General features: G+C 41.0%; 1 protein-coding gene and 2 pseudogenes across 5 annotated transcripts; 2 read left to right on the top strand and 1 right to left on the bottom strand.

Annotated features, from left to right (window-relative positions):
• Positions 1 to 53,638: 53,638 nt before the first annotated feature.
• LOC124613184 (serine/threonine-protein phosphatase 4 regulatory subunit 3) lies at positions 53,639 to 183,395 on the bottom strand. 5 transcript variants are annotated; one of them, XM_047141828.1, is made up of 18 exons: positions 183,314 to 183,395; positions 180,488 to 180,632; positions 167,989 to 168,194; positions 109,894 to 109,949; positions 109,505 to 109,603; positions 98,872 to 99,015; positions 93,965 to 94,169; positions 93,157 to 93,250; positions 92,867 to 93,047; positions 92,640 to 92,789; positions 92,404 to 92,565; positions 91,112 to 91,304; positions 87,695 to 87,895; positions 76,957 to 77,126; positions 69,070 to 69,221; positions 60,266 to 60,435; positions 57,318 to 57,481; positions 53,639 to 57,159 (listed from the first exon to the last, which is right to left on the bottom strand). In XM_047141828.1, the coding sequence occupies exons 3-18, from the start codon at positions 168,128 to 168,130 to the stop codon at positions 57,052 to 57,054; spliced, it is 2,391 nt and encodes a 796-aa protein (XP_046997784.1). In that variant the 5' UTR covers positions 168,131 to 168,194; positions 180,488 to 180,632; positions 183,314 to 183,395; the 3' UTR covers positions 53,639 to 57,051. The 5 variants fall into 5 exon arrangements, with proteins under 5 accessions (XP_046997784.1, XP_046997787.1, XP_046997785.1 ...); XM_047141831.1 differs by having other exon boundaries at positions 53,639 to 57,147; XM_047141829.1 differs by lacking the exon at positions 183,314 to 183,395 and adding an exon at positions 182,846 to 183,282.
• Positions 183,396 to 233,467: 50,072 nt separating this feature from the next.
• Positions 233,468 to 233,585, top strand: LOC124614601 (annotated as a pseudogene).
• Positions 233,586 to 246,303: 12,718 nt separating this feature from the next.
• On the top strand, positions 246,304 to 246,366 carry LOC124614521 (annotated as a pseudogene).
• Positions 246,367 to 288,358: the final 41,992 nt, after the last annotated feature.

Below are 288,358 nucleotides of genomic sequence, written 5' to 3'. Positions count from 1 at the left end.
TGTGGCAGAGAAAGATAGCCAATGGCACAAAAATATCGCCAGCAACAAGAAATCGACGGAAATGGATGATACTGGTAGGTGTGGAAGAGATTGTTGGCAGTGATTGTTGGCTGGGAAACAGCGAATAACGAACGTTAAAACTATGGAATGTTGAATAAATAAATCAATAAATAAAAATGACGAGAGGACTATAAACGGAACAAGATAATAGGAGGAAGATGAAACTAGCACAGTTGGTGACGGGAATATTTATTTATGTATATATAAAACACTGAAGAAGAGAAAGTGTTAAGATGACAGACGTAAGTGATAGCTAACAAAAGGGACAAAACAATGAAGGATGTGGACCATATAGGTGATCTAAATGATTAATGGTAAATCTCATATAAGATGTGAAACAAATACTAACAAAGAGATAGAGGGGCTGGCCAGTACTTACCTCAGCTCAGTACAGCCGATAGATACACATAAAACAGAACTGAAAATTTACATTCCTAGCTTTCGGAACTTTGTTCCTTTATCAGGGAGGAGAGAGGGGAAAAAAGGGAAGAAGGGAAAGTGGATTCAGTTACTCACAACCCAGGTTATGAAGCAACAGGGAAAGGTAAACAGGGAGGGTAGCAAGGATGGAGGCATGGTTGTCAGAGGGAAGCCAAAAATATTCTACTGTAAGTACTGTGCCAGCTTCAAACCAAAGAGGATGCATACAGAAGTAAAGAGGTATATAGTATAAAGATAAACACCACTATGTAGGATGAAAAGATGCGTGAATGGCTAAAGAGGAAAGGGAAAGAGGAGAAGACTGAAGAGTGAATGGGAGTGAGGTTGTTTAACGTAGGTTCAGTCCAGGGGGGTGGCGGGATGAAAGGATGTGTTGGAGTGCAAGTTCCCATCTCCGCAGTTCAGAGGGACTGGTGTTGGGTGGGAGAAGCCAAATGGCACATACGGTGTAGCAGGTTCCTAGGTCCCTAGAATTATGTTGGAGGGCATGCTCTGCTACTGGGTATTGGGCATCTCCTAGGCGGTCAGTTCGTCTGTGTCCGTTCATGCGCTCAGCCAGTTTGGTTGTTGTCATGCCGATGTAAAAGGCTGTGCAGTGCAGGCATGTCAGTTGATAAATGACATGTGTAGTTTCACACGTAGCCCTGCCTTGAATTGTGTATGTTTTACCAGTAGCGGGGCTGGAGTAGGTGGTTGTGGGGGGATGCATGGGGCAGGTTTTGCAGCGGGGTCGGTTACAGGGGTAGGAACCGCTGGGTAGAGAAGGTAGTCTGGGAATATTGTAGGGTTTAACAAGGATGTTACGGAGGTTAGGGGGGCGACGAAAGGCAACTCTGGGTGGTGTGGGGAGAATTTTGTCAAGGGATGATCTCATTTCAGGGGTTGACTTGAGAAAGTCATATCCCTGGCGGAGTAATTTGTTGATGTTTTCGAGGCCAGGATAATATTGGGTGACAAGGGGGATGCTTCTGTGTGGTCTGGGGGTAGGAACATTGTTGTTGGACGGGGAGGAATGTATTGCTCGGGAAATCTGTTTGTGGACAAGGTCTGCAGGATAGTTGCGGGAGAGGAAAGCACTGGTCAGGTTATTGGTGTAGTTGTTGAGGGATTCGTCACTGGAGCAGATACGTTTGCCACGAATACCTAGTCTGTAGGGAAGGGAGCGTTTGATGTGGAAAGGATGGCAGCTATCAAAGTGAAGGTACTGTTGTTTGTTTGTGGGTTTGATATGGACAGAGGTGTGGATGTGAGCTTCAACAAGATGCAGGTCAACATCCAGGAAGGTGGCTTGGGTTTTGGAGAAGTACCAGGTGAAATTCAGATTCGAAAAGGAGTTGAGGTTATGGAGGAAATTAAGGAGTGTTTCTTCACCATGAGTCCAGACCACAAAGATGTCATCTATAAACCTATACCAGGCCAGGGGAAGCAGCTGTTGGGTCTTCAGGAAAGCCTCCTCCATGCGGCCCATGAAGAGGTTGGCATAGGAGGGAGCCATCCTGGTTCCCATGGCCGTTCCCCTGATTTGTTTGTAGGTCTGGCCTTCAAAAGTGAAGTAATTATGGGTGAGGATGATGTTTGTAAGTGTGATAAGGAACGAGGTTTTTGGAAGATCTTCGGGTGGGCGTTGGGAGAGGTAGTGCTCAAGGGCAGAGAGACCATGGGTATGTGGGATGTTTGTGTAAAGGGATGTAGCATCTATGGTGACAAGAAAGGTTTCAGGTGGGAGAGGAGTGGGAATGGATTTGAGGCGTTCTAGGATGTGGTTTGTGTCTTTGATGTAGGATGGGTGTCTGCGGGTGATAGGTTGTAGGTGCTGGTCTACCAGAGCTGAGATACGTTCGGTTGGGGATTTGAAGCCTGCTACAATGGGACTGCCAGGACGGTTCTCTTTGTGGATTTTGGGTAATAGGTAGAAGGTAGGGGTACGTGGCTCAGGTGGAGTGGGTAAGTCTATGGAAGCCGTTCTGAGGCCTTGTGAGGGACCTTGGATTTTTTGGATTTTTTGCAGCTCAGTCTGGATGGAGGGAATGGGATCCTGGGTAACAGCTTTGTAGGTTGAGGTGTCAGAGAGTTGACGCAGTCCTTCTGCCACATACTCCACACGGTCAAGTACGACAGTTGTGGAGCCTTTATCCGCCGGGAGGATGACAATAGGCGGTCTATTTTCAGCTCCTTAATGGCACGGGATTCAGCTGGGGTGATGTTGGGGGTTGTCGGGATGTTCTTCAAGAAGGACTGGGAGGCAACACTGGATGTGAGGAATTCCTGAAATGTCTGCAAGGGATGGTTTTGGGGGAGGAGAGGAGGATCCCTTTGAGAAGGCAGTCGGAACTGATCTAGACAGGGTTCAACACTGGGTCTAGTACTTGGGGGCTGTGTTTGGGTAGTGAAGCGATATTTCCAGTTGAGGTTCTGGGTGAATGAGAGGAGATCTTTAACCAGGGCAGTGTGGTTGAATTTAGGTGTGGGGCTAAAAGTTAAGCCTTTTGATAGAACAGATGTCTCTGGAGGAGAGAGGGATCTGGATGAGAGGTTTAGGACTGAATTGGGACTGGTGATATGTGGCATTTGACTGTGGTTATAGTTGAGATTTGGTCTGTGTGGGGTATGTGCTGGGATGGGGAGATTGAGTAGGGTGGCTAGGCTAGGTTTGTTGGCTATGAGGGGGGTTTGTTGAAGGTTCTGTTGTGGTTGGTGTTTGTGAGGGATAGGGAGAGGGACCCCACTTCTTAGGTGTTGCACTAGCACTGTGGATAGTTTTTTCAGGTGGTGTGTGGCATGGAACTCAAGTTTGCAGGTGGCTTCTAGGATGATGTTCCTCAGTGTGTTCTCCAAGCAAGGGTTTGAGAGGTGGAGGACTCTGAAGAGAGATAGGAGCTGTTGGGAGTGGTGGTTACATGAAGTAGTGTAGAGATTCAGGACAAGTTGGGTAAGGGCTAAGGATTGAAGGTTCTGGAAGTCCAGGAGAGACTGGTGGAAGGAGGAATTGCACCCGGAGATGGGAACTTTTAAGGTAAGCCCTTTAGGGGTAATTCCAAAGGTTAAGCAGGACTGGAGGAAAAGTATGTGGGATTGCAGTTTGGCTACAGTGAATGCATGTTTCCGGAATGAATGTAAATAATGTGGTATAGGATTAGGGTACATAGTGGGTAACTGGTGGGTAGGGAAATTAAATAACTAAAGTTGAAATAGTAATCATAAGAAGGAGTAAAACACGGAGGGAAAGACGAGAAGGAAAGAAATTGTGTTGGTAATGGCAATGTTCAATACCAAAGGAAGACCACTAAATAAGAAAAATACGGTAAAAGTTGAGCAGACCAAGCAAGTATGTCCAGATCAGGGGAAAAAGAACACACGTAGCTCAAAAACAGAGATAGCGAGTGGCGAAAAAAGATCGCGCGTGCCGCAAAAAAGATCGCGCGTACCGCAAAAAAGATCGCGCGTGCCGCAAAAAAGATCGCGCGTGCCGCAAAAAAGATCGCGCGTGGGGCAGAAATGTCCCAAATAATTTTTCTTGTGGCAGAGAAAGATAGCCAATGGCACAAAAATATCGCCAGCAACAAGAAATCGACGGAAATGGATGATACTGGTAGGTGTGGAAGAGATTGTTGGCAGTGATTGTTGGCTGGGAAACAGAGAATAACGAACGTTAAAACTATGGAATGTTGAATAAATAAATCAATAAATAAAAATGACAAGAGGACTATAAACGGAACAAGATAATAGGAGGAAGATGAAACTAGCACAGTTGGTGACGGGAATATTTATTTATGTATATATAAAACACTGAAGAAGAGAAAGTGTTAAGATGACAGACGTAAGTGATAGCTAACAAAAGGGACAAAACAATGAAGGATGTGGACCATATAGGTGATCTAAATGATTAATGGTAAATCTCATATAAGATGTGAAACAAATACTAACAAAGAGATAGAGGGGCTGGCCAGTACTTACCTCAGCTCAGTACAGCCGATAGATACACATAAAACAGAACTGAAAATTTACATTCCTAGCTTTCGGAACTTTGTTCCTTTATCAGGGAGGAGAGAGGGGAAAAAAGGGAAGAAGGGAAAGTGGATTCAGTTACTCACAACCCAGGTTATGAAGCAACAGGGAAAGGTAAACAGGGAGGGTAGCAAGGATGGAGGCATGGTTGTCAGAGGGAAGCCAAAAATATTCTACTGTAAGTACTGTGCCAGCTTCAAACCAAAGAGGATGCATACAGAAGTAAAGAGGTATATAGTATAAAGATAAACACCACTATGTAGGATGAAAAGATGCGTGAATGGCTAAAGAGGAAAGGGAAAGAGGAGAAGACTGAAGAGTGAATGGGAGTGAGGTTGTTTAACGTAGGTTCAGTCCAGGGGGGTGGCGGGATGAAAGGATGTGTTGGAGTGCAAGTTCCCATCTCCGCAGTTCAGAGGGACTGGTGTTGGGTGGGAGAAGCCAAATGGCACATACGGTGTAGCAGGTTCCTAGGTCCCTAGAATTATGTTGGAGGGCATGCTCTGCTACTGGGTATTGGGCATCTCCTAGGCGGTCAGTTCGTCTGTGTCCGTTCATGCGCTCAGCCAGTTTGGTTGTTGTCATGCCGATGTAAAAGGCTGTGCAGTGCAGGCATGTCAGTTGATAAATGACATGTGTAGTTTCACACGTAGCCCTGCCTTGAATTGTGTATGTTTTACCAGTAGCGGGGCTGGAGTAGGTGGTTGTGGGGGGATGCATGGGGCAGGTTTTGCAGCGGGGTCGGTTACAGGGGTAGGAACCGCTGGGTAGAGAAGGTAGTCTGGGAATATTGTAGGGTTTAACAAGGATGTTACGGAGGTTAGGGGGGCGACGAAAGGCAACTCTGGGTGGTGTGGGGAGAATTTTGTCAAGGGATGATCTCATTTCAGGGGTTGACTTGAGAAAGTCATATCCCTGGCGGAGTAATTTGTTGATGTTTTCGAGGCCAGGATAATATTGGGTGACAAGGGGGATGCTTCTGTGTGGTCTGGGGGTAGGAACATTGTTGTTGGACGGGGAGGAATGTATTGCTCGGGAAATCTGTTTGTGGACAAGGTCTGCAGGATAGTTGCGGGAGAGGAAAGCACTGGTCAGGTTATTGGTGTAGTTGTTGAGGGATTCGTCACTGGAGCAGATACGTTTGCCACGAATACCTAGTCTGTAGGGAAGGGAGCGTTTGATGTGGAAAGGATGGCAGCTATCAAAGTGAAGGTACTGTTGTTTGTTTGTGGGTTTGATATGGACAGAGGTGTGGATGTGAGCTTCAACAAGATGCAGGTCAACATCCAGGAAGGTGGCTTGGGTTTTGGAGAAGTACCAGGTGAAATTCAGATTCGAAAAGGAGTTGAGGTTATGGAGGAAATTAAGGAGTGTTTCTTCACCATGAGTCCAGACCACAAAGATGTCATCTATAAACCTATACCAGGCCAGGGGAAGCAGCTGTTGGGTCTTCAGGAAAGCCTCCTCCATGCGGCCCATGAAGAGGTTGGCATAGGAGGGAGCCATCCTGGTTCCCATGGCCGTTCCCCTGATTTGTTTGTAGGTCTGGCCTTCAAAAGTGAAGTAATTATGGGTGAGGATGATGTTTGTAAGTGTGATAAGGAACGAGGTTTTTGGAAGATCTTCGGGTGGGCGTTGGGAGAGGTAGTGCTCAAGGGCAGAGAGACCATGGGTATGTGGGATGTTTGTGTAAAGGGATGTAGCATCTATGGTGACAAGAAAGGTTTCAGGTGGGAGAGGAGTGGGAATGGATTTGAGGCGTTCTAGGAAGTGGTTTGTGTCTTTGATGTAGGATGGGTGTCTGCGGGTGATAGGTTGTAGGTGCTGGTCTACCAGAGCTGAGATACGTTCGGTTGGGGATTTGAAGCCTGCTACAATGGGACGGCCAGGATGGTTCTCTTTGTGGACTTTGGGTAATAGGTAGAAGGTAGGGGTACGTGGCTCAGGTGGAGTGGGTAAGTCTATGGAAGCCGTTGTGAGGCCTTGTGAGGGACCTTGGATTTTTAGGATTTTTTGCAGCTCAGTCTGGATGGAGGGAATGGGATCCTGGGTAACAGCTTTGTAGGTTGAGGTGTCAGAGAGTTGACGCAGTCCTTCTGCCACATACTCCACACGGTCAAGTACGACAGTTGTGGAGCCTTTATCCGCCGGGAGGATGACAATAGAGCGGTCTATTGTCAGCTCCTTAATGGCACGGGATTCAGCTGGGGTGATGTTGGGGGTTGTCGGGATGTTCTTCAAGAAGGACTGGGAGGCAACACTGGATGTGAGGAATTCCTGAAATGTCTGCAAGGGATGGTTTTGGGGGAGGAGAGGAGGATCCCTTTGAGAAGGCAGTCGGAACTGTTCTAGACAGGGTTCAACACTGGGTCTAGTACTTGGGGGCTGTGTTTGGGCAGTGAAGTGATATTTCCAGTTGAGTTTCTGGGTGAATGAGAGGAGATCTTTAACCAGGGCAGTGTGGTTGAATTTAGGTGTGGGGCTAAAGGTTAAGCCTTTTGATAGAACAGATGTCTCTGGAGGAGAGAGGGATCTGGATGAGAGGTTTAGGACTGAATTGGGACTGGTGATATGTGGCATTTGACTGTGGTTATAGTTGAGATTTGGTCTGTGTGGGGTATGTGCTGGGATGGGGAGATTGAGTAGGGTGGCTAGGCTAGGTTTGTTGGCTATGAGGGGGGTTTGTTGAAGGTTCTGTTGTGGTTGGTGTTTGTGAGGGATAGGGAGAGGGACCCCACTTCTTAGGTGTTGCACTAGCACTGTGGATAGTTTTTTCAGGTGGTGTGTGGCATGGAACTCAAGTTTGCAGGTGGCTTCTAGGATGATGTTCCTCAGTGTGTTCTCCAAGCAAGGGTTTGAGAGGTGGAGGACTCTGAAGAGAGATAGGAGCTGTTGGGAGTGGTGGTTACATGAAGTAGTGTAGAGATTCAGGACAAGTTGGGTAAGGGCTAAGGATTGAAGGTTCTGGAAGTCCAGGAGAGACTGGTGGAAGGAGGAATTGCACCTGGAGATGGGAACTTTTAAGGTAAGCCCTTTAGGGGTAATTCCAAAGGTTAAGCAGGACTGGAGGAAAAGTATGTGGGATTGCAGTTTGGCTACAGTGAATGCATGTTTCCGGAATGAATGTAAATAATGTGGTATAGGATTAGGGTACATAGTGGGTAACTGGTGGGTAGGGAAATTAAATAACTAAAGTTGAAATAGTAATCATAAGAAGGAGTAAAACACGGAGGGAAAGACGAGAAGGAAAGAAATTGTGTTGGTAATGGTAATGTTCAATACCAAAGGAAGACCACTAAATAAGAAAAATACGGAAAAAGTTGAGCAGACCAAGCAAGTATGTCCAGATCAGGGGAAAAAGAACACACGTAGCTCAAAAACAGAGATAGCGAGTGGCGAAAAAAGATCGCGCGTGCCGCAAAAGCGATCGCGCGTGCCGCAAAAGAGATCGCGCGTACCGCAAAAAAGATCGCGCGTGCCGCAAAAAAGATCGCGCGTGCCGCAAAAAAGATCGCGCGTGGGGCTGAAATGTCCCAAATAATTTTTCTTGTGGCAGAGAAAGATAGCCAATGGCACAAAAATATCGCCAGCAACAAGAAATCGACGGAAATGGATGATACTGGTAGGTGTGGAAGAGATTGTTGGCAGTGATTGTTGGCTGGGAAACAGCGAATAACGAACGTTAAAACTATGGAATGTTGAATAAATAAATCAATAAATAAAAATGACAAGAGGACTATAAACGGAACAAGATAATAGGAGGAAGATGAAACTAGCACAGTTGGTGACGGAAATATTTATTTATGTCTATATAAAACACTGAAGAAGAGAAAGTGTTAAGATGACAGACGTAAGTGATAGTTAAGAAAAGGGACAAAACAATGAAGGATGTGGACCATATAGGTGATCTAAATGATTAATGGAAAATCTCATATAAGATGTGAAACAAATACTAACAAAGAGATAGAGGGGCTGGCCAGTACTTACCTCAGCTCAGTACAGCCGATAGATACACATAAAACAGAACTGAAAATTTACATTCCTAGCTTTCGGAACTTTGTTCCTTCATCAGGGAGGAGAGAGGGGAAAAAAGGGAAGAAGGGAAAGTGGATTCAGTTACTCACAACCCAGGTTATGAAGCAACAGGGAAAGGTAAACAGGGAGGGTAGCAAGGATGGAGGCATGGTTGTCAGAGGGAAGCCAAAGATATTCTACTGTAAGTACTGTGCCAGCTTCAAACCAAAGAGGATGCATACAGAAGTAAAGAGGTATATAGTATAAAGATAAACACCACTATGTAGGATGAAAAGATGCGTGAATGGCTAAAGAGGAAAGGGAAAGAGGAGAAGACTGAAGAGTGAATGGGAGTGAGGTTGTTTAACGTAGGTTCAGTCCAGGGGGGTGGCGGGATGAAAGGATGTGTTGGAGTGCAAGTTCCCATCTCCGCAGTTCAGAGGGACTGGTGTTGGGTGGGAGAAGCCAAATGGCACATACGGTGTAGCAGGTTCCTAGGTCCCTAGAATTATGTTGGAGGGCATGCTCTGCTACTGGGTATTGGGCATCTCCTAGGCGGTCAGTTCGTCTGTGTCCGTTCATGCGCTCAGCCAGTTTGGTTGTTGTCATGCCGATGCCGGCCGAAGTGGCCGTGCGGTTAAAGGCGCTGCAGTCTGGAACCGCAAGACCGCTACGGTCGCAGGTTCGAATCCTGCCTCGGGCATGGATGTTTGTGATGTCCTTAGGTTAGTTAGGTTTAACTAGTTCTAAGTTCTAGGGGACTAATGACCTCAGCAGTTGAGTCCCATAGTGCTCAGAGCCATTTGAACCATTTGTCATGCCGATGTAAAAGGCTGTGCAGTGCAGGCATGTCAGTTGATAAATGACATGTGTAGTTTCACACGTAGCCCTGCCTTGAATTGTGTATGTTTTACCAGTAGCGGGGCTGGAGTAGGTGGTTGTGGGGGGATGCATGGGGCAGGTTTTGCAGCGGGGTCGGTTACAGGGGTAGGAACCGCTGGGTAGAGAAGGTAGTCTGGCAATATTGTAGGGTTTAACAAGGATGTTACGGAGGTTAGGGGGGCGACGAAAGGCAACTCTGGGTGGTGTGGGGAGAATTTTGTCAAGGGATGATCTCATTTCAGGGGTTGACTTGAGAAAGTCATATCCCTGGCGGAGTAATTTGTTGATGTTTTCGAGGCCAGGATAATATTGGGTGACAAGGGGGATGCTTCTGTGTGGTCTGGGGGTAGGAACATTGTTGTTGGACGGGGAGGAATGTATTGCTCGGGAAATCTGTTTGTGGACAAGGTCTGCAGGATAGTTGCGGGAGAGGAAAGCACTGGTCAGGTTATTGGTGTAGTTGTTGAGGGATTCGTCACTGGAGCAGATACGTTTGCCACGAATACCTAGGCTGTAGGGAAGGGAGCGTTTGATGTGGAAAGGATGGCAGCTATCAAAGTGAAGGTACTGTTGTTTGTTTGTGGGTTTGATATGGACAGAGGTGTGGATGTGAGCTTCAACAAGATGCAGGTCAACATCCAGGAAGGTGGCTTGGGTTTTGGAGAAGGACCAGGTGAAATTCGGATTCGAAAAGGAGTTGAGGTTATGGGGGAAATTAAGGAGTGTTTCTTCACCATGAGTCCAGACCACAAAGATGTCATCTATAAACCTATACCAGGCCAGGGGAAGCAGCTGTTGGGTCTTCAGGAAAGCCTCCTCCATGCGGCCCATGAAGAGGTTGGCATAGGAGGGAGCCATCCTGGTTCCCATGGCCGTTCCCCTGATTTGTTTGTAGGTCTGGCCTTCAAAAGTGAAGTAATTATGGGTGAGGATGATGTTTGTAAGTGTGATAAGGAACGAGGTTTTTGGAAGATCTTCGGGTGGGCGTTGGGAGAGGTAGTGCTCAAGGGCAGATAGACCATGGGTATGTGGGATGTTTGTGTAAAGGGATGTAGCATCTATGGTGACAAGAAAGGTTTCAGGTGGGAGAGGAGTGGGAATGGATTTGAGGCGTTCTAGGAAGTGGTTTGTGTCTTTGATGTAGGATGGGTGTCTGCGGGTGATAGGTTGTAGGTGCTGGTCTACCAGAGCTGAGATACGTTCGGTTGGGGATTTGAAGCCTGCTACAATGGGACGGCCAGGATGGTTCTCTTTGTGGATTTTGGGTAATAGGTAGAAGGTAGGGGTACGTGGCTCAGGTGGAGTGGGTAAGTCTATGGAAGCCGTTGTGAGGCCTTGTGAGGGACCTTGGATTTTTAGGATTTTTTGCAGCTCAGTCTGGATGGAGGGAATGGGATCCTGGGTAACAGCTTTGTAGGTTGAGGTGTCAGAGAGTTGACGCAGTCCTTCTGCCACATACTCCACACGGTCAAGTACGACAGTTGTGGAGCCTTTATCCGCCGGGAGGATGACAATAGAGCGGTCTATTTTCAGCTCCTTAATGGCACGGGATTCAGCTGGGGTGATGTTGGGGGTTGTCGGGATGTTCTTCAAGAAGGACTGGGAGGCAACACTGGATGTGAGGAATTCCTGAAATGTCTGCAAGGGATGGTTTTGGGGGAGGAGAGGAGGATCCCTTTGAGAAGGCAGTCGGAACTGTTCTAGACAGGGTTCAACACTGGGTCTAGTACTTGGGGGCTGTGTTTGGGTAGTGAAGCGATATTTCCAGTTGAGGTTCTGGGTGAATGAGAGGAGATCTTTAACCAGGGCAGTGTGGTTGAATTTAGGTGTGGGGCTAAAGGTTAAGCCTTTTGATAGAACAGATGTCTCTGGAGGAGAGAGGGATCTGGATGAGAGGTTTAGGACTGAATTGGGACTGGTGATATGTGGCATTTGACTGTGGTTATAGTTGAGATTTGGTCTGTGTGGGGTATGTGCTGGGATGGGGAGATTGAGTAGGGTGGCTAGGCTAGGTTTGTTGGCTATGAGGGGGGTTTGTTGAAGGTTCTGTTGTGGTTGGTGTTTGTGAGGGATAGGGAGAGGGACCCCACTTCTTAGGTGTTGCACTAGCACTGTGGATAGTTTTTTCAGGTGGTGTGTGGCATGGAACTCAAGTTTGCAGGTGGCTTCTAGGATGATGTTCCTCAGTGTGTTCTCCAAGCAAGGGTTTGAGAGGTGGAGGACTCTGAAGAGAGATAGGAGCTGTTGGGAGTGGTGGTTACATGAAGTAGTGTAGAGATTCAGGACAAGTTGGGTAAGGGCTAAGGATTGAAGGTTCTGGAAGTCCAGGAGAGACTGGTGGAAGGAGGAATTGCACCCGGAGATGGGAACTTTTAAGGTAAGCCCTTTAGGGGTAATTCCAAAGGTTAAGCAGGACTGGAGGAAAAGTATGTGGGATTGCAGTTTGGCTACAGTGAATGCATGTTTCCGGAATGAATGTAAATAATGTGGTATAGGATTAGGGTACATAGTGGGTAACTGGTGGGTAGGGAAATTAAATAACTAAAGTTGAAATAGTAATCGTAAGAAGGAGTAAAACACGGAGGGAAAGACGAGAAGGAAAGAAATTGTGTTGGTAATGGTAATGTTCAATACCAAAGGAAGACCACTAAATAAGAAAAATACGAAAAATACGGTAAAAGTTGAGCAGACCAAGCAAGTATGTCCAGATCAGGGGAAAAAGAACACACGTAGCTCAAAAACAGAGATAGCGAGTGGCGAAAAAAGATCGCGCGTGCCGCAAAAGCGATCGCGCGTGCCGCAAAAGCAATCGCGCGTACCGCAAAAAAGATCGCGCGTGCCGCAAAAAAGATCACGCGTGCCGCAAAAAAGATCGCGCGTGGGGCAGAAATGTCCCAAATAATTTTTCTTGTGGCAGAGAAAGATAGCCAATGGCACAAAAATATCGCCAGCAACAAGAAATCGACGGAAATGGATGATACTGGTAGGTGTGGAAGAGATTGTTGGCAGTGATTCTTGGCTGGGAAACAGCGAATAACGAACGTTAAAACTATGGAATGTTGAATAAATAAATCAATAAATAAAAATGACAAGAGGACTATAAACGGAACAAGATAATAGGAGGAAGATGAAACTAGCACAGTTGGTGACGGAAATATTTATTTATGTATATATAAAACACTGAAGAAGAGAAAGTGTTAAGATGACAGACGTAAGTGATAGCTAACAAAAGGGACAAAACAATGAAGGATGTGGACCATATAGGTGATCTAAATGATTAATGGTAAATCTCATATAAGATGTGAAACAAATACTAACAAAGAGATAGAGGGGCTGGCCAGTACTTACCTCAGCTCAGTACAGCCGATAGATACACATAAAACAGAACTGAAAATTTACATTCCTAGCTTTCGGAACTTTGTTCCTTCATCAGGGAGGAGAGAGGGGAAAAAAGGGAAGAAGGGAAAGTGGATTCAGTTACTCACAACCCAGGTTATGAAGCAACAGGGAAAGGTAAACAGGGAGGGTAGCAAGGATGGAGGCATGGTTGTCAGAGGGAAGCCAAAGATATTCTACTGTAAGTACTGTGCCAGCTTCAAACCAAAGAGGATGCATACAGAAGTAAAGAGGTATATAGTATAAAGATAAACACCACTATGTAGGATGAAAAGATGCGTGAATGGCTAAAGAGGAAAGGGAAAGAGGAGAAGACTGAAGAGTGAATGGGAGTGAGGTTGTTTAACGTAGGTTCAGTCCAGGGGGGTGGCGGGATGAAAGGATGTGTTGGAGTGCAAGTTCCCATCTCCGCAGTTCAGAGGGACTGGTGTTGGGTGGGAGAAGCCAAATGGCACATACGGTGTAGCAGGTTCCTAGGTCCCTAGAATTATGTTTGAGGGCATGCTCTGCTACTGGGTATTGGGCATCTCCTAGGCGGTCAGTTCGTCTGTGTCCGTTCATGCGCTCAGCCAGTTTGGTTGTTGTCATGCCGATGTAAAAGGCTGTGCAGTGCAGGCATGTCAGTTGATAAATGACATGTGTAGTTTCACACGTAGCCCTGCCTTGAATTGTGTATGTTTTACCAGTAGCGGGGCTGGAGTAGGTGGTTGTGGGGGGTTGCATGGGGCAGGTTTTGCAGCGGGGTCGGTTACAGGGGTAGGAACCGCTGGGTAGAGAAGGTAGTCTGGGAATATTGTAGGGTTTAACAAGGATGTTACGGAGGTTAGGGGGGCGACGAAAGGCAACTCTGGGTGGTGTGGGGAGAATTTTGTCAAGGGATGATCTCATTTCAGGGGTTGACTTGAGAAAGTCATATCCCTGGCGGAGTAATTTGTTGATGTTTTCGAGGCCAGGATAATATTGGGTGACAAGGGGGATGCTTCTGTGTGGTCTGGGGGTAGGAACATTGTTGTTGGAGGGGGAGGAATGTATTGCTCGGGAAATCTGTTTGTGGACAAGGTCTGCAGGATAGTTGCGGGAGAGGAAAGCACTGGTCAGGTTATTGGTGTAGTTGTTGAGGGATTCGTCACTGGAGCAGATACGTTTGCCATGAATACCTAGGCTGTAGGGAAGGGAGCGTTTGATGTGGAAAGGATGGCAGCTATCAAAGTGAAGGTACTGTTGTTTGTTTGTGGGTTTGATATGGACAGAGGTGTGGATGTGAGCTTCAACAAGATGCAGGTCAACATCCAGGAAGGTGGCTTGGGTTTTGGAGAAGGACCAGGTGAAATTCAGATTCGAAAAGGAGTTGAGGTTATGGAGGAAATTAAGGAGTGTTTCTTCACCATGAGTCCAGACCACAAAGATGTCATCTATAAACATATACCAGGCCAGGGGAAGCTTTGGAACTACCTCTAAAGGGCTTACCTTAGAAGTTCCCATCTCCGGGTGCAATTCCTCCTTCCACCAGTCTCTCCTGGACTTCCAGAACCTTCAATCCTTAGCCCTTACCCAACTTGTCCTGAATCTCTACACTACTTCATGTAACCACCACTCCCAACAGCTCCTATCTCTCTTCAGAGTCCTCCACCTCTCAAACCCTTGCTTGGAGAACACACTGAGGAACATCATCCTAGAAGCCACCTGCAAACTTGAGTTCCATGCCACACACCACCTGAAAAAACTATCCACAGTGCTAGTGCAACACCTAAGAAGTGGGGTCCCTCTCCCTATCCCTCACAAACACCAACCACAACAGAACCTTCAACAAACCCCCCTCATAGCCAACAAACCTAGCCTAGCCACCCTACTCAATCTCCCCATCCCAGCACATACCCCACACAGACCAAATCTCAACTATAACCACAGTCAAATGCCACATATCACCAGTCCCAATTCAGTCCTAAACCTCTCATCCAGATCCCTCTCCCCTCCAGAGACATCTGTTCTATCAAAAGGCTTAACCTTTAGCCCCACACCTAAATTCAACCACACTGCCCTGGTTAAAGATCTCCTCTCATTCACCCGGAACCTCAACTGGAAATATCACTTCACTGCCCAAACACAGCCCCCAAGTACTAGACCCAGTGTTGAACCCTGTCTAGAACAGTTCCGACTGCCTTCTCAAAGGGATCCTCCTCTCCTCCCCCAAAACCATCCCTTGCAGACATTTCAGGAATTCCTCACATCCAGTGTTGCCTCCCAGTCCTTCTTGAAGAACATCCCGACAACCCCCAACATCACCCCAGCTGAATCCCGTGCCATTAAGGAGCTGAAAATAGACCGCTCTATTGTCATCCTCCTGGCGGATAAAGGCTCCACAACTGTCGTACTTGACCGTGTGGAGTATGTGGCAGAAGGACTGCGTCAACTCTCTGACACCTCAACCTACAAAGCTGTTACCCAGGATCCCATTCCCTCCATCCAGATTGAGCTGCAAAAAATCCTAAAAATCCAAGGTCCCTCACAAGGCCTCACAACGGCTTCCATAGACTTACTCACTCCACCTGAGCCACGTACCCCTACCTTCTACCTATTACCCAAAATCCACAAAGAGAACCATCCTGGCCGTCCCATTGTAGCAGGCTTCAAATCCCCTAACCGAACGTATCTCAGCTCTGGTAGACCAGCACCTACAACCTATCACCCGCAGACTCCCATCCTACATCAAAGACACAAACCACTTCCTAGAACGCCTCAAATCCATTCCCACTCCTCTCCCACCTGAAACCTTTCTTGTCACCATAGATGCTACATCCCTTTACACAAACATCCCACATACCCATGGTCTCTCTGCCCTTGAGCACTACCTCTCCCAACGCCCACCCGAAGATCTTCCAAAAACCTTGTTCCTTATCACACTTACCAACTTCATCCTCACCCATAATTACTTCACTTTTGAAGGCCAGACCTACAAACAAATCAGGGGAACGGCCATGGGAACCAGGATGGCTCCCTCCTATGCCAACCTCTTCATGGGCCGCATGGAGGAGGCTTTCCTGAAGACCCAACAGCTGCTTCCCCTGGCCTGGTATAGGTTTATAGATGACATCTTTGTGGTCTGGACTCATGGTGAAGAAACACTCCTTAATTTCCTCCATAACCTCAACTCCTTTTCGAATCTGAATTTCACCTGGTCCTTCTCCAAAACCCAAGCCACCTTCCTGGATGTTGACCTGCATCTTGTTGAAGCTCACATCCACACCTCTGTCCATATCAAACCCACAAACAAACAACAGTACCTTCACTTTGATAGCTGCCATTCTTTCCACATCAAACGCTCCCTTCCCTACAGCCTAGGTATTCATGGCAAACGTATCTGCTCCAGTGACGAATCCCTCAACAACTACACCAATAACCTGACCAGTGCTTTCCTCTCCCGCAACTATCCTGCAGACCTTGTCCACAAACAGATTTCCCGAGCAATACATTCCTCCCCGTCCAACAACAATGTTCCTACCCCCAAACCACACAGAAGCATCCCCCTTGTCACCCAATATTATCCTGGCCTCGAAAACATCAACAAATTACTCCGCCAGGGATATGACTTTCTCAAGTCAACCCCTGAAATGAGATCATCCCTTGACAAAATTCTCCCCACACCACCCAGAGTTGCCTTTCGTCGCCCCCCTAACCTCCGTAACATCCTTGTTAAACCCTACAATATTCCCAGACTACCTTCTCTACCCAGCGGTTCCTACCCCTGTAACCAACCCCGCTGCAAAACCTGCCCCATGCATCCCCCCACAACCACCTACTCCAGCCCCGCTACTGGTGAAACATACACAATTCATGGCAGGGCTACGTGTGAAACTACACATGTCATTTATCAACTGACATGCCTGCACTGCACAGCCTTTTACATCGGCATGACAACAACCAAACTGGCTGAGCGCATGAACGGACACAGACGAACTGTCCGCCTAGGAGATGCCCAATACCCAGTAACAGAGCATGCCCTCCAGCATAATTCTAGGGACCTAGGAACCTGCTACACCATATGTGCCATTTGGCTTCTCCCACCCAACACCAGTCCCTCTGAACTGCGGAGATGGGAACTTGCACTCCAACACATCCTTTCATCCCGCCACCCCCCTGGACTGAACCTACGTTAAACAACCTCACTCCCATTCACTCTTCAGTCTTCTCCTCTTTCCCTTTCCTCTTTAGCCATTCACGCATCTTTTCATCCTACATAGTGGTGTTTATCTTTATACTATATACCTCTTTACTTCTGTATGCATCCTCTTTGGTTTGAAGCTGGCACAGTACTTACAGTAGAATATCTTTGGCTTCCCTCTGACAACCATGCCTCCATCCTTGCTACCCTCCCTGTTTACCTTTCCCTGTTGCTTCATAACCTGGGTTGTGAGTAACTGAATCCACTTTCCCTTCTTCCCTTTTTTCCCCTCTCTCCTCCCTGATGAAGGAACAAAGTTCCGAAAGCTAGGAATGTAAATTTTCAGTTCTGTTTTATGTGTATCTATCGGCTGTACTGAGCTGAGGTATGTACTGGCCAGCCCCTCTATCTCTTTGTTAAAATTAGTAATCAGGCTAAAAAGACAGGGTGTGTTGGTGGAGTGAGGGCTGTATAGTGCTGGAATGGGAACAGGGAAGGGCCTGGATGGGTGAGAAAAATGGCTAACAAAGGTTGAGGCCAAGAAGGTTACAAGAACATAGGATATACTGCAGGGAGAACTCCCACCTGAGCAGTGCAGAAAAGCTGGTGTTGGTGGGAAAGATCCATATGGCACAGGCTGTGAAGCAGTCACTGAAATGAAGGATGTCATGTTGGGCAGTGTGCTCAGCAACAGGGTGGTCCACTTGTTTCTTGGCCACAGTTAGTCAGTGGCCATTCATGCGGACAGATATGTTGGTTGTCATGCCCACATAGAATGCACCACAGTGGCTGCAGCTTAGCTTGTAGATTACATGACTGGTTTCACAGATAGCCCTGCCTTTGATGGGATAAGTGATGTTTGTGACTGGACTGGAGTAGGTGGCGGTTGGAGGATGTATGGAACAGGTCTTGAATCTAGGTCTATTACATGTATGGGCCATGATGGTAAGGGTTTGGGAGCAGGGGCTGTATAGGGATGGACGAGTATATTGTGTAGGTTCAGTGGACAGTGGAATACCACTGAGGGATGGGTGGGAAGGATAGTGGGCAGGACACTTCTCATTTTAGAGCACTACGAGAGGTAGTCAAAACCCTGGCGGAGAATGTAATTCAGTTGCACCAGCCCTGGGTGGTACTGAGTTAGGAGGAGACTGTTCCTCTGTGGCCGGATGGTGAGACTTTGGGAGATTATGGGAGATTGGAAAGATAAGGTACTGGAGACTTGTTTTTGTACAAGGTTGGGAGGATAATTTTGTTCTGTAAAGGCCTTAATGAGACCTTTGGTATATTTCAAGAGGGGCCACTCATCTCTGCAGGTGTGACGACCACAAGTGGTTAGGCTGTAAGGAAGGGACTTCTTGGTATGGAACGGGTGGCAGCTGTTGAAGCAGAGGTATTGCATGTGATTAGTAGGGTTCATATGGACAGAGGTACTGATGTATCCATGTTTAAGGTGGAGATCAAGATCTAGGAAGGTGATTTGTTGGGTGGAGTAGTACCAGATGAAGCAAATGAGAGAGAAGCTGTTGAGGTTCTGGAGGAATGTGGATAGGGTGTACTCACACTTAATCCAGGTTGCAAAGATGTCACAAATGAATACGAACCAGGTGAGGGGTTGATTATTCTGGGTGTTGAGGAAGAATTCCTGTAGACGGCCCATGGATATGTTGGCATAGGATGGTCCCATGCATGTGCCCTTAGCCATACCCCTCGGATTTGTTTCTATGTAACGACTTCAAAGGAGAAGTAATTGTGGGTGAGGATATAGTTGGTCATGGCGACTAGGAAGGAGGTCGTTGGTTTGGAATCTGTCAGATGCTAAGAAAGGTAGTGTAAAATAGTGGTAAGGCCATGGGCATTAGGGATGTTAATGTAAAGGGAGGTGGCATCAATAATAATGAGCAGGCACCACATGGTAAAGGGACAGGAACCGTGGAGAGTTGCTGGAGGAAATGTATGGTATCTTCTATGTAGGAGGTTAGGTTCTGGGTGATAGGCTGAAGTTATTGGTCTACAAAAGCAGAGATTCTCTTAGTGGGGGCACAGTAACTGGCCACAATGGGGTGTCCTGAGTGGTTGGGTTTATGGACTTCAGGAAGCATGTTGAAGGTAGGAGTGCGTAGAGTGGTACGGGTGTGCAGAGAGATGAACTCCGGGGAGAGTTTCTGGGATGGGCCTAAGGATTTGAGAAGAGACCAGAGATCCTCCTGTATTTTTGGAATGGGGTCACTGTGGTAAGGTTTGCAGGTGGATGTATCTGACACCTGGCAGAGTCCTTACACCATGGAAACCTTGCGGTTCAAAAGAATAGTGGTGGAGTCTTTGTCCACAGGTAAGATAATAAGGTCAGGATCAGTTTTTAGATGGTGGACTGCGGTTCTTTGTGCAGATGGAAGGTAAGTTTGCATGTTGAGGGATCTGATGAATAAAGGTGAGGCAAGTTTTGATCTTAAGAAATTATGGAATGTTAACAAGGAGTTAGTTGGAGGCAACAGGGATTGATCAGGGGTTGATGGAGGAGTGAACTGAGTCAGGCAGGGTTAAGCATTGGTCTTTGGTTGAGACTGATTGGTAGGGTTGGTGGGGAAAAAGTGTTTCGACTGTAGGGTCTAGGAGAAGGAGAGAAGGTCTTTAAAAAGCCTTGCATGCTTGAATCTGGGAGTGGGGCAAAAGGTGAGGCCTTAGGAAAGGACTGATATTTCTGTGGGGCTAAGACTTCTGGAGGAAGGTACTGATGTAGCCATCTTCAAGGTCTGTTTAGGTTCTGATTTCTGTGTAGTGGTGGGAGGGAGTTTTGGAGGGTGGGGTAAATGTAGTAGGTCTGCAAGACAGGGTTTGTCAGCTATGAGGGGATGTGGGGGAGGTGTGGAGGTTGTTTTGGACAGTGGTATTCCAAAGCAGTTTCTGAGGTGGCATAGTTCCTGGAGGGCAAGAGCTTCAGTGTGTGTTATGGGTTCCAGGAATATAGGAATACTTAGCAGGAAACTTTTATGGATGGAGAGAAGATATTGCAAGGAGGTTTGAGCTTGGTTGATATGGATTTGCAGGACTATATTGATGAGGGCTAAGGATTGGTAGAATCTGAACAAATGGAGGTCATTTTGGAAGGAGGGATGGCAGCCGGAGATTTGTAATTTGATGGTAAGGCCATATGGGCAGATTCCATGAGCAAAGCAGCCGCTTTGGAGTACCACTGTCCACTATCTCTAGAACAATCTCCAAGTCTCCGTGTGTCCCCTCATAGCTGGCAAACCCTATCTCGCAGACCCACTACATTTACCCCACCCTCCAAAACTCCCTGCCACCACCACACAGAAATCAGAACCTAAACAGACCTCAAAGATGGCTACATCAGTACCTTCCTCCAGAAGTCTTAGCCCCACAGAAATATCAGTCCTTTCCTAAGGCCTCACCTTTTGCTCAACTTCCAAATTCAATCATTCAGGACTTGTTAAAGAGCTTCTCTCCTTCTCCCGGTCCCTAAAGTCGAAACACTTTTTCCCTACCAACAGTACCAAACAGACTCAACCAAAAATCAATGTTGAATCCTGCCTGACTGAGTTCACTCCTCCATCCAACTGTGATCCACTCCCACTGCCTCTAAATAACCCCCTGTTAATTTTCCAGAATTTCTTAACCTCAAATCTTGCCCCACCTTTTCCCCAGATCCCTCAACATGCAAACTAACCTTACATCTGCACAAAGAACCACAGTCCACCATCTAAAAACTGATCCTGACCTTATTATCCTACCTGTGGACAAAGACTCCACCACTGTTCTTTTGAACTGCAAGGTTTCCGTGCTATGAGGACTCTGCCAGGTGTCAGATACATCCACCTACAGACCTTGCCACAGTGACCCCATTCCAAAAATACAGGAGGATCTCCGGTCTCTTCTCAAATCCTTAGGCCCATCCCAGAAACTCTCACCAGAATTCATCTCTCTGCTCACCCGTACCACTCTCCGCACACCTACCTTCGACATGCTTCCTGAAGTCCATAAACCCAACCACCCACGACGCGCCATTGTGGCCAGTTACTTGCCCCCCACTGAGAAAATCTCTGCTTTTGTAGACCAATACCTTCAGCCTATCACCCAGAACCTAAACTCCTATATAGAAGATACCAACCATTTCCTGCAGCAACTCTCCACAGTTCGTGTCCCTTTACCATATGGTACCTGCTCATTACTATTGATGCCACCTCCCTTTACATTAACATCCCTAATGCCCATGGCCTTAATGTTATTTTACACTACCTTTCTCAGCATCTGACAGATTCCAAACCAACGACCTCCTTCCTAGTCGCCATGACCAACTATATCCTCACCCACAATTACTTCTCCTTTGAAGCCATTACATACAAACAAATCCGGGGGGTATGGCTAAGGGCACATGCATGGCACCATCCTATGCCAACCTATCCATGGGCCATCTACAGGAATCCTTCCTCAACACCCAGAATAATAAACCCCTCACCTGGTTCATATTCATTCATGGTATCTTTGCGACCTGGATCAAGGGTGAGGACACCCTATCCACATTCCTCCAGAACCTCAACAGCTTCTCTCCCATTTGCTTCATCTGGTACTACTCAACCCAAGAAACCACCTTCCTAGGTCTTGACCTCCACCTCAAAGTACCTCTGTCCATATGAAACCTACTAATCACATGCTGTACCTCCACTTCGACAGCTGCCACCCATTCCATACCAAGAAGTCCCTTCCTTACAGCCTAACCAACTGTGGTTGTTGGATCAGCAGTGATGAGCAGTCCCTCTCAAAATATATCAAGGGCCTCACTGAGGCCTTTACAGACTGTAATTATCCTCCCAACCATGTAGAAAAACAGATTCCCATGCCTTATTTTTCCAGTCTCCCACAACCTCCCAAAGTCTCACTGTCTGGCCACAGAGGAACATTCCACTTGTAAATCAGTACCACCCAGGACTGGAGCAACTGAATTACATGCTCTGCCAGGGTTTCAACTATCTCTCTTCATGCCGTGAAATGAGAAGTGTCCTCTCAGTATCCTTCCCACCTCTCCCACACTGGTATTCTGCTTTCCACTGAACCTACACAATATATTTGTCCATCCCTACACACAAACCTTGCTTCCAACCCCTTACCTCATGGCTCATATCCCTGTAATAGACCTAGATGAAAAACCTGTCCCATACATCCTCCAACCACCACTGACTCCAGTCCAGCCATTAACAACACCTATCTCATCAAAGGCAGGACTACCTGTGAAACCAGTTAAGTAATCTATAAGCTTAGCTGCAACCACTATGCTACATTCAATGTGGGCATGGCAACCAATAAGCTGTCTGTCCACAAGAATGGCCACCAACAAACTGTGGCCAAGAAACAAGTGGACCACCCTGTTGCTGAGCATGCTGCCCAACGTGACACCCTTCATTTCAATGACTCTTTTACAGCCTGTGCCATATGGATCCTTGCCAACAACACCAGCTTTTCTGAACTGCGCAGGTGGGAACTCTCCCTGCAGTGCATTCTACATTCCTGTAACTCTCCTGGCCTCAACCTTTGCTAGCCGTTTTTCTCAACCATCCAGCCCCTTCCCTCTTCCCACTCCAGCATTACACAGGCCTCACAACCCTCATTCCACCAATGCACCCTGTCTTTTTACTTCTCTGCTTTTCCGCTACCCCCCCCCCCCCCCCCACCCCCCAGCTCTACCTTGCCCTCTGTCTAACCGACTGCACCTAACTGCCCTACCTTCTCTCCACTTCATCTTTGCGCACTCCCCAGCTGTACTGCTTTGGCCCCCACCCCTACTCCGCTATGCCTCCCCCTCCCTGCCCCAGCCTCCCCCTTATCCCCACCCAGTTGCCACTCCCATCATGCACTGCTGCTGCTGCTACTGCTGCTGCTGTGTGTGTGTGTGTGTGTGTGTGTGTGTGTGATCTAATCTTGACAAAGGCCTTGTTGGCTGCGAGCTTATATTGTAACTGTCTTTTTGTTGTGCCTATCAGAGACTCAGCATCTGTGCTATATGGTGAGTAGCACCTTTCCTTTTCATTACATTGTCAAAAATGGGTGTGTATGATGGGGTGCATCATATGCGGATGATGTGGTTCTGAAAGCTTGCTATAAGCATCCATCCTGTGAAAAGCATTATTCATTCCAATTATTGATTTTCAGTGATTTCAAAAGGCTTTTCTATTGGGTAAACTCTTTCATTAAATGAAGACCTGCATAATAAGTAGAGCTACAGTTGAAACAGCCACAAGCAAAGTGCAGTACTGTAGCTTATACAAATCTGCAGATCTGAGAGAACCCTTGCATAGCACCCTCCAACAAAACACAAGAAGCCTTATAAATAAAAAGGATTAATATCTAACATCAACAAAGAAACTTGAAAGGTCAAGTGAAATATTAACAGATATGTTATGCTAGCTGTATCACTTGAATATCAGTGAAATTGGACTACTAAGTCTAGATGGATATAAGTTGGTATAATACTGTTGTAGAATCAGTAAAAGGTACAAGGAATGATGATATATACAAAAATCGGTGCTAAATTTCAGGTCATACAGGTTTGTAATGTTGTACTGAATGATGCCATGACCGTAAAACTGGAAGCATACAAGCTAAAAGTATTCTCAGTTCACAGGCCACCCACAGAAATATCTTATCAAGCAGATACTACAGCCTTAATTGTTGGTCAGTATTGATTGGGAGCAGGAAGTTGTAGATGCCCACCAGTTACACTACCAGGTAGATTTTAAGATCATGGTGCAACAATCGGAGACAGTTTATTTTAGACCAAACTACCATCAGGAGACCAATAATGAATCATTTATGTGGAATAATGATCAGTGTTAGTAATGATGATACCAATCAGTAAGGCCTAATCAACAAAAAGAAACATAACTTATCACTGAATATTAACTCATTCACAATGTTTAGCTGACAAATTATGAGAATATCACCAAAAAGAGATTTATAAAGCATATAAAAAGTAATTTCCTCTGCAGCAAATTCTTACAGTAGGGCCTACTTTTAATCTCATTTTCCCCTAAAACATATGAAGATCAAATTAAACAGAAATAGGGAAAAAAGGATGGATAACATCTGGTAAAAACTATTCTGCACCAAAAAGTGAGAGCTCTACATTTTGAAAGAATGGCTACAGCCAAGGATTCAAACTGTCAACCAACAATACTAAAATTCTCAAGTTGGTTGCAAAAAAAGAAGCAAAACAGTACACACACAAAATAATAACTGATACTCTAAAAATGAAGCAAAAATTGTCCGAAGCGTTAGTAAATGTGTTGTTGGTGTTGTTATTGTGGTCTTCAGTCCAAAGACAGGTTTGAGGCAGCCCTCCTCACTACTCTATCCCGTGCAAACCTCTACGTCTGCAATTTTTACCCTCTGTGCTTCCCTCCAATACTGAATTGATGAGTCCCTGTTGTTTCACAATGTATCCCACAACCAATCCCTTCTTTTAGTCAAATTATGCCATAAATTTCCTTTCTCCCCATTCTCTTCAGCATTTCCTCATTAGCTATGTGATCTACCCATCTAATCTTCAGCATTCTTCCGTAGCACATCTGATCTGGTTATCATCCATGTTCTAATTCTGCATAAAGCTACATTCCAGACAAATGCATTCAGAGAAGACTACCTAACATTTAAATTTGTAATTGATGTTCACATATTTCTCTTCTTCAGTGACGCTTTTCTTGTCATTGTCATTCTACATTTTATATCCTCCCTGCTGTGGGCATCATAAATTATTTTACTGCCCAAATAGCAAAACTCTTCTACTACTTTTAGTGTCTCATTTTCTAATCTAATTCTTTCAGCATCACCTGATTTAATTTGACTTGATTTCATTACCCTGACCTTTGCTTTTGTTAATGTTCATCTTATATCTTCCTTTCAAGACACTGTCCATTCCATTCAGCTGTACTTCCAAGTTCTTTGCTGTCTCTGATGGAATTACAATTTCATCATCAAACCTAAAAGTTTTATTTCTTCTCCCTGAAATTTAATCCCCATTCCAAATTTCTCCCTTCCCTCCACAGCTTGCTCAGTCTACTGGTTGAATAACACTGGGGATAGATTGCAACACTGTCTCACTCCCTTCTCAACTACTGCTTTTCTTTCATACCCCTCAGCTTTTATAAAGCTGTCTGGTTATTGTACAAGTTGTAAGTAACTTTTTTCTCCCTGTATTTTACCCCTGGTGCCTTCAGAATTTCAAAGATGTGTTCTAGTCAATGTTGTCAAAAGCTTTCTCCAAATCTGTAAACGTTTCCTTAACATATCTCATAAGATAATTCTTAGGGTTGGTATTGCCTCGCTTGTTCCAGCTTTTCTTCAAAATCCAAAATTGTCTTCCCCCAGGTTGGTTTGCAGCCATATTAAACTGATAGTTTGGTAATGTTCACACCATCAGCAACTGCTTTCTTTGGAAATGCGATTATTACGTTCTTATGGCTGTGTGAGGGTATTTCCCCTGTCTCATAGATCTTGAACACCAGGTGGTATAGTTTTGTCATGGCTGCCTTTTCCAAGGATATTTGCAGTTCTGATAGAATGTGGCTTGCTTGAGGGACTTGGTTCAGCTTAGATCTTCCAGTTCTCTGTGGAATATTTCTCACAGTACCATATCCCCCATCTCATCTTCATTACTTCATCTTCCCTTTCTGGAATGTTGCCTTCAAGTTCATTTTCCTTGTATATGTTTCTCCCACCTCTCAGAGCTTTCCCTTCTTTGCTTAGTACTGGTTTTCCATCTGAGCTATTAATATTCATACAGCTGCTTCTCTTTTCTCCAAATGACTTTTTAATTTCCCTGTAGGCAGTATCTACCACTCCTCCAATTATACATGCTTCTGTATACTTGCAGTTGTCCTCTAGCCACTCTTGATTAGCCATTTTTCAATTCCTGTTAGTCTCATTTTTTTTTAGACATTTGTATTCCCCTTCACCTGCTTCATTTGATTTCTCCCTACCAATGCACACAACTTGTTGACAGTTCTCTAGAACAGACCTGAACATATTTGTACTGTTGTCATCAAAACCATAGTAAACTAGCTTATTCAGCACAGTGTCATGCTCTACACAGTCAAAGGCTCTGCTCAGGTCACAAAATGTAGCCTGGGCATAGTCCCTAGCCTCGAACACATCTAGGACTATTTTTACGAGGGAGTCCATTGCATCTGTTGTGGATTTACCTTTCCTAAATCCAAGCTGTTTATCACTAATTATATTTAGTTTACCCAAGCAGACACTAACTTGCTTGAATTCCAAAATGTCCTCTGGGTTGGATTTCTTTTGTCTCATCATACATTCTTTCATCTCTCTATCTGTCAACCTAGTTGGCATAAACTTTTACGACTGTGTTGGATGTTGGTCTTTTGTCTATGATAATTTGTTCATAAGGCTGCCCATAGTTAACTTACTCATATTCCTATTCATTACTAGTCGTTACCTGCAGCTGTGCTCAATAATTAAGAAAATTGCTCCATGTGTTGTCAAACCTATAGTGCACATAGCAAACTTGTCCCTTAGTGAAGGAATATTTCCGGATAAACTTAAAATCTCTAAAGTGATACCTCCATACAAAAATGGTGACAGACATGAAATCGAAAATTACCGACCTATATCTCTCCTCCCAGCTTTCTCCAAAATACTTGAGGAATTAATGAAAATCAGGGTTACAAAATATCTAGAAAAACATAAACTAATAAATAACAGTCAACATGGTTTTCGAGCAGGGCACAGTACAGAAACAGCCATATTGGACTACACAACAGAAATAGTAAGAAATTTGGAGGCAAATAAACAGGTTGTTGGAATTAATCTAGATTTATCCAAAGCCTTCGATACTGTGAACCATGTAATATTACTAGGGAAACTTGAAGCAATAGGCATCAGGGGTACTGTTAAAAAATGGTTTGAATCTTATCTGCGAAACAGGTCACAAGTTGTTGAGCTGAGGTCATCCAACAATCTTCACAATTTTAAACTCATATCTGAACCAAAACAAATTGAAATAGGTGTTCCACAGGGCAGCATTCTGGGCTCATTGTTATTTCTAATTTATATCAATGATATACAGGCTCCAGACACCTCAGCCAAAATTCTACTATTTGCAAATGACACGAGTATCATAATTAGTGATATAAAAGAATCATTGTGTACTACAGCAGAAAAAGTGCTCTCATACATACAGTCATGGTTTTATTCAAATAAGCTGACATTAAATACAAAGAAAACAAAATTTATACAGTATGGAAGCAAGTGTCAAGGGGAAAATATGTGCCTTATGCTGGATAGCAAACAAATAGAAAAAGTGTGCACCACAAAGTTTCTGGGAATGCAATTTGACCAAGATTTAAACTGGAATGAACACAGTGTATATCTTACTCAGAAACTTAGCTCAGCATGTTTTGCCCTAAGAATAATATCCAAGGTATGTAGCAAAGAATGTATTAGAGTGGTGTACTTATTTTATTTCCAGTCAGTTGCAAGCTATGGCATAAGTTTTTGGGGAAAAACCAGGTCAAGACTAAATGACATTTTTATTATGCACAAAAGAGCTATTCGTATCATGACACACAGCCCACCACAAACTCACTGTAGACCCTTATTCAGACAACTAAAGATACTGACAATGCCATCGATATATATTTTTAAATGCCTGGAAATGATCAGTAAAAATAACTGCAATCTCCAAACCAACTCAAGCTACCATGATCACAATACAAGGCATTGTAAAGACTTCTACATTCCCTATGTAGCAAAAACTAGAAGTCAGAAACTTGTTAGCCACTTAGGAATAAAGCTTTTAAATGCACTTCCATCTCAAATTAAAGAATTGAAAGGCAAAAATAATTTCAAGCATGAAGTATTAACAGACTGTGGATTGAAACCTGTACTTAATTTTTTTAAAATCCAAACTAATTTAATTATGTTTTCAACTTCGTAATTATGGTACTTATGAAAAATCTGTTAAATATTTGTAATATGTTTTTTTGTATAAGGCATAGTTCATGATGTATAATTGTTTATCATGAGCACGTACTTTTGTTTTTGTGTAATAAGTTCTTGTACACTACTTATGTACTATGTGTATGTAATTTGTTTGCTGTTTGTATATGTTTGTCCAGTTATTATGTGTATGTATTGTTATGTGTTACGTGACGTGTAATCAAATGACAAATCCTATATCACATGTGTGATCTATTGGATGCTAAATAAATAAATAAATACATAATTGTTTCTAACTTTTTTTGAAAAAAACTGGGGTTATGGATGTAGTAGGTCTGTAACTAGAGAAATTTTTAGTATGTCAGGGAACTTACTTTCAACTAGGCATTTGTTAACACAAAAAGTTAAAGGATAAATCACACAATCAATAACATCTTTCAACAAATTACATGACATATCATAGTAATCGACACGAACTGAAGGTTTGAAACTTTTCACTATTTATGATGAGTGATGATGAGTAAGTAAGCTACTGTATGTGCAATATCAGCTACCCTCACGGGTCTGCATGTCTGAGTAAGTATAGCTCATGATGTGCGCCCCACTGTCCACCCTACCAAGCCGTCCCAACTCCCAATGCTTCAGCACACACAGTCTCACTGCCAAGCAGTGCATACAGAGGGGCATGGGCAGGAGCATCATGCTGTTAAAGTACCTAAACATTATACAACATGTGTGCTGTGCAACACAGTGTGGAAACATGGATTAAACAAATTGAAGATTGTATAAACATTGTATTCATTCCTTTAAATCATATCATGTAGAACATATCAATCAATGAAAGCGTTTTCACAAATATGGTGAAGATCAAAAATTGAAGACTAAATAGCTTTTTTCAAATAGTAAATATTTTTCCTTAATTCATACAATATTCTTCAAATCACTAAATATCTTGTACTAAACACTTTCTAAAGCAGTCTATGGTCTTCCACAGGGTTCATGCTGTCTCCATACAAAATTTCATCAAAACTGGTTTAGTGGGTTAGCCGTAAAAACTTAACAGAAAGAGTTACTTTTACATTTATAATATTACTATGGATAAAACTTTCAGTTACAATATATTTTTTTCCGTGATCCAATTTTGATGAAATAAAGCCTATACAGTGCCCCAAGCTATACTCAGGTTACCTGCAAAAAACAAATGAAAACTCATCTAACAGTTTTGGAGAAGCATGTTCAGACAGAAAAACAGACAGACAAGACAGTTTTACACAGTTTTATTAGTATAAATTAGACCTATACCTGCATCAGCTTAATCCAATTTTGTATTTATAAACCAGTACTCACCTGACCAGAAGTCCTGTTCATGCTGCCATCGAACTTCGCTAACCCTCACTGTATCTGACTTCAACAAGTCCATTTCCCTTTTCAAATTTTTTAACCTACCTACCTGATTAAGGGATGTAACAGTCGATGCTCCTGTCCGTACAACACCAGTGTTGCTTTTCTGATGATGATTTCCTCCAGAGTAGTCCCTATCTAGAGATCCGAATGGGGGACTGCTTTATCTTTAGAATATTTTACCCAAGAGGATGCCGTCACCATTTACAGTAGAGCTGCAGGCCCTCAGGAAAAATAACAGCTGTAGTTTCCCCTCACTTTCAACTGTTCACAGTACCAGCGCGGAAAGTGGCAAGGGCACATTACAACACCAGATCAGTCAATCATCCGGATTGTTACCCCTGCAACTACTGAAAAAGCTGCTGCCCCTCTTCAGGAAGCACATGTTTGTCTGGGCTCCCCACAGGTGATTGCACCTACAGTATCAGTATTTGTATCACCAAGGTATGCAAGCCGCCCCACCTCGACAAAATTTGTGGTTAAACACAAAACAAATATAAACAACAAAACAACTGAAACCGAATTGCCAATCAATAGCTGTGACAGAAATGATGACACATTGAAATCAATGTCCACCAAATTTAATGATGACTTTCTAACAATGGCAACAGTCAAATGCAGATGTAATAAGTTTACTCAAGCATGGCATCAGTCAAATGCAGATTTAATAAGTTTACTCAAGCATAAACACTGTGAGAAAGTAGTTTCAAACACGCAATTCCTAGTTAGGTTATGAAAATCAACCTTTCTTGAGTTACTTTTACAGTCAGTTGAGAATAAAGGTATTATTCCTGGTAGAGCACTGTGTGGTAGTGACATTCATGTTGAGGTAGCCTGGGGTGAAGAGACACTTTTGTCCATGGTTGGGTTGCAGCAGTGGATCATGTCCAGGGCATAGGCCTTTGGTAGCTCAGGGATACAGCAACAGAAAGTCAAACATTTTATTGAGATTTCATCAGGATACACTTATAGTGCTGTGACACAATGGCCACAACCCCCTTGGCACAAGACATGGATGGCTTGTGATGCACTGTGGTGGCCATCTGGCAGCCCAGTAGCCAGCTGTGATGTCTTCACCCAGGAATGCTGTTGCCCACAAGCCTCCTTAGCTGCACATGCCCCATTTATGCACAGATCAGCTGCTCATGGAAGTCACCTGCAGTGCAGAAGCCTACCACAATATTTACATTGAATGACAGCCTCTGGGAGTGGAGCTTGCCCCTGTGAATGAAAGCGTGTGGCATCTGGATGTCCACACCAGTGAATGAGGGCTGGCAGCTGTACCAACCCAGTGACAATCTGCTACCTACCAGGGCAGCAGTTGGTCTGCTGCTGGAGTGAACCTGGAGGAGGCCCACCAGTAGGAAGGTGCCAAGTGCTGGCAGGATGACTTAGTACTAGAAGTACTTACAAGGGAACCTCCCCATCGCACCCCCCTCAGATTTAGTTATAAGTTGGCACAGTGGATAGGCCTTGAAAAACTGAACACAGATCAATCGAGAAAACAGGAAGAAGTTGTGTGGAACTGTGAAAAAATAAGCAAAATATACAAACTGAGTAGTCCATGGGGCAAGATATGCAACATCATGGATAGCGTGAGCGCAGGAGCGCCGTGGTCCTGTGGTAGCGTGAGGAGCTGCAGAACGAGAGGTCCTTGGTTCAAGTCTTCCCTCGAGTGAAAAGTTTAGTTTTTTATTTTCGCAAAGTTATGATCTGTCCGTTCGTTCACTGACGTCTCTGTTCACTGTAATAAGTTTAGTGTCTGTGTTTTGCGACCGCACCGCAAAACCGTGCGATTAGTAGACGAAAGGACGTGGCTCTCCAATGGGAACCGAAAACATTTGATCGCAAGGTCATAGGTCAACCGATTCCTCCACAGGAAAACACGTCTGATATATTCTACACGACACTGGTGAGGGCATGTGCGTCACATGACAGGAATATGTTGTCGACCCACCTAACTTGTACACTTGGCGAATGGGTAAAACGATTCTTCTACATTGCCCGATTTAGGATTTCTTGTGGATGTGATAATCACTTCCAAAAAAGTGATGACAACATAAGAGTTTGTCACATAAACTGAAAATAAAAAATTAAACTTTTCACTCGATGGGAGATTTGAACCAAGGACCTCTCGTTCCGCAGCTGCTCTCGTCACCATGAGACCACGGCACTTCAGAGTTCACAATGTCCTAGATGTTGCATATCTTGGCCATGGACTACTCAGTTTGTATATTTTGCTTATTTTTCACAGTTCCACACAACTTCTTCGTGTTTTCTCAATTGATCTGTGTTTAGTTTTTCAAGGCCTATCCACTGTGCCAACTTATAACTAAATCTGAGGGGGGTGCGATGGGGAGGTTCCCTTGTTAGTACTGCCAGTGGCAGAGGCCCAGACTCATACTGGCTGCTTGCTGACACATATTGCTCCACTGCCTGGTGTAATTCTCTTATTGTAATAAGTGACGCCAGACTGAAAATACCTCTCCTAAAATTGGCAGTTATTTATACGGGTTAGAAATTCATTTTTTGTGGTGATGTACTGTACCAGCCATGTACAGAACAATAAATGTGTGGACTAATGGTGTAGAATCTACTTGCCCTGTCCTGTAAGAGCCATCTCTTTTCACTGCATCAACAGCATTGTGTTGCTCGGGCTGGCCTGCCTCACAATGCATAAACAGCCCTGATTCTGCAACCACCATGCCAATACTTTGGTGCCCAACATCTTCTTCAGTTAATGCGGCTAAGCTGTTATTTTCCACATTAAACACCAAAATAAAAGTGATGGCACTATAATATATAAAAATTGAGACAAACAAATCACTTCTAATTAAAGACAAATTTTACCCCTGCAAGTCTTTTCTAAAAGTTTGGAGGCTCTGACTTACAGTAGAATACTCTCTTTCCTTAACTAACTCTCAATTTGATTTCTGTAAAGCATTCATTGCTGAGAAGCCCCTATGTGATATTACAAATAAGGTCTTGCAGAGCTGAACAAGAGAAAACTCATCATTTTGGTATATTGCCAAGCATTTGATTATACAGAACAAAAAATTATACTTAGGAAACTAAAATGTTGTTGTGTGGATGGATCCTTGCATTCATAACAGAACTAATGGTATCATATTTGGATTCTATATCACATAAGTAAGCATAACTAAACTCAAAATGGGAGAATCACAAAATATAAAATCTTACAATATTTGGAATTGGGACAACTCCTGTTTTTGATGTACACAAATAACATGCTGAAGACTGAACTATTTAAGTACTGTAATGTTTACTGATAACAAAAACTGATGTTGCAGGTGTACCCCAGATAGTAGCTGGATATTCCGGCAATTGGTTAAATAGATATTAATACTCATCCCTAAGAGAAACCCTATGTGTAAAATTGATCAGTTTTTCTGCTAGTAGATAGTTCAGCTTGTACTAGATTGAGAAGTATATCCCAATCTCCTGACTTTAAGACAAGGGTGTTGGCTTTTTGCCTGTTTGTATTAAGTCTTCTCAATCATAATATTACAAGAATTTGTGGTTTAGTTTCATTTTATGGCACAGTTGCTGAAAAGGGTCATCCAATTTGTTTACTGATTGTAGTGGCAGTTATTCATTCTTTCATTCATACATTCTTTCTTTCTTTATTTCTTGTATTCATTCAGTCGTTGTTTCCTTGGATCATATCAAGATGGATGAGTCATGATAAAAATTAAAAAAAAAAAAAGACAGTAAATAAAAACCAGTAAACCATAGAAACTTAATCTGTTGACTGTACTAGCACTCAACTGCCATTATACCATTTAATGTTATTCATGCTTATGCCAGCTAAATTTAATAAGATAAATTAGAAACAAAGCTGCTACTTTGAAAGATAAAAAAGACTATTGTTTCTACAATTATATTAAATAACTGCTGATTATCTGCTGTTAGTCATCCCCCTCCTCCTCTCCAGTGAACTACGGACCTTTCCCTGCTGGGGTGATTTGCATACCTTCGCGATACAGAAAGCCATATTGCAGATGCAACCACAATGGAGGGATATCTGTTGAGAGGTCAGACCAGCATGTGGTTCCTGAAGAGGGGCAGCAGCCTTTTCAGTAAATGTGGGAGCAACAGCATGGATGATTGGCTGATCTGGCTTTGTAACTGTGCTGGTACTGCTGACAACTGAAAGCAAGGGGAAACTACAGCCATCATTTTTCCTGAGGGCATGCACTTCTACTGTATGGTTAAATAAATGATAATGGCATCCTTGAGGGTAAAATATTCTGGAGGTAAAATAGTCCCCTATTCGGATCTGCAGGAGGGGGCTACTCATGATGATGTCGTCATAAGGGCCTGAGTGTGGAACGTTAGATCCCATAGTTGGGCAGGTGGGCCAGGAAATGTAAAAAGGGGTATTGAAATTTTTAAATTAGATATAGTGGGAATTAGTGAAGCTTGGTGGCAGAAGGAACAGGACTTCTCATCAGGAGAGTACAGGGTTATAAATACAAATCAAATAGAGGTAAGGCAGGAGTAGGTCTAATAATGAATAATGCAATAGGAATGTGGGCATGCAACTATAAACATTGTAGCCAAGATAGACACAAAGCCAAGCCCACCACAGTAGTACAAGTTTATATGACAACTAACTCTGCACATGATTAAGAGATTGAAAAAGTGTATGATTAGATACAATACATTATTCAGATAGTTAAGAGAGAGGAAACAATAATTGGGATGGGGGAATGGAATCTGATAGTAGGAAAAGGAAGAGAAGGAAAAATAGTTGGTGAATATGGGCTGGAGCTGAAAGGAATGAAAGATGGAGACACCTGGTAGAATTTTACACAGAGCACAATTTCATCATAGCTAACATTTGTTTTAAGAATGATGAAAGAAGGGTGTCTACTTGGAAGAGAGTGGGGGACACTGGAAAGTTTAAGATCCATTAAATAGTGGTAAGGCAGTGATTTTGAGATGATATTTTAAACTGTAAGACATTTCCAGGAGTAGACGTGGACTTTGATTGTAATTTATTGGTCATGAAGTGTATATTAAAAATGAAGAAAATTTGTAAAAAAGGAAATTCAGGAGATTGGACTGGATAATTTGAAATAACCATTGGTTTTTTTAGAGTTTCAGAGGGGGCTTAGGTAACAACAGGGGAAAGGAGTACAGTAGGTGACAACTGAGTAGCTTTAAGAGGTGAAGTAATTAAGGCAGCAGAGGATCAAATAGGTAAAAAGACATAGCCTGGCAGAAATCCTTGGATATCGTAGAAGATATTGAATTTAACTGCTGAAGGGAGAAATTATAAAAATTCAGCAAATGAACCAAGAAAAAGGGAATGCAAAAGTCTAAAACATGAGATTGATAGGAAGTGCAAAATGGCTAAGCAGGAATGGATAGAGGACAAATATAAGGCTATAGAAGAATGGGGAAAGATAAATACTGCCTATAGGAAAATCTAAGACGTCTTTGGAGAAAAGGGATGTAGCTGTATGAATATCAAGAGCTCACATAGAAAACAAGTACTAGGCAAAGAAGGTCAAGTTGAAAGATGAAGCAAGGAAGGTCAAGTTGAAATATGAAAGGACTATATACAGTGGCTATACAAGGAAAATGAATTTTGAAGGCAGTATTATACAATAGAAACAGGGTGTAGTTGATGATGAGATAGGAGACATGATACTGTGAGAAAAACTGGACAGAGCACTGAAAGTTATAAGTCGAAACAAGGCATCTGGAGTAAACCACATTCCATCTGAACTACTGATATCCTTGGGAGATTCTGCCATGACTAAACTGTCCTAACTGAAGTGCAAGATGTATCAGGCAGGGGAAATACCCTCATGTATCAAGAAAAATGTAAGAATTTTCAGTTACAAAAAAAGCAGGCACTGAAAGGTGTGAATATTTTGCAAAACACTGACATGAATTATTTACATAAGAATGGAAAAACTGGTAGAAGCTGAACTTGGGGAAGAGCAGTTTGGATTCTGTAGGAACACATGAGCCAGTACTGACCCTATGACTTATCTTAGAAGTTGGGTTAAGGAAAGACAAACCTATGTTTATAGCTTCTATAGATTTCAAGAAAGGTTTTGACAGTTTTAACTGGAATATGCTCTCTGAAATTCTGCAGGTAGTAGGGAGCAAATGGTTATATATAACTTGTACAGAAACCAGATGGTAGTTCGACAAGCATGAAAGGAAAGCAGTGGTTGAGAAGGGAGTGAGTCAGGGTTGTAGCCTATAGCCAACATTATTCAATCTGTTCATTGAGGAAGCTGTGAAGGAAAGCAAAGAGAAATTTGAAAAGAGAATTAAAGTTCAGGGAGAAGAAAAAAAACTTGGTTTGCTAATGACATTGTAATTCTGTAAAAGACAACAGAGGACTTGGAAGTACAGTTCGGTGGAATGGACAATGCCTTAAAAATAGGACAGAAGATGAACATTAACAAATTCGAAACATAGGTAATGGAATGTAATTGAATTAAATCAATCAGTGCTGAGGAAATTAGATTAAGAAATTAGACATTAAAAGAAGCAGATGAGTTTTGCTACTTCTGTAGTAAAATAACATATGATGTCTAAAGTAAAGAAGAAATAAAATATAGTATGGCAGTGGTGAGAGAAGTGTTTCTGAAAAAGAGAAATTTGTTAACACGATTGTAATTTTAAGTGCTAGGAAGCCATTTCTGAAGGCACTTGTCTGAGTGTTGCTTTGAACAGAAGTGAAACATAGACAAATACTAACAAAGAGATAGAGGGGCTGGCCAGTACTTACCTCAGCTCAGTACAGCCGATAGATACACATGAAACAGAACCGAAAATTTACGTTCCTAGCTTTCGGAACAAATGTTCCTTCATCGGGGAGGAGAGAGGGGAAAGAAAGGGAAGAAGGGAAAGGAGATTCAGTTACTCACAACCCAGGTTATGAAGCAACAGGGAAAGGAAAATAGGGAGGGTAGCAAGGATGGAGGCATGGTTGTCAGAGGGAAGCCAAAGATATTCTACTGTAAGTACTGTGCCAGCTTCAAACCAAAGACGATGCATACAGAAGTAAAGAGGTATATAGTACAAAGATAAACACAACTATGTAGGATGAAAAGATGCGTGAATGGCTAAAGAGGAAAGGGAAAGAGGAGAAGACTGAAGAGTAAATGGGAGTGAGGTCGTTTAACGTAGGTTCAGTCCAGGGGGATGGCGGGATGAAAGGATGTGTTGGAGTGCAAGTTCCCATCTCCGCAGTTCAGAGGGACTGGTGTTGGGTGGAAGGAGCCAAATGGCACATACGGTGTAGCAGGAACCTATATACAACCACAAATTCAATACATCACCATTACATGGGATATTTCCAGACCATTTAACAAGATAAGTACAATGGCATGCAAAACTAAAGGATGAGAGTAACTTTCAAATAACGTGTCACTGCCAAGTAAAGTTCTTGAGATAGAGTGTACCATTACTGCACCAGAGCAGTTGACAACTGCTGGATGGTCATTGGTCCATGTGGAAGAGCTGCAGTATCTCTATTCAATGCATCCCACACATGCTCAAGGGGATTTAAGTGGGGGAGGGGGGGGGGGGGAGAGAAGGGCATGCCAGTTCATTCGCCAAATATCCTCTAGTTCCGAGAGCTCCTCCACCTGTGTTATCTAATGCAGTTGCACATTGTCACCCACAACGATGTCAGGGCCCAATACACCCCTGAAAGGACATACATGGGGAAGGAGCACAGTCTCACAACAGTGACCAGCGAGTGTATCATGATCAAAGATTTCTGATGATGCCAACAGCATAAGATCTGGGCCACTGGGGAATGGGTTGTGTGATCTTCTTACACGAGAGCAGATTGCCTGCATAGTGATTCGGGATATACCCTTACTTAGTGGTAGGGCAACACACAGAGCACCTACAGACATTGTCAAACATGATCATTTTGGTGGTCCACGTGTTATGGTTTGAGGTGGCTTGTAGCACCTATTTTGTACCTGTATTGATAATTCTATGTGAATTTGCAGTGTTACTTATGTAGAGTGTTGCATGTATCATGGAAATTCTTTGGCTATGTATACACATTTCAGTTATGTGTACTTTTTGAATGATGTTTAAACTGTGCTTGTGGGTTTAAATAACTACTGGAATTATTGTTATATAATGTACTACAAATGATTTGGTCCATAGTTAGGGAACGTAGGGTTGAATGTAAAAGACACGCGGAAGCCCCGCAGCTGCAAAAGTAGCCTGGTGGAGTGGAGTGGAAAAGGTGTGGTTGGTGCACAATTGGCAACTCATCCTTTGTGAAGGGTAAGGAGTCTGGGGTGAGCAGTGCTGTGGTTAACATCTCACTAGCAGTAGCAGGTAATTGTGGCTAATATTCTTGGATTTCGGAGGCCAGAGGAGCTTAAGAGCAGTATTTATGGGTCTCAGATGCTACATTTAGTGATGCTATTATCATTGGCATGGTATTTGGCCCTGTAAAATATAATTCCGATGCCAAGGAGATCTATAAAAGGGCGAGGACAACAGTTCTGCCATGACTGCATCACCGCCATGTTAACAGCCACTGCAAATTACACCACCAGTGCCACCAGCCTTCCACTAAATTGTTTATATTTGGCACTCTGTAAATGGACCAGGTATTAGTGTAATTCGGTTAATTTTAATAAATGCTAAAAATTCTATCTTACACCCGTGATTACCCCAAATCACAAGCCTTGGCAGGAATCCTTATTTGGCAGCTGTAAAAATAGTTATGATTACTTTCTAATATGTGGAGTTATAGTGTTTAAAGTCCAGTTTCATATTTTGAGAACTACTCCATTTCGAGTACATTTTTAAAATCAGTCTGCAGTCTTTTCTTAAATAATTTGGCTTAGTTGAAAAGCTGCCTGGAAACTGTGAATTTGTTAGTTAAAAGAACAATAATAGTGATCCGAAATGAAAAAGATTATTAATTGTTGCATTTATGCACTTCGAACAGAATTACAAAGTTTTATCAGTGTTCATTTCATGAGAAAGTGTTTGAACCTGAATTTAATGTTGTGTTGACATTTTCACAGCCAACCATATTTTGAGTAGGTTAAAAAGACTGCTTATCAAAGCACATTTGTTATTTAAAGAGTTATAGTTTGTTGTGATTTACTTAATTAATAATTACTGATGAGAATACTTACCATCATTCGTACATACTTGTGTAGTTTTGTTAATGAGTATGGTTCTTCAAACCATGAAAGTTTGAGGGTTGGTTGTTGTAATCTGTTACGTATGAGGCGGATCTATGGGCCTCATTGAGAAAGGGGCTGGTTGGTTGTTTTGGGGAAGGAGACCAGACAGCGAGGTCATCAGTCTCATCGGATTAGGGAAGGACGGGGAAGGAAGTCGGCCGTGCCCTTTGAAAGGAACCATCCCGGCATTTGCCTGGAGCGATTTAGGGAAATCACGGAAAACCTAAATCAGGATGGCCAGACGCGGGATTGAACTGTCGTCCTCCCGAATGTGTGAAAGTTTAAGGGCCCTCATGTGCTAGGATAGATAGTTAATGAAGCAAAGCAAAGGCTCCTTCAGAGCCAGTGTAGTTAGATTTGCGTTCTGCTTTTTCAGACTGAGCTCAAGAAAGAAATATTAACTGTGTTAGTTATTCTATTGCAACTTGGCTAATGTGCAGGCATAGATACCCTGTACTGAGCAATGATGTTATAGAATATGATCATTAATAGACCCCCTGATTTAAGTCAGTATCATTTCATGCTCTTCTTGTTTAGTATTGCTATTAGTTTGTGTGTGTCTGTGACTGGTTCTATAAACTGCAGCGTCTAGTTCATTTAAGGTACGTGTTGTTGAGAGGCATATTTTACTGTTTGCTATCCCATTGGCCATTTGTTTGTCTGACTTCCAAGTTAGTGGTACATTTATCTGCAAGGCTAGGTTACTGTGTTGTAGCGATAACAGATATAAAGAAAGAGTGGAGAGAGAAAGAGAGAGAGAGAGAGAGAGAGTGTGTGTGTGTGTGTGTGTGTGTGTGTGTGTGTGTGTGAAGGGTGTGAAGGTCAGGTTAGCCTCAGAACTGCCTTCTGCTTTATTATATTTCTTGACACAAGAATGCCTAATTAGGCTCGTGGCTGATATTAATATATAATATTATACCTTACTTTTGTGCTGGAAGAACATCTGTTCCTGATCCACCTCTTCACTGTTGGTTATACTGTGCTGGAGTGTTTTGTTGTTCTGTTACCATTATGTTATCTCACAGTGACGACTTTCTAAAAACAATTCCTCACAGAGGTTCAACGTTGGCATCGATTGTGGTTTAAGGTGCTTAATGCTGTATTGGAATACTGACATCAAAATCTTTGAACACAGCAAACTCACCAATCAGTGTTGTGCACTGTACTCCTTCCCATGTGAACCTTTTCAGGGATGCATTTAATGCCAACTTCATTTTTATGGATGACAACGATCGACCGCACTGAACTTTAGACGTGGCGGAGCTCTTGGGATGAGACGATATTCAGCAGATGGACTGGCCTGCCTGTTCCACTGACTTAAATCCCATTGAGCACATGTGGGATGCACGGAGAAACTTACTGCAGCATGTCCACTTGTGCCAATGACTGTAAGTCCTTACCAATCTTGTGGTCAACATGACAGCATATTGCACAGCATGCATTGCCATCAGCAGTGAACACACCCGCTATTAAGAACCATGTGTTGTGTTTTGTAATGTCCATGTGCTCGTCATCCATCATGGTTACTTCAGTGTAATTATTGTCTTTGAATAAAAGTGTCATTTCTGTTCCTGTTATTCATATTCCTTCCAGTTACCTTCTGCAATATACTGTAGCAATTCTTTCTATGTATGGTCTAAATTTCATCAAGCTACGTTACTTGGCAGTGACAAATCATACGAAAGTTACTTTCATTCTTAAGTTCTTCACACCAGTGTAGTAAGTCAGACAATAAATACCATTCAAACCTCAATGACCATGTGAGGAACTGGAGTTATTCCATAGAAAAACCAATTACATCTTGCTCTGTCTAGCATTCTCACCTTGTATGAAGTGCTGCATAGTATATTTACTAAATGATATATTTTAAGTGCTAAAAAGTAGCAAAAAAGGCCCTATGGAATATCCAGACTTAAAAATTCCAAGAACATGGGTCATAACAACAAAATTACTTCACACCTGCATGATTTGCCTTCTACAGCCTGTGCACCATTGTAATTTGTCAGATACTTCTTTATCTAGCTACAATGACATCAAAACCGCAAACAGCCTGCAGTTATATGTAGACTGTTCACTGTAATCCAAGCATTCAGAGTCATTTGAACAGGCAACCAACAATTTCAGTCGCTACGGAAGTAGCTCAGAGTCAGAATTCACGCATCATGCATCATTGCCTTCAGCAGCTAACCAACTTCAGTTTGTAATGGAAGTAGCTCAGTTTAAGAATTAATGATGGAATCACTCATAGTTGCCATATTTGAAGCCTTCCCTGCACAACATTCATTCACTGCTTGCTTGATTTTACTTACTTACACACACACACACACACACACACACACACACACACACACATACACACACACACACACACACACACACTAGAGGGGTGAGATTGAGGCTTGTCATGCAATATGAGGGTAATCTTAGATCTTTAACTGTCACCCCTCAGGTACATGGCTGCAGTCCTGGTACACACTAAAAAGCTGGCATTAGAGCAGCCTAAACAAAACAGCAGTACCGCTGCAGCTGAAATTGAATTACCGCTTGAAACTGCACTTTATCATTGGGCTGAGCTTTATGACTACGATTGTATTGCATGATAAGCCTCAATCTGAGCTCAGCCTCTTTGCCAGAATAAGTTATCCAGAACAAAATATATACTGTAATGGGAAATAATGTAAATCAGTATTGTCACCAAAGATACTGTCAGGACTTACAAAGCCTTAATATATTTCTAGTAAATTCATATTGTGACATGTCTCGATACAATAAGACTCTGACTAGGGTACAGCTGCTATATTGCTCAGTCTGTAAATACATCACTTATAAGCTCGTACACCATTGACTTTGTCATCTAATGTGAAATACAAACCAACATGCTCACTGTTGAAATACCATATTGGAGTGTAACAGAACACTGATTTGTCAAGACATGATGACCACTGCGCATTGCAAGGCCTGTGCCAGCTTCTTCATCTCACATAGTACTTGCATCCTGTTCCTCAATTATTTGTTGGATGTATTCCAATCTCTGTTTTCCTCTACAATTTTTACTCTCTAGTACCATTGTAATTATTCTGTGATGTCTTAACATAAGTTCTACCATTGTGTCCCCCCTCCTTGTCAGTTTTCCACGTGTGAGTTGCATTTGCATGCACTGTGTGTGTGTTGTCCATTTTTGACAAAGGGCTTGTGTCTATTTTTGACAAAGGGCTTGTTGGCTGAAAGCTTATTTTGTGATAATGATATTGTGCCTATCTGCGACTCAGCATCTCCGCTATATGGTTTGACAAAGGGCAGATCGCTATGGCCCAGCACCTGGGAACAAGCATCTCAGAAACTGTGAAGCTGATGTGTGTTAATGTTGTGAACATCTATGGGAACTGATTGAAGGATGGCGAGGCTCAAGAGTTTTGCAGTACACCTTTAGCATGCACTATTGAATACATGGCTCCACTGTAGATGACCCATACATGTTCCCACGTTGACCCAATGACATCCTCAATACCAATTGCAGTGGGGACAGGATTATTGAGACTGGACCATGGATCAAAGGAAATCTGTCACCAGGTTGGATTGATCACATTTCATCTTATAACAGGACAATGGTTATGTCAGCATCCAGACAAATGGCCACTTGAAATGTGCACAGCATCAGGATAGAAGCCGGTGGGTAGTATTACACTAAACGGGAGATGTTCACCTGGACTCCCATGGGACTGGTAGTAATTGAAGCCTTGATGACATCCGAGGACTACACGAACATTATTGTGGTGTCTCTGCATCCCTTCATGCTTGATGTCTTCTTAGACAGTGATGGCACCTTCCACTAGGAAGTCACAAGGCCAGGATCGCACAACAGTGGTTTGAGGAGAGTGATATGAACTTACATTGATGTATTGGGTCACCAAGTTTGATCCGAAGCCAAAGTAACAAATCTGGGTCGCTATAGGGCACCTGCTCTGTGCCCACAACTGAATGACTCATAATTTATGGATACTGCATGGCTGCTGTGTTGACAACAGATGCCACATATCTTTGAAAGGACCTGTCCAATCCACACCACACAGAATTGCTGCTTGATTTCTGGGCCTCTCTCAGATCACTGTTTGCCATCCTGAAGATGATTTTTATTTTCCTTATTTCCTCAGTGTGAATAGTGGCCACACTCTGAGAAAATCATCACATTGGGTACAAAGTAGCTCAAATTTCGTGTGGAGAACTGGACATCCAATACGGACCTGGAATTCATGACTCTATGACAGCAAACACTACTGTAAATCAGCGACTGACTCACTTCCTGCTACAGTGTCAAGAACCTCGGGCTAGGTCAGTGTCATAACAGTCCCTCACATTTCTACCTTTTGAGTCTACTTCTGTGGTTTCAAGGCAAAAGATGTGCAAACGTCCAAAAATTCATATTTCTTTCACAGCACTGCGTGTAACCACCATCTCACTTCAAATTATTATGAGGAATGATGACTTTTTTGTAGCTTCAAACAACAAATGACCAAGATTATTAATATGTCCACATCAGTAGACACTAGTTGTAACATCCTTTTGGTATCTTGGCATGATACCCCAAGTTACCTGGTTCTAACCATGTAAAGGTTCTTCATGGACAACAGCTCTTTTCACAGGTATCACTCTGTAAGATGCACTGCACAATGCATTTCTTGCAGTGTGGACCCACACGGGGTTACAAGGATCCCTCGGATGGGCAGTAGCCCCATACATATGGTAACTGCCTAAGAGTGAGACTCTCCCCACAATTTTACAGATGTGCTGATGACCTCCATGACACCAAACAGTACATTATTAGCAGTACAGGCTGATTTTGTGTCAAAGGAATGCCAATATGAAGATGATGATAATACTGAAAACCTGTCTCATATAGAGGACACAGAGTGACAAGTGCCATTAGCAAAGCAACTAACAATCTATTGTGACTGATGTCAACTCAATCACTGTGGCTGCAGCACTTTGCTTGTGGTCCTCACGCATTGTTGTATTTCTCACCCAAAGGTTGTGACGTGAATTTCTTCATGCTGTGGCCCAAAGCTGCACTGCCTTTGTTGCCTAAGTGTCCGAAGGCCAGGCCCTGTCACAACAAAGCTGGGTAGGGCTACTAAAATACTAGCCACTCGGACCCTAGCAGTATCTTGTCTATGACTACTGCTGATGCCAAGACATACTCCACACCAGCTGTCAGTCCCATGTGGGCCAAGTGGCTTCATCTATGTCCAGCCGCTTCATCTACTACTTGACGGTCTGTGAGCCACTGCCAGACCTGACAATTCTGGGTCTCTATCCAGTGCCACCAAGAAGGGACCACCTCCAGGGTGACCTTGAATGGTCTCTGGATGTCTTCCTGCAATGCCTCAAGCAACTACCCATCACAGATTCAGATATCATGGTTAGTTTTGATGTGGTATCGCTGTTCACTAGCGTCCCACTGAAAGACTCACTAGAACTGATTGTGGAGATATTTGATGGTGTTCTGTTGGACCTGTTCAGGCATGACATCCACGTATTATCTGTATGGGAACCAATATTATGAGCTATGGGCAGCCCACAGTCTCCCATAGTTGCCAACATGTTTGTGGAGGGATTTCAGGAGAGGGCATTAGAGACAGCCAAACATAAACCGACATGCTTCTTCAGGTATGTGGATGACACCTTCGTGATCTGGCCTCATGGAGGGACAGGCTCAATAAGTTTCTTGAACATCTTAACTCATGCCACCCAAATATCAAGTTCATCACAGAACGAGAAGAATGGCCAGCTGCCGTTTCTCTGGCTGTACTAGTCAAAAGGACAGCAGATGGATCAATTGGCCACACACTGATTTATATCAGCAGGCCAGCAGCTGTCACTACCCTGCGCAGAAGAACGGTGTACTTAAGACCTTGGTCCACAGAGCATGTGCCCTGTTAGACCAAGAAATTCTACCGACAGAAATATAGTATCTTAAAACTGTGTTCTGCATAAATGGATACAAGACCAAACAAATTGAGAGGGCACTCCAACCAGCCACTACACCACAGGTTCCAGAAGCATAGCAAGATGAAGCAAAGATGGGGATGTATCTGCCCTGCGCTGGTACGTTGGCCATACAACAAGAACAGTGGATATCAGGTGCAAAGAACATCAGAGGCACACCCGATTAAGACAGGTGACAACGTCAGCCATTCCTGAACACTCTCTAGAACTAGATCATGCCATGAATTATGAGGAAACCACGATTCTAGCACAGACACCACAATTTTCGAGCAATGTTATAAGGGAATCGATTGGGATAAAAGTGACCGACTCTCATGAACCTCAAACATGGGGTACCTGATAAGTAGAGCCAGGGATCCTATTCTGTAAGTGCTAAAGGAGCATTGGGGACGGCTGCAGCACTCCACGAGCAGAAGAATGGAAGGCATGGATATGGAAAACGATCGCCAGACAGATGCCAAGTGCAGCAGACTGAAGATGGAACATCCAGGAGTGGGTCTGATGGGCACGGATCGCAGAGGGGGCAAGCAGAGCCACAGCAGACTGAAAACTGAATGCCAACGCACCAGCAGTTTGCAATGAGGGGGAGCAGACCACAGAGGGTATGCCTGGTACCTCAAGACAGGATTTCAAATGCACCAGACTGAAGATGGAACACCCAGGAGTGAATCTGGGCACAGACCACAGAGGGAGCACTCAGAACCGCATCGGACAGTAAACAGAATGACAACACTCCAGAAGATTCCAGACCGCAGAGGAAACGCCTGCAACCGACGGTGGAGGGGAAAGACCACAGACATAAATATTGAGGAGCAGTCTCAGGTCACGTCTGATGAAGGTTAAGAGCTACATTACCAAAATATCGTGCAAGTACATTGCTGATATCTGGCAGAACACTCAACAACCCACGATGCCAATGTTATTTCTAATTCAGCTCTTCTGATTCCATGACTGTTGGGGAGCTGGTAGTAGGCAGCCAGTCATCCTGCACACACCAACTAGAAATGACTATCCTGGCCCTCAGTGGTATCGCCCCCCCCCCCCCCCCCCCCCCCCCCAAAAACTATTACACACCGTTAAAAATTGAATTCAAAGAGGCCCTTTTTAAGTAATTACCAACTGGAAGTCGCACTTCTTGGTATGGTACCGGTGCTGTTGTGAAATTAGAATTTAATGACTTGGAAACCAAACCACTTTGAAATTTATGCCTATTTGGCAAAATAACAAAACTACCCCCAAATTGAAAATAAGGCACTGACTATCACATATTCCATGAAGAAGACCCACACATATCACTACGGAATGTACTTTCGCTTAATTTGTAATTCAACTGAGAACTTATTGGTAATGAGGATACTGGATGGAGAATCATCAATAGACATAGAAGAAACTTCATGCGTTCCCCAGACACGTACTTGTACCCTTACTGTTCCTATAGTATATCAATAATTTGGCAGATAACCTCATATTTTTTGCAGATGGTACAGTTATCTGTAAGGTACTATCTAAAACAAAGCTGCACAAATATCCAATCAGACTACGAGAAGATTTCAAAGTGGCGCAAAGATCAGCAGTTTACTTTAAATATTCACAAAATGTAAATGTGTGCATTTCATAAAACACAAAATCCTATCATCCTACGACTACAAGACACAGTCAATTCCATTCAACAGCTCTTCCAAATCCTTTGCTGTCTGAGAGAATTACAAAGTTTGGTGCTTTTGTTTCCTCTCCTTGAACTTTAGTTTCTTTCTCAAAGTTATGCTTGGTTTTCATTTTCAATGTACAGATTGAATATAATTAGGAATGAGCTACTGCCCAGTCTCAATTCCCTCACTACTGTCTTTCTTTCATGTCATTTGACTCTTTGCTACTACTATCTCATTTCTATACAGGTTGTAGATTTTGTTCCCTGTACTTTACCCCTGATAACTTCAGAATTTCAAATTGTGTATTCAGTCAACATTATAAATTTTTTTCTGAATTTGAGAATGCTAGAAATATAGATATGCCTTTTTTTTACTCTATCTTTAAGTTCTAGGTCAGTTTTACCTCGGGTATCTTCCCCCAGTTCAGCTTCTGAGATAATTCATGTTAGTATTTTGCAAGAAACAATGCTACATCAGTTATAATGGATGGTTTTAGGCTGGATTACTGAGTTTTGTAGATTGTGTGTTGAAAGCTGATGTCCTCAACAGTTCTTAGAAGCAAGAAATATTTCTTGCTTCATACTGGTTCTGCATTACATGACTTTACTGTTATGTAATAAGGTTTCCTATATTATTAAGGAGGTTATTCCACATCCAATCCCTGCTTGCACAGAGTGTTTCATACAATATATATGCAGAAGGCAAACATAACAACTTTTTCTGTTTTTGAGAAAAATGACACAGCCAGCACACCGTTTTCTTCACAGCTCCTAAACTACAAATGTTATAGAATTAATACACGCAAATTTCTGACACTACCTTTTAAATATGGTGTTTGGAAGAGCTTTTGCCCTTGCTAACTCGAAAGTAAAAAGAAAGCATTCAGTCTAGTTCTCAGTCACGTGCAATGTACCTTCAAGAAAATATTCCTAAATGTCATTTTCACTCTGTTTCAAATGGCTGTTGGTAAGGGAGTGATGTTTGCATGCCTTACACAGTTGTATTCAGAGTGATTCCTGTAAAACTATGTACAATTTCACAATAATGATTTGTTTTGTGAATTCCATATTATACATGCATCTGCAAAGAGCTTATATTTAGGTAATAAATAATAATTATCACACAAAATAAAAACACTAAAATGATCAAAGTAAAGCTTGTATGCCACTGTTGCCTGGGAGATCTCTGGAAGGCAATTCATTGCGCTGTGAGACTTACAAGGGTTGCTGAATTAAGTCCCTAGAAATCCAAGAGATAGTGCTCATAGTATCGAAATGGTTTACTAGTAGTAAGCATTGTGTCACTAGAGTGCAACTAAAGCCGAAGTCATATTTATCACATGGTTTCACTGTCCCAGCTGACTGAAGCAACAAGCTCAAGTTTATTTTACAACTACGAAAAAAAGTTAGCTTTGAGTGGTGATTAAGCACCAAAACAGATCAAAGCTGAGTTGGATGAAGTTCGTGACACATCCACTCCTGTGTTTGCAATTGGGTAAATGAGTATAAACACATCTGTACACCCACGAAAGATGAACAACATTCGGAATGTCCAGTGGCAATAACCTCCCCTGAAATGACAGACAAAATCCATGATAGTATGCTCTGAGTAATCAACGAATCTAAGTATGTGAAATAGTTGAGGCCTCAGGCATATCACAAAGTACACTGTTTCCAATTCTGCACTTGAACTTAGGTGTGTGTGTGTGTGTGTGGGGGGGGGGGGGGGGGGGGGGGAGGGGAGGGGGGGGGGGGAAACCTCAGCAATATGGGTGCCATGTTTGCTCTCAATGAAGAATAAACCACAACACTGGTCAACGTTCAGACTGTTTTGACCCTTTTCCATCAAACTCCTGCCCTGTTTCTTTGTCAATATATAACTGTGGATTAAACAGGGGTACACTGCTACATTCCAGGAACTAATAAACAATCAAAACACTGGGTTCTTGAAGACAAATAGGCTCTGAAGAAGGCAAATTCGGCCAGCATGGTGAGGGCCAGGGTTTGCTGGTCTGGATGTAGAATTATCAACATTGATTACTTCAAAAAGGGACAAACAATAACTGAAGATTGTTATGGATTGTAACTGCAGCATTGAGTGCACAACAAGCATGGATATACGCCCGTGCAGCTTCAATGGCTAAAATCATGGAATTGAAGTTTGAATTACTGCAACATCCACCATATTTGGTCCCCAGTGATTGATCTTTATTTCTAAACTTGAAGGAAAAAAAAGGCTTAATGAATGACAATTCACATTGAATGAGGTGGTTGTCAAATGTAAAATCTGAGTCACACTATAACATACAGAGCACATGCAAGAGAGGGAATTTCATGTGCAAGCTTCACTAAACTGAAGTCACAATCTAAATCACAGATCTTCCCTGACCCAACATTCCATATTGCTAGCAGCAGATTTAGCAGATTCATTGGAGTCAGAGCAATGAGAACACTTCACACACTTGTGAGGGGGTGGGGGGTGGGGACGGGGAACACACCCTAGGGCACTCAAAGAAATTCTGGGAATACAAATATAGTTTCAACATAGCTGAATATCCATAAGTATACTTTTTCGAGGTCATCTTTTCACAGTGTTACACTCTGCTAACTGGAGGCATTTATGAATTCCATCCACTACAGTACAGACAAAAAATATCAGTCTGAAATTTGTGATGCACATGAACTGAGCACAATAAGAAGGATACATAATTATAAATGACATACAGTAAAATTATATAAAAAAGGAAATTTACCATAGAAAAGCACAAAAATAGAAGGAAACAGAATGGCTGGTAAGTTATCTGCAATTATCTACTGAAAACTTCAAGAGCTGAAACCCTAAGTAATAAATATATAAAATTTATCCTTACTTTCAAAATTTGTGTATCTATACCAGTATTTAGATATTTACCTGAAGATGGTAAGTACTGGCATGCCATTCTGTCTCTTCATTATACTGTTTCAAGAGACAGACAGCGTTAGCCTAAGAAAGGTATCAGAATTTAAGTGAAAAGTATCTTGTAATCTCCCCAGGTAGTAAGTGTGTCAGCAATGGTACAAGACAAACTGTTTCTATCATAATGAGTTACACTTAAATTTTCAGTTTGGCAATATTGGAGTTATTTTTATTGCCATTATGTTGTAATAACTGAAATTTTGTTATTGGAATATAATATCAGAAAGAGGGTTTTAAGTCCAAACATAATGTACAGAAGAAGCAAGAAAACTTTAACAAAAATGATCAACTGATTGATCAGTTGTTGAAACAGGGTATATAAGTAACACTACAGTCACCTCCTGGTACAGCAAAGCTCATCATGAAATCCAGCAGAAACAATTTCAGTTGCCTCATTCACAAGCTAAAACAATACTGATTGAAGATACTGCTATGTGGCTTCTAATACAACAGGGGTCTATGCTCAAGATGTCCCATTAACCAATTTGAAATCTTAGCGAATGGTGTTCTACATAATTCAGATACTTTTTGCAATCATCTATTAATCCAGTTCTGCTAATGGCAGGATTGAATATAATTGTGTCAAGTGGATTGTATTAGTGCTGATGGGATAAATGTTATATAGCTGTGACAAGGTTATGAGTCAACAGTGGTGATTTGTTATCGCCAAAAACCAAATGTGCATCTATTTTGATTGGTGGAATAAATATTTGGATGGTTAGACACAACCAATTAAAAAAAAACATAGCCATACACGAGAGACAAATTTACTAATGAGATACTGACAATTGTAACTCACTTGGATTTTAAAATTTAATTTTACAACAAAGTGACTTATATTTTGCAATGGTCATAAGAGATTCCCAGTCTGGATGATTTCACTATCCTTCTGATGGGTTGGTCTTTGTATATGGTATACAACTCATGGTTGTATCTCCTCCTCCATCTTCCTCTTTCGCAGATTGGACTGATAATTCGTCTAAGTACCTTTCTTTCAAATGCATCCAGTGTTTCAATATCTTTAGCTGTTAATGTCCAGGCTTCAGAGGCATATGTAAGCACTGGTCGTATAAGTGATTTATACATAGTTAATTTCGTGGTACGAGTCAGGAGCCTTGAGGACAGAAGTCTTGTTAGGGCAAAATAGGCTCTGTTGGCCAGTATTAATCTCTGTTTAATTTCAAAGGAGGTATCATTTAGATGTGTAACTGTCGAGCCCAGATACTTGAAATGTTCAACTCTCTCAAATGTATAATTGCCCATTGTTATTACATTTGGCATATTTTCTCTATGTGCTTTTCCAGCTGCCATATATTTTGTTTTTTGTTCATTAATAATTAACCCCATGTTCCTACTGGCCTGTTCAAGAGCTGTAAATGTCTCTTCCATTGCTTTTTGGGTTCTTGCTATTATATTTATGTCATCTGCGTAGGCCAGTATCTGCACCGATTTATAGAAGATTGTTCCTCTGTTCAGAAGGTTTGCGTTTCTCATCACCTTCTCCAGGGCGGCATTAAAGAGAAAGCATGCCAATGCATCCCCTTATCGCACTCCATTTTTAATACTCACATGTGTTGGACATCATTCCTCCTATTCTTACACTACCTTGTGTTTTGCTCATTGTCATTCTCACCAGCCTTACCAACTTTCTAGAGATACCCAGTTCATCTAGAGCTTGATATAACTGCTCTCTATTTATGCTATCATAAGCTGCTTTGAAATCTATAAAGAGGTGATGCGTGCCAACTCTGTATTCGTTTGTTTTTTCCAGGATTTGTCTTAAGGTGAATATTTGATCTATGGTTGACTTCCCAGGAAGGAATCCGCATTGGTACGGCCCCGTCTCCCTCTGCATGACTGGGAGTATTCTGTCAAATAGTATATTAGAGAGTATTTTATATCCCAAATTAAGTAGCATGATCCCTCTGTAATTGCCACACTCCACCTTATCTTCCTTCTTATATATGGGACATATGATACCCTCCTTCCATTGTTGGGGCATTTTCTCCTATTCCCATATTCTGGTGACCATTTTCAGAAGGCTTTGTTCCAGCTCTCTGCCTCCTTGCTTAAACAGTTCTGCTGGAATACCATCTGTCCCTGCCGCCTTGTTGTTTTTCAATTTCTTCATGGCAGTTTTCACTTCTTCTATATTTGGTGGGGTAGTGTTGTTGTCTAGGTCCTCTTCCACATTCGTGTCTGTTGGGTTCTCTGGTATAGTTATTCTAGGGTTGAGGAGATTATCAAAATACTTGTGCCATCTTTCGCATATTCCCTTCCCTTCACTTATTATATTCCCTGTCTCATCTTTTATTAAGCTTGTTTTGCTACCAAAAGGTTTCCGTGCCGCATTCACCTCTCTATAGAATTTTATTACTTTATTTTTGCTTCTCATGAGCTCCATTTCTTTGAAACTTGCTTTCATCCATTCTCTCTTTTTTCTTTGGTGAGTCCTCTTTTCAATCCTCCATTTTTCTTTGTATTCTTCTACTATCCTCCTCGTACAGTGTGATCGCAGTGTCCTTCTATATGCTTTGCTCTTTTCTTCAGTTACTATTTCACATTCAGTATCAAACCATGATGTTCTTACTTGTCTTGTCCCAATTCCAAGTATCTCTCTTGCCGATGTCTCCACCGTCGTTTTTATCGCTTCCCACTGATCTTCAATATTGTTACATTCTCCAGTGTTTTCCAGAATCCAAGTTATCTTCTCCTGATACTGTTTTCTTAGTTCCACTGATTCTAAAGTTGTTATGTTATATTTCTGTGCCCTGGGTCGGTCTCCTTTCGCTGCGTTGCCCTCACCCATGCCCATACCAGAAAATTATCTGTACCTATGTTTGGGCCTCTGAGACTCCTCACGTCCAATAGGTCCAATTTGGGTCTCACATCTATCAACACATGCTCGATCTGGTTTACTGTGTTTCCATTCGGTGAGTTCCATGGTCCCTTATGAATTTCTTTATGTGGGAACAGTGTTGATCCTATCACCATATTTCTAGATTCTGCGAACAGTATAAGCCAGTATGAGTCAACAGTGGTGATTTGTTATCGCCAAAAACCAAATGTGCATCTATTTTGATTGGTGGAATAAATATTTGGATGGTTAGGCACAAATAATTAAAAAAGTTATACGTAGCCATACACGAGGGACAAATTTACTAATGAGATACTGTCAATTGTAACTCACTGGGATTTTAAAATTTAATTTTACAACAAAGTGACTTATATTTTGCAATGGTCATAAGAGATTGTTTTTAATTAATGTTTTAATGTTGAAGAATAGGAGAATTTTTAGTTACTTACAATAGTTCTTGATGTTAGTTCAATTTAGTGGCCAAAACACATTGATGCAAAACAGTGGACACTTGGTATTAGGAAATTTAAGTCTCCTCAAACAGCGCAGGGTCACCAAAGAGGGATAAGGAACTTATCTGTATCCAACCTATACCAAAACTCTATAATTCAACATGAACAATGATACTGTGCTACCTGCTACAGCACCTGATACTTACATGTGGTGAGAGAAAACACAGTATCTTGTGGGCTTCACAAGCACAAAGCTATACTTAAACACCAAGATTTTAAGAGAATCACAAGTACTTGAGAAGTTTAAAAACATATAGTAAAAGCTTGTGGGACAAGATACCATTACTTGTGATATTTTAATACTGTAAGTAGAAATATCATACATGATATCATGTATTGATACCACCCCACGGGCAAGGATGACAACGAAACTGCAAGTTTCCACCACATGCTGATAGCAGTTGTGTGGGATCCAGGGGACCCAATGATGCTTGCCCGCTGAGCCAAGCCTCCAGTGGCTTGGATCTACAAGTTCCATCGGCTGCTGCAAATAGGACAGCCGGCAACAGACACACATCCCACTAATGGTTGGAGCCTCTTCTTCATGTGGCACTAGGAGCTTCTTCTTTGTTGACATTGGGAACTGAACTCTATTTTTGCTGCATTATTTTTAAGTGCAAGGCACTGAATTGCATAATACTATCAGTGATCTTTATGGAAGGCACAAGGAGAACTAAGGTGTATTATAAATTTGGAACATTCTCATACCAAAGGTTGACATCGATCCACCCCAAATTACATGACGAGATGTGAATGCTACATTGGGCACAACTGTTCTGTCACCATATATTCCACTTGAGCTAAGGGGAAGGCAACATTACTGGTGTTCTGTCACTGCAAAATACACTGTTAATTTAACTACAATTCTAACCACAAGATAGTGAAACAATATTTGTGCCTCAATAAAATTAAAGCATATTGATACATTATGTAAATGAATAAAAAAGATCAGGCCTATTGAAACTTCAAGAAACTGGAAAATTGTCAAGCCGACCACATTCACACTTTTCTTTGCATTTTGAAGTACCATTTTTACTTGAAAAGGTTGAGCCAAAAGTTTCATTCGATGGGATTTACTGAACAGGACATTTTGACCACTTATAAGGCTGAAGTTTTCAGGCAATGACAAAAATGCCAATTTATTTTTTTGTCATAAAATCTGACCTCCAAAATACTGTTGCAGAAACTGCATTTACATTGATAATGCTGTGTCACAGGTATATTAGGAGCATATAATCTTAGAATTACTTCAATATAATAAATATTTGCATATTATAAATGAATGAAAGCAGATTATTGCACGCTGTACTTTGCCAAGAACCATTTCCAAAATACATGACTTTTTAGAAAAGGGCCATTTCTATTACTGTAAAAATAAATATCAAACTTTATGTACAGAAGCCATAATGATGGCACAGAGATGAATAAAAATAGCAATATTCAAAATAAATTTTTATCGAAACTATTATATAACAGTGGTACTGGGTCTGACGAAAACAAAATGAGCATACTGCAATTTAAAACTCTTGAATAATAATAAACAATATCCAAGGAACACAATTACTTGAGTACACATGCCTTTGTTTATATAGCTGCAAAGGAACTAGGACAATTTTTGTAACATGGTTCAGAACAGAAGTAATGAGCATATAATTTTGCTTGAGGTTTCCATTTTTATAAAACACCATTCACATCATTTTTTTTATTTTTTGAATGTAACTTGAGTACAATTTACAATTAAAAATTTCTCTCTGGATGATTCTACAAAACATGTAGACTAAATCTGTTATAGCAATGGCAATATGCTGTTAGAAAGGGATGACAATGGACGAGACGATGGAGAGTTAAAATAATCAGTAATGTTTGGATTTCACTTGGAATCAAGGAATCCAAACAATACTTGAGCCCAAAATTATTTTACTCTCCTTAATGTAAGTACAGAGTGTGAGGGTCCTGCCTCTAGTTTCATCTCAATAGAGCTGAGAGTGGAAGAGTTTCAAATCCATAATATGAAGGAACTGCATAGCTTCCCTTCCAGCTCAATGGGTGTCCCTCACTCCCTATACAAGTAAAACAGTGATGGTGGTGATGAATGTATGCATGAATTCACTATACTACAATCACTACTGCTGTATGTCTGCAGTGTCCAAACACAGACCTTGATAATTCAGTCCACTAGGTGAATGATACACCTGAACAACAAGCACAGAGAAGAATATCATGTCCGCAGAACTTTGTAGATTACATACAATTGAGAAAACAGAATCTGCGGTTACTCTCAGAAGCCTTCAAAAAACAAAGTGTATTTCGACAGGTAAAATAAAGTAATAATTGGCATCTGACGCAGCTATTGTTCAAATAATAACATTTTTCAGAATGTACTATCAGAAAATATGATGTGTACTGACAAAGGAAATATGGAGGAAAAATATCACATACATAATACAAAAACAATGAGTCCAATCATTCTAACAACTATGCTGATAGAATTATTGAACTCCTTTTGAACATTTTGATAAAAATTATTAAGCCTGGCACATACAATGTATGAATGAATGTTGAATTTACAAATACTTAACTCCTGCACAGAAGGAGCTACTTGTCAACCACAAATACTGTAACAGTGTCTTATTTCAGTGAATAAAAACAAAATTCTCTCTAGCCAGATAGTAACACGTAATTTAAAATTTAGGAACAACTTGTATATTTCAACTGTAACTTCCTCTATGTTATGAACAGAAAAATACCAAATGGATGTTTCAATTGCGTAACTCTTCCTAGACCACAAGAAAAGAAAAATATGAAATGGGAAAATAAAGTCTACAACTGCTATAGTCCAAACCCATTGCCCTAAGTACTTTGTAAACTATGAAGGTGATGAATCGATGCCATGGTCTGGTCCTCAGGCACTGTACAATATTTCCTTCCCTTGAAGCACTTTGTCACAACACCAGTACATCAACTGACATTTTAATGTCAGACACCTGTCTAATGTTACTGTTTCACTTTCTGGGATATATTACACCCAAAGAGTCACACAACAATTACCATGTATTGTGTTATTCTAAGTACTTTCTTTAAACACTGCTGAACATGAGTCTATGACTGAACCATTCACACAACCCATTCAGGAAGTACTTAATACCTTCTTTATATACCTTTCAACAATGCATCAGAGACAGCCATCAAAAAGTGGGAATTCCATCTCCCAGCACTTTATATACATTTGAGTATTGTAAATGATTATTAAAGTTCACCACTGTGTTACTGCTATCACTGTTTCATCCAACTGTCATATGCTCTGTGCTACTCAAGAATGTCCACACTGCACATAGCACAAAATATACAGAATATAATGGCCATCATATTTACAGGTCTGTCCTTAAAGCCATGACCATATTAATTTTATACGAGCACAATTACAGCAGAATGAACAACCCAATTTCAAGTCTTATCACTGTGACGTAATGCCACTGACTCCAGAAACAAATGACAGGCAGGCTCTTACACAGAGTACTTATTACACCAATTACACTGTTCAGTAATTGCAGGTGAAACTCTATGTAGGAAAAAGGAAATGCATGTGTTTGTGATATGTAAGGCAGTGCTGTACCTGAATTTGTAAGATATACTTTCCCTTTTTCATTGAAAATGGTAACAACTAAATAATTAAGCTGAAATACTCTGTTGCATAGTTGAACATGGAGAAACTTGTGCTTCCAATAATGTAGATTTAAAAATGAAGTAATAACTAATAAATTGAATTGACTTTTTGGCCAAAGAACTCTGCATTTAGGTTACAGTTCTCACTCAAATAGTTTGATACATATACACATCAGAAGTTCAGATTAATCACACATTTTACACACATGCTCATGAAAGGGACCTAAGATAATTTTGAACATTTGTACCAGCTTTCTTCTGAAAACATTGAGATGCCACATACATATCCATATCTCTTGATCACACACACACACACACACACACACACACACACACACACACACACACACAATGTTCACTGCCCTTTCAAATATGCTTTCAGGACAGTTCAAGAAAAGCTAGTCTACCAAACCACAAATGCCTAGTCATAATGATACAATGATGAGGCATATTTACAATTGTGTTACTTTGTCTTGTCCTTCACACTGCATCATTTCTTGTATTAACAATAACAAGTACATAATGAAATCGTTTGTAGTTTGGAAGTGCAGCACTGGGAGGCTGTAAGGCAGTGAAAATATTTATGAGCTCTGAAGTTTTACTTGTGACATTACACCTTGTTTCAAAGGTCCTGCACCTCTACCCAGTGAGACATGTACTTCACTTATTTTCACAAGCACAGTAAAGGAACAATAAAGAGTTCACCAGACCGAGATTTAAAAATGCTATCTACAACAACCAGTCACTTCTGAACTTCACAACTTCACACAGAACTGACTGTAGTTTTACACACTGTTGAGGTATACATGCCACTTTCACAGGACTGTACAGACTTGTAACGTAGCATAACGGAAACAGAACACTATGTCAACCGGGCACGTTTTGCTGGAGATGTAAGAACGTCAGTTCCTTCTTCGTCTTCTTCTTCATCTGAATCTCCCTCATAATCAACCAACGCCTGAAAAACAGACTGTTGATATAAACAGATAAGGATTATGCGATATGCAGCAATAGAACTTAGAGCAACATAATATGGTTCAGCCTGTTGAAGTGACATAATTATTTATTGAGCTTTTATGTTAACGCAGTTTCTGTAATGCTAACCAATAAATCCACTTTTAGACTCACCTTCTTGAACAGTGTTGTTGATTTTACGTCACCCCCAGATGGACTTTGAGGAGAACCGCCCGTTGCGCTATTTGTTAAATTGTTATTTAAGATTCCTCCAGTTTTACTGGTACTGTTTATTAGTTTTGGACCATTTCCCTCTGCCTTTTTGTCAATTATTTTACCTAAAAAATTGAAATTATTTCATTTCAATAATAAATTTGCAACTTAAATTTAAATACTATTCACTCTACATTTTACTAGTCAAAACAAGGATCCATCAATACATTTTCTAACCTGCTTTTTTGTATATTTTTTCTTTTACTCTGAATTCAGATGGCAATGATAAATAAAAATCAAAGTCAATCACTTCCCTGCAACTGACTGACTGGTGGCACATTCATATATATACTAGTTTGGAAAATTGTAGTTTTAGACTGAGCTGTCATTCTTTTCTAAAGCACGTAACCTCACACATACACTCTAACAAACATTCCTGGTGACACTGTTTATGACTGGATGCCTGAGAGGAGAGGAGGAGGAGGAGGTGGTGGTGGTTTTGTGTGTGTGTGTGTGTGTGTGTGTGTGTGTGTGTGTGTGTGTGTGTGTGTGTGTGTGTTACTATAAGATGTGGTGTAAAAGGTAGGCAGCTAAGGAGGGCTTAAGGGAAGTACTAGTAGGTAAGACAGGGAAAGAAAGATGGCTCTCAATACTCAGTGGCAATGATAAAAAAGAGTATGAATTATGGTAATAATCACAAGACCAAAGACCAAGATTGTGGAGAAAAAGTAAGAGAGGGAGGGAGGGAGGGAGGGAGGGAGAGAGAGAGAGAGAGAGAGAGAGAGAGAGAGAGAGAGAGAGAGAGAGAGAGAAGGCGTGGGCAGAGAGAGATTAATGATTAGTAACTTAAAAGTCGAACACAAGCCTGGAATAAACAAGGATATGCCATAAAATGGTTCACAGCCATATTAGAAGCTTACTCCTCTCAAACAACAGACCTCAGTGCCTAAACTCCCACACCAACTCACTTAATGCAGTTTTCAGTACACTACTGCACATCATTCCTCCGACTGTTCTTAAAATAAATTCATGACTCTTGTCATTACATTGTCCAAGGCAGCTCAACCGTGTTCCTTACAAGACAGAATTTGTGTCAAATACCTATTTTATGTTTTCAAGTGGTCCAGACTTAAAACTGCAAAATTGAGGAAAATTTTAAAATCCCCAAAACATGAGAAAAAACACATGTAATTGTTGTTATGATTAAAAATTGCAATCCTCTTCAATATTTTCTATAAAATCTGTCTAAGTAAGGAAATTAAATGTACAATACAACGTTTAAACACTACTTTGTGGTAATAAATTTCATCAGTTCTTACAACAACAAAAAAATCACTGATGTGTGACAGCAAGAAAAAAACTCTCCAAAAAATTGAAAGTGGTATCAGCGTACATGATAATCGAGCTCTTTTCAGACACGCTATGACCACAAATTATACGTTCGAAACATGCATTTTTGACGCATCATCCTTTGTGCTCACCCAGAAAAAAGCAAAAATTGATGAACATGTTGAATTAAACCAAAAACATCACAGTAGCTAAGTTGTTAAACCATAAGCATAAATGCAGATATCTGCTTAATCACATACTTTGTGACCATTACTGTTATTGTTTAATGCTTTTCTTACAAGCTGCACTTCATATGCTCGCCACTGTTGAAGTGTTATTTCAGACTTGATGAGAGGAGCAGAGATGTGAAAAAATGAGTTTACTTCCCAACTGAGATGTTAGAAGCTTATTAGAAGCCAGCTCAGTGAATTTCTGTACACTGTAGTACCAGAGCTTTTTTTCATATTTATAGTTCACACAGTTTCTCTTCATGCCCTCTATCATTGCTGCCAATTGTTATGATCTACAGTGTGTGGTGCAAAGTATATTCATGAGTAGTGTATATAGTTGTTGCAACTGTATCACATCAGATTTGAATACGGAGGTCTATAAAATGTGCTATTGCAAAACCCTTGTTCTATTTCCATGTGACATCTCTGTCGTAGCACATCATCTGCACGAAAAGTTTATTTTCAGCATTTCACAAAATGCTTTCACCACTACTTGCACTCCTGTCACTGAAGGGTCACTCCTCCTCTCCACACATCCAGAAGATAAGCTCATTTTACATTTGTTAGTGTGGTGTGGTGGCTGCACTGCATATTGATGACTTAACACGTCGTCAGCCAGTAAGAGTTCTCTAGCCGGAAATGGGCTATGTTTCCTCATTACGACTGGGCATATTCTTTGAGGTTCAGTGTCTGAATTTAAAAGGTTGATGACTGATACTGTTAACTGAATGCAGTACACTGGAAATACATGCAAAAAGATGAGACTGAGTTATAAGTGGAACAAGAAAAGGTGGTGCCTGGGCCCCTTTGTCACATATTGGCTCTGTCTGCAACGCTTTGCGTCGACTGTCTTGTTTTTTCCATTAACACTGCAACTTAGCAGTAGTTGTATCATAACTATGCAGTGAAGCTAAACGTCACAAGCTGTGTTGGCAAAACAGAGTGGACTACCCCAGCATTTCCTCTCTCACATCTCCTCTCTCCACAATGGCCCAAAACATTCCCTTAATTCAGCAACCATCTGTGGTGCAAATCATCTTACTTTCGAGCGACTTATAACTTGTTCAGTCACATCAAATGTCAATAAGAAGAAAACGAGATGAAGTTAAACGAGACATCGCGTAAGAACTTAGAATTGAGATAAACCTTATTAGGAAGCAATGTAAGATTGGGGAATTTTTAGCATTATGGGCTTTTCACAGGGGGCTAAGAATATATGGCGCAGAATCACAAAAAGTGTAAAACTGGAGAACGTAAAATTTGAAGTTCCACTGTATAATATTAAACCTCTGCTTAAATTTACCAATGACTAATTTTTTTGGACAAATTTACACATTTGTAAATACTTACCTATGGAGTCCAAATCTGTGTCCAGCTTCTTGCCAAGTATATCATTGGCTGCAGGTACAACAGCTTCACCATCATCAAAATCATCATCTTCATTGAACCAAATTTCTTCTTCCTCTTCAAGCTGGCGCTGATCTCTGCGGTATCTACTATTTCGCAGTATTGAAGGCACACTGTATGACAAAAATAGCTTATTTTTCACAGTCCAATTTGACAATTTAATCTATAATAGCTTTCTTCTCCAACAGCATTTATGGTAACTGAAACTCTATGTATAACTTTTTGAATGACTCTTCGTTTGCTTTTCTGTCAGATTCAGGTTACAAGATGAGTACATTTCTAGAGTACAATGAATGACCAGCATAATAATTGAAAACTACAGATACAGGATGTATACGCAGACAAGCAAGGGAAATTCCCGGATTTTTCCTGGTTAAAAATACACTTTCTCCCAGATGAAAACACACTTTTTCCTTGTTTAGTGACAGTATATTTTTCCTGGGAACTGTAAAACTTCTCAATCATTTGAATGGTTATGTTTTTACACACGGGCACAGAATTTCCAGGCACTTTAGGATATGAAACTCAGGGAGAAAACATGTTTTGGAAAGATCTTTGATGTGCAGCAACATGTACACTGCATATTTTTGTACTATGAAAGTATAAATTCGAATTCCAACACCCACCACAAGTTACTTTCCGAACCATTGAAATCGAGATTGTGATGCGCTTTTGTAAGCCAGTCATAGCTCATGTCACATGATCTCGCGAGCTGATGACAGTGGATATTCAGAGCCTAGAACACGTGATGTAGTCAGCCAACAGCAACATCACATTTAAGTAGCGCAAACACACAAACAGGAAAAGTTAATGTTTTAAATTAACACTATGCTGTCTGGCGATACCACAGTGGTATCATGTGCGAAATAGCGGTCAACGGCTGGCGACACCACAGTGGCGTCGTGTGCATAGTATCGCTCCGTAGCTGGCAACAACACAGTGGTGTTGTGAGCGTAGTATTGCACAGTGGCCGGAGGCAGCACTTTAGTATCTTTTGCATTCTGTTGGTGTTTTGTTTACATAACAATAGGTTACACAAGTCAACAAATTTTTTGTTTTTGTGATTACTTGTGCCCTTTCATCATGGTAGACGAAAGAGACGATACGATATGATTATTTACAATGAATGCACGGAAGTCTTGTCTGATGTTCCAGAGGACTTGGCTGATTGGGAAGAAGACCCTGAATATCAAAACAAATGAAACTGAAGTAGAATTGTCAGAAGATAGTGAAATACACACAAGAAGAATTCAGCAAACGCTACGGTTGCCGACTGATTCAGATGTATCAGAAAAAGAAGACAGTGCATAGTGGTCAGACTTTCATTTACTGAGGACAAATAACAAATTTGAAGGATCTCCGGGTTAAAACATATTTCCCAAAGATACACAGAGCGTTGAGGATATCGTAGAATTATATACTGGGAATGATCTATATGAATATATTAGCAATGAAACCAACAAGTACTACAGTCAAAATTGCATTAGAAGGAAACTGGATTTAAAAAATGCCAAATTTGTCGATGTTACGGGACCCAAAAATGGTTTGAGCTTGCTATCCTTATGGGAATTGTAAGAAAAGCAAGGATCAATGACTATTGATCAAAGAATCCGTTGACAGACACACTGATATTTCGCAAAAGATGTCCCGCACCCAATTCAGATAAATACTATCATTTTTACTTTTTTCTGACAACAACAATAAACCGGATAATGCTGACCAGCTTTTCAAACTGCAATTCATAATTGATTATTTTTCCAAAAAGTTTGAAGAAACCTTTAATCCAAGTCATAACATCTCAATTGATGAAGGAATGATACTGTGGTGTGGACAGTTAAATTTTTAAGTTGACAATCCGTCAAAAATTACGAAATGTGGCATACTCATTCGGATGCTGTGCGATTCGAATACGGGATACATTTCCCCATTCAAGATATATTCTGGTGCTGGGCAGCCTTTAGAAAGAACACTGATGGAACTATTGAGACCTTCTTATGGAAAGTGGCATCACCTCTACAGGGATGATTATTATAACAGTGTAAAACATGCATAGAAGTTACTTGAACAGAAAATTCAAGTTTGTGGAACGATATGGCAAAATAGGGGATTTCCGGAAAAATTAAAGCGCGAAAGTCTATGTGTTTGAAGCTTGTCATCAACGGAATGGTGAAGTACTCGCACAGATATGGAGAGCTTCAAAAATTAAAACGATACGAATGATCTATACAATACATAATGCCACCTTGATTGACATTCAAAGAAAATGAAGAAAAGCCAATTACACAATTAAAAAAAAAAGACAAAAAAAACTGAAAGTGTATAAGACTACAACAAATACATGAAAGGAATGGATCGGGCAGACTAATATTTGAGCTATTATTCTATATACAGAAAAATTATAAAATGGTTAAAAAACTTTGCATGTACCTCTTTAATTGTGCAATATTTCAATACAGACCACATGAGTCTCCGTTTCAAGATTTTTTATTGAAAGTGTCTGATTCATGGATAAAAGACCATGTACCTGCTTCTGAGCAAAACTTGGAGGTTGCCACTACATCGCGTACGTCTCATCATGATCCGGTTGACAGACTTTCCTGTCACATAAAGCAACACCGGCTAACAGTTATTTCTGAGTTGAATATATGGAAATGAAGGAACTGCCATGTATGTTCCAAAAACAAAAAAAAAGGAGAACAACGAACTTAACGTACAAGTCTTGTAGAGTTGCGTTATATCTTGGAGACTGTTTTGCTGCATATCATACGAAAGAGAAATACTAAGTACCAAAGACAATGCAAATAAAGAAGTATATGAAACAAACAAATTTTTTATTTATTTACGTATGTATATCTTCAGAATTTTATGAAAGTAGGGGAACAGGGTTGTGAACTTATGAGAACTAACGATGAGATTATTAAAACTTAACAACTTATAATTTCCTGAGAATGGCCGGCAACAAGCCAAGTAATCCAAATTAGCGCTGCCGGCACGAAGCGAATACATTTGTACAAGACGTGCAGACAGCAATGTGTTAATATACATAGTGTTGCTACAAGAAAAAAAAAGCTTTCACATATAATATTGGTCTCTATAGTTAAAAAGCTGCAAGAGGGGCTGAGCTTTCACATTTAATGTTGATCTTTTTTGTGCATTTTACACTTTAAGATATGTCACACAAATGCGCTAGTAAAATTTTTAATGACATAAATGTCTGATCTTCTGATGCCTATTAGTCGTTTATTTCCACTCCGGTAGTCTGAATCTATGGATTTCCCTAGTAATTATAACAACGCTGATTATTTGCAAACACAATCAACCACATAATCAGACAGTGATTGGTGTTCACCTGTTCGGCTTTACTCCGCTCAGCTCATACAGCCCCGTTCCGTTTTGCCTGTAGGAAAGTTTATTTCTAGATGTGACGAGGATTCCCCTGACAGACACATAATGTACACTATGCACACATTCAAAAATCAAATTGTGATTCATTTAGAAATTGACTTAGAATATTTCAAAAACCAACAGGGATGGGTTTCAAAAATTATGTGAATAATCGGTAGACCAATGTGCGCTGGATGCAAGGCTCTTTGTGAAACAAGGTTTCCCCGAAATTGCATTCCAGGCCAGATACCTCGATTTGTCCCCCCCCCTTCCTAGATCCGGGCCTGGCAGCTCGAACGCACCAGTAAAATTTGTCATGGTTGCACGTAGTAGCAGCTTGCTGTGACTGCTTACACAGCCAAAAGCCACATTTCTGTAACCAGAAGCGGGAGAAGTTACTACTCATACATGACTCAACTGCGTATGTGCAGGAGCCTCCTCATAACTGCTAAAATGAATCTAATGTGAACAGTTGTGACGTCAAGCTCATCGGAGGCAATTTGTTGTTATGAAGCATTGCATAGTCTTCCTAAAGCCTTTGACACATTTTGCTTTAGGCAGATGCTTGCATTAGCACTGTGTTTTGTTGTTGTATATGGCGCATTTCCTCTGCAATTTGAGTTTTATTTTAGTTTTTTCTCTCGTTCATGTTTTTTCCTGCAGTATTATTCTGGACTAGTGGGATACAATAATATCCTTTGTTAGAGTATAGGTACTTACAAGCCAAAATTACAAAAATTTAACTGAAAACTAAAACAATGAAAAATTCCTGGAATTCTAAAAAATTCCCAGGATTTTCCCAGTTTTCTTCCAGATGAAAAAATTCCCTGGTTTTTCCCGGATCTCCCGGGTCGTGTACACCCTGAGATACATTTGAATTGATGCTGTGCTGAGTGGTCACACTAGAACAGTGAAAGAGCTTTTGTTCATAATGTATCCTTTCCCAAACTCCGTCCCTATTGATTAATCAACCCTCGCAACTTTGAAAGGATTCCCTCTAAATCTTGCAAGACCATAGTGTACATTAATATTTTGGGATTAAGAGAGACCACTCCCCGAAAAGCAGAAGCATTACAATATTGAAAGGCACACAAAAAGGAAAGGAAACTTGCGAGCTTCTGGAGTTATTAGTCAATGAGTTACAGTAAAGCGCGCACGCGCAAACGCACACACACATAAGTGTCTATGCCCCTCAATTGTGCCGGTTAGACGTGGACTGGTTGTGGTGGGTAGAGGAAGAGGGAGAGGAAGGTATGAGGCAAGGAGAGGGACTGGGAGAAGTATTGGTCAGTAAGTAATCGGGTGAAGTTAATGTCATATCCATGGGATCTGGGCAGAGTCACATTTTCCCCAGGGACATTAACTTTCTGTGTTAATGGGCGGAGTGACAACCACCGGATCCTGAGTTGTTTTCGGTGTTTTTTCTGCACTGTTTTTTCTGCACCGAATTCCTTCAAATCTTAATTCTTGAATTCTTACACTATCCTATAATATCAGTACCTAGGAAACTAAATATGACTAAAAGATAACTGACTTAAGAGAAACACAGATAAACAGCGATCTCTAAACATGAAAGGCAACGAATAGTAAATAGTATTAGTGGAAAACATCATATGATGATACTATTCAAACATAATGATATCTAGACGACATGCACTGAACATAATCTTTTATGTGTGTATAAAAATATAGTATAAACTAAATGACTAAACAACTATTCTATCGTAGTGTATAATTTTCTATTTAGTATAGAATATTTTATACCTTTTATGAAATGTGAACAAGATGGGAGGGTTTGCATTGGTTTTGGAAGGGAGTGGGTATTACAGATTAAAGCATGATTTACACTAACACAAAACACACACACACACACACACACACACACACACACACACACACACACACACACCACCTTTCAAACGACCCTTGCAAACAAGTGTGACTGATTCTTCACCATCTGCCGTTCCATAGGGGTTGCTAAGATTTCCTTTGGGGACTTCAAAGGCAAAAGTAAGCATTTATTGGATGTTAAGGGCAGATAGGCAAGACCTGAGAAAGACTGGCCTATACTGTGCGAACAGGGGCACCAAGAAGGGGATTCACCTGTACCATAGGAAAATAGGGAGTTAATAGGGGCGTACCTACCAAAACAGAAGGAGGAAGTGCACTCATAGGGTCAACCCATATGTAAGGTATAGGTACTGTTCCTAAAGGGAAAAGGACAGTGTCGTGGCAGAAGTCACACATTTTGTAGGAATTATTCTGGTAAACTTGAATTCTATATTCCACTAGCATTATTATGTTTTATGTTCATGTGTGTTGGAAAAAACAATTTCATTTCCCCAGAGTTCCGCCAGACTACAAGCTACTGTAGGTATTGAAACTATTACGCACTAAAGAAAAAATAGTACAGAAAATTAGAATGAAGAAAGAAATAATTAGGTGTCTACTATACCTGGAGTTTGTGATCGGAAATCAAGAATGTTGTCTGCATGATTCCTAACTCCAACATTAGGTGAAATGCTCAGATAGTTATTATCAAAACAAAAAAAGAAGAGCTCGATATTAAGTACATGATTACTAAAACAAATATAATGTATACTGATTAAAATGTAAATTAGCATTATGTGAGATACTAAAGTACATAATGAATATGTATAAAATATCACGAGGTCGAGCTAAGGGGAGGGATATGCAGTGACTTGAGAATTTTGGTGTAAATTCTAGAGACACTCGGCCTTCCACCATCCCGAACACCCGATATTTTAAAAGTAAGTAAGAGAGCGGAAACGTATCTACTGCACCACCGGTTTTTGTGTGTAGGTTGGATGTTTTGCCGCAAGAGCCACAGACACTGTGTGAGAGGACACGGAGTAATTAAATGCTATTCTTTGCTGTGTTAGTGAATGTGATTGTTGGAGGAGGGGGGGGGGGGGGGGGGGGATAAATAAATAAATAATTGACTATAGACTTTTAACTTACTTCATGTATTAGCTCTGAACGAAGCAAGATGCATGGGATGTCTATAAATTATTTGGTTGTTAAAACCTGACAATTGTAATTATATTTAATTGTATCTAATAGGTATTGGTGTAGTTGACTTGCAAGCATTTGTACGCTTATATGAAACTTGTGGAATGGAAAATACACTTGAGCTGAACTGAAAGGATGAGAGTACTGAGTTATTTCAAGTGAGAGAGAGAGTTAGTAATTTTTTGGTTCCTCTAACCATTATTTCTTTGGAGAAGAAGTTATGGAGATCGACGCAGCCACATATCCAGAGAAGAGGATCGGCTAAATGTTTCACGTAAGTCAACTGTAGTAAGAGAAGTGTGAAGTTCGCAAAACACCTTTGCACCACTTCTCTTATCGCCGAAACCGTTAGAGCGGTTCTTGGGAATGGTGGGAGAAAAGGAGGTGTGTGAGGATATGGCACAGTAAATCTGTTTGGGACTAGGTGTGAGTAGGGTGGGGCTATTGGCTGTCTGTGGAGGCTTTTGCGAGGTATCCAGCATACTGGGCAAGGGAGTTCTTGTCACTGCAGATTCATCATCTACAGGTGTATAGGCTGTCCACATTAATCCCACTAACCACCACACTGATAGCTGCCACGCCTTCCACACCAAAAATCATTGTCATAAAAAGGAGGCACCTGTGATGAGGCATCTGCAGTGACATCGTCTCCCTTGCCCATTATGCTGGAGGCCCTTCAAAGACATTCACAGACAGGCAATATCCCCCCAAATCTGGTTCACAAAACAGAGACAGGGCCACCTGTGAAAGCAGCCATGTCATATACCAACTCTGCTGTAAATAAAGCACAGCCTTTTATGCTGGTATGACTACCAATCGGCTTTCCACTATGATGAATGGCCACTGCCAAACTGTTGTCAAGAACAAAGTTGACCACACGACATGCAACTGAGCACAACACGATCAGTTTCAATGGCTGTTTCACAGCTCACGTGATTGGGATGCTTCTCTTCACCACCAGCTTCTCTGAATTACACAGATGAGAGTTACCCTTACAACACACAATCCACTTCCATAATCATCCTGGCCTCAATCTCAGGAAGCCCACGGTCACTGGACCATCCCCCCAACAGTTTTGCCTTCCCACATCCTGTCAATCCTCCCAATTCATGTCCCCATGTCGTCTTCAGTGTGTTCTGCTTCCCTCTTGTTGCTACAATCATACCAGCCCATATACCTGCCTGCCATCTCTCCCTACTGCAATCCTAGCTGGCAAAAAGGCTGCATCCTTCTGAACTGCTAGCCACCCACCCCTAGTCCCTCCCCTCGACCCACCCACCTGATACTGCTCCCATCACAACTAGTCCACCTGCTGCAAAACAGCACTGGCACTGTTAGTCTAGCAGGCACCATGTTGGGGCATAGGCGAGTCTGTGTGTGTGTGTGTGTGTGTGTGTGTGTGTGTAACTCGTCAAAGGATAATTCTGAAAGCTATCACATTCCCTTTCTTTTGTGTGTGCGTATTGACAACTCACTCCTTTTTTTCAGTGTGTGGTCTCCTTTAACCCTAAAGTATTATATTGTACAAGAACTTCCCTATATCATTTATAATTTACTTTAACTTACATAACCAAAGCTGTGAGCATTTATATCATTATCCTTTTTGCCAAATTCATAACTTTGCAATTGTTAGACACAATTAGTTACATTAAAATAAAATGACTTCAGGGACTCATCATAATGCTTGTATCTGTCTTATTATTAATTACTCAACTCAACTATCATAAAACTCAGAACTCATACTGATATTTTATGCAATGATGCAGAAGCAGCTAACAGATGCCTAAATACTATGATGATTAATATTCAAAAGATATACTGAAAAACTTTAAGAACAGTGTGTAATCATTTGTTTGAAGCCAGTGCCAAACTGATTTACGGCATTTTGAAACCAATTATATCATCCAACACAAAATATTCCAAATGGGTTATGTACATATTAGTCACTTATTAGTTGACTACAATATTATTGCACCTGGGAGTGAAGGTGTTTCGGTCAGTTTATCATGAGTTTTTATCATGATATTTGATTAGATAGCACTTGCAGAACTGTTTTAAAATCATTCACAGTGCAGTGCATTTTATTAGGCAACACTGTATGTATTTACTGCAACCTCAATGCGTGTTTTTGATAACTGCCATGGGAGGCCTAGCGCAATAATACCATGGTCGGGTAGTACCTACTTGAAACGGTGTTAGGTAGAGATAAGATGTTTGGAGTGTAAATGTTTTGATACCTGAATAGAGATTTTCTATCATAAAGCAACTATTGCAGGAAACAAAATCAAAGTCCATAATCAAAATTACTTAATATTTAAATATAAACTCACCTGTCAAGTGCAGCTCTGTCCCGATCTTTCAGTTTGTCTTGTCGCTGATCATATCTCAGTTTCAAGGCTTTGAACGTCTGCACGTAATCAATATCATCTAACACTTTACCAAAATTTTCCACAACATGTGAACATAATGACTTTATGTCCTCCTGTAAAATAAAGAAGTGCATAACTACGTTAGCACTAACATACCAACACTTTAGTGTAGGTTTATTACTACATGTAAATAATCTTGTTTCACGAAAGCTGCTAAAATATAGTACAGCGTCTCGTTGTCCATAAAAACAACATATAGTATCCAAACTGATGTTAAAAACACAGTTGAAATATAATTATTTTTCAAAATAATTCTTACCCATTTTTAAACTCTATTTCAAACTGACAATATCTGAGTATGTACACCATAGACCATGTCTATAATGCATTTAGCTCTGCTAAGTCAACCTGAGAACATCTGAAATCACTTGGAATTAGCAAAAGAGAGGTAAGGAGTGGTCCTCTGAGAAATATAAGATGCTGATGATGATAGTGGTTTTCACGTTCAAATAACAGAGTGATTATGGAATGAAAACAAAAAAGTTGGTTCTTTCCAGCACCATTTTTGGAGCGAGTTTTGCAATTTACATGACAATTATGACATTATCAAAAATACAGGATGACAAATACATATCTACATATATACTCCGTTAGCCACCAAGCAGTGTGTGGCAGAGGGCACAATTCGTGCCAAAGTCATATTTCTCCCCGTCTGTTCCACTCATGGATCGCCCACGGGAAAAACAACTGCCTGAACACCTCAGTACGAGCTCTAATTTCCCTTATCTTTAAATGGTGAAAGTTGGAGATAATAATACATGCTCTATATCCTCAGTGAAGATCGGATTTCGAAATTTAGTGAGCAGCCCCCTTCCGTTTAGCGCGCTGTCTGTCTGCAAGTGTGTCCCACTTCAAACTTTATATGAGATTTGTAATGCTCTCACGATAGCTAAATGTATGTCATGAATCTTGCCACTCTTCTTTGGACCTTCTCAATCTCTTGAATCAGACCCAACTGGTATGGGTCCCATACAGACGAACAATACTCTAAGACTGGACGAACTAATGTATTGTAAGCTATTTCCTTTGTTGAAGGACTGCATCGCTTCAGGATTCTACCAATAAACCACAATCTAGAGTTTGGCTTACCCGTTACTTGTGTAATCTGATCATTCCATTTGAGATCATTTCGAATAGTCACACCCAGATACTTGACTGATATTACTGCTTCCAAAGACTGGGCACTTATTTTGTACTCTTACATTAATGAGGATTTTTGCCTTGTTATACGCAGTAGGTTACACTTACTAATACAGAGAAATAACTGCCAGTAATTACACCAAACATTTATTTTCTGCAAATCCTCATTGATTTGTTCGCAACTTTTGTGTGATACTACTTTCCTGTAGATTACAGCATCATCGGCAAACAGTCTAATGCCGCTGTGAATAACCATCAACCAGATCATTTATGTAAATTGTAAAAAGCAGCGGACCTATTATGCTGCCGTGGGGCACATCTGAAGTTACGCTTGTTTTTGTTGAAGTCACCCCATTAAGGACGACATATTGCTCCCTGTCTGTTAGAAAACTTTCTATCCAACAGCATATGTCATCGGATACACCGTAAGCACACACTTTTTGGAGCAAGCGACAGTGTGGAACTGAGTCGAATGCCTTTCGAAAGTCGAGAAATATGGCATCCACCTGGGAGCCGGTATCTAGAGCCTGTTGTATATCATGCACAAAGAGGGCCAGCTGTGTCTCACATGACTGCTGTTTCCTAAAACCGTGCTGGTTTCTGCAGATGAGCTTCTCATAGTCTAGAAAAGACATTATGTCTGAACACAAAATATGTTCCATGATTCTACAACAAATCAATGTCAGTGAAGTTGGCCGGTAATTATACGCATCCGATTTTCTACATTGCTATGACCTGGGCCTTCTTCCAGTCCCGTGGAACTTTCCGCTGTTCCAATGATCTCTGATAAATGATGTATAAGAATGGTGCTATATTTGTAGCATAGTCACCATATAATCTTACGGGGATACTGTCTGGGCCAGATGCCTTCCTGGTGTTTAAGGATCTTAGCTGTTTTACAATCCCAGATACACTGAACACTATGTCAGCCATACTTGCGTTTGTTCGATAATTGAAAGGCGGAATGGTCCTGCAGTCCTCTACCTTAAACAAGTTTTGAAAGCTACGCTTAGAATTTCGGCTTTCTGTTTTTCATCATCAGTTATATTACCTGTACTGTCAGCAAGAGAAGGAACTGAATTATTTGAAGCTTTCATATATTTTACGTACGACCAAAATTTTTTGGGGTTATTTTTTGAATCTGCAGATAAAATATTGCTTTCAAATTTGTTGAAAGCATCTCTCATTGTCCTTCTGACAGCTGCTTTCATTTTGCATAATTTCTGTTTGTCAGCAGGGTGGTGACTATGTTTAAAACCACTGTGCAAAATTCTCTGCTTTTTAAGCAACTTCCTAATATGTTTTCTGTACCAAGGTGGATCCTTTCTCTCCCCTATATTTTTGCTAGGCACATACTTCTCTAGCACATGGTGTACAATACCTTTAAATTCCGACATAAGATGCTCAATATCCTTGTGTCCCGCAGTGAATGCCTGGAGCTGACTACGAAGATATTCATTAATGACGCTTTTATTTGCTTTCCCAAACAAGAAAACTCTACGTTGTTTCTTTGGTTTTTTTGCAACTTCTATTGACATAGAAGCCACAACGACATTATGATTGCTAATACCTTCTTCTAGATTAACTTCCTCAAAAGGATTAGGTCTGTTTGTCACCAAGATGTCTAATATGTTCCCATCTCGAGTTGGTTTTCCAACCAACTGCTCAAGGTTGGCACACTTGAAAAAATTGTTGTGTACATTCCTCTTTACTGAAATGAAACATATGACAGTACATTTTCTTCAAATAAGCTCATAACACTGAAGCGATCTCCACCTATCATTCCACATATTATAATTAGTTTAATCATGACTTCTCTATCACTGACATTTAAAAATAAACCATTGTGTTGGAAACATGGCAGAGATTTTATTTTTTATTGGTCTCCTGATATAACCACTACCACTGGAATGATTATTTTCATTTATGAGATGTGTTTTTTAAGTAACTACTGTTTTGAAATTAAAAAAAGATGTGCTAAGATATCTCAATAATTTATTTTTACACGAAAACCTGTACCTTAATCTACTTTTCTACATAATTTCCGTCAATATTGAGGCACTTGTCATAATGTTGTACCAGTTTTTGAATGCCCTCCTCATAGAAGTCTGCCGCCTGACTTGTTAACCACTGCATCACCACTGTTTTGACTTCATCATCGTCTTGAAGACGCTGACCGCCCAGGTGTTTCTTCAAGTGCAGGAACAGATGGTAGTCACTGGGCGCAAGATCAGGGCTTTACTGAGGATGATCTAGAGTTTCCCATTGAAAAGATGTGATGAGGTCTTTGGTCTGATTCGCCAGATGCAGACGGGCATTGTCTTGCAGCGAAACGATACCCTTGCTCAACTTCCATGGACTGTTGCTTTGATTCTGGTGTGACGTAGGCCACCCATGTTTCATCACCCATAACAATTTGGCTTAAGAAATCATCAACGTCATTGTGGTACCGCTCAAGTAAAGTCAATACACTGTCTAAACGTTTGGTTTTGTGCACATCAGTCAACATTTTTGGTACCAAACGTACACACAATTTTCGGTAATTCAAGTGCTCGGTCACAATGCCATACAAGACACTATGAGAAACATTAGGAAAGTCATCCCGCAAGGAGGAAATCATAAAGTGCCTGTTTTCTCTCACCTTGTTGTCCACTTCCTGCACCAAACTTTCATTAATGAGCGAAGGACACCCTCTCTGTTGTTCATCACGCACATTTGTGCGGCTATCTTCAAATGCTCTCACCCACTTTCTAACCATTCCATCACTCAATGTTTTCTCCGTAAACTGCACAGATCTCACGATGAATATCAATCGCTTTTAGGCCTTTAGCACTAAGAAATCTTATAACAGCCCATACTTCACAGTCGGTGGGACTCACGATTATTGGAGGCATCTTTAACACTCAGCACACAACGTAAACAAGAAAGAATCAGACTGTAATGGCGTCAGTGCATAGATTAAGGTACAAGCTTTCATGTAAAAACAAAATTATTGAGATATCTTAGCACGTCTTTTTTTAATTTCAAAACGGTACTTACTTAAAAAACAAACATGGCTCATATAAGTAAACAGATTACCTAGTCATTTGGTCCCATAGCCCCCCCCCCCCCCCCACCACACTCAGCATGGTGGTATCTATTGATATTTTTCCCTTCCTGATACTCCTTCCGCCTCTGAAAGATTAAGAACAACTGCCAGGAACACCTTCAACTGTTCCACTGTCAGCCATCTTGTTTTTACAAATGGCTCTGAGCACTATGGGACTTAACTTTTAAGGTCATCAGTCCCCTAGAACTTAGAACTACTTAAACCTAACTAACCTAAGGACATCACACACATCCATGCCCGAGGCAGGATTCGAACCTGCGACCGTAGCGGTCACGCAGTTCCAGACTGTAGCGCCTAGAAACGCACGGCCACCCCGGCCGGCTCTTGTTTTTACACCTTCAACTGTTCCACTGTCCGCCATGTTTGTTTTTACAGCTGGTAAACAGTGAAACAGTGACAGTGGCAACTCAATCTATAGTGTTTGACAGTGATGAAGATGAGGAAAAAGAAAACGTAAGTGAAACATAATGTAAATAGACACACACACACATATGCGCGTGCACACACACACACACACACACACACACACACACACACACACACACACACACACGCAGAATTAATTAATTTCAAGCATAGAAATAACAATTTTCAAATCGTTATTTTGGTTTAAACAATTTATCTACTTTAAGGTGTAAGGGGTTGCAGATGACAAACTGTGGAACAAAACAGACATTGTAGAAACACAAAACATCGGAAAAACCACACCATGTGGTAAAAAGGTATGAATTCATAATTTTATGTGTTTTTTTGAAATATCTGTTATTATGATTTAAAAACTAATAGATGTATACAAACAGTAAAGAACATTCTTTATCTTCAACAGTCACAAAATAAAAACTCATTGAAGATGCTGCAACTGCAGTGAAACATGCCTGGGTTAAAAAACAAAATTGTGTTTTGCTAAAGGCGGACCATGACCCAAAAACATACGTATATAATGCTGATATGCAAGGAGTTTTTGTCAAAAGCCATGGGAAGTCACTGAGCTAGCATTGCTCTGTATCATATCCATAAACCAGTACTTGCTTTGAATTCCATGGCATATGCAAGTTGGTAAATCCGTCTTTATGTCCAGCGCCTTCATTGGGATAACTTTTCGAGTAATCTGGGAGGCTTACTGTGTCTCTCCTACACATACTGAACAATCTGTTGCTTTAATTTAAGAAAACTTCCATGCTTTGGTTCCCTGACAGTTTGGTGCACAGAACTGGTGTTATTTAATACATACACTGTTTATCTGCTGCCATCTACAACCTCCGTTTCTGTGACACTAAATTTTCTTCCTGCAGTACAGTTGTTTGAGGCCTTTGCTTCATGAATCACCATTAACTTAATTTACCATAATCTTGTCTGTGTGAACCAATTGTCAAACACTAACTTATAGATTCATTTTTTCAACAGTCACAGCTATAATCAACATCCATTGTTGATTCCTGCAATTTACAGTTCTTTCATTGCTGAGAACATATGAAAAACGGATGACAACAATACATTGTCCCCTTTCAGATTTACTGTAACCAACCTTGAAAATCAACAGTGCTGTAGAGAAGTAGCAGTTTTAGTGCTGTTATTGAAACTCATGTCATCTGCTAATCCATGTTTCAAGTGCTCTGTGGGAACATATTTTTGTCAGCATTAACTTGTCTCCTGTAAAAATGTGCAGTATTGTTGAGCATTTGTCCGAATTTAAAGTGTGTTCAACTTTGACTACAAACAGTTTCAGCGGACTTTAGTTTAAATGTGTCAGCTGCTCATAAAAAGCCAATGTACACAGTACAGTAATATATTCCCACAGTTGGCAGTATGAGAAAGTTTGCTGCCAACTCGCCGCTGCCCTCCCCTCCCTACATTCATCCTAATACTTGGCTAAGCTGATTTCGTCGTTCCTACAAACCTTCAGATTGAATGTGTATGTGATATCAATTGCAAAATTTCATCATAAATTTAAGACCACCCTATAAAATCTATTACAAAACGTAACAACACTGAACTCAGCAGCAATAGTTTAATCTGCGAATGTAAGACAACGTTGTGTTTTTCAACTAATGAATTTGGGGAAAATATCATCATCTTATGGTTGAGTAAACATAGTACTTATGATCTAGAATCACAGAGTGAGTCGGAAACAGCATGTGGAAAGAATCAAATTATGGAATTTGCAGATCAGAATATTACAGCAAATGGAGATGGAAAGAAGCTGCTAACAGAGGAGGAGGAGGAGGAGGAGGAGATTAGTGTTGAACGTCCCATCGACAATGAGGTTTCAAGAGAACGAGAACAAGCTCGGATTAGGGAACGATGGGGATGGAATTTGGCCACGCCCTTTCAAAGGAACCACCGGGGCATTTTTCTGAAGTGATTTAGGGAAATCATGGAAAACCTAAATCAGGACAGCCGGACGTGGGTTTGAAACATCGCCCTTCATAATGCGAGTTCAGTGTGCTAACCACTGTGCCACCTCGCTCAGTGCTCACAGAGGAGAAAATTAATCCTAAGTTCCATGGAAGCGAACGAGATAAACCACATACACTTCAAAACTAGAACATCAATGGAGATTTTAACTCTGTTTCTCATGAATATGATAGTAGTATCTTAATAATAAGCTCCCTTCATGCAAATGCAAACTAAACAGGTAGGTAGCAAAATAATGCAAAGAAATGACAATGTGTGATAGAAGGTGAACAACAGTGAAACTAACTCCAGGTAAGTTATGATTAAGCTGGAAGCACCTTCAGAGGTGCTAATGACACAATATGAGTTGTATAACAGTTGAACAACCAACACTTGTTCTTGTGGTTGATGATACAACTTTGCCACAAAGAGCCAATCAGTAACTGCAGTATAGCTGTCAAATTGGAACTGTTCATATTAGATGCCTTCACACCTGGACCAATTGTATTGTATGGAATGGTGTGGTGTGTTGTGTTTGGGAAGGATGTAGAGTAAGGTCGGTTAGCTTGGAATTTTAAACAGTGGGCTGAAGAGGAGAAAGACTTTACACTTGATGTTGATCAGCTCAGAATATAAGAAAGGAAGTCAGTGCAATAAAAAAATGTTAAGAAAAAAAGCACTAATGGACTGTGCCTGCATTGTTAAGTATCTAAAACAAGTGATAGTACAATCAATGTGACTGATTAGCTGTTGTAGTTAGAACGAATAATTCTGTAGGTATTTGATCTGGTTTAGATCAGGAAGATATTTCTTATAGTGAAACCTACAAAACTATGAATCAGGCTTTGTTCTGCATTTTAATTTACTGGTTGTTAATGGGTTTTGTACAGTGTGTGTGTGTGTGTGTGTGTGTGTTTGGCAAGTGGATGAGTTAAATTGAAGTTGTCATTCATTGCAGTAATGTGCATTGATGAGAATTTATGATTCACACAGATCACATCGCCTTATAAACACGAAATGTGTCTCTCCAAACTGTGGTGCTTTTTAAACCAGGCAAGGAACAATAAGGTAAAAACTTTACAAATAAGTTTTAATAAATTATTACCTGTGATGTGATTACATACATACAATGCTCGAGAACTTACCAGTTTTATGAATTCAAACATTTCCAAAATAGCCGAGTCGAGAAGATTGTAACGTCCATTATTTCTTATAAATGCATCAATTACTGGGGCAAAAAGGTTTCCTTTGATGATGTATCTGTTATAGAATTCATCTTTTAAGGCAATAATTTTGCGCATAAACCTGAGAGCACCTGTGAACAAAACACAATACCATTAGAAAGCTGTGCAATCCTGATGTCATCAACACTGTTGTTTAAACAGGGTGTATATGCAGACAAGGAAAAAAATTTCCTGGGTTTTTCCCGGATCTCCTGTTTAATAATACATTTTCTCCCAGGTGAAAATACACTTTTTTCCATGTTAAGTGAGAGTATACTTTCCCTCGGAACTGTAAAACTTATCCTTTGAATGGATATGTTTTATACAGCAGCGTAGAATTTCCCGGCACTTTAGAAAACGTAACTCTGGGGGCAGAAACACGTTTTGGAAAGATCTTTGATGTGAAGCAACATGTACGCTGCATATTTTTGTGTTACGAAAGTATAAATTCGAATTCCACCAACAGGAAAAGTTAATGGTTTAAATTAATATACATGGTGTTGTTACAAGAAAAGAAAAGCTTTCGCATATAATGTCGAGCTGTTTAGCACATGTTACACTTTAAGATACATCACACAAATATGCCACTAAAATTTTTAATAGCGACATTAATCTTTTATCTTCTGGGCTCGAAATTCTGCTAAATCGCTTGTCATCAAAGAGTTGATTTTCAAAAGAGAGCAAACGCTCTGTGATTTAAGAAATTCATCTACATTCTCGCACATAGTTCACCTTGCGAAAAAGGAAATTTGCTTTCAAAATAACGCTTTTCAAACAACAATTCACAATATTTTCCCGCGATCTGTTATAAATAGATTCATTTCAGCAGTTGCCAGACAGCGCAAGATAAGAGGCGCCACCATACTGGCGCAGCTACGGTGACGTAGGAAGCCCGTATGTTCTTACTTGTGAAACATGAAAAGATCTTGCATTATGTCATAAAAGAAACAAAACATCAGAGGGTACTCCATGAGTGTCGGAATTTCGTAATCCTTACTAAAATGCATAGTTTGCCTTAAAGTGCACATTCGTATGTCCAGATTCCCAATGACGTAGACCTCAACCTGATATTAAGCTTTTCAATGTGGTTTTCGGGGCATAAATTTTCTTGGAGTACCAGTACTGTATTATCTCATGTTTGGTTCTTTATTATGGCATAACGCCATATGTGCTAGAAGATGAAAACATGCACTTGAAATGCAGTGAACAGTTGAAACTAGCCTGATACATAAAACATATATCTTCGACAAAATTTACAACACGTTATTTGGTTTTAAGTGTGCAGTGCAGTGCCATGTCTCTTCAAACTATAATCTTATACCGCACGTCACTGTATTTCGCTCTGTGGAACTCAAACATGGATATTTTGTAATGGATGTCATCAATTTCAGGACAGAGGAAATTAAACACACAGGGACTTCAACTGGCCCTGTCTAGTGTAGGAATCTCTCAAACAATTTTCTGTCAAAATTTCACACTGTTGTATACACCGAGAACATAATATGTATTCTTTCTTACCTGTTATTCCTGTTAGTCATTTATTTCCACTCAGGTAGTCTGAATCTATGGATTTCACTAGTAATTATAACAACGCTGAACATTCGCAAACCAAATCGACCACATAAACAAGCAGCATTTGGCATTCACTGGTTCAGCTTTATTCCGCTCAGCTCCTATAGCCCCGTCCCGTTTTGTCTGCAGGAAAGTTTATTTCTAGATGTCAAGAGGACTCCTCTGGCAGAGACATCATGTACACTATGCACACATTCAAAAATAAACTTAGAATGCGTTCAAAAAACCAGCAGGGGTGCGTTTCAAAGTCATATGGATAATCGATAGACCGACGTGTGCTGGATGCTAGATGCTTTGTGAAACAAAGTTTTTTTCCACAAGAATATGAATTTGCCCCCTACCCCAAAAATTGCCGCCCGGTTCGGATACCCCGGTTTTCCCCCAACCCCCACCAGATCAGGGCCTGCTGCGCATGCGTGAATCTGGCAGCTTGGGAGCGCAAGTAAAATTTTTCCGGGTACCATGTGGCTGGTTGCTGTTACTGCTGCTTACACAGCCAACAGCCACATTTCTGTGGCCAGATGTGGGAGAAGGTACTACTCATTCGCGACTCAACTGCGCGTGTGCATGAGCCCGCTTGTAACTGATTAAATGAGTCTAATGTAAACAGCTGTGACGTCACGCTCGTTGGAGGCAATTTGTTGTTATGAAGCATTGCATAGTCTTCCGAAAGCCTTTGACACATTTTGCTGTTGGCAGACGCTAGTACAAACACTATGTTATTTCATATGGCAAATTTCCTTTGCAATTTAATTTTTATTTTTTTTCCCTCTCTCTTTCATGTTTTAATGCTGCAGTGTTATTCTGCAGTAGCGGGATACAGTAATATCCTTTGTTAGAGTATCGGTTCTTACCAGTCAAGATTACAAAAATTTAACTAAAACAACAAAAAATTCCCGGAATTCTAAAAAATTCCTGGGTTTTTCCCGGCTCTCCGGGTTGTATACACCCTGTTAAAACATGCTTAAAGTATCGCACAATTAAATAGGTTGCCTTTTTTTTAGTAACTCTTCAATAACGTTTAAGACAAACCCACCATAACATATCACAACTCCCGTATACTGTGTAAACTGAGATTAACACGGCAAAAAACTAATTTTTAAATTACACCATACTTGTACTATAACTCTCAGAATATCAAGTGCAAAATGTTGATAATCACATCATCTTCAGTTACTACTTATAAAAACACAAATTATTTTTTCAACTCAACAATTATCAGAACACAATGCGGAAAAACAATAAAAACAGAGACACAAAAACAGTGATGAAATGACATTTAAAGAAGCTGAAACTGATGTTGGCTTCCACAAAAAGTTATGTAACATCCTTAACCAAGTGTGATGTTTTACCCTTTTCTCTATTTTTAGTCATAAAACACTTTTTGTAGACATTTCTACTACCAAAAATGTCAAATCTTTAGCTCTGGAGGTCTGAGTTATTTTTTCATGAGTTAAAAACTGTGAAAAAATAGTTACATATAATTTATTCCAGTTTTAGTATATTCTGGGGGATCAAATCTCCAAAATTTCCCTTAAAGAAATCCTGCAATAGATAGTCAGTTGGATGTCTTTCACACTGTGTAATCAATTGTACTGAATATCTGAGAGCATTTCTACTACCATTTGAAAACTAAACTACAACGATTTAGCTGCCGGACTGCATTAAATACCAAATCTTTATATACTATCTAATGGAGCGTGAGTATAGTACAGCTCTGTCCAATCCTTGCACCCTATTCAACGCTGTATGCTAAAAATATTTATAGTTATCCACTCAAATTTTATTTCCACTTCCTAATAACCCAGAGCAATATTTTATATGCAGCTCTAACAATTGCCTATGTTGTCATCAATACAAGCAATAACATTAGACAGCCAACTGATGATTATCTCATAAGAGGTTCTCTGAGGCAGTGTCAGAGGGCTAAAACTTGATAAGCATGGAAACGGAAGTATTATAGCTCACCATATAGAGAACAGAACCGTACCACTAGGCTCTCATGCTGGAACAAACAAATTATTTCTAGAATGTAGTTAGTAACTATCAAAGTTACTCATCATTTAATTGAATTATCATGCTGTATTATCACTGTACTACTTTCTTCAGGTTGTCAATATCTATATGCCCAATTCACCAGTTTCTTCCAAATATTTGGAATTACCTTCTATTGTCCCCTGTAACTAAAAACAAATGCAATTTACAATTTTTCTGGTTTTGTGGATTGCTTACAGGCCTCAGCACTTACTTTTGAACTTCTTAAATCTTCTGAACCTCCTAATACGGTCACTAAAGTTTAACATGTAATTATAGAAATACTATATTATTGTATAGACCTTTGACAATATTATGAAAAGGATAGACTACTACCTACTATATAGAGTAGATGTTTTAAGTTGAAGACAGGCATAATAAAAAGACTTCTGAACTTTCAGCCAAAAAGTGTTCTTACAAAGTAGAAAACACACACACACACACACACACACACACACACACACACGAATACTGTCTCTAGTCACTGAGACATGTGTGTGTTTTCTACTTTACAAGAAGGCCTTCTGCCAAAAGCTCAAATGTACAGCAGTCTTTTTGTTGTGCCTGTGTGCAACTCAACATCTTCTCTATACGGGAAGTAGCAATATATCCTTTTCAAAAATTTTCAGGATTTTCTATTGTTTGTGTAATCTTTGATAACTTTGTAGTATAATGTGATGTTCTTCTCTCCTGAAATGAAAAAAAAATAAAAATAAAAAAAATATTAAAGGGAAGATTGGGAGGGGGGAGCTCGAATGGTGGCTGAGTTGGAAACAAAGTTTGAGACATTCCCACTTTTCCTCAACATATGTAGATCCAATTTTGTAAAGCTGGTAAGAAACAGGAGGAGAACTGATTTTGCGAGGGGGGGGCAGTAAAACGTGAAGTGGAGGCCTAAGCAGCTCACCAACATATACAACAAAATGTACCTATACAAAGCAATACTCAAATAAATCTATTACTTTGATTTCTTTGTCCTGGTTTATTGAAGAGTATCCTCAGTGGTGGCACGTGCTAACGGATCCTTTCGCATGATATGATGACAATAATCTTTCCTTTTTGGTGGTGGCAGAGATTCAAGTGGATAACTTACACTTCATTCATTCACTGGTCTGATAGCTAGAGAAAAAAGTGATAAAATGAATGTGTAATGCAAGTTTTCAATTTTAACCTTTGCTGATAACAGAATGGAAACCCTGTTACCATAACATGTGAAAGAGACGAGCAAACACTTGTCACCACCATGGCTAACACCTGGTGAAAAACGTTCTAAGTATACTTAAGACAGAAAAAAGCAGAATACTGAATGTCAGAACAGTTGCAGTGGAAAAGGGCATTAAACATACATTTCTCAGATAACAACAAAGTATTTTAATAATCCTAGAACTGCTATATCACTACTTTATTACAGGCAAATGGAAATTAAAGAGACCTTTGGAGAAAAGAGAACCACTTGTTTGAATATCAAAAGCTCAGATGGAAAACCAATTCTAAGCAAAGAAGGGAAAGCAGAAAGGTGGAAGGAGCATATAGAGGGTCTATACAAGGGCGATGTTCTTGAGGACAATATTACGGAAATGGAATAGGATCAAGATGAAATGGGAGATATGATACTGTGTGAAGAGTTTGACAGAGCACTGAAAGACCTGAGTCGAAACAAGGCCCCGGGAGTAGACAACATTCCATTAGAACTACTGATAGCCTTGGGAGAGCCAGCCCTGACAAAATTCTACCATCTGGTGAGCAAGAGATGTATGAGACAGGTAAAATACCCTCAGACTTCAAGAAGAATATAATAATTCCAATCCCAAAGAAAAGAGGTGTTGACAGATGTGAAAATTACCACACTATCAGTTCAATAAGCCATGGCCGCAAAACACTAACACAAATTCTTTACAGATGAATGGAAAAACTGGTAGAAGCCGACCTCTGGGAAGATCAGTTAGGATTCTGTAGAAATGTTGCAACACATGAGGCAATACTGGCCCTATGACCTATCTTAGAAAATAGATTAAGGAAAGGCAAACCTACGTTTCTAGCATTTGTAGACTTCGAGAAAGTTTTTGACAATGTTGACTGGAATATTCTCTTTCAAATTCTGAAGGTGGCAGGAGTAAAATACAGGGATCGAAAGGCTATTTAAAATTTGTACAGAAACAGGTGGCAGTTATAAGAGTCGAGTGGTATGAAAGAGAAGCAGTGGTTTGGAAGGGAGTGAGACACGGTTGCACCCTATCCCCGATGTTATTCAATCTGTATATTGAGCAAGCAGTAAAGGAAAAAAAAGAAACATTTGAAGTAGGAATTAAAATCCATGGAGAAGAAATAAAAACTTTTGAGGTTTGCCGATGACACTGTAATTCTTTCAGAGACAGCAAAGGACCTGGAAGAGCAGATGAATGGAATGGACAGTTTCTTGAAAGGAGGATATAAGATGAACATCAACAAAAGCAAAACGAGGATAATGGAATATATTCGAATTAAATCGGGCGATGCTGAGGGTATTAGATTAGGAAATGAGGCGCTTAAAGTAGTAAAGGAGTTCTGCTATTTGGGGAGCATAATAACTGATGATGGTCGAAGTAGAGAGGATATACCATGTAGACTGGTAATGGCAAGGAAAGCGTTTCTAAAGAAGAGAAATTTGTTAACATCGAGTATAGATTTAAGTGTCGGGAAGTCGTTTCTGAAAGTATTTGCATAGAGTGTATTTGTATGGAAGTGAAACGTGGACAATAAATAGTTTAGACAAGAAGAGAATAGAAGCTTTTGAAAAATGGTGCTACAGAAGAATGCTGAAGATTGGATGGGTAGATCACATAACTAAGGAGGAGGTATTGAATAGAATTGAGGAGAAGAGAAATTTGTGGCACAACTAGACTAGAAGAAGGGATCAGTTGGTAGGACATACTCTCGAGGCATCAAGGGATCACCAATTTAGTATTGGAGGGCAGCATGGTGGGTAAAAATCGTAGAGGGGGACCAAGAGATGAATACACTAAACACTTTCAGAAGGATGTAGGTTGCAGAAGGTACTGGTAGATGAAGAAGCTTGCACAGAATAGAGTAGCATGGAGAGCTGCATCAAACCAGTCTCTGGACTGAAGACCACGACACAGCAACAACAAATACAGGCAATACTGCACAGGGGACAATGAACAATGTTTAATAATGTGTCACTATAAATAACTGGTTACTGCAGTCGGTGATATCTCATCACTTTATTACTAATTACATTGCAAAGAAATGGGTGCACCTTTGGTCCGCAGCTATGATAGAGCTGAGATGTTTTGTGGCTAGGGCCTCCCATGGGGTAGTCCATTTGCCTTGTGCAAGTCTTTTGAGTTGATGCCATTTCGGCGACTTGCGTGTCGATGAGGATGAGATGATGATGATGATGATGATGATGATGATGATTAGGACAACACAACAACCAGTCCCTGAACAGAGAAAATGTGCAATCCAGCTGGGAATCAAACCCGGGACCCTTGGCATGACATTCCATCGCGCTGACCACTCAGCTACCGGGGCGACGTCCGCAGCTACGAAAACCAGTGACTTTTCCATATTTTACAAAGAAAGGAAGAAGGAAGACAAGGTTTAATTTCTGATCGACATTGCATCGAGGCAATTCAGAAACATAGCAAGCTTAGATTATGTCAAGAATGAAGAACAAACTTGACTGTGCTCTTTCAAAGGAACAATCCCAGCATCTGCCTGTAGTGATTGGTAAGCCGATGGCTGGATGCAGGTTTGAACCGTCATCATCCCCAATGTGAATCTAGTGTGTTAACCACTGCACCACCTTGTGCAGTTATTTTACAGAACATACTTCCTTGGGAATATGGCAGTCTCACGCAGTTTACTGAAACTAAGGTTTACTGCATCAGTAAACATGACTAGCCCGCAACAAAAGTGATCTCCCAGCAAATGTCTTGAATCTGTTATTTCATCCTGAGTTCTCCATTGTTTAATAACATTATGTTAAGCATAAATATAATGAAATGTTAAGTATTCGTTCTTTTTAGTATAATAATATCAATATGTCAATGATATCTTAGGGCAGTGTTGTACAGACTTTCAACTGCATACCACAAGCCCATCTTGTAACTGTACTGGCTGGAAAAATAATAACGATGACGATGACGACAATAATAATACAAACATACGTCCATACACACACACACACACACACACACACATATATAATTAGTTGATGACCTTTTTCACAGTGTACTTTTAAAGAAACAATATTTACACAGCTGTTTTGATGTTTGGCTTAACTGTTATCACAGGCAAATGCAGAACTGACTCTAAATTGTCGTGTGTGTTGCAGTTCCTTTTTTTTTATTTGTTAATGTTCATTGTGGAGTAAGTTTGTATACATACATAGACTGACTTAAAAAGCCTAGCACATTTTAATGTACTGTCTACGTACAAACTACAATTATTTTTATCAACAAAAATAATAGAAATTCAACATATTTAACTTGCAGTGTCTCCTCACTTTGCATGTTGAAAAGTCCCAGCTGCACTACTTCTCGTGCATTTTCAGGCAAAATGGCACCTAAATCTAGCAATGCCTTTACTCTGTGAAAATTAGTGGAAAGAGCCTTCATGGCTAATATCAAGTTACCTACTTTTTCACTGTATGTAATCTTAAAGTTGGCTTCTTAACTTTTCTGATACTTTCTTGTAATCAGGAAAACTGACATAATTGGCTTATCTCAGGCGGGTTTGAAACATATTTAATTTGCATTGAAAAGATGTAATAAAGTTGAGTAATCAACATATTTTTGCCTTGAAGTCGTGTATTTATTAGTAGTGTCAGACAAAAGTGCTATGTCACGTAATCAACCTGTATTCTTTAATTCAGAGATATTTCTGTTGTTTTCAGTTATGAAAATTTCAATTTCATCATTAAAATTCAGAAAACATTCCAGCTTTCTACCACTACTTAGCCTTCTTATTCCTTTGTAAAAAAAAATTATATATATCATCATATTCGCGAACAATGTTTTCAAGCACAATTTTAAACAGTCGGTATTCAAGATCATGAGATTTTATGAAATTACTTGTTTAACTCACAACTTTCATAACATCTTAGAAACCTACTACCTTTGGACACACAGTCTACTATTAGATTATGCAGAGCAACTGTATCAATTTTTCACAGTGCACTCCTACATGTTATTTTAATAATGATACCAACCCAAATTCCTGCTCTTGAAGATGCTCTCCATTATCCATAATACCTGCTAACTTAGTCAGATCTAAATCCAAGCTTAAAAAGTGTTCCAAGAGTCCAGTGAACATATCACTACCCATTTTTTCCCCTGACAATGAACTTGTTCCAGTTAACTCTTCACATACTTCAAACACAAAAGCTATCCCTCGCACAAATACTAACAGCTAGGGTGTGGAGATTGATTCATCAGTAGCGAATGAAAATTAAGCAGATTTATTTGAGCATGTTTTAACTGATGTTTTCTATTTGCTGACTGACATTGCAGTAATTCTCCTTTCACAGTCATCTGATTTAACTATATTTTCTCAAATAGTTTAACTCACAGTAGGCAAATTTTTTAGCAGCTACCTCACATTTTTGACAAAATATCCATCTTTTTGACCGGTAACGTTTTTGTTATAACATATTTTCTAAAACATTTTGGAAAAAAAAGTCTAGACAACACAACTCATGTTTATCGGTGACCTGTTTCAGTTCAAAGGTGAACCATCTTCAGACTACACTCCAAAGTTGATGTGTGGGGACAAATCAAAGGAGCAGGAAGTGCGCAAGTCTCCAGACGCTGTCAACTGCTCAGCTGATTGAGCAGTTCATAGTATCTGGACACTTCTGCAGATCCTTGATCCATCTCCAAACATCACGTTTGGAGTATAGTCTGAATATGGTCCACCTTTGGACTGAAGCTGGTCACCAATAAATGAGACATGTGTGATCTAGACTGTTTTTCTAATTAACAATTTTTGCTATTAGGCGAGATATTTCAAAACTTATTCCTGTTGCGGTGTCTTGAGTCTTTAACAAGTTCTCTAAACATCACTTGCTGATATGTCAATCCCTGTTACAAGAAAGAAATTTTCTGTCTACATAGTTGTTCTGGCAATTCAGAAAATTAGGTGGCAGACTCTTATTTGTAACGCCAACACTTTCAGTATTCTGCAAACACTTGCTTCCCCTATCCCAACGTAGCGTGACAATTCGTTCACTCTTTGCACATTGTCTGGAGTGTGTGCAGTACAAGGCCTCCCACTGCGAGGACAATCCCCAATATTGCCGTGCCCGCTTTCATCACGTAACCTGCTTGCCCACCGACTAACTGTACTGCGATCGACAGCAGCGTCTCCATACACCTTTTTCAACCTCTTGTGGATGTTTCCCACTGTCTCGTTTTTGCAGCACAAGAATTCTATGACTGCACCTTGCTTCTGACGAACGTCAAGTGTAGCAGCCATCTTGGAGACATGCTGTGACGGCATCATTCACGGGAACAGGTTGAGCTAAGTTTGAAAACAAGCAGGAAGGGTGTACCTACACACTGTAAAACTTTCACACATGCAGAATGAAAACTGTATTTCTACAAAAGTAGTGTGCATTTCTTTTGGAGTGACCCTCGTAGATCTTCTCCAAAGACTGTGGGGGAGGGGGGCAGTGAACCTGAGCAACAATGCCTATCAAGAGAAAAACAAAAATGTTTCTGCGCAAAAACACTATTATTTCACAAGTTCAAGTATACACACACACACACACACACACACACACACACACACACACACACACACACAAGCACACAGAATGAATTATGTGGGGTGGGCTGCCGTTAGATCAATGGCGAGCTGCATGCGACTCTTTTGCTATGGTCAGTGCACCTGTCTTTTCCTTTTATATCAACATAATAACAATGCAGAAATGTTATTTGGAAATTAACTACTAAAATTCACAATTAGTTACAAAAATAACAGATCTTTTCATGACAGTTGACAGAAGCAGAAAAATCCCTTATCATACTGAAATTAAAAATAAGTAACTTACAGAGAACAAGAAATGTGTGAGTAGATTTCATAAGAACAAGGATTCTCCTAAGAAGATCCTTGTTAAGAATGCAGTTTTTAATGTGGTATGTATGATGTTCCACACAAAACGAGAGAAGTTCCAGGATAAGACCAAGCAGCTGTACAGTCTGATAATCCTCCTTTGCAGGCCGATCCTCCACTGTGTTCGCAAGGAGAGGTGCTAAAACAAAGTTCAACAACACACATTTGGATATTTTAAAACACACAGAGCAAATGCTAAGCTCTTGAATGTATAAAACGCATGCACTCAGAAGCCCTTCCTCTATTTACTTATTCTAAATATCCACAACTAACCATTTTCTGAAGTAGACTATACTTGTATTAAAGCAAGCATTTATTTAACACTAGAGACCATGAATACAATTGCCTGAGGACTCACAGCAAACGTGGCCTGTTGTGATCCTGAAATTACATGAAAACCTTGCCCTCTTATTGAAGCCTATACAAAAAAAGGCAACACTATGTTAATAACATCTGGAAAATAGTACTCAATAATATGTGATTCACAGAAAAAAAATTCATTTACTAAAAAGAAACAGAATGTTTTACTCGGTGATACCCCTTCCTTTTTTTCAATAAAAAACACCAAAATTTCCTGTGAATTTTTGGTAACAATATCAATACAACAAAATTAATAATATAGATAATAATAAGTAGAAAATAATGAATGAGTCAAAAGACAGACACAGAGAAAATGCGGAGGGAAGAAAAATACAAGGGGCGTTTGAAAAGTCCATGCAAAGTCTGAGAGATGGCACCACCGGCACGTATCAAGGTCATGTTTAGTTAGTAGCATCTTTGGAAAGAACGCTCACCAAGTTTCAGCCATATTGGTCTATTTCTTTGTGTTTGGCATTCATGTGAATGAAGGAAGTCGAGTGATTGTCAAAAAATGGATGAAAAAGAATTTTGCACGGTGATTAAACATTACTTTATGAAAGGTAAAAACACCTCAGGAGACTAACTAAAGAGAAGCTTGATAAACATTATTGTGACTCTGCACTTTTGATTAGAACAGTTTATAAGGGGTTTCAAAATTTTCGGAGTGGCCATATGGGCACAAGTGATGCTGAACGTTCTGGATGTCCTGTGGAGGTTACGACTCCAGAAATCATTGATAAAATCCACGACACAGTGATGGAAGACAGAAGAGTTAAGGTGCGTGAGATTGCTAGAGCTGTGGGCATCTTGAATGAACAGGTACATAATATCTTGCATAAACATTTGGACATGAGAAAGCTATCTGCAAGCTGGGTTCCGCGGTTGCTCACGCTTGACCAAAAACAGAATCATGCAAAGTGTTGCAAGGGTGGTTTGCAGCTTTTCAGGAAGAATCCGCAAGACTTTTAAGTGTCATTTCACCACTGTGGATGAAACATGGATATATTACTATACTCCTGAGACCAAACAACAATCTAAACAATGGGTTACAAAGGGAGAATCTGAACCGATAAAAGGCGAAGACCATTCCTTCGGCCAGAAAGGTTATGGCACTGTCTTTTGGGATTCACAAGGGATAATCCTCATCGACTATCTGGAAAAGGGTAAAACTATTACAGGTGCATATTATTCATCATTATTGGACCGTTTGAAAACCGAGCTGCAAGAAAAATGCCAGCGATTGGACTGCAAAAAAGTCCTTTTCCATCATGACAATGCACCAGCACTCATCTCAGCAGTTGTGGTCACAAAATTAATGGAAATTGGATTCCAACTCGTTTCACATCCCCCCCCCCCCCCCCCCCCCCCCCCCCATTCTCCAGACTTGTCTCCCTCAGACTACTATTTGTTCCCCAATTTGAGGAAATGGCTGGCGGGACACAGATTTTATTCAAACGAGATGGTGATTGCAGCAACTAATAGCTATTTTGCAGACTTGGACAATTCCTATTATTTGGAAGGGATCAACAAATTAGAACAGCCTTGGACGAAGTGTGTAAGTCTAAAAGGAGACTATGTCAAAAAATAAAAAAGGTTTACCCCAAACACATAAGTAGTTTTTATTTTTGCATGGACTTTTCAAACGCCCCTGGTATGCGCACAGACATTCTTCAAATTACAAACCGTCGATGCCAAATGAGAAAAATGCCAATGTGTGGCAGTAACATTTGCAAAAAGGGCTGGGTCGTGGATTCATCTGAACACCAAGTTTTTAATGTTCTAAATTGGAATCTGTTACTGGTTACTTGCTTTTATTCACACGTGTAATATTGCAATATTTTAGAAATATGTTTGACACAGGTGAAACAACTAACAATAGAAAACACAAAATGAAGTTTTATAAACACAGGTGCTAATGGCAAATGGGAAGAAAACCTGTGCTACACAGAAGAGAATAAACATACTAGGAAATACAGTCAAGCAGCGGAACGTAGTTTTAGTGACAGGAAGAGGACTCCGTAGTAGTAAAGTTCTGGGTCATGCAAGATAAGAAAAAGGAAAAAAAGACTTGGGTAAAATTATTGGCGCTACTAACCTACGTCAAAGATGTGTCAGTGATGGCAGCAGAGCTAGTACCATTAGTAATATAAGGAGTGATAAAAAAGCTTCAGTGTGAAAGCATCGATTCAGCGTGTATGCAATGTAGTGAAACTTGAATGCGAGTATATTATGGCCATCATGTGGGCAAGGGATTAGTGTGCCATTGTGCCTTTTCGACAGGCATCCTGTAAATGCGGAAATGTGAACTATGGTGATGTTATTACCAAATGCTTCCAAAACGACCAACATGTTGTTATTCTTTTCTTGGCTGCCAAAGGACACACACCTGTAGACTGTCATCAGAAAATGAAAATGTGTATGGAGCAACATGTTTGTCAAGAAAACACCACTCTGGAGTGATGCACAACAAGAGATGCTTCTGCTGCATGATAACAACATATGCCCACACATTGCAAATGTCATAATGCCAATGTTATGCCAACTCAAGAGGGAGACACACTAGCATCCACCTGATCTCTCCCCATGCAATTATCATGCCTTCAGTCCCTTAAAAAAGGCCTTGAAGAGTTGGTGATTACTGTCGGATCAGGATGTGCAGCAGGGAGTCACGGACTTTTTCATACAGCAGGACACGGTGTTTTACAAAATGAGCATCTTCAACTTGGTGTGTTGGTGGGATAATTGCCTTATTGTTCATGGTGATTTTTCCCTGACTGGTATACCAAGTCTGGACTGTAAGGGCTCTGAACAGAAATTTTTTGATTGCACCTTGTAGCAATAGTAGCCGTGGTGGTGGCCGCTGTGGCAGCAGCAGCACCAGCAACAACAACAAAAACAGCAACAACAACAAAAACAACAACAACAACAACTAATACTACTACTACTACTACAATAATAATAATGATGATAATAATAATAAAGGTTTATCACTTACCAATTAAAACATGGATGCTGTGCTTGTAAAAGTAGTTTAAAAAATCTGTCTTCTCGGACTTATTCAAAGAAGCAAGCATATTTTCTGGATCAAGAAGTATCCTTAGAATTCCCATAAGCTGTACAGCACCCCCAAGTTCAGGGTCAGTATCACAGATCATTTGCTCTATAACGACATTAATTAACATCTGATCCTGCAAGAGGAAACATTATGCAAAACAATGGTAACGGAATCAAGCAAGTAGCAAATGTACTAACCATTTAGTCAATCTGAATATAATCACCTACCATTACAAAATTAGTTCAATTAATTTTTTTTTGTATTTCACTGATCAATCAAAAATGTTTTACCAAATTATCTGGAAATAATTACATGTGTAACATTTATATTAATTCAGAATCTGCTTTCTTATTTTTACTACCGCTTATATTACATTGTATACATTAATTTTAGTGACATGCTCTCTTTCCTCACTGTATTTACAGTGACATTTGTACATATGGTCATATGAAGTCTCAAAAACCAACTGCAAAAAACACTACCTCTCAAAAAGTTTTTCTGGGATATGTTCTACTTCCATAAGATACTTTACCGTAAAACGGTTGGAAAATAATGGGAGAAACTTTAACTTCTATAATGCAATATATTTTGGAACTTTGGTTTTATTTTCTTCTCTTAAAATAATAACAGTGTTTTAAGGATTTTCACCAAATATTCTTCTTAAGCATTCATAACAAGAGTAACTGCATTGCAAGACGGAGCATTTTTAACATTTTCCTCAGTGACATCACCACTAGAGAAATTAGTCAAAGCAATGTAAGTTATATTTCACTCGGATACTGCTGGAGTGTGAAATAAAGGGTAATCAGAATAGTGTTGGTCCATAGTGTGACTATCCACGATAATCATAAGCACTATTGAATACTGAAAAGTGAAGAATGCACCAACAACAGTACTTCCATAAAAGGCAGTATTAAATCTATCATCAAATAATGATAACAATTCCTGATCTTAATAGCCAATATTCAGCATGCATATATAACTGGGTTGTACATTCTATCAAGTAATGTCCGACTGACATTAGTTCAAGAACAAATAAGTCACATGCTAAGTAAAATATCTATTTTACTTATAATTTATGGTTGACAACAGCACAATATAAAGAATAAAAACCATATTACAGTAAATGAATATCTATTAAGACTCCTCAGAGCAACTATTGGTTTCTACCTAAAAAACATCTACAGCATAACACATCAAACAACACTCAGCACAGACCAGTTTTCACTTACCTCGTCAGTGTTATTGGTGTGTTGCAGAGTATATTCGCGAACAACGGACGGAGAATATTCGACTATATATGTAAGGATATCTATAGATGCTGTTTTTGTCTGAGGATCATCAGCTCCAAGAGTTATTTCCAAAGCGGGCAGTATTCCCAAGGAGGATAAGGTCTGCAAAACCAAATGAGTTTTATGCAATGAAATAACACTATAAAATATTGTTAGAATAGTTGACTGCCACACACCTTATAAAATGACTCTTTTCCTAATGGCTGCAAATTTTGAGAAAAATTGCAGAATTCTTTGAGAAACAGCACCAGATCTCTACGTTTCAAGTCATCTGTTGACTCATCTGTCAGTAAAGCAAACAGCTCCGTCAGAAACCTTTCATCATCCTGAAAGATTGGCAACAATGAAAACTTTTGCCACGATGCAGAAATACCATAGTCTATTTATATTTCATGTAACATACCTGTATAAGCTGCACAATTTCTACTTTATTAAAGAAAATAAAACTTGATAAAGTGGAAAGCATATTATCCTCAAACACTGATGGTGTGGGAAGAACAACATCCTGAATGTACTGGACACGGTACGTTTGATGAATTTTTGCCAGAAGCTCAGGGTTTGTGATTGGTATAACCTCCTTATACCTGACAACACAGAAAAAAATTATATACATCCAGTAAACAATTTTTTCAAAGCAGCAATGACGTGACAATACACACAAACTAAGTACTATCATAAAATTTGTAAAATTACCTAGCCAACTGTTTCAGGTACTGCCGATGACGTTTTGGAGTTGGGGATGCGGGATCATACTCCAGGCATCCAACCACGTCAAATATTGTATCTTCTGAAATAACAGGAATAACTTTATGTACTTTGGTATCATATTCAAGAAAATTTACAGTACCTTATTCCTTCTAAAACGTAATGATTTTAGTATCTAGCCTATTGAAAAATGCCCACATGAACTTTCTGATGCACAGCCACATTCTAGCTTCTATTCTAGTATTTTAGATAGGGTGGTGACAATCAACAAAAGTAGTTAGCAATGAAATTTTCAGATTAGTTTTGTATAGCAAGTAACATGTGGAACCTATAGGAACACGAACACTGGAAAACGCAAATTGCAAAACAATTTTACTTTTGGTATAGCCTCATCCGTCAGTCAATGATTGACTGATGGACTCTTGATAAAATTTGTAATGAGTTATGAGGCTACACCAAAAGTAAAATTGTTTTGTAATTTGCATTTTCCAGTGTTCGTGTTCCTATAGGTTCCATATGTTACTTGCTATACAAAATTAATCTGAAAATTTCATTGCTAACATTTGACCCACCTCCCTCCACAATCCTGTTTCCTATCCATTAGCTTAAAACTGTCGTCTAAAAGCCACTTGCTACATATCCCTTCAGCTGTACAAATAAAACAAGGCAAATGAATTTTTAATACATACAAACAATTGTCAAGCCAACTGAAACTATACTGTGTGTATTGTTCTTAAGTAGATATTTATGACTACTTGTCTTCATAAATGTACCCGTAATTAATAGTAAAACTTACCTGAAAACATGACTTCAAACAATGCATTTTTATTAAGCAAAAATATATTTTTGAATATTTCATATAGGTAATGAAGACCTTCAGTGTTTTCTAGGTCTTCACACATATGGAACAAATTCAATAACTTTCTTATGTAGCCTTCATTTTCAATAGCCACAGCCAATTTCTCCTTCCTCATAGGGGATGTCAGATTACTTCCCATAAGCTGAAAATGAACAAAATAAGTATACACAACTTGGGTTCATCACAGAAACTAAAATGTCAGCTAATTTTTTTTAGTTCAAACTAAAAATAAAATATGAAACTTTTCACAACGTCCAACATGAGATGTATTTTACACAGTGTCCACCACATGTCACATGTCAACCATAATTTGATACAGGGTGTATACATGGACAAGGAAAGAAAATTCCCGGATTTTCCCCGGATTTCCCGGTTGAAAACACACTTTCTTCCGGGTGAAAATACACTTTATCCATGTTAAGTGACAGTATACTTTTCCTTGGCACTGTAAAACTTATCGGTCTTTTGAATGTTTATGGTTTTCTACACAGACGTAGAATCTGCCGGCACTTTAGAAAACGAAACCCAGGGGGGAAAAAAACACGTTTTGGAAAGATCTTTGATGTGCAGCAACATGTACGCTGCATTTTTTACGGAGGTATAAATTCAAATTCCGCCAAACACTGGATGTTACTTTCCGAAGCAATGAAATTGAGATTGCGATATGCTTTTGTAAGCCAGTCATAGCTCATGTCACCTGATCTCGCCACCTCATGACAGCGTAGGACATGTGATGTAGTCAACCAATAGCAAGATCACTCTTAAATAACGCGAACACACAAAAAAGAGAAGTTATTGGTTTAAATTAATATACATAGTGTTGCTACAAGAAAAACAAAGCTTTCACAAATAATATTGGCCTCGAAGATTAATAAGCTGCAAGAGAAGCTAAGCTTCCACATATAAAATGATGATCTTTCCGTGAGTGTTACACTTAAAAGATACATCACACAAATGTGCCAGTAAAATTTTTAATAACGACGTAAATGTCTGATCTAGGCTCGAAATCCTTGAAGCTGGTCGTCCTCAAAGAGTTGATTTTTAAGTGAGAGTTAAACGCTCTGTGATTTAAGAAATTAATTGTACATTCTTACACATAGTTCATCTTGCGTAAAAGGAAATTTACTTTCAAAGTAACACTTTTCAAACCACCATTCGCAATATTTTCCCGTGACCTGCTAGAAATTGGTTCGTTTCAGCAGTCGCCAGAGAGCGCCAGATAACAGGCGTCACTGCGCCTGCGCAGCTACGATGACGCAGGAAGCCCGCATGTTCGTACATGTAAAACATTAAAGATCTTGCATTATGTCATAAAACTCGTGAACCATACTAAAATGCATAATTCGGCTTAAAGTGCACAATCGTATGACCAGATTCGGATGTAAATTTTCTTGAGTACCAGTACCGTATTATCTCATGTTTGGTTCTTTATTATGGCATAATGCCATACGAGCTAGAATATGGAAACATGCACTTCAGATGCAGTGAACAGTTGAAACTAGCCAACAGTGTGAAATTAAACACTTCGTTTCAAATAAATTGACTGTCTCAACGCAAAAGATTAATAAAAGCCAAATCTCTTTAGCAAAGCAACAAAACTAACTTCATTCTTCTGCAGGGCGATTAATGCTTGACTGTCGGAAAGGTGGAAATAAAACCTGAAACTAACAACATATTTTAGCCTTCCGTAATTATGCGAACGTATTTTAATTCATTTGGTAGCTCCCGGCCACAGAAATCCATTTTGTTTTCATTTAATGTGAGAGCAATAAATGAAGAGCAAACAGCAAAATCACTAAATGTAAACACAGGTCAAATGGAGACTACCCACCTCCCCACAACAACTCAGACTGCTCTGTGCGTCAGCCCCGGATCTACGATATTTCCGAACCAGAGCAATTTAGATAGTGGCGCCCAGCCACTCATCTGTAGCCAGAAGCTCGAGAAGGTACTACTCATACGCGACTCAACTGCGCATGCGCAAGAGCCTGCCCGCAACTGCTCAAATGAATCTAATGTAAACAGCTGTCACGTCACGCTCATCGGAGGCAATTTGTTGTTAGGAAGCACTGTATATTCTTCCTAAAGCCTTTGACACACTTTGGTTGGCAGACGCTTGTAAGAGCACTGTGTTTTGTTGTTGTGACTTAAGTTTTATTTTCGCTTTTTTTTCCCCTCGTTCATGTTTTGTTGCTGCAGTATTATTCTGCAGAAGCGGGATACAGTAATATCCTTCGTGAGAGTATTGGTTCTTACCAGCCAAAATCACAAAAATTTAACTGGTAACTAAAACAACGAAAAATTCCCGGGTTTTTCCCAGTTTTCTCCTGGACTAAAAAATTCCCAGGTTTTTCCCGGATGTCCCGGGTCGTATACACCCTGTGATAGCATTTGTACCAAAAATAATTTAATAATTGTTAGTGAATTCTCTGCAACCTAGATGGACATCTCTAGGCTTCAAGCAGAGAAACATCCACATGCCTCCAGGTTTCTGTTGTGTGCATTGTCCGTCATATTGCACTTAGGGAGAAAGCTTGGATCATGCAAACATTATTAAGGACTTTACTTTACATTATTTGACACTGACTGTTGCAGAACCTGAAGTTAGGAACTATCAGATCAGCATAACAACACAACCCTTTGTTAGACAATCCCATATAGCCAGAATAATTTCTTCTTTCACTTGACCTAAGAGTTTTATGATTTCTTTTGTGTGTTTTGTCTGCAAATGGGAACAGAAAATTATGACTAATCTATTAAATTAAAATCGAGAAGACACATTTTCTGCATATGCGCACAATATGAAATTGACAAGTGTTTGCAATACTACGCAGGAAAACCATTTCTGTCATCCCATAAATGTATCTCTATTATCAAAACAGACCATGTGTAGTACTCTTAACAGCATATTATTTTTGTGCTACTTTCACGCTTACTATCCCATTTACATTTCGTATCCTGTTTACAGAAATACATCGCAAAATTTTTAATTTGTGTCATTACGACTTCAAACACAGCTGGTACACCATGCATCTGTTCTGATGCCAAACATGCAAAACTGATTTTACTTTTTACTGAGAAGTAACTGCCCTTGTACATGTTGACATCAGCTTCTACTTAAGTAGTACTTGCAAAGTTCATTCGTAATTTTCACCATCATTAGCAGTAACAAATTAAACGTCGACTCCCTTCAAAAGGTGTTTGCATTGTTTGGGACACTGAATTTTACAAATTATATGTGCTTACAGAGATTACTAATATAGTACCTGATTTATAGTTTTCTACTACATCTTCTGGTATTCTTTTGCACTATGAAATTAGAATGAATAAGGAAAATGTAAGTGAAAATTAGGCAGAGTCAACTTTCTGGTCAACTACAAACTAGTTTTGAAGTGGTTCAGCTAAACTGTCACCACTGATGCACTACTTTTCAAATAGTTCAATTTGTTCCTCTAAAAATCTGGACCGCACAATGTGTCACATCTATGTGAGCACAGAACTAGGAAGTATTTTCTTTTGCATCATAGTGACACAGCTTCCTGTCTTACAAGATGGTGGCCAATAAACTAGAGAATATTCGGCCAGGTCACAAATATTTTAGTTTGACCAAAAGCTGAGCTAGAAACCACAGCTTTCTGCTGTTGCCATTTAGACAAAGATATTACATGACAATAATTTAATGAAAAGCTGGTATACATGCATACACCCACAATACATCTATTTCTTTCAAAATCAAGAAGCCTAAACCAGTTAGCAATTGAAAGATATATATATATATATATATATAAAAAAAAAGAGTAGAAATTTCTCTGCACAGCTACTTATGCCATTATGCAGGCATAAATTATTTTAACAAGTTCTCTTTCTCTATCCAGTGAAAGACTAAAATGTAACTGCATATTTCATTTTCAGCTCATTCAGAACGTAATCTTAACACAGTTTGAAAAAAGATACTCTGGTGTTGAGAATTCTTGTGATGGCCTTTCTCTTCATCTCTTACCAATCATTTCTTTTTGACACCATACTCACATTTCATCGTGTGTGTGTGTGTCCTCATACTCATTTTATCTTGTCTTGATATTTGAGGCAACATTATGAAAAGAATAGTTGCTACTCATTGTATAGCGGAGATGCTAACTCGCAGACAGGCACTACAAAAGGATGTCAGAAAGTTGTGTCCATCTGTGACTCAGCATCTCCACTATATGGTGAAAAACAGCTATCCTTTTCATAATACTGTTACATTTCATCCTGAATTTTCCATTGCTTGATATTTGAGCATTAGAGAAATGAAAGATAATGGTTTTGAAACTAGATTCCGAATTCCAAAACATGTCCTGAACAGATGTGGACTCCAAACATAATTCAGTGGTCATAAACACAGATTAAATTGATGAAATTTCAGAAAAATAGGAAATTAGTGGAACCTGCTTTAAAATAAAATAAAATTACAAAGTTGTCAGTAGTTTCAAACGAAGCATAGAAACTATTGACTGAAATAGAGGAAAGGAATATAACATACAATGAATGGATGCCGTTCAGTGATGATATGGTGAAGGCAGCAGAACAACAACTAGGCAAAGAGACAAGGGCAAGACACATTGGTTGGGTACGCATGAGACATAAACTGACAACAGGAATAAATATAAAAATGCAGCTAATGGAGCTTCTTGTACCAATTATTATTATTATTACTATTACTATTGTTATTATTAGTACTATTATTTTTTCTATTTATCTGTCAACTGCTTTGTGCCTCTTTGGCGAGCAACATTATATAATCACATAGATATTTATCTTCAGTACCTGATTTTCCACTGTTTTATATAATACAACAACATTACCTCATTAATTTCTTCTAAGCGACTTAATTCACAAGGAGGCAGCTCTATTGGAGGTGCTGAATCTGACATATCATCGAAACGTTCATCTTCGGATTCCTCAACAATGTCCTGAGTAATGTCAACTGATGGATCTTTTCCCTGAACCTGTAACAGGTAAACAGATATTCAGAAACTTTACATTTATGAGCCACAACTGTTACATAGTGTATGAAAGAAATAATAAAGTAACCACCACAGCTGCTACTGGAATTTTTCTTTGTTTGAGGCTGTAGGATCATTTCTTCCTCTGGCTTATGTGGAATTAGCAAAACCAATTATGAGTTTGATGATAAAAACACAGTCTATACTATGTGATGCAATACCATACTTATTCCCTACAGAATTTGCTGATGGGCACATAACATGATAAACCAAGGTCACAAATTAAGAACTACTTCAGAGGCAGTATTGGTGGTTACTGTGTGTGTGTTACAGACTGAAATGTGAAACATGTAACATAAAGGTATTATTAAAAATTTTGTTGTATATCTGAAACCATCTGACATAGTTGTTTTCGTCTTATGTATGCTTAAGGTAATAATAACTATAAAATTACTATCTCACTAATTGTGCTGTACAATAACCTGTTTCCAATAGCAAAGGAGATTCTACCATTGTTACACAGAGGTATCAATTTCTGCAAATGAAATGGGGTGCAGTTCAAAACACGTCTGGTGCTGTCTCCTACATGACAATCACACGGAAGTACCAGAAATGGCAGTCTTATAAGGAAACTGGATACTCTCTGCATGAAGTACAAACCTACTGTTACTAGATACAAAACAGAATAATCATGAATCAGCTTGGCAATAGTCACTGTTCCGGCGAAGAAAAGAAAAGACTATTACAAGAGATGAAAGGAGGAGGGGGGGGGGGGGGGGGGGAGCAGAAAGGAAGTGGCAAAACGAACGAAGAAAAGGGTATTGAGCTGACTGCGGAAGAGGAGGGGTAGATAGATGGAGAACAACTTCTTCTTTTTGCTACTTGTAAATTCTTCTAGTAAAGCTCTATCTTCCACAAACATTACGTTGTCAGTTACAGAATGATATCTTTAGAACCATTGGTTCATTATTCCTAAATCCTTAGTTCCTTAGTTTAGAATCCTTTACAATTTGTGTAATTTTTAGCCTAAATGTCCGAGACACTGGATACACGTCTCGCAGTATAGGACATATAACTTTAAGCAAACTGTATTAAGCAGCTCAGGACACTATCACACAGCAGTCAATGAACATGTGATTGCTGTAGATCTGAATACATTATTTTCATGCATCCTTGGCACCAAAATGAAATCCTCAAATTAACAAGATGTATCCTGTAAGATTGACATTGAACAGCAGCCTTTGGCCTCTATCTAGCATCTTGCACAATTATCAAACTTGAAGACAATAACTGCAGAAAGGGAAGAGGATACAGATGAATATGAATAGAGAGATATGATACTGCGACAATAATTCGACAACGCACTGAAAGTAGTAATTTGAAACAAAGCTGCTGGTGCAAATAACATTCCCTCAGAATTATTAAGGTCCATGAGAGGGTGCTAATAGGAATTATCAATTTGCTAATGGAGGGAAATTTGTGAGGTAAAAATTATGGAAGCAGACAAAGTCTTGAGTACAACATTCAAATGCATGTGTGAGGGTGTACTGAAATGTAATGCCTCAGAATTTATGTGAAAACTCTTAATGCTTTTTAAATAAAAAAAATGTTATTAGCATTCTACACCTTATTCTTTATGTCTACATATTTTATTCCTCAATAGTGTTACCCTGACAATGAAAACATTTCTTCCATTGAGAAGTCAGTTTGTTTTTACCATTATTGTAGAATGTTTCATATTGTTGACAGAGCCCTCTGCTTGCATCACTTCATCACTATTAAAGTGAAGTCCTTGAAGGTGCCTTTAAGTTTTCAAAACAAATGAAAATTGGATGGGGGCAAGTTGGGACTGTATGGAGATGATTGATGACAGTAAACCTAAGGCATTCAACTGTGTAAGGTCTGGTATTGTCATGCTGCAGGGGAATGTGCTCCATGTGTGGATGAACTCTTGAAATTCCAAACTCAACTGCAGCACACTGTTTCTCATGCATCAGCAATTATATTACACACCAACATGTTACACGCTAAAATTCGGAGCCCTTTAAGGGCAGAGGGCTGCAAATAAGTAGACAAGAAGAATAAAGACGCAGAATGTTAACAATGTTTGTTTTTGAAAATGTCTTAAGAGTTTTCACACAAAAAATTCAGAGGCATTACTTTTCAGCACATCCTCACAGGTTGCAGTGATTGTGCAGAGACGAAGAGGCCGGCACAGGACAGAGTAGAGTGGGCAGCTGCATCAAACCAGTCTTCGGATGACAATAACAACAAAACATTCTCGAAATAGTTTACTGGCATCAAAACAGAAGAAGGGGAAAGAGACATAATCACTTCATTGGTTAGGAATACAATTGTGCACCACTAGTTACAAATCTATCACAAATATTGTCACTGAAGTTATCCAGGGTGTATAAGTGGAAAACACACACACAAAATGGTTCAAATGGCTCTGAGCACTATGGGACTCAACTGCTGAGGTCATTAGTCCCCTAGAACTTATAACTAGTTAAACCTAACTAACCTAAGGACATCACAAACATCCATGCCCGAGGCAGGATTCGAACCTGCGACCGTAGCGGTCTTGCGGTTCCAGACTGCAGCGCCTTTAACCGCACGGCCACTTCGGCCGGCTCACACACACACACACACACACACACACACACACACACACACACACACTCACACACTATACATTGGATTTCCCAGTTAAAAATACAGTTTCCCAGGTGAAAGTACACTTTTTCCACATCAAGTGACAGTGTACCTCCATTCTTATCAATCCTTTGAAAGGTAAAGGTTTCACACACTGGTGCAGAACATCCCGGCACTTTAGGAAATTAAACCCAGCAAAAAAACGTGTTTCGGAATGATCTTTGATGCGCAGCAACACGTACACTGCATTATTTTCATAGAATTGAAGTATAAATTTGAAAACAACCAATTAAAACAAAGTAGCTTCTGCAGCAGAGAAATCGAGACTACAATGCACTTTTGTTAGCCGATCACATCTCATGTTACAGAATCTTGCCAGCCAATGACAGCAGATACTCAGAGCATAGGATACGTGTTGTAATCACCAATGGCATGAACACACAAATAAGAAAACTGATAGTTTAAATTAATAATGTGTGGTTATAATTAAACTTTCCCTGTTTAGCACATTATGACAGAAACTAATCACTATACGAGTACCAAACTTGGCAGCATTAATATCTAGAGTAGGGGGTGCATGATTTCCATGTGTCACAATGCCACCGCCCAGTTCCAACTATGGCCACCAGGTGTCATAATCAGTCACTGTGATTCATAGTCACACACACCTGACCAGTCGCAGTGCACTTGTTGACATGTCAACATGAACTTGGACGAAAGCAGCAGGGCATTATTGGTGAAGCTCAATTATCAAAATTACGGTAATGTTGCAGCTGCACTTCCGAGAATATCGCTGGCTGTGCGGAGTATGATGAAGTAGTTCGAATCAACTGGAGAACTGGGCATCGCTCCGGGAAGAGGCTGACGACCGATTGCACCACAGGTGGTTGATGTAATTGCTGTTGCTACGGCAGACAATGCTGCACAAAATTCCCGGTCGTCAGGCAGTGTGTGTACTGTGTCATGAAAGTTGAACAATCCCAAGGTCCATTGTATGGAAGGTGCTTTGAACCATTCTCAAGTGGTATCCATACAAGAACCATACCGTACAGCAGCTTACACCACAGGACACAAAACAACGTGTTGACTTCACTCTCCACTTTCTCGCAAGGATTGAAGATGACGAGGGCTGGTTCTGGACTATCCTATAGACAGACGAAGTTCATTGTTCTCTGATGGGTGAGGTCAACACACAGAATTGCTAAGTGTGGGGATCTTCACCTCCAGTCATTCTGCATGAAGTTCCTTTGTATGGTGAACATGTCACCATATGGTGTGGCTTTGTGGCTACGTTCACCATTGGCCCTTAGACAGGTTGGTGCTCAAGGGCCAAAGCAGTGTGACTGACCGTTACTGTGATATGCTACGTCAGCATGTCATACCCGCCCTACATGAGAGACACGCACTAAACTCAACGGTTTTCATGCAAGATGGGGCCCGATGAAGTTCACCTGCTCCTCTGAAACACATTTGGAAATGATCAAATTATCAGCCGATTGTTTCCAAGTGCTTGGCCAGCTCAATCACCTCATCTCAATACATGTGATTTCTAGTTGTGGGGCTACCTAAAGGAAAGGGTTTACCAGGGGAACGAACATTCACACATGTGCTAATGTGGTGCACAGCATATCAAGAGAGGTAGCCAGCACACCTACGGGCATGCTTTGTTCTGCTGTGCAAAATGCAATCCTGCACTTTCAGACTCTTCTGGGCACTGATGGGCACCAGATTAAGCCCCTTTTGTTGCAGTAATGGTACCGGTATGTAATGGTTATGATGTAATATAGCAGCACATTAAAAGTGTTTCAATTGAATTGATTCTGCATTATTTCTCTTCCCTATGTCCTTGATATTAATGCTACCAAGTTTGGTACTCTTCCGCCAATTAGTTTTCATGTTATAAAGTGTTAAATAGAGAAAGTTTAATTATAACCATCAGGTACACAAGCAGTACAGCTACAAGAAAAACTAAGCTTTCACAAATAACACTGGTCTTTTTTAGCATGTGTTTACCCTTTAAGATATATCAAACACAAATTTGCCAGTCAAATTTTAAATAATGGCATAAATGGCTGGTACTCTGGGTTTGAAATTTTTCTATGCAGCTGGTTCTCTAAGAGTTAAGTTTTGAATGAAAGTTAAAAACTATACGATTTTAAAAATTCATTGCACATCATCACATGTAACACAATTCATCTTGTGTAAATGATAATTTACTTCGAAAGTAGAATTTCTATTTGCAATAATTTCCTGGTACCTGTTAAGGGCCCCATACAGAAGCAACGGATCACAGCAATCCACTGAATGCAATACTGATTATAATTGTTCGCTTGTCTTGACACCCCACAAGCAAAAAATTTGCCAAGCAATTTCAAACAGTATTGTGAACTTCATTGTGTCAAGAAGTTCTGCTATACAAGTTTTCACAGCAGTTGTAGCTGATTTCCGCATCCCCAAAAATACTTGCAAAACATAAAATTTACAATAAATGAGAATTATAATTTATTAAACTTGTTATGCAACGCTTTTCTTGGGAACTGTAAGTTACTTTACAAAATATATTACATTTTTCACAGACACCAAATTGGTCGTGCACATCTTTCTAGTGTGACAATACAATTTGTTTTACGTTTATAAGTCCTCAGTTACTTTTAATTCATTAGTCTTATAATTTAACTGCAAGTATTTCCACAATTTACTTGATATGTCTGTAGAGATGTTGTCAACAGCAGCTCTACTGATTACTGTAACCCTTGTTATAAATTGTACGAAGGTGAGTTAGTTTACATTAAATGGCAAGGGATTTCAGTATAATTGTGTAATAAATTTGCTCTAAACATTTAAATTTAAATGTTCTCTTAACATTACTGTAGGTACGTATGTCATTCTGTTTAGAAGTAAAAATTTAAGTAATGTGTATAATTATTTCATAAATAACACAAAATCATGAGAGGGTGTCCACAGTATCATGACCATGAATTTCCCATCAATTCTATTTCTATAGCACAAGCTTAAAAATGCTAATCACTGCAGAACTGGAGGGTGTATTTTGACTACTTCTTAATGTAAATGGCAACTCCGGGATCTACTTCACTTTCAAGGGTATATCATGGTCCCAGGATAACGTTAAATTCTAATGTACATCCCTTACTCAACACGGAAAAAGTGAAATGAAACAAAACTGCACAATCAAGCTTCACATATCGATAACTAGGCTGCTGCCATATTGCCACACATCTCTGCTAAATCAGCCAGGCAGCCATACTACATGCACAAATTGCATGAGATCCACTGGACTGCCTGGGATTTCCATGCGACCAGTGATCAGTGACTGATAGCTGCAATTTGCCCACACACGCACAATCTACGAAGCGATCGGTCGCCCATGCGACAGATCGCTGTGATCTGTCGCTCGCGCGCGTGTGTGTGTGTGTGTGTGTGTGTGTGTGTGTGTGTGTGTGTGTGTGTGTGTGTGTGTGGGGGGGGGGGGGGGGGGGTTAGAAATGTAATACAACACACTTATCATAGGCAGTTTACTATTACGAGATATTGCATGGTATTCGTTCTAAAGCCTTTGAAACATTTTGCTGTTGGCATATGCTTGTATGTGCGCTGTGTTTTGTTGTTATAAATGACATATTTTCTTTGCAAATTTAAATTTTAATATGGTGTTATTCTCATTTATGTTTTATTTCTGCAGCAGAGGGCTAAGGTAAAATTCTTTGTTAGAGTATCAGTTCTTGCCGGTCAAAATTACAAAAAATTAACTGAAAACTAAAACAAGGAAAAATTCCTGGGTTTTTCCCAGACAAAAAGATTCCCGGGTTTTTCTTGGTTATCCTGGGATGTGTACACCCTGTTATATATCCAGTACCAATTTGTAAATTGCATGAAAAACTCTGTTCTATGAACAAAATAAGTACCACAAAGACTTTAGTGATAGTTACACCACTGAAATCAAATTTCACCTATCAGAATTTCACGCAGAACTTTTCTTTGAACATGGACACCACCATCATTAACAATAACAATAATAACAACAACAACAACCTAATTACTTTTTTACGCAGACAATCTGAGACAACATTGTAACTGAAGTAAGTTCTATGAGATCCTTGTCCGGAGAGCTACGCAGAAAGTAGCATAGCTACCAGCAGGGTCACCCGCGCCGGACAGGTCAAAGTGGAGGAGCCAGACAAAGTGCGTCCCGCATCGACCAAACAAAAACCTGCCTCCTATCCTTTTCCTATCTTTAGCCCATCCTTTTTCTTTTTCTTTCCATTTCCCCCACTTAACTGATGCTGGCAGTTAAACCACGTATAAGGGTGTGGAGGAAATGCCAAGCCCATATGCCGAATATCTGGTAAATCGTCAGTGCCTGGGCAATAAGGTGGCAGCACAATCAAGGCAACTGGAAGCAGTGGACCAATCACCTGCCATTTTTAAATAACCTGATTATTGAAACCAAAATAAGAATACAAAACCAGATGGATAAACTGATGACAACCTTTGGCATGAAAAGGAAAACGAAAATTGGCTTTTGGAATATACGAACTTTGAGGGAGAGTAATAAGCTGAAACAAGTGACCAGGGAAATGAATAACTATAAGCTTTATATCCTGGGACTGAGTGAAGTGAGGTGGCCAGATTTTGATGAAATGCAGACCTCAGATGGAATTACGTTTTTATACTCAGGATGTGAAAATGAAAAGGAACACCAGGATGGAGTTGGGCTATTGCTGCAAAGAAGAGCCTTCTAGAATGGAGACCTGTGTCCAGTAGGATCATGACAGCCAGATTTAAGATGAAGGTCCGAAATGTGGCGCTCATCCGATACTATGCTTCCACAGACATCAGAGATTGAGAAAAAGGAGTAGTTCTATTACCTACTATGAGAGACTGTAAGGAAATTGAGCAAGGAAGATAAACTCACTGTAACGGGAGACGTAACTGCCAAGGTGGAAGATAACAATGATGGGCTGGAACAGATAATGGAGGTACATGGCTTGGGTGAAATGAATGATAATGGGGAAAGATTTAGTGACTTCTGTGCATGACCTTGTAATAGGAGGGACCTTGCTTCCTCACTGGAGATGTCATAAGATAACATGGGTATCCCAGATCATATTACAGAAAATCAAATCGATCACATCACAGTATCCAGCAAGTTTAAGAGGAGCCTGGAAGATGTGCAGAATAGAAGAGGAACAGACGCAAGTTGTGACCACCATCTTGTCACTGCCAGTTTCCGAATAAAGATTGTTATCTCCAGAAAGAAATTTGAGCCAAGGAATAGAAGATTCTATGTACGTAAACTGAAAGATCCACAGATAGCCGAGGGGTTCCAGTTGGAATTCCGGAATAGATTCCAGGTGCTGGAACTGGAGACGAACGAGGATAAGGACATGGAGGAAATGTGGACAGAAGTTAAGAATACTTCTGTGCAAGTGAGTGAGAGACAACTTGGCTTTAAAAATGGCCTGCAGAGAAATTGGATGTCCGAACATACCTGGAGGAAGATCACCCATAGAAAGGAGGCTAAGGGAAGAGTAAACCAGAGCAGGACCAGGCAACAAAAAGCACAGGCATAGGCTGATTATAGAGCTGCAGTTAAGGAAGTGAAAAGGAGTGTGAGAAGAGACCACAGAAGATGTATAGATGAACAGGCTGACAGAGCAGAATAGGCAGCATGGAGGGAGGCTGTGAAAGAACTGTATGTCACTAAGATGCTCTCTGAGAAAAGCTTCCAGAGGAACTGACCAGCAAGGAATAAGAAAGGGGAGATACTAATTACACATGAAGAACAATCACTTAAGTGGAAGGAACACTTTAACAAAGTTCTAAATAGAGACCTTGGTGGTGAGGTAGAAGAACAACAAATGGAATACAACGATCCTAGACCCAGCATTGGTGTAAATGCAACCATGAAATCAGAAATTCGAATGGCGCTGAAGTACATCAAGATTGGGAAGGCACCAGGACCAGATAGTATACCATCTGAGATGCTGAAAACAGACTTGGACACCACTGTCGAGTTATTGTACATCCTCTTCGAGAAGAAACTGCCAACAGATTGGAAATGAGGTATTATCATGAAAATACCCAAAAAAGGAGGAGATGTTACTAAGTGAAACAACTGGCGGGCATTACTCAATTGTCAGTACCGAGTAACGTACTTTTGAGGATCATTTTAAACCGCATTAAGGATTCTGTGGAGGACAACTGAGGAAAGAGCAGGTGGGTTTTAGAAAACGTCGAAGCTGTGTGGACCTTTTCAATACTCTCAGAATTATTCTGGAACAAAGTGCGGAGTAGCAACACACCCTCTACCTTATCTTCATTGACTCTGAAAAGGCTTTCGACTCTGTCAATCGAAGATTCATGTGGGATACATTTGCAAAATATGGCATTCCAACGAAGATTATTAACACCATCAAGGAAATGTATGAAGACTATGAATGCCAAGTACTATATAATGGAGAATTAACAGAGCCTTTCTAAGTTAATTCCAGAGTACGACAAGAATGTATTCTTTCACCAACACTATTTCTTTTGTTGTTGGACCATATGATGAAGAGAGTAATGGGGGGTGACGGAAGAGAGCTGTGCATTGGGGGGTGCGGGACAGGCCCGAAAATTAGATTTCACAGACAACATCTGATTAATGGCACAATGATATCAAGACATCAAGGAGAAACTGGCCAGGTTACAGAGAGAGGCAGAAGTTGCAGGCCTCAAGTTAAATGTTCACAGAACTAAAGAAATGTGGATAAATTCGAACATCATGACTAAGCTGGCCATTAATGGAGAGAATGCAGAACAGGTCCAATCCTTCCTCTACCTCAAGTACAGTCACAACTACAGGAGGCACTGTGGACGACGTCCGTAGTCGCATCCGCAAAACAAATGGTGCGTTTGTAAAACTATAACCTGTTTGGAAAAATAGGAACACCTCACAGAAGACCAAACTCTGGCTTTTCAATAGCAATGTGAAGGCTGTTCTGTCTTATGGTTGCGAAACTTGGAAGGTTACAAACTACATCGAAAAACAGCTCCAAGTTTTTAACAACCACTGTCTCCAGCATGTTTTAAATGTGAGATGGCCAGATACAATGACAAATTAAGATCTTTAGGGGGAGACGAATCAGCAACCAATCAATTTACAAATCAAGGAAAGAAAATGGAACTGGATTGGGCATACATTGAGGAAACCAGATGAAGCTGTTGGAAGGGTGGCATTGGACTGGAACCCTCAAGGAGTCAGAAAACATTGTTGTCCCAAACAGACCTGGAAAAGGACGATCGAGAGAGAAGCTGCAGAGGATGGGAAAACCTGGAGTGAAGTGAAGAGACTTGCTAGAAATCATACAAGGTGGAGGAATTTCATCGCGGCCCTATGTTCCAGAGGGAACGACAGGAACTAAGTAAAGTAAGTAAGTCTATGAGAATCTTGGGACAGAGACAAGTTGTTTTCACATGGTTGGCATATATCCTGAAACAGTGAGGCTATCATGCCATTCTAAGTCAGAAAAGTTTGCCATCTGACCTGCATCAACAGACATCTCGTATCTTTAAGAACCATGAAGTGTTTCATCAAGTCACTGACTGATTAGCCATATAAATCATTCAAGATTAGCTAGATGTATGATGTTCTGCCCAATAAAAGTGTCATTGGACTTATAATAGCACTAGAACAACAGAGATTGAGGAGGCAGAGATTTTATTCATTAGTCCATTTACAAAATTCTATAAATATTTGTTGGTACAGGTTGTTCCCTGGAGATAATATGGAATAGAAACAAATTTGATGATTGAGTATGGAACTATCATAACTTACCTGACATATTTTTTCCCAAATTTCATCACAGCCGGCCTTTTCCTGAAAACTAAGAGCTAGGTCAAAATTGTCTCCTTCTGACCAAACAATAAGTGTATCCTAAAACAGAAAGAAAAAGAATTATGAACAGCTCTGAACAATGACCCATAACAATCTTATTTAAAGCACTTGTGCTAGATATACCTGTTTAAAACAAATTTGTTAAGCATACAGTCATACAAGACTGCAATCATTAGCAATTCTAACTACAGAAAGAGAAATGATGAATTTAGATGTTGTGATTCTATTAATATTTTCCACTCATACTTGGGAACAAAATTACCTTACAATATTTTAGCCCCAAACCACACAAGAGCAAATAGACAGGAAGTAAAATATAAGTCCCTTACCTGCTGCTTTTGGTATGCAGTGTCAGGTTGAATCTTGGACTCCAAGAGCAGGGAGCCTAGAATACAAAAATTGTACAGACAAAACTTCAAAAGAACATTTAGTAAATTGGTTTCAATGGAGCAAGTAGTGTAACAATTTAATGTAGTGAATTAACAAAGTGTGCACATTGACATATAAAGACAAAGATTCTTCCTTTTTACAGAAGATATCCTTTTAGTCACCTGCTGCATGCAGTTCCACTCTTTTATAGACCCCCACACCCTTCATTTCATTATCACTACAGAAATGTGAAGTCATTTACTTTTGAGCCAAGCATTATTTGCATGCAAGATGGTCATAGAACAAAGTTGAATGCTGCATCTGTCCTCAAGACCATAGTCTTATGTCTTAATTTTAAATTCTTTATAGCTTCAGAGAAAGTGTGTTTAAAATCACTGCTTAACTAGTAAGTTTTCAAGCAAAAATATAATTGAAAATTACAAGAAATATTAAGATAGTGAGTGTCATTTCTGTATTTAAATTGGCAAACTAGTTTAGTAACAAATGCTTTTCTTCCCACATAACAGAATTCTTACATTTAATCAGATTTTTGAGTAGTTATAGGAAAAAGTACATCGATCTGCCTTGAGCGTTTCTTAGATGCCACACAAGCTTTCATTCTTAATAAAAGCTGAGCTTACTGCCATTTTTGAAGTGACATATTTAATAATCACTGTTTAGTGCACTTATGAAATAGTGGGCTATTTTCTTTAAACATGTATGAAGCACATATCTGGGCCACGATATTATTTTGATACTACTTTTAATGAAGAGCATTATAAATGCATGACACTATAGTTAAATTCAGCAGGATTAAGCAAGAAAATGACCCAGAGTCAGACACGTAATTAATGGGATGTTGTCTGAATACAGTTCTGGTCAGTAATGGCACTAGTGTTTATTTAATAAGTTATCTGATCTGTAGACACACAACTACTCTCCTTTCACAGTGTATGAGAAAGGATTCTTTATGCAACACACTAACCATAACAGTCACTGGTGCTGCCACATCAGATTTTTCCTTGTAAATACATGAGAATTGGATTATCAATTATAATTATAATTATAATTAATTCTAATCCTCTTACTTAAGGATGCAATTGTCAGAAGTATTATCAAATAACAGGAAGGACCACCAAGCACAGGAAATGATATGTTTTAGTGACTGCAGCGGCGATCATGTTTCCCTGATGTTTCACAGAACACTGAGATACCTTAATGCATATTTACATCATGGTAAGTGTATATGTTTTGTAGTTGCCTTAAAAATAAATAAATAAAACAAATTTACCTGCAAAATGAATGTGTAACATTTCATACATGCAAATCCCTTAACTGCAGTTAAAAATTGGAAATGATTGATAAACAAAAAAGAAAGACATTTGAATTCTCATTATATAGTACAAGCATACACATAAAAACAATCCCAGTACTACGGCAATAAAGAATGGTTGAGAATTCATATAGCAATGATGTGACCCAATGAAAGCCCAGTTCAGAATGCAACTGCACACATTATTCAGTGTACTTTGCAAGCTGGAAACTAACTCTCTCTCTCTCTCTCTCTCTCTCTCTCTCTCTCTCTCTCTCTCTCTCTCTCTCTCTCTCACACACACACACACACACACACACACACACACACACACAGATCCCAATTGCAAACATGTGTTAAACACAAGATTATACCTATCAAAAAATAAAGTACAACTTAATTGTTATAATCACATACTGACAATTGTTTTTAACTTTTTCTATTATATTCTCCATGTTAAATCATATTTTAGTGGTTAATCAGCCATATACAGCTATCTCTACAGTACATTAACCAATATTTGGTTGCAGACAACGGATCAGGAGACACATACGACTAACACAAGAATTAAGAAGCAATAATAAGCTTGCAGAGTAGGCCACGGTTTTTTTGAGTACTTTACTGAACAATGTGGTTCTCTTAACAGTTAAAGTAAAGTGTCATCCCCCCCCCCCCCCCCTGCCAGTCTTCTTCAACACCTGTATGTGCTTTATACTCTTCTTTCAACAATTTATAATTTTTTCCCTTTTGGAAAAAAAAAGAAAAAAAGCCTACCAGGTATGAAGCACAGGGCCAACAACAAAGAAACACTTAAAACAGGTTAAGTAAAACAACTGACAAAAACTTAAAGGGTTATAAAATAATTTTTATGACTGAACAGTACATTTTTTTAAAAAATAAAAACTGATTGAATGTCCAAAAAATGACACCCTATAGTGTACGAAGTTTTAAAAACTCCACAGTTTGAAAATAGCTCTAGGTTCTGCTGATATGAAAAATTAGAATAAAATTAGTGCATATTTCTGGGAAAAAACTGTAGTTCCCTCAATTTATATATTAGCTCTCTCTTAATTCTCAACTACAGTCACTACAATTACAATACTCATAATAACAATTCCATTTTACAGATTGCTTAAGATGCAGCATCAAAAGCAATCCATCACAGTAAGCAGAGCTTTCTTAAACATATTTATTATATTATTATAATTTTATTGCTATTATTATAGCCATCTTCCTTTGTAAATCTCAGGTTGAAGGAACTGTAACAACACACTGGTTAAAAGAAACACAAATAAAGTTAAACGCTTATCATACCAGTCTGAAGGATTTATTTCAGCTATACAGCATTACTTCAAAACACATTTCAACCAAATGCATTCATTATGAAATTACAATAAATTTTTCTTACAAAAATTCTACATTTCATATAATTTATTGTCACAATAGAAATATTTCTTAACAGAACGTAACCTTTTTCCAAAATAAAGAAAATGATATTCCCAAAGCAATATGAGAAATTGCTACGCATGAACCAGTTTTCCACTTGAACACACATTTCCATTTTTATCTCACAAAGTCCATAGTCAACAAAAATTTACCTATTTAGCAAGAAATGAACTCATTTACAGAATTTTCACATTTGTAATATTCTACAGAAATACAACAAAAATATTAACATAAGAGACTTAAATGGCACAAATGGAGAAAATAACATTTAACTGATTCCCTTATCAAAGTATCATATCCTTAACTTCAGTTAGTTATATGAATTTATTTCATCTTCTTTGTGCCAAAAATGAAATCTGTATCGGGAGCCCCCTTTGGATGATTATACTTGGGCCTTTTCTCATAATTTGTATTCAGCGATTCAGTTTTTCTACTCCTTGCTAGCATTTCTTGATATTCCTCCTCCTCCAATCTTGCACTCATATTCAATGTTAATCGCTTGACTCTTTCTTTTTCAGCACGTTCAGCTTCCTCTTGGTTCTTCAAATTCATCGCCATATCAGAATCAATAGGAACATTTACATTTTTATACTGCTGTTTATTGCCTTTTTTCAACATTAGTACAAAATTTACAACAGGTGTATCAGAATCTTCAGATTTCAGCTGCTCGTAGGTTTTTTTGGTCTTTGATCGAATGTGCAATGGTACAACTATATCCAAACGTTGTGGCATAGGGGTACCTCTAATTCTATCTTGAATATTTTCTGAAACCATTTGCTCAAATGCAATTTGAAAGTCATTATCCTCTGGGCAGTCAATTAACGACGGTTTTAGAGAAACTTTACAGTCATCCTCGTTCACATCTGGTTCTGAAGTGAAAGTGCCGCTAGGAATGCTCAATCCTCCACCATCTGCAGCCATACTGCTTCCATCAGTTTCCCAATCATCTAAAATATCACTACCTGTGTACGAAAGTGCATCAGAGGCATATGTTAAGTCTTTCTCTCCTAAACAACCTACTGATTTCACTACCGACACACTAGATAAGGACACAGTCTCAGAATGAGAAGTCATTGTATTTCCACTGTGATCTTTGGCTGTAGTTAACATGTTCTCAAGTGGTACAGACTCAGACTCCAATGTAACTTCACATATGTGGTTTGGATACTCATCCGAATCACTGCACACATCATCTGCATCGTGCTCAAAATTTGTGCCTGTTATAGTAAATAGAAAATCACTGTCATCTTTATACTCATCACATATTCTTTTCACTTCTGCATCAGATTCAGCTAATGAAGTATGAAGCTGTGCATTTGGAAAAAGTTTTAACACTGTTTCCTGAAACATGAGCTTAATACCTGGAGGAAAGAGGTTGTTTTCATTCCAAAACGGATTTGTATACTTTAACAAGTAATAATGCTGGAAAAAAACAAGATAGGTTTCCAATGTTGCCTTACTTCGTCCAGTAACAAAATAATTTCCACAAGTATCTAACAGTACACAAGATAAACGAATTCTTGAAAGGCTTTCCGGAGGATCGATGGCAGAAGGCACCCTCAAATCCCACGAAACCCCAAATGTTATCAACGAATAAAGTACACGGAAAACTGTCTTACTGTCAATCATCCTGTAGTTATACAATTCTCCAAGGTATTTAATCATTGCCACACGTCGCTGATTATACTTGGGAAGATTCAGTTCCATACCAAGTCGTATATCTTCCAATACACCATCAACAACCATTGGCCCAACAAAATCTTGAAATAAGGCCAGTCCAGACACAATGCTTGCTAAATAAGCAATATTTTCATATTTTACCTTGAAGCCACAAATTAAGCACTTAATAGCATAAGCTGCCATATCAGACTGGTCCCAGTCCAACTTTCGCATCAAACACAATACATTTTCACTGTTATATTTTGTTAAATCCTGATATAAAATTTTACGAATGAATTCCTGCTCAGGTGGTCTCTCTCTACGCGTAAAGCATACTACATCTGGGGGATTCACAGAATAGTAGGCATTTTCAATCATTAAAATGTGACGTGAATCTAATGCCATCACACTTTTTTTCCTCATAATTTGTTCTAAGAATATTTTCATTCTGTTGCTGCTATCTGGATGTTTGAACAAATATCTTCCACATGATTCCAAAAAACAACAACACATCTGAATATGATGGTGTGTAAAGTCATGGATGAGCATTTTCAGACAGTAGAGGCCTTCTATCTTTGAATAAACCTGAAACTTTATTAATTCTCCTATAAAAGTAACAATTTTTATCTTTGTTTCAATTTTCATTTGATCCTTTTTTCGCACATGGTACCTGAAAGCTTGTTTTAGTAGTTGTGATAACTCCACTCCTATCTCTGGTGCTACAGGATATAGTGTTGCCACTAATCTAGCATACATTGGAATCAAATCTAAGCGTGTGCGAGGTACATTTATAAGTGACTTAATTAACTTCTTTCTATTGGATTTTGTATTTAAATTCATAACAAATTCAACTGAAGCACTATCAATTAGCTCCCTGTTAACACAGCTTGTAAGACTGCTCACAAATGTTTCTATTTGTGGCTTGTTTGCAACAGGTACTATCTCACTGTCATCTGTCTCTTCGGTATCAGGTACAGGCTGATCATCATCAAAAGGAGTATCAGTATCTAATTCCATATCTAGAGCTTCCTCTGTTATATTGTCTTGTTCAATGACTTGTGTTTGAAGATTTGGCATGAATTCTTTCAAATCAGGAAGGACTTCATAAAACTGCCTGGAATCATCATCATCCCATATATCAGCAACATTTGTGCACTCTTCACTTTCACTATTACTGTTTAAACTCTCATGCTTGGCTGATTTCACAACTGGAAGAGGCGGTACATCCACATCAAGCACTTCAGAAAATTTTAATGTATTAGCATCAAGATTTTGAAATGCTAGATGGAGCTCTTCAAGTCTCTCTTTCCTCTCAAAACTAAGCTGACCTTTTGTTTGTAATATCTTTTCATTCCTCTTTATATAGGCCTGCAATTCACAGTAATCAGTTGAGCGTCTCTTGCACAGAGAATTATAATACTCTAAAAGCAGGGCCTTTACGTTCTGTTGCTTTTCTTTCGGAAGTAAATCATATTGTGGCAGCGGCAAACTAAATTTTTCAAGCAGCATTCGCAACTTCCGCGGTACAAGACCAGCATAATCATCACCACAGTGATGACAAAAACTAAGTATTATATTGACATTGTTATGCTGTTCCTTATCTGTATTGATCAACATTGTTAATACATTGCCAAGAAGTGGTAAACCTTCTTTCAAAGTGAATATTCCTACACTGATGAGCTCTGCATAAAATCTTATGTCAACTCTTAGTTTTGCAGGATTCAAAATTTTGTCATCCTTCCTTATGCACAAAGCCCTCTGCCAGTTTTCCAGAAGTGAAACTTTAAATTCAGGGTAAGTTAGATGCAACATATTACATAATTTCACAGCTGCCCAGACATCACTCATTTTCAATTTCGTATCAACCAGAGCTGCTGCAACTTCACTCAAATACTTAGTTAAATTTAAAGTTGCGACATCTTTCAGTAATGACTCTATCTGACTCCCTGTAAAGGTTCTCAATTTCTTCACAAATGCAGCATTTCTTTTAACACTGGAGTCTAACTTCACAAAATGCTCTTCAGCAGGCCTGCAGTTGTCAATGTAGTAATTATAATTTCTTAACTGTGACGTCACAAATATACGATAATTTGTCTGGTTGATATATTCCATAACAAATGACTGATCAACATCTGCTGGTTCAAATGAGTCTATATTCGGCTTCTTTTGTGATATGAGACCAATTGACTGTGACACCATTTCCTTTGCAGTCTGAACATCTTTATCATCACCAGTCGCCTTTTCTCCAAAGAAATCAACATTCAACATAACTGATTCATTATCACACATCTCACTGGAGCTTGTAAAAGCCTTTCCTACATCAGAAGAAACTGCTGGGGCAGACAAGGACTCGCTATTTTCTTCCGTCCATTTACTATCATTCTGAGGCCTGATCTGCTGCCTAGCAGCCACCTCCACAGAATCATCATCCATTACTGTCTCAGCATATAATTAAATATTCCAGAAGTTAAACATTTCTCTGATACTGAACAAAAAGTATTAACAGCATTCATATCTTCAATGAATTATCTAAGAGAGAAATATATCACCTGTTAGCTTTTCTGGGGGCGGGGGACTTATAGCTACAGTCCATTTACTACACTTATCAGGAAAAATCCCAGGCAATAAGTCCTTCGGTGTAATATATATGTAACTACAGAATATTTTGAAGATGAAATTTAAAAAAGAGTTTAACTACAGAACTTCAATCAGAACAACGCTAGGATTGAAATAGTGATTCTAATGTGTCACCCAAAGCATCAGTACAAATTACACCAGTAGGTGAATTGTCACTATGTTTCAGAAATGTTTATACATATATCGGTGAACTGTTTATTGTTTTATCACATACGTCAGCCTTTATTTACACACTTCACAGCAGGATGAATGGTGACTACACACAATTATCTTCTAGCCAAGGACCATAAGCTCAGCAATGTTCCACTAGATCCAGTTCTTCATCTGGCTGTGTTCTAGTTCACAAGCACCATCCTGTGGTATAGCATACCAATAAAATCTCATTAAGTGACTAAATAATAATAAGTAGATTTATCACACACAAGTTTTAATTTTATATCTTCTCTGACATCAATTTCATTGCACTGCTAATGGCTTCTTTAGGCACCATCAGAACTGAGAATTGGCCTGAGATTTTAAAATGTATGGTATAATTTATACAGCATTTAAATGTCTATTGCATGTAATGAAACAAGAAACTAACATAGAGTGACAAAAGGAGCACAAGGAACATCTTTCAACAGAATGTGAAGCATGGGCAACTTCAGTAAATTATTCAGTAAAATATATGAATGACATTAAGTTTGCAGGTAAAATAACTTGAAATGGTATAATGTAGACTACCACACACAAACAGCAGTCTTTTAACACTATTAGAAGATCAAAATAATTATGTGGTGTAGATAATTTAAACACGAGTGTGTGTGTGTGTGTGTGTGTGTGTGTGTGTGTGTGTGTGTGTGTGTGTGTGTGCGCGCGCATGTGTGTTTGTTTTTACTCTGATATGATAAAGTAACAAAATTAGAATGCGATGTTATCTTTTCACAAAGAGGGAAACACTTGTTACTTTTTTAACATAAATACTAATTCCTCCAGCAATGAGACATCATCACATAAAAAAAAGTTTTCGCTTAGTTCTGATAGTGCAAAGAAAACCACTGCAATACAAGAAACTGGAAAATGACACAGAAGATACAAATATGTTGTAAAAATAACTCTACTTATCATTACTGTCATTATAGCATTTTTTAAAGATTTGTTATTCAGCCACCTATCTGCACTTAACATTCCTGAGTGACCTCTTTAAAAATTTTGAGACTTATTACACAGACTGTTTGAGTAAAATAAGCCTCTAATAACAAGCAGCATTAAAAATACAAAACAATGCCAATTTATGAAGATATTTCAGAGATTGTTCTTTTTGGAGCTGGCCTAGTACCATGAATGGCACAAGCTTTCACTCTTAGGAATGCAAGTTCAATAGCTGAGCTACAATTGTTAATTTCTTATTTAGGTGTGTGCCTCATGCTTACCACCTTCACTAAAATTGCTTGAAAAAGGAAGTGAAAACCCTACAGAAAAATATTAAACAACACAGTCTGAAAAATACAAATGGTTACGGACAAGTATGAGAATTGGATTCAGCAATTTGTGCAGCAGAAGTCAATTTATCAAATACATATAAATGCGGAGTTCTTCACAGGTTTCACTAAAAATAATGGAAAGAAAGAAGGCTACGCTTCTCATTTCTGTTGGCTGAGACAGTTAATTTTCTTATAGTGACTGGAATAACCATTGCAATACCTCTACAAGGAAATGAAAATCAACAGAGCAGATAACCATTAAGTGTCTGTACACTACTGCATGGGAGTAAAATATACATGAACTGATACAAACAATGGTGGCACAAAAAAGGGATGAGGTGAAAGGGGAAGTTTGCTAGTGAGAGATTTTCCAAGCAACGTTACCCAGAAAAGGCAAAACAGTTAACTAACAGACCCATGCAAAACACTGCAAAGTGAATTCAATAGAAGAACTCTGTAAACTGGCCTCGTTCTATAGATATGCCCTAGTTTCATTTTTGAAGGTTATTACACTACTTCATTACAATTACCTTCTGTCAAATACCTGCTGAGTTTAAGAGTTGTCTAACTTTCTGTTGTTTGCTTAAAATCTTCAACCATACACCTATTCTCTCTGTACTCTTTTTCAAATATAATTTGAAATCCCTATTTCAATCACAGTTAGGAGCAGGAGCAGCAGCAGCAGCAGCAGCAGCAGCAGCAGCAGCACCACCACCACCACCACCACCACCACCACCACTGAACCAAATGACGCAGATCTATAGAATAATGCTTAAAGGGAGGGGCAGAGGGACAGGAAGAGATTGTGTGCAGAGGAAATATGATGTGCATCTTCTCTAAAATAAATGCAACCTCCCAATTTGTTGTGTGATTAACCAATTGCTCAAAACATGGTACACCAAGGGTGGGGTGGGGGGTGGGGGGGGGGGGGGGTGGGGGGGGGAGAGACCATGAAGGAGGTATGCAAATTGGTCACGAATACTGGTATTCATATACAGGTGACGATGGAAAATGCAAAATTGTAAACTTTGGCAGCGTGCATGAATGTGTGACACTGCAGTGCAATTTCACTGTGCAGTTGACAAGGATAGCAAACGGGACATGTCAATACCAGGGTGTAAAGTTTTTGTGAATTTCATTCTGTGCACTCAGTTGGACAGTAACTACACTTCGCAGACAGGCATGTGAACAATGTGTGCAGATGTTAGCATTTGAAGGAGGATGTATAATTGAGCTCAAAGAAATCAGTTGGAGCAATGGGCAAGTTGATCGAGATTTGAATAGGAGTGATGAGACTATTCAACAATGTTGACACGAGACTATTCAAAAATGTTGGCAGGAACGGGTGAATCATGGCTGAATACAGGGTCAAGAAGGAAGCGTTCTATCGATCAACAGAGCGCAGAATGTGAGGACCTAGCAATTTTCAGAGGGGCGCTGAGAACCCCGGATTCATCATTAGCACTGATCTGAAGTGCAACTTGTGCTTCAGTGACTACAAGGATCATAAATAGGTGGCTCATAGAAAGGGGCCTGAGATCACGGCATCCCCTGCGCAGACTACAACTGGCCTCTGTACAACAAGCCTGTTTGCAGTGATGTCAGGCACATTTGACCTGGAATCTCACTGAATGGAGTAGAATTGTCTTCAGTAACGAGTCCCATTTTGAACTGAGCCTCAATGCCCAGCAATGACATGTCAGGAGGGGCCTCAGAGAGCAAAGAGATAATAACCTGAGCATTGTCTGCCATACAGCCTGACACTCAGCAGTGATTATCTGGAGTGCTATTTCATCGCATAGCAGGACCCCTTTGATTGTCATCTGTGGCACCCTTATAGCACAGTGATATGTCAACAATACTCATGCCTCGTTTGGTTGCCCTTCATGGCAAGTCATCTTGGGCTTACATTTCAGCAAGACAATGCCCACCCACTCACTGCAAGAGTTTCCTACTACTTGTGTTCATGCGTACCAAACCCTATCTCAGCCAGCAAGGTAACTCGATCTCTCCTAAATTGAAAGTTTCTGGATCATCATAGGCAGGGGCCTGAGGATTTCGACAATCTGTGTCAAATGGACAGCATTTGACGCGATGTCCCTCAGGAGAAGATCCAGCAATTCCATCAGTCAATGCTAAACTGAATAACTGCTTGTATAAGAGCCAGATGTGGACCAAAATGTAACTGACTAGCTGAATTTGTGCTCTCTCTTGAATATTTTTTTTTTTTTTTTGAAATTATAATCATTTTTCTTTCTGTACATGACCATCGCATCTCCTGATTTCTGCCTCAATCAGAAATATCCTTTGTGGTGTATCTTTTTTCTTCATACAGAGTATAGTTAGATAATATACAACTGCGTAGAGGTAAGAAAACATAAATAACAAGGCTCAGTTTAGGATATTAACACAAGAACTTTTGTGGATAAAAACTAACTTTACCTCCACAAACTGACACTTAAAATATATGCAAATATTTCACTATCCACAATCTTATATAAAACATAGTTTAGATTACAGGAAACGATGCAATAATAAAGTTGCAGCTACAGGAGCCTCTCTGGGGGACACCGTCTTGTCAAATTACTGACCATGCGAGCAGAGAGGCTTGCATGTGAGCAGAAAGGCTTGCACATTACTATGAAACTGAGGGCTGTACCAGCTGTAGCGCAGCTACTGACAGGGTCCTCCATGCCAGACAGACGTTTGTCGATGAACCAGACGAAGAGTGCCTAACGATGTCCTGTCTTTCTTCTTACCCAATTCCCCAGATACCCAGCTTAAGGTTTGATGTGATCCATGCTGAAGTGTGTGTGGCACATGAGAAGAAGTGTCTGTAATGTAACTTCAGGGATACCAGTTGACCTCTCTGTGCAATTAGCCCTGCAGCACGTGGGGTTCTGTGGCATTGACTGAATAAATCCCCAATTCTTGAGAGACCAAAATGTGATGAATACAAAACAAAACACAATCTGAGGGAGTTTATGAAAGCTCAGACACCCAAGTATTGGGACTGGAACCGACGGAAGCTGCTTTTAACTGGATTGGGTGACAGACCAGTGGATCACATCTTTTATGGGGCTCAGAAGAGGAAACTTCTCTCAAGGATGAAAAAGAAGATGAAGGTAAAAAATAGCTTCCTAAATATAACTGGAGGAAAATTATAAAAATAAAGACTGTGTCAGATTGAAAGGGGTAATCAGACCCCCTCTACCTCTAAGACTGGGAACAAAGAACAAAGGGGAAGTCTAATACCCCCACTTCTCAGAATAAATGGATTAAAAAAAGAGACCATCTAGGAAATGGGGAAATGGACTGCAGTCTTGGCTTTTAGGATGGCGGTTATCCAACTGTTCAACATAACCTTGCAGCAAGCAGAGCTTCTTCAGATGGCTCTCTGAGAAAACTGAACAGAGGACTGGAACAGAATCAACCAAAACACTGTGTTGTCCAGTCAAACCCTTGTGATGGAAACCACAGTGAGCAAAGTGAGAACAGGACCTGAAATTTTACTTAGGGTTCTTGTAGGTTACCGCCAGGATAATCAAAGACCTCGGAAATGACCATGGCCACAAGTTGGAGGCTGCATGCGTTGTAGATAAACTTGCAACACAGTAAAGGAGCAACTGCCCCTCCGAGCTGTCTTCTGGGATGACAGAAGGTGGATGTGTCCCTGATCCAGGAACCCTTTCTATATAAAAGAGGCATTTCTGGCTTCGGAGGAACTGGAGGTAATAAGTAGATTTAGATTGGAAAGTTAAGAAACTCCAAAACATGCATTTATGCTATGAATGCAATTTCTTTCACGCTGATGGTGGACTTCTGTTCCATGGACTTAGTGACAATCAAGACGAAACAGTGTGCAGAAGGAAGGACGAGGGAAACTGTATTGGCCTCTGTTTACCTTCCTCACGAGGGCAGTAGTTTTCCTTCCCAGGAAATGGCACTTGTTGAAATATCTGGTAGAGAGTAATTTGAAAATAATGAATAGGTTTAGGTGACCTACCTTCAGGAATAGAAGATGGGAAAAGGTGACTGACATAACTTTTGGGTCGGCTCTAACAGAACGTTATACCAGACAGTGACTTGGCATTATTTGACTGCTTGTATATTAAGTCTGAAGTTGAAATAGGTGTTAAACAGACCATGGCCTACAGGAATCTAAGGAAAACAGGCTGGGATTCACTTAAGGAAGACCAAAACTCACCCTCGTGTGAAGTCAGAACTTTGATGCAAAACCCAGTAATTTGAGGAAACAGAAAACACAGTGACACCTTCCATTATGTCCTCATATTCAGAAAACTGCCACATAACCAAAAAGTTCACAAACAGAAATGTACTTTGGTGGAACAACAATTTGGAATGCAAAGGAAGCAGGTAAGAAGACAGTTCAACATTGCAAGAAAGAAAGGACAATGGGTAACATATTGGAAGGCTCTTCTCAAATACAACTATGCGATCAAGCAAGTGACGTCATCATCTGGGAAAGTATTCTGTAAGGAAGTGGGTGGTATAGCTACTTGTACTATATTTAATAAAGTCCTCACTAGAATACCAACTAATCCAGGAGGTACTCTAAAGCAGGAGGATGGTGGGTGTACAAAGACAGCAAGTGAGATGCTGTATGTGCTCCTTAAGATTCCTTTCTCTCAATGCAGTCGCGAAGGTAACACAGACGAGGAGCCAGTCCCTGAGAGGCACTCGTTTACAGGTAACCAAAAGGAAAACTAGGAAACTGCCAAAGAATGTACTCATTTAAAAAAGAAACCCGAAAAAATTTCAACCATTCTAGTTACCAGACCCAGATGGTTTAATTAGATTCCTACTTAAGACTTCAGGGTCAGCCTAGCAGCAGGAATGCTTGGAGGGCAACGAGAATTGTTTTCATTCCGAAGCTAGGGAGAATTAATCACATTGACGCTAAGGATATGAGACCAATCAATCTGTCCTCCTCTCTTCTAAATACATTAGAAAAACTGGTTAATGTGCACATTAGGGAAAAGGGGTTAACTGAGCTTCCTCTACAATTGAAACAACACACTTATCAGTCAGGCAGATAGTGCGAGACAGAACTTCACCACATTGTTGGGAAGGTGAAAAAAGCTCCACACTTTCAGGAAATTGCTCTCTGTTCTTCCTGGATATTTGCAATATGAACTACAAATCCATGGTTAGAACTGCAGAAGAGCTTGGCACTGACACCACCACATGCAGGTGGATTAAGATCATGCTAAAGTAGAAGCCATCACGATGACCGAGAAAATGGTGGTCACCACCACCTGGGAAAGTCCACAAGGAGGAAACTGGAATCAATAGTGAATGAACTCGCTGAAGCGTGCACTGAACATTGTGCAGAAAACAGAATCTATGGGTCCATCCCAAGAAAACTTTTGTAGTACTATTTACAAGGAAGCATATCCAGCACATGTTCTGAAACTGCAAGCTCCTCGATGAAATTTTGCCCACAGAAGGTGTAGTCAAGTATCTAAGGTAACCATGGATGCGAAAGTATCACTGACCCCTCACATAAAGAATATATGTTCCACAGCAAAAGGTACTATTACGGGCACTAGAGGAGCCTATGGTGAAAATTGATGTGTAATCCTTGGAGTACGTATTGGATATATATATACTACTGTAAAAAGGAAGGAAGATTGGGCTTAACATCCCATCAATATCGAGATCATTGGAGACGGAGCACAAGCTTGGTTTGTGTTTTGGATAGAGAAGGAAATCACCCATGCCCTTTCAAGGGATTCTGCCTGGAGCAATTTTGAGATAATCACAGAACGCCTGAACGTGGACACAGGTTTGAACCGTCATCCTCCCGAATCCAGTGTGCTAATCACTGCACCACCTCACTCAGTATATATACACTACTATAATACGGCCTACAATAATTTGTGGGGCTACAGTATGTTGGAATACAAGGTAGCTGCTAAGGAGCTTGGCAAGGTGCAGAGACTGGCCTGGTCAGCCATAAGAGGCAGAATTATCAGCATACCCACTGCTGGGACAGAGACTGTACTGGATGTATTCCCATTACAGCTTTCAGTACAATAGAGCCAATGGCATGGGTGAAAACTGGAAATAACTGGATTCCTTCACGTATCTAAAATTTCACCCCAATGTAGTGAGTGTGGTAAAGATAGGAATGGTAGGGGAAATGTTGGCTGACTGCAATAACTTCCATCTGCTTCAATAAACCTTCCAATATAACTACTGGAGAAAGTGTGCAGTGGAAATGTTATTCCAGGCAGAAATACAGACTATAAGAGCACACGCGGAGGAGAAATTGCACGGGTTCTTCAAGGATTGCGGCATCTATATTTACGCAGACAGCCAAGCTGCTCTGAAATGTCTATCAGTCTCCGAACTTCGATTCCATGGTAAGGGCAGCAGAGGTGCATGACCTAGGGACCACTATATGCAATTGGACCAGGGCCTTGCTTAGTGGGAGGAAAATAGAGGCTACCATGATGAATGAAAAGATGGTAATTAACACCACTAGAGGCTGCCCACAAGGTGTTTTGTCCCCTCTATTGTGGAATCTAGTGGTGAACGAACTAATTGAGGAATTAAATTCCAGACATGCTGCTGCCAAGGATATGCAGATGACCTCGTCATAGTAATAATTGGCAAATTTACTGAAACATTTAGAAATATGGCACAAGGAAGTTTGGACATTGTGCAAAATTGGTGCATCAAACAGGATCTGAGAGCTAATCCTTAGAAGACTGTTGTGGTGCCATTTACGAAGAGACATATTCAACACTCAAGTTGTAATCTAAAGCTCTTCGATGAAACTCTACCTATGAAGGGGATAGTGAAAGATCTAGGGGTTAGATGAGAAGCTAACATGGACCCCTCACATTAAGAGTACCTGCTCCAAGGCAAAAAGCACTCTAGTAGAGTACTGGAAGGGCATGTGGCAAAAACTGGGGCCTAAGCCTGAGAGGTATGCACTGAATATACACCACAGTGGTCAGACCTAGGATTTCCTACAGGGCTGTAGTGTGGTGGAAGAAGGTAGAACAGCAGGTTGCAGCTAAGGAGCTTGCTATGGTGCAGAGATTGGCCTGCTTAGTCATAACAGGTGAAATTAGCAGTGGACCAACCACTGGAATGGAAGCCATGCTGGATACGCCTCCACTACACCTTTGGGTCAGGATGGAGGCAGCAGCTGGGGCACACAGACTTAAAACTGGCAAAAACTGGGTCTCATTAGGATATCCAAAATCACACACTAACATAGTGAGTGAGGTAAATATAGGAATGGCTGGGGAAATGCCTGCCGACTACATAACAACTTCCAACTGCTTCGAGAAGACTTACAATATAATAATTGGAAGCAGGCAGCAGTGGGAGAAAACAGTTCGACACCGTACGGGGGGTTGGGGCAGGGGTGTACGGGGTGCAGCCAAGACATCGTTTGGTTAACTGATGGGTCGAAAATAGACCAAGGTGTTGGGGCAGTGCTTTTTTTTTTTTTTTTTTTAGGGCGCAAAACTTCTATGGTCATTAGCGCCCGGTCCGTGACGATATATCAGGCGATAGCTGTAGACGGGAGCGTAACGGATTAAAATAGGGGCACTCAATTAAAAGGTGTCTTTCCGTCCACAGCTGAGAGCAGTGGGGACAGAGTGGGGGAGAATCGCCGCTTAAAAGATGTCGATGGCTAAAAGGACAGTGCCCTATCCGGAGTCTACATTAAAATTACCTCCTCCCGACGACGCGTTCGGGAGGAAGAGGTCCAAGCACAAGGAAGAGCTTTCATGTCCCGCAATTTATTATGGCTAAGTGTTGACCAATGCGTGTGCCATAAATGAACAACACGTCGACATAGAACGCTCTGTAGATCAGCGAAGGGAACCGATTGAATAGCTGGCCGAGGAAGAGAGACTGCAGCCTTGGCAGCAATATCAGCCGCCTCATTTCCACAGATACCAACGTGTCCCGGGAGCCAGAGGAACGCCACCGAGACGCCCCACAGGTGGAGCAAGCGCAGACAGTCCTGAATCCGGTGGACCAGAGGGTGCACAGGATAAAGAGCTTGGAGACTGAGGAGAGAGCTGAGAGAATCTGAGCAGATAACGTATTGTATCCGCTGATGGTGGCGGATGTAGTGGACAGCCTGAAGAACAGCGTAAAGCTCCACAGTATAAACCGAACACTGGTCGGGAAGCCGAAAGTGATTTGGAGTGTCGCCAACAATATAGGCACTCCCTACACCTAATGATGTTTTCGAGCCGTCGATGTAAATAAATGTGGCGTCCGTCATTTGTGCACATAGAGCAGCAAATGCCCGATGATAAACAAGTGAAGGGGTACCATCCTTGGGAAACTGACAAAGGTCACGGAGCAGGCAGATCCGGGGACGGAGCCAAGGCGGTGCTGTACCCCAAGTTGTCAAGAAGGTTTTAGGAAAGTGGAAGGAAAGAGAATGGAGCAGTTGACGGAAGCGGACTCCCGGTGGTAGTAGGGAGGAGGGGCGGCCTGCATACCCTACATCAAAGGAGGCGTCGAAAAAAATGTCATGGGCTGGATTAGCAGGCACGGAAGACAGATGGCTAGCATCACGACTCAGAAGGACTGCTGGCCGATTGGACAGCGGAGGTTCAGCAGTCTCAGCATAAAGGCTTTCCACAGGGCTGGTGTAAAAAGCTCCAGACACTAAACATAATCCACGGTGGTGGATAGAGTCGAGACGCCGAAGAATAGACGGCCGAGCAGAGGAGTAGACTATGCTTCCATAGTCCAATTTCGAGCGCACTAAGGCGCGATAGAGGTGGAGAAGGACCACTCGGTCCGCTCCCCAGGAGGTACCATTCAGGACACGGAGGGTGTTGAGGGATCGCAGACAGCGAGCCGAAAGATAGGAAACGTGGGAAGACCAGCACAGTTTTCTGTCAAACATAAGACCCAAGAATTTAGCGACGTTTGAAAACGGAAGGTTGACAGGACCTAGATGTAAGGAGGACGGAAGAAACACCTTACGTCGCCAAAAATTAACACAAACGGTCTTACTGGGAGAAAAACGGAAGCCGGTTTCGATGCTCCAAGAGTGGAGGCGATCGAGACATCCTTGAAGACGTCGTTCAAGAAGGCTGGTCCGTTGAGAGCTGTAGTAGATCGCAAAATCATCCACAAAGAGGGAGCCCGAGACATCAGGAAGGAGACAATCCATAATTGGATTGATGGCAATGACAAACAGTACAACACTCAGCATGGAGCCCTGGGGTACCCCGTTTTCTTGGGAGAAAGTACGGGACAGAGTAGTGTTCACCCGCACCCTAACTGTGCGCTCTGCCATAAATTCGCGAAGAAAAAGGGGCAGCCGACCTCGAAAGCCCCAAGAGAACAGTGTGCGGAGGATGCCTGTCCTCCAACAGGTATCGTATGCTCTCTCCAGATCAAAAAATATTGCTACTGTTTGGCGTTTCGGAGAAAATTGTTCATGATATAAGTGGAGAGAGCAACAAGATGGTCAACTGCAGAACGATGCTTTCGGAATCCGCATTGGGCAGGTGTTAAAAGACTGCGGGATTCCAGCCACCACGCTAAACGGTAATTCACCATACGCTCCAAAATCTTACAGACACTACTCGTGAGAGAAATGGGGCGATAGCTAGAGGGGAGATGTTTGTCCTTTCCAGGTTTCGGAACAGGAACGACGATAGCTTCCCGCCATCGTCTGGGAAAAGTACTGTCGGTCCAAATTCGATCATAAAGGCGAAGGAGGTAACGCAGACTATGGGTTGATAAATGCAGCAACATTTGGACGTGGATGCCATCTGGTCCTGGGGCGGAGGAGCGAGAAGAAGAGAGTGCATGTTGGAGTTCCCGCAAGGAGAAAACAGTATTGTAGCTTTCGCGATTTTGAGAGGAGAAAGCAAGAGGTCGCACTTCCGCTGCACGTTTCTTCGGGAGAAACGCTGGCGGGTAATTTGAAGAGCTCGAAATCTCAGCAAAGTGCTGACCCAACGAGTTAGAAATTGCGACGGGGTCCACTAATGTATCATGCGCGACAGTGAGCCCAGAGACCGGGGAGAAACTAGGCGCGCCTGAGAACCGTCGAAGCCGACTCCAAACTGCCGAGGAGGGAGTGAAGGTGTTAAATGAGCTAATAAAGAATTTCCTGCTTGCCTTCTTGCTATCGCGGATGACACGACGGCATCGCCCTCGGAACTGCTCATAGCGGATACAGTTGGCCAAAGTAGGATGGTGGCGGAAAACGCGGAGAGCACGTCGCCGCTCACGTATTGCATCACGGCATGCCTCGTTCCACCAAGGAACTGGGGGGCGCCGGGGCAATTTGGAGGTGCGTGGTATTGAATGTTCCGCAGCTGTAAGAATAACGTCGGTAATATGTGTGACCTCATCGTCAACGCTGGGAAAGTGACTGTCATCAAATGTCGCTAGAGACGAAAAAAGTCTCCAATCGGCTTGGGCAAACTTCCAGCGTCACGGGCGCATGTAGGGCAGTTGAGGCTGCAGTCTAAGGATACATGGAAAGTGGTCACTCGAGTGTGTATCATCAAGGGCGAACCATTCGAAGCGCCGAGCTAGCGGAACAGTACCGACCGCAAGGTCCAAATGAGATAAATTTGTCGTGGAGGCAGACAAAAATGTAGGGACCCCAGTGTTGAGGCAAACTAGATCTGCTTGGTGGAAGACTTCTAGCAATAGTGAGCCACGTGGACAAGGATGTGGAGATCCCCAAAGCGGGTGGTGGGCATTGAAGTCCCCAACCAGCAAATAGGGGGGTGGAAGCTGACCAAGAGGATGAAGGAGATCAGCTCGTGCCATTGGTGTGGACGATGGAATGTATACAGTAAAAAGAGAGAACGTGTATCCGGAAAGGAAAAGATGGTCGACGACAGCTTGGAAGGAAGTGTTTAAATGGATTGGGTGATAATGGAGAGTTTCATGGAGAAGAATCATGAGTCCTCCATGTGCTGGAGTGCCTTCAACAGAGGGGAGATCATATCTGACGGACTGAAAATGAGGGAGAACAAAGCGGTCATGGGGACGCAGCTTTGTTTCCTGAAGACAGAAGATGATCGGCGAGTAGGATCGTAAGAGGATCGACAATTCATCCCGATTGGCTCGAATACTGCGGTTATTCCAGTGGATAATGGACATAGGGTGAACAGAAAATGGAGGAATGTGACCAAGGTTGCTGTCAACTCAACGACTTCTCTGAGCCTGCGATCGACAGCATGGAATGGCATTCAGCCGAAGGCAGAAGATCCTGATCCATAGGTTGGTCAGGAGCAGCTCCTGCCACCAGCGATCGGCCGGTTGATCGGCCGCCAGCAGCGCGCCTCGGCGACCCAGAAGACGGCCGAGGGCGATTTCCGCCAGGTGGTGCTGTAGATGGGACACGCCTTGGCGGAGAAGGAGAGGAACTGGGTTTCTTTGTAGCCTTCTTGGAAGTATGATGTTTAGAGGAAGGAGGAACTGATGGTTGGGAAGTTGCCGTACGTAAAAACTCTTCACGAGTATGCTCTTTTTTCGAAGTCTTGGTGTCTGACTTTTGGGCTCGAGATTTAGCAGAACTCGACGAAGGGTGAGCCAGAGAGTGGGCAGGCGAAAGTGGTGAGGTTGAACGGGCGATCTTTGCGCTGGCCGATCTGACGACCGTGGCACTAAAGGTGAGGTCGCAAGTCTGCGTGGCCGCCTCCTTTGTTGGCCGAGGAGAAGCAAGGACAGTGCTGTATTTTCCTTTCTGAGGCACGGTGGGCTGTCGACTGGCGAATAATTTTCGAGCAGCAAAGGGCGACACCTTTTCCTTTACTCTAATTTCCTGGATGAGCTTTTCGTCCTTAAAAACGGGACAATCTCGAGAGGAAGCAGCGTGGTCACCCATACAGTTGATGCAGCGAGGGGATGGAGGTGGACAAGCACCCTCATGGGCATCCTTGCCACACATAACACATTTGGCCAGATTGGAACAGGACTGGCTGGTGTGATTGAACCGCTGACACCGATAGCAAAGCGTAGGGTTTGGGACGTAAGGGCGAACGGAAATTATCTCATAGCCTGCTTTGATTTTCGATGGGAGTTGAATTTTGTCAAATGTCAAGAAGACAGTGCGGGTTGGAATGATGTTCGTGTCAACCCTTTTCGTAACCCTATGAACAGCCGTTACGCCCTGGTCAGACAGGTAGTGCTGAATCCATCGAGGGAGCGTGTATAAACGACTCCACGCGAGGAATTTAAAGTACGGTGCGGTTCCACCCGGACAGGGAAGGTGTGTAGTAGTGAGGTACGCAGCAATTTTTGTGCCTGGAGGGCACTGACTGTTTCTAACAACAGGGTGCCATTCCGTAATCTGGAACAAGACTTTACAGGACCTGCAATTGCGTCGACACCTTTCTGAATAATGAAAGGGTTGACTGTGGAGAAGTCATGACCTTCGTCAGACCGAGAAACAACAAGGAACTGTGGCAACGATGGAATAACTGACTGTGGCTGGGACTCAGTGAACTTACGTTTGTGAGCAGACATAGTGGAAGGTGAGGAAACCATTGCGGAAGAATCCCCCATGATTACCGGCGTCTCCGATGGAGCGCTCCTCCCTTGTGGGAGCCCTCTCTGAGGGCACTCCCGCCTTAGGTGATTGTTCACACCTCAGGTCACACCTCCCGACAAACGGACGGAGAGACCAATCGGCACTTTCGGAAGGTATCAGCTCGGGTAATCACCCCTCCCTGGGCCTGGCCGTTACCAGGGGGTACGTACGTGTCCTACCTGTCTACCGGGGGCGGGGAATTACGCGTTACCCCGTCACCGGCTACGCATGGAAGTGCGTGGGTCGGCCTTCAGACACGCACAGGGAGGAAGAAAGAGAAAGGGAAAAGAAAGAAGAGAGGTCTCAAACGCCGCAGCGGAGAAAAGGGTAAAGAGAAGAGGTAAGGAAAAGAGAAGGACAAAGGAAGGATGAAGACATACAAGCAAGGAAGGCGAAGAATGCGGTACATTTACAAGTGTCCGTCTCCGGACGTAGGCACAAACCATACTCGCAGAGGGGGAGAAAGGGAAGGAAAGAGCCAGAGGTGGTGGGGGGGGGGGGGGGGGGGGGGGCCAAGATGGGGGATGGGGAAGGATGCGGAAAGGGAAGGTATGCAGCCCGGAAAGGAAGGAAGGCCACATTAGCTCGGGGTCCCGTGCTCGCTACGCACGTATCCACAAAAGAGTTGTGGATCCCCTGGGGGGTTGGGGCAGGGGTGTACGGGGTGCAGCCAAGACTGGAGGGCATCACCTCTCTAGGTAAACTGGCCTCTGTATTCCAAGCTGAAATTACTACAATCAGGCCATGTGTGAAGGAGAATATGTGTAGGTGCTACAAGGACCATAGCATCTACATCTATTCAGACAGCCAGGCAGCCCTGAAATCATTGGCAGCTCCTGCAACAAGATCTAAGATTGTTGCAGAATGCCACAGGGCTCTGGTGGAGCTAGGAGGAAGCAATCCCTAGTGTGGGTCCCTGGCCACTCAGGGATCTGTGGCAATGAACAAGCTGACAGATTGGCTAGGATGGGGGCAACAACTCCATTAATTGGACCAGAACCTGTCCTGACAATTACGAAGGCTATGATCACATTAGAACTATGGAACTGGCTTAGGAAACAGCACGTAGGATATTGGACCAAGGTCCATAAACAAAAACATGTTAATGTAATGATGCCCAAGACATGTTTTAAAACAAGCTCTGTAATCCTGGGACTGGACAGGAAAGAGATCAAACTCATGGCTGGACTGATGACCAACCATGGAAATTTCAAAAAACACCTATGGGAATTTCAAAGAACACCTATAATAGTATAATGGAAGAGGACCCTAAATGTAGGATCTGTGATGCGGGCGAAGAAACTGCATCACACCTAATCTTCGAATACATGGCATTGGAGAGTAAAAGATACAGAATCTTCGGGACAACTAGAGCTGAAGAAATTGTGTCTTAACAAAAAAAGGTAGAGGGAGTCCTTGCACAATTTAAGGGCATTGGTTGGCTTTATTTATATACAGGCAGCGATACCATACAATAAACTTAGTTTTGGTGCAGGCAGAGGCAGGTTAGACCTAAGCTGTTTTAGCTTCCCTGTTAAAATCAAATCAAATCTATCAGTCTCTCCAACAAGATCAAAGATTGTTGCAGAATGTCACGAAGCCCTTGGAAGACTAGGAGAAAGCAACAGGGTAAATCTGTTGAGGATCTTTTGTCACTCAGGAAACAGTGGCAAGGAACAAGCTGATGTGCTAGCCAGGACACATGCAACAATTCCTTTTATTGCCTCAGAACCTGTCCTAAACACACTAAAGAAATGGTAAAATCAAAAATACATAGCTGGAAAAGGAGACAGCACAAAGAATAGTGGACAATGTCCCAAAAACAAACTCTGAAAGCTAATTATGCCTACGGCATGTTTTGAAAGAAGTTCTGTAATCCTGGACTTGGACATGAGACAGGTTAAACTCTCGATAGGACTTATGACGGGCCTTGTGAACCTTATGAAACACCTGTACAGAATGGATATAGAGGAAGCAACTCCTAAATGTAGACTTTACGGTGAGCAGGTGAAACCGCACCACACCCAAATCTCACAGTGTTCAAGGGCAAAAGACACAGGATACTGGGCTATTAAGCTGTGAAGTAATCGTGTCTAATAAGGGAGAAGTAAAAGGACTGCTACTACCTTTAAGGGTTCTGATTGTTAATACCAGAATCGCAGGAAGCGAAACCCCACAATAAACTCAGTTTTGGTACAGGCAAAGTTAGCTAAGACCTCTGTTGTTTTTGTCTCTCTGCACTAATGAAACCAAATCAGTCATGGAAACATAAAAATGATTGTCGAAAGGAAATTTATATAGATAGAAAACCCTGAAGTACAAGTGAGAGAGTTTGATTACTTACAGGTATTATTTTGTGGCAAGGCCTCTGCCACTAGGTGCAGAATGTAGTACTTGGCACAAAGGCATATGTTTGACAACTTGATCTTCAACAGGATCTAAGCAGTCTCAGGGTTCAGGCCATCAAAAAAAGCAAGAAACAAAATATTTTTGGTCTTCACACAATTTTATGAATTAGAATCTGTCTAATTAACTCTGGTTAGTAGCTGCATGAAGGATGGAAGATTATGGTTTAATGTCTTGCAACTGGCAAGGTTAGGATATTAGTAAAGGGCAGATGTTTGTATATATACCAGATACTATTTTAAAGGCATATTTTTTTAAATAAATGTGTGTCATGCATATCTGCTAAATTGGTCTCTTTTTGGAGTGAATATTAAAAACAATGTTTCATTAATGAACAGAACGTAGCTACATAAAGTGACTGGAGTGTTCACACATTGACGTCCAAAAAACACATGGAAGCTCTCACTGTAGCAGCCCTTTAAGTATTACTTTTTAAAATATGTCTTCTATACTGCTGAACAGAACGATGAGATGACAAAAAGCAACCTCTGTTAGCAGTTAGTTAAACTATAGATTCCAGTTTTATAATTTCTAGACATATCTTGCTTTCCCTGAGTCCAGAGGACATTGGAAGCATCTATGATGCAATTAAAATATGCAGCAAAGAACAACTCACAGCTGACTGGTGTATAGCAAATGACACTTCAATACCCTGGCATCAGCAATCAAAAATTTGGGGGATCGTCACTGCCTCTGGTGTATGCTCTGGTAAATTCTGTTAAAACAAGTATGATCTTGGAAAGGAATGTGCCAGTGTTTGATGGATTTCTAATGTGGATCTCCTAAAACAGAATCAGAAATGCTCCTATCATAGCAAAAAAAAAAAAAAAAAAAAAGCGAATATGTCCTGGGCAGAGTTAGTGATGAGAAAGAAGGGGAACTCTACCATAATTTTGACATTAGACCACCACAGCTTGGCAACTGATGTAGATTTTTGTTGACATTGACAACAACAGATTCAGTCTAGGTTTTTTGATTGTCTTTCGAACAATGTTGCTTATATCATGGCAACACATGAAGCTTTCACAAAACAACAGAATGGCTATTAATTACACATGTTATTAGTCTACTTTCTTACAACATTTGAACCGATTTGTCCAAGTCTTAAAAACAGAAGTGGCTTGCGAAAACCACTCACAAAAAAATCAAACAATGGAAAACCCTGGATGGAATGTAACAATATTATGAGAAGGAAAGCTGCTACTCACTTGTCCGTGTGAGTTGCGTGTGAAATTGTGCCTATCTGCGAGTCATGGTGAGTAGCAACTTTCCACTCGCAAAAAATGTGTTTTTTACATGTAAAATCTGAATGAAGCTAGATTTTTGAAATCTAGAGTTTTCCATTTTACTGTGAGAATCCATTTTTTATTTATCTACTCCACTTTAAATCGTTTCTGTGCATTCAATTAATGTAAGAATGAATTTTACGTGCTACATTAAGCTCGACTTTAAATCATTATATCTTGACAATAGATGAAGATAATGGACAAAAAAATTTCGTTTTGACTTCATTCATTTATCTGCCTCAGTGCAAAGTTTGAAGTGATTCGTACAAACTTACAAGGAAGTCGCAGACTTCGAAAACCTCCCAGAAAGACATATTTTTTGCATGTAAAATCCAAATGAAGCTTTTTTTTCCCCCAAATTGTTAAAACTTATCTTAAGACAAATGTCTGATAGACAAGTGGACCAAATTTGAAGCGTCAGTCTCACCCCAGAATGGAGTTATTTAAGGGTGACCGTGTTTTTGTACGTAAAATCCAAACAGTGCACATACAAATCGTGCCATTAGCTGAGCATTAATTTTAGCCCAATTAAAATCTTTTGCAAAAGGAATTAATTGATTTGCACAGTTTGTCTGGGTACCAGCTACGGTTCATTGTTCAAGCCTTGGTTAATATACTTAACATCACTATTGAAAGACAGATGTTTGAATGGCTATACAAATGGCCACTGGTCTGGACTAAACCAAAAGCTTTTCACCCCACATTCCTAGCTCAAATAGCAACTGAGCACCAAGAACTCTTAAACTGCGATTCTGTGCCTGGCCTTTTCATACAGACTGTTACAGCATTTCCTCATGCATATTTCCAAATTTTTTTGGGATATTTTGGTTATTTTTAATGGAGTCTGGTCATCAGAAATATGGTGAAGCTTAGACTGAACAAGGACGTGAAATAAATTAGCCATCCCTTCAAAGAACTTAGTGTTAAGGAATTATGGAAACACACTGTCTTGAGTAATGTTTTGTTTTTAACGAAGTGCTGGGTGTGAGCTTGAAGGCAAGGGGGCAATGACGGTATTTGTTTCATAAAACAGTTGATTGCATGTAGAATCCAAGAATCACTTCAGAAGAAATACTGATGACATCGAGTGTCAAGGCTAGGAACAACAATCTTGTAATCTTCTGGCACTTAAGTGACCGAAGTTCCTGAAATTTTCGTTCATTCCAAGTACAACATTTTTCTCTATACATATATTTTCCATGGATCAGCATAGCAATTTAAATTTCAAATAATTAAGCACAATAACTATATTGAAAATACAAAATTGCAATATACTGTCTACTGTTAAATCCATTTTTGTTTTTTAACATGTAATCATCAGATAGCCTTCTTTCCACTTAACTGGTTTAACGTTAAATACATCAAATATATCTTATTGGATACCGTCTCAGCATACAGCCTTTCCAATTGCTAGGGAGTCCTACACTCAGCTACTCAAGTGACTAGATCTCAACGATGTTCAGGACTGATGGATTCAACAAGAAACCAGCGCAGTGGAAAGAAGTCTTAGGATGACACACAGTGGCGGACACTGTACTGTGATTCTGTCTGCTCAACAATGTTACTGTTCTCTCTTCTGTCTTTCAAGCCACCATAATCCTTTGCAATTACCTTCCTCCTCCAAATAATGGTATGGCCACATGTTTAACACTGAGACAGACAGGCCTTAATTAAACATAAAATTATCCACAAAATAAAAATTGATTCTAAAAATTAATAAAACAATCAACTGCTAACTGTCTAGTTAGCTACTTCAGTCACACTTACATTGTGGAACATCTCATTTTAGTAAATACTTCCATTTTCTGGTTAGGGGCAATAATATACAGTAGTCCTACGGGATACTGGCACATAACTTTCAAAAAAGTATTTGAAATCTAGGATTATTCAATTACACTCATGAGCAACTGAATTACAGACAGCTGCAAAGAAGTGAGAACACCTGCCAGCACAGAAAATGAAGTAGTTAGGCCTCTCATGTGGCTGGGGTGCACAAAATGTGCAATATCACTGCATTTTGATCATGAGTACTCCCTCAATACAAGGGGAGCTTCACCTCTTACGTAATGCATGTTCATCGTTGACACACGCTATGAGGTAGGTGCGTGCATTTCTACTGCTCATCAATGTACTTCCCTTACGGTACATTTAAAGTATTTATTACCAAGTTACAGGAATAGTTTGAGAAGAAATCCAAAGCTGCAGGAGATGCACGAAAATAGGAATGAACGATGAGGCGTACAGAGAAATTAAACAAATCTTTGGAGATAAGAGAAAGGAGCTATACAGATATAAAGAGCTCAGATGCCGAACCAATACTAAGCAAAGAAGGGAAAACTAGAAGTGGAATGAACATGCAGCGGGGCAGTAAAAAGGAAACAAATTTAAAGACCATGTTACAGAAAGGGAAGAAGAATTACACTGAATTATTGTGAGGAGAATTTAACAGACCAAAGATGAAAAAAGGCACCTGGCGTAGCAACATTCTCTCAGAAATATAGATATTCATGAGAAGTACGTTCTATTTCTATGTAATGGTTATAATAGAGGGAAACATTCCACATTCCACATATATCTATTTCTATGTAAGATATACGTGGTGTGTTCAAAATGCATCAACCTTTGATTGTTAGAAATACATTTATAGACAGGTAGGTACAGAACACTAATGCCCTTCAAATTACTCCCCTGGTAATGCCCACACTTCTCCCAGCACTCTTGCCATTATTGGAAATACTTGTGGAATGCATCTTTTGGAATTGTGATCAGCTGGGTCCTTGATGTCTTCACTTGACTCAAATAGTGTTTCTTTCAAGGGCATTTTCCATTTGAGAAATAGCCACACGTCCCATGGAGCCAAGTCACGTAAGTAGGCAGCCTGAATAACAAAAGGACTGTTTTATTTTGTGGGGAAAATCTGAATCAGATGTGTGGAATGGGCCAGTGCATTATCATGATGAAGCTTCCAAGTTTTTGATGCCCACAGATTCAGTTGTTCGCTCTGCACAGCAAAACAAAAGTAACGCAGGACCTCTCGGTACTATTTGTTCACAACGGTCTTTGGCCTGTGGTACTTATTCATAACTCCCACCCCCAGAGTTGAAGAAAATGGTCATGTTTGGCTGGTGTAATGATTAGCACGACCAAACTATGATGTCATCACTCCCTTCTTCCTAGAACAAGCATGTCAACAAAACTACACACCAAAGAAGGGCCTATTGCACAAAACTAAAGGAGAGGAAACCCCAAGGTCTACAAAAGGTCAACAAAGCCTAGACAAAGGAAAAAGAAAGAAGAAAAGAGGGAAAGGAAGAAAGGTGGGCAAGGTGCTCCATCAAGGAAACAGACAGAGGCCCCCAAAGGCAGAATGTGCAATGGGGGATTCCCACCACTACCCAGAGGCACCCTTCCCAACAATACCCAGAAAAGACTAGTGACACAGACAGTGCGAGAGAAGCAGGAAAACAGAAGAACACAAAGTCAACCAGAACATGCGAGATGGGGGAATAAGAGTGAAAGAGGGGGTAGAGGAAGGGCTGGGGTGAGCCATCAAGCCCACACAGCCGCTGCCTGTTCAGGGCGGGGGCAGCAACAGCGCATCCTGCCAAACCCTCAATGGGAAACAAGGCAGAGGTACCCTACCTTCAAGATAATGGTAAAAAAGCCCTTGTAAATAAACCATAAAACCACGTCAGCTGCTAAGGCATCATCCACTAACACCAGGTGTAGTGGGTCATGAAGATTTAAGAGTCTGCTGCAGGACAGCTACATTACAACAATCAAGCAAAATGTGGACCACTGTCAAATGGGCACCACGACAATGAGGCTGATCCTTGGGACAGAGGATAGGACCATGAGGCAGCTCAGTATTGGTGACACAGAGCCAGCAAAGGATGATGGGGTCTTTGCAAGAAGCCAGCAAGGAGGACCTCCACTAGTTTGTGGTCTCCTTTATCACCTATAGTTTGTTCGGCAAAGTAAGAGTATGTCATTCCGTACTCCAAATTCTTAGAACTTAGTGTAATACCAATTGAAGGTCTGATTCTGGAATCTGAATTTCAAGAGGCGGCTTGCTGACAGCCAATTTGGTCAACAAGTTAACTCATCATCTCAATGTGACCCGGGGTTCCGACAAAGATCATCACGCATTCACACTGTTCAAGAGCAAAAAGGGAATCGTGGATAGTCACGACAAAGGGATGTTGAGGGTAACACTGGTCAAGAGCTTGTAAACTGCTCAAAAGGCTGCTACAAATGAGGAAGCACTCACTGGTGCAGTACCTGATATGCTCAAGAGCACGAGAGATGGCTACCGCTACCAGCTTCAGAGTGAATGCACTGCAGCCATCCAGCAAGGAGTGGAGTTTATAATGTACTGAATGAACATAAGCAAGGACAGTGTGACGAGCAACCGCTGAACCTGAACAGATTACTTCTGAACACCAAAACACACTGAGAATGGAGAAGAATTGGTGGCTGAGGGAAGAGATGATAGAGGGGAAAGCTGGCGTTTAAAAAAAGGGACCGGATGTGGATGGTGATCACAGCCCTGGACCTGCCCACTGTTGTGGGTGTTGGATCTCCGTATCTGGAGAGAGGAGAAAGTAGTTTGGGTGCTCTGGAAAGCAGCAAATGCGTAATGTGCCAGCTATCAACTTTTGTTGGCACAGAACCCAAATGGAAGACATAGCTGAGAACCTAAGACTGTGCTTGGTGTTTACTCCCTGCAGTCTGCAATCAGCAATGGCCATCACAGCCAAATAAATGTAAAACTCATCAGCATACAAAGGCCCTGCAGCTGCCACCAGACTACTGATAGCCAATAAAAAGAGTGTTGCACTCAAAAACGGAACACCGCAGAACCCCATTTTCCTGCAAATGGGAGATGCTATGGGAGGCGCCAACCTGTACCTGAGAAGTGCAAGAAATCCCTGAATAGAAATTGGGGAATAGAAATGGGGGAGCGGGCAACGGAGGCTCCACTCATGTAAGATAGCGAGGGTCTAGTCGTGTGATGTGGTATCGCAGGCTTTACGCAGATCAAAGAAGACTGCAACAAGGTGTTGCTGCCAGGCAAAAGCTGGAATGGCAAACTCAAGAAGGTTTAGATTATCTGCAGTAGAGACACCTTGGCGAAAGTCACCATGGGTCAAAGACAAAAGGTCCCGGGATTCAATACAGGCTTTGACCCACCAAATGTTCAAGTAACTTGCAGAGGACATTGGCTAAGATGATCAGGGACGATAGCTGTCCATCTGAAGAGGCACTTTAACCAGTTTCAAAACTGAGATAATGAAGACTTTCTCAGTATTGGGAAGGGAATTACCATTCGCTGCAGATACAGTTAAAAACGACAAGTATATGAAATTGGCTAGCCACCGATAAGTACTGAAGCATTCGGTTGTGCACAGTGTCTGAGCAGAAATGTGGCTGATCTCTGCCCACACCTGTGAAGAGGGAGTGTGCAGCCCTATGATAGTAACATATCACTCCCAACAGATTCATTTTTGGTGTTTAAGAACATAACAGGCCCAGGCATGAAGCTGTTTAATAAGGACAGGAGATTGCCGAGAGATGGATGCCATTTGGGAGAGTATGTTGGTGGTCTTCAATAGCTGCAGCAATTTCGGGGGTCAGGGAGAACCTGAAGAAGAAGAAATGGCCGAAGCCGCTGCTGAAAGGATGGTGTCAGTCAAACCCTGTACAGACTGATCAATGCCTTTGTGTGGTGGACTGATTGACATGAAAACAGCAGAGGAAAAAGGCTTTCCAATACGCATTAGCAAAGACCCACCTGAGAGGGCATCCAGGCGATCGATGCTGAAGAAAAGATTGGAGGATCAGAAAATGATTGCTGTCACACAAATTATCATGAAGTCTCCAATGAATGGAGGAGAGAAATCCAGGGCTAGAGGTGGAACAATAAATGACCGAGAAAGTGCAGTGTTCCACAATAAAGCTTGTGGCAGCTCCAATGTTGAGGAGGTAGATATCAAGCCCTGCCAGCAGGTCTTCAAAAACCCTGCCTCAGTCAGTTGTTGCATTACTACGCCATAGAGGGTTACAGGTGTTAAAATTCCCAAGGAGAAGGAAAATGGGAGGTAGCTGTCACAAAGGAGGGCACAAAGAGCACGAAGTGTAGGAGGTCAGTCTTGGGGGGAGGGGGAATACATTTTTGCACATCGTTACCGCAGAGTCTAAATGGATACGAATGGCCACCACTTCCAGTACAGTATGAAGAGAAACCCTGGAAATGACAGTGTCCGTGCAGATCAGTGTACAGATAACACCAGAGGCTTGCAAAGGGCTGACCTGGTTCTGACAAAGTCCAGAAAAAGGAACAGTCGGCAAATGAGTATCCACAAAACAAGATTCCTACAATACAACACAAGATACAGAGTACAAAAAAAGAAAAGACTGCAATTCCAGAAGGTGGTGATGGTAACCATTACAGTTCCATTGGAGTAAAGTAATAAGAGAGACAGGATGCACATCAAATGAGCCAAAACTGGACACTGTCACCGTTAACGACTGAGTGACATCCGTGAATGTAAAATTGGACCCCATTTGAGAGGGAGTAGGTGGCACACGCTTTGGCATGTCGGCGAGGGGGTTATCCTCACCCCGAGACTTACGCAATGTCATCTGCTTCTCCTTTTTAGGCCAAGAGGTGTGGTCAGGAAGAAAACAAGTTGCAGCAATATCAGGATTCAAAAGAGTATGAGAGGCTTTAAGGCCCACAGAGTGCAGTTCCTGCATCCGAACTGAAGTACCAGGCTTCTTGTCCCGGAGATGCCGGGTTCCTAGAGGGAGCCCCATCTCTAATGGGTGCTAGAGAAGAGGGTTTCTTCTCTGGCCAGACGGTTGAATTCTGTTGCGCCTCAGAGTAGGATAGATGGTCAAGAGTTTTGAATTTCTTAATCTTCCTTTGATTTTTATAGATTGAGCAATCCAGCGAACAGGGAGAATAAGGGCTGGAACAGTTCATGCACTGGAGCTGTGGGCTGCAAGGATTCCCACATGGAAAGGGTGGCTGCAATCATAGCAGATAGAATTTAAATCACATTGTGAAGACACATGACCAAAATGGAGACACAGGAAATGGAACATGGGAAATAGGATACAGGGCTTCAGATCCCAACGATACACAATAACTTTGACTTTTTCCAGTGGGTTTGCCTCTTAAAATCCAAGAGGAAAGTACCGGTATCAACATGACTGTCCTCAGCACCTCTCTGGACTCGCTGGATGAAATGAATACTGCGACTTTCCAGATTAGTCCAAAGTTTGTCAGATTGAAGGAGATGGTCCCTGTGGAGAACAATGTGCTGCGTCATATTTTATAACTGGTGACGAGTCGTGCTCAGCAGTACGTCTCCTAAGTGCTAGCAAGCATGAGTGGAAGCTGACTGACTAGCAGAAGAGGTTTTCATCGTAGGGAACAAGGTAGCATTTTACTAAGTGAGTCAATTTCACAAAGCTTATCTTTGATATGTTCTACAAAACAAGAAAAAGAGTAGTTAGGCAGCTGCAAAGTCTCCCCATCTGGCCTGGAACAAACCAAGTCATGGGGAAAAGGTTTTGTCCCAAGCCAGTGGGGCTGGCCATCCTCCCAAGTGGGGTGGCGAGGCACGGGAAGGACAGGGAAGCAAAATAGAAGCAGAGAGAGAATAATTCCTGTTTGAAAAGACGGCTGCAGGGGAATGGGCAGAAGTATGGAGTGTCTATCTTGGTATCCTGAACTCTGGTCAGGGGCTCATCTGATGGGTGTCACACAGCTGCAGCAAAGGCACCTGGCACGGCAGTCATTGCCAAGTGTGATAGTTCATGTTGGTTGACATTCGTAAGCAAATGGAAACTGCTGTGACTTCTGTCAAACAATTTGCAACTGCTGCAAATCATCATGTTGGAAGAAAACCCGAGAGTCATCAACCTGTGGTACCGGTACCAAAGGTACCTCAAGTAATATTCGTTCCTGTGGATTCTGTCTCCTCTACAGAAAGTACAGGATTGGTCATTACTTGTTAACTTAATGCGAATGGTATTTGAAATGCATGGCTAGGTGCCTGTACAGAGTTGACGGGGACTACGGAAGACTCAGGATGCTGTACTGATACCCATAAACAACAAGTCTGAGGTGCTCTCTTTCACTGCAACTGAACCAGAGGGACTCTCATCACCTGTTTTCGGGATATTTGATTTGCCCAGCAGCAGCAGGTAGCAAATGCAGAAGGGTAGGGTCTACTAATCAACAGCAGTTCAAACGTACGGCAAATGATGGTACCTCTTAGGGAATTGGCAGCAACGGGCAGGAAAGCACATCACGTGCACTCACTGTGTATGCCTGGGGGCCTCATTCAACATGTTGAATAAGCTATTCTGGCAGCCATTGAGGGAACAGGGGGCAACCAGCTGCAGGTTGTGGCACACGTTGGAACAAATGAAGCCTGTCACCTACGCTCAGAGATCATAATCAGATCATTCTAGTAACTGGCAGACAAGGTTGAAAAGACCAGCACAGTTTTGAGTTCACAATTTGCATCACTATTCACAGAATGATTGTGGCCCTTTGGTTCCGAGCTGAGTGGAAGGACTGAACCAGAGACATCAAAGGTTCTCTGACAAACCAGGCTGTGACTTCCTGGCCTTGCACTGTAGGATTGAGAATTGGGTTGCACTACACATCAGAGGCTGCTACTAAGGTAGCTGACTGTATGTGGGGTGCACACAAGGGTTTTTTATTTATTTTTTTATTTTAACTATGAAGAAAACCGGAGTTCAGTTGTACATAAGTTCCTCGGACACACTGTAATCATTGGTGGAGACTTTAATCATCCAACAATTACCAGGTAAGATTAAATTTTTGTTACATTTTGTGAAACATTACTAAATGCCTTCTTTGAAAACTACCTACAACAGATAGTTCAGACCCCACTTATAATGGAAATATATTGGCTCTAAGGTAACAAATAAAAATGACCTCTTTGAGGACCTGCACATCGAAGCTGGTATCAGTAACCAATGACACGGTTGTGGCAATAATGACTACCAAAGTACAAAGGACAACTATAACAAGCAGGAAGATATGTATCTTCAGCAGACTAGATAAAAAATCTGTATGTCATATCTCAACGAGGAACTTGAAACTTGGCATTCACAAGTAGACAAACAATGGCTCAAGAATGTTGATCATGCACTGGATGAATATGTATCCAGAAGAACAGTTAAAAGTGAGAGAGCCCTCCAGTCACTGTAAGAATCATATAAAGAAACAGTGATTTCTGCATAACAGGTGGAAAACAAAGTATAGGGCTATAGACAGATTCTGAATTACATGCGCCTGGCTGTCAAGAGGGGGCAAGGAATTGAATCTTCAATGACAACCATAGCAAAATATTGTCAAATGATCTTTCACAAAACCCAAAGAAATTCTGCTTGTACATAAAGGCTGTTAGTGGCACCAAAGTTAAGGGCCCAGTCATTAGTGAATGAGACAGGATCCGAAATTGAGGGTAGCAAAACAGAAGATGAAATGCTTAACTCCATTTTTAAATGTTCCGTTACAAAACAAAAAGCCAGGAGAACTGCCCACATTTAATGCTGTACCACTGAAAGGGTGAGTGAAATCAGTAATAGTGTCAGTGGTGTTGAGAAACAGCAGAAATAGTTAAATTGAATAAAGCTTCAGAGCCTGATGGAATCCCTATCAAATTATATACTAAATTTGTGGCTGAGTTAACCCCCCTTCTAACGATATTCTATCTTAGATCCCTCAAACAACAAACCATGCCCAGTTAATGAAAAAAGGCATGTCACGCCTGTCTACAAGAATGGTAATAAAACTGATCCACAAAAGTACCTTCTAATATACCTGATGTTGATTTGTTGTAGAAATTTAAAATACATTCTGAGCTCAAACATAACGAGTTATCTTGAACAAAATTACCTCGTCAATGTCAACCAGCATGGATATCAAGAAAATCGATTATGTGAAACCCAGCTTCCACTTTTCACGCATGAAATACTGAAAGCTTTGTTTCAAAGGCAGTCAGCTAGATGCAGTATTTCTTGATTTCTGAAAAGCATTTGACTCGATACCACACCTATACCTATTGGCGAACGTATGATCACATAGGGTATCACGTGAAATTTGTGACTGGATTGAGGACTTTTGGTAGGGAGGATGCAGCATGTTATCTTTGACGGAGAGTAGTCGTCGGATGTAGAAGTAACTTTGGACGTTCCCCAGTGAAGTGGGTTGGAACCCTTGCTGTTCATTTTGATATTAATGACCTTGCAGACATTGTAATAGTAACCTCAAGGTTTTTGCAGGTGATGCAGTTCTCTATAACAAAGTACAGCCTAAAGGAATCTACAGAAATATTCCATCGCATATTGATAAGATTTAAAAGTTGTCCAAAGATTGACAATTTTAAAGGTTGTCCAAAGATTGACAATTTGCTTTAAATTTCCAACAATATAAAATTGTGCACTTCACAAAAAAAGAGTATCCTATGACCATAATACAAATGTCTCACTGCTAGAATCAGCCAACTAACACAAATACCTGGGTGTAACAGTTTGTAGGCATATGAAATGGAATGATCACACAGGCTTTGTTGTGGATAGAGCAGGTGGAAGGCTTCGGTTTATTGGCAGAGTACTGGGGAAGTGCAATCAGTCTACACAAAGGAGATTGCTTACAAATCAAGTGTGCAATCAGCTCTAGACTATTGGTCAAGTGTGTGGGACCTGTATCAAATAGGACTAACAAGGGATACTGAATGTATACAGAGAAGGGCAGCATGAATAGTCACAGGTTTGCTTAATCATGGGAGAGTGTAACAGAGATACTGCATAAACTAAATTGGTAGACTCTTAAAGATAGACATTAACTATCTTGAGAAGGTCTATTACCAAATTTTCAAGAACTGGCTTTAAATGATGACTGAATTATCGCTCATACAGGGATTCTGAGGATAAGATTATAATAATTACAGTATGCACAGAGGCATTCAAACAATCATTCATCCTGGGCTCCATACATGAATTGAATGGGAAGAAACGTTAATAACTGGTAGAATGGGATGTACCCTCTCCCATGCACCTCACAGTGGTTTGCAGAGTATGGATGTAGCCATAGTGTGATCCTTATGTTGAAAGTGGGCTCAGCCAAATGGGTATGTAACAGCCCCACCACACAGACATGGCTATACTTGCTGGTGACTTAGCTGGGGAGGGGGGGGGGGGGGAGCAGCAGAGTTAGCGGGAGAGCGGGGAGTGGGAGAGCAGGGGGGAGTGGGGGGCAGGGGGGGTGGGGAGTGGGAGCGGGGGTGGGGAGCAGGAGAGGGGGGTGGGGAGTGGGAGAGGGGGGTGGGGAGTGGGAGAGGGGGGTGGGGAGCGGGAGAGGGGGTGGGGGTGGGGAGCGGGAGGGTGGAGGGGGGGAGCGGGAGGGTGGAGTGGGAGGGTGGAGGGGGGGAGCGGGAGGGTGGAGTGGGAGGGTGGAGGGGGGAGCGGGAGGGTGGAGGGGGGCAGCAGGAGGGTGGGGTGGGGGAATGGAGGAGAGAGTTGAGGGGCAGTTGGGGGCTGTAGTGGTGAAAGAAGAGTAGAAGGAATGGGGGAGGGGGGAGGTTGTAGTGGTGATGGAAGGAAGAGGGGTGGAGGAACCCCCACACTGGGGACACTAGGGAGGGAGTTCTTCCTAAATGGCTCACACTAAGAAACAGAATTTAGGAAAGGGAGGTCAAACCCTAAGGGAGGCCAGAAAAAGCTGGAAAAAAAGGGAGGCTGGGAATACGACCGAGAAAACTGAAAAGGAATAGCGAAACCAAGGGAATAGAAGGGTCATCAGAAAGGGAAACACCGAGGGAGAAAGTGAGGGGGGGGGGGGGCAGGCAGAAGGGGAGGAGCTAGAATGGAAGGAGTGGATCTGGCAAAGGGAGTGCAGCCCAGAAGAGAAGAAAGGCTACACTAGCTCAAGGCCCATGTGCACTACACTTGTACCAACAAAAGAGCTGTGGGCTCCCTGGGATGTAGGAAACGGCCAACATCACATCGACATTGCTACTGAACTGCCATATTTTTGTGGCCTTGAGGATGTCTGATATTTCCAATGTGATTACTGTATCTTTGTTTCTGGTTCATACTCAAATCCCGATCTCAGAACCTGTGATCATGGGGTTCAGAAAGTGGTACATAGCAAAAATTGCACAATTTTGGAAACTTTAAAAATCAATAACTCAAAAACGAAGTGTCCAAAAAAATTTTAACTTATTTTGGCAGGTAGAATAAAGTGGGAAAAAACATTACAAAATTTTAAATCACGAAGGTTCAAATTTATTTCTTTAATGGTTGATTTCAAATTGAGTGATCTATAAATTACAAATGGTAAGACAGATTTCAAAACCAGATATTAAACTGCAAAACATTTCCTGGGTCAGCTGTGGAATTTGACCAGAGTTTATTGGTTATCAAGTGCAGACTGACACTGAATTGCAAAATGGTAGGAAACTGAGGAGACGGGACCTCAATAAGCATTAGGCAACGAATAATAACTGGGTAAGGAACACAATAGGAGAAGAATGGGTAGCCATGAGAGATGAGATAATGAAGGGCCCTGAAGATTAAATAAGCTAACAGACATAGACACACGAAATATTGAATTTAACATATGAAAGGTGAACATGTAAAAATACAGCATGTGAAGAAGATGAAAGAGAACACAGATGTGTAACAAATGAGGATGAAAGGAAGTGCAAACTGGCAAAGCGGAATGGCTGGACACGAAATGCAAAGCTGTTGAAGCATGCATGGCCAAGGGGAAGAGATGTGTAGTGCAAAGGAAAAGTAACGATATCTCTGGAGGAGAAGAGAAGCAGCTTATGAAGATTGTGAGTTCAGGTGGCTAGCCCATACTAAGCAAAGTGGAAGTCTAAAGGTTGAAAGACTACACGGGGTCTACGTAAGAGAAAAATCTTTTAGACAGTATTATGTAAACAGAAGAGGAAGTAAATGAAGACGAGACGGGAGAAATGATACTGCGAGAAGAATTTGACGAATCTCTGAAAGAGCTGAAGCCCCTTCGAGTAGATGGTACTCCCTTAGAATTATTGAGATTTTTGGACAGTCAGAGGCTATAAAATTAATCCAGCTGTATAAAAAGATATATCACACAAGTGAAATATTCTCAAACTTCAAGAAGATTGTAGTAATTCCTACCCCAAAGAAGGAAGGTGCTGGCAGATGTGAACAGCACCAAATCATAAAGTCATGGTTGCTAACTACTGACATGAATAATTTACAGTAGAATGGGAACACCGGTAGAAGCTGACATTGGCGAAGATTAGTTCTGGTTCCAGAGAAATTCAGGAAGATGTGAGGCAATACTAACTTTATGACTTATCTTAGAAGATAGGCTGCCTCTGTATTCACAGCATTTATAGGTTTAGAAAATGCTGTTAACGAAATTGACAGAGGCAAACATAGCAAAAGATTATCTACAACTTGTACAGAAACCAGACTACAGTCATAAGAGTCAAAGGACACAAAAGGAAAGCAGTAGTTGAGAAGGAATGAGAGAGGGTTGTACCCTATCCCTGATGTTATTTAACCTGTAAATCAAGAAAGCAGTAAAGGAATCGAAGAACAAATTTGAAACGGAAATTACAGCTCAGAGAGATGAACTTAAGACCCTGAGGTTCGTCACCACATATTAATTCCACCAGATGCGGCAACTGTCTTGGAATAACAGTTGAACAGAATAGATAGTGTCCTGACTGGACTTTATAAGATGAATATCGACAAACATGAAACAAGTGTAATGAAACGCCATTATTACATTATGAAACGAGACATTAATAGATAAACTGTGTTACTTGGACAATAAAGAAGTGACTTTGGCCAAAGTTGAGACAATATAAAAAGGCAGACTGTTGATTGTAAGAAAAGTCTTTCTGAAAAAAGAGAAATCTGTTAACATGGAATAAAAATTTTAAGTGTTAGGAAGTCTTTTCTGAAAGTATTTGTATGTAGTCTAGCCATGTATGTAACTGAAACACGGATGGTAAGTTGTTCAGACAAGAGGAGAATATAAGCTTTTGAAATGTATCATAGAACAACAGTGAAAATTAGGTAGGTAGGCCAAGTAATCAATGAGGAGGTACTAAACAGAACTGAGTAAAAAACAGATTAGAGACAAACTTCACTAAAATACTGTACTGGCTGACTGGATACATCCCGAGGCAACAAGCAATCATCAATTTGGTAATGGAAGGTGGTGTGGGGGACAAAAAGTGTAGAAGCAGACTATGGTTTGAATACAGTAAGAAAATTCAAATGCACCTGGACCACAGTAGTTACGCAAAGATGAAGATGGTTGCACACGAAAAACTCCAGTGGAGAGCTGTAACAAATCAGTCTTTGGACTGAAGATGGCAGTGGCATCGCTGCTACCAACAACAATAACAGCAGCAGCGAACAGTATCATCAGATAATCACTAAAAATTGACTTACAATGTGGTAACTTACATTAACTGCTCTGACAATAACACATTAGATGTTTAAAATATCACTCAGTGTCATCAACATAAAATGGCGCGAGTTGGATCTGCAATTTTTATTAGAACCTCATTCACTGAGTCTATGATCCAGAGCATAACTAGGACACTTGTACCACGTTTCACTCTGCACACAAAAGAATCATAATGATATGTACGAAGATGGAAGATGTTACTTCATATGAATCCTATCATACTGGACTAAAAAATGTAATTATTCAAGCTAGTGCAGTTATCAGAAACAACGTGTTATGAGCTCTTACTAATTACACTTACAGCTTTTGTGAGCTTGCTTGGACAAGCAGTTTTATTCTATTTGCATAGTTGTTTACATGGGGAAATGATTTTAGATGTGTGGTATAAAGTGTAAGATTATCTGATTAAAATATGAAACTGTTGCAAGAAACTACTTGTAGATTCGTGGTCAAATACACACTGACATGGAAAACAAATACAGCTCTGATTAGGGTCGACCATAATATAGACACTAACATACATTATTTCAGTACACAACCATTATGCTTATGTAAGATTGAAATAGCTTCAGAGTGACATAATTTGTGTAACTGAATTATTAATACTAAAATTTTTCCTGGTATATAAAAGTGAAGGACACTTTATGACAATGGTTTCACAGTGCTCAAATTCATGGATCATTAGGGTACAACATATGAGAAATACATAATGCTGGAATACATATAATCAAAAACATTTGTATTGTATACACTTTGATTATAAACACCTTAATACAAGTTATTAAAAGTACTTGTCAGAGGTGGTGCCTTCTTTACAATGAACGGTGCTTTTACTGGCATATATCTTCAGGTATTAAACATGATAATGTTATGATGATTTGGGTTGAGAGGGCGCTCGAGATTATGGTCATCAGCACCCTGATGAAGAGTCAACATGAAATCTCATGGGTGCGGACGAAGGCAGTCCCCATATGCAGAGCAGTGTATATAACATACTAAAGTCTGCCGCCCTACCCCACCAGTTTAGGGATGAGGACTGACAGTTCACAAAATTTCACCACTCTGTTAACACTGGTATCGGTATCTGCGGGGATGGTGGGCAGATCTCCAGCGAGACCGAGGGCTGCCCTAATATCAGTATACAGGACACACGTAGCCACAATATGCTGAACTGAAAGCGGCACGCCACAAACTTCACAGAATGGTGGATCGTCCTGCCAGAGGAGGAAGCCATGCGTGAAAGGGCTCTGCCCGATGTGCAATCTGGTAAGCAAAACCTCCTTCCAGCGGCGAGGCTGACACGAAGTCTGCCAAGCCTTTGTGGTCGATTTGAATGACCGTAGTTTGTTGTCCGACACCTGCAACCAGTCAGTCTCCCACTGATGCATGATGCATCTATCAGGAAATGAGATAATGGTGTGCAACAGGATGGGACATTGATGGACAGCACCATCCCAACAGGCTTCCTTGGCAGCTTTGTCAGCCATGTCGTTACCCTGTATCCCAATGTGGCTAGGTACCCAGCAAAAGATCACCTCCTTGCCACGGCATTGGAGACACTGTAAGGAGTCATGGATGAGCTGAATCAGTGGGTCTACTGGATACATTTGGTGAAGTGATTGCAGTGCACTGAGAGAGTCGGAGCAGACAAGAAAACTTGTACGGTGATGTCTGTGAACCCTCTCCAGTGCCATCAGAATGCCATATAACTCCGCATCGTAATTTGTAAATTGTTCTGGAAGACGCATTTTAAAACCCTACCGGGGAAAACCACAGAACTACAGAAAGCATTCTCCTGCTGGGATCCATTTGTATAAATAATGATAAAAACTATGGTAGATAATTAAAATAGACGAAAACAAAGTCGTAAAAACCACATCTGGAGCGCAACTTTTCGTGTGTTGTGTCAAGCTTAAAATCACTTTGGGCCTCTGAAGGCACCAAGGCAACAGTGCGTTCCATCCCTGGGTGTGTATTTTCATGCCCGGGAGATCCAGATTCTTGAGACAGTCCGTAGCATGTATACCAAATGGTTGGGATGCTCGGGGCCGATCCCTGAACAGTCGCTCGAAGGTGGGTTGGATCACTGAACTAAATACTAATGACTGAGGTGATGCTGAGATTTTCAGCACCTGTCAAGCCAAAAGGATACGTCGCCGAATCCAGAGTGGTGGTTCACCAGCCTCTGGACACAGACTCTGAACTGGGCTGGTCCGAAAGGCTCCAGTCGATATCCAAATGCCGTCATGGTGGACAGCATCTAACATATGGAGGTAGGAAGGATTGGCTGACCTGTGTACCACGCTGCCATAGTCTAAGCGTGATCGAACAAATGTCCTAGGAGCCAGGACCTGTCAACTCCCCAAGTTTTTCCGCCACGACATTTCAAAATGTTCAACAACTGGAAGCTCTTTGTTCGTAGGTCTTTCAGGTGTGGGAGCCATGCTAATTTTGAGTCAAATAATAAATCCAAAAAGTGCACAGTGTCTTGAAAACGTAAAATACGGTCCCCAATTGTAAGCTCTGGTTGGTTAAAACTCCGATGAACGCGATTAAAATTGACACACAATCTTCTCTTGTGAGAGCCGAAAACCAGTTGCCTGGGTCCAGGTTTCCAGCCTCATCGTGGTAAGATCAGAGAAAGAGTAGAAGATTGCAAAGTCATCCACAAATAAAGAGCATTTGACAGGGCTCCTGACTACGGAGGAAGTGCCATTGATAGCGATGGCAAACAATAGGACACTGCCCTGGGGCACACCATTCTCCTGAACAAAGCAATCAAACTTGGCATCGCCAATGCGATAACGAAAACGCCAGTCCTCAAGAAAGGATTGGATCAGAAGCGTCAGGCGTCCATGTAGTTCCCATTCATGAAGTTGGCGAAGGACGATGTACCTCCAAGTAGTGTCATACGCTTTTTCGGGGTATTAAACATAAGCACATGGATGATACAATAATATGACACAGTAACAATCAGGACAAAGGTACTGCAAACAATACAATACCTGTGAAGCATCTAATCATTTAGAGTCACGTTGAGCTAGTTTGTGTTGATACATACCTACTACTATTGTTGGCATCGAAACTTTGAGCAATAATACTGCTTGCACGAGAGAACGGTGTGAGCTTAACTTTTTCTGTATAAAATAGACCTAATTCTTGAGTGCACAGTGGCGGAAGGAAGAATGGAAGATCAGAGTTTAACATTCCATTAAGAGTGAGGTCATTACACAAGAAGCACGAGGTTGGATTACAGAAGGATGGGGAAGGAAATCGGCTGTGCCGTTTTCAAAGGAATGTTCCCTAAATCTGCCTGGCGTGATTTTGGGAGATAATGGAAAACCTAAATAAGGATGGCTGGACATGGAATTGAAACATTGTCCTCCAAAATGTGAGTTCACACAATGACGGGATTAGCTAACTAATAACTGGGTCACACTGACCTAATCTTCTATGACAACTCAACATAAAAGTGCAAAAAGTGTACAAATTGAACTAATTCTGCTCAAATTATTAAATATTGCAGGTTTCTTTCTTTTTTAGTAAATGTTTACAACTCCTACAGGACAGTCAACAATGAGCCTTTATCTCCACTCATGCTATCTGGCGTCTGCTCCACAATAATTGTACCCTGAACGTATTTTAGTGAACTGTTCAAGCTTTTGAGATACACACATATATTAGAATTATATATTAATACCTTCAGCTGCTGATGGGTGTTGATATATATCAACAGGGACAGGTGAAAATGTGTGCCCTGACCGGGACTCGAACCTGGGATCTCCTGCTTACATGGCAGATGCTCTATCCATCTGAGCCACTGAGGGCACAGAGGATAGTGCAACTGCAGGGACTATCTCGCACACACCTCCCGCGAGACCCACATTCTCACCTTATATGTCCACACACTACATTTGTAGTGTTCCTCCCTGGCACACTCATTACTCGTGGAAGACATTACCAAGTCCTGTAAGAGTTCGGGTAATATGTGTGCATCCGCACAGAAGAGGAAGGTCATGGCCAGTTTTGCCAGAACTATAAACTTTTATTGTGAACATATGCCTAAATGATTTACGTTAATGCCCTTAAAAGATGTAGTCATAACAATGTTTGTTTCACATATCAAGAAATATTTGACCACAAATCTAAAGGCGCTTTCTTCCACAGTTAAATATTTCAAGATATTTTAATGAGATGATTTTACACTTTGTACCTTTTCTATCAAAAAGACACTTTGCTAACAGAATAAAACTAACCAATGATTAACACAAAAAATGTAAGTGGGATCATTTGAATTACTTTGTACAAGGTGTGTCCCAAAAATCATGAAATGTGTGGGTGTTTTCTTCTTTTTCTTCTTCATCTTGTCGTGTCCCAACAGATTACAGAATGATTCAGCAGTTTGAGTTCGGTGGAGGGGTACACCCTCGTAGGCCTCAATGTCAGTCTGCTCTGAGCACTGCTGAGACCATGTCATGGGAAATATCTGTTCCCCAAGGTCAAGAGTGCACTTAAAGGATGCCATTTTGACAGCAATGAGGCTAACAAAGTCGCTGTGACATCTTTAAAGAAGATTATCACTGAAGCCTATGAGGGGAAGTATCGGGCATGGGATACTTGCTGGAAAAATGTGTAGATTTTCACAGAGAGTATGTAAAAGAACATTAACACTTTGTATGGATATAGTTAATTAACCTTTTCGAAAAATATATTTCATGACTTTTAGGACCAATTTTATATTCACATTTTTTAAGTCCAGTATGAAATTGGTTTATGTGACTTAATAACTTCCACCTTTGTACATACCAACACGACGCACGTTCCCAATACAGGATGCTAACTTCCCCAATTGTGCCTTGGACTGTAGCCAATGAGCTTCCATTAAACACTGCAGATCCAACCCACACCACTTGGATTAACAATAATGCCGACTTATGCTTTAACCCTTTAACTTGTTGCCACCAGGGCAATCAATGCAAATGACTACGTCATTGAGTTGAGTTTAGTGACAACGTTATCTGATGCTGTTGTTATATAATGCAGTTTCCACAGATCTGAGGAAACTCGTGTTGGATGAGAAAAACTAGTCACATAAATTAAATAACACTATTTATCTGTACATGAAACATTGTCTATTAAGGAATAAAGCAGAAAAAAATGGGAAGGACATTGTAGAATGTTTTAAAATACAATCTGGATATCAAATACCAGTCCGCTCTCTTAATCTGTTGTGAATATAAATGCTCAAAACTGCTGAGAGCCTATGCATTACAATAAGGGGCCTAGTGAAACTGTGTAACTGCCATTAAAAACACCACACTGAATAGTATACTTTTTTGTAAGACCACACAGTGTGGTACTTTTTCAGTGCTGTACATACACTGATCAGCCAAAACATTATGACCACCTAGCCACTAGCCAGTATGGCTTGGATAACAGCAGCAACGCACTGTGGCATGGAAGCAATGAGGCCTTGGTAGGTCGCTGGAGGGAGCTGGCACCACATCTGCACACCCGTCACCCAATTCCCACGAATTCTGGGGATGGGTGTTATGAGCTCTGATGGCACATTCAATCACATCCCAGATGTGTTCGATCAGGCTCAGATCTGGGAGATGAAGGTCAGCACATCAATTGGAAATCACCACTGTGTTCCTCGAACCCCTTCATGACACTCCTGGCCTTGTGACATGGTGCATTACATTCCTGAAAGGTGCCACTGCTGTCAGAAAACATGACTGCTATGAAGGGGTGAATGGTACACCAGTTGCAGGCCACTTTTACTCTGCCTAGCATTAAAGTCCACCTCGGTTCATGGCCAGTCTCATTTTACCAGTCTGCCCAGCCTACAATGTCCGATCTCTGTAATGAGGGGTGGCCGCCCAACCCCATGATATAATTTCCCCTCGGTTTCACCACAAGCACTCCTTGAACACTTGACAGGTCACGCAGTTTCTAAAACACTTGTGCCGTGCCTCCAGGCCGCCACGACCTGCCCTCGGCGAACTCAGATAGATTGCACGCCTTCCCCATTCTACATGCTGACAGACACTATATGCACCATGCGCATGTCTGACTAGCAGTTATTGCTCTCACGGTGACGCTACTATCGCTTGGATGGGCTTCTCTTGAGAGTAGGTTGGTTGTGGTCATAATGTACTGGCTGACTAGTGTATATAAATAATGGTTAGAAATTAATAAATCTATGATAGTATTTCTGCAACTGTCCAATTCCACAATGTAGAGTATAATTCAACTCATTCAAAATATACGCTGGATTTTAAGCGATATTCGCCACAACTGATTGTGTATCAGCACGTCTTTTCTTTTCAGTAAGTTTTCCCATTTCCAGCTTCGGCTTGTATTGACAGCATATGAGTAAAGGAGAAACTCTACTCCTTTCAAGCAGTTTAGGATATCTTCAACGTATGACAACGGGTAGACATCTTTCATTGTGATTTTGTTCAGTTGTCGGTAGTTGACAGAGAAATGCCATGTGCTGTCCCTTTCTACAAGGACAATAGGGAAGGAAGGTTCAAGGATGTCATCTTATGGAACTGCTCCACTTCCTCCCAAACATGCATCATTCATTTGGTGGCATCCTATATGAGCACATAATCTCAGTATTGATGTGGTATTTTACCACTGACCACTTGGTATGGTCTGTTGTTTCTCCATCATGGATTTGAAATCATCCAAAAATTTGCATAGAACAGCTAACACTCACCGACGTTGTTCCTCAACCAGGCCGGATGCTATTGGCAGTTCGATAGTAGCTTCCTCCACTATGTTGACTGTGGAGGTACTGCAACACAATAACTTGTCAATGGCACTAAACTGCCCATACTGAACTGGTTCGGCTGTTCCTACGCACATACCTTTACAGATTGGTAGTGGATGCTTGTAGCAGTGATCCAAAGCTCTCCTCGACCATGTGTAATGCTGATGATCGCCATCATTAGTACGTAGAGGTTTTGTGAGACTCAGTAGCTGTTTGCAATCACTAAAGGTTTCACAGTTTAACTGAGCATCTTCAGTGGCAACTGGAACTCATCTTATTCACAATGGTGAGATAATGACATCTTCAATGGCTAACAATCATCCAGAGCAATCTTTGTTATGTATGTATGTATGTCGGAAAAGACTTTTCAATTTCGAGCACTGATCTTCTGTAGTCTATGACTGCTTTTGATGCCTGCAAGAAGTCTAATCAAAGAAAAACATCATGACTACATGTTGCTAAAATGACAAATTCAAAGGCTTGTGTTCTGTTATTGATTGCTATTCTTGTATTACAAGTTCCTATGCAAATCTGGATGATTTCACATTTATGACCTTCAGCACAATTACTTTTGTATCGTTGAACATAGTCTTCTTGAGCTGGTGACAAAAAGCATTTGAAAGGTGGGGAACGGTTACAGTACGTTAGAGAGAACATACTGGCATGTTATCCTCCGTCGTCCTAATGTCTGTTGTTCTGTGTGGTGTTATACTTGGCACAGGATATGCTTGCACCTGCATTGCTGATGTTGGATAGTTGTTACTTGGCAAAGGAGTAGCTTGTACCTGCATTGCTGATGCTGGCTTATGGTTTGATGGCTGTGGTGTAAGTCCAAGTTTGTGGAGTCCATTCTTCACTGAGCATTTCACTGGTTGTGGTGAATTGAGCTATGGTTTGATACACCTGTTTTTTAATGTTTTCCATTACTTTCTAGCACAGGTGGTTCAGTCATGGCTGCTAATGCTTGTGAACTCTATCCCGTTATTTTTGGCTGCCACAAAATGCTTTATGTCTGCTCTTACAACATGGCATATGAGAAGTGAAGTCATGGTAGTCTTTCACAATTGCCATAGGGGCCACACTTGGGAGTCCATCTGACTCTTTCCCACTGCATTTTCATGATGTGCAGGCACCACTTGATGAATCCCTCAGTACCAGAAGAGCTCGGTACAAGTCTTCTGCTACTCCCTTCATCATGTGTGAGATTGTGTTAAAACATTCTGCGTTTGGACTGTGTCATTTCTCCACAATGTGGCCCTGTACTACAGCTGTTCTTCCACTAAGCACTCTTACTGCTGATAGTTGTCAAACATTTTCTTCAATTTGGCATGCAATTTGATCCAGCTAAGAAGATTCTCTTCATTTTTCTCAAATCACTGCTGGGCTGTGCGGTCCAAGTAAAAATGTGCACATTTTCCAAATATATTACATCATCTCATTTGTTGCATTTGACTACTTGTTCAAATCCTTTCAGCTATTTTGTTGGGTCTAGACCAGCATCTGCAGGAAACACTGGTGGATGTCTGACATTCAGCGACTTACGGCTGTATTGGACCCATACATGGTTCACAACTCTAGGACCACAGGCAACAATGTATTGCTTGTGTTCTAATTCCTGTCCATGTAGGCAACAGCTTCTGAGCTGCTGAACTGGAGCCAGGGTGATGTAGTACCCGGTAATTCTACCAAACAAGATCATTTTGTAGCATCAGTCAACTGAGATTAATATCAGCCATGTTTCTTAGAGTTGACACATATTACCCACTGTCCTTTTCATTAAAGCATTGTTACTAGATCATTTTTAGGAAATGACAAACAGCTTCAAAAGTATTTCCACTTAGTGCAGATCTCCTTTATTGAGGATAAATGGCAGATAGGGTCCACAAATAAGTGAAGAAACCTATGCATGCTGGAGGCTGTCACATTACATAAATATTTAGAAGTAATACTGTGAACATAACAAACATGTGAAACTAGTAGTAAGTTAAGTGAATGGATTATCAACAATATCAGGATGGAAAAGGCAATGGAAACTACTGCATTAACAACACAAAGCCTATCACAGGACACGAGACTGAAGTTGAAAAAAGCGTCACGATGCTCTCTCGATTGGCAAAAGATTCCAGATTAGACTCCCATTCAGAAGAGAATGCCAAGGGAGAGGAGACCACGAGAAAAAGACTGTATAACGAAAGAAAAGGTATCATTCTATGAGTCTTAGTACAGAATGTCAGAGGTTTAAACATAATAAGAAGGCTAAAGAAATCTGAAAATGAAAATGCTATGTTTCAATCTAGATAAGAGTGTGACTGTCAGTGAAATGAAATGGAAGTAAGATATGGAAATCTAGTCAGACAAATATAGGGTGGTAACAGCAGCAGAAATTGTATAAGGGAGGTTGAATTTGTTATGAATGGGAAAGTACAGCAGAGAGTGATTTACTGCAAACAATTCAATGATAAGAATATTCTCATCAGAATTGAGAGAAACCTTTGCTAACAACAACAGTTGGTGTATACACATTGATGTCACAAGCAGAAGATAAAAAGATAAAAATAAATATATGAGGATACTGAACTTTAAATTCAGTAGCTGGAAAAAGATGAAAATCTAATAATCGTGGGTTACTGAAATGTTGTAGTAGGGAAGGAATAGAAGAAAAAGAGTTGTATGAGAATATGGGCTCAGTAGTAGGAATGACAGGAGAAAAAACAGTCCTGCAGTAAATTTCAGCTAGTGATAGCAAATACACTTTTCAAAAGTCACAAGACGAGGATATATACTTGAATAAAGGCCTGGAGACATGGGATGATATCAGCTGGAACACATCACGGTGAGACAAGTTCCAAAGTCTGATACCAGATTGTAAGAAGAGGGACACTGAAGTACTGATGAATGATGATGTGGGTTGAAATTCTCCAAGACTGTAGATACTGCAATAATGTATACCACAGTAACAGTTCAGTTAAAGAGGAATGTACATTTCTGGTAGACCAATCACAGAAATTGGACAGACAAATATAGGTACACGGACAGTACACCATCTGATCGAAAGTATCCGGGCACCCCTATATGATGTGGAATTGACCAATAGATGTTACAGTTGCCAACCCTGGGAATAGGCTACCAGTAATCACATGACAAATATGAAGGGTCCCTCAGGGGTCCCCATCCCGTCGGAAAATTTTAAAAATGGTCAAGACCTTTAAATGCTATATTTCACATAATTTTCCGACCCTAAATAAAGAAGATATATTTAATCATTAACTTTTTATTCTCAAATTAAGTCAAAAGATTATTTTCAATACATAAAACTACTTCATCCTCAATGTAACTCTCACTTCCAATAAATATGAACGGGGAATCTGCAATTGATGATGACACCCCAACCACATCCACATTAACTACTGACTGTTGCATCACACGTACAACTTGTTAACTTTTAGTTGGTTGATTGCACCCTCATCCTGAATTGGTAGAATTCAGAAGACTTCAGGTGACAGTCATTTGCTTTTTGGTTGCAGTCAACATCAGGTAGCTGACCATATTGTGAAGAGATGACTTCTTGTTGGCTTTGTTACTGTTTTGCACTTCACAGTTCTCAGTGTTTTTTTATTGTGCAACATGTTATCAAAACGAGTGATGAGGTAGATCCTGGCCCGTCTCTTGAGTCACCTACAATGCCTACCAGCTGACTGCTAAAAGGAAATCAGCTATGCTCACAGAACTATACTGCCTGCAACTGAATGTTGCAAAACAGAAAGGGAGCGGAAAGAATTACTCCACTTAAGTCTACAAATATCCTATGATACCTGCTACATACTACAGGACAAAGTATCTGTAGCATTAAGAGGAAAACCTCTGTGAAAAGATGAGTTTCCATTTAGGACATTTCGTTAGATATTGCTATGAAGAAGCCCTCCTTTTGGTCCAAATTACTTTAGATTGTACCTTTCTTTACTGCTGCATTGCTCAGTATGGATACACAGCTGGTTATTGTATTATTTTGAAACACATTCATATCACAGTTTGTGAAATTATCATCAATACAGCCACATCACATACAATAAAGGAAGAATCAGAAACATGAATGACGATCACGACAGTGAAAGTGAATGAACTTTTTTTTACAAAATTAACACAACTTTCACAAACGCAAAAAATAATCTGTCATTTGTTATGTCATAAATTTTATTTCTATTTCATATCTTTTCTTTCCTTGCAATGAGTGTATTTAATTCCTGCAGTTAGCATCTTTATTAACCATGTTAATGCATAAGACGATCTGAGTTTCATTAACAAACAACATTTAAAGCAATTTCTACTTCCATGCATGCTTTCACAGAAGCATCACAATCAGTTTGAGGTACTAATGCCGCTAACACTGCAGGGGATGTGTGTGCCTTGTTCCCTAACATGGTTCTCATCCTACGCTGGCCCGTGTTTGGGCAGGACTTGCTACCTCCGCTCCGCACTGCCCACTCTGCACTTCAGTCATCATAAAGTTAACACACTGTACTCTCCTTCTGCCTCATAGGATGGATAATTAAGATATTTTTCCCCCACCACTCTTTCGTATGGTGGCAGTGTGCATAACTTGCAGACTAAGAATTTTTCTGAAGTCAGACAATGAATACTGTTGCTTTTCGTTGTTGATGCCGCTGCTGCAGTAGTATTGGGAACTGAAAGACGTAATCTTTTTTATTTACATCACTGCTGATGGTGCGATGCAACGCAGGGTGTTTTTTTTTTTTGGGGAGTCATGTTTCTATTTAATATTTAAATAACGATGACTCCAAACATTCCAGAGGCACTCCTCTGCCTCATATTCGTAAATTTTGCTTCTTGCATGTTGCCATGCAACATTACAGACAGAGTAAAAACGAACACTAGCGCTGAGTAGTGGCATTTAGTGGTAGCAGGCCAGGAACAACATTTCTTTGATCTGTACCAATGCAGCTGTGGAACACTGTTTTGTGTTGCCAATATATTGAGAACATGTGGCAAACATCGGCAGTCCAGTACTAGCTGCGAACATATCATTTCAGAAGATGTTTCTGAAGCCCCTTTTACACAAATGACGTTCTAATCTCAATTTGTTCATCTACTGCATCACCCCTGGCACTTTATTCTCATACTGAATCTCATCCATTTTGAGGGGTCATTTTTGTTTACTCATCAGCGCCAAAATTGCTGGGGTTGCGAGAGCTGTCTGCTGCGCAGTTTCGCACCTCAATGGTGAAAATGACGTTATGATGGACTATTCTTTTTATGGACGTTTTCACTGCGAAATAATTTTCAGTAAAAACGTTAATCCATTTACATTCTTATTTATGCATAGTGTAGGTTTTTTTCTCTGTAAAACATAAATGCTTTTTTCTTTCACATACTTCGTCTCTTGTGGAACACCAGTAGGTAGGAAAAAATACCAGGACATTGTGTAACTTTTCAATGTGCCACAAAAACAAAAACACAATATCCATTTCTATAGTAGGAGTGAGCTCGACAAGAATAGGTTGTTACTTCAGACATTAGCAGACACATCCATCGTCACTTGCCTCTGTGCATGCGCAGCATGCAGCATACTCAGAACAATCTATAGATCAATGACGTCATAGACACACTCACGTTGGGATTGGTTGCTGATTTACACGAGGGCACAAAAGGTGCACACACTTCGAGTACTCAATTTTGACCAGAAAATCACTCATGTAAAACGGGCTTAATTCAACGTAGACATGCCTTTAGGACACTAATGTAAACATGCCTTTTTAGTACACCATGGTGATGAAATCATTCACAGATAGGTTTGCTGTGTGCTCAGGAAGGAAATCATTACGATCTACAAAACATTTAAGTAGCATATGATTAGTGAAAAGTAACCAGCACCTTTTTCAACTTTTTTTATCATCAAACTGTAAAATGTCTATTTCCATCATTTTTAGTAACTCCCTATGACTCAGTAACTGTGGTCATAAGTCCATAACAATTACGGACAGCCATGAGACCTCACAAGAGGCAGACCCACCAGTATAAAAGGAGGGGAGTAATGTGTTGCCAGTAGGGAAGCAGAAAAATGAAATGGTTTGATCAGGAGAGCATGAATTAGTAACTGGGTGTCAAGTGAGTAAAAAATCTACTGGGGACATAATGGTCTGGCCTGCCCACAGTCTCAACTTCAACTCAATGGAATACCTTCACGATGAGTTTGAACTGCAACCTCACTATCAATCTCAGTATTAAACATCATCACTGTTTTATCTGGTTTTGGTTCATGAGGGAGAATGGGCTGCCATTCCACCACAGACATCTAATTGAAAAGTGTCCCTGCAAAGTTCAAGCTATCATGAAGCCCCCCCACCCCCGCCTCCACATGCACACAGGGGTTGCAAAGTGGGGAGACATACTTTTTTTTTTTTTAAAGGAATGTCTTTATGTGAAACAATGTATTATAGACCCAATAATCAGAACAATAATTTCCCCCTAAAAGTTGTCCAATCACCCTGCACGTCTGGGATCCATCCAATTGGTCTACACCAGCATGTGGTATGCTGGAGAGAACACTAATACATTTCACAAAGGTTGGTAGATGCTGCCAAAGACGACTAATGCTGACCTGCCTAATAGCACAACTGGGTGAGAGCTTGTACCCGGCTACATGGATGCCACATGCTTGTTCAAAGATGTGCAGGTAACATACACTCGCACTCATCTGCGCATGTGCAGCGATTTGCAGCGTATGTATGTGCGATGTGCTTCCCTTTCCACCAGAGTTGAGCAATCTTTATTCAAATAGCAAATACAGGTAAAAATCCATATTTGTGATTAACAAATAAAGATCTTCATTCAAAACATAATTCATTTAGACGAATAAACACATTTACTCATCATATGTGAACAGAAATTGTTGCAAATAATAGATAAATTTGAAATTAAATAATTTTCTTTGCTCAACTTCTTTACCATTTGCTATAAAAATGCAGGGTTTGCTGAGTTTAAATCAGTTTTCAGAACAACTCTTTTTTGATCAATCTCATTAGAAAGTTCATTTGATTTTTGAATGAATTGCCATTGTGACACACTGAAAAAAATACGTTCTACATCTTCTTTATTAAAGGATAACAATACACGACTTTCAAATCACCCTCTTCTTCTGCAAAAATTGAGATAGTATCAATTCCGCTGTAGTCTTTGGTAAATAACATCATTGTGATTTCATGTTAGCTTCACTCCCAAACCACATATAGAATAAATTTCCTTTGACATTCCTTTGGCTTATAATGTGTCTTCAGTTTGTTGTGAACCGTCCTTCGTCATGGATAGCAATACAATAAAAGTGAACTATTTGTTTTTTTAAAATGTGGATAAGACATTGCTGCAATAATTGCCAGCTGGCAGTCATGTGTGTGTGCGCGTGTTTATTTTTCTGAAGGATACCATGGCAGAAAGCTAATGTGTAAGTGTCTTTTAATTGTGCCCGTTCCCAACTTAACGTGTCATCTTTACGGTAAGTGGCAATAAATATTTTCCTTACACTGCCAACATTGAAAACTCAATAAAATTCAGTTTCAATGGTTAAAAACGCAGAATTCCCTGAGATTGTAAGAAATTCCTGAAATTCCCTGACATTTCCCCGATTTTTCCAGGTACAACATAGTTTCCTGAGAATTCCATGTTTTCCAGAAGAATTGCTACCCTGAAAATTTTTCAATCTCTAAAGTCTACATATCTGAATAGACATGTGTTGGGTTGGGAAACTGTTCATTCTTCTATCACAAAGCTTACTCAGAGGTAATCATTAAACTCTTTTGGATGACACTGGAGTTCAGCAGCATTCCAGTACTGCTTTAGGAGACTTTAGTTGGTTGATGTTGGTCATTTGCAACCACTGAGTTTCTTAGAGTGTTCACTTATTTTCTGGCACTACAAACAAGACCCAATTACATAATTATATCAATGAAACATCCATATCCAATATTGTCAGCAATTTGGGTAAAATGGAGGAAAGAGTTGCAGATTAAGAGTGTCTGTTCACTGCAGTCTTATCTCTGGCTATGCATGTAGAGTACTTCAACACGTTAGCAGGGCGAGGGAGGAAGTAGTGGTAAGTACAGAGCAACTCCAATTGGGTCGCATCAGTAGTGTAATTGCTAAAAGCATCTGCTGATGAATGTATTTTTATGTTGCATTTGTTACAATGTAGGCAGTTAGAGGGGGACCTACATTTCAACACGTACTCTGGAACACAGTGCAACTTGACTTGGCAATTTCCTTGTCCTTAGCTATGAAAGAAGCAATAAGCAACCAAAAAAATTGAAGTATCAACGGTGGATTGAACCCCAAACTTTTAGCTTTGTAGTTTGGAACATACCGCATTGAAACATATTTCCGTACAAACCATTAAGTTATTAAATAGGAACTGCACTGAGCCACAGGAATAAACACTAGTTACAGATCAATTATACTGGTTTCTCTGCCTTAAGCTGACTGAAATTAATTCAAGAGAATTCTTTACACCAGGCGCATTTCACATCTACTGTGCTCATTGGTGTTCCTGCCTTTTGTTCACATATCCTACAAACCACTGCTTTTTCCTCCCTTGTTGTGGAGGTTGGAGTCAAAAGAAATAGTTGTACATATACACTTGGCAGTTTTTTTGTCTTTTTGCACACACTGTTATGGTGCACTGGTGCTATCTGCACTTCAACTCACTTCTGGAAATAGAACTGCAGTTATATGTGTTTGCACTCTGTGTACTACTATGCTGAGTGTGGAATTGTACTGTATTTGTAAGGCAAAGTGTATATGTACAATGAAGTTTCTTTTGACTTCAATCTTCACAAACAAAGGAGGAAAAAGCCATGGTTTGCAGAATATGTGACCACGAGAAAGAGACACCAATGACCACGGAAGACATTTTACAAATAAAAGCGGAATGTGTCTGGTCCAAAAAAATTAATTAATTGCAATCAGCTAAGATAGACAAACCAATAACCGATTTGAATAGCTGCTGCAGGAGATGGTCATGCAAATGAATGTATTACTAGTTACGGAATTCTGTACAAGTAAACAACGAAAATAGAGTGACATTCTGTATCATTCATTATTTAAGTTACAAAAAATTTATTCGTGAATAAATCTCTTTGAATGATCTGCTTATTCAAATAATTATAGAGATCAAAATTTATTCACATAATGACTATATCTGCTTGCTACTACCCCTTGCACTTTCTTCTTCTTTGTGGTCACTGCAGTTAACATTACCAATTGTAATGAGCCCTAGAAGTTAATTTGCTTGATTTATACACAAAAGACTACAGTGTAGTTGGATTTAAGTTTTCTTGTTAAATGAAAACAAAAGTTGACAATTATAATAACTTGTCATGCTCCTCAACATACATGTTTTTCATTCGTTATGTCCAAAATACGCCTCAATGTCAGTGAGATTTTAACTGCAGATTGAATGTGAACATTATTTCATCAGCTACTCATTCACACAAATTAGATTATCACTTTAATTTTCATTATACATAGCCATACTCAGTAACTGTGGAAATATTTGGTGAACCTTACATAAGCAGAATATGTATTCTCCATAGATAACATGGAAAATTGATAGCTAAAAGGTAATTATTAATCTAAATGCATTCCAACACTTGCTGGGGCCATTAGTGCCACTATGTTGCAAAGACACTGATAGATTTGATGTTTTCTTTGCTGTGCAGCAGAGCCACTAATTTGTGGGCCTATACTCAGTGAGTGCCCACCCGCATGATGAGTGCAGAAACTGTAGGTTGCATTATTCCGTATCAAGTGCAAAGTGATGGGGAATGCGTGCAGGCCATGCATGTTCACCATGCAGATGCAGTGCTCTATCGTACTTTCCTAGATGTACAGAACACTGCATCATTTCTCTTTCCTTCTTTCTAATTACATCAGAAATTACTAGAATCCTTAACACTTCTTTCCCAGCATGGTTAGAAACAGAAGAGGAACATCTATTTACTAAACAACAAAACAGTAACTGGAATACAGTTAACACACACAAATAAAGCAAAAAATTTTAAACATCAAGCTGCCAAAAATTTTATAACAGGTAGCCCCTACGAGAATACAAACAATATGAAGCAGAAAAATAAAGGACACAATGTATCAGTGATGGAAGGCAGGAAAAGTCATTTAAAACAATGACAGGAGAGGGAAAAAAAAAAGAAGAAGGTAAGAATCATTAACAAACACTGATGTAGTATTAAAAAGCTTGCTTTTGCCACTACAGATGAAAATAAAATGAAAAATTGGGAACTAGAAATTTTGTATCCCTTAAATGGGCCGATTTCAATTTTAATTTTTTTTTTTAATTCCGTGTGAAAATTCAAAAATAATATACTAATAATGTCTTAAGGAACACTAACTAGAGTGGAAGTAACTTGAAGGGAAAAATATGGGTTGTGACTTAACGTAATTCAGAATAGTCAATTCTGACTTTCTATTTTAAATAACATTTTGTTAAGCATCTGATCATTACATGCAGTAACTGGGAAGGATGAAAACAAAGACTGATGTCACTTGCCAATTATAAATTATATAATTATTTGTCGAAAGAACTGTCACTACATTATAGCACAAAATGCAACATTATGGTACTTTCTTTTGATGTAATTTCCGGGATTATTAACTCAACTAACTACTGCCCCTGCAGGAAATACTCCACATTTCCTGTTATAAAATTATTTCTTTTGACATACCACTGATCCCTCAAGAGTTTATGAAATAAGTTTTTACACACCCTAAAAACAAACACAAAAATAGATAGCAAGACACCGGTGATTAATGTATTGTCTGACAGCCACAGGATCATTTTAAGAGGAGTACTATTATGATTTAGAGTTTTTGTTTCAATGAAGGTTTTTCAATGTGAGAGTGTGGGTAAAATTACAGAGAACTTTCCTTTCACTGGCTCTTAATTGGAAGTAAAAATAATGAATTAAACAATAGATGGAACCAACAATGTAACAGTCCAATTCAACTACATAACTGCCATGTGAAACAGCATATCAGCAAATAATGGAGTGTGAATTTCACTTGCTATAAAGCAATAGAGGTCACCCCGTCAATATCTTGCAATTTATCCTGTGACTATAATTGACATACAGTTTGAAAAGGAAAAGTAAGGTTAGAAGCTAATATCCCATCAACTTAGAGGTCATTACAAATTGAGTAAAAGCTCTGATTGGATGGAGATATGGAAACAGATCAGCAATAATCTTTATTAAAGTGTAAGTATTCCAAGCAATTAATTACTAGGGGGGATTGTTAGAGGCCTGAGTATATTAATTCCTTAAGACCCTTGGAACTTTACTCAAGTTTACTGTAATTATCTGTTGTATCAACATATGTTAAAAGAATCTAATAGATGCTTTCCTATAAATATGAAAATAATTCAAAACATTCATTCATAGTGAATAGGAAAAACAATTTTATGTGGAACTTTTTTCATGAAAAACACACTACTGAAATTCTGGTAAGTATAATGCAAAATGTGTAATATTAAATTTCATGAAATGAAACTGATTACATGATCAAATGAAGAGAAATACAAACATAATTAAGGAACAGAGAATGCAATGCACATCGCAGCAACACCTAAATAGCCAATTAAAAGATTATGCTGCACATCCACAGATACACCAACATAAGGGGAAATTTTTAACACACAGTTTTATGATTAGCTTTTCATGTGTATGCAAATGGACTACAATACTCATTAAATGTTTCTGCTGAATCACTATTAATAATTGCAAAAAATTCTAAGTGTTTTATCAGGTCAATGAATGTATCACAAAGAGCAGCAATTCCATAAGCATGCAAACAAGTGTTTCTGTAGGCAACCTACTGTTATAGCTAGGAAATAACAAAAGAGTAAGAACATAAAGAGACTGATAAAATGTTGTGCATTACCATCAGATTCAGCGCGCACCAACAGAGAAATTCCTTTGAGTCTATCAACATAAGTGGAAGAGACATGACCAGTTCCTCTATCATCCCACTGTCGATCAGCATTTAATGCATACAGCTTCACTCGTCTCCGGGTGTCCGTCATGGCACAAATATACTATTATGTACACTTTAACTTTCTTCTACTTCACAGCCCCAGGAAATATCATCTGAAACCAAAAAGTAGTTTCACTTTTTAAAGGATAAAGGGGGAAAATTAGAAAGGCTATAGCATAGGAAATATCTTAGTAGTTAGACCAATGGCAGCAACACCATTAATTTAGGTGAACACATGACAATTTGCAAAATTTTGAAGTTCTTTCTTCAGGTCATCAAAGAAATTTTGTATTTCATATTCAATTTCTGGTTTTAGAATACCACACATATTTAAAAATCAGTATATGCATTCAGCAACTAGTGCTGTAAATAAAATACACGAGTTTCTTTTCCTCATGAAAATGCAAAATTCTGGTACAAGCTGCAACACATACCTTCAATGAGAGAAAACGCAAAAGAAAGAAAAAGACTGTATGGAACAATATACTCAAAAATCCTGCAGGAAAATTATACAGCAGTAGAAATATTTCTTTAGACATATTTGAATTGTAGTGTCCTGGGCTCTTCCACTACATGCTGTATTTGGCATTTTGTTATCGTTGATTGTAGCCAATTGTCAATTGTGTAATATTACACAGTAGCCAATGAGATTCACTTATGAAGTTTACAATCTAGATTGATATAAATACTGGTTGTTTCTTGTCATGACTTCTCTCTCGCTCTCTCTCTCTCTCTCTCTTTTTTTTTTTTTTTTTTTGGAACACGTTATGGTGGTGGTGGCAATAGTAGTAGTAGTAGTGGTTAGGGTGACACCTAATGGCTAAGCTTAAATTGTTGTAAGTGAAGCAAAATACCTGCGAAATTCATTTATGAAGCACAGAAATGTTGAAGCTGAAATTTTCCTTAGTTTCCAAGTAAATTTAATTTTTTAAATTTTGTTTTGGAACTAGAAACATTACCAGAGACACATCTAGTTTTCCACACATGACACTTTCAAGCTTATTTTAAAAATTATATATTCTAAAATTGTTAAATCTTTCTGAATTGTGAAAAGAATAGATTTTGAGAATAATTTTACAATTTATATTTTAGATTTATTAGGTTTATTTACCAGATATCATTTTATTACTTTCAATTGGATCTATTCCCCTTGCCCCTTTTATCTGGAGGTCTTCATTTGAGTCACTTAATCACCCCAAGTTCATGTTGTTTCTTTTACATTAACACCACTGTATGGGTGTAATTAGTGATAAATTTTAATACAGATTAACTGCCACTGTTATATTTTCCACAGTTTTAAGACATTGTATGCAAACTCCAAGCATTCCTGATTCTCACTTGATTATTCATGCATTCTCCAAAATGTTTCGTATTCTTTGGTTGCACCTGAGCAAGACCAGATGTTTACTTTCACGTTGTCAGAATTTCACAGTAGGTAATTGTATCCTGTTCCGGGAATGCACATAGACGGAGTCACGTGTTTACTTTATTTACATCTCCTTTTCTGTTAATAACCCATTTGCTTGAGACACACTGTACAGTGTGCCCTACTTTGCTATAGGCTCTCCCTCTGTTCCCAGTATCAGGTCTTTTATAAGATTTTTTTATGCATCTTTGTGTCACCAGAAGATGATCACGGTGTAATTTGTTTACGTTCCATTGACCATTTTGGACTTGGATCCAAACATCCAGCCGATTTTGATTCATCGGCATACCATCATTTAGTGGTTTATTAGTTTGGCCAAGCAACAAATGTTGGATTCCACGTTCTGGGATACTTAGCTCTTACGACTTAGTTACACGAGTACAATTTTCTCTACTTTACAAAAATGTTTTAAAACATTCTTTAAAAAATTGTCATATTACTGGATATTTTAGGATCTGTTACTCATTCATGATTCATTGTCATGCGGTCTTCATAGCAGTGACATTGGAACTAAGCTCATGAAGCTACAATTATTGCTTTGTGTCCCACTGTTCTGAAAATCTTTCTGTAATTTCCCTTTTCTGATAATATTTAATTCACTTGCAAAAATTTCACATCAACATCGATTATGAGCACCCCCCCCCCCCCCCCCAAACAAAGTAGTTGTGTTTGCGCAGCCGTTTTCAAACACAATGTGCGCAAGATTTCAATTGTAGTGATTTTGTCAAATTCAGAGTTTGGAAGGGGCTGTAAGTTTTTTGTGCCATGACTCAAACTGGGTATGTACCATCAGAAGGTACCAGAAGGCGAAAGGATTTGCTTCAAACTATCTGAACTACAATTCAGCACTTTGTGTAACAGTTGAAAAATTCTGCTAATGAAAATAAAATATATTTCTACTTTAATTTTCTGATCTCACTTCCTTATTTGTCATGTTATGAAAAGGTGAAGCTGATAATTTTGTTAGTTTGCAAGTAAATTTGATTTTTACAGATTTATTTTTGCAATTTGAAAGGAGTTTCTTTCACCATGTGGCTTCTTTTCCCCACGTGATTTTTTAATGTCTCTCTTAGATTGATACAGAGTGGAATTCGTTGTTTGGTTGGTTTATTTGGGGGAGGGAACCAAACAGCAATGTCATCGGTCCCATCAGATTTGGGAAGGAAGTCGGTCGTGCAGTTTCAAAGGAACCACCCCGGCATTTGCCTAAAGTGATTTAGGGAAATCATACATAATCTAAATCAGGATGGCCGAACCTGGATTTGAACTGTCATCCTCCTGAATGCGAGTCCAGTGTGCTATATCATGTTCTATATTGTAATTAACTGCGTCCCAACACATTGTGCACAATACTTTTGTTAAACAAAATTATCCTTTTTTTAAATTAATATATACCAATAAATGTACAAATACACATATGAAGAGACACAATATGAGAGTTGTTTCGCTACTGCTTGTGACGTAGCAGATGGATTCTGCCCATCTATTATCTTTTTCTACTCTGCCTGCCAATTCAGTTCTGCCTAGTGTAAGTGCTGTCACTCAGCCTCTGTTACTATTGTGGATATCAGTCTCGGCATATCTCACAAACTTGTCTTAGATATTTCTCAACTTGCTGGAAATCACATACAGAAGTTTAAAACACACTACATGTGCTTCTTATTATTTTGGTCTCAGTCACAGAACCCACCACTTCGTGGCATCTGGTGGCGAGACTGTTTCTCATGGGTGTTCCATTACATTTTCTTGTCCACCATAAAGAACATCTGATGTACAGGAAAAACTATGTTTGGTTACTACTTGGTCCTACTTCTCGCTATAGAAACAACTAGTGACGATATTTACTTTGTGTCTTTTTTTTCTCATAATTGTGGACATTAGCCTTGCTTGCTCGTCACATTGGCTCAATGATGATGTGTGTTTCAGAACATTTGTTCTGCAACTGACTGATTTTTGTACTTTTCAGAGGCTCACATTTCTAGTGACATGAATTTGTACTTCCTGTGGCATCATCTATTCCTCCACCGTGATGCCTGCTGCCAGATGGCTGCACGTCACAAGTCATACAGTCCATGGTCAGCAGTTTCCAGCTCATGTGCAGCGCTGCTTAGCCGGACAGTGCAGGCGTGGCCCCTGCAAATAGCTGCCTCCACGGTAGCAACACCAGCAGTTTACCCTCACAGAACAGCTACAAGCTTGCACCATCCAATCACACTGTGCTACACCACTGCAGACTCACCAACAGCAGGCATATTCATATGGTGCCCTGGCTTTATAACTGTATGCGGCACCACACTCCACTGCCCCATTTTGTACTATGCACCTGCTGTTACCTTGTCACTGCACCACTGCGATCGACCTCATCTGGATTGCCACTCTGCTTGGAACTGGAACAGAAATCCGACAACTGGATTCATCCAAGGATATTGCTAATCGCTGTCTCAGTGGCAGGGCTAGCTAAGTCTTGTGGAGGGATGAGCTGTGTTGCTTATTCATGCCTTCCCCCACAATTCTATTGCTGGAATGACAGTGACAAACATCCACTTTTCAATTCTGTGTCTAATAACCTCCAGGGCTGGGTGGGGTATATCATTATGCAGTTTTTTATTTTATTTTATTTATTTTTTTTTTTTTAAATTTAAGAATGGATGGTATTTTGGGGGAGCTCCTCTTCTGTAATTTTTCTTTTTTGTATCCTGACAACTTGTCACTTATTCTTTTTTGTATTGCCCAGCAACAGGAACCTGTACTGTTGCACAAACTTCTTAAATTTCAGCTGATGCAATTCACACAACTGATGGACAAGATGACACTGCTGTTGGAGGACTGATAGCTTCTGCAGGAAGCCATGCTTCAATGTGTTTCCCAGGCTAATGACTAAGGAAGCTGACACCGATTGATTTACCATTCATAAGTTTGATGCTGCTGTAGCAGAGGAGTGGGTCAAATACAAACAACAGTTGTTTCAACACACTGTAGTCTACAAGATTTTGGGTGATGTTCAATGACCATTTTTGGACTGTGCACAGCTATCTTGTGCATTTGCTTCAAGCTTTTCCCCCTTACTCAGCCAGAATTAGTTTCTTTACTGGAGGCAACTGTGGCCCTTCATAAGTATTTCGACTCCGAAGTTTTGGTCACTGCTGCCCAGTATAAGTTCTTCCAAATGAAGTGCCAATCCACCCAGTCCTATAGGCAATGTTTGTGGAGTTACAGGGCATGACTCGCACCTGCAAATTTCTATTCCCTGTGGCAAGTCACATGCGGACACCATGTTGCGGGGCACTGTAGTTCAAAATGTTACTGATTCCAGGCTTCAGGCAAAGTCCTTAAACTCATTGACCCCACACTTGATGATGTCATTCAAATAATCTTGTCGCAGGACTTGTTTTAAACCACATAGCCAGAAATGTCGCCACTGACATTGGCTGCGCTCGTTGTCTGTCGGTCCTCTCCACACGGATTCTCTGGTCCTACCAGGCATCATAAACACCCTGTGGCAGCCACATAATGACACCAAATAGCAATCCTGCCCTCAAAGCTACATCTCTCATAATAGGGACATCTGCTGAACCAAATGTTTGTTTCATAAAAAGATTCGTCACTTTCAAGACATTTGCTCATAGAAATTACGAGGCCTGTCGGTTAACAAGACGCACATTTGTAAAGGCTTGACTTCCCATGGCATGAAGCTCAACACAGACCCTTACCACATACAAAGGGGAATGCATCACTGCCCACTGCACGTTTTCTGTGGATGCAGTGTAAACCTACAACCAAGGCAACCCTGATCATGATGCTTCACTCTTACGAAATTCGTAACATTTTTGGCCTCAATGCCTTTAATACTGTTGGCAGCAACCAACTCCCGTGTCCCCCATCATAGCATAACCAAGCCTTGTGACAAATAGCATAATTTCTTTGAGGATTCTCTGGGTAAGTCCAAGGAATTTTACATGCACATTACCTTGAAAGATTTGTCAAAGCACCAGAATCCCCCACGCAATTTGAGAGGAGGTTGCGGCGGAGTTGAGATGGATGCGGGCATTAGAGGTTATCACGTCCACCTTCACTAGTCAAAAAACCATCAGAAAACCCAAAAGACAGATCTGCCTTTGCGCTCATTTTAAGTTCCCCGTCTATGCGCAGCCTTTTGTGGATTCGTATCCATTCCCTTGCCCCAAACAGTTAATGGACAAATTACAAGCAGGTGTGTTCTTCTCGAAGACAGAACTCAAGTATGACTATATGCAACTCCTGCTGGAAAACGTGATACATCCTTCCTCGTTATCAACACACACATCGAGCTGTTCCCCTATCAGTATCTACCCTTCAACAGTGCTTCTGCTTCGGCCATCTTCCAACATTTTTGGAGCAACTGATGTCGAAGGTCTCTTCCTGCTCCAATTATCTGGATGACAGCCAATGTCTCTGGTGTTCCTGATGAGCACTTCTGCAATCTTGAGAATGCCCTCTCCCAAACTCTCATTGATGTGGTACTCTGATGCAACTGGGAGAAATGTGAATTTTTCATACCAAACTAGAATACTCTGTCATGTCAATGACTCCCATGGAGTTCGCCTTATTGCCTAACACTTGGAGGCTATTTGGAAACTCCCAGCCCAGAAGAATCTCACTGAACCTCAAGCTGTCCTCAGGAAGATCTCGTATCATCTTCAGTTCATACCTAATACTGCTCAGATTGCCGACCACTTGCACGCTCTCAGATGGAATGATGTTTCCTTTGTCTGGTCAACTCAGCAAGAGATGATATTCCAGACTTTAAAAAATATATTGCTTAGCGACAGATGCCTGGTCACTTTGATCCTGTGAAACTTGTTGTCCTCACAATGGCTCCCTCCTCCTATGGTAATGGGCCACAGACGACACAATTGCTTTCACATCTAAATTGCTTAACAAAGCTCAGGTGAATTACAGTCAGCTACAGGAGGAGGCCTTGGTAATTGTCTTCAGCATTTCCAAGTTTCATCAGAGTCAATGAGGACAGAATTTTTTTGCTAGTGGACTGCAAACCTCTCAGCTGTTTATTCCACCCAACCACACCCATACCCATCTGGAGAGCACAAAAAGAGGATACTTTATCTCATCTTCCTGTTACATCAGATGTGACATTTGATTCTTCGGAGTGTGCTCGCTTTCACAATGATCAGACTGATGAAGCCACAGTGGTTACCTTTCCGGTTGAACACCATCGATCACCACAGCCACACGAAAAGATGATACCCTCCAGCTGCTATGCCAGATTATTCAGACAGGCTGGCCTCCGAATAGGAAGCTGCTTCCCAATGAGTTTCTCCAGTTTGGTATTCCCAGTGGGACACCCTTTCATCGAAAATGGAATTGTGCTCTTACACACACACACACACACACACACACACACACACACACACACCAAATGAACAGACCTGGATGCTGATTTCTATACCTCTGCAACAGCAGGTGTCAGAATTATTTCATAAGCGACATTGAGGCATTGTCCTTGTGAAACAAGTGGGCAGGCGGCACTGAACATGGCAGGGGATGGACAAGGCTATTGAACACAGGATCACACATTGCAAGGAATGTGCAGAGTACCTGTCTGCTCCTCAGCAATGCGATTCAAGTGTATCTGAATGGATTCCCACAGTCAATGATTTCATCAATTTCAGGAGGCATTAGGATTTGTGATGGCTTATTGTAGTGGACGATTTTTTCAAAATTCCTTTTGTGACCCCTTCGAATTCCACGTATTGACCAGCACAATACGAGCTTTAGAAACTATATTCTGCCAAGAAGAATTACCAATCAGATAACAGCCTACAGCTGACTTCAACTGAATTTAATTCTTTCTGTAAGGCCAACAGCATCACTCACATCAGTTCAGCAGTCTTTTTCATCACATTCTAAAAGCGAAGCAGAACGAATAATGCTTAAAGAAAGTGCAAATGTCGAAATTAAGGCAGTCCCACTCGAAAGAAAATGCTCTGTTCTTGTTCTTATCAACAGATCATAAGACGCCTCAGGGAGATAAGTCGTAAGCTGAACTTCCGCACGGCAGGTCTCACTGGACTGCTGCGTCCTCCACAATTCCTGGATGTTCCATGTTCTGCCTCAAAATTCCAGGCCAATGCCAGAGTATATTTCAGGATCTATAACAGTGGTCAATCATGGGAATCTGAATTTTGACAAACCTGTGGGCAGAGCAATATACATTATTCAAGACATGTCGGCAGTCCATCACCACAGGCAGCAGAATCAGTTGCACTCTCGCACTACTCCTGATGCTGCTGTAGATATTTCTGTTCCTGTGCTCAACCTTAACTATGGGCACTGCACCCTCTGAAGCTGCAGTCCCTGGTGGTATAGCCTCCATCATTGCAGTCTATGGCACTGCATCCGCTGCAGTTGCTGCCACATATGCCACACTTCCTACCGTACCAGCCAAGGCCACCATCCCTGTTGACTTCATTTATGGAGACACCCATGGAACTGGACTCATCTGTGCCACTGGGGAATTGCTAATGCCAGGAAAGACTGAAGGCACATTCTGCCTCCAGTTGTTCCAGGGGCCTGCACAGTGAATGCTGGAACGTGGGTCAACCAAGTCTGGACCCAGATCCTGATCTGACACCATCGCCCTGCCTATGGCCCGGACCTCCCCATCGCTGCCTTGGCATCTCACAGAGCACCAGCACAGAGAAGCATTTTGGGATGGGGAGAGGAGTGTAGTATCATCAATGTCTCCACCATGGGATCTCTTGCCATGTGGCCACAGCTCACACATCACACAGTCCATTGCCAGAAGTTTCGGGCTCATGCGTAGCGCTGCCCCAGCCAAACAATGCGGACGCGGCCCCTGCACATAGCTGCCTTCATGGTATCTTAGTACCACTGGCTGGCGTATCCTTGCAAAATACCTACAAGAGAATGGCGCTCCAATCATGCTGTGCCACACCACTGCAGACTCGTGGACAGCGAGCAAATTCCTATGCCGCCAGGGCTTTATAAGCACATGTAGCACCATATTCCGCAGTCTCATACTGGAGTATGCTATTGGGTTACCTCAACGTCGCACCACTTGGGTCACCCTCATCTGGACTCCGACTCCACCTGGCATCTCTACTATTGCCAATCCATTTTAAGTTAACGGTGATTTAGAAACCAGATCCCACAAACAACTGTGCAGCAGGAAGAAAATTTGGTGTCACAGAGGTGAACGTTCCTAGATGGTGTCAGATGATAACTAAAATTGAAAAATGCCAGTTATACGTGTCAAACTTTCACAGGACCAAAGCAAGCAACATTTCATGAACTGGAGCATCAGGTTGTTGAGTAAGTGCGAAATGCAATGAAGGCTTCGCAATTACTCGAGAAGCTGAATGACAGTGCTGGGGATAAGAGCGATTTTCCAACAGCATGTGTTGCGGAATTCAACGCAAGCGCTGGCAGGTGCACGAGGGTGATTAAGTGGGCGGGGCTTACATTATAACACAGACCAACAGTAACTTTCTCCTCCAGTTGACGAAACAACTACACGCATATCAATACCAAATTAATCTAAGAAAAATATGACCATCTGATAGGCCATAAGAGTAACACCAATCAGACACCAATTTATTTTGATTTGCTGTCAAATGTTACGGACAATGTGAAAAGTGTTAAAAATGTTCCTCAAAGTTCTGGCAATGAAAAGGCCAGAATAACAGTAATGCTGTGGGTGCTAGCAAATGAAACAAAGCTCCTCTCACATGTGGTCCTTCGCAGAAAAACTACACCAAAGGAGAAACAGCTGCAGGACTTATCTTTAGATACCAAGAAAATGGATGGATGACAAATACGATCTGATGCTAGATAGGTTAAAGGGTGTTAGAACAGAATACCAGCTTATTTGCTTAATGGGGCGGGGAGTTTCAGGAAACACCTCACATAAGAAGTTTGGGATCTGATAGTGGAGAGCAACACAGATTGGTAACAATTCTTTGTGGCGCGACCTCCATACTTCAAATTAGTTTAGAATTTTCTTTTTGCTTGTTTTATTCCTCCCAGTGTTATCAAAATGTAGACAAATGTTTACTTTTCTAGGTAGATATTTTATATCAATAAAAAGGTAAACTAATATTAAAGACATTAATTAACGTCACAGCATGGATTGTGTATTCTATCACAAAACAGTGAAGTCAGCCAAATACAATCATGATAGCAGTGATTATTTAATTCTCCGAGATGTACAAAAGTAGAAATCAGCAAATCGAAATGTAGATGATACATGGAAAAAAATTAAGTATCTGTCCAAATGATGATGATTTATTAACACAATAGGTGAAATCATGTTAATCGGTTGATAATCAATCAGGATATTAAATCACAATCAACGGCAAGTTGTAGAAATCATGATCTCTTCTGTTACATTAAACATACAAACGCCACCTGGATCACAGCTTCTTTTATTTCCAATTAACTGTTTCAATCTGCACAACAGATATTCAGACCTGGTGTAAGATACGATATTCTTTGTATTTTTATGCTAAGTTTTATACCACTGTTGACAAATTGCACATAGCAACACCAGACCTGAAGATCATCTGCGACAGTGACAGAAACTGTTAGTCAGTAATAAAAGAAGTTGTGATCCAGATGGTGTTTTGTTTATTTACTATAGATACTAAAAGTATTTTTAAGTATGGCAAAAACAAAATTAGTCATATAATGTGGAAAATACAGTAAACCAGTGGCTCCAGTCAAAGAATAATAGCATATATACACTCTAGTTTCATTTGTCTCACACTTCTCAAGTCCTAAACTGCAAAAACGTCACTAGTAACAAAGGAGGAAACTAAACAATTGTGGTAGATATCTCAGTCACATAAACTACTATTTAAAAGAGAAAGAGAGAGAGAGAGAGAGAGAGAGAGAGAGAGAGAGAGAGAGAGAGAGAGAGAGGTTGATTCTAATCGCAACAAGTAGGCTATTACGAAGATGTAACCCCTCTTTTTACATTTTTCTATTCTTACTAACACTTCTAAGTAAGCAACTAAGCTTGGTTTCTTAAGTCAATATAGTTCCTAGCTGTGCACTGAACCAGCACTCTAAATCAGATCTTAATTTTTTTTCTTTCTTTCACATGAACGCTGATGGGATGTACAATGAAGCAAGAGCCCTGATAGTTGAAGTGGGCACAGTGTGACCATTTCACATGCCTAAAACAACCAATCACTTAACACAATCTTGTTTACATTTCTATGCAATGCCTCATTGCTGCCTGATACAATTGTACCAGAAACTATGGCTTTCAGGCAGGGCTGACTGCAGGCTTTCGCATGTCACACTTGAAAGCTGGCAACAAGCCTACCATCATAAAATGCATCCAGGACATACGCAAAACCGCAAACTGCCAAATCTATTTGCCAACTTGGGAAATATTCATTAATTCTTTTATAAAATCACTGTGTATATTGCAAATGCGTCCAACATTAGATATTAAGGAATGAAAGATGAGCAGCATTACCATACGTAGAAATTTCTGTATTGTATTTTCTCACCTATCTTAATCTTTTACTATCATGAAACAGAATGCAGAAAACCTGCCAAAGGCTCTTATCTGTGTTGGCTCTCTTTTGAACAAGTTTTCGACCAATATTAAATAAATGGAGAATGAAATAAAACAAATTAAGTAATCAAAAAAGATATACAATATCTACAATTGTCTTTCAATGTGATCTGTAAGACAGAAAAACCAACCTTTGTATGTGTCTGCTATCTGGGTTTCTGTATCTATTCTAGAATGAAAAAGGACTGCAAAAGTGTCTCATAAAATAAATGTGTGTAAGCAGCACTTAATGTCTAAGAAAATCTCCTTCACACACTTCCAGTTATTTTACCTTAAGTGATTAGATACAAAGTTAGTACTTAAGCGTAAGAAATTTGGATAATTCTGCGCAAGACAAAAATGAACCTTTACTCCTCTGGAGCATGTGAAACGAAATGACAGGCTGTGAGTACACATTTCGAACATATCGTTACCAGCTATAAGAAGTGACATTGGCAACACACAGTACCTGAAATAAACTAAAACAATAAGCTGTAATTTAAACAAAATAACTGATATTCAGTTATACATAGCAACTGATTTCACGGAATTAAATTGTAACTTGTGGCAATACTTATTACAGGTGCCAAACATTACAATTTTTTGGAACTCTTTTTAAATAACTATGGTTACCAATGAAGAATACTTTCTGTAGTAATATAATAGCCCACACCTGTCTCTCACACCATTTTCGTAATTGTGTATGGATAAACAATGTCTTATGCAACACCACAGTTGTTTAAACAAAAAAAATTGAAATTGATACGGTATTAAAAACAACTAAAAAATACTCTAATATCACAATGAAAATAATCAAATATTGACAATGTAATTATATAATATTATTAAAAAGACCGCCTCCATAGCACAGCGGTAGCATTACTGCCTACTGCACAAGGGGACCCGGGTTCAAATCCTGGAGGAGACTGCGTGTTGTGTGATTTCATCATTAAAAAAGTACTCTGTCGCGGACAGGAACAACAAAAAGACTGCAAACAAGCTTTTGCCCAAAAGACATTCTTCTGCATCTCTCTCTCTCTCTCACACACACACATTGACACACATGCAATTCACACTCCTGTGACCACTGACTGAGGCCAGGTCTGGTGGCCTTGGCTGCCAGGGACAATGATCATGTGAGTGAGAGTAGCATTTGTGTGAATGTGTGTATGTAGTATAATGCAGAATGCCTTTTGGTCGAAAGTTTAACTTTAAAGCAGTATTTTTGATGCACCTGCCTGTGACTTAGCATTTCCTTTATAGGTTGAGTAGGGCCTAGCAATCTATCCTTTTCATAATATTGCCAATATTCAATCCTGGATTTCCCATTGTTTAAAAAAGTACTCTTTCATTATTGTATATAGCCTATATATATATTTGTTTATCAAACTTACCTCACCCACATAAGTAATTGTACGTTCCTATACTGTTACTGAAGTAAAAAATAATATTCAACTAAAATGCATAAAATGAGGAGAATATTCTTCATAACATATGCTGCAATGGTTTGCTCAAGTCTGCCACATGTTGATACACCACCTAAAAGTAAGAGATTAAAATTACATTAAAGGTAAATAGTGTGACGGAGTCAGACATAAATATTTTTATATGCTGATAACTGAAAACTACAACTGATCACTTCTGTTTTTGTTACATACTTTCCCTAATTTGTTGTAGGCCAGTAAAACTCAGTTTTTACACAAGGAAACTGTTTTGTACTTGATAAACTCTATTCTCATGAAACACAATCTGTAACTAAAATATTAGAAGAAAACGTTGCGATCTACAAGCTTCTGCACAATGTCATAGATGACATAATGATGGAAGAATTGTGGATAGTTTGTTTCAATCACAACAGAAAATTAAACCAATCATTTGATACTAGCTGGAGAGAAAAACCCCACAACACATTTCTCAAGAAATCATTCAGCATAAAACTGATTAATGACAGCAATGGAATCACACAAAACAGACAATTTTGTCAAAAAGTAAACTGTCCTCCTTCACTTGGTGTGACCAAGAAGTGGGTCTATCTACTTTTCATACCTGGGCTACTCCCTCTTTCTCCCAAATGCTATTCCTTATACATAATGATACAGAAATATAAAAAATGACAAATTTTACTCGATGTCTGTACTCTGCAGGCTACATGTACACACAGAGAGTTGTAACAACAATGGTAGCACACATGTGGTTATTTAAATGTTGGATTAATCCACACATTAATTTCTAACCTTCTGATAAACAAAGAATAGAACCTCATAAAACAGAATAAGAAATTGGGAATACAGAATTGGTCATGACAGTGATTTACTTATTGAAAAACACAATTTTTGTTTGCACAGCCTGAGAATGTTCTTTAAATAAGCCCAGCCCTGTTCTGTAGAAGTCTCCAACCACCATAAGCTGCTGCACTGTGTGGAAGATTTGTGTTACTATCAATTTGTTGTTTGTGAGTACAGAATATGAACATTCACCTCACATTACAAGTATGAGAATTTGATGGCATTTGAAAGATAAAATCTGACTACAACCAGCTGAAATGTAAATTTTTTGGAGGGAAATTATTTTAACCACTGAATGCTTCTTCAGACCTCAATAAGTATGTAAAAATGCAAAAGAAAAAAGTGCTTCCTGCCACTGATTTGGCTGGCAAATTTTATGAAATATATATGCTCTATACATCTGCATAGTACATCACGGAGCAGGTGTTTACAAACAAAAAAACCTTGTAACATAAGACTATTAACACATTTTCTACTGAAGCAAGAAATACTTTAAATTGCTTCAAAATATAATTTAACATCTGTATGCTGCAGTGTAAGTAGGTGACAAAGGAGAGACAAACAGTATTACACTAAAGGGTTGGGATTCAATTATTAAAATCTCCGTTTTAACTTTCAAAACGTTGTGTGTATGTTCGTGTACGGTACAGTGTACCTTCATACAAAATATGGGTTCTCACTTAACAAAGGATCTCTGACATCACTGATGTCACAGAACTCACTCTGAAATGGACACAGGCTGGCTCAACTCTAGCTGAGTCCTCTCTTTTCAATCAATTCCATTCACTATATTCCCACACTATGACTTCAGAAACATAAATATATGTTCAATTATTTTTCCACAGCATGCTTTAGTAACACACTAGCTCTACTACAGTGTTTTGCCTTAGGGGGACTAATGATGACAATTTATTAAATGTTGCTTATTAAATATTGTTTGCTATGGACTTGCATAAGTCACGGTGCATTTCAAATGCTCAGTATTTTTCGACCATTCCTGTTATACCATGTATGCTCTCACTCAGTAACATGTAAACAGCTTTCTCTACATTAACGTAACCATCATTTGGAAAAGGATAATACAATAACAGAAAAATAATGACAGAGATTTGATTCGATAGTGCAATTCTCATGAAGCCAGTCTTCTTTCGGAAGAAAAAAACCCAATCCCACCTTTAAAAAACTAATAACTACTAATTTAATAGAAAATAGCATTCACAACACGATCTCACTCCACTTGCATTACAGGGTGGGAATCGACGAAGTATCACTTTCGGTGTGAAATGTGTAAATGAGAAAACTTCAAAACACATCAGATGGCATCTGCATCAAACTGTGTGTGTGCTATGAGAAAGTTGTAATTACAGTATTTAAACGAACTTAAAAACTGCCAAACTGTTTTAAAACTGTGTTGTTTTCTGAACACATACACCAAGTCCCTATGTATGTAGGTTATCACGTACTTACGTTTATGTCACGCTCATTATGAAATACGAACATCAATTATTTCACCACAGGTGGAAAAGGCTTGGCCAAAAAAGTCGGGTAGTTTATGACGCGAACAACGATGTGGTATTAGAAACACAACATTAATAATTACACAGGCAAAACTTCACTCGAAGATAATGTTTAGCCACGCTTAAATGTTAGTGCTTTCGAAACCAACACACAGCACCTACTAGTTTTCAAAGTGACAGTTCTTTGTCCACTATGAAAGATGTGAAATACGAACTCCGAACACGACGCAGTGCTTTTGTGGAGGAAATATATGCTCCTGTCCACTGAATTACAGTCTGCGGAGACAGTTAACACACATATGTAACAATTTTAGAACTATGCTAAAAACCTCCATAATCACAAAACTTTTAAACAGCGAATCCGGCAACAGTTTCACAATGTGCAAAAAAATACAAAATCGTCTGTATCTTCAGTTACCTAATGCCTAATTCATTGACGTACTCTCACGAATCGACACAACATTATCCACCATGTTGGATTCACAACAACGCTCTACGGGGTTCACAAAGGTAAAGAGATGAGCACCCGCGTAATACAAAATTTTATTGCTGACAATTTCACATTACTCGAAGCCGAATAAATCATAAATATTGAGGATCAGTGACTAAGAACATACAGAATTATGTAAATTAAGTCCGAAATTATTGAAACTGTTTCGATAAATTGCCAGCGTCAACGATTAAAACGTAAAGAGAATAACTACCTCCTGTTGCGATCAATAAACAGTTGACGTTGTAAAAGCGTGACGTGATAATTTACTTCAATGGCAAATGAAAACTTAAGAATCAGTGGTATTGTTTACTAATTTTGTGTACATATTGCTGCAAAGACATGCGGTGGGCTGTAAATTGTCCCACTAAAACCTAGTAATTGTCAAATATTGAGTTACTTTTGTTTACGCAGCAATCTTGTGTGATACGAAATACAGAACTCACTCAAATTGTGTGAAAGTGCAACTTCAATTAAGAAATTTTTTTTCACCACAAAGAATAGGAATAAAACCTTATGTAAAACTACTAATATTGTCACACTTCTACATAATGCACTGATATATGTTCTTCGAGCCAAAGTTAAACAATATGACTCAAGCCATTGTTGTAATTTCGTATTCCGCTCTATTGTGGTAACTCAAAGATTAATAAAATGTAACTCCCTTATAAAACAAGCACAAAACTGCAACAGTTTCAGTTTGATGCCTTGTTCAGTCGGTGCCACTGTCAGAGCTGACATTTGACGCCGACGAATATCTTCATCTCTCGTTCTCAATCCGTGGATTGGGCGGGAGCATTATATATCTTTCTCCATATCGTCCGTAAGTCTCTTCAGTTCATAATGCTTAATTAAGTTTTGTTATCCTGTCGTCCGCTTGAAAAAATGCGACTTTGCTTTTCTAATAGATTCATTTTTAACATTCTTCCTTCTACCACAGGCGTAATAAGAGAACCTATTTGCTACAGTTTCCGTTTGCGACAGTATCCGTTTTAATTACACATGAAAGCAAAGGGAATAAACCTAAAAATAAATACATTTTGATTTTATCTTATGCCAAGATGTACCCGATAGCAAACATGTCTTGCACTCTCAACATTCAATTTTGATTTTATGATTTTTAATTAAACACATTTTTCAGCTTCACTATTGGCTTTATAAGAGAATATGAAAAATCTAATTCAACATTTTGAAGTGCATCCCAACAACACGATGTAATACGAGTGAAATGGTGTCCTTTAATCAAAAAGGCGTCTCCTGAGCAGAGTCGTTCATCGTCATGCAAAGTATGCGAAAATCAAAGTGTCTTTTAAAGTCAGGAAGGACAAGCATTGTTTAGGTTTTAAGAAGTAAACTTTTAAGAAGTAAATGTTACTATTTTTATTTTTAATGTACAGAAAACGTAGTCGTTTTGAAACACCACGAAAGTAACTTTATTTTGTAATAAATATTGTAAATCAATATCTCAGTCCAATTGCAAGATGGGCACTATACTGGGGGTGAATAGCAGCACTTTCCAGATTATCTTAGTGTGCCGATCATGAATCTGGATGGGTAATAAAATCGAAAAGAAGATGGACAACGAGGATCTTGGTCCATATTTAAAAATATTAAATGGATAAAAAAGGAAAAAATTAATTTTAAGACAATAATAAATTATACTTAGAAAAAATGTTTTTTATTCCAAACAATGGTGTTGTGAAAAATGACATTATTGTAAGTATAAGTAATTTGGATTTCAATGAAGAAAAATACTCTGGTTGCAGTAAATAACTTCATTGAAAGATACCCAGAGCACTGGATTAGAGGAGTAAAATTGCAGTTATTTACTGTGGTCTTACAAACTTGCATTGTTTATCTACAGAATAGATAAATACAGGATTGAGGGCAATGGCTTAAATTATATCAGCAGAACAAAAAACCAAGCACTATAAACTCAATTTATTATTATTCTAAATGAAGTACAATGTAACAACATGTGTGTCAAGGCTCCATTTTAGGTCCAATCCTGTTCCTATTCTAAGTAAATTAGTTACCCACAAATATGAATTCCTCATCCATTCTGTTTATAGTCGATACTTCTGTTTTAATTGAAGCTGATAATATGGAAAAAATTCTGAGCCCTGTAGTGAGCGTATTGGATATCCTGGAAAATGGTTCCAGTTAAATGAGTTGGAACTGAAGATTACAAAACCTCATATAGTACATTTCAAAACCAAACATTCGAAATACGAATACAATATAACGAGCAACTAGTGGAAGAAGCTGACATGATAAAATTTCTTGGACTAGATGTGAACAAGAACTTAAGCTTGAATACACATATTGACTTCCTATCAAATAACTTAAGCAGTTTTGAATTTTCAGTGCAAATATTAGCAAATTCTACTGACATGAGTACTCAATAAACAGCACATCATAATTATTTTGAACCTGCCATTAGATATGGTTTAATTTTGTGGGGAAGTACAAACTGCAGAAGAAAGTTGTCAAATACATTTGTACTGCATAGCTAAAATAATCTTGTCCCCATTCTGTATCTATATCTTCGCCATACTCCACAAGTCACCTATTGGTGTGTGGTCAAGAGCACTTCTAGAACCACTAAATGATGCCCCCTACCCTTTTTCATTTGCGAATGACACGTGGGAAGAATGATTGTTGCTAAGCCTCTGTATTGGCTCTAATTTCTCGAATTTTCTCTTTGTAGTCATTACCCAAGATATTTGCGGGAGGAAGTAATACATTGTCTGACTCTTCCTGGAAAGTGCTCTCTCGAAATTTCAATATCAAACCTCTCCATGATGAGCATCTTGTCTGACTTTTGCTGGAAAATGCTCTCTCAAATTTCAGTAGCAAAACTCTCCGTGATGCACAATGCCTCTCTTGTAACGACTGCCAATGGAGTTTGTTGAGCATCTCGGTAATGCTTTCACGCCGATCTAAACAATCATGTGACGAAACGTGCCGCTCTTCATTGGATCTTCTCCATCTTTTCTATCAGTCCTAGCTGGTAAGGATCCCATAATGATGAACAATACTCAAGAATCAGTCGAACAAGGGTCTTATAAACCACTTTCTTCGTGTACAAGCTACATTTCCTTAAGATTCTTCCTATGAATCTCAGTCTGGTATCCGATTTTCCGACTGTTTGTTTTATTTGGCCGCTCTGAATAGTTAATCCTAGATATTTTGCGATATATACTATGTCCAGCAATTTGTCATCAATAGTGCAGTTGTTCAATAGTGGCTTTCTTTTCCTAAGTATGCACGATATGTTACATAATTATTTACGTTCAGTGTAAACCCTCAGAGCCTGCACAATTCACTCAATCCTCTGCAGCTCATGCTCCAAATAGATACAGTCTTCTAGCATTGCTACTTTGTTAAGGACTACCACACCATCTGCCAACAGTCTTAAAGAGCATCCGACGCTCTCCGTTAGATCATTTACGTAAATTGTAAACAATTACGGTCATGTCACACTCCCTGGGCCATTCCGGAAATTACATTTACATGTATAAATTTTGTTCCGTTAAGAGCGACTTGTTGACATCGTGAATCCAATCGCATATCTGGTCTAATACTCGATAAACTCGTGTTTTTTTTACTGTACAGCAGTGTGGGAAGGTGTCAGATGCCTCCGTCAACAAGGAGCACGACTTCAAGCAGACCGCTGTTATCTGCAACACTATGGATCTAATGGACGAACAGAGCTGGGTTTCACAGGATCTCTTTTTGCAGAATCAACGTTGATTTTTATAGAGGAGATTTTCGTTCTCCAAAAACGTCATAATTCTTGAACGTAAAACAAGTTCCCTAATTCTACAACGGACTGACGTCGACATATGTCTGTAATTGTGTGCATCTGTCATTTGCCCCTTCTTGAAACCGGGAATGACCTGCGATTTTTTTCAGTCCCTAGGTACCCTACGTTGCTCTAGGGATCTGCGATAAACTGCTTCTGGGAGGGGAGCAAGTTCTTTTGTATAATCTTCGTAGAATCTTATAGGTAACTCATCGTGTCCTGATGCTTTTCCACCACAAAGCGATGCTGGTCGCTTTCCTGTTCTTCGATCGGTCATCAAAATATCTGCCATTTCGACGCTCGTACGATGGTTGAAAGGAGGGACGTTTTTACGATCGTCCAAGGTGAAACAATTTTAGGAGACCGAATTCAGTATTTCAGCCTTCTCTCGGTTATCTTCCGTTTCGGCGCCAGTATGGTCCCTGAGTGAATGAAAAGATGATTTGGAACCGCTTACCGATTTTACAGTAGACAAAAACCTCTTAGGATTTTAATCACATAAGTTGACAATATTTTAGTTTCAAAGTTATTGAACGCTTCTCTCATTGCTCTTTTGTTTGTCTGGCAAGTTTTAACTTCTCTTGAATATGAGATGAATCTCTCTTTGTTTACGTATTAGTTTTCTAACACAGTTATTAAAACGTGGCGGGTGTTTCCCATTCTTGAAGACCTTGCTCGGAGTATATTTGTCTAAGACATATTGAATGATGCTTTTGAATTTTTTCGATTTGTGCTCCACATCTTCGTTCTTATTGGTGAACACTTGGTGCTGACTGCTCAGCTACTCTGAAATTTGTATCTTGTCACTGTCGCCACACAAACATATTTTCCTACCTTTCTAAATATTCATAGTAAAACCTGTAGTCATATTTGCTATCACAGCCTTACGATCATTGATACCTTCCTCGGCGCTCACTGATCCGAAGTTGCTAGAAGGTCTGAGACGTTACCTTCACGAGTTGGTTCTCTAACTATCGGATAAGACATTCAGAATAATGTCACACGAATCCCTTTTCTAGTACCAGTTTTGATAACATAATTCTCCCAATCTATACACGACAAATTGAAGTACCTCCCATTACAACAGCATGATCAGGAAAATTATTAGCGATATTCTGTAAGTTCTCCCCAAGGAGCTCTACCACTACAGCTCCTGAGTCAGTCGTCTATATGAGCGTCCGATTACCGTTTTCGACCGACCTTTGATGTTCACTTTCACCCAGATTATTCACGTTAGGGATCCGTGACAACCTTGCTAGACATATCGCGGTCTTTACTGTAATAAATACGCCGCTACCATTGGCGACCAACCTATGCTTAATTCTGAAGTTGGAATTTCATTGATATTCACTTCCGGTTTCTACTAGCTTTCTGTTCCTCATACAATTTGGGCATTATAACCTTCGTTATGTGATACTAACTCTGGGGCCTTCCACTGGACGCTCTTGCAGTTTACTAACATCAAATCAACCTTTTCTGAACCTCATCTGTGCGGATGAGCATTCTCTGAGAACCTTGTGGCTGACGTAACTTTTATTTTAGCAGGTGATTCTTCTCTGATCGATAAGGGAGTTTCTCTAACCTAAAAAAACCTCTTGTGTATACCACACATACTCCGCTATCCTAGCAGCATTTCCTGCTAGTAGTGCACACCTGATGTATTAAGGGAAACCCAATAACAGAGGTCAAGGAATCTGCATCCGATACCATTGCAGAGTTGTCTGAGCCATGGTTTAGACCTTCCACTCTGCTCCAAACCAGAGAACAGCTATAGATCCTGGATCTGATGCTACGAATAGATAGCTTAGCCTGCAATCCATGTGCAATGATAGTTGCCTTCACTAAATTAGCCATCCGCCGAGAGGAGCCAAGGGTGGTCTTAGAACCCAAGTAGCAGGCATCATTTGTGCCAACATGTCCCACTATTTGCTGCCATTTGCACCTAGTGCGCTTAACTGCCACCAGCAGGGCCTCCTCCACGTTGCATACGAGACCTTCTGGCAGACATATCGAGTGCACACTGGCACTCTTTCCCGCCCTCCATACAATTTCCTTGAGAGGATTCATCACCTGTCTAATGTTGGACTTCCAATGACTAGCATGTCCACACTCCGCTCATGGCCTAACAGGGGACGTATTCAGTGCTAGTTCAGAAGTGTTATAAACACTGGGTAGCACCTTGCACCTGTTGCTAAAGTGTAATAGACCAGTCATACAGCCTCCTCCCTCTTTCGCCTTCCACCCAGAGACACGTGAACACACTATCTGCCACTCACTCTTTAGTGAGGATGGATTCATCGGACGTCGTGTATCGGTAGATGCACCAACAACCAGGTCACCAGGGGCTTCCAAAGGAAACAAGGGTGACACAAGTTTCATCACCAGTGAAGTGTCGTCGCTGCAGCTTTGAGCATTATCTAGATGTCAGGCAACTGTAGCCAATGCAGCTTCCAGCTGTTTATCGACAGCAGCCTATTCTCCTTGTGTTCACCCACAACAAGCTCATTACTTAGCCATATTGTAGTCTGTAAAAAGTTGATATAAGATTTCAAAAAATACAAACAAAACAGTAAAGATTAACTTAGAAAGTACTAGCAGACCCTGCAAAAGAGAAAACTACCTGACTGTGGTACAACTGAGGTTGGAATGTATGAAATTTATTACGAGGTGAATAAACAAACACTAAAATCTTCTCTGCGGCATTCTCGCTGTAGCCTGATACTGCAAGTTCTTAAAAAAGTTATAAATTTCTCTTCAGAAAATGGATGTATCAACAGTTATTTGTTACCAGAAACTCTGCCTACTCAAAAGCTATTGCAAGTACTAAATATGCAAACTCAAATGCACTGGTCTAAACTATTGCTGTGTACTGACACAAGATTTAAACATTAAGATGTGATGTGGCGCTTCTGATGGAGGAAAATTACACAAGTAATCTGTCTCACCCAAGGATATGCACTAAGAATAACGCAAAAACAAATAATTAAGGTAATCTGCTAACACCAGTCTTCACAGTAAAATACACAGCCATAGTTCACTTCTGCCCAGAAGCATGTAAAAAAAAAAAAAAAAAAAAACAGAAACTAAGCTACTTGGTATCAACAACAACGACTGCTGCTATCACTCCAGGCATGTCCACTCATCGCTATCACTCCAGGCATGTTACTCACCTCAGCGTCTGCCACTGGAAATTTCAGAAATTACATATCCTACCTGCTGTCTCTGTACATATTTACGAAATTATAATCTTTCTGCTCTGCAGACAAAATTATTTGGGGAAAATCATTTTTAACCATACATACAAGATGAAAAATAAAAACAATTTTATCAAGACAACAGTTGAAATTATGTACACTGACTTCACAGTATATAGGAATGACAATACACAATAAATTAATAGGCAAAAACGTATTTAATATGGAGCTAGAGAGTCTAAAAATAAGGATACAGGAGATTCAGTTGAAATGTATGGGGATTAGGCAGCAAATTAGGTATAATAAAGTCCTTCTAAATGACTATTTAAAAGAAGCTGTAGTCTTGCATACAAATTAGCGTTAGCTGAAAGAGATGCCATCATGTACTACAGTTCTTCATAAGTTTTAAATGATAAGTAATTGTAGAGGTGGTATATGCATATATGTTATGGCAGGTCTCAATTCAAAATAAATTAAATATAAAAAATGGAAAACGAATGGAAAAATATTTTGAATACTGTGTATGTGAATTAATCAAAATCAAAATGCTTATGCAATGTGCGTATAGATCACCATCAGTTAATTTTACTGTTTCCTTGCAAAGCCTTGAAATGCTGCAACATGAACTCAATATAATTTTTCTTCAAGATTGTAAGGTTAAATTAAAAAATGACTGTGCTAAACAACAACAACTGATCAGTCTGTTTTTATACTTTCACAACAACTCTATTCAAGACACTAGGTGTATGAATGGATCTGAAACAACAAATGGCAAAGCATTTGTGAATAAAAACAAATGTGATCTTGTCACTGTGTGCTCTGATGATAAAGCAGTTACAATGAGCTAAAATATTATTTAATAAGCCTCAAATGGTCAGTGATCCAGTGGTAAATAAAGAGAAAAGAGATTCATTAATGAAAAAGGCATATCGATTTTTGATCTCATGTTACAAATTATAACCTGGGACACGGAATCAAAATGTGATGAGGATAAAAAGTTTGAGTAATTTCTTGCAAGTTATAGACATTGCTACAAAATATAATTTCCATTTAACAAAGTCAAAATTACAATTAGATCAAAGACAAGGGTAACTCAGCAGACACCCACAGAGAGTTAAACAAATCTGCCAATAATCCAGAAAGATGAAAAAATATGTGAAAATTTACAGATAACTATACAGAAAAGTTATAATAGCAGCTAAGAAGTTTGATAATGACTCATATATCAGGGATGGGAGTAACAAAATAAAATCAACCTGGGAGACGAGGAATAGGGAAACAGGTAGATAAAAAACAAAAAAACAACAAATTTGTTATTAAAAATGCAAATAAGGCTATGTAGAATGCCCTGCAGATAGCCATCAAATGCAACAAACATTACATAAATATACTTAATTCAAAGCAAATTTATTTCCAGTTCAAGAGTTCGACTCCACATGAATGATAAGGCTATGTTTCTATATGTTGTAACTGCATTAGAAGTCGAAATGCTTTAAATAAACTATGGAAGAAAATGTTATGGGACAGTGAGGGATTCTAGACAAAGTAATAAAACACAGTGAAAGGTATGTAGATTTCCAATTTGTTGATATCTTTAATCTACCATTTAGCTCAGGAGTCTTCACAAAAAACTAAAAAAGTCTATTGCCAAGACAATTTACAAGAAGGATGACTAATGTAATGTTACTGATTACAGACCTATACCATTGTTACCTTGTTTTTCAAAAATAATTGAATAGATAACATATAAAAGACTCATTTTCTTAATGAAAATGAAATATTGGTTAATGAACAAAATGGTTCAATGCAAAATAGATCAACTGACACAGCCATTCATAGCTTTTTCATGTTGTTGTTGTTGTTGTGGTCTTCAGTCCTGAGACTGGTTTGAAGCAGCTCTCCATGCTACTCTATCCTGTGCAAGCTGCTTCATCTCCCAGTACCTACTGCAACCTACATCCTTCTGAATCTGCTTAGTGTATTCATCTCTTGGTCTCCCTCTACGATTTTTACCCTCCATGCTGCCCTCCAATGCTAAATTTGTGATCCCTTGATGCCTCAAAACATGTCCTACCAACCGATCCCTTCTTCTAGTCAAGTTGTGCCACAAACTTCTCTTCTCCCCAATCCTATTCAATACCTCCTCATTAGTTATGTGATATACTCACATTATCTTCAGCATTCTTCTGTAGCACCACATTTCGAAAGCTTCTATTCTCTTCTTGTCCAAACTAGTTATGGTCAATGTTTCACTTCCATACATGGCTACACTCCATACAAATACTTTCAGAAACGACTTCCTGACACCTAAATCTATACTCGATGTTAGCAAATTTCTCTTCTTCAGAAACGCTTTCCTTGCCATTGCCAGTCTACATTTTATATCCTCTCTACTTCAACCATCATCAGTTATTTTACTCCCTAAATAGCAAAAATCCTTTACTACTTTAAGTGTCTCATTTGCTAATCTAATTCCCTCAGCATCACCTGATTTAATTTGACTACATTCCATTATCTTCGTTTTGCTTTTGTTGATGTTCATCTTATATCCTCCTTTCAAGACACTGTCCATTCCGTTCAACTGCTCTTCCAAGTCCTTTGTTGTCTCTGACAGAATTACAATGTCATCGGCGAACCTCAAAGTTTTTACTTCTTCTCCATGAATTTTAATGCCTACTCCGAATTTTTCTTTTGTTTCCTTTACTGCTTACTCAATATACAGATTGAATAACATTGGGGAGATGCTACAACCCTGTCTCACTCCTTTCCTAACCACTGCTTCCCTTTCATGCCCCTCGACTCTTATAACTGCCATCTGATTCCTGTACAAATTGTAAATAGCCTTTCGCTCCCTGTATTTTATACCTGCCACCTTCAGAATTTGAAAGAGAGTATTCCAGTTAACATTGTCAAAAGCTTTCTCTAAGTCTACAAATGCTAGAAACGTAGGTTTGCCTTTTCTTAATCTTTCTTTTAAGATAAGTCGTAAGGTTAGTATTGCCTCACGTGTTCCAACATTTCTATGGAATCCAAACTGATCTTCCCCGAGGTCCGCTTCTACCAGTTTTTCCATTCGTCTGTTAAGAATTCGCATTAGTATTTTGCAGCTGTGACTTATTAAACTGATAGTCCGGTAATTTTCACATCTGTCAACACCTGCTTTCTTTGGGATTGGAATTATTATATTCTTCTTGAAGTCTGAGGGTATTTCGCCTGTCTCATACATCTTGCTCACCGGATGGTAGAGTTTTGTCAGGACTGGCTCTCCCAAGACTGTCAGTAGTTCCAATGGAATGTTGTCTTCTCCCGGGGCCTTGTTTCGACTCAGGTCTTTCAGTGCTCTGTCAAACTCTTCACGCAGCATCGTATCTCCCATTTCATCTTCATCTACATCCTCTTCCATTTCCATAATATTGTCCTCAAGTACATAGCCCTTTTATAGACCCTCCATATACTCCTTCCCTCTTTCTGCTTTCCCTTCTTTGCTTAGAACTGGGTTCCATCTGAGCTCTTGATATTCATACAAGTGGCTCTCTTTTCCCCAAAGGTCTCTTTATTTTTCCTGTAGGCAGTATCTACCTTACCCCTAGTGAGATAAGCCTCTACATCCTTACATTTGTCCTCTAGCCATCCCTGCTTAGCCATTTTGCACTTCCTGTCGATCTCATTTTTAGACGTTTGTATTCCTTTTTGCCTGCTCCATTTACTGCATTTTTATATTTTCTCCTTTCATCAATTAAATTCAGTATTTCCTCTGTTACCCAAGGATTTCTACTAGCCCTTTTCACCTACTTGGTCGTCTGCTGCCTTCACTACTTCATCCCTCAGAGCTACCCATTCTCCTTCTACTGTATTTCTTTCCCCCATTCCTGTCAATTGTTCCCTTATGCTCTCCCTGAAACTCTGTACAACCTCTGGTTCTTTCAGTTTATCCAGGTCCCATCTCCTTAAATTATCACCTTTTTGCAGTTTCTTCAGTTTTAATCTACAGTTCATAACCAATAGATTGTGGTCAGAATCCACATCTGCCCGTGGAAATGTCTTACAATTTAAAACCTGGTTCCTAAATCTCTGTCTTACCATTATATAATCTATCTGATACCTTTTAGTATCTCCAGGATTCTTCCAGGTATACAACCTTCTTTTATGATTCTTGAACCAAGTGTTAGCTATGATTAAGTTATGCTCTGTGCAAAATTCTACAAGGCGGCTTCCTCTTTCATTTCTTCCCCCCAATCCATATTCACCTACTATGTTTCCTTCTCTCCCTTTTCCTACTGACGAATTCCAGTCACCCATGACTATTAAATTTTCGTCTCCCTTCACTACCTGAATAATTTCTTTTATCTCGTCATACATTTCACCAATTTCTTCATCATCTGCAGAGCTAGTTGGCATATAAACTTGTACTACTGTAGTAGGCATGGGCTTTGTGTCTATCTTGGCCACAATAATGCGTTCACTATGCTGTTTGTAGTAGCTAACCCACACTCCTATTTTTTTATTCATTATTAAACCTACTCCTGCATTACCCCTATTTGATTTTGTATTTATAACCCTGTAATCACCTGACCAAAAGTCTTGTTCCTCCTGCCACCGAACTTCACTAATTCCTACTATATCTAACTTTAACCTATCCATTTCCCTTTTTAAATTTTCTAACCTACCTGCCCTATTAAGGGATCTGACATTCCACGCTCCGATCCGTAGAACGACAGTTTTCTTTATCCTGATAACGACGTCCTCCTGAGTAGTCCCCGCCCGGAGATCCGAATGGGGGACTATTTTACCTCCGGAATATTTTACCCAAGAGGACGCCATCATCATTTAATCATACAGTAAAGCTGCATGTCCTCAGGAAAAATTATGGCTGTAGTTTCCCCTTGCTTTCAGCCGTAGCTTTTTCATATTGATATTAAAATCTATAGGTATTCATTAATGAAACTGTATCCAGTTTTTGGATCTATCTATGGTGTCTGATTGCACTGAGATAGTCTACTGCTCAGAGAACTATATTGCTAGGGAATTCATATGACTGCTGTAGGATACAAATGACTAATTCAAATCCTATCACTGAGTAAGATAGTACAGTGGTTAGCAAGCTGGACTCGCGTTTGGAAGGATGATGGTTCAAACCCACGTCCGCACATCTTGATTTAGGTTTTTGGTGACCTCCCTAACTCGTTGAAGGCACATACTGGGATGGTTCCTTTGAAATGGTACAGCTGACTTCCTTCTCTATCCTTCCCTAATCGAAGCTTGTGCTCCATCTCTAATGCCCTCACTGTTGATGAGATGTTAAGCACTAATCTCTTCCTACTCAAAAAATCCAATCTTTCTAACAGGTATCAAAGGGTAGAGGTACAACACACAGGTAGAATATGCTCATCATCATACCAAAGAGAACTAAGTAAGAAATTGTTGAAGTAACTAAAGGCATAACTTTACCATGCTTCATTTATGAAAGTACACCAGCAAATTACAATGTTAAACAAAGTCTGTCACTATGAAACAAGTAACTGAGATGATTTTCATTGACAACTATACATAAAAGCTATGTCTCAAAAAGTGCTCTTAATCAGCCAAAAATTCTGTTTAGTGAATTACCAAAGGAAATAAAAGAATATAAGATTTGAACATACTTAAAAAGAACTAAAAATATACCTATTAACACGAGTTTTTATGGTATCAAAGAATACTTTAAATCAGCAACATTCATAGCAGAACAGCATATTTCCATCATTATAGTGAACTGAAGTGCTTACATTAAAAAAATTATATTCACACAGTTATAATAAAACTTCTTTTATTATTCAAATTTATTGTATTCTGGAATGTGTGTGGTTTCATGTTGTACATAAGAACACTTTATTAGCCAGCATATGACTGTAAAACTGTTTGATGTACTGAAACTTCCTGGCAGGTTAAAACTGTGTGCCAGACCAAGACTCGAACTTGGGACCTTTGCTTTTTGCGGGCAAGTGTTTCATGTACTGTTATTTATCTAATATCATCTATGACAAATTCGTTATCATTGTAAATTATTGAACATTTTATTGGTATTCGTATTCACCTTATAGGATGTGTGAGTTGAAACACAAAAAGTATTTTAGTGATTATTTATAATTTATGTTTCAGAGGGGGAATAGTGTAACTGAATAATTCGTTTAGGAAATTATGGTTAGGTAGAAATATTACCAACTACTTTACAGTTTTTGAAGTGACCCTGGCAACTTATCCTTTGTGACAGCTGATCCACTTCCCCTGGTGCAGTTTTTACAGTGTTTGTAAATAACACATCAATTACCCTTAATGGCTGGAAAACCATCACATCCCACAAGTGTGGAATATTTGATGATTTATTACATAGAAACAGCAACATAATATTGTTCCCGACAAATCTGATTGTTCACACACACACACACACACACACACACACACACACACACACACACACACACACACACACACACACACACACAACACACATGCTTATGGGGTTCCACAAGGCCCAGTCTCAGGTCCAGTACTGTTTGCCCTATATGTAGTCGACCTTCCCTCTAATATACAGAGGGCAGATATAGCTCTTTTTGTGACAGGCACTAGTATTTCAATCAATCCAGTCATACATACAGCAACATAAGAAACGGTAAATAATGTTCTTAAAAGTATCATTGATTGGTTTTCCCCATATGGTCTGTCTCACTTTCAAAAAGACAGTTCTGAACTTCTAGAGGTACTTCACCAATTATAAGTGTAACACATGGTGAGGAAGTTAAAGCTAGGGTGAAAACTTCAAAATTTGTAGATGTCGATACTGATGAAAATGTATACTGGAAATCGTATTTAGGGAATTCCTAAAACAACTTAATTCAGACACATTTACACTTCAAATCATTGCAAGTTTTGGGGAGGGACAAATCATTAACTTACCATACTTACATGTTTTCATTCAATAATGTCATTTGAAAAAAGTGTTCTGGAGTATGTCCCATTTTTACATCTGCTTAAGGAGCTAGGCATGTTGACTACAGCAGTTCAAAAGCAACCATGGCGTACATAATTACATCAGAAGAAAAACTGACATTCCTTTATCCACATTAAAGTGTGTTTTTAGCACAAAAAGGAGTGCACAATGCTACTACCAAAATTTTTGATCACTTACTCAAATACATAAAATGTCTGAAAGACAGGAAAATTAAATTTGAGAACAAACCTTTCTCATTTCCATCTTTTCCATCTTTCTGAGGTAGGCTACTGCTGTTGCTTGAATCTGGTTAGAGAAAGTTTGCTGATTTTGTGTAGTGGTGTCGAATCATAGTGGCATTATTAAAGTGCTATTAAGAGAGTATATATATACAGGGTGGTCCATTGATCGTGACCGGGCCAAATATCTCATGAAATAAGCGTCAAACGAAAAAACTACAAAGCCTGAAACTTGTCTAGCTTGAAGGGGGAAACCAGTTGGCACTATGGTTGGCCCGCTAGATGGCGCTGCCGTAGGTCAAACGGATATCAACTGCGTTTTTGAAAATAGGAACCCCCATTTTTATTACATATTTGTGTAGTATGTAAAGAAATATGAATATTTTAGTTGGACCACTTCCTTCGCTTTGTGATAGATGGCGCTGTAATAGTCACAAACATATGGCTCACAATTTTAGACGAACAGATGGTAAGAGCAAGGTTTTTTAAATTAAAATACTGAATGTAGGTACGTTTGAACATTTTATTTCGGTTGTTCCAATGTGATACATGTACCTTTGTGATCTTATCATTTCTGAGAATGCATGCTGTTACAGCGTGATTACCTGTAAGTACCACATTAATGCAATAAATGCTCAAAATGATGTCCATCAACCTCAATGCATTTGGCAATACGTGTAACGATATTCCTCTCAACAGCGAGTAGTTCGCCTTCTGTAACGTTCACACATGCATTGATAATGCGCTGACGCATGTTGTCAGGCTTTGTCGGTGCATCATGATAGCAAATATCCTTCAACTTTCCCCACAGAAAGAAATCCGGGGACGTCAGATTCGGTGAACGTGCGGGCCATGGTATGGTGCTTCGACGACCAATCCACCTGTCATGAAATATGCTAGTCAATACCGCTTCAACCGCATGCGACCTACATGCCAGGCATCTATCATGTTGGAAGTACATCGCCATTCTGCCACGCAGTGAAACATTTTGTAGTAACATCGGTAGAACATTACGTAGGAAATCAGCATACATAGCACCATTTGGATTGCCATCGATAAAATGGGGGCCAATCATCCTTCCTTCCATAATGCCGCACCGAGGTCGCTGATGTTCCACTCCTTGCAGCCATCGTGGATTTTCCGCTGCCCAATAGTGCATATTATGCCGGTTTGCGTTACCGCTGTTGGTGAATGACGCTTCGTCGCTAAATAGAACGCGTGCAAAAAAATCTCTCATCGCCCCGTAATTTCTCTTGTGCCAGTGGCAGAACAGAACACGACTTTCAAAGTCGTCGCCATGCAATTCCTGGTGCATAGAAATATGGTACGGGTGCAATCGATATTGATTTAGCATTCTCAACACCGACGTTTTTCAGATCCCCGATTCTCGCGCAATTTGTCTGCTACTGACGTGAGGATTAGCCGCTACAGCAGCTAAAACACCTACTTGGGCATCATCATTTCTTGCAGATCGTGGTTGACGTTTCACATGTGGCTGAACACTTCCTGTTTCCTTAAATAACGTAACTATCCGGCGAACGGTCCAAACACTTGGGTGATGTCGTCCAGGATACCGAGCGGCATACATAGCACACGCCCGTTGGGCGTTTTGGTCACAATAGCCATACATCAACACGATATCGACCTTTTTCGCATTTGGTCCATTTTAACACGGGTAATGTATCAGGCAAATAATTGAGGACGTAGGTTGCAAGTGCTATTCTGAGATGAAGAGGTTAGCACAGGAAAGGAATTCGTGGCGGGCCGCATCAAACCAGTCAGTAGACTGATGGAAAAAAAAAAAAAAAAAAAAAAAAAAAAAAAAAAAAAAAAAAATGTATCAGGAAGCAAATACCATCCGTACTGGCGGAATGTTACGTGATACCACGTACTTATACGTTTGTGACTATTACAGCGCCACCATCACAAAGCGAGAAAAGTGGTCCAACTAAAACATTCATATTTCCTTACGTACTACACGAATATGTAATAAAAATGAGGTTCCTATTTAAAAAACGCAGTTGATATCCGTTTGACCTATGGCAGCGCCATCTAGCAGGCCGACCATGGAGCCATCTGGTTTCCCCCTTCAAGCAAGACTAGTTTCGTTCTTTGTTGTTTTTTCGTTTGACGCAAGGGCCGTTCACAAAGTAAGTTCCGTTTCTATTTCTATCTGCGGTAGCGCTACGATCGCAGTTCCGAGCATGTGCGGCAGTTTCTCTGACTCAAGGGGAAGACATGTACGTCATTTTCAGATCGCTGACGAGTTCTTTGTAGTGGTTGTTTATAGCGTCAGCCGTAATTGAAAATGCCGCCGTGTGTGAGATCAGAACTGTGATTCGTTTTCTAAATGCAAAGAAAGTTAAACCGAAGGAAATTTATTGGCAAATCTCCGAGGTATACGGACAAAATGCTATGAGTGATTTAATGGTTAGAAGAGGGGTCAGACTGTTCAATGAAGGACGTGATCAAGTGCATGATGAAGAAAGAAGTGGATGCCCATCTGTGGTTACTGATAAACTGGTTCACACAATTCAAGAGGAGATCAAGCAAAACCGTAAGTTTACACTTAGTGCCCTTGCTATGGAAGGTCCGCAAATCTCATGATCACTAATTCATGAAACTGTTACTGAAAACCTGAAATTTCGAAAACTTTGCTCACATTGGGTATCCAAAATTCTTACTGAACAACACAAAAAACAACGGATGGGCAGTGCACTTCGGTTTTTGACACACTGCAATGAAGAAGGCGATGGTTTTCTTTCTCGCATAGTCACGGGGGATGAAACCTGGGCATCGTACGACACCCTGAAACAAAACGGCAATCAGTGGAATGGAGGCACTCTTCATCTCCAACGAAGGTTAAGCCTAAGCAAATCTTGACACCTCGAAAAGTCATATGCACCATTTTTTGGGACAGAAAAGGCATTTTGCTGATTGATTTCTTACCACGAGGCCAAACAATCAATGCACTTGGTTACTGCGAGACCATTAAGTAATTGTGCCACACAATACAGAAAACCGCCGAGGATTACTGTCAAAAGGGGTTCTTTTTTCCACGATAATGCCCGACCTCACACTGCGAATGTGACCAAACAACTCTTACGGGAATTTCACTGGGACGCATTTGATCATCCTCCGTACAGCCCAGACCTCGCTCCTAGCGACTTTCATCTCTTCTTACACCTGAAATCTGTCCTTGGTGGTCAACACTTCAACGATGATGACGAGCTGAAAGAACATGTTACCATATGGTCGAATACACAGCGCCAACCTTCTATGAAGAAAGCATACAAAAACTTGTGCCACGCTATGACAAGCGCCTAGAAAATTTCGGAAGCTATGTAGAAAAGTAGTTTAACTGTCATAGATTTTTGTACAATAAATATTTTTTCTGTATCTGTAAACGTTTGTTTTATATAATTAAAGGGAACTTTCTTTGTGGGCATACCTACAACAGATGGGCAGTGCACTTTAGTATATATATACATATATATATATATATATATATATATATATATATACTAAAGTGCACTGCCCATCTGTTGTATGGGCAGTATATATATATATATATATATATATATATATATATATATATATATATACACTCCTGGAAATGGAAAAAAGAACACATTGACACCGGTGTGTCAGACCCACCATACTTGCTCCGGACACTGCGAGAGGGCTGTACAAGCAATGATCACACGCACGGCACAGCGGACACACCAGGAACCGCGGTGTTGGCCGTCGAATGGCGCTACCTGCGCAGCATTTGTGCACCGCCGCCGTCAGTGTCAGCCAGTTTGCCGTGGCATACGGAGCTCCATCGCAGTCTTTAACACTGGTAGCATGCCGCGACAGCGTGCACGTGAACCGTATGTGCAGTTGACGGACTTTGAGCGAGGGCGTATAGTGGGCATGCGGGAGGCCGGGTGGACGTACCGCCGAATTGCTCAACACGTGGGGCGTGAGGTCTCTACAGTACATCGATGTTGTCGCCAGTGGTCGGCGGAAGGTGCACGTGCCCGTCGACCTGGGACCGGACCGCAGCGATTCACGGATGCACGCCAAGTCCGTAGGATCCTACGCAGTGCCGTAGGGGACTGCACCGCCACTTCCCAGCAAATTAGGGACACTGTTGCTCCTGGGGTATCGGCGAGGACCATTCGCAACCGTCTCCATGAAGCTGGGCTACGGTCCCGCACACCGTTAGGCCGTCTTCCGCTCACGCCCCAACATCGTGCAGCCCGCCTCCAGTGGTGTCGCGACAGGCGTGAATGGAGGGACGAATGGAGACGTGTCGTCTTCAGCGATGAGAGTCGCTTCTGCCTTGGTGCCAATGATGGTCGTATGCGTGTTTGGCGCCGTGCAGGTGAGCGCCACAATCAGGACTGCATACGACCGAGGCACACAGGGCCAACACCCGGCATCATGGTGTGGGGAGCGATCTCCTACACTGGCCGTACACCACTGGTGATCGTCGAGGGGACACTGAATAGTGCACGGTACATCCAAACCGTCATCGAACCCATCGTTCTACCATTCCTAGACCGGCAAGGGAACTTGCTGTTCCAACAGGACAATGCACGTCCGCATGTATCCCGTGCCACCCAACGTGCTCTAGAAGGTGTAAGTCGACTACCCTGGCCAGCAAGATCTCCGGATCTGTCCCCCATTGAGCATGTTTGGGACTGGATAAAGCGTCGTCTCACGCGGTCTGCACGTCCAGCACGAACGCTGGTCCAACTGAGGCGCCAGGTGGAAATGGCATGGCAAGCCGTTCCACAGGACTACATCCAGCATCTCTACGATCGTCTCCATGGGAGAATAGCAGCCTGCATTGCTGCGAAAGGTGGATATACACTGTACTAGTGCCGACATTGTGCATGCTCTGTTGCCTGTGTCTGTGTGCCTGTGGTTCTGTCAGTGTGATCATGTGATGTATCTGACCCCAGGAATGTGTCAAGAAAGTTTCCCCTTCCTGGGACAATGAATTCACGGTGTTCTTATTTCAATTTCCAGGAGTGTATATATATATATATATATATATATATATATATATACTGCCCATGCAGCTTCAACACGATACCACAATTCATCAAGAGTGGGGATTGGCGTATTGTGACGGGCCAGTTGCTCGGCCACCATTGACCAGACGTTTTCAGTTGCTGAGAGATCTGGAGAATGTGCTGGTCAGGGCAGCAGTCGAACATTTCCTATACCCAGAAAGGCCCGTACAGGACCTGCAACATGCGGTCGTGCGTTATCCTGCTGAAATGTAGGGTTTCGTAGGGATCAAATGAAGGGTAGAGCCACAGGTCGTAACACATCTGAAATGTAACGTCCACTATTCAAAGTGTCGTCAATGCGAACAAGAGGTGACCGAGACGTGTAACCAATGGAACCCCAAACCATCACGCCGGGTGATACGCCAGTATGGCGATGACGAATACACACTTCCAATAAGCGTTCAACGCGATGTCGCCAAACAAGGATGCGACCATCATGATGCTGTAAACAGAACCTGGATTCATTCGAAAAAATGACGTTTTGCCATTCGTGCACCCAGGTTCGTCGTTGAGTACACCATTGCAGGCGCTTCTGTCTGTGATGCAGCATCAAGGGTAACAGCAGCCACGGTCTCCGAGCTGTTAGTCCATGCTGCTGCAAACGTCGTCCAACTGTTCGTGCAGATGGTTGTTGTCTTGCAAACGTCCCCATCTGCTGACACAGGGATCGAGACGTGGCTGCACGATCCGTTACAGTCATGCGGATGAGATGCCTGTCATATCGACTGCTAGTGATACGAGGCCGTTGGGATCCAGCACGGCGTTCCGTATTACCCTCCTGAACACACCGATTCCGTATTCTGCCAACAGTCATTGGATCTCGACCAACGCGAGCAGCAATGTCGCGATACGATAAACCGCAATCGCGATAGGCTACAATCCGACCTATATCAAAGTCGGAAACGTCATGGTACGCATTTCTCCTCCTTACACGAGGCATCACAAAAACGTTTCACCAGGCAACGCCGGTCAACTGCTGTTTGTGTATGAGAAATCAGTTGGAAACTTTCCTCATGTCAGCACGTTGTAGGTGTCACCACTGGCGCCAACCTTGTGTGAATGCTCTGAAAAGCTAATCATTTGCATATCACAGCATCTTCTTCCTGTCGATTAAATTTCGCGTCTATAGCACGTCATCTTCGTGGTGTAGCAATTTTAATGGCCAGTTGTGTGTATAATACAGCATATCCAAGCTAAAGGAAGCCATTATCTTTAATAGGAAATGAAGAATTCACAGATTTAATTGAAAGGAAGAGAATGTGAGACACATTGTAAAACAATGGTTTAAATGAAAAACGCTTGAACATGTGTTCAGTATAGAGGGCACCTAGAAATAAAAAATGGCAACGATATGCTGCAATATTTTTAATAAGCAGGAAAGCCATACTCTTTTCTAAGTTTCTGTATGTGAAGGAAAGTTATCTGCATAGAGTTAGAGAGCACTATATGGATAAGATTATTGTTATGTTAATGTGTATTCAACACATTATAAGTTGTCCTAGTAGTTAAGCAGGAAGTAATTTATAACATCTTTCATCTCAAAGGGAGGATGTTTGATGTGATGTCAGTTTCGATAAAAGGATGTATCACATCTCTCAAGCCTTCATAATGATGAGAGATGCTCACGAGATTTGAAGAAAATTTAGTTTATCAGTAGTTAAGCTTTGGACTTCAGCCTTTGGAAGGAATGGTTTGCGGTATGTGCAGAAGTGATTAAAGACATGGGCACATCACATCTACAAGGCGGGATGGCGAGCTAGCATCTCGACCTGCTGTATGGCTGCTTGTTACTTGATGTTGTAGCTTGAAGATGATTTGAGACACAGTTAAAACGGTTGCATTGTAAACGGGTGTGACAAGCAAAAAAAGTAGGGAACTGTCAGCTGATTCTTGTCTGAACCAAGATGACATAAATATCAGTCATTCATAATAACATACTTTGAAGACTGTGAAAGTTGTCGTGAATGGAAGTAATGAATTATTGTATTATGAAGAGTTAATAGAGGAGTTCAATGTGGAATTCTTTTGAGTTATTCCAGTAGTTTGGAAGAAAATCTGCACTAACTTTCAGCACCCAAACAATGCAAGGAGATACGAACTTTGTAAACTGCTACTGGGATATAGTTATTTGATCCTGCCTTGTAAAACATCAAAATAGCTGACCATGAGAAATTTTACTAGTACATATCATCATTGAGGCCAAGAGGATGACAGATCAGAATTTCCAAAATTCACACTTCCTTGTCCATGTGGCTTGCTTTAAGCCATATAGACACTTCAGTCATTTACATACATGTCGTGAAGTATCGTCAAAACCTTCTGGTTGGTACATGTATATTTCCTCCTTCAAAATACCGTTAAAATGCTGTCCTTACATCAAATTGCCTCATACACCAATAATGTTGAATTGCAACACTCAACAGGGCTTGCAACAAGGCTAAATATGTCAATGTATCTATTCCGAAGTTGAGTATATCCTTTTCCCACCAATCGAGCCCTATATCGAACCACTTCATTATTTACACTTAATTTTGTAGCAAAGTCCCATCGATTTTCAATTACCTCGCTTGGTTTAGTTTTGTAAAGTAGTTCCAATGTCTTATTTTTTGCAAAGCATTCATTACTTCCTCCATTGCTTTCTTTCATTTTCATAATTATCTGACTGTACTCCTTCTTTATAGTTCATTGGCCTCTCGGAAAGAACCATCATTCTTGGTTGATGGGTCTGAATCTCCACAGAACAAGATCATCCCTTCCAAATTTCGTCGTTCACGTAAATTTCAGCTTTCTTTGTCTTCATTCTTTGTTTCCATGTTGCTCTCAACTTGTCCCTCAGTGTCATTCTAATATCTGCTAACCCTACTGTCACTTACTCCTAAATCTTGGCTCATACAGTTCCATTGATCACCCCTACAAAATCAATATCTCTCTCTTCATGTTCTGCAACATTGTCATTTTCATCTACATCTGATATATCGACAACCCTTTTACTCTCTTGAGTAAGTGGTTTCTGTAGTTGTCTGCCATTGAATTTTAATAAGCATGGTACCGAATGTCATCCTAACCAACCAACCACATTTCATTTATGAACATTTAGCATCAAACTTTTACCACTTTCGTGTACATACCTAAGCATAGCATTCCATTCCAAATATCACCAAATTATCAAAACGACCTTTCCTCTTCAAAAATATTTCGATTGGAAATTTATGTTTAATTTTCGTGGGCCCAGCTCTATTCAAAATGAAAGTTGCACTCAAAACAGCCTCACTGTACTAAGCAGGTATTCAGCTGAGTAGAGCCAAGAATGTACTATCTCATGAAGGATTCTATTTTACTAATCAGCAATGCTGTTCTGCTTTGTACTATATGGTGCAGTAATCGACTGTTTCTGTGCAATTCATTCATTAGGCTAATGCTTATATTTATTATTGTCAACATCTGTGCATAATTCCTTCTCAGTAACATCAGCTTGAGTCTTTATCATTTTAATGAACAGTAGTAATTTTTCTTTAATTTCATCTTTGTGTCACAAAAGGCTCATTAATCTAAAACAGGAAAAATTATCCTATGACCTTGCAGATGATTTTCTTCCATTGTTCAACAAACATCTGCATAAAATATTTCTCCAGGTTTAGTGGGTTTCTACACTTTTTCACCAAACATGCTCTGATGATGTTTAGCATAGACACATCCCTCACAAAAGCTACTATCAATATTTGGCTCTTTACCATGATCGTTTAAAAACTGATGTACATTACCTTTATTTTAGAGATTCATTTTTTCATGCCATGTCTATGAAGTGTCGTCAGTTTCAGCTACAACACCAGAATTTACTTGATGGACAACCTTCACAGTTGAAGATAAAGCTAATTTTCGCCGCTGGATGTAGGAACAGCACTCGCAGTATTGTTTCTGAAGATTATCCACTGTTTGGCATGGTTTTAGACTATTTGCTTTATTCGTTTGTGTGTAGCTTTCTCAACAGAAAACACATTACGAGATCCATCAGGGCAAAACCAAATATCTTCAGAATGTTGTTCTGCCCATTTCTGTTCATTGAATACCTATGCATCAATTCGACCTGTAGGAAATGCTTCAATTTACACACTGTTCTTGACACTAACCATCTACCATGGAGTGTCAAATGGTGCATACATGATGTGCCAATCACAATGATTTTTTATCTGATGTGTCACACCAGTGTCAGTGTACCACTCATCACAGCCCAGTAAGTTTATATCAACAGAAAATGGTTGTGCCTCACGATTAAAACATTTTTCTCGGTTTTTGAAGTATCTATGTGATTTTGCACTAATGTTGAACTTGTTGATCACGTAGCACTGTCTTCGTTTTGCCTCGGCTTATTCATCCAGTTGATCAGTGGCCATCTTTCTTATATTTAATACAAATCAATCCTGTTTATACTGCATTGATAAGTGTCCTACTTTACCACATGAAAAGCTTTTTCTATCTTCATTCCTTTTACAATGAGACGTTTTTAATGTATGTGCTTCAGATGCAGCCTGTTTGCGCCTTTCTCACTCTTTGTTAATCTTCATTTTCGGCACCATTGCTGAAGCAACACTTTCATCATGACGGTCTGTTATTCTCAATTCTTAATTTCAACACAGATTTTGTAATTATTCTATGTCTCCTCTTCAGAAGATATATCAAGCCATGTAATATAAACGCAATCGAACTTTTTGTGCAAAGTTTCCAAAAGTTCTGTGCAAACGTCACTATCATCTAAGAATGAAAGTTGAGTTTTTACATCATAAGATTTGACTAAATGACTTTGTATACCACCAGATGCTTCCCATACAACGTTATGAAATTTGTGTCTAAGCAGGTCAATGTTTTTGGTTGAGTGAACATCATAAATTTTTTGTAATGTCTTGATGACAAGCGGTAGGTTAGCCATTTCCTTGCTTCTGCATTAACATTGATCCATTTAGCAATATCGATTTTGTAGTTTTGTCCACTTTATTCTGGCTTAATCATCTCACAATTTACTACGCCAAAGATTTCGAGCTGTTGTCACAGTTTGCTACAACTGTCGCACTTTATGAAAACTTGGTTAACCATGCACATCTGCTACCATGTTGATAAAACACTGAACGCCGTTTTTTAAACGAAACGTGTTTTAAAGACCATTTAAATATGACAGTACCATCCATGAATAACGAACACCACTCATTACTCAAACTGAGCCCCAAAAAAACTATATAAATACATGTGATTGAAAACTTCCAAAGATTATTAATGCACATACACACACACACACACACACACACACACACACACACACACACACACACACACACAGATATATATATATATATATATATATATATATATATATATATGTAACATTGAAAGTGCTAATACATTTCTGGACCAAATCAAACGAGATTAAATTTTTGTGTAGATAATTTTTCTTTGTGTAACTGGTTCTATGTACTGAACTGTTGATTTGAAAAAGATATATATTATTTAAGACACATTTCATTAAGGAATAAATATACTGGGAAGCAGTAGTTGCTATTCCCATTTCCTTGCACAGCTCTTTGGAGGTCATTCTTGAATTCACACCGCAAATAGTACAGACAGATAGTTACAGTACCCAAAAATATGACAAAGTGGCATGAAATAACTAAAGTATAGCAGCTATTTAATTTTTGTTTCTCGTATACGTGACAACATCCACAATACAATCCAAATAAAGATTTGTTTGGGTATTGGAGAAGTTATTATCCTCCCAACTGAGTTTATTACCAAGTTGTAATCTCAAGAATATAACAGTGTAAACTTCTACTACCTGCTTGTTATCATATTATATGCAGTAACCTCTGATTAGTTCTGGACTACATATAATATGTGTTTTCGAAGATAAGTAACGAATAACATAAACTATTTATTATGTGCATAAAAATGGCATTAACTGCTCTTTCTAAAACTGTATTTAATTTTGTGTTTATCACAATGTTAGTGTCACAAAACAAACTTAGCACCTAGTAATGTTGCAGGGGAAGGTCACTAATATAAGAAGAAAAAATAAGATCCATAAGATAGCTTTGAGGGGCATTAGATGTAGGTCCTAAACAGTTCCCAGTGGGTTGTTGTCTGATAGTTAATAAGGTACTCTTTTCTAGTGACATCTTCTGTATCCTGTTAGACAGATTGAGAGGTTCCATGCCCTCCTTTGCATGACACCTCTCATTTTCATTAATTTTATTAATGTTTCATGTCATTTGCACGCTGGTAGCAGGTCGAATAAGGTAATGAGAGTATTTGTACTGAGAGCTCAAAATACTTCTCACTTGATTCCCATGCATGTTGGGTTACTTCCCTGGGTGGCCTGTGCGAAACGACCGCCAGAGGACGTGGCACACTGCGTTTCCGGTTGGGGACAGCACTTCTGCGAATAGTGAGAGGGTCATACATCAATGGGCTTAAGCACCTTGCAGAACAACTGACGTTGGTCGAGTTGCGCCTATTGTATGCAGTGCGAACGACCTACAAGATGTCTGAGGTCGCCGTAGTTTACTATTCCGGCACGACCGAAACGAAGACTGCTGGCACCGACTGATTGTGTTGTCCACAAGATTCTGAGAATACTTGTGGATCGTGTCCTGCTGGGCGCGACAGTCTGGTGCCGGATGGCCAGTGGTCCACTCACATTGTTTTCATAGCCGGTCAAACGCCAACTTCAGTGCCCTCACCTGTATAGCAGAGGCATGATTGGCAACCTAAACTGACACTAGTTGAGTTGAGTATTGGGGGAAGGCGAATTCTGGCGCAAAGTACCGTTATCCAAGATGGCGGTGATGACGTCACCCAACCCCAAGGCGGTTTCTGGCGCAAAGTACCATTATCCAAGATGGCGGCGATGACGTCATCCAAGATGATGGCCATGACATCAGCTGAAGATGCACGTGCCGTTGTCCAAAATGGCGGCTTTTGGTGGGAAAGTACCACGCCCCCCTCCCCTCCCCTCGCACAGAAAAAATGCGGGAAGTTAAAATTCCAACAGGATAATGCATCACACCATGATTATATCTACTAACCTAAGAAAATCGGCGGAAGATAGGTCACTTGGGTTACCTCCAGAAACCCAAGTCATTCGACCACCACCTCATCCTAGAAACTGGCGCAAAGTTTGAATTTTAGCTGTAAAGAAAGGCCAATTCGCATATCTCTACTAAGCTAAGAAAATGGCTCGAAAGAAAGGAGACTTGGACTAACCTCAGTCACCCAACTGCCACCTCCTCCTAGGAACTGACGCCAAGTTTGAATTTTGGCGGTAAAGAAATGTCACTTGGAGTTTCTCTACCAACCTAAGAAAATTGCGGGAAACAAAGCTCACCTCCACTAACCTAAGTCACCAGGCCACCACCTCTTCTTAGGGGTTGATGGGAAAAGGACTCAGCCTGCACTGGGCTGGTGGGGAGAGGAAGGAGTGTACTTTATTTATTTTGGAACAATTTATTTAGGGATGGGTATATTTATCACAGTGATGCAGAACACATTCTTTGACATGACATACAGTATACAGACCTGCAAACTACTTCTATGTAACTCATGTATAATGCTCTACACATGTGCTTGCTAATTGTAAACTTTCAAAATAATGCATTGCACAGCCTACAAAAATGCAAACCACTCTTAAATAATGCAATACATTTACATCCAGAGTGTCAAACAACTCTGAAATTGTCAAAATAATAATCCATCTAAAAGACTCTGCAGACATGCATGCTAATCGTTAATGGTCAAAGTCATACACAAGTCTTTATTTAAACAATTAGAGGAAGCACCACCATCCAGTGTGTTCACCACAAGGTACGCACTCCAACGGACCTAGTACACAGTACCACCACCAGAGACTGCTGCCGTCCATTTCGTGATGTAATCCAAGATGGTTGGGGGAAATGGCGGGAAAACGACTCTGCTTGTGCTGGAAATGAGTCTCTATTTTGCAGGAAGTGTCTCCGCCACGAGATCTAGACTCCAAGTGACCTAGTACACAGTACTGCAACCGGAAGGTGCTCACATCCATCCTATGACACAATTGGAGATGATGGTCTGGAGGGGGAAAATGGCGCGAAAATGACTCAGCCTGTGTGGAGTTGCTGGGGAGATTGACGAAGCAGTATATTCTGCTTATTTTGGAACATTTTATTTTGGGGTGGAGTATATTTATCATACTGACACAAAACACTCGACCTCATGTGCTTGGGGTCACAATACATAATCTGCAGACCTGTAAACTACTACTAAGTAACGCTGTCCAGACATGCAAACAACTCCTAATTTTCCGAAATAATGTCGGTATAGACTGCAAACTGATCCTAAATAATACAGTACACAGATGTGTAGACATGAAATCAACTCGTAAACTGTCCAAGTAGCGCATAGCACAGCCTACAGGCCAGCTCGCAAAATGATGCAACAGACACACAATCAATGCGTACAAGCACCACCCCCTACACACCCTGTCCACTGGACCGCACAGGGGGGTAGCGGGACCCCCAACAAAGCGAAGCGATCGTCAGCTGTCAAACCACACACAGATGCCTGTTAGGGTCCTGCATGCATGAGGTGGCGGCATCCCTTTCATACTTGACACCTGAGAAATTCCTATCGAAATATTTGTTCACCTAGACACCAGTGCTGATGTGAACGGGTGGGAGCACAGTTGCTCCAGGGGTGCGCTGTCACAACTGTGAGCCGCTACCAGATGCAGTTGAAAGTGGCCTCTATTGTCGAATATACAGTCATTGTTATACTGATGTCACAGAACTCCAAGGCACGCTCACACAGACCCCATACGCGGGACGCCTCCGGGCAGCACATGTCTTTACTATTGATGGCAGAGTAGCACAGGGGGCATTTTTCCTAGCGCAAGATGAGACACATGTCTAGCCATGCTTAACTGCCCACCATGACTGACGCAATGCCGGGTAGTGCATGCGCATAATTACAGACCTACACAAGTGCATCAAACAAGGTTCTCAATCTTCTACTGATGGTATGGGACTATGTAAAAAATAAGAACCTAATCGACCTCGCAGAAATTGTATGGTGCCCCAGAAATCGTTAACGCTTGCTTTCTTGATGCCCCAGCTTGTATGCACGAAAATTATTGCCCTAACAGAACCTGTTTACGAAAGTAACGCAGAATAGCGTCGAATGCAGTCTTCCTCACAGACCTAACATGGTACCCAGTCCATCACATGTTACCCTTCCTGCTTTCAGCACATACACACAAATGTTCCCTCCTCTATGTAGAGGCTCCTACATCCCAGCACAAGGGATGTGAATGAATTGAGAATTCTGATTGGCTCTTATTGAATTTAACCGATGAATTACTGTTGCCACTGGTATCAAAACACCATCTGCCTTCTTTCCTTCAGCAGACGAGGCTTTCAGCAGTTATTTTACACATATCGCTAAATTGCATTGACAGTTAAATCCGCAAAGTCGTCTACAGATCATCAAATACATACAAGACTCACAAGAATATTGGAAGCCAGGAAGATATTTACCAGTGTAACTTGAAATTACATATTACTATTGCTGCTACTGTCTGACACTGATCAACGTGCAGGTAATGTCTCCTCTTGATGACTGTGCTTCTGGAATGAATCTCAGTATCTATAGTGCACATAATTTTGCACATAAAAAATCTCTCTCATTCCCTCGTGGTTATCAATGTGCTGAATCTATACGTCACTCACAATATGACACACAGCCATCCTCTCTAGTCATGCCACAACATAAACCATAGTAACTTTAGAATGCAATACAGACACATTTTACACAATGTAAGCCACAGTAATTTTACAATACATTACATACACATTTTACACAAACAGTGCAGTTATCTTTCATACCTGTACAGCACCCAAAAAAACTATGGTATGCCTACACTCACACTGGCTATATGTCACAATGCTCCTCACTCCTTGGGAAGCACCATCAGCCTTTTCTTTCTTTCTACAAATGTGACATTCAGCAGCAATAAACTATTTTACATTGATCACCATATTGCACCAACAACTAAACCTTGCAATGTGCCATACATATCATCAAATATGGAAAGACTCTTACTCAATTACACTGCTGTCCCACTGAGGACAGGAGCTTGAGTATTAGAGCATAAAACCGATATCCAAGCTAGCAATATATCACAGACTACCGTGTTGATGTAGTAAACATACAATTCATATCTTTTGCCATACAAAATCATCCCTTTTACATCAGAGCACCCTCAGCAGACCAAAGTCCCTCTCAGAATTGTTCTACAAATTCGGGATCATTTCCCCTCAGCACAAACGCGTTGCTGTTTCTCCTCTGAACCTGCTTCCTTGCTTGCTCACTTTTCTACGCGCATCTCCAGACTCAAGGATTACAGGAACACGCTTATTTTCGCATGGTTCACCATAATATTATACCATTTTTGCGGTACTTCTCGATATCAAGCGCTAGGCAGCATCCTACCGATCGATAGCGCAACATAATTCCCAAGATATAGACTGGAATATTTTGTCTACAAACCCCTAACTTCAGTGAAGAGCAGTGTGCTGTACACCACTGAGTAGCTAGAAACAAATAGAGGAAACTGATATTTCCACTTTTGGGTACCGATGTCGGTGATGTAACAGATTCCAAATCATCCCTATAATTTACAAGCCAACTAAGGTCTTTTCCATGTCTAGAGACCAGGCAAACATGTCTTCCACGTGCTAGATGCACACACCACAATCTATATACACTCAACTAAATTTCAGTGTGATAAATATACTCCACCCCTAAATAAAATGTTCCAAAATAAATAGAATACACTCCTTCCTCACTCTCCCCAGCAACTCAGCACAGGCTGAGTCATTTTCATACCATTTTCTCCCTCCAGACCACCATCTTGGATTATGTCATAGGATGGATGTGAGCATCCTCTGGTGGCAGTACTGTGTACTAGGTCAGTTGGAGTCTAGATCTCGTGGTGGAGACACTTCCTGCAAAATAAAGACTCATTTCCAGAACAAGCACAGTTGTTTTCGCACCATTTCCCCCCACCATCTTTGATTACGTCACGAAACGGACGACAGCAGTCTCTGGTGGTGGTACTGTGTACTATGTCAGTTGGAGTGAAGACCTCGTGGTTAACACACTGGATGGTGGTGCTTCCTCTAATTGTTTAAATAAAGACTGGTGCATGATTTCGACAGTTGACGATTAGCATGCATGTCTGCAGAGTCTTTTAGATGGATTATTATTTTGACAATTTGCGAGTTGTTTGCCACTCTGGATGTAAATGTACTGCATTATTTACGAGTGGTTTGCATTTTTGTAGGCTATGCAGTGCGTTATTTTGACAGTTTTCAATTAGCAAGCACATGTGTAGAGCATTAAACATGAGTTATGTAGGAGCAGTTTGCAGATCTGTATGCTGTATGGCATGTCAGAGCGTGTTTTCTGTATCACTGTGACAAATATACTCCATCCCTAAATAAATTGTTCCAAAATAGATAAAGTACACTCCTTCCTCTCTCCACCAGCCCAGTGCATGCTGAGTCCTTTTCCCATCAACCACTAGGAAGTGGTGGCGGCCTTGTGACTTAGGTTAGTGGAGGTGAACTTCGTTTCCCACAATTTTGTTAGGTTAGTAGACAAACCCTAAGTGACCTTTCTTTACAGCCAAAATTCAAACTTGGCGCCAGTTCCTAGGATGAGGTGGTGTTCGGATGACTTAAGTGTCTGGTGGTAACCCAAGTGACCGATCTTCTGGCGATTTTCTTGGGTTAGTAGAGATACCCATAATGTGATGCATTATCCTGTTGGAATTTGAACTTCCTGCCTTTTTTCTGTGGGAGTGGAGGGGAGAAGGGCGTGGTACTTTCTCGCCAAAAGCCGCCATCATGGATAACGGCACTTGTGTCTTCAGCTGACGTCATGTCCGCCATCTTGGATGACGTCATCGCCGCCATCTTGGACAACGGTACTTTGCGCCAGCAATCGCTTTGCCCCAATACTGACGTGATAAAGCCCTGCTTGAAATTGGAGGGAACGGTCGCTATTGGCGCGAATGATGTTCTGAGACAGTGTGGAGGAATTCTGGAATCAGCACTGAATGCTGATTTGCAGTTTTCGAGTAGGGAGTTGAGAAATGTTGGCTTTGCTCTTGCATTGCGCGGGCACAGGGCATTCGGGATGTGATCTTCATCAGAGTCGGGCAGTCTTGCAACTTAGTCGCACTTTTTCAGCAGAACTTAGAATTTTCGGACTGCCTTCAAGGCCAGGGGTTGAAACAGAGTTGCTGCACAGCGGAAGTCGGCGCCTACATCATCAGAACACTGCCTACCGACTACATGTTGCATATTTCTGGTCTGGTAGAGTATTTTGCGGCTTCAGCATTGTAGGACCTATCATTTTTATACTGAACCCCTCAGCAGCATGCACCCTCACTTTGCTACAAGTCCACCTTGCTTCTTTCTCCATGTGATCCCATTTGAGCTCTCACTGCTAATCGTTGTACTGCAGTATAGTCAAGAGAGTAATATTTGATTCATTAGGACCTCCAGTCATCATCGTCAGTCTATTGCATCACAGACCGTAGGAGCTCCTTGTTCTCTAGCTATCTCTTATACTCATAATAGTTCAATATACCCTATCCTTTGACCTACTGTCTGTTGATAATCATGTGCCTTTATGTTCTGATGTATTATAAATCTCACTGTAATATTTAATTTGCATGTCATTTCGTAGATATATGTAGAATCCCATTTCCTCTTATGTATTATTATGAAGTTCTCTTTTTGTTGTCTGAGCAAATTATGATTTTTATTAATTTATAGTGAGTGTGCACTCCTTATTTTACCAACTAGCAGGGTCCACCAACATTTCCTTTCGTTACCGTTGTGCACATAATTAATTATGTGGTAGGTAAGGAGGGGTTCGAGTGCATGTCTCCTTTTCATTCAAAATTCGTCAGAATTAAAGATGTACTAACTCTTCTCCAACCCGGCACCTCACATAATATGGCGACCCTTGCCTCGGTTCTTTCCTGTGACTGCTGAGATGCTGTCAGGACTTGATTGATATCGTTTTCTGATTAAAGAAAAGCACCATAATTAATTTTCTTTGCAGTAATTACTTTCTGCGGTAGAAATATTTTGTGGTGTGCATGTAATAGCCATTAATGTTGTTTATTTATTTAGTAATTTCATGTTGTTTTGATTTGTGTGTGTTGGTTGATGTGTGTGGTTCTGTACCACATCACATTACATTGAAACTGACAGGGTTGAAATTATTTTGGAGGTGTTGTGTTATCGACATTTGTACTTGTGGGTTAAATTTTTTTTTAGTAGTAGGAGTGGAATAGTGCAATTTTTGTGTCAAGTATTATATAGGGTTTTCGCTGTTTGTTGTGGTCTTCGGTCCAGAGACTGGTTTAATGCAGCTCTCCATGCTACTCTATCCTGTCCAAGGTTTGTTGTGGTCTTCGGTCCAGAGACTAGTTTGATACAGTTCTCCATGGTACTCTATCCTGTGCAAGGTTCTTCATCTCCAAGTACCTACTGCAACCTACATCCTTCTGAATCTGCTTAGGGTATTCATCTCTTGGTCTCCCTCTATGATTTTTACCCTCCACGATGCCCTCCAATACTAAATTGGTGATCTCTTGATGCCTCAGAATATGCCCTACCAAACGATACCTTCTTCCAGTCAAGTTGTGCCACAAATTTCTCTTCTCTTGATCGATAACATTTTCTGATTAAAGAAAAATACCATAATTAATTTTCTTAGTTGTAATTACATTCCGCGATAGAAATATTTTGTGGCGCGCATGTAATAGCCATTGTTGTTGTTTATTTATTCAGTAAGTTCATGTTGTTTTGATCTGTGTGGTTGGTTGATGTGTGTGGTTCTGTACATCACATTCCATTGAAACTGACATAAGGGGAGGTAGAAGTGAGTAGGCATGTGGAGGATCTTGTTTATATAAATAAGACCACAAATGAGAACACATCGAGGAAAATTCGACCTCCACTGTCTAGAGTAACATCACCAGTTGGTGAAGAGGCACCTAGTCAGACGAAGGATTTATTATTAGAGATTTTGGGGGTGGTAAAGGACATACAGCAGAACCTAGAAAAGAGAATGGATGAAGTAGAGAATAGGGTACTTGCCGTTGTGAACGAAGTCAAGAGTGACGTAGCGGTGGTCAGTAAGGCGAAGAAAAGGGCCGTCGAAGCCAAGAAGGATGCAGAGTTACCAAAGGCAGAAGCAGCTGGCGCCAAAAAATTTGCAAAAATCGCAAATAACAGCGCATGAATCGCTAGGCGAGTTCGCCACGTGAATGCGGTAGGAGTTGATGCAATAAAAGCCCAGGGGAAGTAAGCACTTGCGAGTACGACGCAAAGAATGGAATGCGTTGAAGAACGCGTTGCGAGTACCACCCAAAGATGCGAAAGCGTGGAAGATCGTGTAACACGCTTGGAACGACAAGTACAAATTGGTACATCGCGTCCAGAGGCCACTACCGGCGGACATGGAAATATTGTAACGTCCCCTTAGTAAGATTAATGATTTACTGTGCTGATAAAATAAACATCTTATGTTATTTGATTTTCAAACAGCTGAGCAAAACTCAACGTAGTCAGACATTCACTAAAGTGACACAATATTTTTAACGCAACGCAGTCTGACTTTTCAGTAATCCCTACAAAAGAATGGCCCTGACTAACAATAGCCGGCCGAAGTGGCCGTGCGGTTAAAGGCGCTGCAGTCTGGAACCGCAAGACCGCTACGGTCGCAGGTTCGAATCCTGCCTCGGGCATGGATGTTTGAGATGTCCTTACGTTAGTTAGGTTTAACTAGTTCTAAGTTCTAGGGGACTAATGACCTCAGCAGTTGAGTCCCATAGTGCTCTGAGCCATTTGAACCATTTTGAACTAACAATAACCTATACCTTTCATGAATTCTTACCTCACAAAAATCTTCGTTACTCGAACTACTGCAATACAGCGAGCGCCAATACTGCCAGCTAAATACAAGATTCTAACTACTGATAGGCATAGTTAGCAAATGAAAGATTTTGATATAGAACAAACAATATATTTACCTTAACAATGTTCAAAAGTCATTATATATATATATATATATATATGACATCCAGTCTTACAAATTTACTGTCTCTGTCCAGATCATCCGCTCTCAAAACTCCGCCATCTCACTCCCTACATCCACCACTGCAGGCGGCTCACCTCCAACTGCGCAGCGCTACGCGCTGTTAACAGCCAACTGCCCAACACTACAATAGCAAATGCCAACAATGCAAACCAGCCACAGGCTGCACACAGCAGTGATTTTCATATAGAGCGCTACATGGCGTTACCAACATAAAAACCTAAACAGCCTACTTACAATGTGGTGCCGGACGGCGACTCACTGTGCACCGGCTCGGCGCAAGGTAGTGGACTACCAAGCGCACACAGCAGCCCAGCGAGCGCACGGACGCAAAATTACAGCCCGATCGGAACAACTAACGCTCAGTTACAGTAGCATAATGGGGCAGGACTATGTGGTCAGAGCACGCACCAGGAGATGTCAGCTCGCTTCGAACAGACGGGCGCGTTTGATGCTAGAACCAATAGAAATGTGGAAGACGGACCAGAGTTTGATTACAAACACTTTTTATCGGTCTTCATATGCCAAAATTTCGGGGAAAATGGAGGCTCACTTTACCCAAAAATTTGGCTGTCACAGTTTTCTAACGCGCTACCTATGTCTCGGCCACTGACAGCAAAATTAGAATTTATCTGCGGGGACATCGAGGACACAGCAGCCGAGAAAATGCGTGGTGTTGCGGGCAAATGCCGAACGTACCAAGAATTCATCGACACGTTTATCGGAACGTAATGGTCGCGCGAAATGCAAGACCGAATGAAACAAGAAATCATTTTGTGTCCAGATCTGGGGGCGTCAGGATACAAGAGCCCCACGAAGCTCATTGAGGCTTCAATTAAAAAGAATCAGTTTCTTGATGTGCCACATAGTGATAGTGAAATAACTAAGTTCTGTTTCGCGAAAGTGCCAAGCAACTACCAGCAAGCGCTTGTAGGAAAGTGCGGATCGAATATTGAAATATTCAAAAGCCTTCTGCACGAGTTGGAATTAATTTTTGAAAAAGAAGCAGCGCATGATAGAAGGAAAGGACAATATAACCATTACAATGGCGACTTTCGTGGAGCACCGAGTAGTAACAACAACAATGACAGGAGGAATGAGCGTGATGGAACATCCGGGAGGTAGGACTATAAGAGACAAAATTCAGAACGGCAGAGTTACTGGCAGAGGCAAAGTGATACCCGCCAGTATGACACGAACTGGAGGCGCAGAGATTTAGATGAACAGCGGGATGAGTGTCGATATACTTTGTCCTAACCCGAGTTCCAACCACCGAAACAGATATGGAGGGCGAGATTGAAGCCAGGACCGTGCGGATTCGGCACTCGGAAAATCCGCACAAATACTCAGAGCCGTTTACATATGTTGAAGTATAAGGAGCGCGAGAACGCAGTTTTTGTATAGGGGAAAAAGTGTTGGTGAAATCTTTTCGGCTTTCGAATAATAATAATAAAAAAAGAAACGGAAATGCCGTAAGTTTTTCTCAGTGTACAGGGTTAAAAGAATCGCCCCACCAGAACACGTACGAACTGCTGACATTGAAGGGCAAGAAATCCATTGGTATTCATCACAAATACCACATAAAGCCGTTTGTGGAATGTCTTGTGTGTGAAACAAAAAGGAAAAATTTGTAAAATAGACTGGGTTAGAAAACATCTTTCTGTTGTGTACATATTAGACATTAAGTGTGGTAATTTGTTTTTATTTATATTCTTTAACAAGTACATGTGTAACTTGTAGGGGCTACGAAGCGACATATAATCTTGAGCGATATTGGTTCAGTCTGAAAGCGAAGTGTCGGTCTAACTCATTTTTCCGGACTTTCCGTTACATGGGGGAGTCACTACTCTTCCGAGTCAATGGTAACACAGACTCGATCTTCATGTGTGTTTTGTCTTTACACCATACCCATTACTATGTCGTTGTTGAGGAAGAGCTACTGAATGCATAACGACAGTGTTCTGGGCACGCCTAACAGCGTTGCACCATTTGTTTGTTTTTGCGGTATTTGTCACTGGTGTTATGGGCACACTATTGCAGTGTTGCACCTACTTTCAGTGAGTTTTTTTTTTTGTTCGTTGGCGTGTTTGGCATGCCACAGCGCGTTGCACCATACTCTGGGTTTGGTGGCTGATATACAAAGGTAGCCATTGTGCCCGCCCATGCCGCTGCTGCTGGGCGTAACCTTTTTGGAGTGTGACGAGTTTCTCGTACGATGGTAAGTCACGTATCTGAACGTGTGCGGTCGTCGGGTTTTATCGGAGGAGCGGTGTAATGCAGAAGGTATGGAATTCCTCAACAAGTCCGGTAGTTGGTGTCTTGGTGTCAGACCTAGCACACAAGAGAAGTCCGAAAGGACGATATTTAGAAGAACTTGTTTACAGAGATAGAGTCTTTGCATTGTAACGTGCGAAGTTGGCAGTGTTTTTTATGTAAATTTTCCACCGCAAGTTTCAGTATATCCAGTTCCATCTCAGATGAGCAGCGACCGACTCAGTGTATCGGACACGCCAGAGAAAGCAACATCCATTGAGTTGTCTCAGCGGGGCAGGACGGGGGCGTACGTGTAGTAAACGGGTGTAACCGATAAGTTACATATAGTATTTTTATTCATTTTCATTACTAAGGCAATTACAGCTAATTTTCTCTTGCCTAATATGTGTTGATTGTGTATTTGTGTGTGGCCGCCATGTCTTGAGCAGTTCCAGGGATCCATCGAGGCCTCTGGGATCAGAGACGGCGAGGGACGGGCAGTGGCGCCTGTAGACAGCGTAGTTAGTGAAGTTAAATAGCCACCAGTAGTTGTGAGCATGCTCCAGTGACGAGTAGGCGACAGTTGGGATTACATATAGTAGTTTAGGGTTCTGGATAGCGTACTTCAGCTTTTCTTTATCTTAATGAGTCAACAATTACACACACACTACTATTAACAATGGGCCCACAGTTTAAGTTACTGTTCTTTACAATAAATATAATTATAAAGTCTCTCAGCAGAGTATAAGACATTTTATATTGAATTAGTGTAACAGTTTATTCATGTAAATATTCATTTCTATTAATTTTTTTTATTGACTGTATCAAATATTATCTGAGACGATTATAAGGAATTCTTAAGGTCGTATTTGTGCAGTCTGGAACCGCGCGACCGCTACGGTCGCAGGTTCGAATCCTGCCTGGGGCATGGATGTGTGTGATGTCCTTAGGTTAGTTAGATTTAAGTAGTTTTAAGTTCTAGGGGACTGATGACCTCCGAAGTTAAGTCCCAAAGTGCTCAGAGCCATTAAGGTCGTATTTGTAAAAAGTTTTGTGGAGGCACACTTTACAAAAGGATTTAAGGCACTGGGAACAGCGAATGATTGCTGGACGAGAAGTGACGCTACAGGGAGGATGGTGTGGAGTAAATGGGTCCGAGTGGCAGAGAGAAGCCTGAGGGAGGGAGCTGTCAATCATGACACATCCCCCCCTCTACCCGAGGGCTCAGAGGTGCGTGCCGCCAACTGTTCAGCGCAATGAAAGTAGGCGACGACTCACCTGGAGGACAGCTCAGCGTCAGCGGAGGGCAGACACAATCCTCAGAATCCCACCGGGACAGGCGAACCCTTTAGCGGCTGGCCGAGGAGACGGCACGGCGCCTCTCGGCGGTGACGCAGAAATGGGGATTCCAGTGCAGAAGAGGTGCCGGACGATGAAGGCGTGCTGTAATAATGGCAGCACGAAGCGTCAGAGAGAAGATCTCTTGAGCCGCACTTACGATGGACGCCGTTTACAGTTCGTGCACGAGTTCGCATAACTCACTACAAGGTGTTACAAAAAGGTACGGCCAAACTTTCAGGAAACATTCCTCACACACAAATAAAGAAAAGATGTTTTGTGGACATGTGTCCGGAAACGCTTAATTTCCATGTTAGAGCTCATTTTAGTTTCGTCAATATGTACTGTACTTCCTCGATTCACCGCCAGTTGGCCCAATTGAAGGAAGGTAATGTTGACTTCGGTGCTTGTGTTGACATGCGACTCATTGCTCTACAGTACTAGCATCAAGCACATCAGTACGTAGCATCAACAGGTTAGTGTCCATCACGAACGTGGTTTTGCAGTCAGTGCAATGTTTGCAAATGCGGAGTTGGCAGATGCCCATTTGATGTATGGATTAGCACGGGGCAATAGCCGTAGCGCGGTACGTTTGTATCGAGACAGATTTCCAGAACGAAGGTGTCCCGACAGGAAGACGTTCGAAGCAATTGATCGGCGTCTTAGGGAGCACGGAACATTCCAGCCTATGACTCGCGACTGGGGAAGACCTAGAACGACGAGGAAACCTGCAATGGACGAGGCAATTCTTCGTGCAGTTGACGATAACCCTAATGTCAGGCCGGCCGAAGTGGCCGTGCGGTTAAAGGCGCTGCAGTCTGGAACCGCAAGACCGCTACGGTCGCAGGTTCGAATCCTGCCTTGGGCATGGATGTTTGTGATGTCCTTAGGTTAGTTAGGTTTAACTAGTTCTAAGTTCTAGGGGACTAATGACCTCAGCAGTTGAGTCGCATAGTGCTCAGGGCCATTTGAACCTAATGTCAGCGTCAGAAAAGTTGCTGCTGTACAAGGTAACGTTGACCACGTCACTGTATGGAGAGTACTACGGGAGAACCAGTTGTTTCCGTACCACGTACAGCGTGTGCAGGCACTATCAGCAGCTGATTGGCCTCCACGGGTACACTTCTGCGAATGGTTCATCCAACAATGTGTCAATCCTCATTTCAGTGCAAATGTTCTCTTTACGGATGAGGCTTGATTCCAACGTGATCAAATTGCAAATTTTCACAATCAACATGTGTGGGCTGACGAGAATCCGCACGCAATTGTGCAATCACGTCATCAACACAGATTTTCTGTGAACGTTTGGGCAGGCATTGTTGGTGATGTCTTGATTGGGCCCCTTGTTCTTCCACCTACGCTCAATGGAGCACGTTATCATGATTTCATACGGGATACTCTATCTGTGATGCTAGAACATGTGCCTTTACAAGTACGACACAACATGTGGTTCATGCACGACGGAGCTCCTGCACATTTCAGTCGAAGTGTTCGTACGCTTCTCAAAAACGGATTCGGTGACCGATGGATTGGTAGAGGAGGACCAATTCCATGGCCTCCACGCTCTCCTGACCTCAACCCTCTTGACTTTCATTTATGGGGGCATTTGAAAGCTCTTGTCTACGCAACCCCGGTACCAAATGTACAGACTCTTCGTGCTCGTATTGTGGACGGCTGTAATACAATACGCCATTCTCCACGACTGCATCAGCGCATCAGGGATTCCATGCGATGGAGAGTGGATGCATGTATCCTCGATAACGGATGACTTTACAAACATTTCCTGTAACAAAGTATTTGAAGTTGCGCTGGTACGTTCTGTTGCTGTGCGTTTCCATTCCATGATTAATGTGATTTGAAGAGAAGTAATAAAATGAGCTCTAACATGGAAAGTAAGCGTTTCCGGACACATGTCCACATAACATACTCTCCTGGAAATGGAAAAAAGAACACATTGACACCGGTGTGTCAGACCCACCATACTCGCTCCGGACACTGCGAGAGGGCTGTACAAGCAATGATCACACGCACGGCACAGCGGACACACCAGGAACCGCGGTGTTGGCCGTCGAATGGCGCTAGCTGCGCAGCATTTGTGCACCGCCGCCGTCAGTGTCAGCCAGTTTGCCGTGGCATACGGAGCTCCATCGCAGTCTTTAACACTGGTAGCATGCCGCGACAGCGTGGACGTGAACCGTATGTGCAGTTGACGGACTTTGAGCGAGGGCGTATAGTGGGCATGCGGGAGGCCGGGTGGACGTACCGCCGAATTGCTCAACACGTGGGGCGTGTGGTCTCCACAGTACATCGATGTTGTCGCCAGTGGTCGGCGGAAGGTGCACGTGCCCGTCGACCTGGAACCGGACCGCAGCGACGCACGGATGCACGCCAAGACCGTAGGATCCTACGCAGTGCCGTAGGGGACCGCACCGCCACTTCCCAGCAAATTAGGGACACTGTTGCTCCTGGGGTATCGGCGAGGACCATTCGCAACCGTCTCCATGAAGCTGGGTTACCGTCCCGCACACCGTTAGGCCGTCTTCCGCTCACGCCCCAACATCGTGCAGCCCGCCTCCAGTGGTGTCGCGACAGGCGTGAATGGAGGGACGAATGGAGACGTGTCGTCTTCAGCGATGAGAGTCGCTTCTGCCTTGGTGCCAATGATGGTCGTATGCGTGTTTGGCGCCGTACAGGTGAGCGCCACAATCAGGACTGCATACGACCGAGGCACACAGGGCCAACACCCAGCATCATGGTGTGGGGAGCGATCTCCTACACTGGCCGTACACCACTGGTGATCGTCGAGGGGACACTGAATAGTGCACGGTACATCCAAACCGTCATCGAACCCATCGTTCTACCATTCCTAGACCGGCAAGGGAACTTGCTGTTCCAACAGGACAATGCACGTCCGCATGTATCCCGTGCCACCCAACGTGCTCTAGAAGGTGTAAGTCAACTACCCTGGCCAGCAAGATCTCCGGATCTGTCCCCCATTGAGCATGTTTGGGACTGGATGAAGCGTCGTCTCACGTGGTCTGCACGTCCAGCACGAACGCTGGTCCAACTGAGGCGCCAGGTGGAAATGGCATGGCAAGCCGTTCCACAGGACTACATCCAGCATCTCTACGATCGTCTCCATGGGAGAATAGCAGCCTGCATTGCTGCGAAAGGTGGATATACACTGTACTAGTGCCGACATTGTGCATGCTCTGTTGCCTGTGTCTATGTGCCTGTCGGTCTGTCAGTGTGATCATGTGATGTATCTGACCCCAGGAATGTGTCAATAAAGTTTCCCCTTCCTGGGACAATGAATTCACGGTGTTCTTATTTCAATTTCCAGGAGTGTATTTTCTTTCTTTGTGTGTGAGGAATGTTTCCTGAAAGTTTGGCCATACCTTTTTTTAACACCCTGTATAATAGGCCAGACTACATGCCCAAAGCAGTTCCGTGCTGGGTGTTGCTGAACTGTAGTTTGTCGTGATTATCTCCTCTCCTACAGAGAGCAGTTCCGAGCAATTGGCCACACCGAGCGATCTGATGTCCTTGTTTCAACCTCCATCAGATGACTCCACGAGTGTTGGAGCCACTCTGAGAGTAGTATCCTGTATTGCAATTTTTCGGTCTAGATAAGACCAAGTGTTACTGTCTTCGGACAGCCAACTACATGTCCTATGGATCTGTCCCCTGTCTTGCAGTTCTCAATGACAATCAGAGCCAGTACATGTGCTTGCCATCATACAGCACAGTACTGAAAATCAACAATAGGCTGTCTTACCACCCTACGAGCTTCCTGTCGACTAATAACGCCTCTACAGAGAGGGAAGGACGACTGGAGATACTTCCGGATGCCATTTCCGCCTCTGGTTCCGAGAAACATTAGATTGGTGGCCCACACCACTAGTCGCACTCCTGCCAGCAGGCGCTTCTTTTTCCACGCCAGGAATCACCACCCTGCTCCACAGGCGAGTGCGGCATTATCCGCGTGTTGCGTGATTTGTTGTGTGATGTTAGCATGTGAAGGATGTTATGGTCAACTTTTTTCTCTCAAACAACTGCGTGAACACAGTAAAATTCATGCCCTTAGTGAAAACATTGTTTTTTTGCCCCCCCCCCCCAGGCTTTATTTCAGAGATTAGAAAATGGAAATACGAGGGTTGTTTTTTAAGTAATAGTCCCGTAGTTCGCGCGGACGCCGCAACAAGCCACCGCGCCACTTGCCGGCATCCTTCCCGTTCACGCAGATGCAGGTTGTAGCTCTGTAGCTGACGTGTACGCATCGCTGTGCTACTTTATAATGTTTGCGATTATTGAATCGCCCGCCGCGTGTGAGATACGGTCAGTGATACGTTTTTTGACCGCGAGAAGCCTATCAGCTGCAGAAATTCATCGTCAGTTAACAGAAGTTAATGGCTTGAATGCAATGAGTGAAGGTAAAGTGCGTCAATGGGTTAGAGAGTTTAAAAATGGCCGTCAAAACGTCCATGACGAAGAACGCTCAGGCCGGCCCTCTGTGATTACTGATGATTTGGTGGCTGCAGTCGAAACAAAGACTCGTGAGAACAGAAGATTCACAATTTCCACTCTTTCTTTGGAATTTCCACAAGTTTCAAGATCGGTTTTGTACAAAAATGTGTCTGAAAACCTAAACTTTAAGAAACTGTGTTCTCGGTGGGTACCCAGACTCCTCGCAGAGGACCACAAAGGGAAGAGATTTGCCACTTCATTGGACTTTTTGATTCGTTACGAGGAAGAAGGGGATGACATGTTGAGTCAAATTGTCACTGGAGATGAAACATGGGTATCCCATATCACTCCCGAAAGCAAGCGACAATCGATGGAATGGCGACACACAACCTCACCTGTCAAAGTCAAAGCCAAACAGACACTGTCAAAGCGCAAGATTATGGTAACTGTGTTCTGGGACCGGCGCGGTGTTTTGCTAGTGGACTTTATGCCACGAGGAACGACAATCAACTCAGATGCCTACTGTGCAACTCTAAAGAAGCTCCGCAGAGCAATTCAAAACAAAAGGCGCGGCATGCTGACAAAAGGAGTTTTGCTCCTGCACGATAACGCTAGGCCTCACACCTCTCAAAAGACTCGGGATTTGATTGATTCTTTTGGGTGGGAAGTTTTGGACCATGCTCCATACAGCCCCGACCTTGCTCCTAGCGATTTTCACCTTTTCCGGTATCTGAAACACCATCTTGGCAGGCAGCGCTTCAATAACGACGATGAAGTGAAAGCGGCCGTGAACTCTTGGCTGTCGGAGCAGGCGGCCGAATTCTTTGAAGAGGGAATTAAAAACTTAGTTGTACGGTATGACAAGTGCTTAAATAAACAAGGCAACTATGTAGAAAAATAGGTAAAAGTGTGTAGAATCAGAAAATAAAAGTTGTTTTACAAAAGTATTTGTATCTTTTTTCAAAAATAAAAACGGCCCTTACTTAAAAAACAACCCTCGTACAATGTCAACTGTACATATATTGTTTTGTTTTATAGCTTCCAGTCTCCTTTTTTGTATATAAATGCTCATGTTCAAGATATCCTGGTTCCCTATCACCATGTCAGTTTGGAACAAGCTCTTCTTTGTGAGGCACACTATGTTACATAATCTTCGATCACACAAGCATACTTACAAAATTTCTGTCTTTTTGGTGCACACATCTCTCTATCTCCCTTATGTTGATGCCTGTCAGTTGTCAGTATGTGTAAAAATTTCTTGTGTATATGCCAATAGTTACAAAATGTTATACACAACAATAAGCCACAGTTACATGAGAGTAATTTTGTTTGTGTATGTGAGCAGGATATCTACGGTTACAGTTCTGATTAGTGGTGAATGGACCATCAGTCAATCAATCACAATTATCATCCTTTCTGTTTAGGGAAATGGCGTGAGTGTGGTTAAATGTTCAACCATGAAGCATAGAAATATTGTTTGTTTTTTTGGCTTCATGCAGAAGTAAGAGTGTGTTTGAATTGGACACCAGTAGCTAATTCTTAAATGTTATCTTAATGAAAAGCTTGCAGATCCAATAGGTCAACATTTTATTGCAGCTTCGAACTTGGCCTTCTGGCATTTGTTCAACATTGTTTGACTGTGCGAGTATGTCCATGAATGACAGTGGGTTCTCTGAATCTATGCTGAGTGTGGCTTATTCGTCAATGTGTGTAAGATGTTGGCAAAGACACAAGAAAAATTACACCTTACATTTTGTCATCACTTTCCATTTTAAACTGCCAATTTGCTGTGACATTTTGGAAACTGTTTAGACAGAATCTTTTCGAGTGATTGACACACTACCTCTGTCAAATGAGTGAACCACTACCAAAAATAATCTAAAGTGACTGGGGGGATAGTGATAGGTTACATGCCCTCTTTTGCATGTCGGCTCTCATTTTCATCAATTTTATTAATGTTTTATGTCATTGCATGCTGGTAAGAGGATGAATAATGTTATTGTAATGAGAGTATTTGTACTGAGAGCTCAAATACTTTGCACTTGATTTCTATGCATGTTGGGTTACTTCGCTGGGTTGCCTGTGCGAGGCGAGCGCCGGAGGATGCGGCACACTGCATTTCCGGTTGGTGACTGCACTTCTGCGAGTGCTGAGAGGGTCGTACATCTATGGGCTTCAGCATCTGGTGGAATGACTGACATCGGTCGAGTTTCGCCTATTGTGTGCAGGGCGGAAACGACCTGCGAGACGTCTGAGAGCCGCCGCAGTTTATGTGTTTACTGTTCTGGCGCGTCCAGAATGAAGACTCCTGGCACCGATTGACTGCATTGTCCTCAAGATTCTGAGAATACTTGTGGACTGTGCCCTGCTGGGCGCGACTGTCTGGCCGGTGGTCTAGGCATGTTGTTTTCATAGCTGGTCAAACGGCAAGTTCCGTGCCCTCATCTGAATAGTAGAGGCATGACTGGTCAACTTAAACTGAGGCTAGTTCACGTCATAAAGCCCTGCTCGAAATTGGAGGGAACGATCGCTATTGGCGCTAATGATGTTCTGACACGATGTGAAGGAATTTTGGAATCAGCACCGAATGCTAATTTGCGGTTTTTGAAGATAGTGAGGAGTTGAGCAATGTTGGCTTCGCTCTTGCGTTGCGTGGGTGCAGGGCATTCGGGATCTGATCTTCGTCAGAGTCGGACAGTCTTGCGACTTGTTCGCACTTTTTCGGCAGAACTTAGAATTCTCGGACAGCCTTCGACGCCAGGGGTTGAAACAGAGTTGCTGCACAGCAGAAGTCGGTGCCTACATCATCAGAACACTGGCTGCCGACTACGTGCTGCAGATTTCGGGTCTGGTACAGTATTTTGCGGCTTCGGCATTGTAGGACCTATAATTTTTATACTGAATCCCTCAGCAGCATGCACCCTCGCTTTGCTACAAGTCCACCTTGCTTCTTTCTCCATGCGATCCCATTTGAGCTCTCACTACTAATCGTGGTACTGCAATGTAGTCGGGAGAGTAATATTTGATTCATTGGGACCTCCAGTCATCATCGTTCTATTGCATCACAGAGAGTAGGAGCTCCTTGTTCTCGAGCCATCTCTTATTCTCATAATAGTTCAGTATACCCTATCCTTTAACCTACTGTTTGTGTCGATAATCATGTGCCTTTATGTTCTGATATATAATAAATCTCACTATAATATTTAATCCGCATGTCATTTCGTAGACATATGCAGAATCCCATTTCCTCTTGTGTATTACGATAAAGTTCTCTTTTTTTTTTCTCTGAATAGATTACGATTTCTATTAAATTATAGTGAGTGTGCACTCCTTATTTTACCAACTAGTAGGGTCCACCATCATTTCCTTTCGTTACTGTCGTGTGCGTAATTAATTATGTGGTAGGTAAGGAGGGGGTCGAGTGCATGTCTCCTTCTCACGCAAAATTCGTCATAATTAAAGAGGTACAAACCCTGTTCTACCTCGGCACCTCGCTAGATATGACTTTAACCAATTTGTTCAAATTCTTGTGAAACCACAATATTCTAATTCACTTCAAAAGGACATTGTGTTTTTTTTTTTCTTTCAAGCTGGCTATGTGGTGATGTGTTCCTCTATATCTATTGCAAAAATAAATAATGGTAATTTGTGAGTAAAAAAGTGAATAATGTTTTCCTTAATATTGGCCTGTTTCAGTAGCTACAGATTTAGCCTCTTTTTGTGTTTTAATTACTGATAATTGTGTGTGGAAAGTACTGCTTCTTCCACCACTTTTATCATGAGTGTAGAGTGTGGACAAAATACATTAATTAAAATTAATATGCAAGCAGGTGCTCTATAATCAAGGTATCTGAAGTGCAGTAATATATGGACAAGAAAACAGTTTTTTGTGTTACAGTTCAAAATTAATCTATACTCCATATCATGTGAGAAAATGTGACCTGAATTGAGCCCATTGTAAATAGAACACTTAAAAGCAATGAGATGGCATAGATTTCTGGCATCCGATGTGAGACCTCTTGGTGCATCACGATTTTTGCAACTAAGCAAAAAATAATAGAGAAATTTGACAATGCATAGTATTATTCGTTTAATGTTTATGAAAAGATGATAGGACATTGAATTTATTGTCCCTGTACAACGTTTTGTGTCTTCTATGATTTCCATTAAGCTGAACAAATTGTTTCTGAATATTATTTATATCACTTATTTGTGTGAGTGTCTGTAACAGCAAAGAAAAAATCATTTTTCAGACAGATTCAATAAAGAAAATATATACATTTATGCACTGAGAAGTAAATAGTTTATAACACTTGAACCCATAGGGAACAGGCTTTCATAGCAATACATTATAATATTCTAGTTTAAGTGTGGTGAGTACTTAATGTGTATTTAGTCTACAATAATTCCTTGTGAATGGGGCCTCAGTAGACACTTCCTTTGCCCTGCATATGGACAGGTATGCTCCTCTTTCTCAGCTTACCACTAGCTACAGTCTGAGATTAATTAAACCAGGTATATTTTGGTTCAGGAGAATTCCACCACTCGCAAGATCTTACCTTGACATACAAACTTTCTGTAGCATTAGGATGAAACTAGTACTAACGAGTACTCATGTCAGGAAGCGACACCAAGGAGGAAAGTGCTAGTAGCAGGGAGGAACATATTAGTACAAGAAGAGTGGAATGAGCCAATGGGAATGCTTGAACTTGGGTGGGAGCCGGTCAGTTCGGTAACACAGCACTTGTTAACCGAAAAATTTAACCTAAAATGAGTGTCCAATAGATTTGGAAGACTAATAGCAACCCTTGCAGAGTCTATAGCAGAGATAGATATCTTGTGGGGTATGGGAAAAAGGTGGTAGATTTTTTTGACAACTCTGATTTTCGAGGGTGAGTGACTATGTATTAACTTAAGCATGTTGTTATATTTCGGCGGCAGCCATATATTATTTTGTAGAGGTAACAGTCACTTGAAGAAGGCTTTTGATTGAGAAAATGGACTTATCTACAGCTAGGGCTAAAATCAGTGGCGTAGTAATTGTGACGAAATATCCTTGTCTAGCGATTTAAAGCGAATGTTTAAGTTTTCTAGAACTGTCGATAATATTTATTAATATTCCCTTTAGCGATTGTGTCGTAGTTAAGTTTACTTTGCGTAATTCAAGGGAATGCGTCTCATCTCACCTGGAACACAAGGATGAGCGCAGCAGACATTCTCACGTATGCTGCAAAAACAGGAAAAGGAACGTCAGAACGTCACTACGTCGTTGATTCGTTCGCCTCTAATGTGCTAGGTATCTTGTCAAATAGAGAACAATGAAATGAAATAAAAATGTACTATTGACATCAAAATTATGACCATGGTATGCATAAGTACCTACTGACATTATTTTATTATTTTTTTACATCTTTCTGTTGTATAAAAGCAATTTGATAGGGTCCGCTACATATCTCAATGAAATCGCCTGCAATTTCTCGCTTTCCTTGAACCTATCACCCACGGGCCATTTAGCAAGAAATTTCAATCATTATATCAAACGTTAATGTATCTATAAGTACTGCCATGGAAAATGAACTGCTGCGTTCCTGGCATTGTTTTCCGTATGTTGACTAATACTCGCAAAAAATAATAGAAGGTATGATATTTATTAAATTTGTTTTGGAACTCTTATAGATAACTCCAGGCTATCTTACAGAATACAAACATTTTTCATTGACACCAAGTGTGTTGTGTACTTTTTCGTCTGCATTTTGCAAATACATATTAAAGTCTGAAAGTCCCCTTCTGCTTTTTTATGCAACTGAGAAAATAACTGATGTCATATCAATGCAAATGCCCTGAAAATATTTCCCTTTTTACACGAAATTGTGACCCGAGAATGAACATTGCGCGATTTTACTTGGATTTGATTGATATATTCAAAAATAGGAAGTGTTTTCATAGAGAAACGAAAAATATATGAGGAGTTTGAACATATATTTAACTGAATGCAACATTATAGTCACACCTTTTAATTTCCTGGCAAGTGTCTTTGTGATCTCCCTTACAGGAAGGAGGTGTGATATGAGCACGTAAGACATCACTCTATGAACAGTAGAGCGTATTCACAGATGAACATGAAATATAGCGATCATGACAAAGATATTCAGGATCAGCAAGAAGTCTCGAATTTCACAGAACCACTAACTTTCCCTACACTTACTATAAAATGCATGCGATGATACAACATAATAGCTACGTTAGGTAATCCTCCTTTGAGTCTGGAGGCAAAAAAAAAAAAAAGAAACTTTAATAAACTCAGTGGGCCAGGATTAATAAGATCTCTCTTACGGTATATTGTAGCTACAAAATCTTGTAGATGTATGCACTCAAGCTTAAACTCTTCTCTGTCAATACGTCGAGAAGCTTGAGACGGTTGCATTCCTCATCGTCAACGCTCTGTATTATTGTAGCCCTTAAGAAAGCATTTTTGTCCAAATTCTGGAATTTCAGCTGTTAGTCAATCTAATGAAGAAAACATCTTTTGTTTTAAATCGTCTCTGTGCGATAAACCAGTATCTCTGCGTCCATCGCTAGATATGCACCTCCAAGCTTGGAGGTTCAGCAGAAATGCCATGTTCTTCACACAAGCTTATAGGGTAACTTAAAGCTTCAGGTGAAGTCCTCTCACTTCTCTTCCACTTCCAATACTCTCTGTAGGATGGTTATTTTCCGAGCATACTGACGTTTGTAAGCCCCTGTGTTGGCAAACATTTTGGGCATCATTAACTTCATGGAGCACCGGTTGCCAGAGACCCAAGACATGTAGACATGAAAATGACTGCATAGCGACCTTCCAGGTTCCTGTGTCCGTTCATGTGTTAAACCTTCCACGGCTGCAAACGAAACAATTAATAAAATGTTTCGAGAGTTTATGCCGTGGTCGAATGGATTTCACATTTAAACCCAACGTTTTGTCCCCATCTACGGGCGACGTTTTCGAAAGGGATCGTAGCTTCTTTCAGTGTCTGATTCACATTCTGGCTTGCTGATGACCTCTGCAAAATTCCGTTTTACGCGCGCTTCCGCGCAGTGGCGTGACATCGCATGTTTTGAATACCCGAACGCAGTTGACCATTGTTGATTGCTATCGTCTGCTGTTGCTGTTACCCCATGGTGGAAGACTGGTACACATCATCTTCAGCACCGTTATCCAAATATCATTCCATTTCACGCCATTTTTTTCCAATTTAAATTCGTGGAGTGTCTTACAGTCTCTATAGCCTCTCTGTATACCCTTTATCGTATCCGCTTGTGGCTGCTAGAACTTGGGTCCTATCAAAATGAATGTGGTGGTCTCTTGGCAGCATAACATTTTCCACAACAGCTGATCTGTCACTCTCCTCCCTTCTGCAATTGCCCTTGAGCTCTTCTAGTCGTTTCTTGACCTTTTATTTTTTATTGTACCCATGTACACCTCCATAAAACTACACGGAATCCAATAAATTCCTCCTTTTCCCAGCAGTTTGCGAGCATCCTTAGCCAATTTTAGGTTATTTTATATCTTCCGAGCAACGGCCTTGCCGCAGTGGTTACACCGGTTCCCGTGAGATCACTGAAGTTAAGCACTGTCGGGCGTGGTCCGCACTTGGATGGGTGACCATCCAGGCCGCCATGCGCTGTTGCCATTTTTCGGGGTGCACTCAGCCTTGTGATGCCAATTGAGGAGCTACTCGACCGAATAGTAGCGGCTTCGGTCAAGAATACCATCATAACGACCGGGAGAGCAGTGTGCTGACCCCACGCCCCTCCTATTCGCATCCTCCACGGAGGATGACACGGCGGTCGGATGGTCCCGGTAGGCCACTCGTGACCTGACGACGGAGTGCTTTTTTATATGTTCCGGGTGGTTTTGTAAATTACCGCGATGTTCCCTTTTTTCAAGAATTTTCCTACGTGGTCGGTAACGTCCTCAATGAAAGGCAGGAAAACTTTCGATTTCACCGGCGCTTGAGCATCACTATGATTTCTCCACTGTGGTCTTAAGACTCTTCTTACCTCAGTGGACGAATAACCATTCTTGAACAGTACATCGGTAAGATATTTTAACTCCGCGACAAGCAGCTATGGTTTGCCGGTGTTCCTTGCTCCATCCGCCAGCTTTTTTATGAGGCCTCGCTTTTGTTGTGGGCGGTGGTTCGATCACGGTGTAAGTAACGATCTGTGTGCGTGGGTTTTCGGTAGAGTGTGTGGCCTAAGCTGCCATCTTCTTTTTGAAAACTAGTACATCAAGAAAATTCGGTCCTCCGTCTGCGTCCTCCTCCATGGTAAACTGAATCTTCCGACTGATCCGTTTGAGATGCTTGTGGAAATGAGCTAATTCCTCTCTGCCATACCTCCACCGGAACTAAATATTCGATTTCTTGTTTACAGTTTCCAATTCCTGCTCTTAGAATTTTTCCATGAAGAATTACTCTAACTAGGCAGACCTGTTTAAATATTGCCTCACAACCACGTATTTCAAATGAAACAGTGAGCTCTATGAACAGATGGATGGCGTGGGTGTGGAAGCTGTTTTGTTTTTTGGTTCAATGAAATCTATAAAAGATTCCAGTACTCATACTTCTCGATTCTCGGTCATCACGTATCGTTAAATACTTGGCTTGTTTGATCTTGGTGGGAAATATCCGGCGTACTGTCGAATATCATTGAATAATACTTGGCCTTTTTAATCAGACCTATGATATTTTTTATGGACTTTATTCCCTAAAACTTCAACAAAGTCGTTTTGAATTTGAGGACATGAAATGACATGAGAAGTGAAAATTTTTGGCCCATTTTTATTCTTACTAAATGTTCTCAGAGAATAGTATCAGATTTGGCCAGTAGATCACCAATTCCAACAAGTTGTCTCTATTGGCACTGGTGTCAGCTTTCTTGTGGCCACGTAACGACAAATTTTGTTTCGCCAGGAATCTTATTATATCAAACGTTCTGGTAACAATGTCATTACAATTTTATTTCTTTTTCTACTACTTCTTGCTCTTTTTTTTATCAGTAGTCTGTCCTTTTTGAAGTCTTCTTTCCAGAATCTTCCATTTGCAAAAAAGAAAAAAAATTATGTATGTAGCATATGGCGACTTTTGGGTTTCAGTTGCCACCAAGTATTAAACCCATCAGAGGAGTAAAACACTGATGCAGTTGGTGAGTTTGTGTTCTCAAACAAGCAACAACAGAAGCAAAATAGTTACGCTTTAAAAGGAGAATAAGTCAACTATGTGTGTAAAACATTTTCATCGTTTGCCAATGTGCACCAAAACCATTCCACAGCGAATGTTCGTGTTTTAAAATATGCAGCCTTAGGCCTTTAATAATCTGTTGCTGAATGCTGCTATTCGACCTTAATCAATAGTCTGCAGTCCGCGGCTCGTGGTCTTGCGGTAACGTTCTCACTCCCCGCGCACGGGTCCCGGGTTCGATTCCCTGCGGGGTCAGGGATTTTCTCTGCCTCGAGATGACTGGGTGTTGTGTGTCTTTCATCATCATTTCATCCTCATTCACTCGCAAGTCGTCGTAGTGGCGTTAAAGAACTTGTGGAGCGGCGGCCGAACCGCCCCGCGAGGGGTCTCTCGGCCACCGATGTCATACGCTCATTATTATTAATAGCATGCACAGTACTAAAGTAGATGTGCAACTCAATCAGGCAGTGCAGGTAATTACAGGACATATTCGGAGTATAAACACCATTTTGCTTCAGGTTTTTCTTTTGGCACTACTTCTTGCTCTTTTTTATTAATAGCCTGCTCTTTTTGAAAACTCCTGCCATTTGCAAAAATTTTGATTGTGTGTAGCAACTTGATCCAGCTCTAAGTAGCTCTCCTGAAGATCTGGAACAACATTCCGAAGAGTCTTCAACTACCCATTCATCGAGGTATTACACAAGCGGGACACCAACGTTCGAAATCAAGGAAATCTTAATGGTGCACAGCAAACACTGTTGATGCGTCTTCTTTTGTGTCATCATTCATGGAAAATTTATTGGGAGCAGTCGTCTGAAATCAACAAACATCGAAGGTAGGAGACAAGGTACTGGCGGAATTAAGGCTGTGAAGGCGGATCGTGAGTTGTGCTTGGGTAGCTCAGATGGTAGATGACTTGCCCGCGAAAGGCAAAGCTCCCGAGTTCGAGTCTCGGCCCAGCACATAGTTTTAATTTGCCAGGAAGTTTCATATCAGCGCATACTCCGCGGCACAATGAAAATTTCATTCTGGAAACAAACATCTAGACGGGAACCATTATATGCAGATACAACGACTCGGTATCTCAGATGTCAATGGAGGATCATGAATTGGCTTCGAACCAGACAAGCCAGATGCAGTTATCTAATGCAAAGTGGGGATGGGCTGGTTCTACAAATGGTGACTGTAATGTCCCCTTACAGTCAGTCTACCATATAATCACTAACTATCCTCTTTGAATGCATAAACGAACGATAATGGGCGTCACCAGGCATCGGATTAAGCAATCAATATATGACATTGTGATTCTGCACATTTGTCCACAAATGTTGTGTAAATGCATTTTTTATTACCATTCGATAAATAAATAAATAACTGCTGGATATTCAGTGACGTGTGTATTAATGTACTGAAAGCCTTCTAGACCTCAACGTATTAACAACGAATACAAGTTACAATCTATTTTTTCAGGCATCTTCCAATGGTTCCGAACAGTCTGACCCAAGTGATGTAGTACAGTTTGTTCTGGTGCCATAGTTTCAGCTGTCGCGTGAGAAGCATGTAAAGCTGATGAATTTCTAGTATCAATTACAGGTTCTAGCAAGTCACCAGTGTTGCGTACTTGTACCACTTCAGCTTCTTCTTGGTTTTGGCCATTCACACCTGATGAGCCTGGTGTAGATTCTGGCATCTCTGAAGGAACTTTCACAAACTTGAGTACAGCTAATGCTTACTTCGTTGTCTTTCTTCTCTTTCGATTTGATGCTCCACTTTTTCTTGTGCTTTTCATATTTAGGTGGGCTATAACAACATAAGAACATGATAAAAATAAAAATAATAATAATAATATTATGAATGCCATGCAGACATGTAAAATTAAATTACTTATATTTTAATTAGCTGAAATGAATAAATAACAGTCTACAGAATATAGGTAAAACCCAACAGCCATTGAAAAGTTTAACAATAACCAAAGCAACCATTTGCCTAGCACTCCTAAATATTTGACAAATCATATCCAACAAATAAACTTGACTATACAGTAACTAACAATATTAGATGCATGTGAATCTTTATGTATTTTGAATAAGATATTTGGGAAGCTTTCATTTAACTTCACATACTTACGAGTATATAAGCTATGGCTGCTTGAGACCAAATTTTTATTTTTCCTATTTCCTTTAAAATATTAGGCACAAATATTAAGCTTTTTTCAAATCAGATAAGATTTCCAAAATTACAGAACACTTGCTAGGACACAGCTTAGTTTTCACATATTAATTTTCTGGGAAGTTAATTTACTTTAGGCACATGTTACATTTACAGTTGACTAACTTGAGTCTAATTCTTTTTCACAGTGATTCAGTATCCATTTCTTCCGTTTTGAGCAAGCAGGATAGAAATTTCGAATTACAGAAAAGTCTACAGATACAAAATAAAAAATACAAAGATAGTATGCTAAAAAATATTAAACATGATAGAAGGCAACATATATTTGTAGGAAATTACTGAAAATGTTATACAAATCATTAACACATGCTTTTATGTTGAAAAGTTAGGGCGCCATACCTAACAAATATTGTCACAGAAACATTGAAAAAATTTCCAAGGATTGGGAATAATTTTCAGCATTTACATACCACTGGGCCAGCCGTTAGTATTACATAGTGGGTAATAGCACCTATATAAAAAAATTCAAAATGGGTAAAGTGTCCATTCTGAATTTGGGGAAATATACATACACCATGGTTTGGAATTCACGTTAAACCATATGTCTCCCTATAGATCGCTGGGTAAGTCAGTTCAGAAGTCAGAGGTTGGCATCAACATATCATGTCCAACAGCGTCATGTCTAGTAAAGCACCGGGTGTTCAAAACGATCTTTGGATTGATGACTGCTTTACTTTAGTTATCTACATTGAGAGAACTTGCGTGGCGCTGCATTTCTAACCACAGAGACCATGGCATTCAGGGGTTGGAGAAAAATAAGAAAACATCGCAAGAAACGCATACTTCAACGTAAATACAGATGGTAACCCAGACTGCAGGTTTTGCTGTTGTATCTGACCACGAGTGGACACGTGCAATGTCCTCACCACATTGCAAGTGTCAGTTGTGGTCAGGACAGCGTTTCATGTAGTTGTGAGTGCATCACGTCAGAGCTATCTGAATTCAAATGTGAGCCAAAGTTTGGTGCTCGTATGGTGGTGTGTCAAGAGACACTGTATCGAAGATTTACACCAAACACAAGGAAATTGGAAAAAGATCACCTGCTAAACCATAAGGCCGACAAAAGTGTGTTTTGAGTAAATGATAGACGGCCATTAAATATGACTATGACGAAAAATACGAGGAACACAGCTGCAGTAGTCACTGGGGAACTGAATGTCACATTCGTAAACTCTGTCAACATCAAGAGAACACGAAGAGAGCCCATAAGCAGGGAACTGCAGGGTGAGCTGGCTTTTCCGAACCACTCACTGGACGCAAAAGACCGTAACAGGAAAACGAGGTGCCAAAGCCATAAAATGTTGGCTGTGGAGCAATGGAAAGAACAGTTTGTCTATGGTCGCGACTAGCGGATTTTCCGTTGCTCTTATAGCAAAAGAATATTAGTAAACATTTGTCTTTTCCTTCAATATTTCTACTGTCATATTAAAATGTGAAATTTATCCCAGTTAGTTAAGAATGTATTAGTAAAGTAAGATACTTTCTACAACAGGCAGAACAGTTTCCCTTTCATTGTAGAAAGGCTCATTGTAGAACCACTTAAAACAGACATTTGTAGATTCATGATGAGAAGCAAAAGAAAAACAAGAACAGCATAGAGGAAGCACTTAGACAGCAGAATATGTAAGAGAATTCTGCACCACCTTTGAAAACTATATGCTTCAGAGCCTTCTGTGATGAGCATGTTGAGGCATCGGACATTGAAAACCATAAGTGTACTACAAATTCATCGAGTTTTTCGTCTATTTTAAAAAAATTAGTAATTGTGAATAGCACAAATATTATTCTTATTTACATCAAGTTATAACCGCAGTGTAAATCCAAGTATGTGGCGTTATAATTATATACTCGAAAATACGAAGTTTAAATTTCTGTTTTATGAAAAGGATTATAGTGGCTTTAACAAGCAGTTCGTCATCTTTGACAAACATGACTTTGAACTTTCGAAATAATACGTACCTCAAATATAAATGAAAAATGAAATAATACAGAGCATTCACATTATTTCTGCAATTGTTATTGGATGAAATGTCATCCGTTGCGTCAACTGAAGAAACATAATGATAAATTTGTCAAATCTGTATTGAAGTGTGTGAACAAAATTTGATAATCATTTCCGAAAGACTGGTCATAAAATTAAAAAAAAAAAAAAAAAAGAAACTTGTGGTGATGATGAATTTTCAAACTGGAAACATGGAGAAAAGCGGATATGGATTCATGTAACAAGTTATTTTCTTTTTAATTGCACCAAAGCATTAGCAAATGCCGAAATTACTAACATCACTCAATCGGTATTATCATTTCAGTTGAAAGAAATGACAGAGAATTGAAATCCGTTACTGAAAATACTCAGCGCATTAAAAGCACTGACAAGATAGGTCCTCCCAATATGAAGTTCGACAAAGGGGAAAATTAACAACTTTTTGAGGCAGTTAGCTGATACGACAGATTTACGGGTGGCTTCACAACGATGATGAAAATGAAATTTTCGTGCTGATGCCCACTACAGTCTTGTCAGGAATCATGGACAAGCTCAAAACTGGTGAATAGTTTTCAGTTTTATTGGATAAAACTTGTGACAGATCCCAGAGTAAGCAAGTCTCTGTTTGCCTCAGTACCTTCCTGAAGATTTGACAGTGAATGAATAATTTATTGGATTCTATTGTATGTGTAGTATCTGAGCAGAAACCTTATTTGACCCGATCAGAGACATTTTAGTCCTACACAAATTATTACTCTCAAATGACAAAGGCCCTTGTTACGATAAGGCATAAAATGTTTCTGGCTAAGTCTCAGGATTGCAGTCAAGAATATGAAAAGAAGACTCTAGCATTGTTATGTACTGTAATGCTCGTAATCTTAATCTGATCATGTAGGATGGGATTGAAAACCTTTTACTAACAGGAATACACATCGAAATAGTGAAAGATTTAATAAACTTTGTATGGAACTCATTGAAATATTGTGCTCAATTCAAAGAGATGCAGAATGAAGTTGAGAAAGAAACTGGAAAATGTTTACCCACTGTCTAGCAAGGTATGTATTACGATTAAAAATTTCGTAGAATTGTGATTGTTGTTTTGAAGGAAACTGATACGATGGTATCGACCAAAGCATCAACACTATTATTATTTGCAAAAGTTTGAGTGCTATTTTAATTTAACAGTGACTATTGTAGTTTTTTATCCAGTAGAAATTTTAAACAGAGCATTACAGAAGTCTAATCTATATGTTATTGAATCTTATGAACAAACAAAGGAACTATTGATGTTTTAAGTACTTCTCATGATTTTAAATTTGAAGAAATTTGGCATTAAAGTGATCAAGCTGCTGCTGATCTTGCTCTTGACAAATCTAAACTTCTGCATCAGCACAAAGTTCCAAAATGTCTCGATCAAGCAATAAAGAATACATCAAATTGAAAAGGCTTCAAGCATTTATCAGAAAATCACATTTTGAAGTTTTCAACCAGCTGATGTCATCACTGAAGAGTAGATTCGACAATTTTTTTTAAATCATTGGAAAAAATTCTCTCTTGGTCATCGTACAGGTGTCTATAAAATTCTAAATTCTTACATAAATGAATTTGATGGAGAAAGACTAATAAGCGATAGAGACACGTATATGCGACTTTTGAAGAGACAAAATGAGTAGGGAAATAACTTAAGGGAAGCTGAGGAGTTCTTAAAAGCATGAATCGACAAGGGGGCTAATTTCAGAGTTTGTGCACTTCATTCACTTGCTTGTTATAATTCCTGGACGATCCTGATCTAATGAACAAAGTGTTTCTTTTTCACATTCATTCAAATCTTATTTAAGATCAACAACATTGGAAGATCGACTTATAGTACTGTTATTTTGTATATTTACTGTGACATCACCCATAAACTAGCTTTAAAGGCGTTGTTAAGTACATTTATTTTGTCACACACAAAGTGCAGTATAGTTTTCACACTGTACAAGTGACTTTCGTACGGAAGAGCACTTAATAAAATAAGTTGTATTTTATGAATCATTTTGAATGATGCTTACAAAGGGGGACCCTTTCTTTTTTTTGAGCAAGTACCCACTCACACAAAATACGAACCACTGGCCTGATGTGTTGTGCTTTAAAGTGTCTGTAAAAACCTTTCTTCACTTGTTTTGGAAATTTTCTTTTTCCAATTGTAGAGCAAAATATCCTTCGACAATGGTCATTTCTAGAGCTTGTTGGTGGACTCTGTGCTGCGCATTGGATTAGAGCACCCTCGTCTTATAATTGGTAATTATTCGAAAACCCTTGCATAAACTACATTTTACAAACAACGATCTAGTTTTGCAAATGAATGTGTATTTTATGGGTAATTTGAGCCCACAGTAAGATCGCATTTGGAGGTCAGAAATGTGACTCAGTGTCACTTAAGACCAAAACACATGACAAAAACAATGGACCCAAGTACCCATCTTTTGCATGTTTTTTAAAGCGACGTGTTTATATGGTTTATTTTGTAAGACATTAAACTGACGATAGATAAAGTTGTAAAATACACGAAATCTATTACCAACAAACTTTATCATTTGATGGTGCACATATATGCAACAGTTGTGGAGCAAAAGAAAGAATAATTTTTTACTCTGGAAAATGTGCCAGAACAGAGCCTCTGGTGGCTAGTGTATGAACTAATAAATCTGTGCATGCTAAAGACACTGCTGCTATCTGCTGGGAAATAATAGTACTAATGTTATTACGAGTAACTGTTGCCTCTGACAATAGACCGAAACTTTTTTTTCTTTTTGAACTGAATGTAATCCTTAGGGTTACAGCAACAGTAGTTTATGATATATTTGCTTAGGTCAAATATTACAATTCTGTTTTGAACCACTTTACTCATCGAATAGCCTTTAAATTTTGCGTAAGTTCCTATGTAGTGCCATTGAGAATACAGCTGTCTGATCTAATGGCAATTCTAACAAGATTATGCGGGTGGCCGCTAACTGCCGCCCCCTCTCCCATATAATTTATTATTTTGATAGAAAATCATTACAATAATGATAATCTGTACATAAATGCTTAAAACATAACGTTTTCTTACATCATGCACATAAAATTAACGAAATTTCTTGCTCTAATATGCATGTTGGAAAACAGTGTAAAACAAAATTCAGCATGCTTTCAAATTGTTGCTGAATAATCAGATTTTGATCAGACATATTTCAGTACATTACTAAGATTTGGCGAAAAGAACTAATTATACGCTAGTGACTTCAGTTGAATTACGTTGTTTATCAAGTGGAGACTGACATCAAAATCATTTAACAGAATTACATCTGAAAATCTTCTTACAAAGTTCTTCCTATACCGAAAGCCATATGCATTTCACGGCTGTACCTGTACCATCGAGACCTTTGGTATCCCTAAATGAACAAGCTCCTGGTTCCCAAGTATGATACTCTATATGGGTCTTTCACGCTCACAGCCCTAAGAATCTAACAATAATACATGCCCTTCTTCCACACTGGAAAGAAAAAAATCTTTCAAACATCGCTTGACGTGGTGGGACGTTTAACAACTTTAAATGCCATCACAAGGACATTTGGGGCTTAAAAAAGAGATTCTCGAATTCCTGGTCCAAACTAGTCCCCAGTTTCTCTTAAAACTATGAAAAGGCTTGTGGTTAGTATGAAAAATCCATTTTGACCATCTTACCTGAAGACACGAAACTTGTCCATGTGGTGATCCCAAAGAACTCGACGGCACAGGTACAGACATGCTATGTGTACACTTTCGGTGTTGGAGAACCTTATGAGAAGATTTTTCAGATTTAGTTCTACTGAATGATTCTGATGTCGATCTCCACTTGCAAAACAATGTAATGAAGCTGCCGTCGCTAGTACGGAATCGGCATTCTATAGCCAGGGCTTACCAATATCCTGAAATATACCTGATATAAATTAGGATATATAGAGGGAGGACTCGAACCTCCGACGGGGAGAGCCGCACGGACCGTGACAAGGCACCCGAGACCGCGTGGCTACCTCGCGCGGACAGCAGCCATGCTGCAGCACTGCTCAGTCGCTATAGGAGTACAGGCTATTCTTAGCGTTTTACCGTCGCTGTTAATACATATCTATAAAACTAGTATTGCACTAGACTAATCTGGAACCGCTTTGTCTAATGGGCATATAATATTTCGCATGCAAAACCATTATATTTGTCAAGGGAAACAAACCGACTCTTTCCGTCAACACTGGACATCACTTGCTGAACACTATGTCTTTGGGATGAGTCCAGCTACATATTTCAAATATCTGCCGAAAGCCCAGAGAAATTGCGCCTGACGACTCTCTGGAGGGAGCACTCTGTATATTGACAGATCTGCTAAGCGTTGTGATCGTTCAGACAGACGTGTCGTTGCTAAACATGTTAGTTAGTCTCGCTTACTCTCTCTTTCGACTTGCTCGCGATTATTTACGGTAGAGTTACGAAACAAATAAGCCGAGGACGCTACCCTCATTATTACTGTCCCAAGGCAAATATGTTTTTATCGAACGTGGAAACTGTTAAAAGAATAGATGCAGCACTGGTTTATTTAATTTGCGGAACAGGAAACATGTTCGACAATTGAAACTACAGGCTGGGGCCTGACATTCGGCGTAAAGACATTTTACTTCAACAGTTTACATTTTGACACATATCAGCTTCCAAATTTCCCAGCTAACTTTCGGAGAGTAAAACACCATAAAAACTAAGTACTTACATGGATATGGTGTCTTCTTTCGGACATGTCCGAAAGAACATACACCATATCCATATAAGTATGTAGTTCTGGCAATACCGGCCACGACCTTCTTTTTCTGTGCGGATGCACACACATTCCTCGAACTCTTATGGGACTTGGTAAGAATGGCTTCCACAAGTAATGAGTGTGTTGGGGTGGGACACTACGAATGTGGTGTGTGGACATACAAGGTGAAAATGTGGCTCTCGCGAGAGGCGTGAGGGAGACAGTCCCTACAGCCGCGCACTCTGCTGTGTCCTCGGTGGCTCAGATGGATAGAGTTTCTGCCCTGTAAGCAGGAGATTCCGTGTTCGAGTCCCGGTCGGGGGGCACATTTTCACCTGTCCATGTTGATATTTACCAATGCCCTTTAGCAGCTGAAGGTAGTAACGTAATTCTAATCTTATAAAAACTAAGAGTCTCGAAAGTGTCATGGAATTAGAAATTACTATCACTGTTTATTTACTAAGATGATATCTGTTCGGACATGTCCGAAAGAACAGATACCATCTTAGTAAATATATACACTCCTGGAAATTGAAATAAGAACACCGTGAATTCATTGTCCCAGGAAGGGGAAACTTTATTGACACAGTCCTGGGGTTAGATACATCACATGATCACACTGACAGAACCACAGGCACATAGACACAGGCAACAGAGCATGCACAATGTCGGCACTAGTACAGTGTATATCCACCTTTCGCAGCAATGCAGGCTGCTATTCTCCCATGGAGACGATCGTAGAGATGCTGGATGTAGTCCTGTGGAACGGCTTGCCATGCCATTTCCACCTGGCGCCTCAGTTGGACCAGCGTTCGTGCTGGACGTGCAGACCGCGTGAGACGACGCTTCATCCAGTCCCAAACATGCTCAATGGGGGACAGATCCGGAGATCTTGCTGGCCAGGGTAGTTGACTTACACCTTCTAGAGCACGTTGGGTGGCACGGGATACATGCGGACGTGCATTGTCCTGTTGGAACAGCAAGTTCCCTTGCCGGTCTAGGAATGGTAGAACGATGGGTTCGATGACGGTTTGGATGTACCGTGCACTATTCAGTGTCCCCTCGACGATCACCAGTGGTGTACGGCCAGTGTAGGAGATCGCTCCCCACACCATGATGCCGGGTGTTGGCCCTGTGTGCCTCGGTCGTATGCAGTCCTGATTGTGGCGCTCACCTGCACGGCGCCAAACACGCATACGACCATCATTGGCACCAAGGCAGAAGCGACTCTCATCGCTGAAGACGACACGTCTCCATTCGTCCCTCCATTCACGCCTGTCGCGACACCACTGGAGGCGGGCTGCACGATGTTGGGGCGTGAGCGGATGACGGCCTAACGGTGTGCGGGACCGTAGCCTAGCTTCATGGAGACGGTTGCGAATGGTCCTCGCCGATACCCCAGGAGCAACAGTGTCCCTAATTTGCTGGGAAGTGGCGGTGCGGTTCCCTACGGCACTGCGTAGGATCCTACGGTCTTGGCGTGCATCCGTGCGTCGCTGCGGTCCGGTCCCAGGTCGACGGGCACGTGCACCTTCCGCCGACCACTGGCGACAACATCGATGTACTGTGGAGACCTCACGCCCCACGTGTTGAGCAATTCGGCGGTACGTCCACCCGGCCTCCCGCATGCCCACTATACGCCCTCGCTCAAAGTCCGTCAACTGCACATACGGTTCACGTCCACGCTGTCGCGGCATGCTACCAGTGTTAAAGACTGCGATGGAGCTCCGTATGCCACGGCAAACTGGCTGACACTGACGGCGGCGGTGCACAAATGCTGCCCAGCTAGCGCCATTCGACGGCCAACACCGCGGTTCCTGGTGTGTCCGCTGTGCCGTGCGTGTGATCATTGCTTGTACAGCCCTCTCGCAGTGTCCGGAGCAAGTATGGTGGGTCTGACACATCGGTGTCAATGTGTTCTTTTTTCCATTTCCAGGAGTGTAGTTAAGGCTCACCGGCCACTTGACCATCTTCTTTTTCTGTGCGAATGCACAAACAGAGCCCGAACTCTTACGGGAATCGGCAACGCGCCGCGAGTAATGAGTATAATGGGCGGGGGCACTACGAATGTAGTGCGGGACAATACGTTGAGAATGTGGGTTTCGCGGGAGGCGTGCCAGAGATAAATCCCTACAGTCGCGCTATCCTCTGTGTCCTCGGTGGCTCAGATGGATGTACTCGCTTCGGCGGTACATATACTAAAATTGGAACGATACAGAGAAGATTAGCATGGCCTCGCCGGCACGGTAGCTCAGTGTGTTCGGTCAGAAAGCCGGTTGGCCTCTGTAATAAAAAACTGAGTGGAAGGATCAACCACAGAACTTGAACAGGATGTACTGCGACTTCCGCAACGACCAAACACAACGATCAATAACGAAAAAAAAAAGAATGGATAGAGCGTCTGCCATGTAAGCAGGCGATCCCGGGTTCGAGTCCCGGTCGGGGCACATATTTTCATCTGTCCCCGTTGATGTATGTTAACGCCTGTAAGCAGCTAAGGGTGTTCATTTCATTGTACTATCACTGTTTAATACAGGATACTTGTCAGTTGCTTGATAATATCAAAATATTTTGTATAATCTTTTGCTATTATTACGATAACCGTAGGAATCTGCGGCATGTGAAAAGCGTGGTGATGGCGAGCTGTATTGCGTGGGAGGGAGACGCTGAGTGAAGGCAGTAACAAAATGACAGCCTCCACCAAAACGGAAACATGGATGTGCATCCGGGCGACGGGCAGGTGGCGACAGAAATAAAAATAAAACAGTGCTTTGACCGTACCGTTCCTTCAATTTACTCATTAAGATTTCATCTGGCGCTATTTATTGTAAATATCCTATGTCGTGAAAAGACAGTTAATTTTACTATGATAAGAAAATCTTCAAGGTGGTGCTGGCTGCGTTCGTTCAGTGTAATTTCGTATCGGATCAGATTTTATTTCATTGTTTACTCGAAATCCAGCGTAACACGCGTGGCTACACGCCGCTTATCAGCTGCTACAACTTGAGCTGTGCAATCTACGTATGTTCGACCCTGACATCTCTGTTTGCGGCCAGTTGTTCGCCCATGGCACTGTACACAGATAGGGAACTCGATAACTACGTATCATTATTTGAAGACAAGTAATATATTTTGCTCTCTGTTATATCAACAGGGCACCGTTAAGGACGTCCGGCCTGCAATTGAAAGTCTGATGATCTCTCCATTGGCACAAGATTTCGCACTAGCGCCCCTTTCGGATCTCCGACATGACACTGCTAAGCAATAACATTCTGCGAGTTGTAGCATGGTACGTCAGAAGTTAGAACGTAGTAGGAAACCTAGTAAATCTTAAAAGGGAAAAGCAAAGGCTCAGTGTAGGTTTAGTCGGGGTCAGTGAAGTGAAATGGAAAGAAGACAAGGATTTGGTCAGATGACTGCTGGGTAATACCAACAGCAGCAGAAAATGGCATAACATGCGTAGTATTCGTTATCAAAAGGAAAATAGGGCAGAGAGTGAGTTACTGTGAACAGTCCAGTGATGTAGTTGCTCTGATCAGATTCGACTGCAAACCAAGGCCGACAGCAATAGGTGTTAAGAACGCCAGCAGAAGGTGAAGAGACGGAGAAAGAATATGATGGCACTGCACAAGTAACTCCGTAAATAAAGAGATGAAAATCTGATAATCAAGGGTTGGAAGTCTGTTGTAGGGAAAGAACAGAAGAAAGGGCTAAGGGAGAATATGGTTCAGTAGTAGGAACGAGATCGAAGAAAGATTAATTGAGTTGTGCAATAAATTTCAGACGGTAACAGCGAATACCCTGTACAAGAATCACAAGAGGACTGGGTATATTTGGAAAAGGCCTGGAGAAAGGGAAAGATAGTAACTGGATTACATCGTAGTCAGACGAAGATTCCGAAACCAGTTATAGGATTGCAAGGCCTACCCAGAGGAGATATAGACCCAGATCGCAGTATGGTTATGGTGGAGAGAAGACTAATATTTAAGAGAATCGTCCGCAAGAATCAATGTGGAAAGAAGTGAGATAGTGATTTACAATGGAACGATGATGTGAGATTGAAGTTCTCTGAGACAGCAGAAACCGCGATTATTACTATCATAGTAGGAAGTTAAGTTGGAGAGGAATGGACAGTGGACATCTTCACAAAGGATAATCACAGTTAAGTTGGACAGACATATACAGACACAGAGAAGGTAAAGGAAATGTTCAACGGAAGGACTGATTCAGCAATAGGAGGGACCAAACACCTATGTTGAAATGAAAAGCAAAGATCTCAGCAGCAAGATCAGATCCACTGTTAATTGCAAAAGAGACAACAGAGCGCACCGAAGGTCCCTACGAGAGGAGGAACAGTCTGGTGACGTGACACAAGAAGAAATGGTAGTAGATTCGAACGATATAGGGTATCAGTATCAGACTCACTTTTGAACACTTGCAGTCAAATAAGGCGAAAAACATAAATAATATTCCTTCGGGATTTTGTAAAATAACTAAAGGAAAGTCGCAGTCAGTCGACTATCCACGTTGGTTTGTAGTATCTATGAAACTGGGAACACAGAATCAGATCTTCGGAAAAATTCAGCCACACAATCCCAAAGACAGCAACAGGAGATAAGAGTAGTGACACAAAGATTAAGCAGGGACTTTTTTAATTTGTTCAAGATGACGGCTGTCCCTGTGTGGGGGGGGGGGGGGGTAGGGGGGATGCCCTCCCTCACTCTCTCTCTCTCTCTCTGGACGGTAGATGTGGCAATGTCGAATCGTTAACAGGACCTCCCAATTATTGCCCCCTCCCCTACTTCCCCTCCACCCTCCCTTTCTCCCCTCCTATCCCACTCTTCCATCCTCCCCTCTCACACTTCTCCCTCCCCTCTCCTCTTCTCCTCTCCTCCCTCACTTGTGAATTGGCAGGAAAAGGATTCAGTCCATACTGAGTTGCAGGAGAGGAAGGATGTTTCATATTGTCCTAGGGAAATTTGTGGGAAAAATCGCTCAGTCTGCCCTGAGTTGTTGATGTTGACAGACATGGGATAGTTTATTTTCTTTATTTTGGGTATTATCCTGTTGGAAATTTTTCTTCAATTCATCATTTTAGGATAGACTAATAGTAATAATAATAATACATTATTATTAAATTTATGTATCACTGTTGTATTTGGACATATGGTACTCTCTTTATTTAATCATCTTTGGAATATTGGCACAGTCTAACTATGATTTCACAATCCAAGATAGCTGGGCCAGAATACTGGCACAGTCCAACTCTCCTCCCCCTGCTAGCGAGAAACTCAGAAATTCGCAATTGGTGGAAAAATTCAGATTTTTTCGTCTGGCTGTGAAACATGAGATTTTAGAAGAGTAATTGTCATTGATTGCACTAGAGTATAGCTGTAGCCAGTCTCATCATTAACTGCTGGGAGCAGGGAGGACATTTTCGCTATTAGTATAACACTAGAGAGTTACTCCAGCCAGTAAAGGCAATGGCTCTATGCATAAAGGACGAATTATAATAATAGTATAGGAAACTATCATTGAAGTGCAGGAGATATACTGCTGATCTACAAGACATTTGCTTCTGGGAGGGACATAAGGATGGTAATGATGTTACTATAGCGACCAGCAAGTGGACAGTGGGTCGCTTTGGCTCTGACTGCGACCAATAGAGGGGTACCATGCAGGCATACAGTTCCCCCCCCAGTAAGGTGGCGTAAGGCCGTCGCATTGAACGGAAGCCACGTTGAAAGATAGGGGTTTGTAGCCAAAAGAGTGGGGAATAATATGGAGTGTTGTAATCGTGAATAAAACCAACCTGCTTTCAGAAAAAAAATGTGCTGGATTACTTATTGACCGCCCCTCGTACAATGGTGTCTGTCTTAATACAACGATCAATTTCGTGTTGGCAAGACAAAATTAAACGCACTCATTCAAACATTCATATACGCACATATATTCTTGGCTAACATATGACACCCATCTGTAACTATTAATCACTATTGCAAAGTGTCCATGAATCAATGAATGGTGGAAATACCCAGGAAATTGTTCTGGCCAATACAACGACACTTTGGTATTAATTAACAGTGTGAGAGGTGGCATGCCTTTAGATGCACACAGTGACTTGCCCCCTCTCATATTTATATCTTACTCTGAGTAATTCGATTTGGGGAAGTATGGCCGAGTATTGTCATTACAAGGCTAGTACTGAGAACTCAGAAGATATGAATATTTTCCTCCCTAACTGCATGTGGTGAAAAGTTGCTATTGCTTCACATGCGGACTTCCCACGCAGCATCACCCGTCACCCAGATGGTCCGGTGACAGGCAGGTTCTGCTGATCTTGAAAGGGTTATGCCGACGGGTGTGAGTGAGTCGAGTGGATGCTTTCCAGACGCTGACATTGTCATAAGAGCGGGGGCGACACGCCCACAGGGGCCTGAATGAGCGGCTGGGGCTAGAGATTCCGTTACTTCGCAGAAACGTAGTGAAAACACTTTCTGATGGGCTACCAGCAAGGCGTGGGAATGACTTGTGTTCCCAGGCAGTCTTGGCGGGCAAATTCCCGCGTTTTCTGCAAAATCATAACTGTGATTGGCTTGCTCAAGGGATAGCTCCGTGATGTAGCAAAATCGGTCCAGAAATTGGCACCAAGTATCTCCATTGGTGGAATAGTAGTGCTTTGGCAATAGAGTGCAATTTTCCGCCGGGTTTCGAGTTGCTGTTTGGAACGTTTAACCACGGCCACTGTCGTGGGGGCGGGAATGTTCTGTGTTCGGCTTGTACGGGTGCTCTTGAGAAGGTCAGCTCCCGTTTTTTGGTCAGAATAGGTTACAAGACTGAGCTTTCGCTGCTCTGATCAGCCTGCCTTCTGTTGGCTGTCTAATATACTTTCATTTAATTGTAACTGTTTTACGAAGTTGCTGAAGTTTCGACTTCAACATAACTTTCCGAGTACAGTTGGCAATTGAGTGTTCTGCGTACAAGCGGCCTATGTTGTCCGTCTTGAGCAGTTTTGACTAAAGTTGACTGTATCGGAGTTACTGTGTGACTTTGCTTGTTAAAATCGATCACTGTACCATCAGTGATTGTGTAGCAAGCCTTCTTCGTCTCCCTCAGAGGCGCATTTGTGTAGCTAAGAAGTCTCTAGTCTGGAACAAACAGATCAGGATAATTTGATTCGGGCTATACTCGCGACATTATCATCACCACGACTGGACGTCGAAGCAACTGGCCATCGCCTCCGGTATGCCAGATCGTGTCCCTGCAGTTAAGAGGACAGCTTGGTAACGTATGTCCGCAGCACTGGCAGATTAGAGAATTTGCTCTGTGATAATCAGAGCTCAGCAGAGCGCGCCTGTTCCCATCTTTCCTAACGTGGTTCTGTCTTGGGTGTTCATTGTCTGAGTTATCACTACTGTAGCAGCAATTAATGTTGGGTTGACTGGGCGTTTCTCTTAAGATTTGAGTAGCAAGGAATTGGCTCCATATACCACTTGGTCATAAACGTCACAATCTAGTTTACGGAAAACTTCACTTTCACAGCATTTATTTGAGTATTCAATTTGACGTATTGTAAATGTTTCACGTGTTTTGTTTATTATTTTGAGTTTAGTCATAATAAATCAAATTGTTATTTTGGACAGAACTTTCATTCTGTTGATCGGTAGAGCAACCCTTTCATTTCTCCCTGCGTTAATGAAACTTTCCTTTATCAAATTAATTTCTATCAAATCAAATTATTGCAGGTGCCAAACTCTTTTCTACTCCACTTGCAGGGTCGATTACAGTCAGCTCGCGTTTCTTCTTAATCCATGTACAACAGCAAAAGTCGGAGTTAGAGAAGGGGGAGGGGCTTAGAGCATAATTTCCATATGAAGATTCTAGAAGAATTTAGTGTTAAATACACTGCTAGCCCCAGCACCTCGCAAGTGCAGATAATAACATTCCAGAATGAAAGTTAATCAAACTACGAATTACATTGCCACAAAGGTATTTAATGAGTAAAAACAAATCGATTTTTTGACGTTATTATTATTCATAAATTTTTTCACAAGATTTTGAAGTGAACATAAAATTGTAGAGACTTTTCGTGGCCACTTGTCGACATATTGCCTTGTGTCTTTCGTCCTGGGATCTTCAGCTGACATTTGTTTAACGATTTTTCTGACGTTTCACCAGCTGGAGTGGCTGGCATTGTCAAAGATTCACTCTCCATTGCTGGTGAGGACTGGAGACGAGTCCGCGTCCAGAGACTATACATAACTGTCGCACCAGTGTCTGGGTGCCGTCCTCTGGTCATTATCTGCATGGTACGTCCCACACTGCTAGGTACGTTCGTTAGCTGTAGCACGGAAATTCGGGATCTTATCTTCATACTGGCGTCCTGGCTATCTTTGTGAAATGCATTGCGATTATGATTTAAAATTTTGTTCCTACTCACTCCTGTTTTCTGCCGGTATTCTGCTCCTAATGTTGCCTGACATTATTACCGCTTATAAGCGAGAATGTCTCAGGGCCTTCCCATGACCGGTCCTGCAGACAATTAATACAGTATCACATTACAACTGTCTCTCTCCAATCTGTGTTATGACCAAACGAAACTACAATCGTCCAGCCATTCCAGTGGATTTTTGATTGCTCTGGGAGATGGCTCACTGGGGCTATAACACATAAAATATTCAGAATGAGATTTTCGCTCTGCAGCGGAGTGAATATCTCATTGTGGAAACATCCCGCAGGCTGTGGCTAAGCCATGTCTCCGCAATATCCTTTCTTTCAGGAGTGCTAGTCTGCAAGGTTCGCAGGAGAGCTTCTGTAAAGTTTGGAAGGTAGGAGACGAGGTACTGGCAGAAGTAAAGCTGTGAGGATGGGGCGTGAGTCGTGCTTGGGTAGCTCGGTGATAGAGCACTTGCCAGCGAAAGGCATAGGTCCCAAGTTCGAGTCTCGGTCGGGCACACAGTTTTAATCTGCCAGGAAGTTTCACATAAAATATTACTTCGTTTTATTACATGAATGAATAAAAAGATTTGCTTAATTTGATTATTCCAATCTGAGGCTTTAATAGCTTTTTAGTCCTACTCGATGATGTTGACTCCTCCAGCTGAGGTCACGAGCTGGGTTGAGCACTTGTAATATTTCTGGCTTATTCAGCCATCATATTAGGCTCCAGGAAGCTATTCCAAGGGCAGTGGAGATGCAAGAAGCAGAGAGATGACGCAATGTGGGATGAGGTACCGGTGACAGATGTTAGATTCTGTACCATTACCGTGAGAAAGACCGCCTGCAAGATGCTGCTGCTCTGTGATTGGCTGCTGTGTTCGGCGGTAGGGCGCCAAACCGTTAAACTTTAGTTGCTATTATTAATTAAACCTGTCATCCAGATTACTTCATTTTTTAAATAAACATCTCTCAACAGCCAGCTATCAATCAGTCATTTCAAAATTATTAAAATCAAAGTATTACTATAACAAAAGACTGACGATATTACTGCCGATGCACTTCGGTGGTGTTCGGGTCACGCCTTGCTGTCTTGGCGCGCGAAGTGTCTCGGGCAGTCCGGCTGTCCAGTTCTGATCGTTCCAGTAGACAGACATGTCTGTTATAGCAGTATTTGTTTCATTCAATTTTATTTATTACAGTTCCGACCGTCGCTAGGTACAGACATGTTGTCTGTAATAGTAGTATTTGATTCATGTAATTTTATTCTCTAGTTCTGACGGTTCCAGTAGACATACATGTTGTCTGTGGCTGGATGTATTTCATGTTATTTTAGCCAGATATGATGACTGTGGAAAGATATGTTCAATGCGTTGTGATCAAGAATAGTTTCTTGTGTCTATATCGATAAAAACGCGAGTGGCATCCAATATGAGTTATAGTTTATTCGTAGCAGCAGTTCCTTGCGAAGTTAATTTCAGCCTCAAGAAAAAGAATCCACGACCTGCGTGCTGTTTTCTGCGCTGGGGACATCATCATCATGAAGACAGCAGGTTAGTGAAGTGTACAAGAACTTATATATTCCACACTGGGCAGTGGAAACAACTAGGCACCTCACGTGTACTGCATGCACAGTACAAATGTGCTCAGTGACACGTCATCTGCAGTAATGCAGAGGAGGTAAAGAAGGATGAAAGTATTAACACTATCTCACTTTTATTCCTTTTTTCTTGCCGTACACTTCCGTGCTCGGCTGTATATTGAGCTTCGTGCGAGGACGCTGCTATCTTGGAGAGAGTGTGTGTCTTCTCAGCTCTCTAATCCGTCATTGCGGACTGCAGTGAGACATCAGTAATGACTGTGGTATCGATGTGTGTTCCGACTTCCTTGTTGCGCCGCGATCTTTGGACGATACCACAATCTGCTATGTCGAATGCTACCCTCCATAACACTGGTCAACACTCATTTTCTTGCCAAGGATATTTGAGTGGCTTTAGGATGGGTTAGTGGTGCTAAGGACGAATATAGCAACCATTTATGCAGTTTGGCTCTAGTTTTTGAGATAATGCATGATTTATTCAAAAAATTAGAAAAAATTGCTAATACTGAACTCGAGCGCTACAAACTACAATGAAAAAAGAAAATAATCTTTATAAATAGCTTCTATGAAAACCTGATAGACATTTGTCCACGTATAAAACATAATTGAAAAGTTTCTCTATAAGTATATCATTTTCCGTCCATGACGAACCGCTTGCTGCTCGCTTTCCTTTTATAGGTCTCTTTAGAACAGTCACGTTGCAGATTCCAGCAATAATCTGCCATCATATGCCTGTCCCATCTTCCTTTATATCTTTCCTCTATTCCTTTCATATCTTGATGGAACCGCTCTCCTTGTTCCTCACTGAAATCACCTAGATTACGAGGAAATCGATCCAAGTGGCTGTGAAGGAAGTGCAATTTTATGCTCATGTTAGCTCCTAAGTTTTGAAAGTTAGTGAGCATGTTTTTGACCAGTTCCTCGTAAGTGGGAGCTTTATGATTGCCCAAAAAACATTTTACAACAGCGACAAAACTGTTCCAGGCCGATGCTTCAGTGACAGTCATGACACTTGTAAAATTGGTATCGTTGATGAGCCTGCGAATTTGAGGACCATCAAATATTCCTGCCTTAAGTTTTTCACTACTGAGTCCAGGGAACGTATTGCAGATGTATGTGAAGCAATTACCATTTCTGTCTAAAGCTTTGGTGAATTGCTTCATTAGTCCTAACTTAATATGTAATGGTGGAAGAACAATCTTGTCCCTACTAACCAGAGGTTCATTAATGATGTTTGCTTCACCTACAGCCATATGTTCCCTTGGAGGCCATGTTTTCTGCTTCCAATGTTCGTGCTTTGCACTACTATCCCACATGCAGATAAAACATGGGTGCTTTGTGTATCCACTTTGTTGTCCAAGCAAGAAGTTCACCATTTTCAAATCAACACAAATCAACCACTGGTGCTGCATATACTGAATTTTCTGCAGAACCATCTTGATGTTAGCATATGCTTCACAAAGTTTTGTTGAGTGGGCAATTGGAATAGATGCGTAACGATTGCCATTGTGTAGGAGAACACATTTTAAACTTCTAGTGGAACTGCCTGTGAAGAGACGCCAGTCCTCTGGTCTATATTCCGGCAGCCCCAATTCAAGTAAAAGTCCAGGTATATTGCTGCAATACACTATAACCTCTTCTTGGTTGAAGTATGGAAGAAGGTTTTCTTCTCTCGTCCGGTAAGCTGTTATTTTAACACTTGCATGAAGACAGTTCTTTTCCTTAAGCCTGGATGCTAAGAGTTCTGATGCTTGCTTTGAAAGATTGAGTTCTCGTATCAAGTCACTGAGCTCCTTCTGGTCGAACTGCTGGGGTTGTGTCTCACGTCCTTCGTATTCCGAACCACTACTTGTACATTCCTCGCCGTGCACATCGTCACCTGATGATGTTAGCGTGGGTAATGTTGTGAAGGTTGGTACAGGAACATCGTTGCTGTGCACCACCGGTCTTCTTGCTGACTCCAAATCGGGATATTCCCACTTTCGTTTTTTGAACCTATTAAAACCTTTCACATTAACAATGCAGAAATAGCAATCATCTGTATGGTTCTTCTGCTCTCGCCATACCATAGGCACTCCGAAGTTTAAGCTTTTCCTTTTTCGTTTTGTTCACTGCTGTAAGCACTCCACACAGCATTTACAAACTTTATGGGGTGCCCACGCCTTGTCTTGATCTCCAAGTTTAATTCCGAAATATGCCAGATACGCTTCCTTCACAAAAGGAGTGATATTCTTCCTGTTCTTTTGAAGAACGTATTCACCACAAATGTAGCAGAACTCATCTGGATGGTTCACGCAAAGACGGCGTGAAGAACTCATGTTTTCCTAAAACAAAATTGCACAAATACTACATATTATGCAGAACTTTCTTGTATTTGCATGTCAATCACATCCAACAAACATCATTAATTGTTTTGTGTGAAATGAACACTCACCTCTTATTTGCTACGTCACGATGAAAAGGTTCTATCTCCTTGAGGCTGCACTGCACATGTGTGTGACTTTCGACCATCGCCATTTTTCTTGTTTACACTGAACGCTACCTATCGGCTGTTGCGGGGATTACCTCGGCCAACAAATGAATGTCGAGTACCGCCGAATTCAAATCTGCACAACCCTCAATATCTTCAACACACGCACCGCACAACAGGACTGAACACATGCTGACAGTGTGATGTTTGCATGATGTAATCCTCAACCACACAGATGCACTCCCTGAGCACAATTGTTTAATAAAGATAGTACAATATCACTAATTAAAAAACAGGTAGCAAATACATTACACCATATATGGACCCTGCAGTCGATATTATCCACATGAAACTCTCATTTCCACAAATAACCTATATCTCAAAAACCAGAGCCAATTTGGAAAAAGTACAAATATACTCGGAATGAGTATCATAACAATATCCCATTTTCGTTCAAACTTCCCTGGCAACGAAAAAAAAAATTTATTTTGTAGAGCTGTGTAATTAATAGGACTGATATGCCCCTTCTCTGAAACAAGAAAAAATAATCGCATCTATGGAGCTGATTATCTGTCCTAAAGAGTCCATATGTGCACGCTACATGTGTTCTGCTACCCTAGTAGCAGCTGGCAGCGTGCAGTGCAAGACTGTCCTGATAATTCTGTAATTTGCATTGGCTTGCTCGCCTACAGCACGTTGCAGGCGACTTGTACCTCGAGCAGCTTAATGAATCCTCTCGTTCAAATGGTTCAAATGGCTCTGAGCACTATGGGACTCAACTGCTGAGGTCATTAGTCCCCTAGAACTTAGAACTAGTTAAACCTAACTAACCTAAGGACATCACAAACATCCATGCCCGAGGCAGGATTCGAACCTGCGACCGTAGCGGTCTTGCGGTTCCAGACTGCAGCGCCTTTAACTGCACGGCCACTTCGGCCGGCAATCCTCTCGTAATTGCTCCTGAGATGTGTCAGAATGTTTTGTGGAACATGCTACAGAAACGTCCGGCGCGTTCCTTAAGGTCGCCAGCTGTCAGTTCTCAAGATCACATTTGAGTCGCTATTGAGTGAAATGTATGGGCCTTGAAGCAAGATTACTGTTTAACATCCTGTCGACGACGAGGTCATTACAGCATAAACTCGGATTGAGTTAATCGGTCGTGTTCTTTTCACAGAAACAACCGCGGTATTTCCTTCGAGTATCTGAGGGTACATTGGGAGAGCCAGAATATGATTTGACTGTGGATGACAAGGGTCGATCGCATTCGATCTGGTTATGTCCTTTGACGGAATTACGTTCTTATTTGGTGTTTCAAAACTTATTTGCAATTTCGTTTTTGCATTGTGTGGCTGGAGTCAGCCGAGACAAATATTGCTCATCACGTCTTTCATGCGACGCCCAAGTATCGACGGAAAGCGTCGCTATGTTTCCAATTACAGACAAAATTATTTTTCAAGCGGAACTTTACATGCACATAGAGCGGTCGCAAATTAGTGTAGTCCGATATTCGTTTTATGGACAGGTATTGTATTGTATTGTATTGTATGTTAACCGGGGACCTAGAAACGACGGAGAGGCTCCGCCCCCGCTGCAGCCGGTTCACCGGACCTCGACACAAATCCGCCGGGCGGATTCGTGCCGGGAACCAGGCGCTGTTTCCCGCCTGGAAAGCCATGCGTTAGACCGCACGGCCAACCGGGAGGGCTTATGGATAGGTACTAACAGGGACAGTAAAACACTGAGATTAACCAGTACACCAACAGTGATAGCACAGCCCTGGCCCGCGCTGACCGCTTTCGACGAGCATTCAGCGCTATTGAGTCGCTGCTGAATTTCAGTCTATTCTTCCCGTTCTGCTGTCCCTGTTGATACATAACGATAAAACGAATGTCAGACTACACTAGCCTGGAACCGCTCCATCGAATGGGCATGTAAAATATCGCTTCAAAAATGATTTTGTTTGTCATGGAAACAAACCTAGGCGTTCCGTTGTCACTGGGCGTCGCATGAAACACGTGGCGAGCAGTAATTCTCTGGGCTGACTCCAGATATGCAATGCAAAAACGGAATTGCAAAGACGCTCCAAAACGCAAGCGCAAATGCGCTTGACGACTCTCAGGAGAGACATCCTTTATACAGTATACAGGGTGGTCTATTGATCTTGACCGGGCCAAATATCTCACGAAATAAGCGTCAAACGAAAAAACTACAAAGAACGAAACTCGTTTAGCTTGAAGGGGGAAACCAGATGGCGCTATGGTTGGCCCGCTAGATGGCTCTGCCATAGGTCAAACGGATATCAACTGCGTTTCTGTAAATAGGAACTCCCGTTTTTTATTACATATTCGTGTAGTATGTAAAGAAATATGAATGATATTGTTGGACCACTTTTTTCGCTTTGTGATAGATGGCGCTGTAATAGTCACTAACGTGTAAGTACGTGGTATTACGTAACATTCCGCCAGTGCGGACGGTATTTGCTTCGTGATACATTACCCCTGTTAAAATTGAGCGTTTACTAACTGCGGAAAAGGTCGATATCGTGTTGATGTATGGCTATTGTGATCAAAATGCCCAACGGGGGTGTGCTATGTATGCTGCCCGGTATCCTGGACGACATCATCCAAGTGTCCGGACCGTTCGCCGGATAGTTACGTTATTTAAGGAAACAGGAAATGTTTAGCCACATGTGAAACGTCAACCACGACCTGCAACAAATGATGATGCCCAAGTAGGTGTTTTAGCTGCTGTCGCGGCTAATCCGCACATCAGTAGCAGACAAATTGCGCGAGAATCGGGAATCTCAAAAACGTCGGTGTTGAGAATGCTACATCAACATCGATTGAACCCGTACCATATTTCTAAGCACCAGGAATTGCATGGCGACGACTTTGAACGTCGTGCACAGTTCTGCCACTGGGCATAAGAGAAATTACGCGACGATGACAGATTTTTTGCACGCGTTCTATATAGCGACGAAGCGTCATTCACCAACAGCGGTAGCGTAAACCGGCATAATATGCACTATTGGTCAACGGAAAATCCACGATGGCTACGACAAGTGGAACATCAGCGACCTTGGCGGGTTAATGTATGGTGCAGCATTATGGGAGGAAGGATAATTAGCCCACATTTTATCGACGGCAATCTAAATGGTGCAGTGTATGCTGATTTCCTACGTAATGTTCTACCGATGTTACTATAAGAGGTTTCACTGCATGACAGAATGGCGATGTACTTCCAACATGATGGATGTCCGGCACATAGCTCGCGTGCGGTTGAAGCGGTATTGAATAGCATATTTTATGACAGGTGGATTGGTCGTCGAAGCACCCACCATACCATGCCCCTCACGTTCACCGGATCTGACGTCTCCCGATTTCTTTCTGTGGGGAAAGTTGAAGGATATTTGCTATCGTGATCCACCGACAACGCCTGACAACATGTGTCAGCGCATTGTCAATGCATGTGTGAACATTACGGAAGGCGAACTACTCGCTGTTGAGAGGAATGTCGTTACACGTATTGCCAAATGCATTGAGGTTGACGGACATCATTTTGAGCATTTATTGCATTAATGTGGTATTTACAGGTAATCACGCTGTAACAGCATGCGTTCTCAGAAATGATAAGTTCACAAAGGTACCTGTATCACATTGGAACAACCGAAATAAAATGTTCAAACGTACCTACGTTCTGTATTTTAATTTAAAAACCTACCTGTTACCAACTGTTGCTCTACAATTGTGAGCCATATGTTTGTGACTATTACAGTGCCATCTATTACAAAGCGAAAGAAGTGGTCCAACTAAAACATTCATATTTCTTTACATACTACACGAATATGTAATAAAAAATGGGACTTCCTATTTACAAAAACCCAGTTGATATCCTTTTGACCTATGGCAGCGCCATCTAGCGGGCCAACCATAGCGCCTTCTGGTTTCGTCCTTCAAGCTAGACAAGTTTCGTTTTTTGTAGTTTTTTCGTTTGACGCTTTTTCATGAGATATTTGGCCCGGTCACGATCAATGGACCACCCTGTTTATACAGGGTGAATTACCTAAAACTTGCAGCTCAAATATCGTGGAAATAGGAAGTGCTGTTAATGTCAGTAACCATTGATCCATTTAGTCTAACGGTCTTCTCACAAATACGACACATAATTTACAACCTGATGTTTTCTGTGTGGTCGTAACTGCACCACTAAGTGGTCTACACCTATCAGTATAGACTAACCCTTTTGTGTTCATGCATCCACACTTCAAATTCTCACCTGGTACCCAGGAGAAAACAAGCATTAATGGCCTGCTTTTGCAATATATACTCTGTGGCATTAGCAACCTCAAAATATACTTCTCCTTACAGCTATAATTATTAGTCTAAAGATGAAGTAAATACTGTTGTAATGTCGTTAAGCATGCTGTTCTCAGTCACGAATGAAAATATGTATTTTTTTTCTTTAATTAATATTATCTATGTTGCCTGAAATATGTAACAAAATTTTTATGTTACTGTTGTACACGTATTTTTTCTGTTGAATTGGTGCTATGTCCAGAGACACTGACTGTGGTGTCACCGCCAGACACCACACTTGCTAGGTGGTAGCCTTTAAATCGGCCACGTGTCGCCACTATCAGTGATTACAGACCGAGCGCCGCCACACGGCAGGTCTAGTCTAGAGAGACTTCCTAGCACTCGGCCCATTGTACAGCCGACTTTGTTAGGGATGGTTCACTGACTACATACGCTCTCATTTGCAGAGACGACAGTTTAGCATAGCCTTCAGCTACGTCATTTGCTACGACCTAGCAAGGCGCCATATTCAGTTACTATGTCTTCTGAACAGCTAATATTGTGAATCATGTACCGTCAAGAGCGACGTTCATCATTAATGGATTAAAGTTAAATATCAAACTAATTACGTCCGCTTTCTGAATTCTAATTCCATGTCATGTTCCAGACCTCACGTCAGTATAGTCCTTCCCTCCTCACGTCAGCCTGCGTGATCTAAAACGCGTGCATTTCGGCCTCCTCTAGTAACTCGGTGTTGGCTCTTCTGCCAACACAACACTGACAACTGTGTAAAATCAGAGCTATGATCAGTTGCAAGAAAAGAAAAAGAGGGTAGACGTAACAACTGTGTAAAATCAGAGCTTTGAACAGTTGGAAGGAAAGGAAAAGAGGATAGACGTAAAATTTTCTGGACAGCGAATGTACAAAAATGAGGATCTGAAGGACTCTAGGACTAACAATTGGTGAAAAATGTATACAAAGGCGGTGAAAAGAACGTGTGATTCCAACTGATTAAAGTTGTCGAGATTCTCCAAACGATTTATGAGCTTAGAGCAGCTGATGTTTGGGGTATATGTGATGGAAGAATGTAGCTATTTACTGAATTACGCTGAGGAATGATTAATTACTAAATAATACTTTCCTTAAGACACCTACATTATTAGACGACTAACCCAGTTCATGGGTCGTGGCTCATGGTCACAGTGCCAGTCACAGGTAACCGATCTAACCGCTTCCAGAGAGAACAATAATTTGATTTTCAAGGGAACAACACACATAACAAAGCAAAAAAAAAAAAAACAAAGTAATATACTGGTAATGTTATGTCGATGGCATAATGTGCCTAATTAATAATCACATGCACACACAGAACAGCTATAAAATGAAGCAAATAACTTACACCCAAAAATTTCCTTCGCATTAGAACTAGAAACAAACAACACTACATTTTCTGGATATCACCATACTAAAAACAAACAACACCCATGAATTCGTAACATTCAGGAAGCAGACAACCTCGAACACCACCATTCACAATCTACAAGCAAGCAAGCTTGAGATCCACGCTCCACAAGTTGAACAGAACACCCATGGGTAAACAGAATTACACACAGGAGCTAAACACAATGAAACAAATAGCAGAGGCAAATGGTTACAAACCCCATATGATAGAGAAGTGAAACCAACAAATTTGTAAACGGAAAAGGTACGAACGCACAATCCACATACAAAACCTTGCACAACACAGAGTAACATCACACACAAACAATGACCACAAGCAAGAAACAACAGTGCAACCACACACTCAGAAAATAAAGTGGCACATACTCACCTACAATAACAAAATTGTTCACAGAATAGACAACGTATGGAAGAAACAGAAACTTCAAATGGGATACAGGACAGACAACACAACACAAAAAACTCAGAACATAGGAGACACCCACAGATAAATCAACAGATCAGGAATATATGAACTGACAAAATTCACACTTCCATCGTTTGGTTTGCACATGATGAACTACCAGGGGAGGACACCGTACAGATGGTCCAGCAGAATCAAGCAATGTAAACTCAAGGTAAGAGCAAAAAAGAACAAAAACTGTTTTTAGGTCTCATTTTGTTAGCCGGCCGTAGTGGCCGAGCGGTTCTAGGCGCTACAGTCTGGAACCGCGCGACTGCTACGGTCGCAGGTTCGAATCCTGCCTGGGACATGAGTGTGTGTGATGTCCTTAGGTTAGTCCATGGTGCTCAGAGCCATTTGAATCTCATTTTGTTGATCAGTTACAACCTAAAATATGTTCACTTTTTACAGTTTTTCAATAAACAAAAGCCTCTGATGACGGCACAGAGGTGCCGAAACAGGTTTGGGTAACAATAAAAAACAGTGTTTTGCATAAAAGGTGGAACCTATCTGCAATAATTGTGGTTTTTGAATATTTTGTATAATTATTCACCGAATGTAAAAATTTAAAATGCTGTCGTAATATATTCATTAAGAGGCATCATCTTATGTCAAAGGTTTACCACAGTAAGATAAGTATTACAGTAAGCAATTTTAAGTGTATATGTCCTGGGGCAGCATAACTAACTACGCGAACGCCCAGACTGTATTCATCTAGTATCTGAGAATGGGTGCACTGAGTGACTACCAACAAATGTTACATATAATATCAAACTTTTACGAAACTTTTTCTCGCTGAAAAAGCGATAAAGTTTATCGATTCCTACAATTTCACTGTGAAGAATCATATTATTTTTTTCCTTCCTCTCGTTGTTTTCTTTTTATGTACAATAGTCCGCAGCTCGTGGTCTTGCGGTAGCGTTCTCGTTTCCCGCGCGCGGGGTCCCGGGTTCGATTCCCGGCAGGGTCAGGGATTTTTCCTGCATCGAGATGATTGGGTGCTGTTGTGTCGTCTTCATCATCACCATCATTCATCCCCGGTCGGAGGAAGACAATGGCAAACCACCTACACCAGAACCTTGCCTAGTCGGCGTGCGGGTCTCCCGCATCGTTCCCTACGCTCCTCGGAGTATGGGACATCATCATCATATATATGTAAAATAATAAGTTATTTTGTACCAGCGATTCTATTGGGTCACAAACAAAACATGTAGAGATACGCTCTTCAATTTTTTAATCTCTATATATTCATCGGTCTGTCACTATAAGTGCCGGCCAGGGTGGCGCTACAGTCTGGACCTCAGAAGTTAATTCCCATAGTGCTCAGAGCCATTTGATTTTTTTCTCTTTGTAAGTGGTAGCAGGCGGACGTATGACGACTTCTGCCGAGTGAATATTGTTAAAAAAATGAGTATTCCAATTGTTCATTAAAAAGTCTTATAAAAAGTTATTGAGAAAGCAAAACTCATTCGTATATTCACGACGACCATACCCGTCTGCTTATCTCTCCGTGACGCGCTGAGAATCCTGCATCAAGAAGATCGAAGCAGACAAGAATAATTTGCGTACGCAGAAGAGGGGTGATCGGGAACCAGTATTATCATACCAAGCTCTATGCACAATGGCGGTAACAAGAAAAAGAAAGTTCGTTAATTTAAATGATGAATAAATGTATTGAATATTGAAGGTCTGTTTATATTAGTACCAGTTAAAGTTTACAAAGGATATGTGTACCTTCCAACTTTTTTTCAATTATTCTTTCAAAAATTCCTGTTTTTACTTATTTAAGCAGCAATTTTTAATCAATTTCCACTACATATTATATTTTATTCCCACCGCCACTATTCATCGTGCAGTAAAACGGCTGCATCAGGCATGACGTTTTAATTTAGGCCTGTTACTTCCTTACTACCAACCCTATTCGCGACACATTTTCCAGACAGTATCCACATATACCACTGAATATATCTACAAAGTTATCTCATTCTACGGTACGTAATCCAGGAGGCACGAGATCATAAACACCGACATGCATTGAAAACTAGGCTTCGCTTGAAACAGAGCGAAAATTACACAGACTACACTCATCCAGCCTTTGATAATGAGTGCATTTAGCTACTTCCAATAAATTTTAAACAGAATGTCAACTCTTTTATAACCTTTCTTCTGGCTTACAAGCTTAACGTCAAATACACTCCTGGAAATTGAAATAAGAACACCGTGAATTCATTGCCCCAGGAAGGGGAAACTTTATTGACACATTCCTGGGGTCAGATACATCACATGATCACACTGACAGAACCACAGGCACATAGACACAGGCAACAGAGCATGCACAATGTCGGCACTAGTACAGTGTATATCCACCTTTCACAGCAATGCAGGCTGCTATTCTCCCATGGAGACGATCGTAGAGATGCTGGATGTAGTCCTGTGGAACGACTTGCCATGCCATTTCCACCTGGCGCCTCAGTTGGACCAGCGTTCGTGCTAGACGTGCAGACCGCGTGAGACGACGCTTCATCCAGTCCCAAACATGCTCAATGGGGGACAGATCCGGAGATATTGCTGGCCAGGGTAGTTGACTTACACCTTCTAGAGCACGTTGGGTGGCACGGGATACATGCGGACGTGCATTGTCCTGTTGGAACAGCAAGTTCCCTTGCCGGTCTAGGAATGGTAGAACGATGGGTTCGATGACGGTTTGGATGTACCGTGCACTATTCAGTGTCCCCTCGACGATCACCAGTGGTGTACGGCCAGTGTAGGAGATCGCTCCCCACACCATGATGCCGGGTGTTGGCCCTGTGTGCCTCGGTCGTATGCAGTCCTGATTGTGGCGCTCACGTGCACGGCGCCAAACACGCATAAGACCATCATTGGCACCAAGGCAGAAGCGACTCTCATCGCTGAAGACGACACGTCTCCATTCGTCCCTCCATTCACGCCTGTCGCGACACCACTGGAGGCGGGCTGCACGATGTTGGGGCGTGAGCGGAAGACGGCCTAACGGTGCGCGGGACCGTAGCCCAGCTTCATGGAGACGGTTGCGAATGGTCCTCGCCGATACCCCAGGAGCAACAGTGTCCCTAATTTGCTGGGAAGTGGCGGTGCGGTCCCCTACGGCACTGCGTAGGATCCTACGGTCTTGGCGTGCATCCGTGCGTCGCTGCGGTCCGGTCCCAAGTCGACGGGCACGTGCACCTTCCGCCGACCACTGGCGACAACATCGATGTACTGTGGAGACCTCACGCCCCACGTGTTGAGCAATTCGGCGGTACGTCCACCCGGCCTCCCGCATGCCCACTATACGCCCTCGCTCAAAGTCCGTCAACTGCACATACGGTTCACGTCCACGCTGTCGCGGCATGCTACCAGTGTTAAAGACTGCGATGGAGCTCCGTATGCCACGGCAAACTGGCTGACACTGACGGCGGCGGTGCACAAATGCTGCGCAGCTAGCGCCATTCGACGGCCAACACCGCGGTTCCTGGTGTGTCCGCTGTGCCGTGCGTGTGATCATTGCTTGTACAGCCCTCTCGCAGTGTCCGGAGCAAGTATGGTGGGTCTGACACACCGGTGTCAATGTGTTCTTTTTTCCATTTCCAGGAGTGTATTAAACACAGTATCTCATTTACAAAATACACTACTGGCCATTAAAATTGCTACACCAAAAAGAAATGCAGATGATAAACGGGTATTCATTGGATAAATATATTATACTAGAACTGACACGAGATTAAATTTTCACGCAATTTGGGTGCATAGATCCTGAGAAATCAGTAACCAGAACAGCCACCTCTGGTCGTAATAACGGCCTTGATACGCCTGAACATTGAATCAAACAGACCTTGGATGGCGTGTACAGGTACAGCTGCCCATGCAGCTTCGACACGATACCACAGTTCATCAAGAGTAGTGACTGGCGTATTGTGACGAGCCAGTTGCTCGGCCACCATTGACCAGACGTTTTCAATTGGTGAGAGGTCTGGAGAGTGTGCTGGCCAGGGCACCAGTCGAACATTTTCTGTATCCAGAAAGGCCCGTACAGGACCTGCAACATGCGGTCGTGCATTATCCTGCTGAAATGTAGGGTTTGGCAGGGATCGAGTGAAGGGTAGAGCCACGGGTCGGAACACATCTGAAATGTAACGTCCACTCTTCAGAGTGCCGTCAATGCGAACAAGAGGTGATCGAGACGTGTAACCAATGGCACCCCATACCATCACGCCGGGTGATATGCCAGTATGGCGATGACGAATACACGCTTCCAGTGTGCGTTCACCGCGATGTCGCCAAACACGGATGCAACTATCATGATGCTGTAAATAGAACTTGGATTCATCCGAAAAAAATGACGTTTTGCCATTCTTGCGCCCAGATTCATCGTTGAGTACATTATCGCAAGCGCTCCTGTCTGTGATGCAGCGTCAAGGGTAACCACAGGCATGGTCTACGAGCTGATAGTCCATGCTGCTCCAAACGTCGTAGAACTGTTCGTGCAGATGGTTCTTGTCTTGCAAACGTCCCCATCTGCTGACCCAGGGATCGAGAAGTAGCTGCACGATCCGTTACAGCCATGCGGATAAGATGCCTGTCATCACGACTGCTAGTGATACGAGGCCGTTGGGATCCAGCACGGCGTTCCTTATTACCCTCCTGAACCCACCTATTCCATATTCCGCTAACAGTCATTGGATCTCGACCAACGCGAGCAGCATTGTGGCGATACGATAAACCGCAATCGCGATAGGCTACAATCCGACTTTGATAAAAGTCGGAAACTTGATGGCACGCATTTCTCCTCCTTACACGGGGCATCACAACAACGTTTCACCAAGCAATGCCGGTCAACTGCTGTTTGCGTATGAGAAATAGGTTGGAAACTTTCCTCATGTCAGCACGTTGAAGGTGTTGCCACCGGCGCCAACCTTGTGTGAATGCTCTGAAAAGCTAATCATTTGCTTATCACAGCATCTTCTTTCTGTCGGTTAAATTTCGAGTCTGTAGCACGTCATCTTCGTGGTGTAGCAATTTTAATGGCCAGTAGTGTAATCACAAATTTGAAGCTGACATAGCAGTTCGATTATTTAAGGAATCAGGGATTTACTGCTAGCACACCTAATTATCTAATGTGTCTTTTCTGTCTAATAGAGGGTCGCGCCCCTACAATTATATATCGGGCGTTGCGATCTGATACTGAAAATTGCAATTTTGAGTAGCTTGAAATGATTGTGCCACCAAAATATTCCTCCACGTAGTGATCCAAATTTATTTCAACTTTCAGGAAGGGTGGTTGATTCAAGAAAGATTGTTGGTCAACAGCACCCATACTCATTTTAGTGTATTTTCGCGTAAAGTCCAGAAAGACACCACGCCATCCTCTGAAAATCTGCGAAATCAGTACTTGCAGCACAGTGGCAAAAATGACAGCGATTTCACCAGTTGGTGTTCTCTCAAGCAGTAACGTCCTCAGCATCATAGGCCCTGGGAAAATCTAAAAAACTGTTCTCAAGACAAGCTGCCAACTCTGCAGTGTCTTCTGAAGATGTAGTATCTCAGAGCTGTATTGCCATATCTTTTTCCGGAAAGTCAGGAGACGTTTATCAGCTAAACGCACGTTTCTTACGGTGGTCTATAAGCTTACCTCTTGCCGGCAGACTTCCATTGTCTGGAACCAATGCGTGCAGCTCGGCAACACAAATTGGATTCGAGCAATAAACTGCACAATAGGCCGGGTGTCAGTATATCAGTTGCCGAGGTGGCTTTCCGAAGACAAAGCGATGGCAGCTATGCTCGTCGCTTCCCCAGTCACAATTCTGCATAGGCCGCATTCTTTCGCCCCACAACGGGCAGCTTTCGCCATGCTACTTGCGACTCCTATCCCATATCCCCAGCGTTGCTCAGTTCTAAAGCTCACCCAGAAAATCAAAGAATACAGGCAGCAGCCGATTAAATTAAAGAATTAAAAAAAACGAAATGAAGGCAGCACGAATAATGACTAATCACATTAATTTATCTAAACTTTAGATTGATAAAGCCTTTCTGACTCAACTCCCATCCAGTCGAATTATCTGTCATAAATAAATGAAAAGGGAAAGCCAAATGACTGGCGATGTTTAGAGTAAAAAAAAAATAGAAAGAGTCATGTGTAAGTGAGAAGAACCAACAAAATATTTACGTAATTTTTTTATTTAAAAGAAGTTCACATGCAAAATTAGCCGAAATATTGTTATTTGTCTTTTCTTCTCTTGCAGCGGAAGTGTTTTGGAAGTGAAACAGTTAACAACTGATCCGCTACCTTGTAGTTATTGGTACATCAAAAAACGAAATATTTTGAACTTACTAACGGCAGGCAATACTACAATTTTCGTTAGCAGAAACTATTACATTTTGTGCAGTTTACAGGAATCCAGTTTTTGTATATGTCCATGAATCTTATGTGAAGGGTTTATTTCAATAGTGGCACAAGTCCTTTTTTGTTCATTGTGAGATACAGAGTCCTAAAGTTAAATGAGAGCTGAAAAATCTGCAGAAAACAAGACTCCCTGTAAATCACACAGTGGTTTCTTGTCCGAATTTTCATAGCCAAACGAGGAGTGAGAAATGCACAACTGGGGTATCAAATGAACCAGCATGAGGACTAGATTTGCAAATAAATAAATAAATAAAATTAATTACTTGAACGTAATTAGGGTAAGCAAGAAAAACTTTGTACGAATGCATGGTCTCGTGGCGACATGACTTGACAAATTCTTCTTGGGCTTCCAGCCATGTTAGGTGGTTAAAAGTCCCACGAGCTTTCGTCCATTGTCGAGTAGTCAATGACTGCAGTGCCGCAGTGCTCTCTCCATTATATAGCCGCGCCGCTGCAGTGACGTCACAGGTGCTCTCTTTCCCCGCCAAATGTGGTAATGTTTTCGTCCCGCTTCAACCTCGCGATGGCCAGTTCCCAGACTGTGAATGGTTCAAATGGCTCTGAGCACTATGGGACTCAACTGCTGAGGTCATTAGTCCCCTAGAACTTAGAACTAGTTAAACCTAACTAACCTAAGGACATCACAAACATCCATGCCCGAGGCAGGATTCGAACCTGCGACCGTAGCGGTCTTGCGGTTCCAGACTGCAACGCCTTTAACCGCACGGCCACTTTGGCCGGCTGCAGTTGAGATACTAGAAATATTCAAGCATATGGCTTCTTGCTAGAGATGAACCTTTCTTTCTGTTTGTTTGGATCATTAATTTCAGAAGAATTATAGGCAGAAAAGTGGAGGTAATGGACTTGTACCACTATTGAAATAAGCCCTTCATCTGTGCGTTGTGAATACTACTTTGGCAGCGAATTAGAGTTAAATAGCGGTTGAACGTTAGAAAAAAAAGAATGAATACAGACCGAGTTTGTGCATGAGAGAAGAGAATGACGAAAAAATGAAGGTTAATTTTAAGAATTTTATAGAACTCGACCTCATTATATCAGGTAGAACAAGGGTGGGGACCGAAACTGTCTGTAGATTTGTTTCAGGAATCATCATCGTATTTCTTACTGGTGACAGAGAAATAGCGGATCACCCAATTCAGGATGCCTGGTTTAGGATACGAACTCCACTCTTCACAAATGCGAGTCCAATGTCATAGCCATATCATGGAAGATAATTTACACGATATAAAATCGAGGTGCGCAGTTACTTTTGTCACCATCTAAATTAGCTCTACGATTGAGAATATAGGTCTGCAAAGTATGATAATTTCAAACGTGTAAATGCGGGGGGGGGGGGGGGGGTCTTGCTATTTTCTGCGTTCGTGTCTGCCTACTTTTGGGAAAAGTAAATTTTTCACTTAGTTTTTGCCACAGTGGGAGGGAGTCTTCAAGAAGCTGGAGTGCTTTGTTGGTTATCAGGCTGTTAAGTCCACCCACGTACACTACCCACCAGACAAGCAGCTAAAAATTAGGATTTCTGCCCAACGAAAAACCTCTGGTTTACATGTTACAATTCTCTCCAAATATTAGCTAAAAAGCTTGGAAACTGATGTACATAAAAATATAAATGCTTTTATGAAGCTGTCCTTTGATGTGGGTCATGGACCGCATGGCCGTCCTTTTCTGTTTAGTGATATATGACATATGTAGAGATTATGATCGTGCTGAGATGCACATATTAAGTAATTTGAATTTTTAAGAAACAGTCTAGAATGAGCGTCGTGGGTTTCATATCAAACTGGATTCTCAGGTATCTTCGCGGAAAATTATACAAACTACTCGTATATTAGACTACTGCACGTGTGTGTGGAACTGATCTGAAGCGTCAGCCAGCAGAACAGTGGAGGCGATCGCGAATAACCACGGACTTATTTGACTCGCAGGACATGGTCAGATACACTGCAGAACGTGAACTGACATGTCCTCAAAAAGTAGCATAATTTTTGGCAGAAGTACAGTCGCCTGCATAAAAAACTACGCCCTCTATGTACGAAGGCGTGCTGAGACGTAATGCCTCAGAATTCTTTATGTGAAAGTCATTCAAGGTTTTTAAATAAAACGAATATTTTTTTTACTTGTGAATTTGGCCAGCTATGGACCGCTTACAACTTAAGACTTATGGTGTTTCTTTTTCTTCCTTTCTCCCCAGTACTTCATTTTCTCGCCAACTGCTCGTCTCTGCTCATCTGTCCACACTCTCTTGGGACGAGGTTTTGGGTCATCTTCTTCATAGTTTGCGTTTTCTGTCTGTAGCCTGAACATTATTGACACGATACGATTTTATTCTTCATATCTACGTATTTGCACCCTCTGCCGCAAAAGGGCTCCGAATTGTAGCGTGTAACGCAATTATGTCGGTGCGGGAGAAACACTGTTGTGTAATCTAGTTTCGAATTCGAAGAGTTTGTCCATCCATGGAACACTGCTTCAGCATGACAATACCACACCACACACGAGCGCCACGACATCTGCAAGAATCCATCGCCTTGGATTCACCGTATCGATCATCCTCCACACAGTCCGTATTTGACCCCATCGGATTTTCATCTGTTTCGAAAGGACACCTTCTGGGACTTTACTTTGACAGATATCACACGGTGCAGGCAGAGGTGAGGTTGCGACCCTGTCTACAAAGTCAAACATTCTACAGCGACAGTGTCAGCAAAGTGGTCTCTCGTTGGGAAAAATATGTTCATCGCCAGGGTGGCTACGATGAGAAATGAATATGAACGCATAAAGAATAAAGATGTAGAACGTTAATAATGTTTGTTTTATTTGAAAACCGTTAAGAGTTTTCGTACAAAAAGTTCGTAAGCATTACTTTTCAGCACGCCCTCATACTTAACTACACGACTCTTCAAACTCTTTTGATATTCTCCTATCTCGCACAATCTCGTTGCGGCTGCGTACACAGTCAACAAGGTCCGTGCATAGATAATGAAACAGTTATCTACAGCGTTCTCATGTAGTGTCATATCAGGTGACCATGACCTACCATACTATTCCTCGTTTTCCTCTTTCCTGAGTAAAATGAGTGAAGTGTGTTTCAACATCTCATTGCCTGGAAAGTGCTGAAATCTAGTGAAAAGGAGGTTGTAATTGGGAAGATGGTACAAAATTAATGTCGCGGAGAGAAGCTCCGTAGCAACCATCTTCATTTTCTGAAACGTTCTCAAAATGTTGTTTGTTTTGTTTCGTTTGAGGGTGCAAAAACAACTAGGGTCATACGCGCCGAAGTCAGAACTGTAGAGCACGAAGACAAAGAGAGAAGTTAAAAACGACTACACGCTAATCCCAATCGAAAGAAGAGAATACAACTCAGGGACATGGAGAAATGTCTATAAAACACGCCATAGAGAAACGGATGTCCTGAACTAAAAATTAAATGTAGCGTTGATTTGATCAATTATTGAGCAATGCGCCCTATTCTGACAGGATGAACGACACATAAGCAAAGAAAGAGGAATGGTGTAACGTAATGGCTGTGCTTAAAAATTCATTATTAGTGAATCTTTATTCTTCATATTTTATAAAAAACATATTTACCTCTATTTTAACAGCAAAATATATGATTTTTATGTACGTGAATAAATTATTTGTTCAGAAATTATTACAAAAAACACACCTGACTATTTTGTTTGATATTGGATAGATACGAAATGGAGGCAGTAATTGACAGAGACAAGGTTGCAGCGTGTCCACTATGTTATTCAATCCGTACATCGAGCAAGCACTAGAGAAGTGTTACCCAAACTCGGGGCAATAACTTCCTGAGGGCTAAAACAAAATTTTATGGGTGGTAAAAACGAAACTGTTCGATTATGTTTCTGTAAATTATTTTTAGAAGACCATTATTATCACTGTTTCATAATACTGTAACACTGATTATATAATTTACCAATAACAACATTTTTTTCAAATACTAACACGAACGCTTAGCAAAATGTGGTGACAGTTACAGCTTGTGAATCGAATGTGTGAACAACGCCTTCCTTACATAGAACAACGATTACTAGCTTATTTTTCACCACGTATCTATGACAGTAAAATTGAGAAATATGCGTCACATATGCTAAAATATCTCATGAAAATGACTTCTTCGAACTGCAGGTAGTTCCAGCAATGGACCAGGAATTGCTTCCTCATTTACTTCGCAACCGGTAAACGAACTATTGATAGCTCAACACAACAATAATTACGTAATGGTTACTACATTGCTGTAGGACCTGCGCAGTATTTTATTATTGTCAGTGGCGGTGGTGGTCAGGAAACAAAAATTGCAATCTGAAGTCTTCCCGTCTCTGTCAATTCGGAACTAAGGAGTCCAGCAATCACCTGATTTACAAACAATATTTACACTGCACACATTTCAATTTATATTATGTTATGATACCAAAGACGCTGCTGTGTACAGGTTATTGACATTTTAATTTGGTTGATTTGAAATGAGGTATAGGGACGGTATGGATGAAACAATTGAAGTTAGGGAGAGGAGTGATGCAGAGGAAGCGTGTTTAGTAACAAGTCTCTACCCTCAATGTTGATAGCTTTCTTTTCTGAGAAGGAGGTGCAAGGAGCACTCGTGAGGCACTGAGAATTACTTCATTATTCTACAAAAAATGATAGTTATAAAAGCAGTACCGATTGTCTGACTGACTCATTAGTTCATGGTTCAATAAAGCAGTTGCGAACACTAAATATCATTCATCTATCTTCGTTTTAAAAATAAAATTATTCAAAGAAAATTCTTTTTGATTCTAAGTTTAGTTAGACGCTAATTTTGATATTTTGTAAGGTTGGGAGTGGAGGAGAGGGGAGGGGAGGGCACTAGTTAATATCTTGTTATACTCAAGGATAATGGCCTCAAAAGAGCTGGGAACCACTGCAGTAGAGGAAACTAGGGAGAAATTAGGAGAGGGCATTACGTTTTAAGGAGAAGAAATAAAAACTTTAACATTTACTTGTGAAAGTTATCTGAGGCAATTACTTTTGCACGAAACAAGGGCCACAAACCGTCATTCTTATCAACTTGCCAGTAACTGCCTAACGCGTACGATAATTTTTGTAACATGACGAGCGTCTTGCGATATTGTAGTGTCTGTGTTATTGCGAATTACGATGCAATTTTCCTTTGGTTGTGCAAGTATGTCCGAAGGAACAGGCACTGCGGCGACTACATGAAATGTATTCGCAGTTGCGAATATGGACAACCATCAGCTGTATAATGGAAAGACGACAACGAAAATTTGTGCCAGACCGGGACTCGAACCCGGAATTCCCGGATTACCGCTCGCGATAATGGGAAAATCCGCGTTCGAGTCCCGGTCTGGCACAAATTTTCGTTGTCGTCTTTCCATTATACAGCTGATGGTTGTCCATATTCGCGACTGCGAATACAATTCAAACGCCTTGTGTTCAAGAAAGGACTGCAAAACCTGCTCTTACACCCAAGCATAAACGGGCTAGATTTGAGTTTACTGAAAAACTCATGTCATGGACTTCAGAATGGGATAAAGTGATGTTGAGCGATGAGAAGAAGTTTCATTTAGATGAGCCAGAGTGATTTGAATGTTATTGGCATGATCAGAGAACAGAGCAATAGGTAAGAAGGAGCAGAAATTTTGGTGGTGGAACTGTTATGATTTGGGCATCCTTCTGCACTAAAGATAAATCATCAATTGCTTGGCTAAACGCTGGAATGAACTATAATATATACACTGAGATGCTAGAGATATAACTGATTAGAATGTATGAGATCAGAGGATGAAAGTCTAATGTTTCAGGAAGATAAAGCATCTGTGCGTGTTTCTGCCCCAATCAAAAAGTGGTCTGAAGATAATGATATCGGTGTCTTACCCTGGCCGGCACGTAGCCCGGCTTTGGACCCCATGGAAAACCACTGAGGAATTCTTCCAAGATGTGTTTTTCGCAATGGCAATTTGAATGCGTATGTGAGCTGAAAAGAGCAATACGAGAAGAGCTGGCGACAATGTGACTGCAAGAACTACAAACCCTAACAAAAACAATGCTGCAGAGAATTTCCGGGGTAATTTGGAGAACCGGAGGTTGAACACTGTTTTAACATCGCAATAACAGGACAGGACAGTGAGTGACTAGATACAAATTTCCATCTAGGAAATGCAAACGCCTTATTTTGTTGCTCGCTTTATGGCAAACTATGGAATTCTGTTATGATTGTTTGCATCTTATATGTACCTAATACTTTCACAATATTTTCGATACATTTATTCTTTGGACATTGTGCTAATAATTTCGTAGGAAGGCTGCCTGTACATCTAAATACTGTAGATGTTTTCAGTGGTCGAAAGATATGGGGAACATACAGGCCACGGCAGCTGTCGAAGGCTCTCTGTACGGAGATTGGTCAGTGCAACACAAACGATATGCGGAACTGCATTATCTTGTTGAAGGATAAACTTCACCACCAGCCATACCATGCCATTAATGTAATGGTTTCTATACAAATTGGCAGATCTTTCACTGGGTGAGCGACATGAAGTGTTTCCCCATCCTGCAAGAAAAAAGTGAGTTTCCACATAGTTGCGCTCTTCGAAAGCAGGAATCACATGCTGTACAAGAAGGTCTCGATAACGCGCAGACATTATGGTTGTGAACCCACATCAGTCACATATAGCAACAGCAATGTGTCATCGTACACAACACGCGTTTTAACAGTGTCCCAAATTCGGCAGTTTTGTGTATTCACCGCACCCCGTAGCGTAAAATTTGCCTCGTAACTCCATAAATATAGTCCGGCCACGTGTCATCAACTTCAAAAACCAAAGAGCAAATTCGGAACGTTGCTGTGGACCATGAGGTTTCAGTTGGTGCACCGTCTGGACCTGGTACGAGTATCAGCGAAAAATATACTGCAAAACTTTCTGTACTGTTGACAATACGATGGATAATTGCCGTGACACTGCATGAGCATTAGCATTATCAGGGCACGTGCTGCATGGTCAGTCGCAGCAACAGCAATTTCGTCAGTAACTTCCTACGGGATAGGACGCCTTCCTCTACCAGGTGCCACATCAAGCTCAGCCTTATTTTTGAGTTTCATTATCACCTACCTTAAACCATTTAATGTCACTGGGTCTCTCCTCAGATTTTTGAGTCGGCGGTACTGTCTCAATGCAGCACTAATTGTGGCCCTTCACATAAAACACTTTCACTAACAGCACAACGTCTCTCTTCGAGGTAGCCATACTGTTCACTCACGTCATGGATTGTTAAATGACAGCATGTATGTAATACCGTCATACAAACAGTGTACAGCGCCAGATTTGCACCTGGTGGCCAAAATCGATATTCATTTTTCCAGCATAATTCGGCTCCGCATTAATGCATTATCATATCCACCACGTTTCGCTACCATACGGAAATCACCGCCCACAACTGAGCTTCATGAATAGCTGCACTTTAACTATAACCATCTGGTAGGTGGGGTTACTCCTACCTATTTTGTGCAATTGTGCTGAAGGGCTTACCAGTGTGGTCTCTGGGCCCTCATTGCCGGCAGGAGACAGTCTCTCATTAAGAAGGCTGTAGGTCCCCTGGGAGCTGGGCAGTTTTCGTGGAAGTAGGGCAGCAGCCTGCTCCGTGCTTTTGTCGACAGGACTGCCACCTCTCCTTGCCCTGAGCAGAAGGGACGAACCGCCACTGCTGTCCCCGGACAAAAACTGAGCATGAGATTTTTGCGTATTCAGTTGAGACATCAAAGGATGAGACACAAAGACTCTAGGTGAACAATGTGGGAAGGTCCTTCGCTTTCGCTTCAGTACTTGGTGTACCATGACGATTTGAGAAGAAGGGGCAGGATAGTAAGACCTATTAAGACACAGGGAAATAACTTCTGTGGCACTCGAGGGTGCTGTAGCAGGCAAAAACTGTAGAGGTACACAGAGATTGCAATATATCCAGCAAGTAATTGAGGAAAAATTTTGCAATTGCTACTCTGAGATGAAAAGGTTGTAACAGGAGAGGAATTCGTGGTGGGCTACATCAAACTAGTCGGAAGGCTGATGATCCCAGAAAAAAAGAATCGAACTGAGTCGCCCCGCCACCATGCTTGGAGGAAAGAAGCAGACCACTCGATGGGGCAGCGTGATACACCCGCTAAACCCACTGTGCAGAACAGGTAATAGGATTGTGGAAAGGGCCAAAGGTTGAGGTCAGTTTCTCCTAATTGTCATTTATTGTAATTTAATAACCTTTACAACCGAAGCGGCACATAGCTGCACCTTTACCGAATGCAACTCTTTCACGGCTGAAGGCCTCCAAACAACAAATCTTAGCAAATCAACAAGATAAAAATCCAATTAAGATAGCAATAAAATAATTTTAAAAAAACCAGCAAACATATGCAAAGTGCAATACAAAATTTTTAAGAAAATAAAAAATAGCCATAAGCCTTGAATTTAAAGTAGCTGACAACAGATAATTAAACACCGGTGGCACTCAGAAGCATCCAGGGGGGTCGGTCTGCCCTCGTTCACTTAGGCGAGACAGGTGTTGAGCCCAACTAGTTCCATCGGAACCCAACCTGGGGACAGCCACGGACCGACCGACACAACGACTTGCTCCTCGTCAATCTATACATGATAACTCAAACCGGAAAGGTTACCAACGTGATAATCCACAATGGAGTAGGTATTAACTGTCAAAATTACACACCATGTTGGACAGCGACAACAGGTGAGGAAAGGACGCTGCCTGAAATTACGTTAGTGGTCAGGGCAGGTAACCGGAACACTAACGGCCACTAGGCAGAACATTCCGATGGTACACTTGAATTTGAAACACGGTAATATAGTTAATTTCACTCAAAAGAACACTGCCTGAATTTACGTCAGTGCCCAGGGCATGTAACCAGAACACTAACGGCCGCAAGGCAAAAAAATTCCACTGGTGCACTCAAACTGTAGTCGACCAAAATAGTTAAATGCTCCGCATGGCGGCTAAATTTCAGCAGTAGAAACACTCTGTTGCTGACGGGAAATCCTCCCCAACAGCAAACCACCGAAACCAACCCTCACAACATGAATGGACGTGGATTGGGTAGTTGAAACCACTACTCAACTTTGACGTCCTGGGTCGGTGAACCACGAAGCTCGTAGCGATCGGACAGCTCCATACACGCTCCGACACTGCACAGGGGCTGCCAGCAGCCCCAACCGACAGCACCGCGCGGAGATAACTTCCCTCGTCCGCAACAACCGACCGACTCCTCTCAGAATGCCGACAACATCTAAAGTAGTCGTCAGTGGAACTCACCAATTACACACTCAACCTGACAAACATTTGCACGAAGACCTGAACGATACCCAACACTAACTAAGCACACACGAAGACAAATCAGGAGTCGATGCACGCATACAGAGCTGACTCCTGAACGATCGGCGAGCCAAAAGGCGTCGTCCGGTTTGACAACCGTCCGACGATCCACCAAGACCGTGGCCCGGCTCAAGTGATGCGTGGCGGCAGTGGTCGGGCGAGCCATGTCGACGCAGACCTCACTGCTGCTCCAACCCGACTGCACTAGTGCCGCATTGCAACTCCCCGACTGGCAGGTCCGGACTGCGCTCCAGACGCGTTCCAACTCACTGGCAGACCTGAACTCGCGTCCCGAACTGGCGATCAGAACTCGCTCACGACAGACCACGACCAGGAAGTAACAGCAGTCGAGCAAAGATACTACGAGACGGGATATAACGATACGCGCTGCTAACGCCGCTCACGGTCAAGCAAAGCAGCAACTCAGTGACAGTAGCAATTTAAATTAGCGTAGCGAGTTGGAAGAACGTTAAAAACAGGGTGTAAAATACATGGCGGCGGGAACACGAGCCACGCACGGCTCACAGTGCTCTTCTTCTTTGTGATATTATCGTTCGTCAAACTGGCAATGGAACTGAGACGTCCCAGTCGTATGGAATTTTTCTGAAAGTAGGGTTGTGAAGGGAGATTAGTGTTTCGTGGCCATTCGATCGCCGTCCGCCGTGAGTGTCGTTCGTCTTCTGGCCGTCGTTTGGTGCTGATGGGCAAACGGTTTGCTGATTTAGGGGAAATATGTCACAATTGTGGTAGCACGATGCATATTCCGAGCAGATCGTTCCTTGCTAACTTTGCCACGCCAGTGTGTTGCTTAGTTTGGTTGTGATTTGTAAAAAAATGGCTCTGAGCACTATGGGACTTAACATCTATGGTCATTAGTCCCCTAGAACTTAGAACTACTTAAACCTAACTAACCTACGGACAGCACACAACACCCAGTCATCACGAGGCAGAGAAAATCCCTGACCCCGCCGGGAATCGAGCCCGGGAACCCGGGCGTGGGAAGCGAGAACGCTACCGCACGACCACGAGCTGCGGACTGTGATTTGTAGCACTTTACTATATTGTTAACTTTAATTTCGAGAGCTGCCCAGATGAGCAGATCTCGTTGCGCTTTTTCTACACAGTCTTCCACGTTTTTTCGCACTCCTCACAGTGTTAGCGTCATTTTGTAATTTGATTCAAGTTTTAGGGAACTTAGTCCTCTGCTGTTTTTTTACCATGATTTTTGTCAGTTATTAGAACAGATATATACCTGTTAATTTAGTCTTGACTTAGATTCCAAAATCCTTTAATTGTCCCACAACTTTTCGCTTTTTAGACGACCAACTAATTATGTGGTTCACGCTTAAGCTTCACTTCTCACTGTGATTGTGATATCGTTGTGCACATTTACAATATGAGTTCAGAGAAACGAACGAGCACTGCACTCACGTGTTGTGTATGATCAAAGATTTTTTTTATATAACAATACAGGGTCCCAACTATCAAGCTGAACGTTAGACTGATAGATTTGATAACTAATGAAGAAGTATATGACTCGAATGGGTCGAAAAGGGCGCAATGTGATTAAACGAAACCATGTTGATAATCCTATCTTGGGTTATAAAGGAGTAATTAATCTGGGACCGGAGGAAACGATGTTTGGGGGCGGGGGGTTAGGTATTGTTGAGTGTGTCCAAGATTTTAACACAGCGAGCTGGTTCAAATGATGTAGGGTAGGATGCAGTAGCTACGCGGATAGGAAAAGTGTGGAGAGATGCATCAACCCGGTATTCAGAATAAATAACTGCAACATCAGCGCTACTTATTAACTTTGATTTTTTTCGATTTACAGTTATTGTCTTTTCTTTACTTTCCGAAATTTTCGTATTGTTGTCTGTGAGAATGTTTTGAAGCCTGTATGCAGATTTTTGCAATTCTTCTTTGTTCCTAGTCACTAATACTTGCTCGTCTGCAAATAATAATGTTCCGGAACATGTTTTCCTTAGCTTTTGCACCAGTTATTTTTTTCCCTCTTTCTGTTTCTGGAATATTTGGCCCGTTCTCTTGCAAAATTTCTATTTATTTCTTTGTGAGGTTCTCAACGAATCACCGCCTAGAAGATTGATTGAGGATGACGTGCAATAGATGCAATACACTAAAATTCCCACTCAGACGTTGAATGTCTTTATTTACAATCGCAGTTTAGCCTATTATTTCATTGTGAAGTAACAGCTCGCCAGGAAGTGCGTCAATGCATATTAACCCCTCATAAGAGGCTGTCCTCGCGTGCGCAATATATTTGCGGATTTCATGTTTCATGCATAATTAAACAGGATTCCTCGTCGTCTGTATGAAATAGCGTAGTGTTTCATATAACTATTACCGTCGATTCATGTTAAACGGTATTATTTATCTTTATCCGTACACCAAGTGTAGCATTATTATTCATATACATCTGAATCTACCTAACTATTCTGCAACTCACGTTTAAATATTTGACAGAAGATTCACAGAACCGCTTTCGGAACGTTTCTCCCTCGAATACACACTCCAATAATGAACATGTAAATATTTTCAGGCTTGTTTTACTGCGAGTGTCGTTTCTCCCTATGTAGGTGGAAGTCAACAAAATATTTTGGCATTCGGAGGAGAAAGGTGGTGACTGAAATTTCGAAAAAAAATCTTGTCGCAACGAAAAACACCTTTGTTTCAGTGATTGCCACTTCAACTCGTTTATAATATCCGTGACAGCGTATCTTCTAATCGCTGTAATACAAAACAAGCTGCCCTTATTTGAACTTGTTGAATATCCCGTCTAGAAAGTATACCATACCATGCAGCAGTGCTCCGGAAGAGGACGGACAAACCTAGTATAGGCAGTGTCTTTGGTAGTGCTTCCAATATAACACAGTCTTTGATTCACATTCCTCACGACATTTTCTATGTCATGGTTTAATTTAAGTTGTTCGTAATAGTAACACTAGGTATTTAGCTGAATCAGCGACCTTTAAATACGTGTGATTTATCGTGTAACCGAAATTTAAAGGATTTTTGTTGGTACTCATGGGGAGGACCTCACACTTTTTTTGGTTTAGGGTTAATCGCCACTACTCGTATTCACGTGTCTTGCAGGTGTTTTATCTAAATAATTTTACAATTAATTTTGTTTTTCTGATGACTTTACATGAAGATTAACAACAGCATATAACATGAAGTATCTAGCTAGGCTGATAAGACGACGACGCCCTCTTAAGAGGAGTGAGTATTCATCGACGGACTTCACAGTAAGCTGTTACTTGGGAGTGATACAAGAACCGAAATGGTGATCGTAAATACACACATTTAATAAATGTGTAAGTGGAAAAATGTTGTCATTTCTAAAATTGTTGATCTTTCCAGACAATGTGAGGAATACCTTCGAATTCATTCTTAATGGTTTGTCTGGTCCGATGTAAGAGAGAGCCTGGTGGTCCTAATTAGAGGAAATAAAAGGCACTCTACATGAAAAATAAAGTGCTGATGCAGTAGGTATGCATGTTCCCGCAATGCATACGAATGCAGCAGGTTTATTTTTGACATTAGGTTCGGCAGAAGGCCACTAATAGCAACACTCCACTTGTAAACAATTTATTCATTTTCAAGTTTTGAGTATAGCCCGTCATCAGAATATCAAATAAAAGGATATCATACAGGTTACCGCGTCACATGATTTCAATCTTAAGTTGAGCACCAGTGTTAAGCTCGAGGGAAATTCGCCTTATATAGGAAACCATCTTATAGTTCTGTTATTACCCAATCTTATTTCAAGACTTTACGTCCTATATTCTATGGAAATTTTTGTTTCTTTTCTTCCAAACACGACGCTACTGGTTATGTGCGCTGTGAGTTTTTTTATCTACCAGCATACACAGCTGCTAGCGTCCTGTGAGAAAGAAAATAAAAAGATCTCAAGTGCTGAAACATGTTTGGGTAACAACAAACCTATAAAACGGTGTCTTGCATAAGGCGGAATTTCTCTCCAGTTTATCTTAGCAGGCGCGGAAAATAAGGCGAGCCACAACATCCAAAAGATAATTACCAATGTTAATACTGAAATCATGTGCCACGATACTCTATATTAAGTGCTTTCATATGAGATTCTAGTGACAGGCCATTCCAGAAACGCGTAAATTAATAAGTTTTAACAACAAGTTGGCTGTTGTTACTAGCGCCCAAAAAGAGGTGAAAAAGTCTGTATGGGCAAGACTCGCGTTATGGGAGCACTTCTTGGCGATGAGATGGTGGAAGCGCTACACTTACGACACGCCACCTCCAACATTGGGCAGGAAATACGCTTTTCAAGTGCTGCCGAGTCAGACGTGTACAGTGCGTATCTCGATTTGGGCGAAGTCGTTGCCGCCAAACAGCCGTGAGCAACGTGTTAACGACAGGGGTAACCGTCAGCAATCGTGAACCGTAACAGCGGACAAATGAGCAGCAATGTCCTGTCAGCACAATGCTGGGTAACAACGTCTAGTGACCAGCCACACCTTCCAGAACCACTTTCTCCTGTGAGGGGACAGAAGCCACCACCCACGCGGGCTTATCCGTTTCATCTAAGCAACAGGTATAGACAATAGCACCATTAGCATGGCCGTTGCAACATCTTTGAACGCCCAAATAACGGAGACGGGATGCCTGGACTGAAGTTGGTACGCACCAATGGCAGGGTAATAGTATGTCTGGAAGCACAAGAAGCCATTCATCCTGATTTGCAACAAGATACTTTTCAGGTACAATATCTTCGTGTGACGGTTGTTTACACGGGGCAATGTAGGGAACCAGTTACAGCGGTCATAATCTTTTAACGGTGGACGATACGTGGAACGTAAGTTTGTTCGCTTACAGCAACTCGCTGGCGACCTCTATCTACGGCAAGAAAAAGCGCTAACCTATCGGTTCTGTGCTACGATTGCTTACAGAATTCCAATATTCCGGACTATTACGGCGTGGTCAATAGAATTTTTTGGAGAAACGCAATAAACGAGGAGGTGTTACCATATGTTATACAGAGAGGCTTTAGAGATTGTGATACATGCCTATAACTTTAATCGGAAGAAGAAGATGTACCACTGAATGGTATCTGAAGATTTAGGTGGCAGGCCATTAATCATAACATAAACAGCAGGGATTCCAAAATACTTTCCAGGTACTGTTCGCAACTTACTTATACATCTTTCGATGATTGCTCTAACGTCACTTCATCCACCTGTCCTAATACCTTTTTAGGTATGACCAAATTAGTACTCGTCGTCTGCCCTAAACTATTTAAATTTGGATAAAGTGAAGAAGGCATAGCTGCATTAGTTTGCGCTTAGCTGCTGCTGCTTCTTGTGCAAGTTTATAAAAATATGCTCTGGTAAGAATTTTGACGCTTGTATTTAAATAAAAAACTAGGAAGCATTTCAGTTTCTTTGTCTCCTAAGACTTCGGAGGAGACATAAAGTTCCAAAAGATGATTTAATTAATAGTTTTTATTTTTTGAAACATACAGTGTGAGAATAAATCATCTGAGCGGAAAATGGCGGCTCAGTAAATTTTGGAACACATACAACATTTACATCAATGTACTCCAGGGCGGAACAGGTTTCTGGTTCTAACTGTTGCGAGGAATCCAAATGTCGCATTTCTGCGAACAATGCAGGTAGTGTGTACATGGCCTATCACAGATTCTGTTTTCATACAACTCTCTACATTGTAATCTACAGCTCAGCCATTTCTTGCACAAATCGCTGTCCAGATATCTATATACAGATTTTCCGTGGTGTACATAAACAGCTTGATGTTATTTCCGGGATGGTTCCTTCGAAAGATTCCTTTCCCGAATCGAGCTTGTGCTCCTCTGAGGACCTCACCGCCGATACGGCGTTAGAACGTAGTTTTGCTTTTTTGTTTCACTACTGTCAGTAATGTTACTACCTGGTGATGTAGAAAACTGAATTTCAACCTCTAAATATGCATATTTTACGGATGTTACGCTCTGTGCTTGAAAGTAACTATACGATCAAGTAGTGAGAGAAACAGAGATAGAAAAGGGGGAGGGGGCGGGAAGAAAGGGCGACACAGAGGGATTGTGCCACTTAAGCATGTAACTTAACCGTGCATGCTTCTGCTGCGGCAGGCATCTGCCTGTGACGGTTCGCGAAGACGCGATGGCAGCGCCACAGAGCCATAGCGGTGTTCGGGGTGACACAGCGTCGGCTCCCATACTATAAATAGACGCGTATTTTCGCTTCATAACGCGGGAGGCGCCCAACCACAAATGGCTATCCCCTCTATTCTGCCACTCTTCTGTCCCTGAACAAACGTCAGAGTCTTTTAACCGGTTCTGTGTAGTAGCTATCGGTATCCCCCCCCCCACAGGACACTGGAGAAGCTTTCTGTACATGTTTCTTGCCACGTACCCTAGCTATAACAGCTGACTGATGGTTCGTGCCTTGCTTGCATATTTGTTTATCATGCTTCAGTGTTTATTAACTTTACATTGCATCACACCGCAGTGAGGACGTATAGAACGTCAAACATGCCTGACGGAAGACGACAGTTTAATTTGCTCTCGGTGTTTACATCTCCATCTACACAGAACCACTTTGAAATGCATGGCAGAGGATTCTTTCCATTGTACGACGTATTAGGGTATCTTCCCGTACAATTTGCGTGTGGAGCTCAGGAACACTGATGGCTTAAATGGTTCTGTGCACGCAATTATTTGACTAATCTTGTCCCTACTGAACACTACAAGTTCAACACGTAATGTGTTGTAATATATTCCCACATTTTCTATTTAGTATTGGTTTTTGAAACTTTTTTAAGTAGGCTTTCGTGGGAGAATCGACTTCGATTTTCAAGCATTTACCACACGAGCTTTTCCGGCATTTCCATAATTCTCTCCCATGGGTGAAACAAACCGGTGACCATTCGTGCTACCATTCATTGTACACATATAATAGCCGTGTTAGTCCAGTTTCGTATGTGTCGCACAAAGTTAAGCTATATTCCAAGATTGGTGCACGATGTTATGTGGCTGGTTCTTGTTTTTCAAGTTATTTAATTTTCTCAACACCGTACCCAGTCTGCTACCAGTTTTACCTACAACTTAGCCTCTGTGAACATTCCACTTCATATCACCACAAACAGAAGATTTTTGTGTGAGTTGACTCATTCCATCTGTGAGTCATTAATATTGATATAAGATACTACGTCTTTATATTTTTTGAAGTGCATAATTTTGCATTTATGACTATTTAAAGCTATTTGCTTCTGTCTCGGGTTCTTCGGCCGACGTTCGCCTGATGATTTTACTGACGCTTCGCCAGCACGAGTGGCTGGAACTTTCAAAGCTTCACCCTCCATTGCCGGTGGTGAACTGGAGCCGAGCTCGCGGCCGCAGACTATATGTACCTGGCGCGCCAACGTCCGAGGGCTTCTCCGCGGTCATTTTCGCTGCGGTTCTCCTCTTGCTACCTGCGACGGTCGTTCGCTGGAGAGTGGGAAGCCAAGATCCGTTTACCTTAAGACTTTCCTCTTTCTTGTTGAAGCTGTTCTCGTGTTTGTGTATTTCTACAGCTTCTCTAAACAAGCGGGTGTGATAGTGCTTCTCTACAGCCAGAACTTCCGTGTCGGTGAATTTTTTTATATGGTCCGTCTCACTCAGCGCGTGCTCTGCCACGGCCGATTTCTCCACCTGCCCCAATCTGCAATGTCGCTTATGTTCTTTGAGCCTGGTGTTGACTGATCGTCCAGTCATTCCGACATAAACTTTTCCGCATGTGCATGGTAAGCATTATATTCCCGACATTGCAAGTGGGTCCCTTTTATCCTTTGCCCACTTGCAATGTCGGAAATATACCGCTTACCATGCACATGCGGAAAAGTTTATGTCGGAATGGTTCAATGGCTCTGAGCACTATGGGACTTAACATCTGAGGTCATCAGTCCACTAGACTTAGAACTACTTAAACCTATCTAACCTAAGGGCAGAACACACATCCATGCCCGAGGCAGGATTCGAACCTGTGACCGTAGCAGCAGCACGGATCTGGACTGAAGCGCCTAGAACCGCTCGGCCACAACGGCTGGCTATGTCGGAATGACTGGACGATCAATCAACACCAGGATCAAAGAACATAAGCGACATTGCAGGTTGGGGCAGGTGGAGAAATCGGCCGTGGCAGAGCACGAGGCTGAGTGAGACCGACAATGTAATAAAATTCACCGACACGGAAGTTCTGGCTGTAGAGAAGTACTATCACACCCGCTTGTTTAGAGAAGCTGTAGAAATACACAAACACGAGAACAGCTTCAACAAGAAAGAGAAAAGCCTTAAGGTAAACGTATCCTGGCTTCCCATACTGCAGCGAACGATCGTCGCAGGTAGCAAGAGGAGAACCGCACTGGAAATGACCGCGGAGAAGCCCTCGGACGTTGGCGCGCCAGGTACATATAGTCTGCGGCCGCGAGCTCGGCTCTAGTTCACCACCGACAATGGAGGTTGAAGCTTTGACAATGCCAGCCACTCGTGCTGGCGAAACGTCAGTAAAATCATCAGGCGAACGTCGGCCGAAGAACTCGAGACAGAAGCAAATAGGCAGTTTGTCAACAACTGGCCACGAAAGCCTGAACAATTTTGCATTTAAAGCCAATCTTTGCATCACTTCGATATCTTATCAAGATAATATCTGAACAAAGTGGGGTAAAGTGGCGACTCTAAGGGAAACTGAATTTACATCGAACCGTTGTCACTGATGGAAACTCACTGCTTAAGTATTTTGAATTTACATACATGTATTATATCACGATCAATGTTTACAAGGAAAAAATATCCAGGGTGAGTCAAAATTATGTGAACATTATTTGAGAGAAAGCGTTTACTCAGACTTCTCCGTATACAGAGCCTCATCCTGACTATCAGCCAGATTAATGCACTCAAAGCAACGCTCAATAGTACAATTTAGTGGCACAACAAACATTTCTGAAGAACTTTTCATTCTCTCGAGTTCTTCGAGTCTCTCGTTTCTGAACCGTACATGCGCTCCTTTATCATATCCCATAAGCAGAAGTCACAAGCCATGAGATTCAGAGACTGGGGAGGCCACAACATCGGTCCATCGCTACCAATCCAGCGGTATGAGAAACGTTTGATCAAGGTAAGCAAGAACGGAACGAGCAATACGGGGCTTTGTACCATAACGTTGAAATACCCTTCTCGTCTAAATTGTAGGAGCATGTTATTGCTGATAATCTCCTTCAATAGTAGTCATGTGCATTCACCGTTGGGGTTGTAAAGAAAAATGGACCAAGCACACCAGTTGCGGTCATGGCGCACCATACATTTACCTTCGGGGATGCACATTCTTCCTCACTAACGATACGTGGATTTTCAGTACCCCAGAAAATTGTGTTGTGACGATTAACATGGCCACTGGCATAAAAGATAATTTCGTCACCGTAAGTTATTTGCCTGACAGTGCCCGGCTACATCCGTGACATTCCTGCCAGAATCTCACAGCGTTCTGCTCGTTCCTGTTTCTGCCGAACAGTCAAACCTCGAACGATTTGTAGGTGATATGGGTACATGCCATGGCCCTTGGATAGAATTCTGTTCATTGTCCTCTGTGCAGTCCCTGTTTCCAGAATGCAACGTCTCGTTCATTTTGATGGACTCCGTAGTAT

Source organism: Schistocerca americana, chromosome 4 (assembly GCF_021461395.2).
Source record: "Schistocerca americana isolate TAMUIC-IGC-003095 chromosome 4, iqSchAmer2.1, whole genome shotgun sequence".
Taxonomy (NCBI): domain Eukaryota; kingdom Metazoa; phylum Arthropoda; class Insecta; order Orthoptera; family Acrididae; genus Schistocerca; species Schistocerca americana.
Note: the sequence above shows the minus strand (reverse complement) of the source record. Positions and strands in the feature narration are given on the sequence as shown.

Excerpts from the sequence above, each read along its gene's own strand:
- LOC124613184 (XM_047141827.1), bottom strand. The coding sequence starts at position 116,783 with ATGGATGATGATTCTGTGGAGGTGGCTGCTAGGCAGCAGATCAGGCCT.